General features: G+C 43.2%; 5 protein-coding genes and 1 non-coding gene across 7 annotated transcripts; 2 read left to right on the top strand and 4 right to left on the bottom strand.

Annotated features, from left to right (window-relative positions):
- Positions 1 to 37,668: 37,668 nt before the first annotated feature.
- Positions 37,669 to 41,278, top strand: LOC147632754 (ankyrin repeat protein SKIP35-like). Its single transcript, XM_086807602.1, has 3 exons — positions 37,669 to 39,002; positions 39,280 to 39,727; positions 40,306 to 41,278. The coding sequence occupies exons 1-3, from the start codon at positions 37,921 to 37,923 to the stop codon at positions 41,116 to 41,118; spliced, it is 2,343 nt and encodes a 780-aa protein (XP_086663728.1). The 5' UTR covers positions 37,669 to 37,920; the 3' UTR covers positions 41,119 to 41,278.
- Positions 41,279 to 46,720: 5,442 nt separating this feature from the next.
- On the bottom strand, positions 46,721 to 46,792 carry TRNAH-GUG (transfer RNA histidin (anticodon GUG)). Its single transcript has one exon. It is a non-coding gene; the product is annotated as a tRNA-His (tRNA).
- Positions 46,793 to 64,810: 18,018 nt separating this feature from the next.
- Positions 64,811 to 157,348, top strand: AAE17 (acyl-activating enzyme 17). Its single transcript, XM_086807600.1, has 14 exons — positions 64,811 to 65,228; positions 80,525 to 80,654; positions 80,877 to 81,133; positions 81,265 to 81,469; positions 119,844 to 119,884; positions 120,717 to 120,845; positions 132,989 to 133,062; positions 133,227 to 133,447; positions 135,596 to 135,690; positions 136,009 to 136,225; positions 156,182 to 156,307; positions 156,456 to 156,554; positions 156,639 to 156,848; positions 156,949 to 157,348. Exons 1-14 carry the CDS (start codon positions 64,969 to 64,971, stop codon positions 157,048 to 157,050), a joined length of 2,166 nt encoding a protein of 721 aa, XP_086663726.1. The 5' UTR covers positions 64,811 to 64,968; the 3' UTR covers positions 157,051 to 157,348.
- Positions 87,228 to 91,993, bottom strand: LOC147632752 (uncharacterized). Its single transcript, XM_086807601.1, has 2 exons — positions 88,287 to 91,993; positions 87,228 to 88,211 (listed from the first exon to the last, which is right to left on the bottom strand). The coding sequence occupies exon 1, from the start codon at positions 90,308 to 90,310 to the stop codon at positions 89,912 to 89,914; it is 399 nt and encodes a 132-aa protein (XP_086663727.1). The 5' UTR covers positions 90,311 to 91,993; the 3' UTR covers positions 87,228 to 88,211; positions 88,287 to 89,911.
- Positions 157,349 to 163,843: 6,495 nt separating the features above from the next.
- Positions 163,844 to 240,086, bottom strand: LOC147632750 (AP-1 complex subunit gamma-2-like). The gene is made up of 18 exons (XM_086807599.1): positions 239,876 to 240,086; positions 223,327 to 223,629; positions 223,066 to 223,207; positions 222,772 to 222,945; positions 204,946 to 205,122; positions 203,994 to 204,148; positions 203,603 to 203,693; positions 182,479 to 182,642; positions 182,301 to 182,355; positions 181,468 to 181,590; positions 181,283 to 181,378; positions 167,281 to 167,408; positions 166,441 to 166,545; positions 165,819 to 166,117; positions 165,354 to 165,686; positions 165,096 to 165,265; positions 164,836 to 164,940; positions 163,844 to 164,565 (listed from the first exon to the last, which is right to left on the bottom strand). The coding sequence occupies exons 1-18, from the start codon at positions 239,890 to 239,892 to the stop codon at positions 164,470 to 164,472; spliced, it is 2,733 nt and encodes a 910-aa protein (XP_086663725.1). The 5' UTR covers positions 239,893 to 240,086; the 3' UTR covers positions 163,844 to 164,469.
- A 36,909-nt stretch (positions 240,087 to 276,995) lies between these two features.
- Positions 276,996 to 279,350, bottom strand: LOC147632749 (homoserine kinase-like). 2 transcript variants are annotated; one of them, XM_086807598.1, is made up of 2 exons: positions 278,066 to 279,350; positions 276,996 to 277,610 (listed from the first exon to the last, which is right to left on the bottom strand). In XM_086807598.1, exon 1 carries the CDS (start codon positions 279,289 to 279,291, stop codon positions 278,140 to 278,142), a length of 1,152 nt encoding a protein of 383 aa, XP_086663724.1. In that variant the 5' UTR covers positions 279,292 to 279,350; the 3' UTR covers positions 276,996 to 277,610; positions 278,066 to 278,139. The 2 variants fall into 2 exon arrangements, with proteins under 2 accessions (XP_086663724.1, XP_086663723.1); XM_086807597.1 differs by lacking the exon at positions 276,996 to 277,610 and adding an exon at positions 277,617 to 277,835.
- Positions 279,351 to 288,358: the final 9,008 nt, after the last annotated feature.

Below are 288,358 nucleotides of genomic sequence, written 5' to 3'. Positions count from 1 at the left end.
TACATATCAAGCATAGTCCTACCAAGCACCAAAAAACCCTTGTCTAGCAATCTTATCATGAATTTGTTTCGCTTTAAAGTAAGCAAATCAAATTTTGAACCATTACACTCATACAAACAAGAAGCATGTTGAAAATCATGCACAAAAAGGAAGAAAATTGCAGTAGCTTTCATTTTACAAAGTCGAATTAAAATCCTAGAAGCATGGTGGAAGAAGTGGATATGAGCACCAACCAGACTGATGTTGCATCTCTCCATGTCAACAAGTACTTTGATTGCCACTATAACAATTCAATGTAATGCATTTAGCCTTGTAGACCTCTTCCAGCAATGTATAGGATGAGGCTGAGAGGGGTACTTCTTTTTGTCCACCTTTTTCTCCATGTCTATTCTAGTCAAGATAAAACTACACTGTTCACTTGCCTAGAGTTTTTAGCTAAAATGACCATAACAGAAATCATGGCACCAAGAAATTTGCAGAGGAACACTACTGTTGTTGCAGTTTGCTTCCAAAAGCATTCAGTATAATTATTGTTATTTGCAGAGGCACTAGTCACAAGAAGATGTGCATCAGCCAACTGTCGAATGAGTCATGCTGCAGCTTCCTTCCTTAGTTTACTTTTTGGGGTGTCAAACTTACTTTGCTCTAAGAAATTCACCTGATCTACTATCAAGGCAAACACCTTGATGTGCTTAATCTTCAACAAATTTGATGAAAGACCCTTCATCGGAGATCTTGGCAATCTGTTGTCGGGTATGTTCATCATCTGCATATATGATAGCAGAAGAGCTGCCTAAAAAGCCCTGACCCTCCGACCAGGAGAAGATAAAAGCAGTTGGCTATCTGGTAAGCACACAACTCGCTACATGTGGATGCCATCCATGACACTACTTTGAAAGGTCCCTAGTAGGTCGTCCTCTTGAAACGGAACGCACGCGCAAGCCCTAACGCACACGAAGAAACACAATTGAAGTTTTTTTGAGCTATTTTAAGGGAGTTATTTTGATAATTTAATTTTATTTAGATGACACGTGGTTTTTTCTCCTTCCATCCTTTTTTGCAAAGGATGTTAGGCTACCCAAGGTAAAGAGATCGCTCGAGCTGCAAAAAAGGATGTTAGGCTACCCAAGGTAAAGAGATCGCGCGAGCTGGAGGAAACAAGCTGGTGTAAGTTCCTTCCCTCTCTTCTCTTCTTGTTTCTTCTTCTTCCTTTTTCAGGAGCAATGTAAGAAGGCGCTAGCAATGTTGTGGTACATTAGTAGAGGCGTTAGCAAAGCCGGACGGTGGGACTATGACGCACCTATTGGACGATGAATTAAAATTTTATTTTTTCCTTAAAAAGTTGATGTTTTAATAAAATTTTAGTCTTTTTATGGTTCAATCAAATCTTACTAATCTTTTAAAATTAAAAATTACAAAACAAGTCTAATTTGATATTCCATCGACGTGTTTTTGGTTATGATATTACAGTTCAATCAAATCTTACTTATTTTTTAAATTAAAAAATTACAAAACAAGTTGCAGCATTGATGGTTTAATTTGATATTCCATCGGCGTGTTTTTAGTTATGAGTGAACAATTTTTTGTTAATTTTATACATTTAACATGCAAGAAATCTAATTTTTATAAGGAAAATACACTCATTACTAAATGTAGTTTTTTGGATTTTAAAAACCATTTACTTCTAGGCTAAAATCATGTTGTGAGCTTTCAAAGTTTTTTTGGATTCTTTCTTCATTACCTTCATGTGTCAACTCCATCAAGTTTTTCTTCTTTTTTCTCTAAAATTCTTTGTAACTTTGTGATTTTACGAACTTTCAGATTAAGTTTGGAATTACAAATTCTAATTTGTTCAATTCAGTGGAAGGAGGAAGGACTTAGGATACTTATAATTTTTCTATATAACCAAATTGCACAAATGTCTTTGACATATTGGCGTGTGTTTATAAGAAATGCAAGCATATCGAAAGTAGTTTTTAGGGCTTAGTAAATCCATTATTAATAATGACGGTCAATTTACTTTCGTATAAGGAAGATTGGATATTAAATATGTTTGTAGGCATAGGTGTTATCACATCGAGTTTTTTTAAAAAAGGTCGTAATGTTGCTACTATAGAGCTAGATCCTTTGCAAGTCGAATTCATTAAACCAAGTGTCACCACTATCAAAAAAACTTTAGATGAGCATCAAGAGATTGGCATGAAAACCATAGAGAACGATTAAGAGGTTGCCATGAAAAACATGGAGAATTGTCCTCGTATTCTAAATGTATATAGAGAACCTCAACCTCCTTTTGGTGGTGATATTAGAGGAGGTATAGCGAACCTTATGCATTCTGAAGAAGGAAATTATATTCTTTAAAAAGTTCCAAAGACACCTTGCCTAATTATATATACCTAGAAAATCCAAGTAGATCTATAGATTGTAGTACATTACACTATAGTCTGAAGAAGGAAATTATATTCTTAAAAAAGTTCCAAAGACACCTTGCCTAATTATATATACCTAGAAAATCCAAGTAGATCTATAGATTGTAGTACATTACACTTTTATAATCTGTGTTTTAGTTTTTATCATTGCATATTATAAGTTATTTGTGGTTTAATTCTACTTTAAAGATAAGACTTGTGAACCTTGCAGGGCATTCTCTTGTTGATGGAGATTCTACTGGCTCGAAGATGAGCCTTGATGAGAAGCTTGGGATTCCAACAATGAGGACACCTGGTGTGAAGAAGGCTATGGAAGCCATGAATGCAAAGTTACGAAGATCTGGAAGAGTCAAAAACCCTGTGCAGAGGTTGACTTATGATGGTTATGTGACGCATCACTATGCGTATATGGAAAAAGTTGTGCAGGTTGTAGAACCCACATGTTTTGATGGGGCTATTGGAAATGTGTGTTGGGAGAAAGCTATGGATGAGGAGATGGATGCATTGTATGGAAATGAGACTTGGGATTTGGTGCCATTGCCTGAAGGCAAGAAAGCTATTGGCTGTAAGTGGGTATATAAGGTGAAACATAACAGTGATGGTAGCATAAGGAGGTACAAGGCTAGATTGGTAGCCAAAGGATATGCATAGACACATGGGATTGATTATGAGGAGACATTTACCCCAGTTGCAAAGATGGCAACTGTGAGAGTGCAAAGGCTGGTTTTTACATCAGATGGATGTAAAAAATGCGTTCTTGCATGGTGACTTGCAAAGAAGACGTGTATATGGATCAACCACCAGGTTTTGAGGATACAAGTCACCCAGAGTATGTATGTAAGCTTCGTAAGGCCTTGTATGGGCTGAAGCAAGCTCCACGAGCATGGCATGACAAGATTGCTGAGTATCTTGTCACTATTGGTTTTCATATGGCAGATGCAAATCACTCTTTGTATGTGCGCAAGATTGATAAGGGTATTGTGACTATCACCATATATGTAGATGATCTTATTATTGGGGGTGATAACTTGGATGAGATTGAGCATGTGAAAAGTCTTCTCAAAAGGAAGTTTGAGATGAAGGATTTGGGAGATTTGTGCTATTTTTTGGGAATTGAGGTCATTCGCACACCTAAGGGTATTTGGCTATCACAAAGACAGTATGCATTGGACATGTTGTCCAAGTATGGGATGGCTAATTGTAAGCCAATCTCTGTGCCATTAGATCAAAATGGCAAGCTTAGTGCGGATGCAGGTTATGTGTTGGAGGATCCCACTATGTACAGGAAGATTGTGGGGAGTCTAATCTATGTCACGATCAGCAGAATTTGAGCTACACTGTTGGCTTAGAGAGCCAGTTTATGCAGGTTTCACGCAAACCACATCTTGACAGTGTGCAACGCACACTTCGATACTCGAGGACCACTGTTGATTATGCATTGTTTTATGCAGTAGGTGTACCATTGGAGCTATATGGGTACACAGATGCAGATTGGGCAGGTAGCATCTCAGACAAGAGATCTACCAGTGGATTTATGTTTTCATTAGGGAGTGCTGTTGTGACATGGAGCAACAAGAAGCAGCCCACAGTCACCCCACAGTCACCTTATCGAGCACAGAGGCAGAGCACAGAGGCAGAGTACAGAGGAGCTGCGGTGGCAACGTGTGAGGTAGCTTGGTTACACAAGCTACTGCTGATTTGGGGTTGCATGTGGAGAGAAAGGTTGTCATATATTGTGACAATCAATGTGTTCATGAGATGCTTGTTATTGAGCCTCCTAGCTGAAGTAGTCTCCAATAAGGCTAGCGATGGGGCAAAGATAAATACCACTAGGTATGAAGCTTAAACATAGAGTTCCCTATGACTACATTCCCCCTTCCACTACAATAGGTGATACACCCCTATCTAAGACCTATTAGAAACCTACAAAATAGAGCATTCTCAATGACCAAAGGAGTAGGTGAAAAGAACTTGTCCTTCCAAGCATGGTGTTTCCATTTTCCTTTGGCTTTGGCCTAGAAGAAAGTTGCAAGTTGTTTTATCATGGACACTTAGTATTAATCTTGAGAGAAAAATCTTCCAACTTGAGTGGAAATCATGGCCTTTGTATGAAACTAAATGCTCAATAGACCTAGACCATCTTTGTTTGTCTTTGAAAAGATAGACTTTGTTCCAAGCTCATTAATGTATAGGTCTTTTATTACTATTATTTCTCTATGCAAAGAATTTTATTGGGCCAAGATTTTTTGTGATAATAACTCTTAAACTTTACTTGGGGGTGGGGGGCATAATACTAAATATAGGGATGCAGAATATGTTTTATGCCAATTAGTTTGGCATGGAAGGGAAACCTAGTATTAGCCCTTTTCTTCATCTTTACACCGATTCTGTATGACTCACTCAACTAATTTTTTTATTTCTGAAATCGATGCTAATAGTGCAGCCTAGATGATTGAAGACTTCTTTTTTGTGGCAACCCACCATTAAGGGGCTTAGGAGGTCTCCAAAAGGGCCCTTCCTATTTTCTTTCTCTACAACCATCTCTCTCTTCATAAACCAATAAGATGTTTCCAGATGTACACTTATGGACTTTAGAGGCCACCTCATTGAATAAGATTTTTAGGTGGTACCTTATTTATAATCAAATAATCATATAGGTGAAAAATCAAAGAATGAAAAAAAATAGATATGTTGGATATCTTTAAAATTGTACCTCTTCTTTTACGCTCTTTTTTTAAAATTTATTGTACATAAAGATTCAATTAGACCACCATAACCAACAACTTCTCTCTCCTCTATGATTGAGTGTATTTCATTATCTTTTTGTCTTTGTCATCTTTAGGTATTCTCAAATAATATAGTATATGCATCTATACTTGAAGCAAGTGGTCTAAAATTGATATTATGTTTGTGAATAGAATAATAAATCCGTGTAAAATTTGGTAAAGTTTTTTAAAAAGTTGGTGTGCTACAAGTAAGAATTTTTTGTTCTAGAGTGGAACACTTAAGTATGATGGGAGTGAGGAGCTGAACAAGAGAGAAAGTGGGAGTGTACATGCACATGAGATCATCCTAGATATATACTTTATTTATGAATAGTATTTATACATGAGTGTAATAAATTACAACTAGAAAACAAGATTATTTTATAAAATATAATAGGATTCTAAAACATCGATTAAAAGAATCTCTTAAGTTGCACTCACACCATCGTAATGTTAGTTATATGAGACTCATTGCTTAAGTTTGACAAGGTTGAGAATATTTTGACCTTGCTAAAATCCATATGATGGATTTCCATCATTTTAATCCATTTGTAAACATAACCACATGATTGAAGTATGAGTCCAACACAAATCATGGAGGGGCTAATCAAAGGGCATTGATAAGTATTTCTATGCATGGTAGTGGATCTCTAGCAAACCAAGCTTCTTTTGATCCAATTATCATAATTTGCTTAAAAAGTTTTATTGAATTATTTTTTTAATTACATTATTGAAATGTTTTAAGTATTGCGGTGTATCGAGGATTTAACAAACACCTACTTAATGCTTAAAGATTGTGAACTTATATTGGCTTGATGAGAACTAGATCATGTGGTCAAACATTTGTTGACCCACCACATACTTTGCTAAATAAATATTATCATAACTTTTGACATCACTATATTCCATGGTCAAAATTTGGTCAACCTAAGTGAATAAGTTAAATATATTTATTTGGACACTTCTTTGGTAAAGTTAAGCTTTAGATATTTTGGCCATATAGGTTAATTTTGAGTAGATGAAGGTACATGGCTAATAGAACTTGTATTTTATACTTGCATGATCGTGTGAGTGCCACTTAAGAGAGGGATCCTTAGGATAACCCAACTAGCACACTCAGTATCAATACCATTCATGATAATGTACATCATAAATTTTGTAGAACAATTGTATGTGCATGTACTCTCTCTCTCTCTCTCTCTCTCTCTCTCTCTCTCTCTCTCTCTCTCTAACTTCCACCACGCTTGTCTTTGTCACTCTAGGAGGGTGCAATTTATTTTTCATTATCCCCTCTTAAATTGTACACACTATCATACAAATATAAAATACAAGTCATATAAGATTCATTTGCTCAAAGTTTAGACACATGTTATAGTTTCAACAAAGTTTGACCCATGAATAGCTCAAGGTCTAATAATTTGATGAGATTTCTTTAGCAAAATGTGCTAATGGGATCAAAATGAAATCATTTCATTGGAAATCCTCCATAACATTTGTAATAAAAACTTGTTGAGCAATTCACCCACCCTTTATGGAGGGTTTTCAAATTAGCTCCTTTTAATTTCATTAGCACACTTTGATTAAGAGAATTTGTATCAGGATCTTTTCATATTTTGAGGCACTCAAGGGGAGCTCTTGTTATTTGGTCTCTTTTTCTTCCTTTTTCCGAATCCTTCTTCCACATCTACGTCATTTCTCTTTGGCCCACTAATCCTCAATCAGACAAGTAAACCCTTGATAAACTTTCATCCTCCATAAAGTTGTATGGCTAGTCCACATCTTCATCCAAGTAATCCAACTCTTCTTATTGTTCTTCTAACTCTTGTGCCGCACGCTCTTGTATAATAAGTATGAGCTTTGACTTTTGTGGAAATCGTATCATCTCCCTTTGGCTCTAATTTAGAGCTTTGGCTTCTAGGTGTACTTTCTTGCATGGAGGATATCTTTTAGTTTTTCTTGGGCTCAATTCCTAAATATGTGTGGGCCTTTCATTGTAGGATTACAATTGGCCATTGAATATGAAGATAACCTACCTGGAATACCAAGCTGCTGGATGTCAAAGCACCCTCAGTTGTTGTACAATTGTGAGTATCTAGTCACCATGACTCATGGAATCATGAGAAGCAAATTAGCAACATGATAGTGGAAGAACTTAAGTACAACCATATTGGAAAAGCTAAAGTCTAGAGAAGTAAGAAAGACATGTGGGAATGTTTACCTTTACCCACAGAGAGAACTAATTTGGCACTCAATATGTTGGCAAAATCATACAAGTATTGAATGTCCTCACTTTAGACCTAGACAATCGCTCTACTGCACTCATTGCTAACAATTGGGGAATCATGATACGTCTATGTGCAAATACCCAAGGTGAAACCTCTGACTCAATTGCCAGCACCAAGAGCTCCATTAGCTTTGCCAGCACCACCAATTCAAACAAATGTAGTTGTAGGACAAGGCACACCATACCTTCCAAGGGTAATGTACATAATGCCACATGTTGTGCCACCAATCCTACCACCCCAACCACCTCAACCTGAGCCCACTGCAGTCAACTAGGTACTAATCAAGGAGTTACTACTGGAGGAAAGTGAATTCCCTCGTGAAACAGAACTCAATAATGGTTGTTATGAAGATCCATAAGAAGTAGTGCCATAATTCATGTGGTGCAAGGCAACTCCTATAACAGCACGAAGAAGGAGGGGGGCAAAAAAGATTAGGAAGGGTGATGCTTCAGTCACCATTCAAGATGGTTCAGAGGAAGAAACCATCTATATGAGTTCAATGCAGTCCAATGAGGAAGATGTAGGACTACACGTACCCTCTTTGGGTTTCACCCTAGAAGCAAATACATTCATGAAGACATAAAGACATAGCCAACCTCACCGCCGCCGCAGTCATGTCTGCTCAAATAAGCATGCCAATTAGTCCATTGTTGCGTAGAGCTCCAACCTTATGGGCAGATTTTAAAGAACGGGTGGAGGGACCGAGGGCTCACCATGATGCACATCGCATACTTAGAGAGACTAAAAGTGCAAGGACAAGAGAAAAGGGAGCTCCCAAGTTCATCCATATTCTTGTCAATCAATTGGGCATGTATTATGAAGTGGATGAGACCAATGCTTCTATCCCAATCAGCCATGAAGGGTATCAAACAATTGCTATCCTCGATGGAGGAGCAAGGGTGAGAATAATTACAAAGAGCTGCTATCCCAATCAGCCATGAAGCGTATCAAACAATTGCTAGGAAAAATGGGGAAAGCCTGAGCTAGAATAGGCATTCCTGGTGGTAAAAATAGCAGATAGGACATCCACAAGGCCTATGGATGTACTACGAGAGTTCAAGTTAAAGGTCTTTTCATTTTGATATCATCATACATTTGTAATGATGAACTTCTTACGCCTAGTTGATTCATATGACATAATCCTAGAGAGGCCTTTTATGAGGGAGGCCATATTAGTACATGATTGGGCATTAGATCAAGTGTATATTTGAAAGGATACACAAGTGATCAAAATAGATATTCATACTTAGAAAGCACACTTGATGGAGGGGAAGCTGTTTGGAGATAATTTGATTACAACAGACTGAACCACTTTGTTACAAGTTTGTTACCTAGAAAATAGTCAAACAAGTGTGGAGGAGGAGGAGAAGGAGGAGATGTATGCATCTTTACCACCTTCGGAATAGATTGAAAATTGGATGCATGTGTTGGCTACAATTTATGCTACCAACAAGAGGAACTAAGTATCTTGATGTTCTAGATTCACCCACCATATCTATCTTTTGTATGGTGAAATCTCACACTATGAAAGAAGAGTTTGAGAGCACAACATCAAGAGAAGAGTCCACGAGCAAGACTAAAGGCCAAGGCCGACAGCTATAGAAATGCTACTTAGCACGACATAACAAAATGCTAAGAAGAAATCCCTCTGATGCCAGTGGCTCTGATACATAGAAGCCACTAAAGTACACGATGATTTTTCCACCAACTGGGGTGAAAAATTGAGCAAGGTAGTTGTGGAAGTAAAAAGAGAGGAGCAAGCTCAACTCTCTGAATTAAATCCACCATGCCTTACCAAGGCAGGTAGACGAAAACAAAACAAAGTGCTAGCCAAAGCAGAAAAGGAGGCAAGAAAAGATATAGCTCGTAAAATTGATGATGAAGAGGATGAACCTGATTCATGCCAAGTGCCAAAATATTTCAAATCATATGATGTGGATGATCGGACGATTGTTCGATTAAAGGCATAAAGAACGAAGAAAGGAGAGGATTGCACATCATATGATGGACCAGCCAAGGTCAAGGAGGCACAAGGGGAGGAACCCAAACCTATGTTCATTGCTAAATAAGGACCTGACATTGGCAGAATAAGATAAGTTGATTGTCTTGTTAACAGAGTTCAAGGATTGCTTTTCTTGGAAATACATGGAGATAAAGGGAGTACTGCTTGAGGTGCCACAACATACCATACCATTCATCGAGTGATCACATCCTACCAGGCAAGCCATATCAAATGAACCCCAAGTATGTAGCAATTGTAAAGCAGGAAATTGATAAACTCTCATTACGCTGAGTTTATCTATGAAATCAAGCACACGGAGTGGTTATGTCCAAATGTGATTGTGCCAAAGAAGAATGGCAAGTTAAGGGTGTGTGTGAACCTCAAAAAGGTTAATGCTGCCACAAGAAAAGATCACTACCCTTTGCCATATAGAGAGAAAGTGCTAGAATGTGTAGAAAGAGAAGAGGCATATAGTTTTTTGGATGGGTTTTCTGGCTACAATCAAGTGTCGATTTCCGCAGAAAACGAGTGTTAACCCATGGCGGACATTGCGACATACTATATTTTACGTCATTAATTTAAATATTCTGAGTCATGGGCCGGGCTTGTCGGCACCATATGTTAAGGATGAAGGGATTGGGTGATCGCCGATGAGAGGCGCACCTTGGATATCAGTAGGATAAGGGTTAGGGTCGGCCGGCCATGTATGGGCGCCCAAGTGTGAACGGCCAAGTCACCTATATGAGTCAAATGTAACCCTAAAATCCTCATTCTCATGTGTTGTGAATACAAGAGTGCTCTTGCCTTATCTCTTTGGTTTCCTTCTCCTGCGTTTGTGAGAGAGAGAGAGAGAGTGAGAGAGAGAGCGATCGAGCACTGTGTAGCGGCACGGCGGCGGCGGAGAGGCGGTAGAGCGGCGACGGCGGCGGCTCCTTCACGGCTGCGACGCGGGAATCCTTCAAGGCGGCAGTTAAGCGGTGAGTGACACACCTTTTGCATTCTGTTTTGAGCTTGCCTTCCTGGTTGTATGCTTGCAGCCATTCGTGGCTCGCATACGGTGTCCGGCAAGTCCCCAGCTACGACCTGTGCGGCAAAAGCGCACATTTTTGGCGCCGCTGCCGGGGAGTTGCCCTGCACCAAGCTCCAGTTTGCAGCTCGGCTGCTGCTGCGTGAAGTTTAATTTACACTACTGTAGGAAAGGCATCTGTGTTGCTGTTGTGGTGTTTCTGTGGTTTTCAATCTCTGTTTCTGCAAGTTGTCTTCTGCATTTCTGTTTCTTTTTGTTATTTTTCCGCTCCGCGTGTGGGCGTGCATTCTGTTATCTGGTTTCCGCGTGTGAGAGGGATTTCTGAATCCCCAGATCTGTGCTGTGTGTGCGAACTGCACCGCGGCCAAGGCTGAACCCTAAGGAAACCCTAGAAAACTTATCTCACAAAAAAAAAACAGAAAATAAAAAATAAAAAAATTATAAAAAATAAAAAACAAAAAATTAAATTTTATTTTCAAAGAAAGAACCGAACATGTGGAGAGGAAAGATTTTCTAATTGGAGAAAAAAATTTTGAAAAGAAAGAACCCCAATCGACCCACGACCCCGGCCCCGGCCTCGGTCTTTTGATATATATATATAGGAGAGTGAGCCTCCATAGCTTTCTCTCAAGTGAGAGCTTATGGGAAGTTGTGCCCTATATGTAGCCCACTCCCCAAGGAGTAAAGTGAGCATGTGGGATAAAGCCCTCACCCTTTCCTCCACAAGCAAATAGGCTTTTGCCCTTTTCCCCCAAAGGAAACGGACTGTTTTGAGGACTACAGGAGCTCTAGATAGGCGAACACGGTGCTGTAAAGCACACTAGGACCCTTTAAACGATACGCTCGTTTCGAGCTATCACACGCCCTAGTCCAAGTTCGACCGTAGGTAAGGGGGTCAAAAACGGGTTAAAAACAACACAAAAACAAGTAAAAACGGGGTGTGAAACACCTAAGAAACCACTTGTGTGAGTTTCAAGGGTAGTTACCAACGCACGTAGGGTACCCACGTCACATGCATCTACGCTCTGGTCGGGTGCTGGAGTCTGAGCCACTAGAAAGCGTTTCAGTCTACGCAGGCTCACACCATCCCTCCACGTTGGCATCTTGGCCTTCGGCTGGAACCCAAGGGAGTGCAACCCAAGATCCACGAATAGTGGATAGTGACTCATCCTCCGACTCAGAAGCCATGGAAGGGCACCCTACCAAGAACCCTGAGGAGACAAGCCAAAACATGCCAGTGTGGGTCCCACAGCCCGGATCTAGCATGTTTAGTCGTTTAATAGAGACCTTTAGTAGAGCTACACGCTCTGAGCATGCGACAAGCGAAGTAAATGAGGAAGGAGGGGTAGTAGATTCGCCATTCACATCTTATGTGGACCCTACCCTCCCAAAGAGTGTCCATGTGGATATTCTACCCACTTCGTTTAATGAGGGCCCTACTGAGCTACCACATTCCAATGCTCTTCCTAAAGTAGAGGTCCCTAGAAGCCAATCCATAAGAAGTGACATTGCGTCCACTTCAAGAGAACCGTTTGGCACACCAAGTCTAGATGGGATATTTCTCAATGAAAATTGGGAATATGATCTACACACAGAGACTCTAACGGACCTATACACGGGTTACACATACCATGTAGGTTGGTTAGAAGTCCTACGATCTACATCTAGCGCCACTAATCTAGAGGAGCAACAACACATGATATGTGAGGTGATTCATAGAATTATCCAAATTGAGAGGCAAAATAGGGGAGTGGACCTAGTTTCCACTGGCCCTATGAGGTTTTTGGATACGGGCAAGGCCAAACAACCAACCCTATCACAATTGGAGACTCCCTCGATGAGTCCCATAGACCCTTCATATGTTGTTTCGCCTGGAGTCTCAATGCAGGTTGAGCCCACGAGTAGTAACTTTAGTTTTCCAACCTTGGCTCAACTTTCCATTAAGGAATCCGCAATGCCTACCCCAATGATGAGCATGACAGAAAGCGCACCTGTTACCACTGTAGTTAGTACGACACCACTACCTAGTGGAACAGTACCTACAACAGTGCGCGGCAGTGCCTATCGGCCTTATGTACCTATTGCTACTCATGCTCATGTAGCTCCTACGCCTCCTAGTATGCCGATGGCGTATGCTCCAAGACTGCCTTATCATAACCATTATCCAAGGGGAGCTAGGCCTAGCCACATATCATATCCTACGTCATTTGCCAACTTACTCAGACCAACGCCAACTCCTATCAGCTAGTCTATCCCAGAAGTGCCTCCACCAACTATGCCTGCTCACTTAGGTGATCTCGCAGCATTTGCTCAGACGATCGGACGATCCATTGCAGAAAACATGCGGGGTATGCCTGAGAGAGAACCTAGAAGCAAGGCAGTACAAGTGGCTAAGCTCACTCAAAACTTCAGTGGTAACGAGGATGTTAGGAAGCACATTGAAGTCTTTGAACACGTGTGTGATTCCTTGGAAGAGCACAATGAGCTGCACAAGTGTAAAGCCTTAGGCTTAACCTTGAGTGGGAAGGCCGGAGATTGGTATCGAACCTTAAGGGTTGAAGAGCGCACTCACTACCCCACTCTCAAGAGATTGTTCTTGAAAGAATACATACGCGAGGGTGTGCTTTGGGGGGGTAGCATCTCAACTCCAAAAAGCTGAACGCGAGGAAGGGGAGTCAGTGAGAGACTTTATAAGTCGATTGAAACATCTAAATTCTCGCTGCACTCCCGATGAACGCTTCAATAACAACCAACTCCTCGATAGATTCATCCGAGGATTGCGCCACGAGGACATTTACAATGGCCTAGTCATTAGAGGTCTTACAACGTGGGAAGCAGTCACTGCCAATGCAATCCAGTTAGAAGACAACTTGATGATTGCAGGTAAAAAGGTGTCTTCAGAAACAAAATCTGTTAGTTCGCAAGTATCTGGGCACGAGCCAATGACGGTAAAACCTATTGCCAAGGAGCCCAAGATATCTGAAATGTCTGTGACCGACCTTACTAAGGCTCTCCAAGAATACTTTAGGGGTAATCGAGCTCCTCAGAATAGCCATATGTACCCAAGGAGAGAGCAACAATGGTGTTCGGTGTGCTTAGGACCACATAGCACGAGTGAATGTCCCACATTTAGAGTCAAATTCAATGGGAATTGCAATGCATGTGGTAAGTATGGCCATCAATCTAAAGATTGCCTAACACTTAAGCGAATGTTGGCAAACCAGGCACCACTAGCTTGGTCAAACACACCTCAAGTACCCGCGCTAATGCCTGCACAACCTATCGAGCAACCGTCACAGCACATAGTTCCAAGGAATCCGAATGTAGTCCAGTCTGTGCCGTTACCACCACCAGTGCTAGGACCACAACCTCCACATCCAAGGATTACCCCTGTAAACCAGATGGGTTGTGAGTCACATAGTGCATGTGGAGATTATGAAGAGGAGATAGACCCCACTGCTCCATACGGGATTGATACGTTTGAAATGATTCCCCAGTACTACATGGAGGATCATTTCGGGCAAGTCAAGCCTGTATATCAAGCGGCTGCTCTTGCCACAAGAGGGCAAAACCTTAATACCATGGCGAGGAGACCACCTCTTCAATGTTACGAGTGTGGTGGACCGCATCGTGTAGCGGAGTGCCCTAATAGGTTACAAAAAATCGCTACTCAGATGCAACCAAATCAAGGGAGCACATCGGGAATGCCGGTACTTACATGTAATCGTTGTGGCATAGATCATTTGATCGCTCAATGTCCACATAATCCTAATGCACCCAAGATTACGCCATTGAATTTGGTTGAGGTCACCAACCAAGCACGAAGAACCACACCCGTTGTACCCGCGAATGTAGTTACACGGTCAATGCTTCAAAATCAAAACTACATTCTTGAAGAAAGGGATACTGCATCAATCGCTCAGGCAAAGAAAAAGAAAACACGGCGGAAGAGATCGCTTAATGCCACGAGCTCCAAGCCTAGTTCAAAGACTAACATAGGGACAGGAGACGACCCCATGTATATGAATGATCCTGAAGATGATTCCGATTCAATAGAAACCATGGGGACCAAAGCCACTACCTTAAGGGAGGAACCCACTCGGGAGCTCAATGAAGGAGAATCAAGCGAGTACAAAAATAAGGGGAAACAGAAGGAAACTTCCTCGACCCCACAACCAAGTCAGATAATGCCCTCTCGACCACCCAAACTGACTGAGACTCCCCAAGACAAGCCACGTGGGCCAAAAACCCTCAAGAAAAAGATTGGAACTTACCCAAACCCAGTTGAGGAGATTGAACGAGTGCAACACTTAAGGGGTTTGGTGGAAGAAACACAAAGAGAACTGGAGCCAAACCCGAGAAAAATCAAAATTCCAGACACAGTGTTTCCTACGCAAGTTCAGCCTCACAGGAACCATAAACCGTTAGCTATACCGAGTATCATTCGAGAAGAAAGTGAGGATAGAACATCCGGAAGTGGGCAAACACCCTTCTTGCTGGAAAGAATGTTTAGTGAGGGAATGCCTGACCCCATCGAAGAGAAAGTGATTCCATCTTCACCAGTCCCTAGTCAAGGGGCGATGTCTCGAAAAGTACCGTTGAATGTGTCTAAGCAAATGGATTTCATGTCCTCTGAGATCAGAACCACGATCATATCCAAATTATACGGAGATCCTGAGCTATTCTTAGCTCTTCGGGCATTTCTCAATGGAGAACTAAAGGCGGGGCTACCACAATTTGCAAATATTGATAGACCCGACACGCTTCAAGATGAAGGGGAGCATTGGGATCTACAACCCAACCTAGATGAAGATTCGGTCGTTGAAATACCTGTGAACAAGTTGGGACAGTACTTTGAAGGTGACGAATCTAATGCCACCCTCCCCATTACTACCAAGGGATTAACTCTAAAGGGAATCCTTGATGGTGGTGCTGGAGTGAGCATTGTGACTAAAAACTGTTGGGAATCTATGGGAAGGCCTCACCTCGAAGTCACAAACATAGTGGTTAAGATGGCAAACGGAACCATAGCCAAACCTATTGGAATGTTAAGGGACCTCAAGATCAAGGTCCTGGGATACAAGGTAAAACATACCTTCATTGTAATGGATTTCTCCAAGCATCCTATGTCATATCAAATGGTGCATGACTGGTCGAAAAACCATGTCTATCTACAATTCCAGGACTCTGTCATTCGAGTTGATCTTGAGAATGGTCGTGCGCATCCTTTAGGAAGCAAGGTTATCATTGATAATCGATCAGATACCACTATTCACTCCGCCCCATTAAGGTATTGCTATACATGCAAAAAAGAGACTGATGATGGAAAAGATTCTCCTTACATGGATGTCCTACCGGGTATGACTGAGTCGGATAACGTGGATTGGGTACACCTAGCGGCAACCATAAACACATGGGGAAATAGAGGCACAAGTTGGGTAACACCTGAGGGGCAAGATATGCCACCGTTAGTGCCAATAAACATGATAGGTGTTATGCACATGACTCCTGATGGCGAGAACGTGGCAAACTCCACCGACACTGAAAGTAGCGAAGACTCTGACCAATGCAACTCTGAGTATGAATCTCAAGAAGAAACTGACCCTGAGCCTGATGGAGAAAATGAATCAAATATTCACCCAAATGTGGAAGCAAGGTGCTCAAGGCCTAGGACAGTGGCCTCCTGCAGTTCATCCGAAAGTGAAGATCGACCAAGTGAGTCCGAATCGGATAGAAACAAAAATCAAAAACTTGGTAAGAAGAAAACGAGACATAAGCGTCAACGCTATCGAGCTAATGTACGAACTGCAATAAACAAGGAAAGATCCACTGCAGAATGGCTTAGTTATGTAGGAGCCATTGATGCTCATCGGAAGATAGCGGATAATTGGGGACAATACCTCCAAAGTGTCATGTGGTGTATTCCGCAACCTCATGACGTCGCCCAATTAGAAATCGAAGAGAAGCCGAAACTAAGTCGTACTGCAAGAAGGCGGCAAAACCAAGAGTTGGCTCAACAACAAAAGGAAGCGGAATTGAAAGAAAAAAGTCTGGCACAACAAGAACCAGTAGACTTACACCCCGCACCCGGGCATTTCAAATCATTCACCACAGGGGAACGTAAAGTAGTCTACACAAAAGCCCAACGAACGCCTACCAATGGGAGTAGCGGTGTCTACGATGGCCCTGCGGTAGTTAAGGAGATAGACCTAGCAGATCCGGGTGAGGAGTCTAAACCAGTTTATATTGCTCAAGACCTCACCAAGGCGGAAGAAGCTGCACTTACGAAGCTTCTTAAAGAATTCAAGGACATATTTGCTTGGACATATCATGATATGAAGGGTGTTCCACCCTCGGTGGTGCAACACACGATTCCAATGATTAGCACTGCTAAACCAGTCCAGCAACGTCCCTACCCACCAATGAATCCTAAGTACGCAAAGATTGTACAAGAGGAAATTGAAAAGCTGGTAAAATGTGGATTCATATACCCAATTGAGCACTCAGAATGGGTTTCTCCGATAGTCATCGTGCCAAAGAAGAATGGGAAACTCAGAGTGTGCGTTGATCTCAAAAAGGTTAATGCAGCCACCAGAAGGGATCATTACCCCTTGCCATATTCTGAACATGTGCTTGAAAGAGTGGCAGGCAAGGAGGCATATAGCTTTTTAGATGGGTACTCGGGTTACAATCAGATCACAATTGCAGACGAGGACCAAGCTAAAACAGCATTTATCACGGAGTTTGGAGTGTTTGCCTTTCGCGTCATGGCTTTTGGCCTGACCAATGCACCTGCAACATTCCAACGATTGATAAACACGGCCTTTAAGGAATATCTAAGGGACTTCTGTGAAGCTTTCTTAGATGATCTTTGTGTTCATTCCTCTTGGGACGAGCACTTGATGTGTTTACGAAAAATATTTGAAAGGTGTAGATTATATCGCATCTCCTTGAATCCTTTCAAATGCCAATTCTGGGTTAAACACGGAGTTATCTTAGGGCATATAGTGTCCAAAAATGGGATTTCCACTGATGAGAGTAAAATCAAGGTCATTCTGGAATTACCCCCACCCACCAACTACAAGGGAGTCCAACGCTTTATGGGCCACGTTGGTTATTATCGAAGGTTTATTCTCTTCTTCGCCGAGATAGCTCGACCATTGTATAAGCTTCTCATCGAGTTTATTTGGACCGAAGAATGTGACCGTGCCTATGAGCTATTAAAGAAGGCCTTGGCGAGTGCTCCAATCTTGAGAATGCCTAACTGGGATTTACTCTTCCATGTGCATATTGATGCATCAAACTTTGCTATTGGGTGTGTGTTAACTCAACCTGGAGAACACAAGCTAGACTACCCCATTAGCTTTGCCAGTCGCCAGTTGAACGATGCTGAGATGAACTACACCACTACGGAGTGAGAAGGGTTGGCAATGATATATGCAGTAAGGAAATTTCGTTATTACCTCCTTGCCACCAAGTTTGTTTTCTATGTGGATCATCAAGCATTGTTGTATCTGGTAAACAAACCATGCTCCACAGGAAGAATCACACGATGGCTATTGATTCTTCTTGAGTTTGATTTCACGGTTGTTGTGAGACCTGGCAAGAAACATGTTATGGCTGATCATTTGTCTCGCATACCCAATGGTGAGGCTCCTACAGGGGTTGATGATGACTTACCTGACACTTCCCTGTTCATGGTGGAGACAATGCCTGAATGGAGTGAGAAGATTGTTAACTTTTTGGTTAATGGCTTTCCACCCAAGGAGCTTCGTAAAGATCTAGCTCGAAAGCTGATCAAAGAATGCGAACCCTATTGCCTGATAGCCGGGACTCTTTATAAAAGAGGAAAGGATGACGTTCTTAGGCGTTGTGCCCGAGAGGATGAGTATCTATACATTTTACAAGAGGCACATATGGGCGTAGCCGGTGGTCACTTCTCAGGAGGCTTAACTGCGCGAAAGATCTTACAATCAGGGTATTGGTGGCCCACTATGTTCCAAGATGCATCACTCTTTGTGAAGGGTTGCGATGAATGCCAACGATACAAGAAACCGCAGAGGAAAGATCAGATGCCCCTACATCCGATCAAAGTAAACCAACCATTTGAAAAGTGGGGTTTAGACTTTGTAGGTCCAATTAGTCCAGCGGCCCGAAACACACAATCTCGCTATATTATTGTGGCCACTGACTATATGACCAAATGGGCTGAAGCGAAAGCGACACGTAAGGCAGATGCAAGGACAACAGCCAAGTTCCTCTTTGAAAATATAATCACACGATTCGGTTGTCCTTTTGAACTTGTGAGTGACAATGGTACGCATTTTATAAATGAAGTGATTAAGGAGCTCACAACAAATTTCATGATATCCCATCATAAATCTACTCCTTACTATCCGCAAGCGAATGGCCAAGCCGAGAGTACCAACAAGACTTTAATCTCTGTTTTGACAAAGACAGTTGAAGCTCATCGCACGGATTGGGATCTAAAGCTTACGACAGCTTTATGGGCCTATCGTACTGCGTACAAAGTGGCTATTAATTGTACACCATTCAAAATGGTATATGGCCAAGAAGCAGTCATGCCGTGGGAATTTGTCATTCCAAGTCTTCGTGTTGCTACTCAAGAGGGTTGGGATGGTAATCCCTTAGCAGAACGTCTGTATATCCTTGAGCGGCTAAATGAAGAAAGACAATTGGCTGTATACAATGCCCTTGTGGAGAAGGATAGGAGGAAAAAATGGTTTGATCGCCATCTAAAGGACAAGGACATCAAGGTTGGGAATAAAGTCCTGATGTATGGAGTGCGAAACGAAAAGAAGAAGCTCAAATATGCTGGTAAGGGACCATATAGAGTATGTGAAATTACCCCGCAAGGTACCATCAGAGTGGAGACTCTCGACGGAGTTGAAACCATTGGATTCCTTAATGGGAGTAAATTCAAAAGATACTATGACCCCCCAAGCCAGGAGGAGTTACATGCAATCCATCAAAAGAAGGCAGCTAAAGAACAAGCTGAGCTTAAAAAGATACAAGCGAGAGTCGAAGCCAAAGAACGTCAACAGCGTGCTAGGCGACAACGAGAAGCCAACTTGGGAATTACGCAAGTATTTTTCGAGGAAGCAGAGGAGGATGCACTAGAATCTGACCCACCTCTAAGATACCCAATTGAGTTACAGAGTCCTTACGGGGAGGTGCTGTATAATGCATTATTGGATACAGGAGCTCAACATAATTTGCTATCATATGGCGTGTGGTGTCAACTGGGAAAACCACCTTTAACCAAGAGTTCTATCCAAGTTCAAGGAATCAACAAGAAGAAAACCCCTGTATCAGGAATTCTGCACGCTCCGGTTGCCTATGACAAGGGAACCATAATTCAAAGCTTTTTGGTTATGCCTACTGGTACCATGGGAGGGACTGTAATCTTAGGGCGCAAATGGATGATGGCCACCAAGTGCAATATCGATTGGGCAACCAGACAAGTCACAACGCAAGAACCAACACTAGGTCTGACCGCTCAAAATCCCGCACCTAAGTCATCCACTCAAATATTAGATAACGAAAAATCACAAAGTCCAATGGCAAAACCATCTTCGATTGTTGGCCACCCCTCTAACGCTTCAATGCCAAGAGTGGAAACAGGCAAGGTGGTCCCTAAAGCTTTACTTACTATGCCAAAGAGTACATACAAATGGGTCCCCAAAGCTTCGTTAACAGCTACTTCCCCTGCTCAATCTCGTTCAGCCACCAAGAAGCCTCGTAAGAGGAAAGCAGCTACCTACCCGAGAAAGGGCAATGTAACATCGCGATGGATCCCTAAAAAATTATTAGTAGCCCAAGGGTACTACGAGGGGAATGACCAGATTTGGGTCCCTAAACATAAGGTGAATCCCTCTACATCACCTGTAAAACCTTGCAAACCAATTGTTGCCACCCCAATGACAATTCAAGACCGTGGTAAGGGAAAGGTAACAGAGTGCTCCGCACCACTTCCAGAGTTAGTTTGGATTCCCAAACGATATCGATCATTACCACCTAGCTCAGGAAGGGGGGAGCCACATGAAGCTTCTAGCTCCTCATGCCAGGCACAAACTCATATAGAAGTTTCTACATGCTCTACACCTACTCTTGTCAACACCCAACAAAAAACCGATGAGCCTACATCTCTCCTTGTAATAGTATCGATGGAAACCATTTCCTCCATTCGTCAATGGGAGCGTACACTACCATCTCTGCAATTGGATGTGGCCACAAGGGTCATAAAAAGCTATCTGCCCACATCACAACCTATGACCCGCTGGACAAATTGGTTCCAAGAGGCTGCAACATCATTGCAAATAATATGATCTACCCAAGGAAAGGGGGAGCATGTACTCACGCTCGACATTCTAATGCTTCCTCCTTAACCTTCTCCCCTGACCATGTAATTGCCAAATTCAAGGGGATGTATATATATAGCTTCATACATTATAAAAAACAAAAAAAAACAAAACAAAGAAAAGAAAAACAAAAAATAGTAAAAAGAGCAAGAGCACAAAAAGAGGATAAATATCCGTATACAATCAAGAACTAGATTGACCTGTCTCACAAACCTACTGATGCTATATCTGTGTTTGCAGATATGGCAGATGCACGATCATCATACACTTCATCCACTCCCGCCTTTGATGAGAGGTATCATCTGTACCTTTCTCAGATATTTCACATGTGCTATCCTGTAATTGAAACTGAATGGGATCATATAGATGTATTAGCCAGAGAGGAAAATGTTGAGGAATTAGAATGGCTAATTCGCCTATTAACCATGACTGACCCCTACTCCGTAGAGGACATATCCCCGATAGCCCAATGCTTTCCTTTTCCACAAGATGACTATCCTCGCATCGTTACATTCTTGATGAGTCTATGTGGATGGGAAAATGAAAAGGAAATATCTGACAATGATGAATGGACGGATGAAACTCATGGCACTACTGAGGTTGATTTTATTTATTTGGATGATGCGGATAGAGGCTTAGCCTTAGGGCTAGAGCCAGGACTCTACAACATCCTCTTACCGTATCCTCAGTAGTAGTGTGGTGACTGGTAGGTAGGTTAGTGTTTTCAAGTTTTTTCTAGTTTAGATTCTTTAAACGAGTCTTGAATTTTCACACTCATGTGCCTCTCGAGGTATAGTGCTTGTTAGTTGATTGTACAGGTTAAAAAGTTTGAGGTGGGTTCGCTTCCAAGTCCAGAGACTGCCGCAACGTTCATCAAAATATATCTACATCAAATTGCAAGCTATCTCGTCAAATCAAGGAGATCTCCAATTACAGGTGTAATTCTTCCATACCCACTCTCTTTCGTTTTTACTATTCAATCAATTGCATAAACTATAATGCATGACCACATGGAAATTATCAATGTACTACTTAGTTTTTGAAGTTGCTTGCATGCTAGTGTAAATCATTAATGAGCTTAACTTTATTGGAAATATTCCTAGGCAGCATGACGTCTTTAGTTAACCTTGGAATACGATTGTCTTAGGTCTAGGGTCAAACCATCTTAATGTTTGAACACCTGGCTGTGTGTGTGTTGACCTCTAGGACATAGATTTTACCCCTTGTCGAAAAGATGTAAGAACACATTTTAGTTCAGGAGCGAAGATCAAAACAAACTTTAAAAAAAAAAAGCCTACAATAAATGGCAATACAAGTCTATGATGTGCTTTAATGTTGGCCTATCGCCTTATTGATACTTGGTAGGCGAGGAGTATTCTACTCCAGACCGATGCCTTGGTTGGTAGGGGGTAGCCTTGCCTAAAGTGAGCTAATAGATTCCTGGATAATGCCTTGTGTTAAACATGGTACCAGGATCGATGTTAGTTTTGCCTTAGGAAGGTCGCCATTGTGTATAAAAATTGTCATGTGCAAAAAAAAAAAAAAAAGAAGGCAAAAGGCTCCTGTAACTCTGATGTTTCTTGTGTCCCTAGGCTCGTGGTAACTACTTGTTCTTAGAGTAGACACAGTATGGTCATCTGTTTATTTATTAAGCTTGGTTATTTTCCTTGACTTAGGCCAGTTATAAACCTTGATTAACCTTTGACACCTTGCTAACTCTTGAATTCCTTTCAATAATTTTAAACTCCTATTAATTTGCTACACTAGCTCACTCATGTACCCTTAAACTAAGTTCTAATAGCAACATCCATTGTGGTCTCACACGCTTGAATTTATACACTTTATATCTTTTGAATTCCAGCATACCTTCACTCTACTTCCCTGTTTTGCAGACGGTCTACCACAACAACCCTCTCGAGCTTACCATACCATAGCTTCCGAGGACGGAATCTACATCAGGAAGGGGGGCATGTTAACCCATGGCGGACATTGCGACATACTATATTTTACGTCATTAATTTAAATATTCTGAGTCATGGGCCGGGCTTGTCGGCACCATATGTTAAGGATGAAGGGATTGGGTGATCGCCGATGAGAGGCGCACCTTGGATATCAGTAGGATAAGGGTTAGGGTCGGCCGGCCATGTATGGGCGCCCAAGTGTGAACGGCCAAGTCACCTATATGAGTCAAATGTAACCCTAAAATCCTCATTCTCATGTGTTGTGAATACAAGAGTGCTCTTGCCTTATCTCTTTGGTTTCCTTCTCCTGCGTTTGTGAGAGAGAGAGAGAGTGAGTGAGAGAGCGATCGAGCACTGTGTAGCGGCACGGCGGCGGCGGAGAGGCGGTAGAGCAGCGACGGCGGCTCCTCCTTCACGGTTGCGACGCGGGAATCCTTCAAGGCGGCAGTTAAGCGGTGAGTGACACACCTTTTGCATTCTGTTTTAAGCTTGCCTTCCTAGTTGTATGCTTGCAGCCATTCGTGGCTCGCATACGGTGTCCGGCAAGTCCCCAGCTACGACCTGTGCGGCAAAAGCGCACAACGAGCACAAAACTGCTTTCAACATAATGTGGGGAACCTATGCTTATAAGGTTATGCCTTTCAGCCTTACCAACGCTCCTACAACTTTTCAGAGAATGTGCACGGCTTTCAAGGACTACTTGAAAAACTACCTGAAAGTTTTTATTGATGATTTATGTGCATATTCAAAATGGACAAAACATCTTGCGTGCCTGAGAAAAGTATTTCAAAGATGGCTATTGTATTGCATATCCTTAAACCCTTTGAAATATTAATTCTGGGTCAAGCATGGTGTCATCCTAGGGCACATTATGTCCAAAAATGGTATTACCACATATGTGAGCAAGTTTAAAGTGATTTTGGACTTACCACCACCACTAGTGTGCAATGGTTTATGGGACACGTCAGGTATTATATAAGATTCATCATGTTTTACATAGAAATAGCTAGTCCATTGTATAAACTACTCATAGCCTTTGAATGGAATGAAGAATTACAACAAGCATACGATGAACTAAAAAGGGCACTAGCAAGTGCACCCATCCTAAGGTTGCCTAACTGGGATCTCATAACCCGTGCACACATTGACGCATCAAATTTTGCCATTAGATGTGTATTGGCGTAAGAAGGGGAGTTCAAATTGAACTACCATATTTCTTTTGCTATGCCAGTCCTCCTCGACAATTGAATGATGCAGAGGTCAATTACACCACTACAAAATGGGAAGGGTTAGTAATGGTATATTCTGTCAAGAAGTATTATCATTACCTATTAGCCAACAAGTTTGTATTTTTTCTTGATCATCAAGCCTTGTTATACTTTGTGAATAAGCCCTGTACTATAGGAAGAATCACCCGTTGCTTGTTGTGACTCTTGGAATTTGATTTTACAGCTAATGTGAGAAAAGGATCACTTGATGACCACGTCCAAAATTCCAAATGGGGAACAACTGGTGTGGACAATGACCTTCAAGATGCATGCTTATTCAAGTTAGACATGGTGCTTGAGTGGAGTGAAGAGATCTCTGAATACTTGCCTTATGGTTTTCCACAAGACAAACCATTGAACAAAGATAGATGCAGTGGCTTATTAAGCAAGTTGTACTATATCAGTTGACAGTAGATCAACTACACAAGCTAGGAAAAGATAATATCCTAAGGTGATGTGTGCATGATGATGAGTTTGTTCATATCTTGGAGGAAGCACACTCAAGAATAGCTGGAGGACAATTCGCTCGTTTACTTCACGAAAAGTCCTTCAAGCTAGATTATGGTGGCCCACATTGTTTGGGGATGCCACCAAATTTGTCAAAAGATGTGCAAAATGTCAATGTTTCGTTGTTTTGTAGTAGAAGGTGAGATGGATTAATGAGAGCTATTAGGGTTTGAGTAGTTCTTCTGTATTCTCTTTTCGATTCTTTTTATGGTATCAAAGATCTTGGGTTGCTCTCATTTAGGTTTTGTGAGAAAGAGAGAAAAAGCTATGAAGAAGAAGCTGTAGAGAAAGCCATTGAAGTTGTGGAGTATTGTGAAGCTATGGAGAACTCCAACTATTATGGATTTGAAGCTTGGTCCAATCGATGAGTAACCCTAAACATTGCTCTTGTGAATTTCAAGTGTTTGAGGCATAGTTGAAGTGAAGTGTGGCTACCCCAAGCAAAGGTAAAAGAGAGCTATGAAGCTATGAAAGTGCAGAGACATGTGTATGGCATTGTTGAGCCTATGTATTTGATATATGAGAATTGAGATTGGGTCTAGCAAATCAAACAAGCATTATGGCATGTCCTCAACATTTGTAGAAGATCAAAATCAAGTCTTATTAAAGAGGGAGATTGTCCATTTTGATGTATGTATGCAAATGGTATTCAGTGTGGTGATTTGCCAATCTATGACAAAAGAAATTATAGATTTCTTGAATAATAATAATTTTTGTTGTGTTGATTAGAATATGATTGTAATGTAACAGACAAAAATCTTGTTTTGTGTAGGACTACTCAAAGACTGAATTTGGAGTTCTGTAGCTCAAGTTATGAGCTAAACAAGTCACGGCATGAACTGGTGTTTATAGCATAAACTGGCCAACCATTTCAAGACTTAATATTGGCACATTTTTTATGGTTCTTGAGCTTATTTACAAGCTTCTCATGGCTTAAGGACCTCTTGAAACTTCATCTCGTTGATTTTGGAGGGGCTCACATGAACTAGGGTTCATGGTGTGAACTACAATTCACGACATCAATTGGAAGTTATTGTTCCCCCTTGTATTTGATGTCCATATTGAGGCTTAAGCACATCCTCATTGGACCCATATCTACTTGGGTTTTATCCTTGAACTTGATGGCATCTATTGAGACAACTTCTCTAGCTCTGACTTTGAACAATTGACTTTACATGAACTAGAGTTCATGGTGTGAACTACATTTCACGGCGTGAACTGGAAGTTACTATTCACCCTCATATTTGATGTCCATATTAAGCCTTAAGCACATCCTCCTTGGACCCATATATACTTGGATTTTATCCTTGAACTTGATGGCATCTATTGAGACAGCTTCTCTAGCTCTAACTTTGAACACTTAACTTTATCCTCCATCCACTGTATCAACTTTTCCATTGAGTCCTCTTGGTATTTCTCCTCCTGCTTGTTTTTTCTTTGTCCTCACACTAGATCTCCCTAGCATCCTTACACTTGGCTGGTGGATGAGCAATTTCCTTAGGTCCTTCTTGATTCTAAGTTTGTACAACTTTTTTTCTCCACACCAGCAATTGTGCTGACTTCTTGGGCACTGGTTGGACCTTCTTGTTGGATAGATTAGTAGCCAATTTGGGGTTATGAACTACACTTGGTTGACTCTCCTATTGTGGCAACTTGCCCAAGTCTTTAAGTAACCAAATTTGCCTTGCTCCTTGATAGTACTTTTATGCCTTGAGGGTCTCCTTCAGCACCCATCTCTTTTGGTATTTGGGCCATGCAAGGACATAATTCTCTTGTGTGGCCTTTGTATGGTACCGCTTTTTCACATGGTTGAGCCCATTCTTTTGTTGTTTTGGCACCCAAATAAGCTTTGTTTCTTCATAGTATCATTGTGCTCTTAACTGCTCCTTCGATACCCATTGCAATTTAGTCCTTGGTTTCACCTCCAATGTCGAAAAGCGCCCTGCAGTTGGCCATGTTGGGCAGATTGATCAAAGCATCAAGCACACATGCCTGTGATGAAGGTGTGAGGTCTTTGAAATAGGAATGGAAGATTGCATCGGCATGACGATGTGCCCCTGACTTTGATAGTTCTTTCCTATCCACACGATGGGCGCCCAAAGGAGGGGGGTGGGCTCTTGTAGAAGAGAAGGGGACTCAGGAAGGGCAGGTTCATGTGGATTATCTAAACTAAGGGGTAGTGGGGGGGAAGAGGGCGGAGGGAGGGGAAGAGGGGACTCAAGAAGGGCGGGTTCATGTGGATTATCTAAACTAAGGGGTAGTGGGGGGAAGAGGGCGGAGGGAGAGGAAGTGGAAGAGGAGGAGCAAGGCTTGGATCATCGCCAACAGAAGGTGTTGCTCATTGACGTACTCTCCACTCTCTCTTTCTCTCACGAGCTACCCTTTTCCTCTCCTCCTCTTGAACTTGGTGGACGGGGGGAAGTCTAGTCCTATCATGTTTCTGACTCCTACGACTTTGAGAACCCATTCTCAAGGAAGCTAAGAGAGAAAAAATTATGAAGGCTTAATGATGGGATAGTACTAGAGATAAGTGTGGGATAGTACTAGAGATGTGTGATTATATAGAAAAAATAGGTTATCCACTTCAAATCTCATTGGATTTCCTATCTAAGATTGATTGGATAATTAAGATAAACATAAAGATAATTAAAGATAAACTATTATCCACTTAAAAATCAATATTATTAATAATATTTATTAACAAGTCTAAATATTTATCATTACTAGTAGATATATAAATTTATCTTTTATTTTATAATTGTATAATTGTATTTTTTTATAATGTATTTTTTAAAATTTTATTCAAAGGTTTATTCTACACAAAATATTTTCAAGAAATATTAAACTTAAAAATTTATTTTTTTAAATTCAATAACAAGAACTTTAAAAATAATATTAGTGATTTTAAATTCTTTTATTTAATAAGTTATATATATTTTATTATTTAAAATTCTATATTCTATTTCTCTAAATTACTAAATTAACTCTTTCACAAAAATATGTTTTTGAAAAAAAAGGGGAGGTGGGAAGGAGGTGCCACGTGTCACTTACGTGCACGACACGTGGCATTCTCTTGACATGTGGCACTATTATGGTTGATGTGGCAATTCCATGATGTGGCATGCCATGTCACCAAGTGCAAGGTGGCATGCAAAGGTGGCAAGAAGATGTGGCATTAATGATGACTAGGATGATGAGGTGGGGAGTCAACTAGGTTGACCATGTTGACATGGAGGGTGGAGGTGGCAAGGTGAGGTGGCAAGCTGCTTATGTGGATCCTCTCGAAGCTGATGTGGACATAAAGTGACATGCATATATAAGATTTGTGCCTACCCAAGCCTCACACATGGAATGATATCTAAGCTTTGAAGTTTACCAAGCCTAGATTTCCAAACCTAACTAGGATTGGTTTTAGACTTGAAAAGGGGAGAGTGGACACAATATGGGAATTTTCACTTGGGAGGATTGAAAATGGACCTTCCCATACTCAAATTAAGCCATTTTTTTAAATAAATTCATGGCAACAAAAGTATTGATCCCTAGAAATTTTAGATTGAAAGATTCAATATTTGATTTTCTAGAATTCAATTACAATTGATTTAATGGGCCTCTAACAGTCATAACAAATTTTTCAAAGTAAATCTACAAAAATCTAACCGTTAGATTTGTAATTTTACCTTATACCCACATTATATTAATCTTTCCCAATCTAATCATCACTAGATCCATACAATTTAAGCATTTTAAATGGTAGATGTGGTGGGAGGATAAAATAATATGTTTTTTAACAATTCTAATATCTTTTAAATAATATAGAAAATAGTAGAACACATCAAAAATTACTCGATAAATCAAGTTAAGCTCCATGTTATTTGTATTTGTGATATGCAAAGTGGGAACATCATATGAGCAATAATATAAAAGTTATAGGCAATTTACTCACATTCACTGTACCTGTCGAAACCTCCAACAGGGCCTGTATACAATTTGGGTTCCCAAAGGAAAGGGGATTTACAATTATTGGATATTCGATCAGATTATAGTTTTAGGTGCCCAACTTTGCATATGATGTTTCATTAGAAGACCTTGAAGTGAAACTCCTTGGCTAACTAGGAGAGATTGGCTATTCTTCTTGAAAAAATGCATGTTTTCCGGCTAAAAGGGCGCCCACTACATGAAACTAGATAACCTCATCTTGCAACCGCCTTGAGAATGTGGACGTTAACAAGAATAAGAACAACATATGTGAATAACGAACAAGAATGATAATGAGATTTCACTTAGATGATCAAGTTTCATAGGAAGACTGTCAACTTTGATGATTAGGTTTCACAGGAAGATTGTCAACTTTGATGATTAGGTTTCACAAGAAGTACCATTATAAATGGGACCAAACAATGATTTTTTTTTTCAAATGGAGAGAGAGATTTAAATGGTATCAAATTTTCTTCTGAGGAAAAATAGAAAAATATCAAATTTAAGATTTGGCATGTGAAATACAATAAGTTAGTTAGAATAACATCAAGACAAGTTTCATTTCTCTCTGAGGATATAGGGTTTTGAGAGAGGGGCATACGTGAGGCCTCTTTTTAGTTTATAAATTTTTTTATTAACTAATGAAATTATAATTTTATAAGACTATTAGAATTTTATAAGTGATAAGAATGCATGTTAGAAAGAAAATTACAATTTTAATTGATATAAGGCTAATTACATTTACATATATGAACTACGTGCATATAAAAATAGTGAAAAAAGCATGCGTTTTCAAAGATGACGTGTTTTGGCTATTTTGAGATAGTTTTTAGAAATTTGTCCATTTTGTCTTATGCACCACATGCCTTCAAGTTCTTTTGAGTACAAATATATTTTGATATAACGGAGAAGAGAATGATTGTTGAATCAATTTGCTGCCCACAGTCAGTGAAATCTACAAGAAAAATTTCTCAGCATATATTAATAGGTTTGAGGTTAAGATTTCATGGTTAAGAACTTCTCTTTTCTTTTTCATATTATTTGAAGATTTATTACTTTCTTTTCATTCAATTATGTTACTTGATTAATATGTTCTTAATTATCAAGGTTTCTCATAAGACCTTAAGTTTTAGACATATGATGATTTTTGATCAGTTACATTCTTGAGTTTCCTATTATAATAGATTCCAAAGAAATAATAATAGATAGGCTAGAGAAAGTGATATATATATATATATATATATATATATATATATATATATTATATTATATCTTAAATTTTTTCATGAGATACAGACACTTGTGATGTTCAAGATTGAGAAAGAGATGAAGAGCATCCATGTGATGATATTTAAGACAAGGATTATTCTATTCTAGTTCGTATGTTGCTAAACGTGTTTAAAGAGGAGGTTGCTATGTCAAACCTCTATGGAGGGGAGATGGATTGTGAGTGCGAGTGCAATTGCAAATAAGGTTAGCTCGGGGGTGGCTGGGAGGTTTGAACTCTACCAAGAGTGCATGTTTCGGTCTTATACTAGATCTTCATATATACATGCTATTCTCATTTACATGCACACATGGTTATCATGATAGCAATTTGTGAATTTTATTAAGTAAGTGTTAGTGTGAGATAGTGGATTTTGAAACCAAACTTCTTAAAGGAAATTATGTCTGTTATTAATTTATGTGATTTTGAGTTATGTTATTTTCTTTAATTTGAGGGATATTTATTAATTAACATGTAATTGTTTTGATAAATGAGAATTTTCATGAAATGGTGCATATATATATATATATATATATATATATATATGCACGTGCACATACACACATACACATGCCTATACACATTCATGTGTTTGGTGCCACATACACACATACACATGCCTATACACATTCATGTGTGTGCGTGCACCAAACACACACACGTGTTTGAACATGAGCACATGCACCCCCACACACATGCCTGCATGCACAAGCAACACACACACACATGCATGTGGAGTTGCTCGCATGTATGCATGCACACACACACACACACACACACACACACACACATATGCCCATTCTCCCTTTATCTTACAAATGTGCATACAACATAAGTCCTTAGGCATATGAGCACATTTCCATAACTTTAAAGATAGCCTTCATCTATGGATCCTCTAGGCAAGGCCCTCGATGGTGTGTAGTGAACATAACTCTACATGATAAGGAAAAAACCTAACGAAAGTGTACAAAATTATATATTGCATATGAAAACCTTGAACTTATGATGTGAGGAACCATAGTCACGAATCTAGATTCTTTTGATCAATATTGTAAAGAAGCAATCTATTTAGATGACAACATGATGGATGATAATTGTGAAATCAACTCTTCTTCCTTGTTTAAACTAGCAAAAGCAAGGGCTAAAGATCCTTATTGGGAGATACACTCTTACCCTACAAAGTTGTTGATGGAGCTTCCATCTTTACACCCCTATAATATAATTGTGCCTTGTACCTAGACGTAAAAGCCTATATAGAAAGGTATTCTAATGCCACACGTGAATCTCCATAAGATTCACAAGTTTCTAAATAAGTCACGCAGTAAGGACAGTGAGGGGACCTATAGTACAATTATACACACACTTGACAATGTCGAGAGCCAGAGTGAGAAATGATTTAGACCAACTCTTTATAAGTGAACCAAGGAATTAAGATTCAATGCTTATGTCTGAAAGTGAATGGGAAACTGAATGGTTAAACAAAAAAAGCAGTGATTAGTCTTAAAGCCAGTCACAATATTCTATCCATGGAAATTTGTGTCTCTTTAGGACAACCTAGAATAAAACCTAGACACATTGAAGTGATAGATGCTAGTGGAGAATACTTTGAAATTTAGGGCTATTTCACTATTCTCATTGAGGGGATAAACATGAAATGTGAGTTCCAGGTTACTTCGATGACCATAAAGAAATCATATTGGGTGGCCTTTAGATAAGTAGTTCTTAATACTCTATCATATGGTAATTCTACTCTAAGAGTATTCATGAATCCCTTGTGAATATAGTTCATGCATGTATTATGAGATTAAGAAATGTATTAGTAATTCTACTCTAAGAGTATTCATGAATCCCTTGTGAATATAGTTCATGCATGTATTAGAAATAGGCCACTTATAAGCCTTATGGCGATTCTACTCCAAGAGCATGTGGTAGTAGCTAGCATGAAACCCTTGTGAATGTATTAGCAATAGGCCACTTATTATAAGCCTTATGGCAATTCCATGTTACTTTGATGACCATAAAGAAATCATATTGGGTGGCCTTTAGATAAGTAGTTCTTAATACTCTATCATATGGCAATTCTACTCCAAGAGTATGCATGAATCCCTTGTGAATATAGTTCATGAATGTATTATGAGATTAAGCACAATGTATTAGCAATAGGCCACGTATAAGCCTTATTTGACGATTCTGCTCCAAGAGCATGTGGTATTAGCTAGCATGAAACCCTTCTGAATGTAGTTCATGCATGTATTATGAGATTAAGCAATGTATTAGCAATAGGCCACTTATGAGCCTTGGGTGCCCAACCGGTCATAGTTTAAGTGTGTGTAAACACTTATGGCCTTGTATATAAGTCATCTTTCTCTCATAATGCAACACACTCTCTCATTGTGCAATTGAGTCTCTTACTTCTCTACTCTATCCGTATGCTTGTGTAGGTACCACATGTGTGAGAGAGAGGAGTGTGTGGCTACCTACTAGTGGATTGCAATCGAGCTAGTGTGACAATGGATCGAGAGGAGAACGATGATGTAGAGCTCCTTGAAGAGAGGGTTGCATAAGGTCCCATGAGATGTTTTTTGTGTTCTTGTTTTCTTCATGAATGAGAGAGTAGGGAGTTCTATAGAGAGTTAGAGCGGCCATAACAAAGACACAAACACCTAAGCAAAGGTGTAAATAAATAACTAATACTCGAAATACTAAAAAAAATACACACATCACAGAGAACTATATAGTCTATATCATAGTTTTAAAACAAGCACCAAACGCCACCAGACCTGAATGAGAAAGATCACCCTAATCTCCTAGCTAACCAAAGGAATAATAAGCTAACCACTGTGTGACTATCCTAGAGGCTTCTCTTTTTTAAAAACAAGCTACTCTTACTTTGACTACATCTCAAAGCTAATTATCTCCTTTCATTTTAGTGACTCAAAGCAAGAAGCAATTAGCTCATACCACCATGGCCACCCTAAATAGTGACTCCCTCTAAATGGTGCCTAAAGCTCTTGATAAGTGTTTTGTTGATGACAAGGATAGCAAATGTTTAGCTCTCATGACATCTACATTCCCTCACTACCATAGCTCTCTAATTATTATTGTTTGGATGGTTTCAAGTACCAGGAGCTAAACCTAGTAGATCCCTTGCCATTATGGGGTCCAAAACTTCTAGTTTTTTCCATGAAATCTACGTTCCCTCACTACCATAGCTCTCTAATTATGATTATTTGGATGCTTGCAAGTACCAAGAGCTAAACCTAGTAGAACCCTTGCCATTATGGGCTCTAAAGCCTCTAGTTTTTTCCATTTCCATCCTATTTTATTTGTATTCATTCCATTAATACAAATAAAATAGCATTATTTTAAATGTGTTATCTTTTTGTCTCTGCTCTTCTAATTTCAACCAAAGAATGCCTATTCCAAACATGCCTTCTGCATGCCTCTCAGACACCCATGAACCCACACACTATGCATACACATAAAATAGTTTATGGCCTTTGATCATGGCTTATGAGGAACTAGAGATAATAGGAATGAAAGACATAGAAATGCAAGAAAAGAGTTTAAAGAAGAAGGAGAATAGAATTGATGTTGTTGCACACCTTGATCAAGTCTTTAATAAGGTTGTACAACAAAATATATCTAAATAAAAGTGTATCAAAGTTACAAGTGTGGTGATGGATTGGTGTCTTATTTTCAATATTCTTTCATATGGAAAAAAATGGATTACCTAGTTAGACTCTCCCACATTTGTGATTAAGTAGCAAATCATAGGAAAGTAAAGCCCAAGAGACTCATAAGGAAGCACAATATTACAGAAGTTCAATTGGAATTATATAAAAAGCTTATTGTTTAAATTAGGTTATTTGCAATTTCTTTTATAATGGTAAATTACTTTGATTTCTCAATTTTATGTTCACAATTATAAACAAATAAAACAATTTTATGTTCACAATTATAAACAAATAAAACAACAACATGACATTATAAATAATTAGTAAAGATCTCATATGACCTAACACACACACCTAACACCATGAACTCTCTCTCTGTCTCTCTCTCTCTCTCTCACACACACACACACACACACACACACACACATGCGCGCGCGCGCACTGTTATGAGACTGATAGGTAACATTAAAAGGTAAGACTAGGAAATATTATTTATATGTAAAAGGTTGCATATAAATAAGGTTCAGGGGATTTCAAATAGGAAATACCTAAGCAATTGTTAATAGGCATTAAAGTTAAAGTAAAGTAGACGGTGCACAATGGAAGCCCAAGGGACACTAGGGTGGTTGAAGAGGCACAAGAAAAAGGCAATGTCTAGCCAATGAAAGGTTAAGGGGCTGAAGTTGGAAGGTCATGCACCATCTAGGCCTATATGACCATGAGGTAAGGCACTATTTGGAAAGATTATTTATATGTAAAAGGTTGCATATAAATAAGGTTCAGGGGATTTCAAATAGGAAATACCTAAGCAATGGTTAATAGGCATTAAAGCTAAAGTAAAAAGGGAAGTAGATGGTGCACAATGGAAGCCCAAGGGACACAGGGGTAGTTGAAGAGGCATTGGACAAGGAAAAGGCAATGTTTAGCCAATGAAAGGTCAAGGGGCTGAAGTTGGAAGGTCGTGCACCATTTAGGCCTATATAACCATGAGGTAAGGGATTATTTGGGATATGAGTGGGTGGAGAATCAAGGTTCTAGTCTTACAAGTCCTCAAGCTTATGATGCAAGGAGCATTACACGCACACCAAACCCCACACACACACACGTACAGGCGAGCGTGCATACATGCACGTGCATGCACACACACATGCATACAGTTGTCATGTAAACAGTAGGCACCCGTGCATGCATGCACATTATCACACACACATTAGCCTAGATATAGGCTAGTACGTGCTTGGATGTCAACCTTTTTTTTTTCATTGCGACCATGTGGCCATTTGTAAAGTAATTTTTGATGTCAACCTATATGTGCACATGCATGGACACCCACCCATCTACTCTCATGCTTCTAGGTGTGCACACCCCCTAACCTCTTACATGTACCAGCATATTCATGTGATGGCACACAACACTTCCACACATTCCATAGAACTTCGCCATTTGCATGGACTTCCATGTTGTTCTTCATGAAGATAAATTTTTATTTTAGAGCATCATGAAGTTTAAACACAATAATTACAAGTTTTGATTGTAAGTTTAAGTGATTTGTTAGATTGATGTAAGTTTTATTTTGGGGCTATTTTAAGTTATCTCTCTCTCTCTCTCTCTCTCTCTCTCTCTCTCTCTCCACATGCACACACACACACACACACACTTACATTTGTTTAGATATTGGATTAAATGTGCACCCATATGTGCAGATGTATGCACACCCACCCACTTGCCCTCTTTCTTGTAGGACTACACCCCCTCACATATATGAATCCATGCATGTTAAGGCACATAATAAATCCATGCACTTGAGACGAACCAACAACATGTGCATACACACACACACCCACACTATTTCCCTCTTGCATGTAGGAATGCACACCCCATCATACATACAAGCACATACATGTGAGAGCTCACAACACCCTTGCACACTCGAGGCACTCCCCCACATGGATGGATCTCAACGTTGTTCTTTAAAAAGCCAAATATTATTTTAGAGCATCATGAAGTTAATACACATCAATCACAAGTTTTGATTGTAAGTTTCTAAGACTTTTTGGATTAATGTAAGTTTCAAACCATTTTCAAGCTACTTCTTTACCTCACTTTACAAAAGGTGGGTCTACGTGATGTTGAATATTTTCTTTTGTAAAATAGCTCAAAATAATTAGCAAAAAAATTATATATTCTTATTCATTATGCTCTCTCTCTCACTCGCTCTCTCTCTCTCTCTCTTCTTCTTCTTCTTCTCTCATATGTAAAGCCAAGAAATCCTTCCTTGTTTTTATAGATTAACTTTCTTATTTTTTCAATTGAAAGACATGAAATACAATTGAATATGAGTTTTGCAATTCAAGCAAATAGATGCTTCTTATTTCTGTGCATTTTTTGTGAAATCTCTCACTTGGCAGCTAGTATTTTTTTAAAGATGTCTACGGTATTTACTAAGCTTGATTCCAAATATCTACCAGGCTTTTAGCCACTTTTTGGTTTAGTGTAGGTCTGGAGAGAGAGAGAGAGAGAGAGAGAGAGAGAGAGAGAGAGAGAGAGAGAGAGAGAGAGAGAGAGAGAGTGCCTAAAAATTACATTCGAAGAATTTTCCTAATTCTCATTGACTGATTAGGGGAATTGGTAAAGAATTAGCTTCGAAACAGATGGAAGAAGAAGCTACACAAGTGTATGCATGCATACATCTGCTCATGAGTGCATACATATATGCATGTTAGCGTGCTTTCACATGTGCATAGGCATGACGTATAGGCTGTACCCATGTTTTTAATCTTCTACATCCTCAAATGTATGAGCGCATGCATGTGAGGGTGCGTTCACGCACACACACAGAGGGACAAAGAGAGTCCCCCTGCCCCCCCCCCCACACACACAAGCATGCATATAGACACAAACATGGCACAACCATACAAACAAACATACATACTTAGATTGCAATTTGTTATAAAAAGAGTACTACAACATAACTAATTGGTGAACTGCCCCCTACCATTCCCCTTCATGCTCGAGTGAGGGTGCTCAAGGAGCTATCATGTGGCCGAGCCCTTGGCAGCTCTGGATTGTAATGTGGCTTGCAATTTTGCACACTTGTGTGTGTCCCCATAGTGGAAGTGATGGCCTCATCATTGTTTAATGTGAAGCATGCCTTCTTTGTTTTTATAGATTAACTTTCCTACTTTTTCAATTGAAAGACATGAAATACAATTGAATATGAGTTTTGCAATTCAAGCTAATACATGCTTTTTATTTGTGTACATTTTTTGTGGAATCTCTCACTTGGCAACTAGTTTTTTTTTTAAAATGTCTACGTGTATTTACTAAGCTTGATTTCAAATATCTACTAGGCTTTTAGCCACTTTTTTGTTTAGTGTAGGTCTCTAGAGAGAGAGAGAGAGAGAGAGAGAGAGAGAGAGAGAGAGAGAGAGAGAGAAATATCTACTAGGCTTTTAGATAGCCACTTTTTTGTTTAGTGTAGGTCTCTAGAGAGAGAGCCTAAAAATTTCATTCGAAGAATTTTCCTAATTCTCATTGACTATTGGGGGGATTTGGTGAAGAATTAACTTCGAAAGAGATGGAAGAAGAAGCTACACAAGTATATGCATGCATACACTTTCTCATGAGTGCATACATATATGCATGTTGGCGTGCTTTCGCATGTGCATAGGCATGGCGCATAGGCTGCACCCATCTTTTTAATCTTCTACATCCGCAAATGTATGAGTGCATGCATGTGAGGGCGTTCGTGCGCGCACACACAAAGACAGACAAAGAGAGTCCCCCTCCCCCCAACACACCCACACACAAACCTACCTTGAGCATGCATACAGACACAGACACAAACCTACCTTGAGCATGCATACAGACACAGACATGGCACAGCCATACAAACATACGTACTTAGATTGGAATTTGTTATAAAAAGAGTACTACAACATAACTAATTGGTGAACCGCGCCCTACCGTTTCCCTTCACGCTTGAGCGAGGGAGCTGCCATGTGGCCGAGCCCTTGGAAGCTCTGGATTGTAATGTGGGTTGCACTTGTGTGTGTCCCCTCATCATTGTTTAATGTGAAGCACGCCAGCTCTATGTAAGATTCCAAAGTTGTTGCTTGTATGTGGGGCAATAAGCGCTATTTCGTCTCTCTCTTTCCCTTGCAGAAAAAGTGAGCAATGATGGAGACTAGATTACCACCATTGCCGTCCACATCTCCCTTCTAACCCTGACGCGCTGAGTCTGAAATGGGCTCTTGCGGCCGGCCACTTCTGCACAGTAGAATCAAGCTGAATCGTTGATTCTTCATACTGGTGAACCTTTTGGGCGGCCAAATCCCTGCATTCCAATGCCTTAGCTGAAACCAGGAGCGAGAAAATGATGATGGAGGACAGTGTGCCCATGGAAGAAGAACAGCCCATCGAGAACACATTCGAGTTAGGCGCCCATGTTCCCGTGCAGAATTTGGTCCACCATCCGGCCTCAGATTGTGCCACAAGCTTCACTGCGCAATTTAGATCTGCTGACAGAGAAGAGGCGGAAGATGGCTATGGCAGCTTACCTCGTTGCTCGGACAATGGCTTTTGCAGCTCACCCTGTTGCTCTGATGATGACTGGGAAAGTTCACCCCATGGTTCTGAAGGTTGCCATGGCAGCTTACCCCATTGCTCTGAAGATGACTATGGCAGCTTACCCCATGGCTCTAATGATGGTTATGGAAGCTTACCCCATGGTCCTGATGGTGTCTACTGCACCGTGTCCCATAGTTCTGCAGATGGCTATGTCAATCTACCACATAGCTCTGAAGATGGAAATTGCAGCTCACCCCATAGCTTTGCAGATGGCTATGGCAGCCTACGTCATTCCTCTGAAATTGGCAATGGCATCTCACCATATAGCCCTGATGATGGCAATGGTAGCTCTGATGAAGGGTGCGGCAACTTGCGCCATCGTGAAAATGCCTATGTCAGCTTTCCTCATTGCTCTGCGGAGCCAGATGAGGCCTTATCTGCAACAATATGTACCCTTGTGCCATGCATTCATGGGGCAACAATGAGAGGGCATCTCAGAGATCAGGAAGCAGCAACTGCAAGTAAAAATAGATCAAAGGAAAGATCTGGTAGTCGGAAGAATGTATGTAGACATGAGAGAGCCCAAATTGGCCAGTCTTTCCAACTTGCGGTGGACGCCCATGACTGGCACCTTGCTGAGAGCTTGATCCCATTGGCAGATATGCAAAGACTGAATGATGGGCTCTGCATGGCTCTCGACTCTGTGTGGTTTCTTGGCAGCCATGAGGAGCTCTATGGTGCTACAAGGCTCATGGAAAAGCTTGTGGAGGCTGGTGCAGAGAATTTCACACGGGCGGCACTTCGGACTTCATTTTTGGCTTCATGTGTCTCAGCCTGCCAGAGTAGAACGTTTAGTCTCGCTGACACAGTTACCAATTTGGAGGAAAGGTAAAGACCATTTGACATTGTTGTGAAAAAATTTCAGCAAGAGTTACACACATCATTTGAATACTAATACGGATTAGCCTTTGTATGTATGTGTGCTACGCTTTTGATGATAAGAGGAGGGATGCCTTAGCATGCAGTTTATGATAGGTGTTTGAAGCTAGGGAATGTCTTCCTTCTTAAGGGATTCTGATGCAATTTTGTACTGAAGCTGAAGTAAACACATCTGCAGATGATGCATTAAGGAGAAGCCATAAACAATAATCGTTTATTATTGCAGGTTGCATGAGAGGCTTCAAGAGTGTAGTGGGCATGAGATGTTAAAAGCAGAGGCAGCTGCCAAGGTGCAGCAGTTTGCTGAATGGGCTCTGAAGTGCATCGATTCACATTCTTGTGCTCGTCAAAGGAGAGGCGATGGAGAGGAGTACCCACTTGTTCACAATTCATGTATAGAATCACAACTCCAGCTAAGGGCATTCAAGAGATTTCTAGAGCTGGCAGGAAATCGGCTTACTGGGAAGGATTACACAGAAGCATTCGATGCAGCTTGCTTTCCCTTGACTCTATTTTCGACTGCCATTGATTCTGGATGGGCCTCTGGTATTGCTGCAATGGCCATGCAAGGGCTACTGGGAATGCTGGTGGAGGGTGGCGCTGACAATGTGAATCAGTGCTGCCTTGAGGCGGCCAGGTTTGGCAGTACTGATCTCCTCCGGATTCTCTTGCAGGTAAGCATTATGAAGGGTTTAATTGGACTCATGTCTTCTGTGCATGATGATAGAGAATCTGGACATCATGTATTTCTTTCTCAAGAGAGTTTTATTCATGTGTTATTGCACTTTTTCATCCATATTTTTTACTTCTGCCTATGTTGAAGTGTTTAGTCATAGGTATTTATCCCACCTTGCATCAGAACAGTGACACTGTTGAATACCATTGATAATTTTAGTTGCCAGGGCTGGTCTTCAGGCTGTAGACAGCCCTCTAAAGCTGTGGCAAACCTTTACATGTTTTTCATACTGAATTCCTGGCTGCATCCACTTTGTGCAATATTCCCCTGGTATGCCCATTCTCATAGGCCTTTGCTTCAGGCTGAATTCCTGGCTGCATCCATTTTGTGCAATATTCTCCTGGTGTGCACATTCTCATAGACCTTTGCTTCCAGGCATTGGAATCTCCCATCATAGTCATTCTACCCTAGTGCATCCCTTCGTGTCTGTACTACACAATCACCTTATCCCATTATCAAGAAGGGATTTTCAAAAAATCAAGTTCAATGTAATATCGACATACCTCATTTTTGCAGATAGCTCAAAGAAACGGGATTGAAGTGGATGTCGATCTGGCATTGGAATATGCATCTCACTACTGCAAAATCGAGACAATGGAATGTCTAGTGGACAATGGGAGTGCCTCTGCTTTTTTGGGCCCATTAATGCGAGCTGCAGACCGGGGCTGTATGCTAGTGGTGAAATGGTTTGTGGAAAGAGGGTGCAGGGACAATGAACTCTGCGGGGCGCTAATATCTGCCGCCTCAAGCTACAGAGTTGAACTGGCTGACTATCTTATTAAATGTATCCCCCCCCATGTTTTGCGCAGCCAAGGCTTGGATATATTAAAGGCAGCTGGGGAACGGAGTGCCGGTTGTCTGAAAGGGATAGCTTTTCTTCTCCAGTCCAATTTTCTATGCTGTCCCAAAGCCACATATGCAGTTGCTGACACCATCTCAAAGCTGGAGGATGAATCAATTTCTGCAGAGTTGAAATCCTTTTGTAAAGATGAATGGTCGAGTGAAGCCTTTTTACGAGGCCGGAAAGCCGGGGAAGATCACTATTTGAATGTGTTAAGAGCTATACAACATGGTTCATCACCTCTTCATCTTCGAGAATTGCCTCTACAGTTGCAGGTTGCCATAGCCTATTTCCCTTTGTATAAAGAATGTGCTGCCACCTGTGGCCTCTTACTTTCTCAGTGGCTCAGAGGGCAACTTATTGAGGCAGCCTTGAGGCTTAGTGCAGGCAAGGGTCATTCAGCAAAAGAGTTCATGGAGCTTGACAAAGGTGAGCTTCTTGCTATACTTAAATCCTGGCTACCATCTTTCTTTGTTGGGGATTCTTAAGGTGCTTTGTAATGTAAATTTGGGTACCAACAAGTAGGCAGACTGCTTCGCTTGCATTTTGGACAAGACTTGTCCTAGTTGTGTCATATCTAGAAGATGACTAAAAAGATTGACTATAAATCAAACATCAATCAAAACTCAAAGATTCACTGTGTTTTAACATGCCTTAATTGTTCTTGTGGGTTATATAATATATAATATTTAGGTGTCAGGGTTTGAACTCACGCCCCCTTACTGGCAGCATGGTGTGATGGCTACTTGGGCAAGGACTGCACACTGATATGCCTTAATTATTAATGCGTTTTCCAACATTTTTATTGGATCATCGCAATAATTTTGGGCTCTTCTTGTTGCATAAATGTAGAAAGTAATCCATTCAAGAGGAGATGATGCAGTGCATACAGTATTTTAAAGTTGTGGTTGAAGCTGATAGCTTCAGGGGTATTTAAAAGTTTTATAAGTGGAATTGAGCTTTGGAGAGAACTCTACATGTATTGCAGTGGTATAGGAATGATGTGCAGGAAATAAACACGCTGAATGCACATAATGGTAGGCTGCTTTAAGGGAGACATGCAAAGGGAAGTGCAAAATTTGGATGGATGTAGGATTTTCCAAGTCTACCACATTGGTTGGCGGTGTAAAAAAGCACAGCCGTGCTATAGTACTCATGCAAGGTCTTTCTGTGATGACCTTGTGAAGATTGTACCTCTTTTGGAGAATGATCTAAGTAGTGCTTTTGTCACTAGCATCATGCAAGAGCCATGGCATTGTCATCTACACGTGAAATTAAATGTCTTAATGAGATTTTTTTTTAATAAAAGCTCAGCAATAAGAAGAGAGACTTTTTTAAGTAGCACAAGTGCTACTTCTTTATCAGCTTAGTTCTCTTCTTCCTTTTTGGGATAAGGGTTAGTGTATTTGTCAAATATTTGCCAGAAGAGTTCTTTATGAAATAGCCAAGCTACACAGTCTTTAAGACCCCAAAGATTTGGGATCAGCGGCGCAGGCCATCAGTGCGAAAGCGGAGGCCATCTGGGTGCTGCACGTGAGTGGGGTCTTAATCTGTTTGCAGACTGGATGACACCATATATATGTACTTTTAAAAGCAACCCTGAAATTGAGCACAAGGTGCCACTTAAGTCATCTGAGAGTAGCAGTGTAACCCAGCAACACATAGCCTCCAGTCTCAGTATTCCCATGAGAAGTCACCCCACCCTGCCTCCATCTCCATTACCCCCTCCTGGAAACTGGCAGTACCCCCTTCCCTTGCATGACAGAACGAACATATGCCACGTACCCACACTCATGGGATTCAGTCATAGAAGGTTTTTGAAGGACGCTTGGTTATGCAGGCAGTGTGGCATAGTCATAACCCACTTACATTATTGGCTGTAGACTTTCACACCCCTTACCAATGTAGCTACACAAAGAGAGCTCAATTGATTCCATCTACCTCTGCATTTGTAAAAAGAGAGTTCATTCGGAAGCAGGCGTGAACTCTATCAAACGCCACCCTCTCTTCAAGAATGTTTTGCTTGAAACAATACAAAACATGGAAAATATCCATGGCATTGCTTGAAAACGATACACCCTTCCTTGAATATCCTTTGATGTTTCAATGTCTTCAACCACTTGCTTAGGATTCTAAAACATCAAAGCACTTTTTTGGGTCCCTTGTGCTCAGGCCATTTGACCCCTAGCATCTTGCTAGGGTGAGCAATCTATACCTGTTTTCTGTGCAACCTAGACTGCTCTCTCCCTCCCGACTGCGCCCTAGTGCGTTGAAGTTAGCATGGCTTCCATAGTCTAGCTCTCTCAAGCATTCATGGGCTGGCTAAGTGTAAACACTAGCCACTTCTGTGTATAAGATAATTTTGATGTTAAGCAATAGACAATCATTCCCCTTGCATTCTTGGGAGCTCTCATCCCTCTTTTCCTTTCTCTCTTGCATGAGTTCTTTTGGATCCTTGCATTGCTTGATGGTTGCATGCTTGGAAAGGATGCTTGGGAAGGAATGGTAGTGGGATCTCTCTTGCACATGCTTGGGAAGGAATGGTAGTGGGATCTCTCTTGCACATGCTTCCCCTTTGTTACTGCCTCTTGTGAGTTAGATCCAAAGTGAAGGAATCCTACTTCTTGCCTCCATAAAGGTGGAATCACATTGGATTCTTATGCAAAAAGAAATGTTAGATGTCACAAAAGCTATGTTGAGCCAAAAAGTATGCCCCATCAAAGCCTTACAAAGACAACTAGAAGAGGTCTTGCGAATAAGTAGCAAGCCAAAGCCAATGAGGATGCCTAAAGAGGAGGCCATGAGCCAATGAGGAAGCCCTTAAAGAGTGGCAAGAGCTACAAGAAGTTGAGCTGAAACAACAAAAAGCTCAAGTTGTCACAATGGAGGAGATAAATATTTCTGTAATATCATTAGTGTGTGTATCAAAGAGTGAGCAATAAACAATAGTTTGTTTAACATCAATATGTGTGTAAGAGAGAGAGATAAGGAGCGATAGATAGACAAAGGGAGAGAGAGAGGGGAGAGAGTGATAGAGAGAGGGAGAGAGTGAGAAAGAGGGGAGAGAGGGAGGGAGAGGGAGAGAGTAAGAGACAAAGGTTGATGAGTGGGGAGGGAGAGAGAGAGAGAGAATCTTTTTTAATGCCGTAGAACAATCCCAAGAGACTAAATATGATATGTCCGATGGGAGTGAGATTCGAACACGGGACGTGTTGAATAACAACTACATGAGCTAACCAATCTACGACACTTGGGTGATAGAGGGATATGTAAACGGGAGAGAGTGACAGAAGGGTTAGCCCAGTTTGTTTATTTACCCACACACCCAATGAAAAAGTTTTTTTAACGTCGTAGGAACAATCACAAGAGACCAAATATGTTCTATCCGATGGGAGTGAGATTTGAATACGGGATGTGTTGAATAACAACTCCATGAGCTAACAAATCTACCACACTTGGGTGATAGAAGGGTTAGACCATTTTGTTTATTTACCCACACACCCGATGAAAGAAGCTTTTTTAACGTCGTAGGAACAATCCCAAGAGACCAAATATGATCTATCTAGCAGGAGTGAGATTCGAACACGGGACGTGTTGAATAACAACTCCATGAGCTAACCAATCTACCACACTTGGGTGATAGAGGGATATGTAAACGAGAGAGAGAGCGAGAGAGAGAGGGGAGAGCGAGAGAGAGAGAGAGAGGGGAGAGCGAGAGAGAGTGGTTGATGAGAGAGAGAGAGAGAGAGAGAGAGAGAGAGAGAGAGAGGAGAGTGGAGTGATCAAGTTGGCTTGGGTTGGGAGAAGGGATGATGAGGGGAGAAGAGAGAGAGGACATGGGTAATAGAGAGAGAATGGATGCCAAAACAAGCTCGCTCCAAACCCATCCATGTTTAACACTTCTTGTGATCAAGTTGGCTTGGGTTGGGCTAGATTGGGAGAAGGGATGATGAGGGGAGAAGAGAGAGAGGACATGGGTAATAGAGAGAGAATGGATGCCAAAACAAGCTCGCTCCAAACCCATCCATGTTTAACACTTCTTGTGATGTTACAAGCAAGCAACATTTAGCATATATATCAAAAACCCATTTCCAAAAAGCTCGCTCCAAACCCATCCTCGTTTAACACTTCTTGTGATGTTACAAGAATACATATCAAAAAACCCATTTCCAATGAGGAGCTCTCTTTCCAACCCTTTTTTATCAATATTAGCATGTATTTCTTGGCCCTTGATTGTGGCTTCTATGCTACCACAAGTTGGTAAGGTACAAAGAATTATGATAGCATCGTGAGAAACACCTTCATGCTACATCTACTAAAACAAGTGAAGTGTCTTCTCACAAGGTCCATGATATCCCTTGATTAATGCATTCCATGAGACTGTGAAATTAGGAGCTAATAAAGAACTTCATGTGATTTTGCAAGTGAGCCACATTTAGCATACATATGCATACATACATATCCATTTCCAACAATATCAATGCAAGCTTTCAATAGGGCCAAAATGCATGCCCACTAGGATGTAAAGAATCATCCTCTTGCATTTTTAATACACAGTGAGAGTGTGCTATGATTCTTTTTATGTTTAACGTGATGAGAAAATTCAATGAGCACACAAGGTTTCAAGCTACAAAAAAGTGTGACGGCATTTAAGGAGATTCCCTCATGTTGTAGATTTTTTTTTAAAAAAAAAGAGTGCCTACATTTGGCATATTCAAAAAATTAGAATGCCTACATTTGGCATATGCTGTGATGTGTACTATCCATGAGACCATGTGTTAAACTATAAGCTTGTCAATCACATCTGGTGCAAGCAAGCTACATTTACTATACATATTAATCAAGATGTTGCTAGCAAAGGAGATCTCTTTTTAATCCTTTAGCAAGCCTAACATGTATTTCTTGGCTCTTATTTGCGGCTCCTATGATGCTACAAGATTTCAAGGTGCAAACAAATGTAACAAGATGGTTAGTGCCATTTTGTATCTCAAGGGGGGAGAGAGAGAGAGAGAGAGAGAGAGAGAGAGAGAGAGAGAGAGATTCATGTTGTGTGTTGTGCCTCTTACTTGACCTCAAACATAACATTGTTCAAGCCTATATAAAGCTCATGTACTTAGGAGAGGGGGGAGCAACGAACATGACTATGTCATCAAAGTATGAGAATAGTTGTGTAGAATGGTAGATTGGCTTGCACATCTATAGTTTTAATGATAATGGGAACTACAACATGTCAATATTACAATGAAAAAATCCACCACAAGAAATATTGTCAATTCACAGATGCAAAAGATGTTAGGATCAAAGGCACAGACTCATATACTGTCTATTGGAAATATCAAAAGATTATGCAGTAGTCAACAATAACATCTACAAAGCCGGTACAAAGCATGAGCTTAAGAAGCTCGATAAAGCAAAGAAAGAACTAAAGATTTTCTTCGAGTTCTTGAAAGAAGCAAGGAACTGGAATCAGAGCACAACAAAGGAAACCATCAGGCATATGCAAGTATCATCAGAATAAGAGAACTGAAAAGTAATGTGGAAAGACTTCTGGTAATAAGAAAAACAAAAAACAAAAAATTGTGTCAGTATGGAGTCAGATGACTGCAAAGAGTAACACCATCTGTCGAGACGAATACTCCATGGCGTAGAATGGCTTATTCACATCATCTGAGTGTGAATAATGGCTAGCATAGGAAGGGAAATATGATGCAAAGAAGTTGACATAAATAGTAGCCAAACATCTCAAAACGTCTCTTCCCATCCAACCACTGATCTGACACTTCAAAGTCTGCTCCAACTTAAGCACTTCAATTTTGTCAATTTAATTTAAGTCTATTCTTTAATCCTTGATGTATATGTGAGTTTGTTTAATTCTTCAAAAAGTACATGAGGTCCCGTGACATAACTAGGGTGATGAACTAGAGAAATTCACTATTCTTGTTGGTAACGCACAAAAGAGACCCTAATCTCCGTAGAACGTTAAGTCGTGACTTTCTAGATTTGAGAGGTGATATTACAAAACAAGGACCTGACTCTTGATAACCCTAATGTTATGTACACTCTCGTTTAGATTAGCCAAAAAAACAGAAATGTGGCTGCTGGGATTCGAGCCCAGGTCTCCACGGCCACAACGTGGAATTCTAACCACTAAACTACAGCCACTTCGCCATGTCAAAGTGCACTCCAAAAGGCAATACAAAACATAATTTCTAATCGAATCCTTTGACGAAAGCAAAATTGCATCAAATCGATGCCCACAAATCTTCAGTTAAAGCCTCAACTTTCAAGAAATGCAATTGACTTAAGAATTTTTTTCATTTTTTTTTAAAGCTCTGCTTTTCATAATATGAAGAAGCGTGAGAGATGAGGTTCACGCGCATGCATGCGTTGCTGCTCATTTGTGCATATATTATTCAGAACTTTATAGTAGAGATTCCAATAGTTTCTTGTGCATATTATCAGAATGTATTGCTGAATTCTGGGCTTCGCATACCGTCATGTGAAATGCATCATATGGTGCCAGGTCTTATAAGGCCATGTGTTGGGACTCAATTGATTGAACTCCAAACAATGGAAGACTTGATTTACAAAGCACAAGAGGGCAAGATCCCTTGCTTCACATGGAACTTTATGATTATGTAGTAGCAGCAGATGGTAAGATCCCTTCCTTCACAATGGATGCATTAGATGTACAATTGTGTGTGTGTGTGTGTGTGTGTGTGTTGAGAGAGAGAAAGAGAGGAGAGAAGAGAAGCTTTTTTAACGTCGTAAAAACAATCCCAAGAGACCAAATATGATCTATCCAACGGGAGACACGGGACATGTTGAATAACAACTCCATGACCTAACCAATCTACCACACTCATAGAGAGCTAACCAATCTACCACACGGGACGTGCTGAATAACAACTCCATGGGCTAACTTATCTACCACACTTGTTGAGAGAGAGAGAGAGAGAGAGAGAGAGAGAGAGAGAGAGAGAGAGAGAGATTCCAAGGATTTCATCTAGTTATAGAGAATCCTTCTTCATAATTTACATCACAACCAAGAAATCAAGTTCAAGCGCTTCATGGAGGGCTCTCACCAGTTTTGTCTTCGAGTCTAGAAACACACACACTCGCATGTGCACACACAAAGAGATTATATTAACGTCACAAAAAAGGATTCTATGAAACCAAAAGTTGTTACATATGATCCATGAGTAAATTGGATGTCAACACAACATGAAAAAATAAACCAAGCTACCAAGAGAAAAATATGGTCAGTGTGTGACCCACGTTTCTGGACACATTATGTGCGATCCTCTCCTATGATTGACCCCTGTGTCCAGACACATCATGTGCCATCCTCTCCTATGATTGTGTAAGTGGAAGAATTTTTCCCATCTATGGGGGAGCCACTCAACGGTGCTAGCAATCTGGTGGTGGTCATGGGGCCTATTTCAATCTCTAAAGAGTATGTGCTCTCTTGTGAAGTACTCCTCAAAAGTGTGGTGCCAATGTGTCGATGCCAATATGTCGAGCACATGAGGTGTGCTAACTTTGTGGGGTTAGCTAACTCTCCTCTTGTGCATTTGTCCCAACGAATCTTACATGGGCCGAGTGTCAACCGAGGCTCTCTTGTGAGGGCCAAAGAAGTAGTGATATATGTACGTACAATATCTCACCTTTTGGAATACTACCTCAGTATTCCATTTCTATGATAACTCAACTCTAGTAAGTATAGTCCTAGGCATATCTGATATCCGTAGTGCATCACACACCATGAGAGGTTAGAGAGGCCCAAACCTCTCAACGCTATTGTAGATCAATTGCAAATAGTATTCCTTGTTTACATAATGTTAAGATTAAAATAAGTTGATTACTGTAAAAAATAATTTTTGGATTAATTTTGAGTAAATAACTCCTAGAAAATAGACATAAACATAACAGCCTAAATATAAATACGTATTGAATATTTTAGCAACGAAAAAGTTTTTAAGAATATACAAATCGACATGTGTATAAAAAACAAATTGTAGAGTCATCAAGACACACATAGTGTAAAACTAAAACTCTAAAGTTTCACATATGCAAATCAACATATAGAGTGATCAAGACACATAAAGAGCAAAAACCTGTAAACTTTAAATCTTGAACAATCTAAAATAATTGAAAAAAACACCTGGTAATTCTTAGAATGCAAACCACAAAGAACAATTGAGTGACTTCAAACCACTTATAATGGCACCATTCACAAATCTAAACTAACTCTTTAAACTTCTTAATAGTTTTCATTACAAATTTAATTGACCTTTAAGCACATTCTAAGATAAATTCATTAATAAAAAAGCTTTTTGACTATCCCTAAATATCAATATACATTTTTCCCACTTGTACATTGAAAACATGTAAACTCTATTAGCACTATAATTATTAGATAAACATAGAATATTAACTTGATAAAAGGTATGTTAAAAGATATATTTATATGTACTTAAAGCATAGGTCTAATGTCAAAAAAACCAAGCAACCAAAACTACTCAAAATCTAAACAAGAACACTGTTTGCAACTTAAACAAAATCAATCTAGAATTCAATCCACTCCACCTTTTTTAGTTCTTACCTTTCAATTACTTCTCCTTCATCATTGCTCGCTAATAAAGAAACATAGTCCTCTATCTCAAGTTATAAAGCTAGCTCTCTAGGTTCACCATGGAGTGGTGGCATGGGCTCCTTAGATGTTGCTTGGAACTTCTCATTATTTTCAATAGTTCTAGCTCTAACTTCTTAGTGTTCAAATAACACCCTTCACACGCATCCAGTGATGAATGCTTATATATCATCCTTTCTGAGGTTATGTAACTCTTTCTTCATAACTACATGCATCTTGATAAAGGACCCTTGTCTACCATCCTTTTTGAGGTTATGTAACTCTTTCTTCATAACTACATAAGTAATTGTGGTACTTGGTCCCCAATAAAACAAATCAAGTACCCAATCATCGAGTGTGAGCAGCACGAAGCAAGTTTCTCCGAGTGGGATTTGGAGTGGGTTTTTTTTCACAACCAATCTCTCTCTACACCCTTGTCTTCTCTCTTCTCCCCTCCTCCCTACTCCCACCTCAGCCCATCCCCCCTCCTTCCACTACAACTAACTCAATCTCTCTCTCTCCCTCTCTCTCTCTCCCTCTTTGTCTCTATCCCTCTCTCTCTCTCTCTCTCTCTCTCTCTCGCTCCATGCCCTCCCTCTCTCTTCCCCTCTCTCTCTTTCTCCCTCTCTCCACCCATCATTTATTTGAGCAAGTATGGTATCATTTGTTTTTTTCCTTCAATATCTCTCCTCTCCTTAAAGTAGTGAATTAGGCAATTTACATATAGAGAAGTTGAAAGAGATAAAACGAGATGTAGAGAGAAAGCAAGAGGTAGAGAGACTAACCATAAGGAAGAGAGAGAGAGAGAGAGAGAGAGAGAGAGAGAGAGAGAGACTAAGCATAAGAAAGAGTGAGAGAGAGCGAAAGAGGGGGAATAAGAAGGCGAGGGAGAGTGGGGCTAGTTATAAAAGAAAGCAGGAGAGAGATTGGCAAAATAGATCCTTTTTCCCTCTCCCTCTCTCTCCCTCTCCTGCTCTCTCTGCGTACATAAATATAGAGAGGGAGAGAGGGAGGGCATAGAGAGAGAGGAAGAGGGATAGACAGAGTTGGAGACAACATGATGGTGCATGTTGAAGGATGAAGAGAAATAGAGAGAGGTGTAGAGAGAGAGAGAGAGAGAGTGTGTGTGTGTGTGTAGAGGGAGCGGGAGAGAGAGTGTGTGTGTGTAGAGGGAGCGGGAGAGAGAGTGTGTAGAGGGAGAGTTAGAGAGGGAGAGAGAGGGAGAGGGAGGGAGGGCATGGAGAGAGAGAGAGAGAGAGAGAGAGAGAGAGAGAGAGAGAGAGAGAGAGGGCTAGACCAGGGGAGAGAGCATACAATGGCAATGAGAGAGGGGGGGGATAGACACAGGTGGAGAGAGGATAAGGGTGCATGTTGAAGGAGGAAGAGAAAGAGAGGGAGAGAGATAGTGTAGAGAGAGAAAGAGAGAGAGAGGGATGGGAGAGGGATAGACAGAGGTGGAGAGAGCACGAGGGTGCATGTTGAAGGAGGATAAGAAAGAGAGGGACATAGATAGAGTCTGTAAAGGGAGAAAGAGAGAGAGGGAAAGAGGGCATGGAGAGAGGGAGGGAGGGCATGGAGAGAGAGAGAGAGAGAGAGAGAGAGAGAGAGAGGGATAGAAAGAGGTGGAGAGAGCATGAGGGTGTGTGTTGAAGGAGGAAGAGAAAGAGAGAGAGAGAGGGATAGAAAGAGGTGGAGAGAGCATGAGGGTGTGTGTTGAAGGAGGAAGAGAAAGAGAGGGAGAGAGAGAGATAGAGTGTGTAGAGGGAGAGCGTGTTGATTGCAATGGGTTGGAGGGGGAGAGAGAGTATGAGGGTGCATGTTAAAGGAGGAAGAGAAAGAGAGGGAGAGCGTGTTGGTTGCAGAGGGTTAGAGGGGGAGAGAGATCATGAGGGGGGGGGGGAGGGGGGAGGGGGTAGGCTAGGGAGGTGGGTTAGGCTGGTCTGGGGCTAGGAGGAGGGGACAAGAAAGACAAGACATGGATATAGAGAGAGAGTGGTTGGCAAAAAAAACCCGCTCGAAGAAATCCGCTCCATGCCCATCCCCCCAATCATCAAAATAGTGTTCAAGAAAAAGCTAAAGTAAATTTAGTAAGTTTAGAACTTGCATATGAGCTATAGATAATAAATTTAGTAAGTTTACAGTTTGCATACGAGTTGTAGATAATAAACTAAATCTATAGATACTTATATATCTCATGTTTCAAGACCATACTCATATATGTTGGTTATTAAAATTTAGTAACCATACTCATGTTTCAAGATCATACTCATATATATTATTTATTAAAACTTACTTACCATACTCATATATACTCATGTTTCAAGACCATGTATCTCTTTCTTGTGGTGGTAGTTAAAGCCACTTGACTAGTGTTAGAAATTTTTTCAAATGTCTACATAGTTATTGTAATTAGCTACTCATGTTTCAAGACCATGTATCTCTTTCTTGTGGTGGTAGTTAAAGCCGCTTGATTAGTGTTAGAAAATTTTTCAAATATCTACATAGTTATTGTAATTAGTAACTACTTGAAATTCTATGCTATTTTTATAATGTCTCCATATGTAAATAAGTTATCATCATTAGTCAGCACAATCATGTTAAGCATATATGAAATGTCAAATAATGCTAATGAAAATTCTCTTTTAGGGATAACATCAAAAATCTTATCGATATCGGCACAACAATGATTTTACAAGACCTTTCTTTCATAAGTTTAGTAGATGCTTGTACAAGGTCTCCATCTCAACACTATGAATACTTTGAAAAAGTTATCCATGTTGACTTTAGCAAACACCTATTTTTTTTAAACATTGGATTGCTCCAATACTCTCCTAAGCATAAAATGTTATTTATTTCTCAATTACAACTTTGAATCACTTCCATCACCACTTTGCACTGCATTTGCTACACTGACTCTCTCCTGGGCTGTCAATCATTCTCTGTAAACTTTTATCTAGCTATCCTATTTTTGTATCTTGCTTTCCTCACTTCATATATTGCCCTATAGATAGATTCTATATCATTAGATTTGGACTTTAGTTTATCCCCGTATCTTATCTCTATTCTCATTTCAACCATTGGAGTAATAGCCTCATAGGATTGGAATCATTGATTCAACCTCCGCGCACTGTTGCTTTCTCGAATTTGCATTGAGCTTGCCAATAAGACCACTCCATGCCTTATGTGGACCATATCACCAAACTCACCTTTCGAGGATCATTTTACAAGACCCTCTTCAAGATGCATAAAGGTTTGGATGTATTCTTGTTGGCAAGCTTCACTATAAGGCTTGTGTCTTCGAGTGTATTGGGCTACACTAGGCCTCCTAGCAAACCTTGGTGATTATGTTGACACCAGTACCACCATCCAAGATTACGGAGATTATAAGTCCTTTTTGTATATAACAAATAACACGACATTCATTTTGTCGCTTTTAAAATAGTATCCTAGCTTGTTAATGGGAAGTTTTGGTTGTTCTTTGTCTTTGGCTATGGAGGGAGGGTGATCAGTGGGGGATCACAAGCTATCTTTTCTTTAGGAAGAGTTGGTTTAAGAGGGATCACTAGCTATCTCCATAAGGAAGGTGCAACTTTGGAGCTCTGGTCCGAACCACTTGCCAAATCTAGTGATGATCTTAGAAAGCATGAAATCATGTATAGACTGCATGAAGGAACAAACACACAAAAAGCAAACAATAGGCACATGCTATAAAAATGTTGGTTTTAATTTAAAAAAACACAGTTAAAATCCTAGAGAGGCACAACAAATGTGAAATGAATTTAAAAAACACAAGAGAAAATGTGTGCATAATGAGGAGTGAAACCCGTGCCTCAAACACACAAACATGGTAATGTCGTGAATAAAGACAATAATGAAATTAGGCATCTAATCAAGAGAAGATCACATGCTTGATACTTCTTGTGATTTCCTGGTAACGTCATAAATCATTAGGAAACTATGGACTAAAAAAAGGGCCCTCTAAGAAGAGCCATGTCATCATTTTTTAAGAACAAAGAGGGCCATTGTTGGTGAACCTTGTGTATCTTACATTAAAACCCCCACATGTGGCATATCATTGGAAAGCCCTTGAAATGTAGATTCTAAATCTACCACCTCTTTGACAAATTTAGAGTAGCTCAAGTTATGCCTTCCTTACATGGATGAAGGTATACCTTGAGTATATCAACTCTAAATTTATCAAAGGTGGTAGATATAGAATCTACTTGTGGAGGTTTTGATATAAAATACATAAGGTTTACCACAGCCCCCTTTTTTCTAGAAAAGTGATGACATGGCTCTTCTTACAAGACCCTTTTTTAGTCTAAATTTCCTCATGGAAGATGATGAAGAAATGTGCATCTAACCAAGAGAGAAGATCACAGGCTTGATGCTTTTTGTGATTTCTTGGGAGGGTAGATTTTGGTGGATTGGATTTGCTTGATACTTATTATGATTTCTTGGGTAGCTTTTGTAGATTGGATCGAAGAGGGTACGGTACATGATGTTGCTTTGTTGGTGTGACATCTGAGTAGGCCTCTGGTAGAATCCTTCAAGTTGGCTCAAATGGTGTTATTTGCATTAACACCTTGAACATCAGATTTGGCTTTAGTAGTGGATTGCCAGCTCGTATATGAACCCTTACTCTGCACTAGACAAAGACTCCAGAATAGTATCATCAGTAAAGTCTTCAATGTTGTCTTGGGGGAGAGTATGATGTACCTCCTGAGTTTGTCGTGGGGGAGATGGGTCAGGTGCCGGTACCTCCTTGGGGGCAAGAGGGTTAGTGGGAAACTCTATATCTTGAGAAGAGAGAGTAGAAAAAATGCAATCTACCTGAGACTTGTCACTAGGCGGAGCATTAGGATACGGATTATTTAATTTGCTAGCTACATTAGAATACATGGGGTAAGTAGGATTAGATGATGAACTGGATGTCTCTTCTTGGGGAGGACAGTGATATCCTCAGAACTTATGTTAGGATATTCAATATGTGTTTTATCAAAAGTGTAGAGGACATTGGTTAACATGGATTCTAAATGTTTGTAGATATTATGGTATAGTTTTAGAATACCAAAAGGGTGATATAAGGAAGATTCACATGAGTTTAAGTGATGGTGAGTATTGTAGACTTCTAGCCACCCATGGCTTATAATCCATTGATAACTTTGTGCTACCACCTTATAGCTAGCCGATGTTTTGGGAATATCATATGGAACAAACAAGTCTAATTTTTTGACACTGTTGTCTAGGATTTCAGAGTTTTGGAGCACCCGACACCAACTACAAAGGTTTAGCACAATAGGGTGCAATATGGATAAAAGTAAATATCCTGTAGATTAGTTAATATTATATCCCCTGTAAAATTTCCATAATGATAGTGGGATCATCATCACATTTAGTATTTTGCTTAATGAGGGTTAGTTCTCCTAGGCTTAGGTCCTCAAACAGATTTATATCATATTGAAGCAATGAGAGGGTTAGTGTAGACAAATAAAGAGAGTAAGAGTTTGAGGAGGGGCCCGAGGAGTTACTGGCAATTGACCTATCTCCGAGGCTCGCTCAAGGAGTAGGCGCATTTCATCTGTAGGTTCTTGTCTTTAACTTCGGTCTTGTTGACTAGTTGACGTTCCAATTCTTGTTTTATGCTGGTCTTTTGGTGCTATAGACACCTGATTGTAGCCTGGAAATCTGTCCAAGAAGTTATGAGCTTCTTTACCAGCCACTCTCTCCAAAACATGTTCTGTATAAGGCAATGGATAATGGTCTTTCTTAGTAGCTGCGTTGACCTTTTTAAGATCGACACATACCCTAAGTTTCCCATTCTTTTTTGGCACTATTACGATTGGTGACAAACCAATCCGTATGCTCTATCTCATAGATGAAATAATCCACAACAATGAGTTTATCGATTTCCTCCTTTACAATTGCTACATATTTAGGATTCATCTGGTATGGTTTCTACCTGGGTGGTCTTGATCCTTCCATGATTAGGATCGTATGTTGCACCACCTCAGGTGGTGCACCCTTCATCTCCTTGTAGTTCCAGGCGAAACAATCCTTAAACTTCTTAAGGAGAGTAATGAGATCATTTTCTTCAGCCAAAGTTAAGTCCTTAGCAATATAAATAGGTTTGGCTTCCTCCCCTGGTCCCACAATATCAACTTCCTTGACTTCAGTTGGGGCCATCGTATGATGTGGACAGCCCATCTTCCTTAACCCTTTTTGCCGTCACAGTCGGACCACTTTCCATTCGTTCATCTCAACAGTGTAGGTTTTGAAGTGGTCTGGTACTAAAAGCAAGTCTAGTTTATCCTCATTCTCACTTTTTGCTTTAGCCATAACTTTCCTGGCCTCTTTGCTCAGCTTCTGCAAAAGCTTTGTTTTGTTTTCGGCACCCAGCTTTTGTAAGCTTAGGCATTTCTGGTTCTTGAAGGATGACTTTCTCCTTATGTTTCCCTTCAAGTGATACCTTACTCAATTCCTCACCCCAATCCTTAGAAAACGTGTCGTGTACCTTAGTGGCTTTAAGGTATCTCAACCAACTGGCATCCGTGGGTCTTCTTTGTAGTAGGAAATTTCGTCAAGCAATATATCGTTTCTGCTTTCGCCATCTCCTAAGGCGTTGGGCACTAGTATAGCTTTATGATCCGGTCCCTTCTATGCTAGAGACCTCCTCTTATGATTCCTCATCAATGGTTTGCCAATTGACCATACAGACAAAGGTAGTGGGAACAGTTCTAGATTCCACATATTGGGTTCCTCGGGGTTGCGTCACATTTATGGTAGCTAGCACATGCATCTAGTTTTCAACTGAAGTCCATAGGAGGAAGTGATGCATACATTTCCGTTTCCTCTTCCTCTTTGGAATGTTCCACCATGGGTTGGCATATTTGTATGGATGTGGTCCGCTCGATTGTGACCGAATCATTTCCAAACAGTTGCCCTTCCATGGGGTGTGCTCTCCACGTTCTCAGATCTATCTTTAAAATTTGCAAATCCCTACGCACATACACATGATCTAATGCCCAATCGTGCACCAATTTGGATTCCCTCATGAAGGGTCTCCCTAAAATTATGTCATATGAGTTTGGTTGGCGTAGAAGTCCATTACTACAAATGTATGATGGTAGTGGAACGTAAAGAGTTTGAGTCTCACATTCTCCAAAAGCCCAATGGGCCTTAAAGATGTTCCGTCTGCCATTTTAACGATTATATCTGCTCTTTTTAGATCGGTTTTTCCTCGATTTTCCCAACCCCGTTTTGTGATGATGCCAACCCCCGCCCCACCATCCAGGATAGCCAATGCCTTGTACTCGGTTGGAAGTCCGGATTGATCAGGATATTGATTGGTCTTTGTTTGTAGTGGTGTCAAGAAACTAATGGCCGCTTATGAGAGCCTGAGCATGGACACCGACACCCTGGGAGCGAGCGACCATTCGAAGGGTTAGTGTGCCCAAACAAGATGATGGTAATAGCTGTGGGTGGAGGGTTGCTCTCAATGCATTGTTGCTGCTATACGGAGCATTTTTCAGCTCCCTTCAGAGGATGCAAGCATTTTTCAGCTCCCATACGCATGCGTACTCTTGTTTATCTTCTTGTATATTGTCATGTTGATCTTATGCCTTGATGAATTGTGATAGCAATTCCCATCCATGTCTCGTTACGTGGACCTAGACGTCCCAACGTTTAGGGAGAAAACGATTGTGAAAATGATTGAGGTCGCAGAAGCAATGCAAAAGACGGCCCAATGGACTTCATCCCGCCCAATCCACGAGGGGGGATAGGCCCCCCTGAGCCTCTTAGATGGGCTCCGTACTTGGGAGAAGAGCCATGGCTTCATCCTGAAGCCCATGCCTATGGGTTCCAGTGATATATAGTTTTTTCCTTATCGATGTGTTGTTGGATTGCTTCTTCCAACAAATGTACTCCACTCTGTAACATGCTATTTGTAAATATACAACTACAAAAGAAAGAAAAACAGAACACCAACCTGATCGTTGATGATCCCGGTGATGCAAACATCAAAATTAACTAGAAAAAACAGTGAAGCTCTCTTCCAAGACCACTCCACCACACAATTACTCAACAAACACAACCAATTTCTCACAATTTTTCACATCCACACAAATCTTATCCATTCATTTCCTACACAATGCACTACCAGAATGCAAAGGTAATCATGAATCTTATGTAATGGAAGCTGAAACTCCAAGAGGATAGAAGAAACAAAGGTGTTTCCCTAGCAGCGGTGCCAAAAGTGTTATGTGCTACCACACCTCCAAGAGGGAACTCAATTCATCACCTAAGGGAAGAGCAATAGAACACAACTATCATAGGACACTTACCAATGCTTCAAACTTGAGTCCCTTGAGGCCTCCAAGCTCACTTGTTAAGCTCCACCTCCACGCTGTCACCATAGAGTCGCTCGCACCATAACATAAGGCAATCACTCTCTCTCACTCTTCAATACAAGCATGCAACATACAAGTATAGAAGAGGCACAAGTGCTAGAATGCTCTCTCTCAAGACACAAAGAAGAGCTCTCAATAGCACAAAGGGGGATTGTGTCTACTCATTATGAGAAAATGCCTTATATACAATTGGCCCTTATTCACACTTGGACGCCCAAAACTTACTTAACTAAGGCCTTGGGTGGCCAATATCTCATAATGTACAACTTTTATAGTGCCTTTTCACAGAGAGATTACCCAACACCTCCCTCATCCACTTGGGATGGGAGAGGGGTGGGGTTGTTTCCTTTAATTTATTTTTTTTGCTAAAAAATAAATCTCTCTCTCTCTCTCTCTCTCTCTCTCTCTCTCTCTCTCTCTCTCTTATTTTCACTCAATCTCTTTAAAACTCCTACCTTTCTCTCTCTAATTAAAACTCCTACCTCTCTCTCTTTATCACTCTCCCTTGCCTCTCTCTCTCTCTCTCTCTCTCTTTCGCTCTTGCCCCCCCTCTCTCTTGCCTCATTTCTCTCTTTCTCTCACGAGAGAGTCTCTCTCTCTCTCTCTCTCTCTCTTTCGCTCTTGCCCCCCCTCTCTCTTGCCTCATTTCTCTCTTTCTCTCACGAGAGAGAGAGAGAGAGAGAGAGAGAGAGAGAGAAGAGAAATACCGCCATTCCTCTCCCATCCCTCCTACCTCCCTCTCTTTCACTCTCCCTTGCCTCGTTGTTTCTCTATCTCCCCCTTCTCTAGAGGGAGAGGCAAGCGAGAGAGCCCTCTCTTGCCTTTCTCTCTCTCTCTCTCTCTCTCTCTCTCTCTTTCCTCGCTCTCTCCCTCCCTCCCTTTCCTCTCTCTCTCTCTTTCTCTCTCTCTCTCTCTCTCTCTCTCTCTCTCTCTCCTCGCCCTCTCCCTCCCTCCCTCTCTCTCTCTCTCTCTTTCCTCGCCCTCTCCCTCCCTCCCTCTCTCTCTCTCTATGAGGGGGAGAGAGAGAGAGAGGGAGGGAGGGAGAGGGCGAGGAAAGAGAGAGAGAGAGAGAGAGAGAGAGAGAGGAAAGAGAGGGAGAGAGCTCAAAGAGAGAGAGAGAGAGAGAGAGAGAGAGAGAGAGAGAGAGAGTCTCCCTCCCTCACTCTCTCTCTCTCTCTCTCTCTCTCTAAGAGAGTCTCACTCACTCTCACTCAAAGAGAGAGTCTAAGAGTCTGAGAGAGAGAGAGAGAGAGAGAGAGAGAGAGAGAGAGGGAGGGAGGGAGGGAGGGAGGGAGACTCTCTAGTCTCTCTCTCTCTGTCTCTCTCACACATACATAAAGAGACTCTCTCTCTCTCTCTCTCTCTCTCTCTCTCTCACACACACACACACACATAAAGAGACTCTCTCTCTCTCTCTCTCTCTCTCTTAGTTAGGCTCTCTTGGTGTGAGAGAGAGAGAGAGAGAGAGACTCAAGAGAAAGTCTCTCTCTCTCTCTCTCTCTCTCTCTCTCTCTCTCTCTCAGAGGAGAGAGAGAGAGACAAAGACAAAGAGAGAGCTCTTTTTTTCGTAATAGAGATCTCTCTCTCTCTCTCTCAAATTCTCTCTTAGAGTCTCTCTCTAAGAGTCTGAGAGAGAGTCTCTCTCTTAGAGACTTTCTCTCTAAGAATCTCTCTTAGAGACTCTCTCTCTCTCTCTCTCTAAGAATATCTCTCTCACCCTCTCTCCCTCTCTCTCTCTCTCTCTCTCAGAGTCTCTCACTTCTAAGAATCTCTCTTAGAGACTCTCTCTCTCTCTCTAAGAATCTCTCTCTCACCCTCTCTCCCTCTCTCTCTCTTAGAGTCTCTCACTCTCTCTCTCTCTCTCACCCTCTCTCCCTCTCTCTCTCTCTCTCAGAGTCTCTCCTCTCTCTCTCTAGCTCTCTCTAAGAATCTCTCTCTCTCTCTCTCTCTCTCTCTCTCTCTCTCTCTCTCTCTCTAGTTCTCTCACAGACTCTGAGAGAGAGAGAGACACACACTCTCTCTCTCAGAGTATCTCTCTCTGTTAGACTCTCTGAGAGAGAGAGAGAGGAGCGAGAGATATCTCTCTCTAAGAGTCTCTCTCTTTGCTCTCTCTCTCTGTCATAGTTAGAGAGACTCTCTGGCCTCTCTCTTTCTTAGATAGAGAGAGAGAGTCTCTATCTCTCTGAGAGACTCTCTCTCTCTCTCCTTGCTCTCTTTCTTAGATAGAGAGAGAAAGATCTTTCTCCCTCCAAACTTTCTCTCTATTATAGATCTCTCTCTCTCTCTCTCTCTCTCTCTCTCTCTCTCTCTTAAGAGAGACGTCTCCCCATGATCCTAGTGGTTTCAGTTCGTGGTGGTGATCCACTATCAATGATGGATCAAAACAGTCCTTATCTGGTTTGATTAGACGATGGAATTTCTATATATGTTAATAGCATGCTGTTAAAAATGCATGTATTAAGCTTTTCGGTCTTTCTTTGAATTCTTGTAGGACATTTCAATCATATGGGTTATTTTATTGTATTAAGCTTTTCGGTCTTTCTCTAAAGTCTTGCTGAGATACACAGTGTGTATATTTGGGAAGGTTTGAACAAATATACATGTTTTGGTTTCTGTTGATACCATATGATACGATACTAAGATTATTAGGCAGGTTTACAGTCATTAATCTTTGCATATTAAATGGGACCTCTATTAAACATCATGTTTACCGTTTCTAAACATGCTGATGGTATATAATCTTGAGCTATTATACCTAGACATGCATTGGTTTAACACCATGAATGCATACTGCCAACCGTGCCTCTGTTTATCTCGTTGGCGGGGACATGTACAGAAGATAGCTCCTGGCTCTTTAAAGTAGATATATAAATTATAACGTTTTAAACCTATATGTAGGTCTGGTACATAGGGCTCTGTAGAAATATCATAAATTTTTGGATACAACCAACTTACTTCTTATTTTCGGTCTATTAATATAAAAAGAGAGAGAGAGTGAATACCCATTTGGGATTATTCTCTTAAGCTATCACTATATGTACATTCATGGTCTATGAACAAAAGGATTATTCTCTTAAGCTATCACTATATGCACATTCATGGTCTATAAACAAAAAGATATAGCTCTTAATCTATGTAACTTGGGCTAGGACTATGTATGCAAACCTTGCCTATACATAGAAAAATACATACCTATGTGTGACAGGGTAACTGACCCTATTATAGCATAAAACTGAGGCTATTTTGAGTGACCTCTATAACACGTGATAGGTCCTAAGACACTTGCAATACACACATGGGCTAACGATTGGTTTGTTTGTTTGGATGGATGCAAGTAATAGGATCCATTCTCTCAAAATATCTTTGGGTTTATGCTCTATGCCAAATGTTTTCAAATAATGGAGTCATTGGCTCCACTTACTTGTAACATGATTATTGTATACAAATCTACTGTTATATAATCATGTTAAAACATTTTTACTAGTCAAGTTGAATAAGGTTCTTGGATTTTTTTGACTACTGAGGTAGAAGACCGAAAACACACACTATAGCTGCAGTATATATCTGTTTTAAAAGGGAAATATATGGAACCTCTAGTTTGATATTTTTGACTTTAGACGTCTAGCTCTTCTCACTATCATTATGCTATATGAGTTGGCTTTACTTTTGGGGCGAGATCATGGCTCACAACAATTTTGCTTTGCATGGTGGTTGAAGGTAATCCTTATCTCATACTCATCTCAAACTCTAATAAGTTCCTTTTGGTTTTAGATCCTACCACTTCTAAGGGGTGTTGAGATTCCGATGGAACATACCCCGTCGAAACCTTGCCAGCATGTCTTGGCATGCATAAAGGATGAAGAAGCCCATAATAAGATTCTGTCATCTATAAATCAAGAGATTTTCCCTCTTGGATCCATCTTGTAGTTCCTCTCATTTTATGATTGGGTTCGTGTCCTTGTTGCAACTCTTGATAAAAATAAGGATGATGGCAACCAAACCATCTTTGACCTATTATCACAAATAACTATGCTCACTAAAACCTACCATTCAGATCTTACTTCCTTTGCTGCGATGGGAGTGGATATCTCAAATTTCTTAAGAAAGCAATGTGGGTTGGAACCTTCTTTCCTTGCTGCTCCATCCACACCCAACGTCCCCCTCACGGGAAATATTTTTTATAGGGATCCAGCGGCTCTAGAGGCTATTAAGTCTTTCCAAACAGACATGTGTACTATGACAGTACTAAAGGTGTCTAAAGTATACCCTTTTCTACCTATTCGTCAGGTTGAGGCAGAATTAATGGGGGTTTCACATCGTCTATGGACCCTTGCAAATAAAGGGTTTTTAGCACCCATCCAAGGAGAAACTTGGATATATCTGACCAATCTACCAATTTCAATGCTTGAAGAATGCAAAAACCATGCTATTAAAGGTGTTCAATATCTGGAACGAGGAGAACTATTGAAATCACCATTTTCTATGAGTTTTTTGGACCCATCTAAGTGCTCATCACCTGTGGGCATTTATGGGAGGACAAAAGGTACCATGACTTTTTAAAAGGCCAATGCTGATTATTATTTTGAAACAATTTGGAATATCTATAGGCCATATTTAAAATATGCCTGTAAATTTCTTGACCCTAATGCCCCATGTGACTCTAGTATAATTTGGTTGGACCATGCCATATGGTATGCTCTAAATCACTTGGAGGATCCGTTTCCAAATAAACCAGTGGTGTTCCATCTCTCACTTCTTTGTTCTTGGCTAGGAGGTCAAGCTAGAAACTTGGTTTTAGCACAAATTGCCTTTCTACAATCACACACACATATAGGTTCTCTTTAAATATGTATATCTCTCTCATTTCCCCCCCATCTCTCTCTCTCTCTTTGGCCATTCTCTCTCTCTCTCTCTCTCTCTCTCACACACACACACACACACACACACACACACACACACACACACATGCACGCACATGTTTTCCCATTAAAAAAGGCTCATTCTTATTTTTCCAAAAAAAAACCAAAAACCTTAAAAAAAGAAACTCTCTTCTCTCTCTCTCTCTCTCTCTCTCTCTCTCTCTCTCTAGTTCTCTCCCTCTAACTATCTCTCTCTCTCTAAATGTATAACTGTCTAACTCTCTGTCTATGTCTGTCTCTAACTCTCTCTCTCTCGTCTCTCTTCTCTCTCTCTAAGTCTCTCTCAATCTCTATCTCTCTAACCCTCTTTCTCTATCTAACTTTCCCTAGCTCTCTGTCTCTCTAACTCTTTAACTGTCTCTCTCTATTTCTCTCACTAACTTTCGCTAACTCTTTCTCTCTCTCTCTCTCTCTCTCTCTCTACATCTCTGTCTAACTTTGTCTAACTCTCTTTCTCTGTTTCTTTTTAACTCTCTCTCTCTCTCTCTCTCTCTCTCTCTCTCTCTCTCTCTCTCAAACTCTGTCTCTTTCTCTAATGCTCTCTCCCCCTCTTTTCAACTCTTAGTCGCTAACTCTCTCTCTCTCTCTCTCTCTCTCTCTCTCTCTCTCTCATGCTATGTCGCCTAGTCTCTCTCTAATGCTCTATTGGCTAACTCTCTCTAGCTCTTACTCTCTCTCTCTCTCTCTCTCTCATTAACTCTCTTTCTCTAATCTGTTTAACTTCCTATCGCTTACTCTCTCTAATTCTCTATCGTTTACTCTCTCTCTCTCTCTCTCTCTCTCTCTCTCTCTCTCTCTCTCTAACTCTTTAACTCTATTGAAGATGTGAGGAAGGGAGAGCTACCACATGGTGACTTCCCATAACTCTCTACAGAAGAAGAAGAAGAAGTGGAAATTGCCACGTGGTGGCTACCATAACTCTATAGATCTCTCTATCTCTCTCTCTCTCAAACTCAAACTCTCTTTCTCTCTCTCTCTCTCTCTCTAACTTCTCTCTCTCTCTCTCTCTCTCTCTCTCACACACACACACACACACACTCTCTCTCTCTCTCTCTCTCTCTCTCTCTCTCTCTCTCTCTCTCTCTCTAATAAGATATAGAAAAGTAGAGAAGAAGAAGAGGAAGCTCTTAAATAAGATATAGAAGAGAAGAGAAGAAGAAGGGGGAGCTGCAATGTCGCACTCTCATAACTTTGTCTCTTTCTCTCTCTTAACTCTCTTTCACTCTCCCTAACTCTCACTATCTATCTCTCTAACTCTCAATCTCTCTCTCTCTCTCTCACTCTAACTCTTTAACTCTCAATCTCTCTCTCTCCAACTCTCCAATTCTCCCTAACTCTCAATCTCTCTCTCTCTCTCTCCAACTCTCTAACTTTCTAACTCTATAAAAGAAGAAGAGGGAAAGCTGCCACATGGTAGCTCCCATAACTCTCTCTCTCTCTCTCTCTCTCTCTCTCTCTAACTCTCTAACCCTCTAACTCTAGAGAAGAGAAGAAGAAGGAGGAACTTCCACATAGCGTCTTCCAAAACTCTCTAACTCTAACTCTTTCTCTCTCTCTCTCTCTCTCTCTCTCTCTCTCTCTCTAACTCTTACTTTATCTTTCTCTCTCTCTCTAACTCTCTGTCTCTCCCCTAACTCTCTAACTCTAGAGAAGAGAAGAAGAAGCACCTCTCATAACTCTCTAACCCTCGTCCTCCCTCCGTCCCTCCCTCCCTCCCTCTCTCTCTTTCTCTCTCTTCGTGTCTCTACAGAAGGAGAAGAAAAAGAAGGGGAAGGGTGGCTCCCATAATTTTATAACTCACTTTTTAACTCTCTCTCTCTCTCTCTCTCTCTCTAACAAAATATAGAAGAGGAGAAGAAAAGCTCTCAAATAAGATATAGAAGAGAAAAGAAGAGAAGAAGAAGGGGGAGTTACTACATGGTGGCTCCCATTAATCTCTAAATTTTTGACTCTCTCTCTAACTCTCAATGTAATCTCTCTCTCTCTCTCTCTAACTCTCACTCTCACTCTAACTCTCTCTAACTCTCTAACAAGTTATAGAAGAGGAGAGAAGAAGAAGGGGCAACTCCCAAATAAGACACAGAAGAGAAGAAGAAAGAGGAACTACCACGTAAAACACACACACTCTCTCTAACTCTCTCTCTCTCAACTCTCTATAGAAGAAGAAGAATAGAAGAAATATAAAAATATATAAGCTATAAAGCTTCAAAATTTTCAAATTTTGTAGTTTTTTTTGTTGTTGTTGTTGTTGGGGCAATAACGCTTGACGTGGCAGCGGAAACCTGCTACCAACCTCTTCAAGTTTGACGGGAAGATTTATCCCACGTGCGCGCTGCAGTAATTAGCTCCCTTGAGCGTTCCCCTCAGGCCTCAGCCATGGCGTGCATCGATTCGCTTTCAGTGGACGACCTGGCTCTCACGGGCGTCCCCCGCCCCCTTGCTCTGCAGCTTCACCATCAGCTGCAGGATATCCTGGCTCATACGTGTGGATCGCCCCCCCACACGTGGCAGATCATCTGCAAAGAGCTTCTCCTGCCCTCTCACCCCTTTTCGCTGCACCAGCTCCTCTACTACTCCAATTACCGCAGCTGGGACAGCACCAAGCTCGGCCCCCCGCCTGCGTGGATGCCTTCTTTGTAAGTGTTTTTGTTCTTCCTTGCTCTAGCATTAATGTGCTGAAGCTTATGTGGTGTGAAGATACGATGTTGCGTGATTAAAATATGATGTTGCATGATAAAAATATGATGATGCATGCTCTAGCTGATGTGGCATGGTGATTCTTAAAGCGTGACCATGAGGGGGCATTGAAGAAGCTGACACGGCATGCTCTAGCTGATGTGGTATGGGTAAAACTGAGTATTGAGCTCCAGCTGATGTGACATGTCCAGGCTTAAGGAAAAGGCCATGATGTGATTTGCTCTACCTGATGTGGTTTTAAAGTTATTGATGTGGTGTGCTCTAGTTGACTTAGCATGGTAAGATATCGATGGTGTGTGCTCAAGCTTATGTGGAATGGTGATATAAAGTGATGGGGTAGATGTGGATCCTCTGCATCAATGGCCTTCCACCTCCGCTGCTTGAAAAGGGGCACTCTTGTGTCTGTGGAGGATCTCCTCTCGGATCAGTGGGTCTCAAGCATCTAGATTGTTTCATCAGAATTGCTCTGCTTTAATGGACACCTGGGAGGTGGGGTGGCTCATAGACCGCTAATGTGTGCTACCTGGTCTGTTGGGTACAGGCATCCGGGTCAAAGCTTTCTTGTGGTTGTTGATGGGGGCCTCCATCTGGATTCGGATGAAAGAAGCTTGTGGTGGAGGGTTCTGAGGTACCTGAGGTGTGCATTGGTGCCTCTCTGCATAGCTTATCTCTCTGTCACATGTGCGGATGCTCTTTGTGTCTTCTTTCAGCCCTAAGCAACTGAATAGGAATCCTGATGCAAATCACCAACAAAGACAGAGAGAAGAGAGAGAGAGTACATAGTACACAAAACTGTACAAGATCTACCAAAAAGGCGACTCTTGTCCGACCCTGGTCTCCCCATCTGGAGGGTAGATGAATAACAAATGAGTTTTGCTTAGCCTTTTATAGGCTCCCATCATGCACAGAACCTGGCCAACCTGCTGTTGGCCAGCAAAAAAGTACTCAACCCAACTTGATGCAAGTCTTTGTTGGCCAGCAGCAACAGACACAAACCAACAACCATCTTGCGGTTCTTATGCATTCTCTTGAGCTTGGCTAATGCCGTAACCCTGATGTTTATCTGCTGCCTAATCAGGATTTACACTCTGTGATGATGTAGCTCCATCAAGTAGATTCCCATGCATTGCAGGTGTGGGAAGTCAATGACCAGAGGCAGTGGGCCAAATTCCTCCGTGAACATGCAATACAACCTCCCTCGTATCTCATGATACATTGGGCATTTGAGAGAGAGATAAAGAGAGAGAAAGATATATTGATATCTAGAGGGGCTATGAGACCAAAAAGGTATTACAATGTATCCATGATGAATATTGAACCATGGGAAAGAAAAACTATACGAAACTAGCTAGATAAGCTAAGGTACCTGTGTGATGCTACATGATGACAATATGCGGTTATACAATGATCCTCTCTGTGATGAGAGAGAACCTCAATTTTTGTCATGACCATGGTTTGTAGGTTACCAACATTTTCTTGCTAGCCTTCTTTGTCCTCTTCCTTCACCTCTTCTTTCAACCTTGGTTCTCAAGGATCGGAAGCTAGGCGATGGGGAAAAACTGTTTGATTTATGCACAAGGATGCCCCCTAAGGTATGCCTTAACCCCCCAAACTGAGCATTACCGATATGCCGGGGGGAGAGGCTGGAATAGGGGAGGGGGGCTGGCTCGTGGAGAGAGAGAGAGAAAGAAAGAAAGTTATATTAACGTCTACGGAAGACCCCAAGGGCCTATGAGACCAAAAGTAATACAATGGTACCATGGATATACTGAGCCATGGAAAATTGAAAGAAAAAGTAAAATGAAAACATCTGATAGTACATGTGATTAGGAGATGATCTTGTGTAGAGCAAGAGATGCTGTGATTAGCTAATGACGATACCCACCTCGGCCAGAACCAATCTGATGGTGGAGTGAATGTCAGGCCTCTGTGATGTGAGTGTGACATGTCGGCGGAGAACCTCACGAATCTGTCTTTGTGTGGTGGAGGGTCTTGATGCTCTGGGTCGGGGACGTCTGGCTCGCAGAATGGATTGGGCTCTCTCACTAAGAACTCCTCTGGGGCGTGGGTACGGGTGGTAGGCTCTAGAGAGAGAGAGAGAGTCATGTGCATCCCGCACTTGGATCCCATGTGGCCATATTTGCCTAGCAGGTGCAAGTCTTAAGTTGTAACTGGCCCTCTTTGAGCCCTTGTCCAGGACAAGTCAACTAGGGATCCACTATAGAGGGTCATGGTCAGGCGTGCATGTCCTGCATTTCTGTAACCCTTTGGAGTGATGTAGAGGTGTACCGGGCCATTTTCAGGCTTCCAACCGGATGCACGGGCACCAGTCTAGGTTAGGAGATATGCCTTGTAGAAGACTGTCTCTTGGACAGCCATGTAGAACCAATTGAGGAGCTACCAAAGAGCCCATGGCTGTTGTGACTGCCCGTAGGCCAGCCATAGCACTTGGATAGCTTGATAGAGACTAATAGAACCCTGTTTGTGCCATCTCTCACATGTGTGAAAAGCGATGCATTTAATAGTGATTTATCCTAGTCGTGAGCAGACCGACAACATCCCAACAAACGGCCTTGAATATGGGAAAGCCTATATAAACAAGGTTGAAGGGTGCATAAATCATCTCATATTCTTTGCAAGTGCTGAAGTCCAAGGGCTAGACCTGCCAAGAAGGGGCTAAAGGCAAGGTGGAAAAGTGTAGATCAAGGGAGCATCTTCAGGTTGAATGCCATCTCAGCCAAGTGAAGGTATCCAAGTCAATTCAGTCTTGGTTATTTACAGCTAGCAGTTTGTTAGTGTAATCAATTAATAAAGCAAATATTCCATATGTGGTGGGGCCCTTCAGAGGGTATTTGGGACCCAAACTTGTGTATTTGTCTCTTCTCTCTCTCTCTCTCTCTCTCTCTCTCTCTCTCTCTCTCTCTCTCTCTGCACTCTATTCCCATCAACAATCCGTACCTGATGGTATCCACTTTTTAGGTCAAGCTTCGAAAACACCTTGGCTCCATTTAGCCTCTTGAGGATAGTTGATCCGAGGCATTGGGAACTTGCTCTTGATTGGGTACTGTGGGTTGGAAAGTCTTGGGATCTCCAACATTGTACTTCATTTTGACACTTTGCGTGGGCACTAGTGCCTGTTCGAAGATCGGTGGTTCAAACATACACATCCCATTGGATCTGTGAGTCTAAACCATATAGGAACTTGTGAGTCTAAACCATATAGGAACTGCCCTCTCTTAGCCTCCTTAGATTTGCTCAACTGTAAAGCTAGGTGAGTGACTTTGGTCGCACATCGGAGAACCGGCTGCGCATTGCGGTGCAATCCCATGAACTTGTCCTCAAGTCGCTTCTACTGCCTCTTGAGGTCAGTGACAAATTGGTCCCATTCATAAGCGGCAAATCCAAATTGGGAATTGGCCTAGGCCCAATGAGTCCACCGAGATAAAGCTTCACCCTCAATGTAGCAACTAGCTAACACTATTTTCTCCACATTTTGTTGGCATTATCATCTCCAGATTGGGCATATATGTGCATATTTCATGTTGTATCTGGCCAGATTTATGAGGCCATGCATTCATCTTATTTTAGATATTTTTTTGCTATTTTTGTCTATTTTTTAGACATTATTCTAGTATTTTTTGCATAGTCGGCCAGCCCACAGTTTTTATACTGGCCGACCAGCTCTTGTCCAACCTATAAATCGGCGGCTTGGGTTAGCATCAGTAGCACATCATTATTCAGCTATTGCTGTTGGTTGTATGCACCTACGGGCAGCCCTCGTGCTCTACTTGAGCAGATAACAAGTTTTCTACTTCAGCTCTTTTGCACGTGTGTTTCTTTGCAAGATCTATTTGCTGTTTTTTCTGATTTACAGCCATTCTTTCATGGTATCTAAGCCCAGTGTTACAAAGGGACCTGCGTTTTCTACATCTACTGCTGTAGGCAAAGATCCACCGCATCTACATATACAAAGGAGCTGCGTTTTCTGCTGTGGACCTGCGTTTTCCATTGAGGAGCTGCGTTTTCCAGAGAGGAGCTGCGTTTTCCATAGAAGTGCTGCGTTTTCAGCCTGAGATCTGCATTCTCAGATCTCAGCCTTGTATTTTGGTGCTACAACAGGGTTTTAACCCAGGGGAGTCATTTTTTACCTCTCCTTTTGGTTTCCCACCCTCCCATCCCTTCTTCTCCTTCCTTTCTCTTTGCTGCACTCAGCTTTGAGGAGGAGTTTGTTGATTTTCTGATCAGCTCTGTTGAAGAGGAGGATTCTGCTGCGTTATCAGAGATACGGCTTCTGGTCATAGTCATTCTTCTCACTCGGGGATTCTTTTTTCTTCTCCCCGATCCCAAGCCCCAAATTCACAGGGTTCTTCTTCCTAGTTCCTGTTTCTCTACCTTATTCCCAGATTCCTGTTTCTTTTCCTTCTATATTCCCTGCCACCACTTCTCTTGTTTTTCCCCTCCCACAAACCCTCATCCCAACCCCTTCCCATGTGCCATCCTATTCACCCCCTCAAGTGAGTGATTCCATGAAGCTGACTGCTACCAACTACCATACTTGGTCGTTTTATACGCAGTTTCTTCTTGAAGGAGCAGGTGTGTGGCCCTTTGTCAGCACTCCTCACTTGGTGGATCCCGCGTTTCGTGGAGTTCTGGATGCATGGGCCCGTCTCATCATCATCCATCATATGACACCATCTATCCAAGCACAATTCATATCTTCCCGGAGTGATGCCAGTCAGATGTGGAATGAGATTCAGAGGAGGTTTGGGAGAGTATCTTCCGTGAAGATTGCTAAGTTGGAGGCGGATCTTGAGAAGATTACCATCAGTGACTCAGATAATATCATTGATAAGATTGGGGAATTCACAAGGATCAAGAGGCAGCTTGGGGAGTATGGGAGCTCAATCAACAACCCGATCCATAAACTGCTTGGTAAGTTGCCATCATCCTTTGACTCTTTCAAAGATCACATCTATTTCCGTGATCCTCTCGTCTCTTTTGAGGAAGTTGTGAGTTATCTCCACGACAAGTGCATGCTTCGTGGAAAAGGCAAGTCAGAGTCTGCTTTTGTTGCCTCTAAGAAGGGCAAGGACAAAGGAAAAGGCGGAAAAGGGAACTCCAACAACAAGAAGCAGAAAGTCACCATAAAGTCATCTTCTGACGACGATGATTGTGACAGCAACAAGGGTTCTAGGATGAAGGAATCTTGTGAGTTTTGTGGCCGACTTGGTCTGAGGCCAAATGTTTTGCTAAAAAAGCTAAAGCCAAAGCTAAAGCCAAAGCTAAAGCAAAACAGGAGTCCTCCTCTGATGGCTTAGACACTTCACCCATGACAGATGGTTCAGATACTTCGCCAACGACAGAGGAGGGTACGAAGTCTCATGCTAAGATGGCTTTTCTTGCTGTCTATGATCCTCTTGTTCTTTCAAGTTTCATCTTCACAGGAGCAGGATGAGTCCATCCTGGTGGTCACAGAGGAGACTTCTGATTCAGAAGTCAATGCCCTATCCGCAACAGAGGATTATTTATAGGAGTTTCTGATAGAGACCTTATTAGTTCCTCTAATCCCTTTGGATGAGTATCTCCCTTCCCTTGTGTTGTTTCATGCTGATGCTATTATTGCAGATTTTCTCTCGTCTCTTTTAGAGGAGGATAGTGGTTCTTCTACTGGGCAGGTGGATGATTTTGCTGAGATATCCTCACATATTCTCGAGCTTCCTACTTTGGTAGTTGCTTCTCCTTCTTATGTTTCAGAGGAGGCATCTTCCACTATCTTGGAGCCTGTCCCTACTTTGAACCCGACAACTTCTACTATCACTGATGATCAGTTTGTTCCCATGGTTGTTTCATTTCCTTCTTCTTTAGAGGAGAAGTCTACTTTGGTCCCGATACTTGTTGCAGATGCAGAGGAGGTACCATCTATGGTTCCATCTCCTGAGAGCTTCAGATTGATCCTATTGTTTCGTCTTCGATATCTTCTCGATCTTCTCATGGCTTCTTCCGAAGACGACCTCGGTATTCAGATGTATCATATCTTCGCGAGCTTTGTGCCTTTTATGAGGAGGTTGTTCCTTCAAACTCTTTGGAGGTCTTTCTTCAGCATGTTGAAGTCGGTCCGCCCATCTGGCGCTGAAGAGGAGGTGTTGGCATTATCATCTCCAGATTGGGCATATATGTGCATATTTCATGCTATATCTGGCCAGATTTATGAGGCCATGCATTCATCTTATTTTAGATATTTTTTTGCTATTTTTGTCTATTTTTTAGACATTATTCTAGTATTTTTTGCATAGTCGGCCAGCCCACTGTTTTTATACTGGCCGACTAGCTCTTGTCCAACCTATAAATAGGTGGCTTGGGTTAGCATCATTAGCACATCATTATTCAGCTATTGCTGTTGGTTGTATGCACCTACGGGCAGCCCTTGTGCTCTACTTCAGCAGATAACAAGTTTTCTACTTCAGTTCTTTTGCACGTGTGTTTTTTTGCAAGATCTGTTTGCTGTTTTTTCTGATTTACAGCCATTCTTTCACATTCGACTTTCTACCCCGCAATAAAATAAGGTTCAAACTGATGAATCCAAGAATACAAAGTCGTGGGATTGAGTTTATCATTATACTTACTGAAATTTACCTTCTCGTGAAGATGAGTCGAGGAAGTCGCTAGTACGGCCCTTGCATTGAGAGCTACAAGGACACGCTTGTGTTCAACGTGTCGTCTTTGGTCCTCTTGCACGCTTGCTCGAGTTGTAGCTTAGTAGTCTGCCTGCATCCGAAGCTCCCGTATCTCCAATTCAAGTAGAGAATGGGCCTGCTTTGTTAACCCTTCACTAGAGTTAGTCAAGGTAGGAATCTTAGAAGGGATGTGGGTGAGAAATGGCAAGAGGGGGGGATGAGGAATGGGGGAAGAAGAGGTTGGAAGAGATAGTCACACTTCTCCAAGCCCTGGATCATGGCTTTTTGCTCACACAATAGATCTCCCAGTTTCTTCATGCGAAGCATAAAATCTTGAAACATCATTTGCGTCTTGTCCTCATTGAGAGCATTGCTCCCTGATATCATTGTTGTAGAATTGATAGTCCCTTCATGGATCTAGTGTTCTTTCTCATCGTCGGAGGTCACTATAGTGGGAGTGTTCTCCTTGACCGCAAATAAAACATCCACTATGTGTGTGGGAGACGTTTCCGGTTGCTTCCGGAAGCTGAAAACCAATTGTCCTTAAAGGGACGAGTCACATCGGAATGGGCATTGGGGAGTACTTCCGGCTTGTAAAAACCAACCACACAAGCGGATTTTTTTTTTCTTGGCTGAATTTCTTCACCAAACGTCAAAGCTCTAACACCACTGTAACATGTGGAAGCTTTTTACAGAAAAGGAGATAAATTATTTAAGCCCTTTGTTCTTGACGATGATTAGCACCAAGGTTGCATAAGTACGATGTACCTTATTATAACGTACGTTTTAGTATACAGTACAATATTGTACTGTACTGTATGGATTTGTACGTGGCAAGTTCCCCCTCCTCCCTTTCCCTCCTCGCAACTGACCTTTGGTCCACGATCCTCCCGTAGTTATCGATTTTTCACCGCCCATAGGCATCCGCTTGCAGCTTATATATCCACCTACAGGCGATGCCGTCGAGGAAGCACCAAGGGGGGTTTTGAACCCAAGACCTCCTGGTCCTAGGCAAACACCTTCACCACTTGAGCTATCACCTCATTGGCAAGTACGTGGCAGTTTTTGGGTCAAGAAAAACCCTAGGCCGGCCACCATTGTTGATTTTAGCCGACTTATGCAAAGTGCGAACATAGCCATTCCTCCCATTGATATAGACATTGCAGTGAGAGATGATGATGATGTGGTGCTAGCCATTGCGGTCACCGCCATTGCAGAGCTAGAGCTGAGAGTATGATAACGAAGGAAACATGTTGACAGATAGAGCTCTCATTTTGGTAATTGTGGTGTTGTTGAATGTTCAGAAATGAATTGTTTTTTCATTCCATTTTTTGTATATATATATGTACAGTAGATGGTATATTTTTTTATGTTTTTACGGATCTTACGTATTTAACGTCCTCAAAATCTCAACCCGTACTTGAATGCGGACCATACCGTACTTTTCCACCTTGATTAGCACAATGTAGGGAAAATAAGCCCAAAGATAATCTTCCATTTTGAACGGGCCCACCACGGGTTTGTGGTGTCATGTCCTTTGGTTCGACAAACGCCTTGGTGACATTTAACCACATGATGATGTGTGTGTTTAGGGATTTGATCGGAAAGTGTGTCTTCATTTTTTTGGATGACATGTTGGTTTTTTCAGCCAGAGCAAAGCAACATGACATTGATGTAGAAAAAGTGATGAAGTTGTTGGAAAGCAATGAGCTTTATGTCAATGAAAATAAATTGGAGTTTCATTTGTTGGAGGTTCATTACCTTGGATATATTATTAGTGTCGAAGAGATTCCAAAAACAACGTACGATGTACGGTTGTTTGTGGGAATTTACCTTGCATATTCCACCCACATTGATAAATTCTCCGACCTCGCGGTAGCTTTCGTAGATCTGCTTAAGGGTGTCAAGACCGATAGGCATCGTATCAATACGACTCCGCGTGGACTGCAGGCTTTCAAGGACCTCAAGGTTACTTTAGCAGAGGCCCCTTGTTTAGTACTTGCCTCATGGGATGATCCATTCTAGGTCATCACCGATGTGATTAACATCGACATTGAAGCTGTGCTACAACAAAATGGTCATCCTGTTGCTTGCATGTCTCGTAAGCTGATTCCTGTAGAGAATAATTACTCGGTCTATGATCGGGAACTCCTTGCCGTGATGAAACATTGGAAACATCCTATATGCGCGTTTTTGAGGTTTGCATTGATCATCAGGCATTGTGCTAGCTTCAGACGATAAGTGCACGGTGGCATTGTCATCTGCATGCACATGGACATGCCTAATCCAAGGCTAATCCTCAATGGGCAGCAGATAAAAAGAAGTTTAGGGGCTCTAGCAAGGCTCAGATTCATCCAGAAGACCTCCACATGGGCAAGGACCGAGTCAGCCAGCATCTCAACATTCATTTGATGAAGTCGGCTGCACGTATTTGGGTTTGTCCTTTTTGGCTGCCAGATAGCAAGTCGGCCAGTTCATGGAGTAGTTGGAGACTCTATAAAAGGCCAGTGCAGAATTGATGAAGTTGGCTGCATGTATTTGGGTTTGCCCTTTTTTGGATGGCCAACTTGCTGGCAGACAGCAGGTCAGCCAATTCATGGAGTAGTTGGAGAATCTATAAAAGGCTAGGGCAGAATTCAGCATTGGCATCTCACTCCCACTTGGTGTAAGGTTAGGGATAGGACCCTTGAGGTCTAGAGTAGGTCATTAGTCACCCCTTTTTTGTATCATATGGATATATTGAATACACAGCCATCTCTCTCTCCTCTCTGTGTCTATGTTGATTGTTCTTGCATCAAGAGTTCCTTGCAATACTTGGGGCTGAAAGAAGACTATTAGAGCTTCCACATGTTACAGTGGTATAGCATCAGGCTCAGCTATGTTAAGTGTTGCTCGTGTCCTAAAAGAAGTGCATAGGTCCAAGAAGAGTAACTCAACATGTGTCAAGACTCCCAGAAGGTGGTTGGTGTTATACAAACACCAAGGGGAGGGTTTTATCAGAGTTGGTAGCGAGTTGGGGCTGCCAAGGAAGGCTTTTATGGAGCAACTCCAAGGCATGAAGTTCATCCAAGGGGTGGGGCCGAGGGTGCCAGGATCAGTTTCAAGAAGAAGGATTCATGTTTGTGTTTAGACCATATGTTGCAACAGAGGATGATGATAGAATTATCCAAGGTCAAAGGTTGGAATCCCGTCATCAAGTTTAGCAAGAGAGGATGCCATGTGCATGCACATGGACATGCCTAATCCAAGGCTAATCCCTGATGGGCAATAGATAAACAGGAGTTTGGGGGCTCTAGCAAGGCTCGGATTCATCTAGAAGACCTTGAAACAGGTGGGCAAGCGAAGCCGAAAGTTATCGTTTCGGAGCTTCTGACCCTTTCCCATTCTAAAGAAGATCAATGAGGTTTCCATGAAGGTGAAGCTACCTCCTAGTTGGACCATGCATGATGTGTTCCATGTTAGTTGATTGAAGCCTTATATTGGACCTCCTCTCTCCGATGTCCATGATGAACAGGAACCAGACATAAGTGGACGAAGTTGAAGTTATGGTACCAGAACAGATCCTCTTACATCGTTTCAAGCACGGCTCCTGCCGAAAAGAAAAATAGTTCCACATGAAGTTTCAAGACTGAGGGACACATGAAGCAATGTGGCTTGACAAGAACTTTGAAGATTATCTGGCACTATTGACAGACTATTTGGAGACTTTGCGGCTTCCGTTAAGTTAAGCAGAAGGGGATGTCACGTGTGTGTAGGACTTGCACACGTGACCAAGACCATGTATGGGACTTGTACACTTGACCTTGGACGCTTAGATTGGAACCTTGGCTGACTCGTCCCAAACTGGGCGTGAGAACTTCCTAGTCTATTAAGACATAATTAAAATTGAATACAAGAACTAAAGATAATTAGAGAGCGGAAAGCTGAGTTGTTTGCATTGAGACACAAGGCCTTGTTAAATAGGGCCCGAAGAGGTACAAATGAAGAGGCACATCCCTCATGAAAGAGTGTTGTGACTCTTGAATGAATAGTTATGCCTTTTGGACGTAGAGGTGTGTTTTTTAATCAATAGATGTGTCCCTTTGAAGAGACGTGTCCTTTGATGATGACCCGTGTGACAAGGTGTGACCCTTCATTGGTGTCCTTAAGGGTAATTAAGTCACAATCATAACATTCCCTCCCATTTAAAATAAGACCCATGGTTATATAAGTGACTGTTGTTGTCGAAAGAACTCTGGATAATGTTGTAGGTCTTCATCACTTTGCCAAGTTGAATTTGAATTTTCCAAGTCTTTCCATTGTACTAAGAATTCTGTAATAATCTTCTATCGAGTTTCTTTTTGTCGTACATCAAGAATCTTTTCTGGGATAAAGATCAGATGCTCATCTTCAATTTCTGGAACATAATCTGAAATATTTGGAATGGGAGAATCTCCTTGTACAAACTTCTTGATCCATGATATGTGAAAAGTCGGATGAATCTTTCCCCATGAAAGTGGTAACTCCAACTTATAACTCAAAGTAGAATTCTTCTTAATAATTCGAAAAGGACCATAGTAACGTGGTCGCAATTTTGGAAAAATTGATTTCACTGTTTTATATCGATGAGGAGCCACGAACAAAAGAACCATGTCAGCTTCTTTGAATTCATCATGTTGGCGACATCTGTTAGCTGCTTGTTGATATTGTTCTTGAACTTGAATCATCTGATCTCGAACTTGAAGAAGAACATCTTGCATTTCTTGAACTAACTGATCTGCTAATGCCACCTTGTGTTGAAGAGCAAAGTTTGATGGTACAACTGGTGTATGACCATAAGCTGCTTGAAAAGGACTCATTCCTATTGCTATGTGATGAGAATTATTGTAAGCAAATTCCGTCAATGGTAGATAGTCTTCCCAAGATGCTAAGCGAGACTGAATATAATGTCGAAGCATCTCTTCAAGAATTTGATTAACTCTTTTAGTTTGGCCATCTGTCTGTGGATGATAGGTTGAACTGAACAATAAATTTGTGCCAAGTGACTTAAAAAGTGAAGTCCAAAAATGTCCTGTAAATTTAGGATCTTGATTTGAAATAATGGACTTTGGCAACCCATGTATCTTGAAAACGTACTGAAGAAATAATGAAGCAATATCTTGAGCTTGAGCTGTCTTCTTGCATGGTATAAAATGTGCCATCTTGGACAATCTGTCGACCACCACCATTATCTGTGTATTAAATTTCGATGAACGAGGTAAAGATGTAATGAAATCCATACTGATACTTTTCCAACGTTCATTTGGTACTGGTAGTGGTTGTAAAAGACCAGCTGGAGCTTGTCTACTAGCTTTCAGTTGTTGACAAGAAAAACATGCTGTAACAAACTTTATAACATCTTTGTTCATTTGAGGCCAATAATAAGAAGCTGTCAGCAACCGATATGTCTTGTTGATACCAGGATGAGCTGCATAAGGAACCTCATGATGTTCCTTTACCAAGAGTTTACGCATACTTGTGTTATGAGGGACACAAATGCGATCGTGATAATATAATAAGCCATGGACAAGAGAATAAGCTGCATAAATCTTCAAATCAGAAGGACTAGAGTGTGGAGTCGTTAATCACTCGAAAAGCATTTGCAAAATCTTGATCGTCTGCATATTGATCCACAAAAGTTGCTGGAATGTCGATTTGAACTGTAGAAATCACCATTGCTAAGGCTTGAGGCATTCGGCTAAGAGCATCGGCAACCACATTAGAAAGGCTAGGAACATATTCAATAGTCATATGGAAGTTTGCCAGATACTCCACCCATCTGCCTTGTCTTGCATTCATAACTGGTTGGGTGAAAATATACTTTAAGGAATGATGATTGTCTTCACAACAGAATCTGCTCCCAAAAGATAATGTTTCCAGGCTCGATAAGCATGAACAATTGTCAAGAATTCCTTATCATACACTGGATAACGTTTTTGAATTGCTTGATGCTTATGACTGTCAAAGGCGATGGCTCGGCCTTGTTGCACGAGAACTGCGCCAGTTGCAAGATCAGAAGCATCTGTCATAACTTCAAAAGGAAGATTGGGGTCTGCGATTGCCGTTACCGGAGTTGTTGTCAACGCCACCTTTAGCTTATCAAAGGCATGAGAAGCATCATTTGTCCATCGGAAAGCAGGTGCTGATTTCAAATAGGACCCAAAGAGGTACAAATGAAGAGGCACATCCCTGACGAAAGGGTGTGACTCTTGAATGAATAGTTATGTCTTTTGGACGTAGTGGTGTGTCCTTTAATCAATAGATGTGTCCCTTTGAAGAGACGTGTCCTTTGATGATGACCCATGTGACAAGGTGTGACCCTTGATTGGTGTCCTTTCAATGATTAAGGGTAATTAAGTCACAATTGTGACATTGGGGCTCACAAGGGACCAGTTTCCACTCTAGGTCCTGCACCTACTGTGCAGATATTTCCATGGGGCATCCAAGTGCAGGATGTGAAGCAGTGCTAGTCCGTATTGTGAGCCACCCTTTGGAATGATGACATGTGTTCCGAGCATTAGGCTTGTAGCTAGATGCTAGGTACCTGAGGGGCTGTAGGCCAGCCCTAGAGGCTTCACAACCAGGCCATGCAAGGCCAGAGCACAAGGGCAGCCTGGACAGCAGCAGCAAGGCGGCCAACACAGGGGAAAGGGGCCTATTTATGGGCGGACCAAAACACGTTGTGGGCAGCAAATAAACAGGCCGACAGCAGCTAATAGAACCTACCAACCAGCAGTCTCTTGCCTATATAAGCATGGGTTAGCCAAAGGCCATAATCATCTCATTATTCACAAAGTGTTGAAGAACTCCAAGGGCCAGGACAGCCAAAGGGAGCCTAATGCAATGGTGAACTTCGAGGTCAAGAACCAGGTCATCTTCAGGCTGAAGGTTTACAGCCAAGGAAGATCTCCAAGAAGTCAGTCTTTTTCTCATCATTCAATAAAGCAAAAACACCATCCTTGGTGGGGACCCTACAGAGGGTATTTGGGACCTAATAGGGTGTACCGTGTCTTTATTGTCTCTCTTCTCTCTCCCACTCTCTTGCACTCTCATCTCCGCTACATTGTGCAATCGTCAGGAACCAAGGTGCTGAATATTCGTTATCTAAAGTATAATCTTGTCTGTAAGCTTCTTCGTGTTACCCCAAATCTTCCACATGCAAGTATGGGTTGATATTCCCATATTGATTGCACTAAGGGTAGATAGGGATCTTCTCGGGCTACACTGTTCTTTGGTTGCAGGCCCAAACGATCACTGAAATGACCTCGGATGGGTCATACGCTGAACCAAGATCTACGAACTATTTAGTCTAATATTGCCCTCGTTGTGTGATGTGGTGGGTTGGGTCCAATGGGACTCAGTGTAGGGTGGCCAACACCGGCTGGCTTATCATACAACCTCCTCTAGATACTTTATATAGACTCGTTACACACCTTTTTATATCTCAGATATCACTCTATCTACCTTCATTGTATGTGCACCCTTGTTTCATAGTGCACACAGCCTCTTTCTAAAATGCCATTGAAGCTCCCATCAACACGAGCAGTACGCCACTCTTCCCTGTGAAGGGCATCAACAGTTATGTAGTGCATTGTTTCTGGCCACCAAGCAGCAATAGGCCACTCTTCCTGCTGAATGGCGTCAACAGTTCATGCAGACAACTGGCAGTTAGCTTATCAATCGACCAAGTGGATGAGTCGCAGCTTCATAAAAAATAGGCTGTGCACAAGACGGCCACCATGATTTCTGTTAGCATAAATGTTAACATGCAAGAGCTATATATATACAGTAGGTTAGGTATTTACTTAGTTTTGAGTGAGTTTTGCAAGTCTTTGGCTGCTTCATTTGTTTTCTCACAATACTAAAGTGCTAGTGTAAATGATAGGCAAGCTAGCTCCGCTACATTGTAGTGACATGAAACACTTTTCACATGAATGATGCCAAGTAAATAACATTTCTCTCTCTTATTAACACTACAGGTGTCGTGTAGAACGCTGTGTTCTTGGTTGAATGTGAGAGGTTTCACATCTCCTCCTTAATACCTCTTGTGAAGGGATGTCCACCTTGTGGCGCGTGCTTGAGCCATTCAACTTCCAGCAATTTGCTAGGTGGCACAATATCTGGGTATCTGTGTGACCACTTGACAGCCGTCACCATTTTCAGTCATTACCACTTGCCATTGACGTATTTAGCATCTGCCAGATTATTGGGACTTCGGGTGACTCAGCCCTCAAATCTTAATCATTAATTTTGTTATTTGATTTTTGGCTGACAAGGGCTCGGAACATAGGGAAGATCCAGAGACAATGCTTGTGTTGACCTTTCTGTTGCAGGCTTTTTGATGACAGTGTTTAGCTTAGCTTTTCTTTTTCTTATTCATTCAGGTATTTTAGGTTACATGCTTTAAATGCTATTATACCATGTTACTTAAACAAATAAGAATGCTATTTTGAAAGCTTCCATGTGGTATGTATTAATCCTGGTGAGCTACTGCATCATGGCTTGTTGACCATGTTTGTTTGTGTGGAATTGCTTTTGTCTAGGGAGACTGCGAGGGTCACAAATATAGGTCAGTTATTGGGAAGGCTTGGCAAGGAGCTTCTTGGGCCTGCATACAAAGATCCTATTGTCAGCTTCAACGATCTTCAAAAGCTATCAGTAGATAATTCTAAGGTGATTGGTCATGGAGATAAAAAAACCGTATATATCATGCGCGTTTAAAGCCTATTTATGAAACACATTAATTGTGAACATCAGCCCTGCTTTATAATCTTATGTCAAGGCCACCTCAAATTGTCTTGCACATACTTGCAAAATGTAAATTGAGGTACTTCTCCTTTTGCTGTATTGATACTTATAAATTAGCTTGTTGGCTTTGTTGTTACCGAGCTCCAGTTTTACTGGAATGTCTTGTTGGAAGAGCTAGATGTCAAGTTTCATGTGGAACCTGAATGCATTGTGGATACGAACAACCTTGAAGAAAGTCCGGGTGGGAGATGGTTACCAGGGGCATCCCTCAATGCTGCAGAATGTTGTTTGAGAGCTCATCAAGGGAGAAAGGATGAAGACATAGCCCTTGTATGGAGAGATGAAGGGATGGATGACGCACCATTAAAAACTCTTACATTTGGGAAATTGAGGGTGGAAGTCTGGTAACATTGTGCTTTGATTGCAGTTGAAGTTAAAATAGGTCATTAATGAGTCAATCTGTTGGCTGTAAAGAAAAAGCCTGATGACATGTTATGCAGCAACACGTGACTCCAGAAATTTTGTCATGTTGCAGCCAGGTGGCCACTGCATTGGAAATCCATGGCTTTTCAAAAGGGGATGCTATTGCGATAGATATGCCCATGACTATCTGGGCAGTTATCATTTATCTTGGAATAGTACTTTCAGGTTGTGTTGTGGTATCAATAGCGGACAGCTTTGCGGCTTGTGAGGTTCAAACTCGTCTGAAAATCTCAAAAGCCAAGGGCATTTTCACTCAGGTTAGGATACATTCACCGAAGCATTGGTATGTGTGAAACTTGCTTTGGTAAGCAGTAGTAAGTACTTCATCTACCTATGCTTGTTTGAGGCTGCAAAAGCTTGGGGCGATGAGGTATGTATGCTATTTTTTGTCTTGAGAGAATTCGCATTGGAAGTCTATTGGGCTGAGTGGTAAGGTTCGTACTATGTTCTAAGTTCTTGTATTACGATTGGCATATTTTACTTTTTTAATCATGCTGTTTATAAGCCTGCTCAATATATTAATTAATTGTTTTTTTTGTGTTTTTGAATGTTTTTTTTCCCTAAGGGGTTGTTCATGTCACGTCTATGGGCTCATGCTTGGTGGCTCACGGCTCACGCTTTGTGGGCTTATGTTTGTTGGCTCACGCTTTGATGGCCTTACGTCTGGTGGCTCATGCGGTTTTTTGTATGAAATGGGCTTATGCATGTTTGGTGGGCTCACGTCACGTCTAGCTGCTTGGCTCATGGACTTTTTATGAAATAGGCTCATAGATTTTGTTTTTTATGATACAAACACACTTGGGCTTGGATTCAAAGTGGTGCATGGGCTATGGCAGGGTTGGTGAGTAATTATTGAGCAATAATTGTACTAAATGCTCCAATAATTGCGAAAGAATTTTCCTTGGAATTTAATGTCGGTACAAATTGTATGTTAGGAAAATCTTTTTAGAACATGAGTAGGTGCGTCCTTACAAGTCTTCAAGAAACTTTTAGCTAGATGGTACAATATAGGTTCAACTATCTCTAGGCTTACGTAACGTACTTGGCTTGGATTGTATGACAAGAAAATCTTTTTAGGACATTAGTAGGTGTGTTCTTACAAGTCTTCAAGGTAGTTTTAATTGGTTGGTACAATATTAGGTTCAACTATCTCTAGGCTCAGGTCACATCTTGTACTTGGCTACTACGGGTAAACTCACTTGGTTTTTAAATTTACATGCTCTATGCTACCAATTTCAACAATGCATGAACAAAAATTATGAAATGCATGAGCAAAAATCCTCACTTTAATCCACACCAAATGGAGCTTGTAGCATATGTTTTCGAAGATTACGCTCCTAATCACATTGCTAAGCTATTTCTTGGCTTAAAACAACAATATCAAAGTCTTTGGGCTTCAAAATCATGCAAATGGCCAATGAAGTTAGGGTTTTTTCCTTCCAAAGTATGCAAATAGAATGATCTAATACAAACAAGAATAAGAAACAATCTTGAAAATAACAGCATAAACACATCCAAGGCTCCAAAACCGTATGTCCTTCTTATCAACACTGAGCAATAATGGGTGATTCCAATAGCTTGGAATGGATATAAAAACCTTTTCTGAAACAAGTGTCGTCGTTTGGTCTTTCCTTAGAGCTGCAAATGCAATGTCTTGATGTGGATGTGCTAGCCCGTCCATCGTGTCCTCACTTCATTGTAACACCGGAATTCTTCCATGGCTATGGGGGTGAAGGTAGTGCTTTTTTTTGCCTAGATGGAGGCAAGAAGAGATAGTCTTTATGGTGGTCCTCTTTGACAAGAGTTAGTAGAGAAGAAGCTCAAGTAAGGAGAAGCGTACACTCAATCTTGTCTAGCAAGAAAACCATCAAGCTATCCATAGATCTATGAGAAAATAAGCAAGCAAGAGAGTAGAGAAGAGGGAGGGCTCACGAGTATTCTAATGCAAGGGAATGAATGTGTATTGCTTAATGTCAAAATTGACGTATATATAAATGAGTGGCTTTCATACTAGGCCGGATGAAACTTAAAAAAAGGTCCATGGCCACTAGTTCTAGTCTTAAGCAAATACGTACATAAAGTTTGTGACTTCCTTGTTTGGCATTAAGCTTAGGGTAAGGTCGCTTTATAGATTCCAACACTGTCTTACAGGAGATAGGCTTCCACTAGAAGTGGGTAAGATGGCGAAGCATCTTACAACCGGTAAGACGGGCAGGAAAAAACATGTTAACTGGCGAAGTGGCTAACAACTTCTTTCTATGAGACCGGCAGTGTCTTTGGCACCAATGGGGGCTAGTAAGTCTCATTGCTATGCCGGTTAGTTGGACATTATTATTAGGGTTGGTAGCCAACTCACCAACATTAGACACTATAAATAGGAGCCTAGGCCTTAACCATATTCATTCATCATTGAGTCATTGAGAATTGAGGAGCAGTGCTACCATTGAGTATATCTATTCAGCATTGTATATTCTTCATGTTAGTAATACATGGTAGATTAGGTCATCTCTCTCTATTGTGTATCGAGCATGAGAAGAAGCGGTTTGTTGCATGGATTTAAGTCTTTGATTAGGCGCTAATTGCAATCAATCAATCATAAACATGCTTCCGCAAGCACCCATGCTACATTGGTATCAGAGCGTTAGGTTTTGACGGAAGAAAGGCCGCAATTTTTCTTCTCTCATAAGTGCATGGAGATCTATCACGAGGAATCCCATTGTCATTAGTGTTATCACTTAGGTTTGTGTTTTTTTCATTAGGGTTGTGTTTTGCAAATTAACAGATAGCTCTTGTGTGTGCAAGGGACGCTCAACCAAAGGGCAAGAATGAGGGCCAAATGCACCAAGTAGAGGGCAGATAGAGCAAGCAAGCAGGGCTGCATGTTGGTGCTTTAAACGCAGCCAGACAAGGTTGGAAGAAGGCACATTTGGGGGGTCCACTTGTGGTGGGCACTCAAAGGCCAAATCTGGGAGAGCATAAGGGCAACGAGATTCACCACAAGCGCGGCCCTATTCAGGCTGCATGACAACACATAGTAGGCATATATTGTCCAAGCGTCCAATAAGCATCCAAGTGGATAGACTTGCTAGGTTATTGTATGAACACACTTAGTGGGACATTATTATTAGGGTTGATAGCCAACTCACCAACATTAGACACTATAATAGAGTCAAGTTCTTAGCCATATTCATTCATCGATCAGTCAGTCATAATTGAGTCGTTGAAAACTGAGGAGCAGTGCTACCATTGAGTATCTCTATTCAACATTGTATATACTTCATGTTGGTAATACTAGTGAATTAGGTCATCTCTCTATAGTGTGTATTGAGCATGAATAAGTTGCATGGGTTTAAGTATTTGATTAAGCACTTATTGCAATCAATCAATCATAAAAGCGCTTCTGCAAGCACCCATGTTACTAGAGTGGTTTTGCTTGCCTGTGCTACCGTAAGGCACTTTGCTATCTTACTTGCATGCAACGGAAGACCATTCCTTGTAAGACGGAGTTGGAATCTATGAAGTGGCCTTACCTTGAGCTTAATGCCAAATAGGGAAGTCACAAACTCCATGTACATACTTGCTTAAGACTTGAGGAGGCAAGAATTGAGTCTTCAGATCCTCCTCAAATTTGGTCCATGAGACTGACCTAGAACCGAAACCCTAACAAGGTTTGAGAGACCTGACATTGTCGTACGCATTGCATGACCGCGATGGATTGTGGCTAGCGATTCATCACCCAACTGCAGGTTAAGTGTCTTGAACCACCCCCAAGCCCAGGCTTGGTATGGATCGTTCCAACCTAGCATTTCATAACATCACCCACCTTGCAGCTCCATGGCTATGAGATCTTGCACGCTTCCTTGGTAGCCCTAGGCCACCGTGTAACTACTTGACCTCTTATGTCTAATAAGTGACTTGAAGGTCACTTTTATAATAATAACCCGGTTATTATTGGCTGTTGCTCATTTTATAAGCTTTCCTGCTTTATTTATAAGCTTTTAGCTATTATTAGCCGTAGGCTATTAATTATAAGCTCTTAGTTAACCTAGACCCCTAATCCTAGGCGTGTTGGGATGTAGCATACTTCCCTCCTCCTGGTCAATTCACGTCCTCGTGAATGCATAAGGAGGCAAGACTATGTAAGGTCTACACAGATCACGCCCCATAGATTATTTGGCCTAGAATTGGAATCTTGATGAGGTTTCATAGACTCGACATCGTTGTACGCATCACATGACCACGATGGATTATGGCTAGTGACTCACCACCCAACCGTAGGTTTAGTGCCTCGAACCAACCCTAATCTTGGGTTAGCACATGCCCCTAGCCCTAATCCTAGGCCTATCTGGATGTTAATGACCAAGCATGTGAATGTAGAGCAAAAAAAGAACTTGCAAGAGCTCTTTCCCGTCATCAACAAATGGCCAAGATGTTGGTGTCAGAATGCACAGAGGCACACCAAGCAAGCTCTTGTGGTCGAAAATGATGAACATGCAGTGGGTATAGCCGTATGGGTTCAATACGGCTATATGGCTGAATGATGATGGCTAAGAGAAAATTCAATCAGTTGTACAAGTGTAAAGACTGTAGAGGAAAGTGCAAGTAATAGTCATGGCTGTTTTGAACATGCAATAGCTTTTATTAAAGTTTCCAGCAATGATATGTTTACATATGATGGAGAGGAAGTCGTGAGTGTCCATGCTGAAGAGTCTTGGCTATTGGGCCAGCTCACATGTGGCCACACCTCTCCGATAAGTGGAGAGCGTGCCTACAAAGATGTCCACACATGTTTAATATATTGAGCGCATGTTTATTAGTGCCCAGCCGACCATTTAATAAAGTGGTAAATCTCACTTATAACCTAGCCACCCACACTTTAATGAAGTGTGAACTTGCTGAGCTGCTAGGGAGGTGCTTCCAATGTTCCCGCAAGGTGTGGATGATGTCTAGCCAAATGGAGCAGATCGTGTATGTCAGGGGAGTGCGGGTCCATACTATGCTGGCCTTCAATTGTATGCTGCCCCACCTGCCACTAGGGTCCCTGGGCAGGCTGCCGACTAGTACCCTACATCCTCCATGCTGGTTAATGATGAGGATGATGCTGAGTTTAATGATGATTATCTGATATTGATGCTTATGTTGATGCTAATGATGTTGCTACTGATGATGGTAATGCTTTGATGCTGAGGATCATACTACTACTAATGCTACTGCTGATGATGCCCTAAATGCTGACTTAATCAGGGATTCCATTGTTGATGCTGAGGCTTAGCCATGGCATGGGCGTGCATGTGACATCCCCTCCTGCTAAACTTGATGACGGGGTGGACACTCTATCATCCTTCCTCCTTGGACTACTGACTTTGAACTGCTACTTCTGATTCTGACTTTGACTTTGATATTTTTGGTCTGAGCACCTTCCACTTCTGATCTCCACTTCCAAGTCTTGCTGAAGAACTGAACATCTGTTATGCTGTTGTCCCCATGCTTGCTATCCCTTACCCTTAACACATTGGTGGGTCACCTGGCGGAACTGATCATGCTGTTGCTTGGCCTTTGGAACTGATCTGAGAGCTTAATGATGTATTGGTTATGCGTAAATGCCCTCAGGGAATGCTTCCTCTAGCTTCGCTTGTTGCAGACCACTCCATCTGCTACCCTGCTGCATTCTTCTGCTGGATTAATGCACCTTCCTTGGGACTATGCTTAGTGGGCTGAGCTTGAATGCTCTGATACCAATGTTTCATGCGCGGAAGCCTTTGCTGTACTGAGCCATGGCCCTAAGCTTGATTAAGAACAAGATGCCGATTAAACTGATTAAGATAGAGGAGAGAGAAGAGAAGAGAGAGATTGGTGTCAAGGTTTTTTTGTATTTAATATGGTACAAAAAGGTTGCTTAATGAATGTAGATGGCTGAGGCCCTTGGTTCAACCCCAAAGGCGTTGACCTCTGGCCCTATAGATGCTCTACTGACTTATGAGAATGATGGATTGATGAATGACTGCTTGATTTATGAATGATTACTTCTTGGCTTATATATTTGTGGAAGGGAGCTGGTTGGCCAGCAATGGGGGCTGTCGGCCTGTTCTGGACAATTTATGTTTATGGGATGTTGCATAAAATGCTGCGCTTTTCTACTGGCTGGACCATACGATGCTGGCCTTCAACTGTATGCTGCCCTGCCTGCTGCTAGGGTCCCTGGGCTGGCTGCTGACTGCTGCCCAAAGGCATGTATGGCTGCTGACTAGTACCCTTCCCTCCATGTTGGTTAGTGCTGAGGATGATGCTGATGATGTTGATGCCGATGCAGAGTTTAATGATGATGATCTGATACTGATGCTTATGCTGATGCTAAATGATGTTGCTACTGATGATGGTAAAGCTTTGATGCTGAGGATGATATTGCTACTAATGCCACTGCTGATGATGCCCTAAATGCTGACTTCATCAGGGATTCCACTGTTCATGCTGAGGCTTAGCCATGGCACGGGCGTGCACGTGACAGCCAGTGCCATCCTCATAAAGTAGATCTGCGTCCTCCTCCGTATCCCAGGCAATTGCGCCCTTGGTGATAAAACAGAGTGTGCTCGGCTTGGATGTGAAAAGCATGAGGATCCTCCACCACACTTGTTGGGCGTTTGGTCAATCTCAGAGGGAATGTTGCTGAGTCTCCTTGGGGCCGCTGCTGTAGCAGGTGCATAGGGAGGGTCGTGTTGCGATGGTGAGTGCCAACCGTGAGGCTACGATGATGTGCCAGAATCCAAAGGAAGAGAGTAACCTTCTGAGGGCGAAAGCTATCGTAGAGCCTGCCTATGTGCAGCCACCACCGGGGTGCCATCTAGAACCTGTAAGAGAATCTGCCGACCCGAGAAGGGGATGATTGAGGCATCTGGACGTGGAGTCGGGTCCTGCCAATGCCACTCTTCTGGATCCCATTGAGGCGGGGATCAAGGGGTGGCTTTCCTAAAGCCAAAGTTGCCAACCCGGATCATTGGCTACCTTTACAGAGAAAGAAGGGTTGATCAAGGGGTGGCTTTCCTAAAGCCAAAGTTGCCAACCCGGATCATTGGCTACCTTTACAGAGAAAGAAGGGTTGATATGCCAACTGCGGTCGTGGAAACCCACAATCTTCACCCGCTGCCGGCGTAAGGGGTAGGTCTGCTGTGTGAGGTCTGCTCGTGGAAGTGATCATCCTTGGTCACCCACCATGAAGGCATGGGGAGGTGAGTCCTCTCGGATGCCGAAGATTGCGAGGGGAACGTTATACCGGGAGAAACAAGCTAACCATACCATAGTCACTAGGACCGAGAAATGGACCAGGACCCGGCCAAGTAGAGGAAACGAGACCGGGCCATTAAAGGAAACGGAAATGGAAACGGCAGGAAACGACACGTGTACAACTTAATGCGCGAAAAACAATTACTTCAGGACACCGTAGGACTCACATAGTTAAACATACACAAAGTATTCAAAAAACATTAAAAGAAGTGGACATTTATTTGCTTAGTGAGATCTGATTATGTAGTACAGTGAAATATACATCAAGATCATGAGGCTCTACATATGAATACAAGAAGACAAACTAGAGGGGGATCTCAATGCCAAGGTCCAGATCTAGTAAATCGTCTAAGGAAAAGAGCCTGCGCAGCTAGAACTAGCACCTGTGTCCATGGGTACACTACATTGCTTCTCTACATCTGAAGTACTCCCATCCTCCTCTGACCGATGTTTCCATTCTTGTGGGTTCCCTAAGCGCTCTAGAAGCCACAAATTTGCACTAACAAAAACCAAATCATCGGTTTTTCGAGTGCCAAGACGGTTTTGCTTTTTTGAAGGGATGTGACTGAAAGAGCTCCAAAGCTGCTCTAGGCAAGAAGAACTTACAGCTTGGCTCAAGATCTTGATGGCCACCTCCGAAACATCAGCCCCATAGTCCTCCCACCACACACATGGATTGGTGGTCGACCGATCCGCCAATGCAGTTGCTTTACCGAATCTTTTCTTGCACGCTCTTTAATCAACTAGTTGATTCTTGATCAATCTTTGCTTCACAACATGTGGTTGTAGTCTCTCCAAGACAATGTCCCATCCATCCATGACCTCATCATCTGAGAACGTACTCTTTGCCTAGCTGAAAGTGAGGGTCAACAACAAAGGTTGCGGCATGCATAGGACAGTGATAGCCATGCCATCTATCTTGACATAAGGACCTCAATTCCTCATACTGTATTGGATTTGGATCAATCTCCTTAAGTTTCTCCACCATCTTGTCCATGGACTCCTATATCTGGCCAATGCATGGCTGAAGTGCATCACACATCCTCAGCAAGTGGATGATGGGCTTTCCCAAAGCCACTATGCATCTCAACTGCTCCCACCAAAGAGGATCGCGGACGTAAGAAGCTGATGCCTTGCCTACAATTGTGCCTGATAATGCATGCCTCTCATGCTCGTCACTGACAAACAACTGCTTCACGGCACTAGAGCACTTCTCGATGGACTCTTAATATAAGAAAGTTGTAGGCAAATCCAGTGTCAGAGTACTTGGGCAGGTCCCTATGAGATTTCTTTCTAAACTCTGAGAGCAAGAAAGTGTGCCTGTAAATGAATGTGACGATGTTCTAGGCCTGATCTATGATTTTTGCAATCCACTCCAGCTTTCCAATGTCTTTGAGAAGGTTGTTAAGACAGTGAGCCATTCACATGGAGAAGGTGATATGTGGGTGCAACCTACCAGGAGCCTTATTGGCGTTCTCTCCATCTGCTACAAACTGGATTACCCTCTTTGCACCCACCATCTCAACAGCTGCTGACCACTCCTGGAAGAGCACGTCTGCAGACTTCCCTGTAGCGGATGCGTCGTGCGAGGAGATGAAGTACACTTGCCTCCTAGAGTAGGCAACAACACCATGAATAGAGTGAGACCTGGTGTCGCTCCAACCATCAGCAATTAGCGTGATGCCGTTCCTATCCCATGAGGATCGCTTGATCCTAGTAGCGCCTGCAACAACTTCCCTCTCCTTCACCGAGAGGGTGGTCCTCAACGCCTCTGATGATGGAGTGTAAATGGGCCCAAACTCTGCGATCCTCCGCACCATCTCCTTGAAGTAGCAGCTGCATGCGGCGTTGAAAGCTATTGCGTCGTGATAGAAGAACTGCCAACGTTCGCATCGACTTCCTCTTTCTTCTTTGGGTCCCAACGGTTGGCAAGTGTGCTCTACTTGGATCAAATACTTCCTCTTCCCCCAACTACTGGTGGTGTCGGTCCAAATGGACTAGTAGTGGGGCCAAAAAAGGAAGGCATGCCACCCATGGAGGATCTACTCCTGCCAACACTCGGTACTTGGGTGCTTTGTTAAGCACCCACATATGAGCTAGGGTCGATCGCAACGTCGGGTCTCGTATCCGATGCCTGTGTATGAGTCGCGTCGTCTTTGCGACGAAGCTCCTCCCTCCGAGCCTCGTTGATGCCCAAGCAAAATGATATCTCATGCCCTGAGATATGAAGCAGATGCGCGCGAATTCCAAGTAGTGCTCCCAGTCTTACTAGCATGGCAATATTTGCATTTCTAGTGGCGACTACCCCCTGTTCTATACCCACTTTCGGCGTGGACCTCATCCCACCAAGACCACTCCGATGGCTTGGGCCTCTTTGAGCTGGACCCTGCCTGAGCGCTTGAGGCCGTGGAAGATGGAGATTGCAGTGAAGGAGTAACCATGTTCAGCCAAGTGATTGACAATTTAAAGAAAAAAAAAGTTGTCAAGAGAAAGAAGAAGACATATAGGATGACTCAAAAAAATTGCTTCTATTAAAATGATAAACATTTCGAAGTGGGGAGTTACTAAAGAGGTCTTCAAATTTCAAAGTGCATTAGGAGGCACTTCCTCTAGCTTCACCACATTGGGTGGCTCGGGATTGGGGACCTCTACTATGGTGGAAGGAGGAGAAGGTTGCCTTGGTTGGTAGTTCCGCCACATGGGAGCTTTTCTTCTGCAAACACGTGGCGGACGTCCACAATATAAATCCGGAGTGAATGTAATGGGAGGGCACCGACATCGTTTCGCACACAAGCGAATTGCATCTGGTAAGGTCAATGATGTTTTGAGCGGCAAAGGACATTGGCAGTGGGCGGTCTTGATGTATTGTCTTTCAGCGATGCACGAACGACATCGACATGGGATGTCATTGAAGATTTGAGCCATTAAGCAATTAAGCAAGAGCTTGTAATTATACAAATGGATTTGATTTTTGAACTAAATGCATGAGAAAAAAATGCACTCACATTGCTTGGAATTAATAGAAAGTGCCTCCACTGCTTCCGGCAAGCGCTAATGCCTCCCCCGCTTACGCCAATGCGAAAAAGCCTCCTCCGCTTCCGCCGATGGGCAAGAGAAAGAGAAAGAAAGAAAGAAAGAAAGAAAGCTGTATTTACGTCTACTAGAGGCCAAACTCGACCTATGAGACAAATCAATGTACCACTGTCAATGTCCTCCGGGTGTCCAGAAAAAAAAAAGGACAAAATGAGCATGAAATAAACTATGAAAGTACTGAGCTAGTGGGGGGGGCGTGTGATGGATGGAGCACTACTGCTAGAGGCTCAGTATGCAACCTATATGCGTAGGATATACAAGAATGCAATGCAGATCTGTCTAGCTCCAACCAGTACCATAATGGGGGTGTAATATGTGATACATAGGCGATGGAGAGAGAAAAGAAAGAAAGATATATTAAGCGTCTACTAAAGACCCAATGGGCCTATGAGACCAAAGTGATACAATAATGTCCATGGCATATCTCATCATGGAATGAAAAATAAAACAGAAAGAAAACATAAACATAGCTATCTCACTGGGATGATTCAAAACTGTCCATGGAAACTCATCATGGAATACTAAGAACATAGAAACATGAGAGCAACATCAGCTTCAAGTAGATGGTATACCACTCTCCAAAATATCAAGCATGTGGCTAATGAGTATGGCTGAGAGGTCTCCCTCAGCTATGTCACGTGGAAAGGTAGCTCGATGGCGGTGGAGCATGTCCTGAATCTGGAGCTGATGAGGTGATTGTGGCCGACGGAGGGGCCAAGGGTGTCGGGCACGCTGGAGTGCGGAGACTCGGTCCGAGGTAACTCCTCTCGGGCAAGGTAAGTCCAGAGGAGCTCGTGGAGGGTCCACAAGATCCACTATGTCGGTGTTCTCCACCTCCTGGGTCCGGAAGAAATTGGTGATGGTTGGCTGGCGAGGGAGGGGGTGGGGCCAAAGCTCTCTCAAGAAGGTGTCCTTGTGTCTACGGAGCTCAAGCAGGAAGACGCTTAGGCAACGCTGGTCCTGGAAGTGAATGATCCTGGAGAGTGGACCAAATCCCTCACAAAATAGACAACGAAACCTCCCGCGGATCTCATAGTATATTGGGTAGCGGCATATGTAATGCTCCTCCGTCTCAACCTCTGTGTGGCATAATCAGCAGAACCTCTCCTCTCTGGGTCTCCGTATAAGCTTCCCGGCTCTGAAGATGCGCTCAGCTCTACCTGTCTCTACTCTAAGGCGGTGGGATGAAACCTATATCTGGCCAGTCGCAATCTGCATTGCATGGGACATGTGAACACTCAAGTAGCCCGGTTGCTGGATGAATCCATGAGGAAGTGATCTCTGTAGAAGTGCATCTTCGTGGGGAGCTCCAGAGGTGTGATCCATGTGCAATGGGTGTAGAGGCTGAGAAGATCTAACCGGATAATCTGGTTGGTATTCTCATGAGACAGCCGGAGAAAAGGGGAGTCCAAACTGTATTGAAGGGGGGGTAGGCGGTCCATGCGGAGCCCATATTCTGAGAACCAAGTGGAGACTAGTGCATACCATACTCCAGAGTGGCCCTCAAGTGCTAGCTGTCTTGAGGACTCCAGGCAAGCCTCGCGTACCTCTGGGGATCCATGTGATTGATGCGATGGAGGTATGTGACTGTTTGGAAGAGTGCCTCCACTACCATCGAGGCTGCAACAAAGTCTGCCTGGATAATCTGGTGTGGGACTGATGGTTTGCTACGGATCATTCGGCAGAACATCATGACATGGGGCCTCTCAACTCGTTGCCAATCCTCATCGGATTAATCTGCCCCCGGAAGGCTGCTGCATACATCAAGGCTAGTGTGACGAGGGTGTCAAAAAGCCAGCCCTTCGTCCTGGGCTCGGGGAAATGTGCTTGGAAGCACCGCCGCTCAAGTAAGCTCAAGGCTGCATATCCCTGTGTCACTCCGGCATCTGCTGTGGGAACCATGGTAAAGCGTGGGCCACTGAAAGTGACACCAGAATATGTAGCGAAGATGAAGACAAGATCTGAAAACACAAGAGCAAGTGCACTGCAGAAAAACACAGCAATAGAGAGGGAGATAGAGAGGCGTGTAACTCTGCTATATACACAAGAAAATCCCGAAATCTAGAATACAAACTGTGGGGGTGAAACCGGCCTTCCGAGACTTGACGGGCGGTGAGCACAACTTAATCACACTTAAAACTCTTTATGAACTGGAATAATAAAAAACTTGGAAGAAGAAGAAGAAAAATAAGTGGAGCTAGAGCGCTCCTACACAAGAGACCAATAGGCCCCAAAGCATGGCGCCCCCGCAGGTATTTATTTATCACTTGAAGTCGGCGTAGCCCTTGTACAACTTCCGAGAAGAAATCTCCTTGCTTCACGTAGAGGAGTCTTCTTGAAACTTTCACCCACCCAGATTTGTGTTGTGTTGATACAAGAGCCTTGGCCCCCTTTTTATACAAGTTTGGGGTGAAAAGCATAGCTTTTCCCCCTAAAAAAAAAAAAATTTCTACTAGTGCTTTTCCCCTTTATTGAAAAAAAACTCTTCGAAGGTTTTTCTCTCTTCTTTAGAAAAATAAAAAATAAAATATTATTACACGGTGAATGTGCTTTTGATTTTTCAACGCTACTTTCTCTTGCGTTTGGCTGCTCGTCATTTCTCTTCTGCGTTTTCAGGATTCACAGCTGTGTGCCCGTTGGACTACTCGCCGTTTTGTGCTGCAGTCAGCCACCTGTGCCATGTCAGCGCCTGCCTACGTTAGTGCCTGTACCACGTCACTTGGACGGGCTGCGCTTGGCCACCTCAACACTACGACCCGGCTGCCCCCTTGTGCGCTACACGGCTGCTACCTGGTTGCACTGCATGGCTTGCTACCCGGCTGCCCACTTGGTCACCCCACTCTTTCCCTTAGCTGCTTTTCATTCAGTTACTTGGGCTGCCTTGTGGGTGGCCCTAGGGTAGGCCCTTGAGCTGCTCTTGAGTGCCCAACAACAGAGAAGAGATCTTAGCTGCTGTACCCAAAAACACATACATGCACATGTACAAACATATGAGCATGCACACATGTACACACACACACACACCAAGCATGTATCTGCACCCACACACGTGTACAAACTTACACATGCACATACAGAGTAAAACGTGATCAGTGAATGTTAAACATGCTTGAACATAATCACAGTGCTTAAGAAAAGAGGTAAAATACTCAGTCCTGTAACATACCCCCCTCTTAAAACAAAGTAATCATCCTCGATTGTTCAGTCAAAGGATCTGCCAAACTGATACAAAACCTAAGAGACCAATGAGAAAGGTATGTCCTGCCAACTGAAACAGAACATTTGAATAACATAAATAAATAGCATCACCTCGTGAATAGTCATGTTTCCGTGGATGCTTTACCTGCTCCGCTCATGGCCATCCCACAACAAGACCCACGATCAGCAATACATCATGAACATGAGTAAACATTGATGCATCAAGGCAAGTATTTATATATATGCATATCAAATGAAAGTCTAGAATAGGCGTCCCCATTCTCTCAATAGATCCGTATATCCATGAATCAAACCATGTGACTAGTACACATATATCATAGAAATCCCAGAAGGCAGATATACTGTCAGGTTAGTATCTCGGGTGTACTGATAAGAACACCAAGCGACTTCTAGATCTCATCGAAGTGAACTCTGTGTGACAAAGGAGCGGAGTCACCCCCCTCTTGAGTAACAAGTAGTACTCGAATCCACAACTGAACTGGTTGAAGCACTTTCTAAGGTAGGTTCCAAACCAAAAGCCTTGAGATAAAGTTTTAGTATCCTCGGTGAATCTGCCAAGTCACCCTCCTCCATCCACTTCGAATCCATAGGTGAATAGTTCACAAACTTCACCAGATATCGACGTGAAACTTTCCCTCTGACTTTTCTTTCTTTATATGTGCCAAAATTTGTTCCGGTTGAAGAATCTCATCTAGTTCTTCGACTTCTGGTTGTGTCTCATCAACCTGATCTGTAGGCACCTCACCTCCTAAAGGTTTAAGAAGACTCACATGGAATGCATTATGAATCCTCCAATGATCCGGTAACTGGAGACGATAAGAAACATCACTCATCTTCTCAATCACCTGAAAAGGCCCATAGTACCGCATACTCAGTTTAGGATATAAGTATTGCTTACCCTTCATTTTCATGAGTCTAGCCTTCTCAAATCTCAAAAGCACCCAATCACCCAAATCAAAAACCAATGATCGACGGTGAAGGTTTGCTGCTTTCCTCTGTTTCTCTTGAGTCCTTTGAAGAGCCAACTTTACCTTCTTCTTGTAAGCCTCATCCATATTCTCCACAAAACGATCTGCCTCGAAGATCTTATCTTTTGTATGCAGGATTGGAGGTACTTTCTTCCTGCCTTCCACAATCTCGAAAGGTGCCTTACTTGTCGAAGTGTGAATGGTGTTGTTGTAAGCAAACTCTACCAAAGGAAGATACTTTTCCCACTGCTCCTTGTTCTCGAACAATGCTCTCTAAAATAAACTCGTCATTCGAGGATCTCGGTCACTAACAATAGATGTGGACATCCCATGGTACTTGAAGATATTTGTCAAAAATATCCTCACCATTTGCTCTGCTTTAATCTTCTTCCTGACTGGAATGAAATGGGCTTGCTTGCTGAAACGATCCACGATAGTCCAGATGCCATGATTCCCACTCTTTGTCATAGGGAGATCAAAGATAAAATCCATAGCAATACTCTCCCACGGTCTATCTGGAATAGGCAAAGGATGAAGTAACCCAGGTGTCTTTTGACGGTCATACTTCACCTTCTGACAAATGATGCAATCACGAACAAAAGCATCAGCATCCCTGCGCATACTAGGGCGATAAAAGAATGCCTCCAAAGCTTTCACTGTAGCCTCAATATACCACGATGGCCTGCATAAGGCGAAGCATGGCATTCTGTCAAAACCTTGTGCCTCAACTGAGATGTGACACACAATTTGTCATGCATCATCAAAAATCCTTCTTTGAGAGAATAATGATCAACTCGCTCTCCTTCAGTCAAACGATCAAAAATCCGCTCAAAGTCTGCGTCATGAGCATATTGTTCTCGCATATCATCAAGTTCATGATGAAAGATAATAGAGACGGCGGCCACATGTGGTTTCCTAGACAAGGCATCCGCAACCACATTTTTCTTGCCGTCCACATGAAAATTTGAAAGTGAAACATGGACAGAAAGTTAGCCCATCTCATATGCTTCTCTGAGAGCTTCGTTTGAGTAAGGAAGTATCGTAAAGTCTGATGATCACTCTGAACAATGAAATCAGCCCCAAGAAGGTAATGCTTCGAAGTAGAAAGAGCATGAATAACCGCAGGAAGCTCCTTCTCATACACTTGGAGATTCCTTTCTGTTGGTGACAAAGTTCTACTCTCATAAGCAATAACATGTCCATCCTGCATAAGAACAGCTCCAATGCAATTCCCACATGCATCACACTGTACCAAAAAAGGCTTATGTAGATCTGGTAGAACCAAAACTGGACCAGTGGTAAGCTTTTCCTTAAGTTTGTTGAAGGCTTCCACTTCCTTCTATGTCCATCGAAATTTTACATCCTTTTTGGTCAGGTGATGTAAAGATGAAGCAATTTCTGCAAAGAATCGGAGAAACCTCCTGTAATATGAACAAAGTCCTAGGAAACTTCTCACATCATGTATAGACTGTAAATCCGACCGATTCTTTATCGCTTCAATTTTCGTTGGATCCATTCTGACGCCATCCTTAGACACTATGTGCCCAAGAAAGTGAATCTCCTGCATGAAAAATTCACTCTTCTTTCCATTAACAACCAACCTATGCTTTCTGAGTTGCTCAAACACTTTGGTCAAATGCTCCTGATGCTCCTTCTCTGAATGAGAAAACACAATCATATCATCAAAGAAGGTGCCCACAAAAGCACGGGGTGGTCGGAAAATTCGATCCATCATCCTGTTGAAAGTCACTGGAGCATTCGTAAGACCAAAAGGCATGACCAAAAACTCAAAGTCCAAAAGTTGTCCTGAAGGCCGTCTTGTGCACGTCTTCTTGTCTGATGCGAATTTGATGGTATCCACTCTTCAAATCAATGCGACTGAAGTAAGCTACTCCCTGTAACCGATCCAAGATATCATCGATTCGTGGTATAGGGAATCTGTTCTTGATGGTAATCTTATTCAGTGCCCTGTAATCAATGCACATCTGCCAAGAACCATCTTTCTTTTGTACCAAAAGCATTGGTGAAAAATAAGGCGAAGAGCTTGGCTGAATCAACCCTTTGTCCAACAAATCACGCACTTGGCTCATTATATCTTCTTGTTGGGCTACACTCACCCTATAGGGTGGCTTATTCAGTGGTGAACTTCCAGGAATCAAATCAATCGCATGATCCGCAGGCCTAGCAGGCAGCAACTCCCTAGGCAAAGTCTCTGAAAAACAATCTTGAAAACTTTTGAGAAAATCCATTCTTTCCTTGTCCAACTCAGACAGGTTGGAATCTGTAGTATCTTGATTCTCTTTAACATACACTAAGTAAACAGAAAGATGTTTCTTTATTAAACGAGAAATGGCCGAGGCCGATACAACAGGAATAGATTCTCCTTTAAGCTTTACATCAAGAGTGTGTTCCTTATTCTTGCGAGCGAGAGTGATTTTCCTATTGAAAGTATCTACCACCGCTTTAACTTTATGGCACCAAGGCATACCCAACAAAACATCACAACCCTCCAACGGCATAATGTAGAAATCATTCTCTCTGTCCGTGTAAGTCTGCACACTGAGACACAGTTTCCCAATGATCGGTGTAACCTCAACCGTATGTCTAGGACAAGCCAAAGTAGCCTCATGCAACACACCCATCTCTTCTGGTTTGATGCCCAACTTTGCCGCAAGCTCGGGGGTGATGAAGTTTGCACGAGCCCCAGGATCAAAAAAGATCAAAACCTCCTGATCTCGAAGTCCTCCCCATGCTCTGCACAACTCTGAAGATGTGTCCCCTTGCTTCAACCCTATCAAGTCAGGTACCAGTCCAGCAGACGATTTCTGTTTCTGTGCTTTAGGCTCTTCCTGTGAGTCATCTGCATTTTTAAGTGCTCTCTTCGGACACCTATATACCGATGTCCCTCTTCTCCACAAGAGAAACATTTGTTGGCAGCTATAAGTTCTTTCTTTTCTTCATTTGTTCTTTGAGGTAAGGGCTGAAATTTCCTCTTCTTGGATTGCCCCTTCTCTTGTGGTTTAGTGTCTTTGTGGTCCTTTGACTCCTTTTCTTCTTTAAATGCTTTCTTTGAGAAGAGACTTTGATCCTTAAATCCTGACATCTGACCAGTAAGCATGGCATATCCAGTCTGAGTATTTTCTATCATCTGAGTCATATTGGTGACCTTTGTTTTAATGCAATAGTCACGAAGCTCCTACCTGCTCAACCAGTGACACTGGCCTAAAGGATGTGACCGGTAGCAAAGCATCCCAAAATTTCTTGTTATATTCTTCCAGATTGCTACAGTCTCTGGAATCTAATCAATGCCAAGCCGTCATAACATCCACCTCAAAAGTCGGTGTCAACCATAAAGAAGAGAAGATTTGCTTGAACTCCACCCAATTACTTGGTGCTATACCCTGGTAAAGAAGTGTTGACCACCATTGAAGAGCATTTTCCTTTAGGAAAGAAGTTGCCTTCCGTACCTTAGATGCCTCTGTGAAGTTACCACCAGAAAATGCCGCATTAAACTATTGAATGAAGGTGAGAGCCTTCAAATGATCCTTTGCTCCATTAAAAGTATCAAACTTTACTGCAGCGCCACCCTCTTTATAATCATCTGGCTTCTCGCCTGGAACAAGATTATCATAGGGTTGTGGTTTGAGAAAAGAATTGCCCACAACGTTAGACCCCATGCCCATCATACCACCTCCCATACTAGGCATACCAAAAGCACTTCCGCCACCACCACCATAAGTTCCATACATACCTGGCTGTATACCATAGCTCCTAGTCATGCCCATGTTGGGTACACCCGTCATTGAATGAAAGACAGAGCCTCCGCCAAAGTAACCAGGATGAGAAGTATTAGTAGGGTTTCCATAGGTAGGTGGGGGAAAAGAAGAAGAAGAATCAGGGTATGGCTGAAAATTTGGGTAGATGGGAGCCGAAAGTTGAGGCTTAGCTTTCTTCTCAGACCCTTGCTTCCGTGGTTTAGAATCAGCTTTGAAGTTTTGTGGAAAACGTGAGTCTTTTGCGAGTTCCATTAATCCCTCCATCAAGCTTGCATCTTTGCTTCATAGGTGGCATCATCATCATCAAATTCAGGCATATCGGGAGGTATTTCTTGCTCGTTTTCCTCGTCTTCTTCGAAGTAGTCGTCCTCTTCTGAAGATAAATCCTTCATCTCTGGACTAGTTCCAGCCATAGTATTAAATGTGTCGACCACAGGCTCGCCCTCTTGAAAAAGTTGACGATGAATCCCGGCAATGGAACCTTGAAACCGGCCTTCGGAGACTTGACGGGCGGTGAGCACAACTTAATCACACTTAAAACTCTTTATGAACTGGAATAATAAACTTGGAAGAAGAAGAAGAAAAATAAGTGGAGCTAGAGCGCTCCTACACAAGAGACCAATAGGCCCCAAAGCGTGGCGCCCCCGCAGGTATTTATTTATCACTTGAAGTCGGCGTAGCCCTTGTACAACTTCCGAGAAGAAATCTCCTTGCTTCACATAGAGGAGTCTTCTTGAAACTTTCACCCAGATTTGTGTTGTGTTGATACAAGAGCCTTGGCCCTCTTTTTATACAAGTTTGGGGTGAAAAGCATAGCTTTTCCCCCTAAAAAAAAAAAAAAACTTCTACGAGTGCTTTTCCCCTTTATTGAAAAAAAACTCTTCAAAGGTTTTTCTCTCTTGTTAAAAAAAAAAAAAAAAAAAAAAACAGGGCGAATGCGTTTTTGATTTTTCAATGCTGCTTTCTCTTGCGTTTGGCTGCTCGTCGTTTCTCTTTTGCGTTTTGCGGGTTCATAGCTGTGCGCCCGCTAGATTGCTCGTTGTTTTGTGCTGTAGTCGGCTGCCTGTGCCACGTCACCAGGACGGGCTGCGCTTGGCCACCTCAACATTGTGACCCCGCTGCCCCCTTGTGCGCTACACGGCTGCTACTTGGTTGCGTTGCATGGCTTGCTACCCACCGGCTGCCCGCTTGGTCACCCCACACTGTCCCTTGGCTGCTTTTCATTCAGTTACTTGGGCTGCCTTTTGGGTGGCCCTAGGGTAGGCCCTTGAGCTGCTCTTGAGTGCCCAACAACAGAGAGGAGATCTCAGCTGCTGTACCCAAAAACACATACATGCATATGTACAAACATATGAGCATGCACACACACACCAAGCATGTATCTGCACCCACACATGTGTACAAACTAACACATGCACATACAGAGTAAAACATGATCAGTGAATGTTAAACATGCTTAAACATAATTACAGTGCTTAAAAAAAGAGGTAAAATACTTAGTCCTGTAATACAGTGAGGGCAAGGGGCCATTTTATATGGCCCCTATGAGCCAGTCGGCCAGCATAAAAGACAGTCGACAGCAGCAACATGTGTCCACGACTTGCTCGGGTGCAGTCGGCCACGTCAGAGCAAATAGCCCTACAGTCGGCCAACATACTGAGGTAGCCGACATGCACAAGACAACCTCCCACACCCAAAAAAAAAGGGAAAAAATATGGAGAGGAGAAAAATGAAAAAAAACCTAAATCGGGCGGGCACACCCACAACAGAGGCCCTGGTGTAAATATACAGACAAGAGATGATTGCTGACACCCCCTCTCAGCTCCTAGATGTGAACCAACGCGAAGGAGCTAGAGTGCCGCCGGAGCATAGCCTGAGGTAGAGACTTCGTGAAGAGGTCGGCCGCATCATTGTTCACCGTCGAACAATAAAGAAGCAAGATGTCACGAGCAATAGCTATACAGCTTTGGTTATCGCACAGGATGACCATGGGCTCCTTATGTGGAAACCCAATCTCGCCAAGCAACCTCTGTAGCCACACAACCTCGCAAGCAGCACCACAAGTAGCCTGGTACTCTGCCTCTGTCCGATGACAAGGCAACAGTTGGCTGCCTCTTACTGCTCCATGAAACCGCTCCTGAGTTGAGGGAAAAACTGTAACTTGATGTGGATATCCTCGTGTGTGGATCTCCTCCCCAATCTGAGTCACTCCATCATTGGAGTCTGACTCCATCCATCAATCCCCCTCCTGTGTAAAAGAGTCCAAGATCCTTCGTACCGTGTAGATACCGCAAGATCCACAATCCTGCGTCCCAATGAGACTTCAACGGCGTCTGCATGAATGAGCTCAACAGCCCCACAGAAAAGCTCAAGTCCAATCTGGTGTTCAGCAACCAAATCAATGAACCAACCAGCTTTCGGTACAGAGAGGCATCAACTGGCTCACAAGGATCATACATTGTCAGCTTCGTGTTCGGGTCCATCGGCGACGTAATAGACTTGCAATTCTCCATCCCAAAGCCCTCAAGCAACTCATGAACATACCGCTGCTGAGAGACAAAAAACCCCCTCTAGGTCTGCCAGATCTCCAATCCCAAGAAGAAGTGGAGTAAGCCTAAGTCGGTCATTTCAAACTCCTTTGACAAGGCAGCCTTCGTCACTCCAATGTGCTCCACATGACCGCCGGTGAGAATGAGATCATCCACATAAAGGATGATTAACGTAACCATGCCACGTTCCCGAAAGAGATAGAGGTTGGGATCTGCAACCGATCTCTGAAATCCAGTCCGGAGAAAGAAGGAATCAATCTACTAATTCCAAGCCTTGGGAGTCTGTTTAAGACCATACAAGGACTTCCTTAACTTGTAAACCATCCCTTCTGATCTTGGAACCACAAAGCCTAGAGGCTGCTCAACATACATCTCCTCTTACAGGTCACCATTAAGGAACGCAGATTTGACATCCATCTGATATACGGGCCACCTCTGAGAAGAAGCAAGGGCAAGAACGCTCTGAATCGTGGTCATCCTCGCTGTGGGTGCAAAGGTATCCTCATAGTCGATGCTTGGCCGCTGAGCATAACCCTTAGCCACAAGTCTGGCTTTGTGTTTGTCCACCGACCCATCTGACGCATATTTGGTCTTAAAGACCCACTTGACACCAATGACTGACCGTTTTGATGGCCTCAGTACCAACTCCCAAGCGTTGTTCTTCTCGATGGTACCCAGTTCCACTTGCATGGCTTTCCTCCAAGTATCCTGTGCAAGGGCTTCCTTGACGGAAGTGGGCTCTTTGTCCTGCATGATACGAGACATCAAAGCATAGTTTTTTCCTAGCCTGGAGAACTTCCTGCTTAAGAGCTTGCAGCTTGTTGATGTGCTCCCGCATCGTCGACGACTTTGCAGGATTCATCACTCGCATCTGTACTTCCAAGGAAATCCTCTTCATGGACGATACCCTGTTTGTAAAGAGAAGCCAAATGCTACCATATACCTCTGGCCAACGTCATATGCTTGATATGATTGATTACTTGTGGTGTGAAGTTGAGGAAAATGAAACAACGGACTTTGGCATTGACACGATCCCATAACTGTGCCTGTGCCTCACGTTCTTTCCGAATAGAGGGTAACTCCCCTTTCTCTAACTCCGGCCGTGGAACCCCAACAACAATGAAATCAGCAGGATCGTAAGACTCCAAAACAGATTCCATCATTACCTTCCATATGCCGTAGTTGTTCCTGTCCAACTGACGGTCCACTGGGAACGTGGGGAGTGTCGGGATCTTCACATGCTTCTCAGCCATCTCAAGTAAATTTGCCATTGCGGGGGTGTAACTGAAAAGGGTAGGTGGGTGGGAAAAATGAAGAACTAAACCTGCAAGTGGCTGTCCAGCAAATCAGCCCGCCTTCCTCTTGCTTCTCCTCTTCCCGTACGGTTCAAAACAGTCCACCAATCAGCAACAAAACAGCCCCCCTCTTGCTCACACAGTTCCCAAGATCTTCCAAGAGCCTAGAGCTCTGATACCATGTCAGAATATGCAACAGAGATGAAGACAAGATCTGAAAACACACTAGCAAGTGCACTGCAGAAAAACACAGCAATAGAGAGGGAGAGAGAGAGACGTGTAACTCTGCTATATACACAAGAAAATCCCAAAATCCAGAATACAAACTGTTTGGGGGCAAGGGGCCATTTTATATGGCCCCTATGAGCCAGTCAGCCAGCACAAAAGACATCAAACAGCAGCAACATGTGTCCACGACTTGCGCAGGTGCAGTCGGCCAGCACAAATGCAGTCGGCCAGGTCAAAGCAAATAGTCCTGCAGTCGGCCAGCATACAGAGGTAGCTGACATGCACAGGACAGCCTCCACACCAGAAAAAATAGGGAAAAATATGGAGAGTGGGGAAAAATGAGAAAACACCTCAATCGGGCGGGCACACCCACAACAGAGGCCATGGTGTAAATATACAGACAAGAGATGACTGCTAATAGGTAGACATAGGATGGGAAAATCTCCAGAGGATCCCCTCTATATGTGAAGCTCAATTTGGATGTGAAGGGCCGAGAGGTATTGAAGACCATTACCTTGTTTTTACCAAGGTTTCCAGAGAGGTCCCGCTGAGTGCAAAAGTCATGTAAGGCATCCAACTATCTTTGAAGCCCCTCGGCTGAGTCTGAGAGGAGGACGATGTCATTTGCATAAAGTAGTATGGGGATCAATATGCCTGCCAGTGTGGGACCAGCCCTACCTAATGCTTTAATGAAGCTCGAGATCTCATCGATGTAGAGACTGAAAAAGAGTGGGTGATAGACGGCAGCCTTGTTTCACCCCAATAGTGCTAGAAATCTCTCTAGGCGTCATGAACTGTCACCATCGCGTCAAGCCGGTGTGCCACCTGCTAGAGTGAGATCATCTCCCATGTACACTTGTGTGCCCTTGAGGGCAGCCCGCCTGTCTAAGAAGGCCTGTCCGCTGGTGGCATCAAGGAATCTAATGATGAGGGGCCGCTTGTGTCATATCCTTGCCTGCCCTCCATGTATCTGCAAAGGGGGGGGGCGATCCTGTCGACTCCTAGCATCTGGCAAAGTGTCATGGCATCCTCCTTGGGGGAAGCCCCTGCCTGTAGCCCCCACACTCGCACATGGAGGGCCCTATCCTTCCCGTGTTTCTCCTCCTTGAGAGTCTCATGTATGATGCTCTGTGGGGGTTTGTGCTTCTTCACCACCTCCACCCAATCTTTCTTAGTGGTTTGCAGTTCTTCCCGTAGCTTATCACTTGCAGCTTTCAACTGCTCCAAGTCAGTCCTTAGACCCTCCTGAATATTCAGTTCCCCTTTTTCCACTGTATGGTCCTTGACCGTAGCCTTTAGGGCTTATTTCTACCTGGAGTTCCCCTATCATTGGGGGAGCCTCTGGCATTCCTTGTTTTTGCAGCTGGGTCTCTTTCAACATCTGAATCACCTCTTCCTGATGGTTCACTTGTGCTGCCAATTCTTCAATCTTGTTGTTCTTTCCCTGTATCTCCTTGTGGAGGCCTTCCAACTGTTTTTCATGTTGGTTCAGGACCCTGTCCAGCACTTTCTTTTGTTCTTTCTCTGTAAAAGTGTGTATGTGTGTGTGTGTGTGTGTGTGTGTGTGAAAGAGAGAGAGAGGGAATGTGTGTGTGTGTGAGAGAGAGAGAGAGGAAGAAAGAAAGAAAGAAAGCTGTATTAACGTCTACTAGAGGCCGAACTCAACCTATGAGACAAATCAATGTACAACTGTCAATGTCTTCTGGATGTCCAGGGAAAAAAGGACAAAATGAACATGAAATAAACTATGAAAGTACTAAGCTAGTGGGGGGGTGTGATGGATGGAGCACTACTGCGAGAGGCTCAGTATGCAACCTATACGTGTAGGGTATACAAGAATGCAATGCAGATCTGTCTAGCTCCAACCAGTACCATAATGGGGGTGTAATATGTGATACATAGGCGATGGCGAGGCCAAAATACCTTGGAGCATGATCTGCGGGTGTGAGTGTGTGTGAAAGAGAGAGAGAGGGAATGTGTGTGTGAGAAATGAAATGAAATGAAATGTTATATTAACGTCTTCAAAAGGCCAAAGTGACCTATGAGACCAAAGTTACAACCATGTGACATCTGATACACTGTCTGGAAAAGAAAAGAGATAGCCCCACAATACATCAGTAGGGGGGAAGCTAATGCTACTAGTCAAAATGGGGTACATGAGTACGTGGATACATGAATACATGAATATGGGGGAGTACAAAAGTGACAGTGAGTACAACAGTATATGGCTGGAGTCGCAATCATCCTAGGAGCTCTAGCATGGGTCTTTGCCGGATGGCCTGGATATCTGCCATAGTGAGATGCCTGGTCGGACGAGCCCGATGCCTCGCAATGATGCTCTGAATCCTCCAGTGTAGGCACCGTCTCCGATGTGAAGATCCGCGAACCCTCGGGCGTCTAGATCTGCCCAACTGGATAGCTCTCTCAACTAGAGTCCCACGGGGTGCCCACTGTTGGGCTGTCGGCTGTGTGTCCTCCCGGGTAGTCCCTCTAAAGAAGTTAGTAATCTGTCTCTGTGTGGACTCCCTGCCAGTCGGGTGTCTGCTCCTGAGATAGAGATAGAGATAGAGATAGAGATAGAGATAGAGATAGAGAGAGAGAGAGAGAGAGAGAGAGAGAGAGAGAGAGAGAGAGAGAGAGAGAGAGAGAGAGAGAGAAAGAGAGAGAGAGAGAGAGAGAAATTGTGCTTTCTCTATAAAAGTGTACTATGAGGCTTAAGCTTGTGCTGTAAGGCTTGTACTTGTGTGCATTGTACTCTATGTAGGTAAAAGGTACCGAGAATGTGGGTTTTATATTTTTTTTCTTGAACGTTAAGTTGGCTGTTGCTAACGTTTATTTTTTTGCTAATGGGCTTGGCTAATGTTTTTTTTTTTGCTAATGGGCTTGGCTAATGTTTTTTTTTTTTGCTAATGGGCTTGGCTAATGTTTTATTTTTTTGCCTGGACTTGGCTAACGTTTATTTTTTTAGAGGTCGCGTTTTTTAAAACCGTGTTTTTTTAAAAACTCCAACAAGTTTGTCGAGCCAGTTTTTTTTAAAAACACATCACTTTTAAAAAACCACACGTGTCTTCATAGGAAACATACGTTTCCAAAGAGAGAGAGAGAGAGAGAGAGATATTAAACGTCTACTAAAGACCCAATAGGCCTATGAGACCAAAGTGATACAATAATGTCCATGGCATATCTCATCATGGAATGGAAAATAAAACAGAAAGAAAACATAAATATAGCTATCTCACTGGGGTTATACAAAACTGTCCATGGAAACTCATCATGGAATACTAAGAACATAAAAACATGGGAGCAACATCAGCTTTGAGTAGATGGTATACCACTCTCCAAAATGTCAAGCATGGGGCTGACAAGTATGACCGAGAGGTCTCCCTCAGCTATGTCACGTGGAAAGGTAGCTCAATGGCAGTGGAGCATGTCCTGGATCTGGAGCTGATGAGGTGAGAGAGAGAGAGAGAGAGAGAGAGAGAGAGAGAGAGAGAGAAATGAAAATGAAATGATTAACGTCTTCAAAAGGCCATAATGACCTATGAGACCAAAAGTTACATCATGGTGGATCTGATACAACCAGAAAATGAAAAATAAAGATGATACTACTGGCACCTAGAAAATGAAACTGGAAATGGAAGGTAAACAGAAACCCTTATAGGGTGTGAATATAGTGAGGGGGGGTAGTGGAATATAGTGAGGGGATACAATATCATGTGGGACGGAGGGGTACACTATGGAGGTGCCTCCATCTCATAATATGTGCCGCATCGGACGCTGGCGGATCTCCTCAATATCCTCTGTGGTCAGCACCCTGACTGGGTGTCTCGCATGGCTCGCAAGAATAATCCGAATCTGCCGCTGCAACCTCCGTCTATGCTGGGATGCCCTCCTCCGTAGTCGTGGGCGTCTGGACCACCCAAGCTCAATCGCACGATCAATCAGTGTACCTTTGGTGTGGGCGGTATCCATGTCCTGCTACTGCTGTGGTCCATCTCGCGCAGTGATGGCTGGACTAAAGAAGTCTGTAATGTGCCTCTGAGTCTGGCTCTCTATGCGCCTAAGCAGGCTATCTCTATGTCTCCGCAGCTCAAGCAAGAACAATCCCAAACACCTCTGGTCCTGGTACCCCATGACTCTGGAAAGTGGTCCAAAACCCTCTCTGAATAAACAGTGGAAACGACCACGTATCTCATAGTATGCAGTACAATGGCATATATAATGCAGCTCTGTCTCTGGCTCCCCATGGCATACTTGGCATATCTTGGCCTCAGCTGGTATACCTCTATATCGGCCAATCTCAATCTCAAGCTGGTGTGAGGATGTGCGAATCTGACCAATAGCACATCGTACTGCATGAGACAAGTGTACATCCATGTAACTGGGTCTGATCACAAAACCATCAGCTGTGAGCTGAAGAAAATGCTCTCTGTAGAAAGCCATCTTCGTGCCCAGCTCCTCAGTCGGCTGTATCCATGTCCTCCTAATGTCCAGCTGAACTAAATCCTGACAGATGAGTCTGGTAATCTTTGTCCGTGTGAGAGTGAGAGAGGGTGCCTCCAGAGAATACTGGAAGGGAGGCAATCTGTCCATGCTAAAACCATTTGCCTGGAACCAAGATGTCATCTGTCCATACCAACAAGCCGTGTCTCCCTGTAAAGCTAACTGTCGGGAGGACTCCAGGGCGAGGCGTGCATATCTGTCTCAGGGGAGATCCCACAAGCCATGTATGTAGGAGACTGATCTCGTAAGAGCCTCAATCACCAGAGGGGCAGCCGCCAGCTCTGCTCGAATAATCTCATGAGGTACCACGGCCTTGGCTCTAATAATCCTAGCAATCATAGATACCAAAGGCCTCTCCATACCTCTCCACCCGCTTGCGCTGTGATGGCCCACTGAAGGTCCCCATATCTGCACTCCATAAAGCATAGCTGATGTCACTAGAGTGTCAAAAAGCCAAAGTTTCGTTCGAGGTTCCTGAAACTGAACCTGCGAACACATCCTCTCCAAACCACCCAGGGCTGCATGTGCTCTAGTCAATCTAGTCTCTGGTGCTCTCCTCATCGAAAACACTGGCCCACTGAATACTACCCCAAGATATGTATATGCATCTGTATACTCCACAATCTCCTGCCCATATGTAAATGTGGAAGTTGATCGCCTAACCCACTGTGGCGTGGTGTTAAACACCATAACCTTGGTTTTGCCAAGGTTGACAGACAATCCACTATCATGTGCAAACTCATGTAAAGCATCCATATGACGCTGCATACCCTCAGGGGAGTCAGAGATCAACACAATATCATCAGCATATAACAATAGTGGGATCCATGTAACTGCTAGCTGGGCTCCTCTGTCCCCCAATCTCTCAATGTAGTCAGAAGCCTCATCCACATACATACCAAACAATGAAGGAGATAACGGGCAACCTTGCTTCACTCCTATAGTGGAGTGAACCAAAGTAGAGACCCCCTCTGGGGTGTGTACCTGTCCTGCAACTGATCTATATAAAGCCATAATCCCCCATATGAGCTCTGTGGGTACCCCCATCTCCTGTAATCGCCTCATCAATCTGGCTCTGGGCACTGTATCAAATGCTTTGCGGAAGTCCACAAAGCTACAATAAATCCGTCACCCATGCGACCTGCCCTCCTCAATAATGGCCCGCAGAGTCAAGATGTGGGAGAGAGAGAGAGAGAGAGAGAGAGAGAGAGAGAGAGAGAGAGAGCGTTTCTGTGTGGTGTGGCCCTGTCCTCCCGTTTCCCATCGTTTCTGTGAATTTAACCACTTAGAAACTCGTTTCTACGTTTCTACCTCCCGGTTCAAGCGTTTCCTGTGACATTGAACCATACATCCATACTTTTTTTTTTTGGAGGGGGGTTGGATCCATGGGAGTGCCAATTTAGGGGAACGGTGGAGTCGATGTCAAGGCTGAGGCAGGTCCCTCCTTTGAGGCCAGCAAGGCTCTTTTGCTGTGATGTGGGGGGGTAGTTTGGGGGGGAGTTGTGCGAAGAAGGAGAGTGTGGAAGGGGAGCTGGGAATCCAGTATGAGGAGGGTCAGTACCCGGAATTGATGCGACCCCAGGTGAGGTGGGGGCCGGGTGCCAAGTGGGTGACCTGGGGGAAGTTAGATGAGTGTTCCACATAAAGGCCGACAAAGGTGCTCCTCGTCGCACCCGGGAGGGGTCTGGAAGAGGGTTGGACAAAGTGCCTCCAAGGCTTGAAAGAAGCTGGCTGCAAGCTTATCCTCGAAGGAGGTGGATGGGGTGTTGGGCTATGATATGAGCAAGAAGAAAACCCTTCTAGTGATTAGTTTACCCAAAAGCGCTGTGCACTGTGCAGTGGGATCAATGATGCATAACCTCCCCTTGTGGGGGACAATAACATGCCAATCCATGTTGGGCCCGGCAGCGCACCTATTGTTGTTTTCAGGCCACAAATAAGCCTCTGAACCTGGTGCACGATTTGTGCCAGTTGGTATGCTCACAAAAAGCAAGGCAGAACAACTCTATAGCCTTTGCAAAAGCGCCGAAGATTCCCATCTAAGCTGGACAGGTAAGCAGGAGTGTCATCCCCAAACTCCACATCCAAGAGCTCCCCCAAGGTGCAGATGGGGAGATTGAGATCCTGAAGGCTGGTGTCCTGCGGGCGTGGGAAGTTGCTCATGCATGGCAGAGGAAAACAAAAGGAGCCAATTGGCAGCTGTGGCACACCGAGTAGGAGATGGGGATGCGCTCCCCTTGGGTGCCTTGAATGAGGACTTAACTGTGTGCGGATGAGTAGAGGGCCGAGACTCCCCAGATCAAGGAGGCTAAGAAACCCATCCGAAGCACGGTGCTCTCTAGTCAATGCGGTCATAGGCCTTCTCAAAGTCGAGAACTTCAGTCAATGCAGTCACAGGCTTTCTCAAAGTCGAGAATGAGAACCACCATATCTTCTTGCCTTAACTGGGCCGAGGCGGTCACCTTCCAAAAGGAGATGTTATCCAAGATGCTCCTATCATGAAGCGTGTCTGGGTGCCATGGATGAGATCAGGAAGGTGGGGCAGAAGGCAAAGGCTAATTGCCTTGGCGAAGATTTTGTATACTATGCCAAGAAGGGTGATGGGGCATCATTGTTGCACCTCAAGCCTGTCTCCTCCCTCTTTGGGGATCAAATCAATGTGACCCTCTGCCAATCTTTCCTGAGGGTGCCATCGGCATGACCTTGTTGAAGGCCAGCCCGTAGGCATCGCGACCTTCATGAGATCCCAAAGTTGCTGGAAGAGAGAAACTGGAAGCCCATCCTTGCTTGGGCTCTGCTGGTATGGAAGGGCCAGAAGAGCTTTCTCCAGCTCGTCAGTTGAGAAGGGAGAATATAACGATCGCTCGACGTCTTATGTTACAACTGGCAGAAGGTGCCGCCATACCTAATGTCGCGCTGCCTCCTAGTTTGCGGTGATGGAACGAACCAAAGGAGGATCAGGGGCGGCCTCTCCATCGGACAATGCACGCCATCCTTGAGGACCCGTTGTGGCAAAAAAGTATCCTGTCACTCAGTCTCCTGCCTGGGTCCAAAAGGACGCTCTAGCATCTACCCTCTGCTCCTCATCTGTGCTCCCATCAAAGAACTGCCTAGGGTCTGCTCCTGGAGGTGCTCTCTAGAGAGGCTAGGTTGTTATCACGTGCACGCCCGTGCCATGGCTAATGTTCGGCATGAACTGGCTTAATCCTTGATTAGTGCAGCATCATCATCATTAACATCATCAGTAGCAAAGCATTAGAACCATTCAGCAGCATCTTCATCAGCACTATCATCATCGTCAGCAGGAGAACCATCAGCATCAGCATCATCAGATTTAGCAGCATAATCATCATCATCAGCACATGGAGGTGTAGGGTCTCTGTCGGCTGGCTGTAGACAAGCAGTCGGCAGCCAGCAGAGGTCCTAACAGCAGGCTGCTGGGTATTCAGCTATTGGCCGACAGCAAAAGAGGAGAAAAGTGCAGCATTTCCAGATATTAAAAGGGGTTTTTGTCCAGCAGTATTGGCCAACAGGCTGGATGCTGGCCGACCAGCACTCCAAGCTAATATATAAGCATAAATCAGTATTCAGCAGAAATCATTCAGTTCATAATTCATCATTCATTCATGGCCTCAGTAGAGCATATGTAGAAGGGGCCCAGGTCACCCCTGTGGGGCTGGCCAAAGCCCTAAATCATGTACAAGCAATTCAATTACCTTTTTGTACCATAGTAATACAAGAAAACCCTGACACCAAATACTCTCTCTTCGTCTCTCGCCTATGTCTTAATCATTCTTAATTAGCATCAATGTTCTTAATCATGCTTGGGGCTGTGGATCAGTACAGCAAGGCTTCCGTGCATGCAACAGTTGTGCTGCAAGCTCTTCTTGCTCTCGAAAGGCCAACAATCTCTCCCAGGTAGTGGATTGGAGAAAGGTGCTGATCTCTAAAGGACAAGCTGAAGCGCGTGAGAAAGAGCACTACGAGGAAGAGAGTCAATCCCAATGCGGAGGCGAAATTCCAGTGCGGAAGGAGGAGGACTCCCAAATCTCCTCAATGTGGGTGTAGACCTTAGGATCAATCCCAATGCGGAGGCGAAATTCCAGTGCGGAAGGAGGACGACTCCCAAATCTCCTCAATGTGGGTGTAGACCTTAGGATCTCCTATGAGAGCATCTGGGATCCTGGCTGTCTGTTGGTGATCCTGCTGCCAAGGATCCCCCGGGTGAAGCACTATTTGCGTATGATCTAAGAAGGTGGTACTGGCGAGGATGCCCAGAGAGTGGCCCCTGTCACACGCCCATTCCTCAACATAGAACATGTCAAAGCCAGGCCTTAGTACTTTCCCTTATAGTATATACTCTTATCTTTATGTTATGGTTGTAGAGAAGTGAAGAAATAGTATTCAGCCATCCATCTCTCTCTTGCGTGCTTGTCTATTCTTGTGTGTGTGTGTGTGTGTGTGTGTGTGTGAGCAGAAATTTTTAGGCTACTGTATACAGCATACAGCTTTCATAAAAAAAAAAAGAAGTTATTTGGCAGTGTTGTACAGACTCTACTCTTACAATTATGTCTGAGACTGTTGTGACCTATGCTCGCCGGGATACTGCTGCAGACAGTAACAAGAGGCAGCATACTGCAATTGAATCTATCACCATGATTAAGCAAGATTCGTCGGATGCACGGTTTGTATATGAGGCTTTATGTGAGGACTTTGTAGACAGTCGTATCAAATGGAAGGACCCACCTCCTTCTTTCAGTTATAAGATTAAATTGCCGACGATTGTGTCTCCTCTGCGTAGATACTCAGAAAAAGGGATTATCCTCTTCTTTCCGGGCAAAATGCCTTCTGCGCAAGAAGTAGCTCAATGGATTCAGTCCATTCTAGGTGGACCCTTTGTAGATGGAGTTCACTTTGCAGCAAGGGGTTTTTATGATGTATTACTGTCTGATGGTCAATCTAAGCAGCAGATGCTTGAAACTTCTCCCCTTATGTTTGGTATACAGTTGGTACATGTGTTGCCTTGGTCCCCGACCAAGGACTATCAGTCCTTGATTAGGCATCGTTGTCCTGTTTGGGTTGAGGTCGTGGATTTTCCGGAATATTTGAGGGAACACTTGCCAGATATAGCAGCCACTCTGGGCAAAGTGGTTTGTGCACCTCGTCCTACAGGAAACAAAAACAGATTTTGCATCTTGTGGGATACAGACCATAAGCAACCACCTGCAATTGCTGTTGAAGTAGAAAATGTGCGTGGCATGGGTGCACGTTATTTCAAATTAAATTGGGGAGTCTTTGCAGGTGCTTGTTTCACTTGTCATAAATTTGGGCATATGGCTTCTGAATGTCCTTCTCTGCTGCATCCTCCGCCATTATCTGCTGTACCTCCCATTTCAGCGAATGTGCAGCCTACTCAAGTTAAGGAGATACCAACAAATCAAGCCACTCGAAACACTCAAAACGAGAAAGAAAAAGGTAAAGCTAAAGTTATTCCACAAGTTGTTTCTTCTTTGGCCGTGCCTAATCAACCCAAGGATAAAGGAAAAGATAAAATATCTTCGGCTGAATGGAAAACTCCGAAAAAAGCTACTATGGTTCGTCGTGCTCCCATTCCTTCACGTAATTGGACTGCATCTGCCACTATTGCACAGTCTTCCACTTCTTCGACTATGCTTTCTAGAATATGGTCAGATGTAGTTCGAGGTGCTTCCTCAAGTATGGATGCCGATGTAAATCCTTTGGATATGTGTGTTGATACGAATATGCATGAGTCTCTCTTGATTCAGGGCGAGGGCTCTCTCCCTGACTCAGTTGCTGTTATGCAGCATTGATTTTGGCTGGCTGTTCACTGTATATACCTTTGTACAGATTTGATGTTTGATGCTCCAATAAAATGTCTCTCATACAATATTAGAGGACTTTGTGATCCTGGTAAATTTAGGTTGTTTTGGCACTATGTACATAAAATGCAACCTCATCTGGTGTGTGTGCAAGAACACAATCAGCATACCTTAGTGGGTCAATCAGGTCACTTTGCTGGTTATGATATATTTTATGCGGGCACTCAGCATTACTCAGGAGTTTTTATGCTTGTTAAGCATGATGTGCAACCAATGTTGGCCTACAATGATTCTGCTGGCAGATGGATGGTCATTCAATGTTCATTGTATGGACAAATTTATGAATTTGCAGCAGTTTATGCGCCACAAAGCTCAGCTGACAGGGCAAATATATGGTCGCAAATGTTGGCTTATCCCTGGCTCCATAATGCATTCCTTTGTGGAGATTTTAATAATGCTCCATCTCCTGAATTTAATTCCACTGGAAGAACTCATATGCTTGGAGCTGAACGCAGAACATGGAATGTTTTGCTCTCTTCCTGCAATATTTTGGACCTATGGCAACATGTATTCCCTCGTCTGCAAGGGTTTACCTTTAATCACAATGCTTTTCCGCATATCTGGACACGTCTGGATCGCTGGTACTTGTTACATGCAGACCAATGATTTTGTTTGCAAGCTATGGATTGATCGCTCCATGTTACTCTCTGATCATTCTCCTTTATGGTTAGGCCTTTATTTTGATATGCCACAGGATGTTTCTATTCTTCAGAAACATAGGCTGTTGCTTTTAAACAACAGTTACCTTGTGCATGCTGATTTCAAGGAAATGGTTTTCCAAGCCATTGAGCCTTTGCCCCTTCAAATACATGGGGATATTGACATTGCTTGGTTTCAATTTGTTCAGCGCATGCAGGCTGTGATCTGTGATTATGGTCTTTATTACATGGCCGACTTGCGGAATCGGATCTTGCAGGCTAAAGAAACATGTCAATCTATGGCTGATCTTGTTCAGTTTCGGGTTTTAAATACCAATGAACAAGAATCTTTAATGCAGGCTAAGCACTTCCTCATGCTAAATGATCAAAGAAAATTGCAAAAATGGTCGACACGTTCGCGACATCGAGCTATCATAGATAAGGGTTGCTCTTCCAAAGATTTTTTCAAAAATCTACATGCTTCAAGACAAAAGGAATGCATCAGAAGGGTGAAAAAATCTGATGGTCAATGGACTCATTCTTTGTTGGAGCTCTCGTACATTGCTAGTCAGCATTTTGCAGCTCTTTTTGCTAAACCGCCAACAACTTCACCTGACATACTTAATGCTCGTTATGCTTTATTGCATCATGTTCGGCCCATTATTTCTCCACAGGATGCTTTGGAATTAGAATCTCCGTTCACTGATATTGAACTTAAAGATGCTTTGCGTTCAATGGGTCGATGGAAATCTCCCGGATGGGATGGATTGACAGTGGAATTTTTCCATGCGTTTTGGCCTCAGCTGGAACAATCATTGTTGTATATGATCAATGAAGCTTGGGCGAATGATGTACTACCATCTTCTTGGAAAGAAGGATTGGTTAAGCTTTTCCCTAAACGGGATCTTTGTGAAGCATTTTCTGATTGGAGGCCCATTACTCTTATGCCCGTCATCTATAAGCTTCTGACTAAGATGTTGGCAAATCGTATTAAAGGATTTTTACATGATGGTTTGCATCCTGCGCAATATGGTTTTGTGCCTCGCAGGCAAATCAATGATAATTTGGCTAATGCTTATATTGCCATTGAATATGCCAAATACACCAAGCAGGATGTACTCATTTTGCAGGTTGATATTGAGAAAGCTTTTGATTCTGTGCATTGGGATTATATAGCTATGACTATGAGTTATCTTGGTTTTGGTGCAAAGTGGCAAAATATTGTGTATTGGCTCTATAATGACAGTGATGCTTCTTTGATTTTGAGCTCTTCTCTATCAGATTCTTGGAAATTGGGACGTTCAGTTCGCCAGGGTTGTCCGCTTAGTTCCCTGTTATTTGCTATTGCCACACATCCTTTTCTTTGCTACTTGGATTTTTTGCAAGCTACTGATGAATTGCATGTCTTACAGCTTCCTGCTGGGCATACTTTCCTGGCTCAGGCTTATGCTGATGATTCTTTTTTTATGCCCAAGAATACGCAAAAAGATCTTCAGAGATTAATGGAGGCTTTGGAACTTTTTGGTTTGGCTGCTGGTTTGAAAGTAAACTTCCGTAAGTCTACCTTGCTTGCGCTTAATGTACAGCAATGGCATCATGTATTGTGGCCCGGTGGAATACCTCCTGGTGGACATATCGTTCGTCATTTGGGTTACCCTTTGGGTTGGCAGATGTCATCTTCACAAATGATTCAATGGGTTATGCTAAAATTGAATTGCAAAATTGATTATTGGCAGCTTTCCACTTGGCCTCTTCATGTATGTCTCAGGATAGTGCAGGCTATTGTAATGGCTTACATACAGTTCTTTCTTCCATTGATTATGTGGAGGAAAGCTGATATAGATCGGTTTATGTCTCTGGCAATGGCAATTGTGTGGAAAACTCAACATCGTAAAAAGGGTATTCGTCTTTTGTCAATGCCAAAAATGTGTTCTCCAAAGATACATGGTGGCTTGAACATATTGAATATTCATTTTCATGTGCTTGCTTGTAAATCCACTTTGCTATTGGAATTTGTACAACAGCGCCAGCCATGGGCTATTATGTTGGGTCATATGTGTATGTCAATGTCTTCATCTGCTTTTGGAAAGTGGACTGTTACGTATTGGGATGCAATTTTCAGCCATTTCGATGGAAAAATTGTCGGTTGCCCTCTTTCATCTAAGTTGATTTCTGCCTGGAAACAGGTTACGCAATATCTTTTTTGGAATCCCAGGCTTAATGGGCAATCTTCTTCGCTGCGCCTTGAGAGTATTCATTGGTCAAAGGCTTTTGATGTACCCTTGGCTCTACGTGAGCCTAGGAAGGCATATTTCCTTTCAAAGAAAGGAGTTTATCTTATTGATGATGTTTTGGATGCTGGTGGCCATGTGCTTTCTTTTGTGGTTGCCGCCAGAAAATTTGGTCTGGGAATGCATTATAGAACAATCTGGCAGCTTATTCGAGAGCTTCTTGCTCCCTTTGAACCAATTGCAGATTTGGATCGTTCTGATCGTTTGGTTGATTGGAGCCTTAGAAGAGAACAACCTGCACGAGGCCCTTTATCAATGGCTAAACTTTCGGTTCGTTCGATATATCATCTCTTGTTGCCTGCCTCTTGGGTTCAAGAACATGCGAATCAAATTTGGCATCTTCATAAAAGTCAGACTTGGTGGAAACAGCGGCTTCATTCTCTTTGGAAATGCAGTCTGCCTTTGAAAAGTAGACTTTTTTTATGGAGATGCTTGATTGGAGTCTTGCCAGTCGGGCTTTTCTTGGCTAGGCGACTTTTGGCACCTTCAACTTGTCATAGTTGTGGTGCTTCTCAAGAGACAGTCTTTCATCTTTTGTGGAGTTGTCCTCTCACCAGGACTTTTTTGGATCAGATTGCTGCACGTTTGAGAGCCCGCTTCCGACAGGCACCCTTTGGGAAATACTTTTGGATCTTCGGTCTTCTCCCATCACCCCTTAGATCCTATAAAGTCTTCTTTGATTGAGTTCGTTATTGGGCTTTATGGACTACCTGGCAGTCTCGCAACAGGATAGTTTTTGCTGGGCCTCATTTGGATGCTTACTCATTCTTCCGTTCCTCTCTTCAGCAATCTTTATATGACTGTCTCTCTCTTCATGAGATTGACTCATCTCTGTATGCTCTTTTTACAGATTGTTTTTTAGATGTTTAACTATGTTCACCCTGAACATAGTGAACACTCTACTAGTCTCCCTTGTAAATGGTCTTTTTAGTGGGGTTTCCTCGTTTTGAGGTTTCCCACCTGTAATTAATGACATGAAGCTTTACAAAAAAAAAAGTGTGTGTGTGTGTGTGTGATAGAAAAGGCTTATTGTTGGGCAGCAACCCCTTGAGTGAAAGAGGGAAAGAAGTGGTGTTTGTGAGACTCTCGCTTGCTTGCCTCCTCGTAGTTCTGCTTGCTTGCTTCTTTGTGCGATTGTTAGACTGTCCGTGTGAGGCTCGCCTTCTCTCCTGCTTGATTGTTCATGTGTGTGCCTTGCTCATTTGTTGCTCTGCTCGACCTTCGATTGTTCGTCTCTTTTTTGCTTTGCTCGCCTGCTCGCCTTTTGTCTTTTCATCTGCTTGCTGTGCTCGCTGCCTCTTCTTGTTTCATAGCTTCCGTCTTTGCTTTCTCCTCAGCCTTTGGCTGGCTTGTGTGTGTGTGTGTGTGATATCGGTGAGAGTATATAGTTGCGCTTCCGTTTTCTGTGAACTGATACCTGTTCGTGTGCATGTACTTGCACCTGGGAGGCTTGAGCCACAGTCTTTGCGAGGGTGTGAACTAGGCTCTAGTATGTGAGCGCCTGTTCGTGTGTGGTCTCGGAACGATAGTTTCACGCTCACTCCCCTCCAAGTGTATACTAGTGGCTATTTCGATTCATTCGACGAGTCTGGCATCGACAATCTACTTCGACACTACTCTTGTTTGGGTAACTTGTCTTCATATTTGCATTGGCATTGGATTATCTGGCTGGAAAGCCCTTGGAATTTTGTACACAAATTAAATATTCCAATAATATACTTCAATACCACTGCGGGGGGAGGGAAGGAGAGGGGGAGGGGGGGGGGGGTCGCGGACTGAGTGGTGGTGTACTGTGGAGTGCTTTCCTTTTGCAGTTTGTCTTGTGTAGTGATGTATCTTGTGCATTTGTGGCTAGTACATTTTAAGTGTTGACGACCGTTTTGTTCACGAGATGGTGCCCAAGGACATTCACACCAAGCTGGTGTCGTTCCATAGAATCGTGAGCTGCTATGGGAATCCTTTGAGAACTAACTCTTAAGCCTCAAATGTGAGTTAAAAATACTCACCAAATGCCTGCAAGTTTGCATGGAATGCACCCTAGCCACCCTCAAGGAAAGGGGTTGGGAGTTGCTTGCTCCTGCAAACAAGAGCACATAAGGAATTATTGTCCTAGGGGAGTTCTTATGGAAAGAAGGCCAAGGAAGATTGAATGCTGAGCAACAAATGCTGTTGCTGTTTGTCAGGGGTGGTGGCTTAAATGGTGGAAAAGAAAAAGGAGGAGCCAACCTCCAAAGGGACCAAAGGGAATGTAAAGACTGGAGGAGGTAGGAAGGAGAAAAACAGGGAAAATGTCTAGGGTTTGTAAAGGGGGGGCACAGATGGAATCAAGGAGGGAAAAATGGCCAGTGTTCAGACAGGACAGAAAGACAGTGAAGGGCAGACTAGAGGGTGCTGGAAAGGAGAGAGGGTAGCCATGACGAAGGCAGAGCAGGGGGACTGGGGGGTGGAGGAGGGGCTTGCACAGCAGCAGCAGGTATGGAGGGAGGAAGCTCAGAGACTTACTTAGCTCTGAACTGTTTAGGCTTATAAAAAATGACACTTGTTACTGGCTATGGCTGTGATCAGCATGGTCTAATAAGGCTAAGAACCAGACCTGCTGCACGCATCCAGGTCTTAGATGTTATTGATCTGCTGAAGGGTTTTTTTTGCCAGTTGGTGTGTTTGTGTGTGTTGATATAGTCAGTAGCTCTAGAGTCTTAACAAGTCAGTGGCATGGCATTTGTTGATGGAAGCTCTAGTTTTATTTGTATCCAGGTTTTAGATGTTATTGATCTACCAAAAAGTTTTTTTTTGCCGGATGGTGTGTTTGGGTGTGTTGATACAGTCAGTAGCTCTAAACAAGCTTTGCTCTGTAGATTTTTTGACTTCTCTTTTGTCTATCTGTCCTTGGCAGGATGTCATTGTTCGAGGCTTAAAATCACACCCTTTGTACATGTAAGTGAAAAAACAACTCAATCCCTTTGTAGCTACATATTGTGTGCACCAATTTCTAAATGTGAAATGTTACAACCTTAGCATGGACGAGCTAAGTGACAGGGTTAATACTCTATGGTTCCCGCAGAGTGTTTTTTTTTTTGGAAGGACCCAAAATCTATAGCCAAAGGTTATGAACCTCCCCACTTTTTAGGCTTCTTCCCCCATACCTCTCTCCTCTTCTTTAAGGCTCATTTCCTATTTTTTTAATAATGAAAAGCCATATTTTTGGCAACCATCTACACCCTAAGGTTCCTATTGATCACTTTTTAGGCAATCACCATAGGTAACAAGAGTGGGAATCTTAGCCAAAATTCTCAAGAATATTCCCCTGTAAAATTTTTTGATAGCCTTTTTATTTCTAAGTTTAGCCAAATAAAAAAAACATTAGTGCCACAAGGTGTAACAAAGGTCAGCAGTTGGCTATTGGACAGTGAGTTAGGAACCCCATAAAAGCAGGGTTATTAATGGTGCATGCTTATATAAGTGAGTGGGTGTACACATACTAAATGTCGCACACTAGTTTGAGGGTCTGGATCTGATCAAGCCCATGAGGCAGATAGTGGATTGCTGAACCTCCAGGCATGGTATGTGCCGCGACTGATAGTCATCCACGGGCAAGGTGGTCTCTGCAGATTGGTCTGGGATGGTTGTGCTCTCACGGAAGAACTCTCCTTAATTTTATGTTTACAGGCTGTTGGTTGAAGCTGATGCACCAACAGCAATTGTTCTTCTAGGGAACGGTTGTTCACATATGGAAGACCTCTCACTTTTCTTAATTTTATGGTTACAGGCGGGTGGTAGAAGCTGATGCACCTACAGCAATTGTTCTTCCAGGGAATGGGTCAACTTTGACCGTGACTTTACGAGAAGGGGACATTTTTTGGAATGATTTCTTGGACAAAGCTGCCCTTACAAGCAGGTAAACTTCTGTGGCACTGGTACTTCAAATGGTATTTTGTACAGTCATTGCGTACTGCACTATTGAAGAATGTCACATTGTTTGGAGGTACTATGAGTCAAGATTGCACTCCTCCAACATTTTAAAGTACTAAGGTTTACATAGAGAGCTAGCTAGAATGGAAGATTTGACCACAAGAACACTCTTGAACTGGTTTTCGATTTTGAATTAATGAGGAAAGCATCTGCAGGATATGGTCAAGTAGAGAAAAATATCAGAGCTGGAGGAGCCCCGTTAGCTGAAAAGCCCAACACCCCACCCCCCTCACCCCCCCGCCCGCGGGTCTCGCTTTCCTCTGCGTCCTGTGCCCCCCTCCCTCCCTCTTCCCTTCGCGTCCAGCCCATGATGCCCAGCCTTCCCCAACTTCAACACGTTTTCCTTTCCCCTCCCGTTTTTTGTGCGCTTCCCCTTGCTCCTGTTTCTTGATCCCCCGCCTTTGTTTACTGTTGTTCCCTTACCCCGTTCCTCCCCTCTTACCTACGTTTCCTCTTGTGAGTTTCTGCCCTGCACCTCTGTTTAGCTCCTGCTTCAGATCACCCCCTTCCTTTCTTTCTTTGTCCTTTTTTAGTTTTGCATTTTTTCTTCTGTCCTTCTGCCCGCCTTCAGCCCTCCTATTTTTTCCCTGCCCTTCTTCTCTGTTTTTTTCCCGCCTTCCTCTGCTTTCTGATTTGCGCCTGTTCTTCATGTGGTAGCTGCAAATGCCACTCTGGGATTTTTCCCTTTGGAGGACTCCTTGTCAGTTGCCTTATCTTCCTGATTGAGGCCGCGCTCAACTACCTTTTTCTCTGTTGTGGACCTCTAGCGCTTGTTCTCATCCTCGGCAATGCTGACACGTCCGGATCGAGTTTTTGAGTCCTATTACAGTATGGGGTGGAGTCCAATGCATGGTTTCCATTAGGACACTAACCCACCGGCAGGGTGCGACTGGCTTCTCGGATACAATTTGCTTCCCCAGCATTTGCAAGGATTCCTTTGAGCTCCTCCTGGTGCAATTGGCTGCTCTGTTGGCTAGGGCATTGAGTCCCCCTGTACGGCAGTGGTGTTGACCGTGGTTGCTAATACCCTCACCAGAGAATCTCCCCCGACATCTCATGATTTTGTGGCTGGATAGCTTTCACTTTCTGCAGCAATTCGAGTTTTCCATCCTGCCTTGATAGTGCTTTGCATTTTCCCTGCAGTTGCATAGATGACACATACCTCGATAGGAGATACCCTTGAAGCGGCCTTCCCAAAAAAAGGGGCATCTTTGAGCAAGTGCAAGCACAGCAGCAGCATACGGCTCAGGCCCCGCGGCTGACGCATCCACGACAGAGACGGAATAGATGGAGGGGGTTGCAGCTTACATGGCTCAAAGCTCAAGGCAACAGTTTGTATGTGAACCGTTACTCACATTTTTCATGGGATACTCTTGCCAAGTGTTAGGCATTTTTCTGTAAAGGTGTTTTGAGTCCGTGTACATATGGGATGCATGGTGTGCAATAAAACTTTGCCCTGAATGCCCTGGCAAATGTACAGGCTGAGTGGGTTTTGTTGTGAGCTGGTTGGTATATGCACGAGTTTTTTTTTAAGGGAACAAATGCTGGAGATCTGGAAGTTTATTGCAACATATGGTGAGCGGGTGGTTACTAAATGCATGGCACCGAGACTGAATGGCAACTCATGATTGGTAATGATGATGCCGATGATCACGAAGCTGTGGGCAGCTCTGGCAGCATTGTTTTGGAAGGAAAGTATGGGCGCCGTTTCTTCTGGAAAAACACAAGAAAAGGAAGAGCCCTTTTAGTAATGTGTGGCCATCTAATGGAAGCCTTAAAAAATAAAAATAAAAATAAATAAATAAATAAATAAATATATATATATATATATATATATATATATATATCATGTGGTCACTTTATAAGAAGCCATGTGGAAGCTTGGGTGGTTGCCAACACTTCATCGAGAAAAGCTGGCGAAGATGCGAGAAGGGGGAGCTGGCCGCTTAAAGCCTGGCGGTGAGTGTGCAAAGAGAGTCGGGGTGTTCTGCAGGCGCAGAGAAGGAGAAAGAGCCGAATGGAGAGATTAGTGGCCTGGAGCGCAGGGTGTGACTGGTCGAGACAGCTAGTGGGGCGACTGAGGCACCAGCGTACAAGCTTGGCGAGCGATCGTACAGAAGAGCTCCAGGGGAATTCTGCAAGCGCAGAGGAGGTTGAGGAGCCTGAGAAGAAAGGAAAAGAGGGGGTGTGTGGCCATCGCGTAGAGGAAGAGGGCTTTTGGGCGCAACAGCGCAGGTGACTAAGAGCTGCGAAGTTCGTCGCCGTGAAGAGAGTGATAACGTGCGAAGGAAGCTGAACTGCCGTGTGTAATGAGGAGCGGGCTGGCGGACAGCGTGAGTGGGGGCCTCCCCTTGTCAAGTGCAGACAGCGCAAGTGACTGGGAGCAGCTGCGACTGGCGTCAAAGGCACGCTTGTGAAGTGAAGGCTTGGCTGGAGTGGGCGAAGCTGTTGCAAGCTGCTAAGAGAAGGCCAGGTGATTGTGTGGAAGCGCTGGAGAGGCCAGCGTTGGTGAAGCTGCCGTGTGTGGGAGAGCTGGCGACAGGAAGCAGAGGGCGCAGCTGTGATGGGCGTCTAATGTAGCTGCTGGCGTTAAGCGACAAGGGCAGGCGCTGCAGATAACCAGACAGAGAAAGATCCTTGCTGGAACACTGCAGGTGAGGCTACAGAGCTTGCGGCTGGGTGTAAGGTAGCTGGCAAAGACAGCCGACGTGAAGAGACAGCCGCCGAGTGTGCTGGGGAGATTGCTTGCGGAGGTGCTCAAGAGATGGCAGGCGCAAGGTGAGGCCCCGGGTTCTGCAGAAAGGCGAAGGAGCTGTGACGTCGGGCTGTAGGAGCAAGCCGAGCTGAGGAGCAGTATAAAGTAACTGGCGAAGGCATGAAGGGAAAGAGAGCCGCCTTATACGTGAGGAGCGGGCTGGTGATAGCAAAGGCAGAGAAGCTGCCAAAGGGTTGACAGTCGTGTGGAAAGCTGCATGGGGTGCCGCCTCAGAGGTGACTAGTATTGGTGCAGCTCGCTGGCTTTCTACTGGGAGGTGGCCGTCTTGTTTCGAGGCCTCTGGTGTGAGACCAAGAGAAGCTTGGGCAGTGTGTGTGTGAGTTGTTTGCTGTGAGTGTGTGATAAAAGGAGAGTGCGAGGGAGAGTGGGTTGAAGTTTGTCAATTAATAAAATCTATGGTGATGGATCACCTCTTGTAAATGGACAAACAGGGTTTGTGTTGATGATATGTGAGTGGCTTAGCCTTGCTGACAGATAAAAGGCTTTTATAATGAGATATGTGAGCTGTTGAAACTGCCTTTCTTTGGGTATCTCTGGGTGGTAGAAAGAGAGAGAGAGATTTTTCTTTCCAGCTAGAGAAGCTGGTGGTGCCCCTTGTGCTTGTGAGTGTTCCAAAGGTGGTGAGTCGGCGAGCTATAGTGGCCTTTTTGTGTTCTTGAGCTGCCTCACATCTTTCTGGTGCCCCCACTGAGGATTGCTCTGCTATTTTCTTCAGTTTATCAGGGTGTGTGCCCTAGGAATTGAGAGTTTCAGGGAAGGAGTTTTCTTGGATCTGAGGTGAAATTTGGGGGTTAAAATGATGTCTTATCCAGAGTTTTATGGTAGCCCTAATGAGGATGTGGCAGATTTCTTGGAAAGAATGGAGGTTGCATGCATAAGCAACCATATTAATGAGTCGGTACAGGTGTTGAGGCTACTGAGCATTTGCTTGAAAGGGGATGCAAGGACCTGTTTCAGGACTTATGAGGAGTCATTGAGGATTGCTGTTCCAGATCTTGATATGACTGAAAATGGATTAAAGACAGCACTTAGCAACAGGTTCAAGAAGGTGGAAGACCCCGACAAGGTTTGGCATGAGGTGCAAGCTCTGACACAAGGTGAGTTTGAATCATTAGATGATTATATGAAGAAATTTTCTTTGCTATGGGAGACTCTATGCAGGGCTTTAGGGGAAGATTAGGTACCCCCTGACATGATGAAGAAAAACAAGTTTGTAGCCGGGCTTAAGAGGAGTATTCGCTGGAAAGTGGAATTGAAGAAGCCCAGGTCTTTTGAGGATGCGGTAGAAATTGCTAAATCAAAAGACTGGAAGCTGCAGCGGATGAATCAGTTGGGGATGATTCCAGTTGTAGCACAGCCGGAGATTCGTAGAGTGGAGGCTACACCCATGAATGCAGTGATTGAGAGGATGAAGCCCACTGAAGCCCAAGCTATGCAGATGGTACCACAGGCTAGTCAAGGAGTGCTTATGGTTCCTGCAGGTTCTGATGAGGGATTGCGACAGGATATGAAACAGATGGTTGATCTTATGAAGAATTTGAGCTTAAATTTAATGGGAAGTACAGGTGGTGAACGTGGTAGAGGCAGAGGCAATAATCGTGAAGGGGGAGATGGACAAGCAGGGTATGGACGTGGTCGTGGTAGGGGCCGTCGTTTCATCCCTACATGCTGGAACTGTGGTGAGCTTGGTCATCTGAGTACAGTTTGTGATAAGCCTCAGCGTATGGGTGGTGATATGTACCCACTGCCTTCACAGTTACCTGACAGGTCAAATGATTATGGTATTGATATCAGGGATCAAGCAGGCCCCAGTGAAACCACAGCTGAGGAGAAGGGGAAGGCAAAGGTCATGAATGTTGTTACTCTGGAGAATGTTCAGGTGAGAGAAGAAGGGGATGTGATGCCTGTTGGCAAACGCACAACGGATGAAAGAGAAGGAAAAGGGGTGGCTGGACCCAGTCGTAAGAAGGGGAAGCAGCAGGAAGGAGAAGATGTGAAAGCTAAAAGGAAACGAAAGCCTCGTAGAAGGTTCCAGGTGTCAGACTTCCCGCTGGGGGATGGGCAAACCAGCTATGACTTCAAATCTGATTTGGTGAACAGGAAGGCAAACATCACCTTTGGGCAGTTGGTGGAGATGGTGCCAAAATTGAGAAGGCAATGGAAGGGACTTGTGAATCCAATGGAAAAGGAGTCAGAGAAGAGGTCAGTCAAAGTACTATCTTTAGAAGAGCTTCCAGATATTTGCCCTATTGTGGAGGTGTGGAGTAAAGGTAGGAACCTTGGTTAGGCCTATATAGATGGAGGAGCTCAAATCTGTGTGATTACCCAATCATGTGTGGAGCAGTCAGGCTTGAGGGTGTCTGGGGTTTCTGGTTTTCGAATCAGAATGGCTAATCATCAAAAGGTAAAATGTCTTGGTATGATAAAGGAGTTGGAAATTGAAGCTTTTAATGTCAAAGCTACTGTAGATTTTCATGTGATGCCTGCGGGTCTTGGTGCTTTTCCAATTATTCTTGGACGACCCTGGTTGCGAGTGGTGGGTGCAGTACAGGACTGGAGGTATGGGACCATTTCTTTGCATAATAAGCAGGGTAATAAAAAATCTTTTGAGATGCATAGTAGGAGATCTTTGAATGATGTGTGGGAGAGGCCACAAGATTCAAGTGAAGAGGAAACTACCACCAGTACTTCTGAATCAGAGATGGATTCATCGACTACTGCTTCTAGTGGAGAAGAGGCAGATGTGGCTTTCCTAATATCAGAGCAACAAGGCAATGAAGATAAAGAAGTGCAAGAAGTGGGTGCTGAGGGAGAAGATACTATGGGGTCATATGAAGTGATCGAGGAATTACTGCAGCCAAAGATAGAAGTGAAGAAGAAGCAGGAGCTGATTGAAGGAATGCTGAGTCCGGATCTCTCGAGTGGAGAAAAGGTTAGATATGTTAATATGCTGTCTCATTTTCCAGAATTGTTCATCGCCTCTTATAGGGAGATTTGAGGATTTAAAGGACCAGACTTGAGGATTGAATTGAAAGAAGGTGTAAAAACAGTTAGGCAAAAGCTTCGCAAGATGGGACGAGAACAAATGCAGGCCCTGAGAGAGGAAGTTGATAAGCTGTTAAGTGCAGGTTTCATTACACCAGTGGATACAGCTGAGTGGGTAAGTCCTACAGTGGTGAGTCCAAAGAAAGATGGCGGGTGGCGTATATGTGTGGATTTCAAGCCTTTGAATGCTGCTACAAAGAAGGATTCTTATCCCCTACCTTTTTTGGATGAGATCTTGGATACTGTAGCTGGATATGAAAGGTATAGTGTTTGTGATGGGTATTCAGGTTATTTCCAGTTAAAGATTGCAGAAGAAGATTAGCGCAAGACGACTTTCATTACACCGTGGGGATGTTTCTGCTACAAAGTTCTTCCTTTTGGATTGATGAATGGACCAGCCTACTATCAGAGAAGGGCAAATTGGGTATTATCTCCTTTTTTGAACAAATTTGTGAAGGATTTTATTGATGATTTTTGTATATACAGCTCCAGGCAAGAGCATTGTGATAAGCTGGCTACAGTTTTTCAGCGTTATGATGAGTGTGGTGGTCAATTAAATCCAAAAAAGTGTTTTTTTAGCTCAACCAAGGGTGAAGCTCTTGGGCCATGTTGTTTCAGAGAATGGTATTGATCCAGATCCTGATAAAGTCAAGTCTCTTCTTCTTCTTCCTACACCAAAGAATACAAGGCAACTGGCTACTTTTGTACAAAAGGTGAAGTATATGGCTCGATTCATCTCTCTATCTTCACAGTTGTTATATCCTTTGCAGCAAGCAGTAAAGCATGATCCTTTGCATTGGACGGAGGAGTGTGAGGTAGTTTTCCAGAAAGTGAAAGAGGTGTTGGGAGCTATTCCTACAATGCAAGCGCCTAACTGGGAACATGTATTTTATGTCAATCCTTCAGTAGGTGAAGATGCTATTGGAGCTATGTTGTTACAGAAGGGGAAAGAATCACATTATATGCAGCCAGTCTACTGTGCTAGCAAGGTGAAACTTGCCAGAGAAAGGTTGTTATCAGAGGTGGAACTTGTTATGGTTAGTGTGATGTATGCATGTAGGCGGTTCCGCCATTACTTGTTGCCTCGCCTCTTTGTGTTTTTGACAAGCTACACTTTTTTGCCTCAGTTGATAAATGACACAAATTTATCTAAGGCTATGATAAAGTGGGTGATTGAGTTGCAGGAGTTTACCTTCTCATTCTTAGTGGAGGAGAGTACCAGGGCTACTTTAGCTGATCTACTGACATATAAGGAGAGTCCTCTTCTTATAAAGGAGGAGACCATCAAGAAGCCAGTTGAGGATGTGGCTGAATTGGTGAATGCACACTTATTATATTTTGATGGTTCTTACAGGAAAAGCCATGATGTAGCCTCAGGAGGGTTGGTGCTTTATGATCCACAGGGTTGCCTTGTTTTTAAGAAGGTGTTAAGGTGGATGCACATAGCAACAATGAAGCGGAGTATCTGACTCTGGAAGTTGGATTGCAAATATGCTTGAAGCATGGTGTACACAGGATTCGCATTCGAGGAGATGCATTGCTCGTGGTAAAACAGGTATTGGGAGTTTGGAAGTCAAAGAATATGTTACTCAAAGAAATGTGTTTCAAGATTAAAGCTCTGTTGAAGGAATTTGAAGCTTGGAGTCTAAAGCATGTGGATCGAGGCCATAATGAGGAGGCTCATGAAGCAGCCCAAGGAATGATTGGTGAAGTTTTTGTTCTTAAAGCTCATGCATCATTTTATTGTGGTAGGGAGAATTTACAGGATGTTGAGGAGTTTTTGTTGACAGGGATGATTCCAAATGGTATTGACAAATCAAAAAAATATGGTTTCATCAAGAAAGCTGCAAGGTATGTGATGGTTGGTGACGCTTTGTATTTGAAAGGAATTGATTTGATAATGCGACGGGTACCTTGGAAGGAAGAAATCTACAAAATACTTAAAGAAAACCATGAAGGAGCATGTGGTGGACATTTTGCCTCAAAGATTACCTTGCATAAGGTATTGCAGGAAGGTTATGTATGGCCAAGTGTACATAAGGATGTTAATCATTGGTGCAGGTCATGCAAACAGTGCCAAGCTCACAGTAGACGGATATTAAAGCCTGAAATGAGGAAGACAATTCTTGCTTATGATGTTTTTGAAAAATGGGGAATTGATGCTGTGGGACCATTGCCTATTACTAGCCGAGGGAAGTGCTACATCTTGACTGCAGTTGATTACCTTTCTAGATGGGCAGAAGCAAAGGCAGTGAAATAAATTACTGCTAAGGAGGTGGCAAAGTTTGTATGGAATTACTTTCTGATCAGGGTCCAGGTTTCAGAGCAGAGCTTATGGACTATTTGTGTACAAAGATGAAGATCAGTCGCAGTTTTACCACACCTTACTATCCACAGTGTAATGGCCTGAATGAGCGTTTCAATGGTGAATTGATCAAGATTTTATCTAAGGTGACAGAGCAACAAGGCAAGAATTGGGATCTGGAGTTACCTGTTGCCTTGTGGGCATACAGGACAGCAATTAAGACTGGTACGGGTTTCACTTCATTTCATCTTGTTTATGGGAAAGAAGCCTTATTGCCTATTGAGGTGGAGACACCAGCTGTGAAGATGTTGGAAAAGCTTTCGGAAGAACCTAAAGATGCCCTTAAAGAGCGGCTGTTATATTTACAAGAAGCACAGCTAAACAGGGATAATGCTTTGAAGCATTATGAAGATATGCAGGCAAGGATGTTGGAGAAGTTCAATAAGAAAATAAAAAGCAAGAAAATTATGAAGGATGATTTGGTATTACGTTATAATAGCAGGCTGGATAATGCCTTTCATAAGAAGTTTCAAATTAAGTGGGAAGGACCTTTCTTGGTGATGCAAGGATTTGCAAATGGTACCTATCAATTGGCAGATTTAGATGGGACTTTACATGTTTCCAGGGTAAATGGATACAAGCTGAAGAAGTATTATGCACGTTTGATGGTAATTGTGCAGGATGCAGTGTCTGAAGATGTGATTTCAGATAAAGGGCAGTTTTTAGATATGGATTTAGGTCTTGAAATGCTTTTTACTGCTGATCATGAATGATTCAGCAGGCTGGGGGTTTGGCAAAGTATGTCAGACATTTTTCTGTAAAGGTGTTTTGAGTCCGTGTACATATGGGATGCATGGTGTGCAATAAAACTTTGCCCTGAATGCCCTGGCAAATGTACAGGCTGAGTGGGTTTTGTTGTGAGCTGGTATATGCACGAGTTTTTTTTTAAGGGAACAAATGCTGGAGATCTGGAAGTTTATTGCAACATATGGTGAGCGGGTGGTTACTAAATGCATGGCACCGAGACTGAATGGCAACTCATGATTGGTAATGATGATGCCGATGATCACGAAGCTGTGGGCAGCTCTGGCAGCATTGTTTTGGAAGGAAAGTATGGGCGCCGTTTCTTCTGGAAAAACACCAGAAAAGGAAGAGCCCTTTTAGTAATGTGTGGCCATCTAATGGAAGCCTTAAAATATATATATATATATATATATATATATATATATATATATATATATATATATATATATATATATATATATATATATATATATATATCATGTGGTCACTTTATAAGAAGCCATGTGGAAGCTTGGGTGGTTGCCAACACTTCATCGAGAAAAGCTGGCGAAGATGCCAGAAGCGGGAGCTGGCCGCTTAAAGCCTGGCGGTGAGTGTGCAAAGAGAGTCGGGGTGTTCTGCAGGCGCAGAGAAGGAGAAAGAGCCGACTGGAGAGATTAGTGGCGTGGAGCGCAGGGTGTGACTAGTCGAGACAGCTAGTGGGGCGACTGAGGCACCAGCGTACAAGCTTGGCGAGCGATCATACAGAAGAGCTCCAGGGGAATTCTGCAGGCGCAGAGGAGGTTGAGGAGCCTGAGAAGAAAGGAAAAGAGGGGGTGTGTGGCCATCGCGTAGAGGAAGAGGGCTTTTGGGCGCAACAGCGCAGGTGACTGGGAGCTGCGAAGTTCGTCGCCGTGAAGAGAGTGATCACGTGCGAAGGAAGCTGAACTGCCGTGTGTAATGAGGAGCGGGCTGGCGGACAGCGTGAGTGGGGGCCCCCCCTTGTCAAGTGGAGACAGCGCAAGTGACTGGGAGCAGCTGCGACTGGCGTCAAAGGCACGCTTGTGAAGTGAAGGCTTGGCTGGAGTGGGCGAAGCTGTTGCAAGCTGCTAAGAGAAGGCCAGGTGATTGTGTGGAAGCGCTGGAGAGGCCAGCGTTGGTGAAGCTGTCGTGTGTGGGAGAGCTGGCGACAGGAAGCAGAGGGCGCAGCTGTGATGGGCGTCTAATGTAGCTGTTGGCGTTAAGCGACAAGGGCAGGCGCTGCAGATAACCAGACAGAGAAAGATCCTTGCTGGAACACTGCAGGTGAGGCTACAGAGCTTGCGGCTGGGTGTAAGGTAGCTGGCAAAGACAGCCGACGTGAAGAGACAGCCGCCGAGTGTGCTGGGGAGATTGTTTGCGGAGGTGCTCAAGAGATGGCAGGCGCAAGGTGAGGCCCCGGGTTCTGCAGAAAGGCAAAGGAGCTGTGACGTCGGGCTGTAGGAGCAAGCCGAGCTGAGGAGCAGTATAAAGTAACTGGCGAAGGCGTGAAGGGAAAGAGAGCCGCCTTATACGTGAGGAGCGGGCTGGTGATAGCAAAGGCAGAGAAGCTGCCAAAGGGTTGACAGTCGTGTGGAAAGCTGCATGGGGTGCCGCCTCAGAGGTGACTAGTATTGGTGCAGCTCGCTGGCTTTCTACTGGGAGGTGGCCGTCTTGTTTCGAGGCCTCTGGTGTGAGACCAAGAGAAGCTTGGGCAGTGTGTGTGTGAGTTGTTTGCTGTGAGTGTGTGATAAAAGGAGAGTGCGAGGGAGAGTGGGTTGAAGTTTGTCAATTAATAAAATCTATGGTGATGGATCACCTCTTGTAAATGGACAAACAGGGTTTGTGTTGATGATATGTGAGTGGCTTAGCCTTGCTGACAGATAAAAGGCTTTTATAATGAGATATGTGAGCTGTTGAAACTGCCTTTCTTTGGGTATCTCTGGGTGGTAGAAAGAGAGAGAGAGAGAGATTTTTCTTTCCAGCTAGAGAAGCTGGTGGTGCCCCTTGTGCTTGTGAGTGTTCCAAAGGTGGTGAGTCGGCGAGCTATAGTGGCCTTTTTGTGTTCTTGAGCTGCCTCACACCAAGCAGCTAGAGGCAATAGATTTAGTGGGACTATCAGCCGCTCCCTCCTCCTAAGAGGGGTCCCATGTGAGTGCCCACCCTCATCAGTTATGCAACAGAGTAAGGGACCTTCAGGTATCTACATTGCAAGGATGATCATCTTGTGGGTTCCCGGAGTTGGGCAAGAGTAGTGGTTTTTCTTGGAGATGCGCATTCACTCCCACCTGGATTGTCTCCTCGTGAGTTAGGATGGATTGCCACTATGCTCTGTCCAAACTAGCTCCAAAAACCTCGCAAGACAAGGGGGACTCCAGTGGAGCCCGTGACCTTTTTCATTAGGCATACAGATCCACCTCTGGACCTTCGTTGCTGAGCGTTTGCCACAACTGCGTCAGAAATCTTTTGCCCCCCTTCTTTTGTTGCTTTGTATTTGATCTACTGGGAGAGTTGTTGTTGACCGCTTTTGAAGGTTGTAATTTGTGTTCCACAAAGGTCTTTTGTAATTTGCGTTGCACAAATGTCTTTTTCAATTTATAGAAGGATCTTTTTTGAGGAAAAAAGGGAGATGAGTAAGTGGGGTGTTGGAACCGTTGATTTTGTGGGCACATTACCTTTGGGATGATGTTGAGACCTTTAAAAAAACTTCAACGCCAAGCTAGAGGTTCTCAATGGGGAGGGAATTAGGGGCTTGACCCTAGTTCAGGTTTAGGCTGTAGACCATGGAATAATAATCAGTGTGATAAGGGTAGGGATTAGAAATGTATCAAAAAATGTCACTGATGAACTTTGAAGACAGTTTGGGGTGGGCTTATTTAAGATACTGGCCCTTTGGTCAGCACAAAGTAAGCATGCACTCTTGTTTGTAGGCTTGCCATAAGGAACCACAGTATTAAAGTGGCTAGGCAAGAGTTTTGTACAAACTTTCTGTCCTCAGCATGGAGGATGATTTGCTTATCCAATCTCTTGATTTGTGTGTGGTAGCAAGGTTGGTGTTAATGCTCATGAGGAATTATTAGGGATGCAACTAGTGAATTTTAAAGCAGAGAAACTTGCTGATTTGGGTTTTGTTGCATGTCAGATCAGATGATTACAAAGCTGTGCCCTTGCCCGTGGATTCCTTCTCCAATATTCTTTTCTCATCTGGAACCACAGGTTAGAGGTCTTAACTGGTTTTCTATCGTTTAAGAATGGGAGTTGTGTTTGTTTCTTGTGATATGTGTATTAAAGATATAGTTATTCAAATGTGGTCTACTTTGGTGTGAAGAATCTCAAACTGTCTTATCATGGTAGTTGGCACATGATGTTTGCTTGTGCAGGGGAGCCCAAAGCAATTCCATGGACTCACTTGACCCCATTAAAGGCGGCGGCTGATGCTTGGGCCCATCACGACATCAAGGCTGGTGATGTGGTCTCATGGCCCACCAACCTGGGCTGGATGATGGGGCCATGGCTTATCTATGCTGCTTTCTTCAATAATGCTTGCATAGCTTTATACAATGGATCTCCTCTTGGACCTGGATTTGTCAAATTTGTGCAGGTATCTTTCTGAAACTTTTTGGTAGTGGGAGGCTGAAGTTTTTTTTTGAGAAGGAAAAGCTTAATTGGTATTTCTGAAATCCTAAAAGGAAAACTCAATCGATAAAAAAAAAAACCGTGAAGAAAAAACGTAATTGACCAAAAAATTTGACACTACATATCTTGTAGTCTCAATTAAAAAATGGAAGACTGAAGTTGGCTTGAAACCGGTTCTTGCAATAGATTTTGTATTAGCGGACATGCAAATTTCACATTGTGAAGTTTTCATCCAAGTTGCAGCCAGTTGATACTGTGTTAATTCTTTCTATCTTTAGTGGTGCATATGCCCTATCAACTAGCTTTTTGTTGTAATAATTCTTTCTATTTGTTATAATCCTTATTGCTAGGCTTCATTATGGCTGAGTCTGCTCCTGTATCTCCGGAGCTTTGACAGAAACTGAGTACACAAACCTGTGTATGGATGTATGCTCTTATGTGTGTGTGTGTGCGTGGGGTGTGTGTGTGTGGGAGCATATATTGATACCAAGTTTTACACCCACTATTGGGCACCGATGACGTTAGTGGGGATGTTGTAGTATCTAGTTCATACTATGCATGATGGAGATGATGGTTTATTGTCTTGTGGATGACAACCATGAGGTTATAAATTGCACTTTTTTATAAGGTGAATTTGGGCATGTTCCTAGATTCATCTAGGTATATATATAACTGCTACTATCTGTCAGCAAATGCTGCAACGGATCTATTGCCACTAGGTCATTGCTTTTCCTGGTGAGGTATATCGAAGCCTAGATTACCGTTGTTTTAATCTTAGTTTTGACCATGTTAAAGTAGGATTTAAACTTGTCATCAAACCTCTGCAACTGAATAGTTCATTCCCACTTGGAACTTAAAGAAAAGAAAAGGGTAAGACGCTTCAAGTTCTGGAAACGGGGATGGAAGTGGTACAATGAATGCAAGATTAAGTTCCTTTCAAACGCTAAGAACTTCAGTCACAAAAGTGGAGACTGTAAAAGGTAGTGCCTAGAGGTAGGAGACTCAAAAAGGCTGTTGCACATGCCCAAACATAGGGTGAGATGAGGGACCAGTCTGGCTCTTCTAGCCCCTAGTGTAGTGTTAAGTATGCTTGCATCCCCACCTACACCGTTTGGGTGTATTGAATTTTTCCAGTTATTTGCTGGTGCATTGATTATGTGTTTTAGCGAATGTAAGTAAAAAATTAGATCTTGTGATCTGAGGGTATGTTCTGTTCCTTCACTTTCTTGAATTGTATCAATTCTACTAGTTTGCATCTGTGCGAAGTCACACAAATCACAAGTTAAATCCATCATCACAAGGAATAAATACAACATTTACAGTGAAGAAGATCTCACACTGCCTGCCTTTTTTTCTTTTTTCCGACTGGCCTTAGACCCAAGATTGTCCCATAGTTAACGATTTTTCACCGCCTGTGGGCACCCACCCTTAGGCACTTTAGTAACCTTGGTCAGCAGTGGTCAAAACTGAGGGGACTTGTCACTGGTTAAGACTACTTCGAACTGGCCCAGAATGGTAATAAACAGCCAAATATGACCCAAAGCAATCTCTGCTTAGCAGCTTTGAACCTTCAGATCCTTTTAAACAGTGATCTTGGCATAGTTCTTCCAATGAATAAAGCTGTTGTGTTTCCATTTTGTGCTTTGCTTGTGCCCTGCTTTTTAGTTTCTTTGCCATGTGCATTTTCAAAATCAAGGGAAAGAGAAACAATGGTCTTAAGAAGCATTCCTTACATTGTGTATCTCCAGTGACTTGCTGGCTCCATTGATGCAGTCCGTCTCTTTGTTCAGTGCAGTCCATACACATCATATGTTTTTATATGGAATCAGCCCACCTTGACACTATGTAGTAAATGCTATGGGTAAGAAGCATGGCTCGTGATAGAGAGTCATTAGTTGCTTGGATTAGTCAAGAAATTGTGGAGGTAAGATAAAACAAAAGAGCAATCAGTGTGCTTGAGTTCTATGTGTACTAAGGTGGGAGTACAAGAGACAGTAACCATTGTTGGGACTATCACATTGCTTTACTTTAGAGGGCGGGATGTGAGGGTTGTTATGAAATGATGTGGGACATGAATCTTATCCTTTTTTGTTTCATATGGTGATCACACCAGGATGCAAAGATTACCATGCTTGGTTTGGTGCCTAGCTTGGTCAAGGGATGGAAACGCACAATTGATGTTTTCAACTATGACTGGTCAAGCATTCGGTGAGTGATATTTTGAATTGTTCTCTCTCTCTCTCTCTCTCTCTCTCTCTCTCTCTCTCTCTCCCCCCCCCCCCAAAAAAAAAAAAAAAAAAAACAACAACATACCCTCAGAGTATGTTGGTTACATAGTGGATGTTTGTTGATTCTCCTCTCTTGTAGTCTGGCAGGTAACCAACTGTCACACAGTATGTTGGTTACATAGTGGATGTTTGTTGATTCTCTTCTCTTGTAGTCTGGCAGGTAACCAACATACTGTCACACAGTATGTTGGTTTACCTTATGAATGCTTGCTGATTCTCTTCCCTTGTACTCTGACAGGTGCTTCAGCTCAAGTGGAGAGGCTTCAAATGAAGATGATTACCTGTGGCTTATGGGAAGGGCACACTACAAACCAGTTATAGAATATTGTGGAGGCACAGAGATAGGAGGGGCATTTGCAACAGGTTCATTGCTTCAGCCACAAGCACTTTCGGCTTTCAGCACTCCGACAATGGGTTGCAGAATGTTTCTTCTTGATTCAAGCGGAAACCCTTTGGTTAGCTGAACTTTTTTCCCTCCTTGTAATCTGGTTGCTTTTGAATGGAATGTTAAACAATTGATTATCTTAAAGGCTAATTTTGCAAAAATCATTGCTCTAAGCAGTTTCTAGTTTATATCTTCCCTAGAAGCTGGCAATGCACATTGTGTAGATGCTTCTGATGTTTTCTTGAATTTTGCTAGGGACTTAATCTATGTGTTCCTTACAATGTCAATAAGAGTAAGTCATGACCGAAGTTGGGTTGAAGGTTGAGAGGGGGGGACAAAACCTATGGAAGTTTACGTTAGAGACATTGGTGATTAAGAAAGTAGCATGGGAGAGAAAGAAAAAGAAATAAAGTTATATTAAACGTCTCCTAGGAGACGTTTAACAAGAGAGATTGGTGATTAGGAGACTCTATGCCTGTCAAATCAAAGCAATAGAGTTACACTAGAAACTTAGAAAGTAGCACGAGAAAGAAAGAGAAATAAAGTTATATTAAACGTCTCCTAAACACCCAATGGGTCTATGAGACCAAAGTGTTACAATGCTACCCTTGGCATATCTGATCATGGAATGGAAAATAAAATAGAACAAATCAAAACTATCTCTCTCACTGGAGTGATACAAAACTGTCCATGGAAATCTCATCATGGAGTGATACAAAACTGTCCATGTAAATCTCATCATGGAATCCAAGGAACATGAAACAGAGGAACATCAGCCCCCAATAGATGGTATACCACTCTCCAAAATATCAAGCATGGGGCTAATGAGTATGGCCGAGAGGTCTTCCTTAGCTACATCACATGGAAAGGTAGCTTGATGGCGATGGAACATGTCCTGGTTTTGGAGTTATGAGGGCATCGTGGCCAACGTCCGGGGGCCCAGGGGCGCCGGGTACACTGGAATGCGGGGCCCCGTTTTGAGGCAACTCCTCTCAAGCGAGGTGGGTCTGCAGTAGCCTGAGGTGGGTCCATGGGAGTCACTGTATGGGTATCCTCCTCCTCTTGAGTCCGGGAGAAGCTAGTGATGGTTGGCTGGTGAGGGAGTGGTCAGGGTGTGTGTGTGTGGGGGGGCGGTGGTGCGAAGCTCTCTCAAGAAAGTGTCCATGTATTTGCGAGTAGGAAGAGCCCTAGGCAACTCTGGTTTGGTAAGTCAATGATCTTGGAAAGTGGGGCAAATCCCTCATGGAACATACAGTGAAACCTCCCATGGATCTCATAGTATACGGGGCAGCGACATATGTAATGTTCCCATGTCTCAACCTCTGTGTGGTATAATCAGCAAATCCTCTCCTGCTCCCCGGCTGTGAAGATGCAATTAGCTCTCCCTGTCTCCACTCTAAGGTGGTGGGATGAAACTTGTATGTGGCCAATTGCAATCGGCATGGCATGGGACGTGTGAATACTCAGGTAGCCCGGCTACTAGATGAATCCATCGATAGTGAGCTTGAGGAAGTGATCTCTGTAGAAGTGCATCTTCTGTGGAAGCTCCGAAGGTGTGATCCATGTGTAGTGGGCGTAGAAGCTAAGAAGATCTAACTGGATAACCTGGTTGGTGTCCTCATGAGAGAGCTGGAGACAAGGGAGTCCAAACTGTATTGAAGGGGTGGGAGGCGATCCATGCAGATCCCATATCCTAAGAACCAAGTTGAAACTCGGGCATACCGTACTCTAGGGTGGCCCTCGAGTGCTAGCAATCTTGAGGACTCCAGGGCAAGCCTCGGGACTTGTGGGGATCCATGTGATTGATGTGATGGAGGTATGTGACTGTTTAGAAGAGTGCATCCACTATCATTGGGGCTACAACAAACTTTGTGTGGATAATCTGGTGTGGGACTGATGGTTTGCTACGGATTATACAAGAGAACATCATGACTGGGGCCTCTCAACTTGCTACCAATCCTTATCGGATAAATCTGAGCCCCAAAAGGCTACTCCATATATCAAGATTGGTGTGACAAGGGTGTCAAAAAGCCAACTCTTCGTCCGAGGCTCCTAGAAATGTGCCTGGAAGCATTGCCGCGCAAGTAAGCTGGTGAAGTGTGCCAAGGTAGACATAGGATGAGACAATCTCCACAGGATCCCCTTTGTATATGAACCACAATCTAGATGTGAAGGGGCCAGAGATATTAAAGACCATTACCTTGGTTTTACCAAGGTTAATAGTGAGGTCTCGCTGAGTGCAAAAATCCTAAAAGGCAATTAAATGTCTATGAAGCCCCTTGGCTGAATGTGAAAGGAGGATGATGCCATTTGCATAAAGTAGTAGGGGAATCAATATCTTACTTGTGTGGGACCAGCCCCACTTAATCTGTCAATGAAGCTTGAGATCTCTTCAATGTAGAGGGCAAAAAGAGTGGGTGATAGAGGGCAGCCATGTTTCACCCTAGTAGTGCGTGAAATCTCTTGCGATGTACCTCCTAGGGGAGAAGGGAGCTTGAGCTCTTGCAAGCGCGCACACACTCTCACATACCCTAGAAGAGAACACACAAGGTGAGAGGCTGAAAATTGTTTTTCCTCTTCTTCAACAAAAGATGTCACATAAAGAGATAAAGTGAGTAACACACATACTAGAGTATTTACAAGCATTCCATAATGTGAACACCCTAAAGTGGAGTGGGTAGGTGTAGACTAGTCAGTGTAGTCCAACTGTAGAATCTCTGGCGAAGATATGTTGGTGCCAGTTACCAAACCCGCCAGTGATGTAAATGTCGAATGGTCACGCAGGCGCCTCGTGAGTGTCAGCTCATGTTGAGCTTGACATCTCAACACTCCCCCTCAAGCTCAACTCTAGCTTGTGAGCTCCAAGCATATCTCAAAATCTGTGGAGCTTCTCAGCTCCCAAGGCCTTCGTGAAGATGTCAGCGACTTGATCCTATGTGTTGACGTAGGCCAAGTCGATGTCGCCTGTCAAGACTCAACCTAATGAAGTGGTAGTGTACCTCGATGTGTTTTGTCCGTGCATGGAAAACTGGGTTCTTGGCCAACTGTATACTGCTAAGACTGTCACAGTATATGACAACCTTTCTCTCCACTTGAAACCCCAAATCAACAAGTAGCTTGTGTAACCAAGCTACCGCAACAACTGTGGGCTGCTTCTTGCTGCTCCATGTCACAGCAACACTCCCCAATGAAAACATAAATCCACTGGTAGATCTCCTGTCTGAGATGCTACTTGCTCAGTCTGCATCTACGTATCCATATAGCTCCAATGGTACACCTGCTGCATAAAACAATGCATAATCAACAGTGGCTCTCAAATACCGAAGTGTACGTCGCACACTGTCAAGATGTGGTTTGCGGGGAACCTACATAAACTGGCTCTCTAAGCCAACAATGTAACTCAAATCTGGCATGCTGATCGTGACATAGATCAAACTCCCCACAATCTTCCTGTACATAGTGGGGTCCTCCAACACATAACCTGCATCCGCGCTGAGCTTGCCATTTTGATCTAATGGCACCGAGATCGGCTTACATCTAGCCATCCCATGCTTGGACAACATGTCCGATACATACTGTCTCTGTGATAGCCAAATACCATCAAGTGTGCGAATGACCTCAAAGTACCATAGATCTTCCAAATTATTCATGTCAAACTTCCTTTTGAGAAGACTTTTCACATGCTCAATCTCGTCCAAGTTGTCACTCCCAATAATAAGATCATCTATATAGATGGTGATGATCACAATACTCTTATCACTCTTGCACACATACAAAGAGTGCTCTGCATCTACCATATGAAAACCAATAGTGACAAGATACTTAGCAATCTTGTCATGCTATGCTCGTGGAGCTTGCTTCAGTCCATACAAGGCCTTACGAAGCTTATATACATACTTTGGGTGACCTGTATCCTCAAAACCAGGTGGTTGATTCATATACACTTCTTCTTGCAAGTCACCATGCAAGAATACATTTTTTACATCCATCTGATGTAAAAACCAGCCTTTAGCTGCAGCCACCGCAATCACAGCTCTCACAGTTGCCATCTTTGCAACCGGGGCAAACATCTCCTCATAATCAATCCCATGTGTTTGCGCATATCCTTTGGCTACCAATCTAGTCTTGTACCTGCTTATGCTACCATCACTGTTATATTTCACCTTATATACTCACTTATATCTAATAACTTTCTTGCCTTTAGGCAATGACACCAAATCCCAAGTCTCATTTCCATACAATGTATCCATCTTCTCATCCATAGCTTTCTCCCAATACACATTTCCAATAGTCTCATCAAAACATGTGGGCTCTACAACCTGCATAACTTTTACTATATAAGCATAGTGATGTGCCACATAACCATCATAAGTTAACCTTTGCACAGGGTTTTTAACTCTTCCATATCTTCGTAACTTTGCATTCATGGCTTCCAAAGCCTTCTTTACACCAAATGTTCTCATTGCAGGTATCCCAAGCTCCTCATCAAGGCTTATCTCCGAGCCACTAGACTCTCCATCAACAAGAGAATGACTTGTAGAAATATCAGGCATACCAAGGACCTCAACCTCTTTCTCTTTGCCTCTATGTGATGTACCAAGTTCAAACTACATTTCCAGGACTGGTATTATGATGCAGTCTGCCACTCCATGGTCTATCGATAGAACCACTGCATGAGGACTCTCCTGGTCCACTCAATGACTGTAATTGGTGACTTGCATTTTGTGCAACCACATCTCCACTTACATCAGTCCCAATAGCATCTTTTTCAGCAGCATACTAGCTACTCATCACATCAAATACAACATCATTGCTTACTCTCAATTCACGTGTAGCAGGATTATAATATCTATATCCCTTTTGCTCAAGAGAATACCAAATAAACATACATTTTTTGCCTTTGGATCCAGCTTAGTACGCAACTTATCTAGCACATGCATGTATACAATACATCCAAAAACTTTCAAGTGAGACAAATCAGGTATCTTGCCAGTAAACTTCTTCTCTGGTGGCTACAGTAGGTGTCATGTTCATGATATAAATTGCTGTAGACACAGCCTAAGCTATGCGGCATATTCTTCTCTGCTATTGATGCTTGTGCTATCTCTGCAATGTGCCTATCTGTCCGCTCAGCAACTCCATTTTGCTGCGGAGTGTATCTACATGTAAACTGTCTATGAATGCGATTCTTCCACAAGAAATCAGAGAACTCATTGGAGAAGTATTCTCCCCTCCGTCTGACCTTAGGCACTTCACATGCTTTCCTGTCTACTTTTCAGCCATCACTCTGAACTTCTGAAAATGAGTGAAAACTTCACTCTTCTCTTTTATGAAATACACTCGCACTTTCCTCGTGTGGTCATCAATGAATGTTACATAGTACTTGCAGCCACCCATAGACATAGTCTTCGCAGGATCCCATACATCTGAATGCACATCATCTAGTACATTCTTGCTCACATTTCTGTCATGTAGAAATACATGCTTTGTTTGCTTTCCAAATTGACATGCTTCACATACTTTCTGCATACCTTCAACCCATGCTTAGTCCCGTACGTCGTACGGATTTGGCCGTACGTACGATTCGTACCGTACGGTACCGTACGTATCCGTACGATCAGGTACGAAATTTCCCTGCTTCTGCCCGTTGGAAGTAGCCGTTTTCTGTCCATTTTCTGCCCATTTTTTCTAGCCGTTTTTTGCCCTTTTTTTGTTGTTTTCCTTTCATCTCTCCTGAGTCCTTCTATAAAAGCCTCAAGGACCAAGCCTCTCCTCCATCTACTCCAAGCCTCTCCTCCACTACCCTCCATCTACTCCAAGCCTCAAGGACCGGGTTCTCTTTCTCCAAGCTCTTCCCATACTTCATCTTCTCTACGCTCTCTCCTCTACTCCACGCTTTAGCCCTTCTCTTATCCATCATGCCTCTGGAGAAGCATGAGGCTTTTGATTTGCATTGTCTCAATGTGGAGAAGGACACCAAGAAGTCCAACTCCCATCATTGGACATGCCGATATTGCGGCAAGTCATACACCAGTGGAACAACAAGGCTTCTCCAGCACCTTTCAAAGATTGGGGGACAAGTTCCCCCATGCAAGGAGATTCCGCAAAGCATTGCCGATGACATTTCGTGGAAGATGAGCGGCGGCTCAAATTCAAGTAGAGGAGCATCATCAACACACGCACTGGCACCACCACTAGCACCACCATCGGCACATGATGAAGTGGCCACCGGCTCTTTCATTGGTGTATCCTCCACTGCCACTTCCACGGATGCACGGTCCGCCTCCGCACCGGGCAAAAGGCAAAGGGTGGTGGAGCGTGAAGGGGTGCAACCCTCTCTCCACCAAGTCACGGGTAGTGTGAGAGGCTCGGTTGCATTCCTTAAGGAGCGGCAACGCCTTGCGGAGATAGAGATTGCTCGCACCATTATTGAATGCAATCTTGCCTTCAATGTACTCCAAAAGAAGCAATGGAAGAAGATGGTGACGGCGATTGTGAATGTGGACCCATGTGAGGGGTGGACGGGGGTCTCTTACACGGCTATGCGCACGAGGAAGATTGATGAAGAGAAGGAGAGAATTGATCGAGCCCTTGACCCGATTCGAGCCGCATGGACGAAGTATGGATGTTCTATTCTCACATATGGATGGAGTGATCAAAGGAAGCGTGGCATTATCAACATCCTTGTGTCTTGCCCGCTTGGCACATACTTCTTAAGTGCGGTTGACACCGGGAGAAGGGGGAGAAAGACTACCGGGAGTTTCATCTACCGCCATATTAGGCAAGCGGTCATAGAGGTAAGCATTATTTTACTTAAGTGTGGCTGATTTTGTCATTTGTGCAAAGCTCTCAACTCATATGATTTATCTACCATGTAGGTTGGAGCTCAAAACGTGGTGTAAGTCATCACCGACAATGCATCAAATTGTCGACGCATGGGCCGCTTGCTAGAGGAGGAATTCCCCACCATTGTGTGGACTCCATGTGCGAGTCATTGCATTGACTTACTCGTGGAGGATGTGGCGAAGCTCGGGTGGGTGAAGAGGATTGTGCAACAAGCTACATCTATTGTCAACTTCTTCATGCTAAAGGTGAAGGTGCTTGCTATGTTTCGTGAGCATAGCAGGCTTGACTTGAAGAAGCCATCGGCCACCTGCTTTGCCTACATGTGGCTGGTTTTGGAGCGTCTATACGATGTGAGGCCCGCCCTTCGCCAGACAGTTGTTTCCACCATGTGGAACGAATGGGATGAGCACGTCACTGAAGAGGCCAAAGCCATGCAACGCTTTTGCCTAGAGGAGAGATTTTGGACTAGTCCGAGCAATTGTCATTGCTATGACTCCATTCTATAGGCTCTTGCGGATGACAGATTGCGAGGGGTCCACCATGGGCCTTCTTGTCCACTTCTTTAGAGTTGCCCTTGTGGAGTTGGAGGCTTGCACAGACATTACATTTGACGAGCGAGCACAAATCATGGAGATTGCACAGAAGAGATGGAGGTGGATGCACAAACCAATCCACGGGTTTGCAGCATTGGTACATCCAGCCTACAAGTCTCCAGTAGTTTGCACCGATAGGCAGCTTCGACAAGATCGGGATGCATATATGCTTCGAGCTGTGCCAGTTGATGAGCACAATGCCTTTCTAGAGGAGTTGGGCTGCTATGTTGATCAGAGAGGTCAAACCTCCTTTTCATCTCCCACTTGCTGGAGGAGGGAGTCACTTGTGAAGCCCCTTTTTTGGTGGGACAATTTTGGGTATGGACTAGAGCATCTCCAACCCATAGCCGTAAGGGTCCTAGCCCAAGATTGTTCTACGGGTGCATGTGAGAGGAACTGGAGTTCCTATTCTCTCATACACACGAGGATACACAATCGACTGAGCACACGACAGTTGGAGCGGTTGGTCTACTGCCGCACTAACTTGCGCATGATGTAGGGCATTCTAGTATGGGTAGTCCCAAGCAGGTAAGTGACAAGTCTAGACTCTAACTTGATGATGATGGCAACCTACTTAGCGAGAATGATCCCCAGAGTGTCTCGTCCACCTTCGAAGAGTCCTCTTCAGAGAACTCTCTTGATGGACACTCTAGTAGTGATCATGTTGATGATCATGCAATGTTGATGATGATGTAGACTTTTGATATGTTATAGCTCTCTAGGCATTGGGCATCTATCTCCTTCTAGCCCATCGATGATGTATTGTAGTATGTAGTATCATGTATGTACGCATGTTGGCGGGTTTGTATATACTCTAGTATGTGTGTTAGTCACTTTATCTCTTTATGTGACCTCTTTTGTCGAAGAAGAAGAAAAACACTTTTCAACCTCACCTTATGTATTCTCTTCTAGGGTTTGTGAGAGAGTGTATATGCTTGCAAGAGCTCAAGCTCCCTTCTCCTCTGCATCTTTTCATGGTATCAAAGCTTGGTTCATTTTAAAAGCTAAGCGGCAAGCAAGAGAATCACAGGAAGCGGTACGAGGGTAACAACTTCATCTACTCTTCTCTCTTTTTGTTGGCTTCTACACCCTTGTCGGAAGCTCTTGGGAGGCACCCATAAACGAACTCTGATTAAGGAGCTTTCTTTGCGGGAGCAGAGCTATAGAACAGCTATATTGTCCTTTGTACTTAATTTTTTAGGCCGAAAACATGTTTCGAGCGCATCTACACCTCCGTTTTTCAGTTCACGGGCATTCACGGGCACTACGGGTAAGTTTCGATTCTCTGCATAATTCTATTTTTGGTACTGCAGGAAGGATGATCGATTATGCAGACACTATGTATTGCAAAGAGATCTTACATGTACTATTAGGTGTATGTATGCAAGTTGAGATCACTAGTTGTGACAGTTTGGGTGTAGCATAGTACTGCTACAAAGAATACAGCAATTTGTGCAGGTCACACAAGAGTGCTGTTTTTGGTGAATTTGTGTTGCAAACGAGATGTCAAATGATGGAATTAACCAGATTGTTACAGAGACGCTTGACAAGAACAACTTCCATGCTTGGAGGTTTAGATTGACAAATTTTCTGATGGGAAAAGGCTATTGGGACTATATTGAAGGTAAACATGAGAAGGCACCAGAGATACCGGAGATCAATCCAACTGCTGCAGATGTAAAAGAATACAAGGATTGGAATCAAGGAGCAAAGAAATTCATGTATTGGCTTTCTATTAGCATACAGGACACCATGATTGGACATATACAAGATGCCAAGTCACCCAAGGAGGTATGGGACACCTTGGTAAAGCTGTATGAAACTAATACCAAGGCACGAAAGATTCAGTTAAAGAATGAGCTTCATACTGTGGAGAAGAAAAACATGTTTGTGAATGATTATGCCTTGAAGGTCAAGGGTATTGTGGACTCCCTTGCATCGATTGGTGTTTCTGTTGATGATGATGATAAGGTGAAAGTATGTCTATGTGGTCTCGGGCCACAATACAAGGCATTCAAGACATCTATTCAGACTCGAGAAAACATTCCCAACTTTACAGATTTAGTGTCAATGCTGATCATTATAGAGAAGAATTTGGATGAAGATCAACAATCTTCACAAAACAAAAACAGTTTAGAGCAGCAGGCCTTCTACACAAGTTCGGGTAAAGGACGAGATAGAGGTCGTGGACGTGTTCAAGGTGGTGGCCGAACAGGTGATCAGAATTATGGTCAGCAGCAGCAACAACAGTTCCATGAATCATAATAACACACAGGTGAAAGAGGCCAGTTTAGAGGCAAGGAGAGTCAAAGAGGTCGTGGTAATTGGCAAAGGCAACATAATGATACACGAGGCTATTTTTATTGTGGTAAGCCTCGACATGTGGCAAGCAGATAGCTATACGAAGCAGAATGACATGCGAAATGGAAAAGTGCAGCAAAATAACTATGCGTCCTTTAGCAAAAATAATGAGGATAATGAGAGGTTGTTTGTTATGCAACATGTAATTAATGTTGTGTCTGGAAATAATGTAGCAGCATGTAAGGATAATGTATGGTATGTTGATTCAGGTGCTTCGAACCACATGACAAGTCATGGTGAGTGGTCCAAGAAAATGAAGAGGCTTGAAAGACCAGGTTTTGTTAAAACAAGGGATAACACTGCTCATCCGATTGCCCATGTTGGAGATATACCATTGTCTATGTAGGGTGAATGTAAATATGCCTGAAGTGAGTATTGCAATGTTTGCAAACGATTTAGGAGTTGTTGCAAATATAGACATTTGACATAAGAGAATTGGATATGTAAATGTGCAAAGAATGAAGTCTATGCAAACTAAAGAAATTGTGATAAGACTGCCTGAGTTTAAGGTTGAAGCATGGTTAGTTAGTACGAAAGGTACGATACGGTACGGTACGATAAAATACGGTACTAATTGGCACCTTAAATTTTTTTGAGATACGGTACGATATTAGTACGTTTTTTTTTTTAAAATACTTCCTAAACTTAAAAATTGTAGACAAGAAGTTACAAAATAGTAGAAACATGAACATAATGTCATCATGCCATTAGAGTACAAAATTGCTACAAAAGGATAGGCCAAAAACTCATGGCATGGGCGACCGCCATCCGATCTGAGGATGCCGTAAATGTCTGGAACATGCGTCGTGGATCAGAGCGAAAATGTGCCAACTACTCCTGGACCTCCTGCTGGTGTCGAGACCGGATGGCCGCGATCTCTCTGTGGTGTAGCCGTGGTGTCTGGTAGCCGGCTAGTCTGGGTCGTCGCCTAGCTCGAATCTCCTCCGCTCGCTGAGATGTCACTCCCAATGTGTGTGGCTAGGCTACTGGTGCCAGCCAGTCAACTGGGACTGTCTTCCTCTGTTATGATGTGCGGGTGTCTGAAGTAAGATCTCCTTGTGTCTCTGTAGTGCTAGTAGTAGTCTGCCTACTAGCTGTCTCTGGTGCGATCTCTCGCAGATCTGTCTAAGTGATGTGGTCCCTCTAAAAACCTCAGGATAGCATGCCCTGATCTCCTGCAAAGCACCACACTGGCACACAAAATGCTCCTCTGTCTCTACCCCCGTCTGGCATAATTTGCAAATGCGCTCTGCTCGAGGGATGCGTGTTGCTCTCCCAGTCTCGATCTCTAGTTGGTGTGATGAGACCCTTAGTCGCCCAATGGCTACTGTGGCTTCATGTGATAAGTGGACCTCCAAGTATCGTGGTCGCTGGATGAAGCCGTTTGTGGAAGTGCTCAAGAAGTGGTCTCTGTAGTAGAGCATCTTCGTCGGGAGTGGCTGACTGGGAGATAGCCAAGTCTCCTGTATGTGGCCCTGCCAAATGTCATGTCTCATGACTCTGTTCCTCTCTGTCTGAGAGAGGCGTCTGTGTGGTGCAGCTAGGTCATACTGTAAGGGTGGTAATCTGTCAATATCAATCATGTGTGATGATATCCACTGTACCACTTGGGAGTACCATGACCAGGTATGTCCCTCCTCAGCAAGCTGTCTGGATGCCTCAAAAGCAGCCCGAGATACCCAATTTAGTGGGAGCTCCCGCATCCTGTGTATAAAAGATATAGTCTGGAACATGGCCTCTACTAACATAGGTGGTACAGCAAACTCCGCTCGAAGGATATCATGTGGTACTGAAGGTTTGCTGCGGATCATCCGTGAGAGCATCAAAATCTGAGGGCACTCTATTTGTGTCCATGAGGATGTAGCCAAACCTGGTGCCCATACTGCTGCTGCATACATCAATGCTGGAGTACCTAGTGTATCAAATAGCCACCCCTTAGTACGGGGCTCCTGGAAGTGTGCCTGGTGACACTGGCGTTCCAAAATTGCTAGTGTTGCGTACCCTCGTGTCACTGTGTCTCTGGCTGCCTGTGCCATAGAGAATTTCCTTGATGAGCCGGTAAATGTGACCCCAAGGTATACATATGAGCCCACCACCTCTACATGTCACCGGGCTAGTGTAAGGATAGTCTAGCATCTGACTGCTGCTGCTGATGTGTGAAAGACCATAACCTTGGTTTTCCCAAGGTTCACTGTGAGTCCTCGCTCCGCACAGAAAGTATCCAGGGCCTGTAGATGCCTTTGTAGCCCTGTCCGAGTATCCGACACAAGAATGATATCATCAACATATAATAGAATGTGTACAGTCATACCTGAGATGTCAATCCCAGAGCCTCCTCTTTGTATGATGTAGTCTGCTACCTCGTCGATGTATAAGCCAAAGAGTGTCAGGGAGAGAGGGCAGCCCTGCTTCACACCAATGGTGCTGGCAATCATATCTGATAGCCCCCCTGGGCATCTAACTCGTCCAAACACTTGCTCATATAATCTGTAAATCCCCCACATCATGTCGGGGGGTATGCCCAGTGTCTATAAGCGGTGGAAGAGGCGCTCTCTCGGGACTGTGTCGAAGGCTTTGCGGAAGTCCACAAAACAGCAATAGAGTCTCTGTCTCCATGCCCGAGTTTGGTCAATCAGGCATCTCAGGGTGAAAATGTGATCAATAATAGAGAAGGCTTGCTGAAAACCTGCCTGACCAGGGGCATGAAGCCCCTCCCTCTCAGCGTGTGTGCTCAATTCTGCCTCCACGATAGCCCCATAGAGTTTGGCCAAGGTATGACCAATCATGATAGTTCTGTAATTACCGGGGTCCAACATGTCCCCAGCGTTGTGGATCGGTACAATAGTGTGCATCGTCCACTCAGCCAGGAAACCTTCTACCAGAGCCCTGTTAAAGAGGTAAGCAATAAAAGGAGAGAGTTTGTCAGCTGCATAAATGAAATGCTCACCCTATAAGCCGGTGTGATCCTCAGCTCTCCCATGTTGGAATCTATGTATAGCTCGAGATACCATATCGGTAGTAAAGAAAACCGATGAGGTCGGTGGAGTCTCGGTGGGGCGAGGGATGAGTGGCTGGTGCGGAACATCATAAAGCCCTTCTGCATAACTCTGCCAGCGTTGAGGATTAGTAATCGGGGTGGGGGGGCGTGGCTCTCTGAGTCGTCGCCAAGTAGTGGCTGCATCTTTGCTCATGAGCATGTGGTAGATGTCCCAGTATTGAGCCTCCTCATATGTGCGTCGCTTACGGCATGTAAGAGACCGCATCTGTCTACTGGCCTGCTGCTGTGTTATTTCTCCTTTCGCTATCTGGGCTCAGAGATGTCGATGAAGCTCTCTGCACTCATTATCATACCATCTAGTCTGGGGCATGTCCTCGGATCTAGGTGGCTTCCCTGTCTGGAGATGGTGTGGAAGGCTGTGGTTAGCTGCTGTGTGCAGTATGTGTGAAAGCTGGGCCGTCAGTACATCGATGGGTGCTGTAGGGTCCATACCAAAGAGGCCATCATGTACTTTTGAATCATAAACGTCTGCAAGCTCCCGAGTAAAGTGGAAGATGGTACGAGATGCCTGAGTGGTCAGGGGTGGCAGATCAAGAGAGCTCCTAAGAGAAAAAGCCAAATAAGTATGGTCCGCACCAATGGGGCATGTAGGGATAGTGAAAGAGTCTATCAGGTCTGTGCTCTCCCGCGAGCCCAATATGTAGTCCACAGTGCTGCTGCCTCCTGATGATGGGAAACATGTGAGTCTTCCCGATTCTGGCCATTGACATCCCGTTATAAATAACGAGATGGTGTCTAGCTCCCAGGTCGAGAAGGTGTTGCCCATAACCTGTACTGTCTGGCCCACTGTCCTCTGACATCCTCGTGGTCCCTGCATCTACATCGTCTAGTGCCTGTAGGATGAGGGGATCTGTGAAGTCGAATGATTCACACTGTCGATTCTGTGTGCGTGCATTGAAGTCCCCCATTAGGAGAACCTCCCCCATGGTCGAATAGTGTAGGATATCTGCGGATAGAGTGGCGTATGGAGACTCACTAGGAAGGGCCCCTCTCTCCTCTCCTCCTCCAATCTGGTCCTCCATGTGACCTGTGTTGAATCTCGACCCCTTCGGCGGGAAGTAGCATATTGCCAAGTAAATTGTTCTCACCTCTGAGAGCTATAGGCTAATCCACATGTAGCGTGCCTCTGGGTCTCTCGACACCACCCTGATACGCTGGTGTAGTGCTCGTTTGAATAGTATAGCGATCCCACCTGAGCCTCTAGAAGGTGCCCTGTCGCATCCCTTGTCTATACACTGATTCCCACTGGTACCCTGCTACTCGTGGTAAGCCTCTCTCTGGGCTTTCATGTCTTTGTCAGAAACATGATGTCCCGGTTCTCCATAACCTCCTCTAGTTTGCCTAGATGTGTCCATAGAGCCCCATTGCAGTTCCAAACTGCTGCATATATCTCCTTGTGCTTCTTGATAATTTCCTGTGTCCCATAGGCCTAGAGGCTTGGAAGTTGGAAGACTCAAGAGGCTTGAGGGAGAGGTGTGAGAGAGAGAGAGTCTAGATAGTAGAGAGTAGGGCCTTGTGTGAGAGGCTTAGAACTTGGAAGTTGGAAGTTAGAAGAAGCTTGAGGGAGAGAGACTAGACTCTAGAGAGAGTAGAATCTAGATACACTCAGTGTGTGTGGCTTGACTCTTGAGGCTTGAGGCCGGCTTGAGGCTTGAAAGTTGAGAGAGAGAGTTGCTTGAACTTTGAAGCCTTGAAAGTTGAAGGGGTGTGTGTGTGCTTGTAGCCTTGTAGCCTTGTTCTTATATAGATATTAGATAGGCAAGAGAGAGAGGCAAGGGCAAGAGAGAGAGAGAGAGAGGCAAGGGCCAAGGCCCCAAGCCTAAAGGCCAAGGCAAGAGAGAGGCAAGGCCCAAGGCCCAAGCCTCAAGGCTCAAGGCATCCCCAAACAGCCATAAACGGCTAGAAACTGCCAAAAAAAGGGGCAAAAAACAGTCGGACAGTGCGCAATGGCTCCCTGCCGTTCCCCACAGCTGTCCTCGCTCTTGCAGCCGTCCCCGTACCCGTCCTTTGTGAGGGACGCCTCCAGGGGGACGTCCGACCGTCCCCTGCCGTCCCTATTCCTGTTCCATCCCGACTCGACGTCCCGCCGTTCCAAGCGTCCATCCCTTCCGTCCCCTATGACTATGAGAGAGTTACTACACGGGCCTCCCGTGTACATGTGGCATCCGGAGCAAGATGGCCAATTGGTGTAGGGGCCCAAGGCATGGACGAATAGTTGAGACACAAGTTGGGCACAATATGAACATGATGAAGGACCTTTTTTTTAGGCCATAAAATCCCTAGCCGACCTAAATATGACTTGCTATCAATTCCCTATATAAAGGTAGTCAAGGGTCATTTATAGGCATCTCATTCTTGTACACATTGGCATTGACACCATTGGCTAGAAGGCAGTCCTCAATTCCCAACTCAAAAATCTGGAGATCACCACAGAATCTGTGAACTTATGTATGCATGAATGCATGATAGGTATGCATAAGCAAGATCTAAGCCAAGATCCAAGTTCATCATTGCAAATACTCATGTTTTGCATTATATTCGACTTCATCTGGAGATCACCACAGAAGCTGTGAACCAGCAAATTATCTGTGTATGCATGATAGGTATGCATAAGCAAGATCTAAGTCAAGATCCAAGTTCATCATTGTAAATACTCATGTTTTGCAATATATTAGACCTAATCTCATGTTTCTTTTTGATACATGCATCCTCATCAGAGTCCACCACCCATACCTGTGCCTCTGCTCCGACATCAGATTCCACCAGCCATACCCGCGCTCCAACTCGGCGCCCTAGAGAAGTCCTTAGCAAAAGCCCGATCCATTCTACGAGCTAGACACCCCCAGCCTAGAGCATCAGGACCCTCCACCATGCAAAGACAGATCCACGAGGTTCTTCGCCAACACGCCATGATCCCATCACAGAAGCCTGACTCTCTTGCTGCCTTGAGATTGGTACTAGCTGAGAAGGAATCATAGGATAATCAGCTGCTATCTGGATGTATACATACATCAGTGTTTTTTCCATCTTTTCATTTCCTTTTCAGTTCTCCCATGGCTTAGTATATCCAAGGTACCATTGTATTACTTAGGGTCTCATAGACCCTTGGGGTCTTCCGTAGATGTCTCTCTCTCTCTTCCGTAGGCATGGAGGGTGGACAAAGACACCACCAAGGAATGCGCACTCATCCTCAAGTTTGCAGGGTTGGAGGTGAGGCAAGCATTCCTTACCAAAAGGCGGGCACTTAAAGGAGAAAAGACTTATCTTGAAGATGATCTCACACTAGCACAGGTTGCACACAGGAGGGAGTGCATGCCACGCATCTTGGATTCACGGAAGGCAGGGAAATGGGCAGTGTACAGAGATGGGAGGGTGATCATCACCAAGCGACATGCCCAATGACGGTGCAAGACCTATGAGACCAAGCTAGAGATTGTGGTTTGGAACTGCAATGGCGCCTTGAGGACAGATGTAGGTCTGTTCGAGGAGACATTTAGAGGGAGAGACTTGGTCTTATACACAGAGACACATCAGTGCCAGGGGAGTCGGCTTCCAAAGGTGAGAGGATACAAATAGGAGTCTGTTCACCGCCCACACCCACACACAGTAGGGGGTACCTAGGGGTCGGGAGAGGTGGCTTTACTTTACAAAGAGCTGCAACATGTGATACAGGTGGTCGGACGGGAGGAGGCCGCACGGTTTTTGTGGGTGAGGATCTAGACAGAGGGCCCAAGACATCTACCTTGCAGTGTGCTACTTTGCACCCTCCAATTCTAAATATGCCACCCATGGAGAGTCCCCGTACCTGCCCCTTTATGATGACATTATGAAGTTTTCCAATCTAGGGGACATCCTCCTGGCTGGAGACTTCAATGCCCGCACCGCAAGTGCACAGGTACCCTTCTTTGAGACAGATGATCCCATGTACCAGGAGATTGACACGGTGGGTACAGATATGGAGCGGGCATCACAGGATACACACAAACTATGGAGAGTATCTCTTAGCCCTCGGCAGGGCTCATAGGCTAGCCATTTATAATGGCCTGGCTAGATGGCCTAGATCCAACTCCTCCACCTCCTACCCCTTCGGACATGGGAGCCAGTACAGTGGACTATCTAATGGGATCCCTCTCTCTGATCCCACTCATTCGGGAGTTTACCATCTCTCCTCGCCCCATCGGTGTTGCAACCGACCATGCATATCTAGCCTTCTCCCTCACATGCCGATACACCATCCAACCACCTACTTTGCCCCATCACCGTCCGAGATACCACTTCACCAGAGAGACCTCTTCCATCTATTCTGATCACGTCTACTGCATCCTCTCCGACCTCGACCCCCACATCCCACTTGATGAGCTTACCACACACCTCTCAGCCACCCTTGGGCCTCCATACGTCCGTTGCAGCCGCCTTCCCGCACTCCAGAGCCACCCCTACATCACCAGGAGGGACTATCCCACAGAACAGCTGGTACGACGAGGAATGTCGTGATACCCGAGCCCATCTACATCAGGAGATGGCGCTAGGATCCACCACTCATCAATAGGCGCGAGTGATCTTTTGACGTCTCACACGGAGAAAGAAGAGAGCTTACCTAGCCAAGCTTGAGCAAGAGCTATACCAGCTATTTCTTGGAAAGGACTGTTAAGAGGCCTGGAGGATCTTCCAGGATCATCGCCTTCCGACTCTGATTACTTCACCCAGCACCTAGCACACCTATGCCACACCTCTCTACCATGCCCCCGAGCAGCCACCTCTCCCCCATCCACCCGAACCTCGTCCCCCACACTCTTCCTTCTTTCACCTCAGCATGGTGAGAGATGCTATTGACAGGATGCAAACTAGGAGAGCACAGGATCATGATGGACTCCTCATCGAGCATTTCTCCCATGCTAGGGACATGCTAGCCCCTTTACTGGTTCACATGTTTAATCGGGCTTTATGTGAGGGCTTCCCCGTCAACTGGTCATCGAATACTATTGTACCTATCTTGAAAGCACGTCAGGACTATCATGATTGGTCACACCTTGGCCAAGATTTATGGTTTGATTTTGGAGCATGAGCTTAGTAGATGGTCCAAGGAGCAAAGACTCAGAGCACCAAGGCAGGCACGGTTCAGGAGAGGCCACTCCACACTAGATCATATCTTTACACTACAGGGGATCATTGAGGAGGGGATAGCTCGCATCGGATATATTGTAGCTTTGTGGATTCCCGCAAAGCTTTTGATACCGTCCCATGGGCCAGACAGATGAGGAGACTGCATGATATGGGAGTGCCAGCAGAGATGCTCTAGGGGATCATTACACTGTATGAGTCAGTCTCACAGGTAGAGTACGGGATCCAGGAGAGGTGACTCAGCGATCATACACTTCACTATCGGGGTGAAGCAAGGCTGCCCCTTGTCTCCTACTCTATTTGGTCTATACATTGACGAGATCTCGAATTACATAGACAGACAGGGAGGACCAGGAGCACATTTGACAAGAGTCCTGATACCAATCCTCTTGTATGCAAATGATATTGTTCTTATTTCTGATTCATCAAAGGGGTTGCAGATGATATTGTTCTTATTTCTGATTCACCAGAGGAGCTACAGAGGCATTTGGATGCATTACAGGCCTTTTGTGAGGACCGGGACCTCACTGTGAACCTTGGAAAGACCAAGGTCATGATCTTTAATACATCCTCACAGGGGATAAGTAGATCTGCAGTACAATTTACATACAGTGGAGAGCCTGTGGAGTATGTTACCTCATATGTATACCTTGGGATCACTTTTGCTGGACCTCAGTTCTCGATGCGGAAGGCGGCCAAAGCTAGATTGATGAGGGGATATGCAGCCCTTGGTTCGCTAGGAGGCAATGCTCACAAATACAGTTTCAGGAGCCGAGGACGAAGCTTTGGCTATTTGATACTCTAGTTACACCTGCACTACTATGGTGCCCCCATCTGGGGTCTTAGCTTATACCACAAGAGGAGACAAAGGAGAGAGCCGGCCGAGACAAATACAGAGGAGGTATATGATGGGTGGAAGCCGATGGAGAGCCCCCTAGTGGCGATGATCTTACGCATGATTAGGAGTAAGCCATCAGTGCCACATGAGATTGTGCGGGCAGAGATGGGGGCTGCACCGATAGTGACAGAGGCTCTATTCCATACAGTGACATACTGGCACAGGCTATGGGAGTGTCCACTTGATAGATACCCCCGGCTAGCACTGGAGTCCTCCATACAGTTGACACTTGAGGGAGATACAGAGTGCTGGTATGCATAGGTAGGCACTTGGTTTGGCATGCACGGTATGCAGATGTAGGCACTCCCCCCGTTCCAGTACAACATAGAGGCCCCATTATTTGCTCTCAGCCGCACAGAGTGGAACAGGGTTATCAGGAAGGACATTGTCAGACTGGATACTCAGAGGACATGGAGTTCACCTAGTCGTCCACCGGGGCCAAAGATGGCCTTCTACAGAGATCACCTCCTATGCCTAACAAAGGATGGGTTCATCATCCGCCCACGTTACATGGACACACACCTATCCGTTGGGCTGAGATGTGCGATTGGCCAGATCAGCACCTCGTCCCATCAGCTGAGAGTGGAGACTACCAGATATGGGCCTAGGGCGGCCGCACCATAGGACAGGATATGCCAGCTTTGTCACACAGAGTCCGAGACAGAGGATCATTACATATGCTGATGCCGTGTATACTATGAGATTCGGGGGAGGTTCGACTGCCTCTTCCGAGCTAGGTTCAGACCACTTTCCAGGATCATGGACTTCCCGGATCAGAGATGCCTGGGAATTTTTCTTCTAGAGCTCCGTAGACACAAGGAGTCCTTAGTGAGATCCAGATCAGCTATACTTGCTCGAGGACCAGCACAAAGAGCTCTCACTAACTTCTTCCATACCAGCAAGGGCTAAGGCTTCTCTGTGCCTTTGGTCTTTGAGGTGGGGCGTGACTTATCCTTCAACTCTACATGTGCGGTACAACATAACATAAGTATCCAGATAGCTGATACATGATGCCCATGTATATAATGAGGTCATACAGTGATACCATCCTCCTCTAGAGAGAGAGAGAGAGAGAGAGAAAGGGAGAGAGGGAGGGCATGTGTGCGTTGATTTACTTGCTCATCTTACTGTTACTTGATTTTTATTTAGCCTGCAGATGAATCGGGTGTGGGTGAGGTTGCTCTTGATCCAATCTTTTTGGGTGGCTCGAAGACCTTGTTGAATGCAAATCATTATGATGTTTATTTCAAAGGCATGCCGTGTGTCAATGGACTGGTAAATTTTTTCAAAAGAGATTAAATTCTGGTGATTTCAGACATTTCAAAGGCTTTCCCATCGTGCATGGCCTTGTTTGGCATAGTAGAATTGCTTTACATGATTAGTCATGCTTCAAAAGATTTTTAATCTTTTAGCAACTTTGCAGAGGTTGAGGCGCCATGGGGATGAATTTGAGCACACTGTTGGAGGATTTTACCGAGCTCTTGGTCGTGTGGATGACACTATGAATTTGGGGGGTATCAAGGTGTGTTCACATGTTTTTCTTCTTTTGCAAGCCCTTGTATAGAATGCATTGTATGTACTCAGAGGCTATCACAACCCTCTACAGGTCAGCTCAGTTGAGATAGAAAGAATATGCAATGCTGCCCATGCAAGTGTATTGGAGACAGCTGCAATAGGGGTACCTCAAGCAGGTGGTGGGCCTGAGCAGCTCCGAATAGTGGTGGTGCTCAAAGGAAGCTGTGATGCAGTTACTAATGAGGAGTTGAAGCGGGTTTTCAATTCAGCCATTCAACAGAAACTGAATCCGCTGTTCAAGGTAGTGCTTTGTGAAGATTGTAGTATTCATGATATCCCTGTAATTACCAAGGATAGTTGTCTCTATTTAAGCTGATTACACCAACTTCCTTTGTGGACAGGCTACGGCCGTTATAGTTACAGATTCTCTACCTCGTACTGCGTCAAACAAGGTGATGAGAAGAATGCTCCGCTCACAGTTTGGAAGTCTAAACAAGCTCTAATCTTGCTAGGTTCCCTATGATGTCATCATCATCTGTTTGGACTTTGAACAAGTCAGTAGGAAACTAAGTTTATCTTACTTGTTAAATTTTTCAAAAAGGTGAGAAAAGTATTTGATTTTCATGGGCCAACTTAGTGTAATGATAGAATACACCTATACAGAGTTACAACTTCCATCTATCTATTGAGACATACTTTCTTGGATTCTCGGAAGCTTCCTATGGATGTGTTTGTAGTTTTGTGATGATGGGTAAGTATTTGTAATCTTCTGTATTTTTAAATATTTTATATTGTTTTTTTTTTCTAGCTTTGTATAACTTTTATAGTAATAATGCTTCTTTATTGTATTCAAAAGATTTTTTCAAGAAAGTAAGAAAGTGTAAGTTATGGAAGAAAATGATGGCTCTCGACTCTCCTTGGCCAATTATGACAAAATTTTGGCCCTTCTTCTGGGGGGTTTCTCTAGCACAGTTTTCTAGCACTTCTGCTTTCTTCAATGTATTGTCCAACTCAAGTGTGCTTTCTTGTGGTGGCATTTCCAAAGGCTTCACATCTCTGTTCAAACATTTGAATGAATTGAACAGGGTCTGTTGTTTCGCCATATTTGCCCATAATTTTGAAAATTTGTATGGCCTTATTTCTGTATGAGTCATTGAGGCCGTATGTGAGTGTTCTTATTGGAAGAGACTCACTGAGTCCTTGGGCCACTCCCCTTCCTAGACTAGTCAGTATGTCTAAGGTGTGGGCATCCAAGAAAGGGTTGGTACTTATAGGATTTGCGGGAATGTTATGCAAAGGACCAAAGCTTGGTGGGATTGAGGTGACAGGGGGTGTAAAACCTGATGATACGCTTGTTATTATAGGCATGGCCAATGGCATTGGGAGGTGAATTTGTGGCATGGATCTCCATGGCTCGAAGATGTCAGCCATTGGAGTTAGTCCTTGGGTGATCCCTGGCAATCCCTCCATCGTGGCCATGTTGGAGTGCCTAAATGCTCCTTAATGAGCAATTACAGTTTTTTTTCTCAAGCACAATTTTCTAGCACTTTTGCTCTCTTCTATTGGTTGCTTTCTTTAATTGATTTTTCAACTCTTTTCTTTAAATTTTTGCAATCTGCTTTCTTCAAGGTACTTACTCCAGCACTGTGCTTCCTTCAACATTACTTCATCCCTATTGCTTCCTTTGACTCTCTTTTGTGATTTCAATCTGCTTTCTTCAAGGGACTTACTCCAGCACTCTACTTCCTTCAACATTTCTTCATCCCTATTGCTTCCAACTCTTTCTTTAAGAAATTTCAATCTGCTTTCTTTAAGGGACTTACTCTAGCTCTTTGCTTCCTTCAACATTTCTTTATCCCTATTGCTTCCTTTGACTCTCTTTTGTGATTTTTGTGTTTCTTGATGTTTTTGGATTTTTTTGTCATTTTTGTGTGTAAGATGTACATTATATATCTACAACTAAAGGTGGTGGCATGGGGGTGGTGGCCATTCAACTTAAGAAGGTACCTTGGTGAGCTCCTTGAGTGATAGTGGAATATTGCTTTCTTAACCATACCACTTGCCATGGTAGGATTTGGTGGTCTTGATGGTGGTTGGCACACCTAGCAGGATTGCACACTTGTGGTCCAACTTTGATAGAAATGGTTGCTTGAGGGGTCATTTCTTGTAGAATGGGTGCGGATAGGTAGCAATGATGAAAATTGTATTTCCTAAATTATGCAGACTAGCCAAGTGTACTTATTGATTGGAAGAATCGTAGGTCATACATGGATCTTAGGAAGGGGCCATTAAAGCACAACAACATCAACATCAAAGGTTCTATGTTGCACCACCACCATCACCACCATCGATTAAATACAATGTGGGATTTTCAATCCTCAATAACTGAGCTCGAGACGTTTGAGTGTATTAGTGATGGTTGTAATTATGTATCTAACTTCTAGCTTAAGGATGACATGGAGGTGGAGAGTAACTTAATCACTTCTCCCATGCCTGAAGAGGATTGGGATTTGGTGCAATTAAGGGGCCGGATGTCTTTTAGTAGTGATAATCACTCTAAGATTAGTAGTGAAGTTAGCCCAAAAAATCCTAATTTTGCTCCATTATGTACTTGTTGAGTGATTAGTTAACTTGGCTCGTAGGAAAAGCCCATAAGCTCTTTACATTTTTAAAAATTCCATTGTTAACGTGATGACTATCTCACATAGCCTCAAAATTATAATGCTCAACCTCTCCCTACTCAATTCTTCTTGGAGATTCTCCATGTAAAGCTTACCCATTTTTTGTGTAACATCCATGCACACGTGGAATTTGAAATTGGCTTCAAATCATTAAAGATCAACCATAGTTTTAAGATGTAACTGTTGTTGGCAAAAGATGGTCAATTATTATTAGTACGTAGCCATGTCTGGATTGAGAAAGGAGGATCTGATGGGAAAAGTGGTTTAATTTAGTAGTATCACATTAGTGAAAGCCTTTAGACATTATCATAGAATTTATAGGTAGATGGATATGGGTGCATATCCTTAAAGGTGATTTATATTAGAGGGCTCATCTCATAAGATTCCTCTAACAAAAAAGGAGTGAGCAAGCAAGTCTTGTTGTACCTTAACATTTGAGGAAGGAGATATGGGGATTTTGATATGTGCATGGTCAAAAAGCATAGATGCAATTGGGATACTCCAATCATAAGAGATACAAAAATAATAGCTTTAGATTGATAAATTTTGTAAGATGCACTAGATGAGCTTAGGGATAAGATAAAATACTTATTGCTCGACTAGGTTGGATCTATGTGCATGCCCAATCTGAAGTGTAGTGGATTTGGAAAGCTAAATGCGAAAAGGATGGAATGATTGGGCACCATTCTCCTATTATATTACAAGATTCCATGTGTAATAAAGTTCAAGGGAAAGGGAAAAGTTTAGTTTAGATTCAATAAAGATGCAAGACTTAAGGGACTTGAAGGAGGAATTTAACAAGTACAATTTAGTACAATTTCACATCATCTTGGTGACATTTGGAGAGGAAAGATTAAAATAGGATAGAGAATTTCCTTCTATTCTCTAGAAAAAGCATGTAACAAAGAGTAGAAAGAGGAATGGCAGACAATTAATTCAAGATTTCAAGAAGAACTGGAAGGTGGAAGGTGGAAGATGGAAGAAGCAAGAAATGGTAAGGTGTAGCTATCCAAATGGTGGAGAAATAATGGAGATTTGTGAACATAGTGTGAGAGCATAATGTTTTTCACTTTTTAAAAGTTGAGCATGTGAAAGTGGACAAAGTGAGCATGTGAGTGGAGCTAGTAGAGCAATCAAATTAAAAAAAATGCCTTGTATGGATTCTACTCATGAATTTCTTAATAAAATCTAAGGAGTTAGGAGAGATTGCAAGAGAAATATCTGAAGATGGTTGTACCTCTATGGTTAGTAGCTCCTATATTGAAAAGGCACACAAATGGTTGTACCTTTGTGCTTTGGTTGTACCTCTATGTGCTTTGGTTGTGAAAAGGCATTGAGTGATAAGACCTTATCAATATAGGAGCTAGAGAAATATCTGAAGATGATGAAAAATGGTTTTACAAGAGAATGGTTTTTTTGGCAACTTGGAAGATTATTAAACACTACTAAATGATGGTGTCTTATGCGGGACAATACCTTAGGATGATCAAGTTTTTGAATACAAGAGGTTATAAATAATATATCAGTAATTTAAGATCTATTAGCCTTTAGAATGTGTCTAAAAAATCATAACTATAGCCTTGATTATGAGTTTGAAACTTTATATGAACTACAGTTTCAAAAAAACAATAGTGTTATATTAAGGGTAAGCATATATTTGACTTTTGTGGAAAGGTAAAGTTTGGTGGAAAATGTTGGTAAAAAGGTATAATCCTTAAGTTAGATCTAGAATGGATAAATAATGAAATGAATTGGGATTTTATTTTACTCACACTACAATGGTTAGTTTTGGGACTATTTCTTTAGAGTCATAAAACTGCAATGATGGGGTTTTGGTACCATTTCATTGGACTTATAAAATTGCATCTATGTGATGCTAGATGCCAATGGTCGAGGGAAAAATATCACTTTAAAAAAAAGACTAGGATGCTCTCTTTCTCCTTTGCTTTTAAATATTATCAACAATTCTTTAGATTATGATTTGCAAAATAAGCAAGAAAGGTACACTTCACTCTTGAGAACAACTTACACATGATTACTCTTACTATGACGTGGTGTGAAGAAGTTTAAGGAATTTTGGAACTCCGTTATTAAAATTTTGAGGCATCTACATCAATAAATAAGCATTTCTTTGGGCAAAATTTTACCAACCAAAGGTGGGATTGAGTTCTCATTTATAAATTCTAACAAGAAGTGTGGTCTATATTGCGTATTGTTGGAAACCTTCCAATCGACCATTAGAGAGTATAGACAAATTGTTGAGAAGTTATGTGGAACAATTGAAGCCAAATATAAAATGAGAAGTAAGTTGTTTACCTAAGGAATATGGTGGCTATGGATGAAGGAAGAGTATGCATGGCTCTTAATTCATGTTAATGGTTTGGAATTAGTGTTTGGGATTGAATATAAAATGTGCTAGAAGCATGTACAAGGAGTTAAGAAGGTGGTAAGACCTTTAAGATCATGGTAGAGATCAATGATCGGGTTGAGAAATGTTGTTAGAGCCATCATCATATATAAGATGAGCTTATGTGAACATGGTAGTGAATTTTGCTTGAAGTTTCAAAGACTTAGCCAATGCAAAGGATAGGTGATAATGCCAAGGATGGTTATTATGTCAACCTTTCATGTTTGATTGATTGATAGAAATAATAGACATTGGAGGCTTAATTAATAAATGCCCCTTTAAATTTATATATAGATGCCCATTATGGCCAAAAAATTAAGGATTTCATCTTCGAAAACTTGTGGACACAAAAAAGATTAAAAAAATGAACTCGATAATTCAACTATTTTACCATCTGTGCCTACACAAATGCATCTTCTTTTATTCTTTTAATACTTTTTTGCCAAGTCACCTTAGATTTTCTTATTTCTAGTCTCTTTGTGAACATTTTTAGTCTCCCTTGCAGCAATTGTTTTTTTTTTAATTGAAACATTTCATTTTAATTCTTGTGAATGCAATTCTTCTATGCTTAACTACAAATCAAAAGAGTTGTTTTCATATAAATCAATACAGGTATTCATATCAGAGATGAGAACAAGAAAAGATGCAATGGACGAAGCCATCAATAGCAACATTCTTCAAAGGTGAAGAAAGTAAAGCTTAGCTTCTTTAAGTGCTGCAATCAGTAAAAAATGCAGCACCCTTTACAAAGAAAGACATCGTTTATAAGGTAAGATAAACAACAATCTTAAGTGCACAATGGAAGATACTTGCACATGACAAAGGTATGGCTAAACTTTGCAAAAATATCCAACAAAATCCAAAGAATACAAATTTAAAATGCATGCCTCACCACTACTAGGCGCTATGCAAAGTTGTTGGCATTCATGCAAGAGCAAATGTTGCAAGAAGACTTGATAGAAATGCAATACATTACTGAAGCCACAAAACATATTCAGTGTGTTGATTCGATAAGTTTCTTAAACTACAAAATGCGAGTGTTGGATATCAATGCTCCATGCTTATATTATAGTGTCCAAACACCGATTAGCTCACATTTATACAACCCCCATTATAAGCAATAGCCATGGTTGAGCAACCCAAATGCCAAATGGCCACCTAGAGAACTAGATGGTGGAGACAACCTTGATAGATTTGACACACTGCCAAATAGGTTGCATGCATGCATGCACCGGTCTCCATAACAATCCACACAAAAATTAAAATACTCTATAAAATTGCCTTGAGCTTGTGGGATACGAAGGGACATCCACACAAAAATCAAAAGACTACTCTATAACATTGTCTTGAGCTTGTGGGATATGGACATCCAAATGGTTCTGAATGAACCCAAAAGTTGCACCTCAGTCAAATTGGATTGGCATTATTGACTGATAAGCACAAAAACAAGTTTGTACTAACCACACTAACTACCAAAGGACCGCCTAAGACAAAACACAATTCATGTAGACTACTTGCACAAAATCACTATAGGACATCCAATCACCAAATTTCCATCTTACCCAAACTTCTACTAGCACAAGTTAGTCATTGAATCATCATTTATCTACCATACCTACACGGTGACACACAAATCCGCTTGAATTGAACAAGATTTACAAGCTACTTATATAGTCATCCTCAACCCATTCTCTTATTACCAAAGCCTCCCATCTCAACAAGTTTAGATGACCATCGAAAGTCCCTTTTTACAAGAACACATGGGTGTTGAGTTGTCATCACATGAATTATACAATACAGTTCTCTACCTTTAACAAGGTATCATTCATCACCTTTGTTAGTATTGTGCTATGGAAGTCTCTAGAATGTTGCACACATGCACATGCTGTATCCTCTTACACCAAACTTTCAATTTAGTCCATCCATTCAAAAGGTGAAAATACTTTATTTGGTTTTGATCTCATTTACCCTCTAGAGGTGCAGACATCCTTCCTTAACTGGCCATACCTCACAATTTACCTTTTTAGACTTGCCCATTTTTTAAAAAGATAACTTCAATCATGTTTACGAGAAAGTGTTTGGCTCAAGCACATAAATTTGACAAATTTCATTTCAATGGAACATATTCATGATTACCACTTATTGTTATTGGAAAACTTGGTATAATTAGTGGAATTTTACAAGACGGTTCTGTATCAAGGACATCAATAAAAACTTCAAGCTTGTTGCTCATGGTGTGAAATAGAATTCACGTGAAGCAGTGTGCAGTAAAAAATTGTTGCGTTTCCTGCAGCTTGAATACAATAATTTACAAGTATGAATGACCAAAAAATGCTGCACTCGTGGCTCTGACACACAGGCATCAAGAAAACTCATGTTAATGTTACATTTAAAAAAATGGAACACAGCTAAACCTGTACTGTTGATGGTTGAAAATGCCCTAATGTGCTCATGTGTGCACATGCACACAAAGTGTTTTGATCATAGGACAAACATTTACACTCCAACACGGATGATCTATTCATCATGCTTACGGGTGTTCTAACCATAATGATTGAAGACTTCTTCCATCACAAGAAAGAAGTCTTTCTTGACTTCAAATACTTTCTTTGATCAGGTCAAGAATGAAGCTTTTACATGGGCATTTGGCATCAAAAAGAGTTGAACTTGCCATGTTAGGGGAATACCCTCTCCTTGCCATGCCCTAATCTATTCGAGGAAGGATGCCAGCAGGTTGCTGAAAGGCACGGGTGGGCATCCCTCCATTCATTCGTAGCTGCAGTTGGAAGGGCTAAATGCACATCTTCATTAGGTTTCTTGTCACATAACCACCACTACAAACCATCGGGAAAATTATTGACCTGGCCTTGCTCCAGCACATCCTGATTGTTAACTTTGTATGCAATTCTTAGTCTCATTGCCAGCTTTTTCTGCAGATCAAATGCAACAAAATGAGAGAGGCAGTCACGCAACCTCAACTGAGCTCATTATATGTGGCCATGCAGAATGAACTATATTGAGTTTTGTGCATGTGTGCCTGTGCAGTCTAATCTTTCAACAAACCATATCTAGTTGTGCATGCAATCCGTGTCCATGTGCATGTGCATGTGCATGTGCCTGTGCCTATGAGTGTGTGCAGTCCATATCTATGCATATGCACATGCAGTTGATTTTTTGCTAAACCAAAGAAACAAATGTACCTCTCCATGCGTATTGTTGTGCACCATAATGTTTTGGGTTATCACACCCTCTCCGCTTGGAGGGAGAATATTACTGCTTGCCGGCTCCAAATTCAGTTGCATAGACTGAAAGCAAAGACTTAACTTTATACTAATACACAAGTTAGGCATAACCCTTCGAAAAAAACCATAAATTAGTGTCATCTTCCATTCACCCTAAAACACCTAACCATGGGTTGCCCTAGTGTTGGTTTTCTATCCATCCTACACCACCATCTTACCTTTGGAACAGCTGCTTGAAAAATGAAGTCCGTGTATGGTGTAGATGACATGTTTGTGTATACGGCCTTTATCAATGTGGACTGAGGTTTGCCTGGAGTCTTTGAAAAGCTAAAAGTCACCTTCAATGTTTTGCTTTGAAGAACATCCAGAGTAGGGAATTGCAAGCTTTCTACATCCCCAAACAAGGATTGGTTAACAAAGCAACACTATAGACTGTTTCAAAAGAAGGGTGTACAAATTAAGAATTGAAAGATTACCTTTTGTAGCTGAAGCTGGTGAAGCTCCCATGACAAGGTCGCCTAACAAATCAGTGGTTGAATGACTGGCAGTTGATACTGATCTACCTTCCAAAATACCATTTCTGGATGGTGCCAGGATTGTGTCTGCAAGAGAAGCAGATCCTGATAATTTTGAGTCTGACAGAGAATCCAGTAATGAGTTTTGGGTAGCTTGCAAGGGTGCACTTTGTGGTAGAGGAAACCCCGCAGCAGGTGAAGGTGCTGACAACGTAGGTGCAGGCAATGTTGTGACTGTGCTGCCTAGCGAGAGTAGATCTAACAACACATCTGCGCCTCCAGCTGAAGTCTGGGCTGCAAGCCAGTTCATTAATCCCAAAAACATTAGTAAAAGCCCATGAGTGGGTGCAGATTAATATATAAAAACCTCGTAAGTACAGTACATATTGTACTCATCAGGCCTCAACATGCTTTCTCCCTTGATACCTTGTGTAGCATTTGTGGCAGTTGTCATGGATGTTACGCCAAGAAGATCTTGCAGGAAGTCACCAGCAGACTGTGGAGGAGCGGGAACATCCTCCACACTCAAATCAAGCAGGTCCATCAAGGCATTTGTTGGTGCTACTATTGGTTTTGTATGACCATTGGCGACAGCTTTGACTGTGGATACAGGAGAAGCAGACGCAGTTTTCCCATCACTGCTGAGTGTAACATTGGCCTCATCAGACCTCTTCGCAGCATAGGTGGCTTCATCAAGCACTGGCATTCTCTCCACTAATGCTTCCCTGAATCAAAACACAAAGAATGCTGTAAGATGTGAGCTTTGCATTTCATACAATTCACGGGCACTTAACTTGACAGGAGTCTGCTGTGCAGGCAAACCAGTATTGAACTCGTTACTCATGAAGTGGTAGCCTCAGGCCCGACTTGCACATTAGAAATTTAGCCATCTTTACATCAGCAAAATGCATAGCACGTGCATGGATTTCAGCATCTGAAGTGGGGGTAGTGATGGTCATAAAGGTCTCATAGGTGATCGTGGCTTCAAAGGTTAATAGACTTATTACATGACCACTAAAAAGAGACCGTTTAGAAGAGGGAAGCTCACTTGATGTTTTCATGCTTTGCAAGAATAGATCCAAACTCTATCGCTCTCTGCTGTAGCTCCAAGACAAAACTGCTTTTGTTTTGTGATATCAAGTCTTTAATGTGCCTGTTTTCAAAAAGACAAAACAAAACAAGGGCTAGGCTTCTAAGTACAACAATTAGACTAAGTACCACAAGATTGACCATTTGCCGGCACCCATTGCATGATTTATTAAAGCTGTATTTGACACAGTACATGAAAGCTACGAAATGCATAGCTACACTTTACAACTAGGCTCATAATTTGCAGTAAACTAAGAGTGAGCGAACACTTGGATTAGCTAGAGCAAAAGGATCAGCTCCAAACCCTATATTGGGCTAATAGCTTGTGGCTATTTAGGAAAATGATGCAGGAAAGATGATCCAAGCCATAAAAGAAAAGCTACAATTGCATGAGCCTTGAAATCCACAAAAAAATTGATTGGATCTGGCCAAGCCTTGGAGCTTAGATTCTGCCGCTCAAAAACAAGCATTCCGTCCATAAAAATGCATGCTTCCAAGGACCAAATCCAACAGATAAGGTCTAACACACATTTTGTTATCCTCCACCTGCTAAAGTTTGAAATCTTTGCATGTGCAGTATCTATGAAACAAACCTTGAGACTTGCCAAGCATTTTAGCCTAAATGATAATTAACATCGTAACAGTATCTATGAAAGAAACCTTGAGACTTGCCGAGCATTTCAGGGCAAATGATAAAACCATCATGACCGCCTGTGAAGCTTGGACGGGAAATTTTGGCCATCCAAACTTCAGTCTTTAGTGATGAAAACTCTATGACCTCAAAGGATAGAAATCTAACCCTGTACAGGCTGGAAAACGAGAAGAAAGCTTTAGCATTGCTGTGAGGGCAATCGCACGTGTTTCAGGCTGCACTCGAGGATCTTTCATAACTTTCTCCACCACGTCCACCACATCAGATTCTGTCACCTGCCAATGAGAAAACGCATGAGAAGATATGCCAGCTATACAATTGACGTGCACCAAAACCAGTTGTGAAAAAACGCAATGCAGTTATACACCGCATATGAACCATCTCAAATTGAAAATCCATGCTGGAAATTTTTTACCCAGATCAGATCGCTCTACTAATCAATTAAAAATATGTGATCAGTCATTTACCTGTCAAGGAAAATCCACACAACTGTACAGTATGGATTGAAAACAGGAACACTACCTCAACAGGCAGGATGAAAGCACCACATCCCTGCAGAGCATTCACACGACCTTTGTTGGGATTCAGACTCCAGTCTCTCATGTGTGTGTCCCCCCCTTGTCTGTGTGAACCTCTGTTTGTGTGGAGGGGCACTACCTCAACAGGCAGGATGAAAGCGCCACACATCCCAGCAGAGCATTCACACGACCTTTGTTTGGGATTCAGAGCCTCATGTGTGTGTGTGTGTGTGTCCGCTCGTATGTGTGAACCTCTGTTTATGTGTGTGAACAGCCCCTGAAAGGGTTATTGTTCTAGTAGTGTGTGAACACACTTTTATAAGTGGATAAGATACGTGTGCCATGTGGAATCCACTTATTAGAGTGTAATATTTGTATTGGTCAAAAGATAAGGCTGCAAGCCTACAAAAGCATTGTACTTGGTGAGTATCATCACATCAATCAATCTAATCATCACTGAGTCGTGCAATAATCTCTTTCTTTGATCATTCTCTCTCTCTCTCTCTCTCTCTCTCTCTCTCTCTCTACACACAACATGGAGATCTTTGATCATTCTTAGCCTAGGACCTGCAACTTAGCTCCCAATTGGGTGCACCTGCTAACCGTAACCCTAAAAATGTCAATCAGAGCACAGGTTCTCTAGATGCCTTTGCTTCCTTTTGCTCCGAGCTCCTCTAATCGCATAGCCGCCTATCTCAGCAAGTGCTGCGCAGCCACCTTCTGCTGCCTGCAAGGCCCCATGGAGTGGCGCAACTGAACAGGCTACTGCTGCTGCTCCTGATGACCACCAGCTGCCCCTGCTCTTTGTCGACCAGCTGCAGTCACTATCACTCGTCTATGCCTTCGCCATGCTGTCGTCACATGTTCCCTGTCGACCAGCTGCAGTCACCGCCAAGAGCTGCTCATCCACGCCTATTATCCACGTCATCAGCAATCTGCCCTTTCCCACTCAGGTGCAGCACCTCAATTCCATAACTTGCAGATAGCAAGTCCCCATCGAGCATCAACATCATCTTCACTGTAGCTGCATCTCATAAAATTTTGGGACTTTTCTGCATTTTCAATTTCTGCATCAAATTGAAGCTGCAACGTCAGAACAAATTTGGGGTTTTTGCAAAATTGCCCATCTACATCAGAAATTGAAGTTTCTGCACTTCGCCAAACTTGGAGCTTTTCTAAAGATTGGCTTTTACTGGCCAAATTGAGTGAAATTGAAACTTTGAAACAGGTCTGAAATTGGGCTTTTGCCAAAATTGACCTAGATGTCAAAAATTGAGAGCACAGCAAGTTTAATTTTTGGGGCTTTCCCAAAATCGACATGTTATGTGAAAATTGATGCCTTCCACATCAATATGATCACCCCCATGGGTACCAGCAATAGTGGCAATATTACTCTAGGCCACCCCGGCAGTGCCGACATTCGGGATCAACATTGCTTGGCTCCACCAAAGCAATTCCCCAGCCTCGCCAATGCACCCCCACATGTGCCTACACTGAGCACTTCATTGTCATCTATGTATGGGTTCCAAGTCACAGTGCCTTGGAAAGGTCGCCGAAAACGACCGTGCTTCATCAACAAATGCACGGGAAGTTGTTAAGCTTCCAATTGTATATATATACCTAGATGAATCCAAGAACATGCCCAAATTCACCTTTTAGGAACGTGCATGTTATATACTCATGGTAGTGAACCCACAAGACTTATAACTATCAACTCCATTATGTATAGTATGGACTAGATACTACGACATCCCCACTAATGTCATGAGTGCCCAATAGTGGATGTAGAACTCTGTATCAAGATATGCTCTCACATACACACACACACACTTTTTTTTTTTTTGTGGAATCATAAGTATATTAGATTTACAAGATGACTATCCAAAGTAGATAGTCCCAAAGTACATCAACTGAAGATGTCAATATAAGACAAATATACATCATGATCTGTTTGGTCAACCTGCATGCAATCGAAGAAAGATTGATGTAGGGAGTACCGAAAAAAAGAAAATGCAGAAAAAACCGCAGAACTCTGGTCTGGGCAAATGAAGACCAAATAGCCAGAAAAACTTTCCAAATATCATATTTGGAAATCTAGCCCGTAGAAGCTGGATGAGAGGAAGAAAAAACTGACGAGAAGAAGGACAACTCCAAAAAATATGAATGACTGTCTCCCTGGAAGCAGAGCATCTATGGCAAGTGGATGAGGATATATGTCTACGTGCCAGAAACTGTCCTGAGGGAATAACAGCCAAAAGAACGCGCCACAAAAAGAGCTGTTGTCGAAGAGGAAGCTTTGACTGCCAAAGAGATCGCAATCGTCTTTTCCACCACCAAGATGACCGATGCATATGCCAGAAGAGATTTGCCCGTTCAGAAACCCAAGGCAATGGCAACAAATGTTTATACAAACCAGCAACTGTAATATCAGATAGCCTCAAGGGATGGCATGAAGAATCAAAAGAGGAGATAGTCCAATCTTGCAGGCGATCTCGAATTTCCAACAGTGGAATCAGCAAAAAAGGCTGAAGCATCTGAATTATATCACGCCAAAGACGACGATAATGAGGTCCCAAGCCATAATGTGCAGCAGCCTGTGGAAAAGAAAGAGGGGAGCCATCAGGATGGATGACATCTCCCACAGAGGTAACACCCTTTGAGTGGAGAAAATATGAACGCCGGGGTTCTTGCACCGTCAGGGGAACTGAAAATGCTTTGGACCAGTGGATGCTCTCAACGCGGAGAGAGTTGCCTTGTAAGGAGCCACGACCATTCCATTTTAAATTTGAAAGGACAAGCTTCCAATCAGCAAGTAAGCCAGAAATGAGAGGACAGTCCTTAATTTTGCCAGTAATGCAACCAAGAATAAAATCCCAATGAGTAGGTTGCCAATGGCCAAAAGCCAAAGTCGTCAGATGAAGTAACAAATGACAGATCATCGCTGTCCAAGGCTGAGTGCCTTCCAGAAATTGAAGCATCAGTTTACCTCTGTGGGCAAGAATATGCACCTGTAAATTAAGGATATTCAAGCCTCCATGCATTTTAGGGGTACACAAACGATTTGCCGAAAGCAAACGTACACTCTTTTTCCCCTGCTTCGACCTCCAGAATATCTCCAAGATGGTGGACATAAATAATTTCAGCTCCCCCTGAGAAAACCTGATGAGAGGAAGGTAGAACTGAATATAGGCAACCAAGATGGATTGGAGAATCCGTAAACGAACATGCAATGGCCATGTTGCAAGTTTCCAGTATTCCAACTTTTTCTTGAGCTTTGCCAAGACCCAATCTGTTTGTTGACGGCGAGTGACTGTCCATCCCAAAGGATATCCCAAATGCTGAATCAAATGAGTGGAGTGAACTATTTCCCCTGGCCATAGCAAATTATGCCACTGTTTTGAATGCAGAGGCAACAATTTAGATTTCTGAAAATTGATTTGTAGGCCAGCCGCAAGTGCAAACAAAGAAAGAGCCTGCATCAAAGTAGAGAGATCCTGATGTGTATTGCGAGGAAGAAAAAAAGAATCGTTAGCATATGCTTGAGCAACCAACTGACGTCTATTCTGAATGTCCAATCCATGAAGACTGCCAGTATCAACCAAATGATCCATATAAAGAAGCATGGGATGCGTCGCTATAGTATACAAAAGAGCACTTAAAGGGCATCCCTGCCTAACTGAACGATGCAAAGTCCATGATTCTGAGAGATCTCCTGACAATATACAAGCCGCCTGGCTATCAGCATAAAGCCAGTAAATGATATTCTGCATTTTTTCTCCAAATCCCAGAGCACGCATGGTTTCTTGAATGAACCCCATTTAATAGTATCAAAAGCCTTAGCAATATCCACTTGCAATAATAAGACATCCTGCTGCGTGTATTTGGCATATTCAATGCCAATATAAGCATTTGCAATGTTATTTGTAATGTGCCTGCGAGGAATAAATCCATACTGTGCAGAATGGAGTCCATCATTCAAGCAATCCTTAATGCGATCGACAACCATTTTACTGATAATCTTGTATATCACCGGCATAAGGGTAATTGGTCTCCAATCTGCCAAAGACTGACATAAGTGTTTTTTAGGCAACAGCTTCACTAATCCTTTTTTCCAGGAAGCTGGCATTTGCCTTGTCTCCCAGGCAATGTTTACCATACGCAACAAAGGTAATTTGAGGGTGTCCCAATATGCAAGAAAAAATTCAACTGTAAGGCCATCCCATCCTGGAGCTTTCCATCGGCCACAAGACCTGATTGCATCAGACAGCTCTTGTTCAGAGAATTTTGTTTCTAGTTGTTACGCCTAAGTAGCAGAAAGGATGGGGGATACATGCTGTAATAACCGATGACGTGCATCATACACTTCCATGGCGTCCACACACACACGCACACACATAAGAGCATATATTCACACAAAGCCCTTTGTACTAAGTTTCTGTCAAACCTCTGGAGATGCAGGACAGACTCAGCCATAATGAAGCCTAGCACTAAGGAAAGTAGCAAATAGAAAGAGTTTGTACAATAGAAAGAATTAGTACAGTAAATAAATAGTTGATAGGACAAATGCACCGCTAAAGATAGAAAGAATTAGCACAATATTAACTGGCCGCAACTTGGACGAAAACTTCACAATGTGAAATCTGCATGTCCGCTAATACGGTTGAATTATATACCTAGATGAATCCAAGAACATGCCCAAATTTACCTTTTAGGAACGTGCATGTTATATACTCATGGTAGTCAACCCACAAGACTATATAACTATCAACTCCATTATGTATAGTATAAACTAGAGAAGCCTTGTTGTTCCACTGGTGTATGACTTGCCGCGATATCGGCATGTCCAATGATGGGAGTTGGACTTCTTGGTGTCCTTCTCCACATTGAGGCAATGCAAATCAAAAGCCTCATGCTTCTCCCGAGGCATGATGGATAAGAGAAGGGCTAAAGCGTGGAGTAGAGGAGAGAGCGTAGAGAAGATGAAGTATGGGAAGAGCTTGGAGGAAGAGAACTTGGAGTAGAGGCTCAAGTGGGATGGAAGGAGCTTGGAGGAGGGTGGAGGAGAGGCTTGGAGTAGAGGCTTGGTCCTTGAGCCTTGGAGTAGATGGAGGGTGGTGGAGGAGAGGCTTGGAGTAGATGGAGGAGAGGCTTGGTCCTTGAGGCTTTTATAGAAGGACTCAGGAGAGATGAAAGGAAAACAACCAAAAAAACGGACAGAAAACGGCTACTTCCAACGGGCAGAAACAGGGAAATTTCGTACGTGATCGTACGGATACGTACGGTGCCGTACGGTACGAATCATACGTACGGCCAGATCCGTATGACGTACGGAACTAAGCATGATGGTAGTCAACCCACAAGACTATATAACTATCAACTCCATTATATATAGTATGGACTGGATACTACGACATCCCCACTAACATCATCAGTGCCCAATAGTGGGTGTAGAACTTTGTATCAAGATATGCTCACACACACACACATACACATAAGAGCATATATTCCAATTGTATCTCCATTTTTGTTCATTCTCAACATAACCCCGCTTAGAGCAAGGGGACATGTCTTGGTAGGCTAATGTAGGCTGTCATGTGTGGTCAATCTCTTATATCAAGCCTGACATCTTATATCATGCTTGACAAGAGAGTTTCAAGTGTTATCTCCACTTTCGCTCCAAAGGGGGGTTTGTTGGGATTCGGAGTCTCGTGTGTGTCCCCTCGTGTGTGAACCTATGTTTGGGTATGTGTATGTGTGTGTGTGAACAACCCTTAAAAGGGTTATTGTTCTAGTAGTGTGTGAACACACTTCTTTTAAAAGTGGTTAAGTTTGCCATGTGGCATTCACTTTAATATTAAAGTGTTATATATGTATGGGTTAAAAGATAAGACTGCAAGCCTACAAAAACATTGTACTTGGTAAGTATTATCACATCAATCAATCTAATCATCATTGAGTCGTGCAATAATGTCTCTCTTGGAACATCGTCTTTCTCTCTCTAGCTCTCTCTCTACACACACAGCATGGAGATCTTTGATCAGCCTAAGACCTACAGCTTTGTCACCATTTAAGGCACTCTATGGACAGGAATGCTTATCTTCCCTAAATTTCTCTGATCTAACCTTAAGAGTCAAAGTCTCCAGAAAAATGCTCGAGGAGATGAAAGAGCAGACCAAGGCTATCCAAAAAGATATTAAAGCTACTCAAGATCAGCAGAAACATTACGGCGACACAAGGAGGTCTAAAAAGATCTTCAAGGAGATAGTTCTTATCCAGGTACGACCCAAGCGTAGCTCTCTATCACTTGGAAAGTATAAGAAACTCAGCCCAAGATATTGTGGACTCTATATAATCATCGAGTGTTTGGACAGAAGTGCCTATAAGCTACAGCTCCCTGCCCATGTTAAAACTTAAGGTCCACAATGTATTTCATGTAAACTTGGTGAAGTCTTATGTACCCAATCTCGTTCATATTCTTGATGATGAGCAAGTTGTGATCCCAACTCAAGGAGTCCTTGTGTTGCAACCTAGTAGAATCATAGATTCTAGATAAAGGCAGCTCCGTAACCGAGCCATTACAGAACATCGTGCATCAAAAAGAAAGGGATCCCCATCCCAAAAGATGCCTCCTTGGAAAAAGTGCATCAAAGGACTTTACCCTGGATTGTACACATACCAAGGTGCCCACACATGGACCAAAAAACCTACCACCCTAGCATATGGTCTCCACTAGCCGCCACGTGGACACCCATGCGACCACTGTCCTGGAAAGTACATGTGTACCCCATCTTTGATCCGCTTACAGGCACCCCTCTTTCTACGGGCCCATGCAACGACAGACCGGCGTACTTTAACCGTACACCGTCCTTCCCACCCCTCTTTGCTCTCTCCTTATGTCATGTGCACACTAGGGGCAGACAGATTGGCGAGCTAGAGTATGATATGTTGTGGGCAGACATGTGCTTTTGGTCTGCTATTGATAGCATGTGCTTTTTGGGCGTTCCTTCCCTATTTATTGGGGGGAGGGGTACCAATGGGGCACACACCGACGGATGGAGCATAGTAGTGCAAAGCGCGTGGAGCAGGAGCACCATCGCACAAGAGGCCGACGTCCTTGGGGGATAATCCCAGGTGGTAGAGGACACCGGACGAGGACGATGGCACGGCACTCGCGAAAGCATGACGCTCTAGCTCGTGGCTCAATGGGGACAGCCAAGTCTTGTGGGCTTGCCCACGGCTGTCATGGTTGGGTGGCGAGTATGCCTGCACCCAGATATGTTTCTTCCGCTTTGCCTTCTAGGGTTAGGGTTCGTTGCTTTGTCTTGCTTTTCAGGGCTGTTTTGCAGATTTCCCTCACGGAGAGATCTCGGGATTTGACAGTGGTATCAGAGCCTCTCCGGGAGGAAGATGCGAGCGGGACACCTTCGGGTGAGTTCTTTCTATGTTTCCTGCAGCATACATGTGTAGGTTTATTGCAAGATAAAGAAAGAGAGAGAGAGAGAGAGAGAGAGAGAGAGAGAAAGAGAGAGAGCTGGCGGGGGTGCAAGAAAAAGCACCATGGATGCACGTGGTTCTTATGCCGTGGTTGCTGTTTAAAAAAAAACGCCATGTTTGCCCGTGATGGCTGCGTGTAGAGCTCCTCGAGATTCGTGTGACATGAACTGTCCTCAGTTTGCTGTTGCATTGCTTTTGCGCGTGTGACTGCGGGCAGGTTGGTGGCATGGTGGCCGGCCTAGTTGTGGCCAGCCAACCTTGTGTGGCCAACAGCCAGCCCACGGCTGTGTGGCTGGGCTGCAAGGCGGCCAAGGCCAGTCCACAAGGCGGCCATGTTTAGGCCTATGGGCGGCCAGCCCAAGGCGCACAGGGCAGCCAGGTGGGACGGCCAACGAGCAACAGGCCAGGTAGCCAAGCAGCACGAGCGAGCAACAGGCCAGGCAGCCAGGCGGCGCAAGCAGGCCGAGGTGATGGGCACAGCCAGATCTGGAGGGGATTCCCCTCTCTCTATGGCGCAGGTAGGCAGTCAGGAAAGCAAGCGAGTTGCTTTCTCAAGCAGCAGTTTTTTTTTTTAAGCAAGGGTTTTTTTAAAAACTCACCTGGGCATTAAGGAGGAGGATTTTTTTTAAAATTTTAAGCAAGGGGGTTTTTTCCTGATCAGTCCAGCAGCGAGTGGGTTCCCACGAACCCTTTCTTCTCTCGAATTTTTTCTTTCCCTTGTCTTGCAAAAGTTTGGACTGTTCTTCACAGATTTGGGGGTTAAGTTTTGACTTTCATCTCAAGGTGAAACAAGACAAGCTCGTATACGGAATAAAAGGTGTACTTGCACGACTCGATGCACATGCTTTGTCGTATCCTTGATTTGAACCTGCATGTTAAGAGGTATGCATTCGTACCAGACACATGCTATATATGGAACGATAGTAGAAGCATAGTATTGTATCTTTTTTTGCTCGTATATGAAGTTGTTCTTGGTACACATAGGAGTTTCTACTCCAAGAATTTTGTGGACATACACACACGAGTTAGTCATGGACTTGTACCATGCAAGACATAGACCTAATACCCTACAGATATTGGAATGACCATTGTTTTCATTGTTGGGCTTTGATAGGCAAGACTTATCTACATATGTAGGATTGAGGAACAGTTGACCACACATTGACACTGTGGCTACACAGATATTTGATAGAGGGCATCTAGATTAAATTTACGTGTTGGGATTCATTGTCAGATTGCATGACAAGATGGTTATGCGACAATACCCAATATGTATGTTTTCAGCCTTACAGTCCTTAAGGTTTTGATGGTCCTCTACATAGCAGGAGTGTGTACAGTTCACGCTATTCCAAGTATACCCACCTATTCTTATACCAAGACTATTGAATCATGGTTATTCAAGAATTTGCATGATGCGCATAAGTTTTTGGAAGCAAGTTTTAGTTTCCAAGATTTTCTGGGTTTAGACGGATGCTTTGACTGGGATGCTGGTCAAGGTTATTCTTCTTTGTGTACACAGATGATGTCTAATCCCTGGACCGAGTTCTTCCTTTTGAGAACTTGTTTCAGTTTGTGGCACATGGTCAACCATTGGCATTTATTGTTTCTAATAGATTGTGTCAGATCCACAAACTGGTGTTTTGTAAGTTAGACTTCCTAGATGACGGAGGACAGATTGATGATCTTTTCTAGAAGATCGGTTCTTCTCTTGTTTGGGAAGAGACTACTGTTGTGTTCCACTTGGTTCAGGCTTCAGTAGTAAGTTCTGGGTTTTCCCAGTTTTGTGGTTTTTTACAAACCAGATTTATAGAGGACATCAAGATGAAAGCATGGTGGTCAAATGGAAGATACTTTTGGTTTCGGGATAACTTTTTAGGCCAGTGGTTGCTTACTTCTGGTACTGGTAGCATTGTCAACTTAGAGTTACCCAGATAATCCATTTGCTCCGGATTAGGCTTTTGTGACTAGGAATTGACGCTCATGTGATGTTACTTGAGCAGGTCGATCTCTTAGTTAGATTGTCCTTGAGACTATTGGTTTCGACCAATAGAGGGTGTTTCTCTAGTGTTGCGAGTGTGACAACTTCTCCTTGAGTTCTTTTTCTTGAGCTCAAGAGTGAGCTCTTTTGAGGAAGGGAAGTATGTCATGTGCACGCTAGGGACAGGCAGATTGGCGAGCTAAAGTATGATATGTTGTGGGCGGACATGTGCTTTTGGTCCGCTATTGATAGCGTGTGCTTTTTGGGCGTTCCTTCCCTATTTATTGGGGGGAGGGGTACCAGTTGGGCACACACCGACGGATGGAGCACAGTAGTGCAAAGCGCGTGGAGCAGGAGCACCATCGCACAAGAGGCCGACGTCCTTGGGGGACAACCCCAGGTGGCAGAGGACATCGGACGAGGACAATGGCACGGCACTCGCGAGAGCATGACGCTCTAGCTCATGGCTCGGTGGGGACAGCCAAGTCTTGTGGGCTTGCCCACGGCTGTCATGGTTGGGTGGCGAGTATGCCTGCACCCAGATATGTTTCTTCCTCTTTGCTTTCTAGCGTTAGGGTTCGTTGCTTTGTCTTGCTTTTCAGGGCTGTTTTGCAGATTTCCCTCACGGAGAGATCTCCGGATTTGACCTCTTACCCGTACTTGTACCCCGTACCAGACCCTATATAGACCCCCCCAGTCCCAGCACCCCCCTCTATGCCCGACAACTGCCTCTCTACGTGGAGACTCTCTCCAACAGCTCTCTGCAGCCAAGCTTTGTCTAGCAGCCCTCTCCAACCAAGCTCTCGCAGCCAACCCTCTTGTCTTGTGGAGGGGGTGTCCTACACTGCTCTCTCTCTCTCTCCCCCCTCCCAATGTGAATAGACTTAAGGAGAGAACCCTTCTCCTTTCCCCAGCCCTCTGGTTCAGTTTCCAACCAGCCCTTGATCTCAACTTAAGGAGACACTCTACTTTTTGTACCTCCCCCCCCCCCATAAAGAGACTTAAGCAAGTACACTTTTACTCTAAAAGGTGGTTTTCACGGGTGAGTCTTTTGCTCATAAAGTGAGCAAACGGACTCCAAATTACAATCCATCTGGAGCGTTGAGTTTGCGATTTCGCGAGCTACGAGAGAGTGGACAATATGGCTCCTCCTTGAAGATGCCAAATGCTACCTTGAGAAGCGTGCACGACAACGACACAAGAGAATGCTCTAAACACGGCCCCAACTCTTCCCTTGGAAATCCCTCGAAGAGGAAGTGGCCAGGTTAGCTCAAAAATCATTTACAAAGAGATTTTTGAATTAATCCTTGATGTTAACACTAATTAAGAAAGATAAAGAACACTATATTTTTTCTTATTTTAAAAATATCAAATTTCTGATAGAATTATTATTTTCTCAAGAAGATAATGTAGTTTCTCGTATCTTATGAGATTAGGTTAAACTATTATATTGCAATCTTGCTTAAATTAAAGTACAGGTATAACCCCATTCCTGTGCTTGTGTAGCCGGGCAGCGATGTTAACGAGAACCGGAATCGGCCCAAGGTATCCCTCCTACCATTAGGAAGTTATAACTCACCAGTCTGTTGCCTAGTTTTATGGGCCAGGCTAGTGCGGTAAATAAGCCCACCCTAGCGCGTAGACATCCCTCTCAAGGGTGGGAGAATCAAGCGACGGAACCTAAGAGAGTGATAGGCTGGCTTGTGTTCTCGCCGACTACCAACGACGAGGTGTATGGTCCCGTAGGGATTGCCTAGTCTATGGAGACTGAAAGGCCGAATTCTAGATTATCGACAGAAAAAAACATCACATCGAATAAAAGAGGCTGGATCTAACTGTAGTTGGATTTGAACCTTTGTAATTATTATGTTTATTATAAGTGCTTTGTTTTCTAGTATTATTGTATCACTGTTTTAAGTTAAGTGGTTGTTTTAATGAACATCGTGTAAGATCCCTAATTAATGAACTTGTCTATATATGTCAGAGTGTGATAGGATTAATCAGAAAACAAAAATGATAGGTGAGTTGGATGGAAAGTGGGAGGGTGGATCGCCCTAACGGCACCATCCTATGGATAGATGGACTTGATTAGTCAAGTAGCTTTTCAACAAATCTAATCAATCGCACTACACTAGGTAAATAAGTCCCTGGGCAATTCTATTCTAGAGAACTAAGTCAGCGGCCGTGCCTCACATACATGGAGGAAAAGACATTGCTTCTAGAAATCAAGGATAAAAGTTGCCCAGGATAGATCGATCACTCTATGGGTGATTCGATTTTTAGAACTATTTAGGAGACCACGCTCCCCTTGCGAGTTAGAGCTAGGTCTTAGCTTAGTAATCGTATCCTCGTATCTCTACACGGTTGAGGTGTCAATGACTACGAAATTCTTTTAAAGGCTTAGTAGACTATCTTAAGGATTCCCCTTTTTAGGTTGGAGACCTTACAAGCTTAGCTCTCAATTGGGTGCTAAACCTAACTCTAAAAATGTCAACAACCTTAAGGCCACTAACCAATTTATAAAGAAAGTTGATTAAGCGAGTCTACCTCAATAAGTAGGATGAAAGTGCAACACACCTCGGCAACAATAATAATGAGCACCTTCTCGGCCCAGGCCAAAGAACATTCAAATTTCACACCGCCTTGAGGTCATCGAACAATTTATAAAGAAAGTTAATGAAGGCTACACCACCCTGGGAACCTACAATATGTCCATTAAGATAGATCTAGTGTTAATCAATCCAATAAGTCCTCTGCATGGCCCTTCAAATTCCATTTCATGCCTTCACATCCATAGCACATGGATGGACCATAGTCCCATGTAGCCTGACCTCCTGGAGGGCTCCCAAAACAAATGATGTTGCATCTGCTCTGAAGCCTGGCATCCTCTACAGAGAGCCACCCAGTGTGTGACATGTATTCCTCAATCACAAGTGAGTTACATTCAACAAGCTTACCATCCCCAACACTCCCTAATGCTTCACTCTAGTCAGCTTTCAGACTCTAGAATGTCTCAAGGCTATCTTACCTTAAGCCCTTCTACTTCTGTTTTCACATCACCATTCTCGCACCAGTCCAACACACACACAAGAGAAACACCAGCAGAAGAAAATAGCCCTAAAAGCACCCAGTCCACTACCACAATCTCTCCAAGTTCCCACAAAAAAGGAATTCCTCTTTTGCGAATGCTGAATTACAAGGGAGCAAAGTTTTGGTCCAAGGTTATTGCAATCCCTCCCTCACATCAAATGGTGTATTGATGTGCTCTTTGAGAGCAATGCTGCCACCTCCTCAATTGGTGAGCTTGCTCAAGTATGATGACTCCAGTAGGTGTATCCTTCTTCAGGGAGTCAGTCACACAAGGCATACACAGTGTGCAGGCTTTCCATTAGCCAAAATACAAAGATGCTCCAAGGCATATCTTATTGCAGGTAGATCAAAGAAGACTTCCTAGCTAAACTGTCCAAAATGGATACTAGCCTCCTATTCTACCCCTTAAATTAATCTTATCCCCCATGTTTTTTCTCAAAAAATATATCCTCAATCTTCTTCCACTGTATAGAATGCGTCCACCTGTCAGTTGAAGCAGTTTACCATTGGCATAACTGTCATAGCTGAGCCAGCTCATTACCTGGTTTGCTAATTCTATACCGATCGCTGTGTTAACTCTTAAGCTTTGATTGCTACTTTCCTTGCTTTAGTAACTGGTGCATCAAATCTCCTAATAGATTATGCACATGCTTGGTGTCAGTGTTAGGAATAGATAGGAGAAAAGACAATAGAAGGATAGGCATCATAGAAGGAATGAAGGACAAGGCGGAGAAATGTAGTAGCTCAGAGATCCTTACTGACTTTTAGCTGTCATCAAAAGAACACCGTTCCAATTTACCCTACCCATTACCACTCTCCCCTGCAACATCACATCCTTGATAAACACCCATCACTTCGAATTTGCCTATCTTCCTAAGTGTTTCTCTTAAGGCTCTCCTCAACCTGCCGCTTCCTCTCTGTAGAGACAGGCGGGTGCCTGCACACCACACACACACAAGCACGCTCGCACACGCATGCACGCGCACACATAAAATGTTATCATTGGCCTTACTCGTAACCCTTCAAGAGAAGGACACATGAACCGATTTTTCAGTTGAACAGAACTAACCGTAATTGGCTCCTCTGCTTCCAGTTCACCAACATGGTTGACAAGCATCTCACCAAATTCTCCAATGCACCAAACTGTTACTTGTGCAAAGCTTTCCTGATTGTGTTTATCAAGGTCCAAGGCAATGAGATCATGATCCCAAATACTTTGAGGACTTGATAGCCACAATGTTTCAAGAGTCTCACCTGTCCATTCCAATCTTGAAAAGCACAATAAAGAGATCTCACAGTGTAACCCTGCAAGTCAATAGCATTGCTAATAACCACCACCAAAGCATTAGTAACTGCATCTGTTACATAGCTTCCTGCCTGCAAAAGAACACGCATTTGATCATTTTATGTCAACATTACATTTTATATACACAAAACACCTAATGAAAAACTGCAATTTCTGCTAGCCTCAAAAGAGAAGCAATGGCCAAAGCTATAGCCTATGGAACAATTAGTTTCTTAGTCAAGAAAATACAGTCATTCAAGAAGAAGAAAGGGGGGGCGCTGGAGGGGGAGGGGGAGAGAGAGAAAGAAAGAAAGAAAGAAAGTTACATTAACGTCTACGGAAGACCCCAAGGGCCTATGAGACCAAAAGTAATACAATGGTACCATGGATATACTGAGCCATGGAAAACTGAAAGAAAGATATATTAAGCGTCTCCTAAAGATCCAATGGGCATATGAGACCAAAGTGATACAATAATGTCCATGGCATATCTCATCATGGAACGGAAAACAAATCACTACTATCTATCTCATTGGAGTGATACAAAACTGTCCATGGAAATCTCATCATGGAATACAAGGAACATGAAACTTGAGAGAAGCATCAGCCCCCACTACATCATAAGTTAACCCCACCCCACCCCCCCCCCCCCCCCCAAAAAAAAAGAAGAAGAAGAAGAGTGAAAGAATACCCATCCTTGCTTAAAATATGAATTAAAAGGATGCTTTCACTGCATGTGCCAACTCATCAGTTACCTTGCTTTTGCAAGTCTACACTTGAAATAAAGAGACCAGGAGCATACCTCCGCCATCACTTTGATCATCTGGTCTATATACCAAATTTTGTCAGGGGAAAACCTACAAAATGCCAAAAATTAACATATCTGTAACCAAATTGGAAAAATAAAAAGGCCCCAGTAAGAGTTGCAAACCTCAATGAAACATGAGGTTATGAAAGTTGTTTAGCATTTGACAACTTACTTGTCCACGATAGAACAGATCTTAGCAGTCAGAACACTCTTGAAATCAGAGTCACTTGTCTTCAGATATTCCAGGAGTTCCTTTGTTAATGCTTTCACATTACTTTTGTTGACCAAGGCATAGACTAGCTCTAACGCTCTTTTACGGATTGATATATCAGTGTCCTGCTCACAAAACAAGCAAACAATAATAATAATAATAATAATAATAATAATAAGCCACCTAGAGAGAAAAGCGAGTTCTGACCTCAACCTTGATAATAGTCGGCCACCCTCAGGCACATTGAGCTGACAGTTTTATACCTTTAAGACCAACACACATACTTTCACCTTTCCACTACTTGAAATGACGGTTCGAAATAAAAAGGCCGGCAAGGTAATTTTCTGCCACGGGGGGGGGGGGGGGGGGGGGGGGGGGGGGGGGGCGGGGGGGGGCGGGGGCGGGTACACATCAGGGTTCCAAAGAAGCTGTCTCATAAGTTGCTTAATTGATGACTTCAAGTCGCCTTACAAGCATGTGTTTATGGGGCAGCATTACAGATGTAATGTGCATATACAAGGGAATAGTGGCCAGGCAGTTGAATTCCTCCTCTCCTAATTGGAGCTGAAGGCAGAGGCGGTGGTGATCAAACACAAGAGGAAAGGAAGACCCCTCTGACGATTCCATTTGACAAACGAGATGCTGTTAACAAGATGGAGCACTGATCCAGGTTCAGCTACTGGAGCAACGCTATATATGTATCATGCTTCAACTTTCAAGAGGGAGATGCTGTGGCTTTCTATGAACCTTTTGCTCTGCAGCTTGACTTGTAGCTTGTACAATTTCAGCTCAAGATAACTGACCTGAATTTAGGGTTTTCATACAGACAAACACCCTGGATGCTTGAATTAATGGACTGAAGGCTGCCTGGGACTGTTGCTCTGCAGATTTTTCCCTTTGCTGGCCGCCTGTTGGAGATATGGAGCCTTGTGTTTACCTTCAACACGGCTGAAGGTGCTGCTGCTCTTGCTCTTGACCTTCTTCTGACTGTGTTTCACTCTCCTTGGCTAGCCCATAGGACTGAGAACAGTATGCAACACTTTAGGGCATGAGAGATGCTTGCTGTTGTCCCCAGCCTTGCCTTATATAGGCTATGGTGCTGGCAGACTTAGCTTGACTAAGAGGATGATCATCGTCAATGCCTAAACATATGCTGGTCAGCTTTGGGTCATACTTGCACCCGAAAAACTTGAGCATTTTGAAAATTTGTCTTTCATAACTTACAGTTCGTTGTGTAGAGGACAGGTGTGACACAGCTAGCTAACCTTTGATCAGATGTACTTGATCACTTATCTACTTTCCTTGTGAACCCAACTACATGTTCTGATAAAACAAAGTGAAATCGAAAAAAGTGTCATCTCGTTTCATAGAAGCGCTAGTAATAAAAACAAATTCAGCAAACTGAAAGCCTAGGGCTAAAGCTCAGTCTAAGACAGAAAACTAGACCCCTTCTCGCAAGAAAATGCTTTCTTCTTGTTTCACAAACAGCCAAGCAGCTGTAACAGCAAGGCATTATAAAGAGATATAATATTGCTTTTTGATTCTGAGACTTAGACAGATAATAATAGATATTTTATAAATTTTAGATGGAAATTGTGTAGTAAATATTAGACAATAAAATTTTTACTGGGTAAAGAGCTAGAAAAATTCTTTAGCAGGCCATTACCAAGAGTTCTGCTGATAAATCTTGAGTTCAAGCTACGCATGGTACATTAGCAAGATAAAAATTAGAAACAAATTATTCTTGGTGACTTTTGTAAAGGGTGAAATTTTGGGCCAATGTAAGTGACCATTAGGGCACCTAGGTGTATGTTGATTGTAACCTTAGTCAATTAGACCTTATTAATAAGGGGCCTGCTTAGGGATAGAATGACGGGTGCATGATCGGAAGTAGTGCCTGCTAGAATACCAATCATGCCACCACATCCACAAGCCCACTCATCTACATAAAACCGGTCTAATCTGGATAGGTTAGGGCCTGTACTCCTCCTGTCTTAGCTCGTTGGTAGTAGCCGACCAGCCAAGGGCTTGATTAAAGATCTCCTACAAGCCACTTTGATTAGCGAGCAAGGATGTATCTCTGATATCTAATTCTTCGTAGGGAATAACTACATGCAGGTGGAGTTTGACTATGTTGCCTTGGTGGACCATGTCTATTTGCAAAACCCCATAGTGTTATGCAATGCTCATGCATACTTCACTCAGTGGCACCAAGAGACGCACAGACTCCCAGGGCTACGTCCGAACTCCAGTAAATGCCAAGGGTCTTGTCCCCTCAAATCCAGAATCAACTCCTCCCAAGCCGAGTACTCTGTGCCTGAAACTGTAGCCATGCCACCTCCGAGTCTGTCCTCTGCCAACCCTATCATGTTGAAACCATCGGGGTCACAGTGTATCGGGAATCATGCTACAGTTGATGACAGCAAATAGGGTCAAGAAGACCCTACTACGTCATAGTTCATATAGTTCTTTGAGTGTATCCTGAGCAGACCTAAGCTCCATCACCAACTGTGAGGCTTTTCGAATGGGAGGAGCTGAGATATAATGCAAAACATTCATAACCTCACTCAAAAGCACTGCAAGATGTCAAATTGTTGAAAATAGGAGAATGGACAGCTCTTCACCAGGATGCAAGATCTGTGAAACAATTATGAGTCTGGATTGACTACAGCAGGCTAAACAGCATACTGCAACATCCTTATTGGAAGCCCTACAATGATACACACAGCTTTAGCTGCCACTTACTGCTGCCCACAAAGTTTGAGAACCCAAGGCAGCATCCCTATGTATAGGGCTAAGGGCCGCCCAATCTCGCCAACTAAGCTGCTTGCCTGGCTACTGGCTGTTCAGGACCAGCTCTTTTTCACACTGGAATGGCATCTTCCCAACCCCCAGCTGACTGGCCTGTCCCATGCTGGTTACATGGCAACGATACCGCTTAAGTATTTGAAAAGTTAACACATTCTATGCTATTTGATGTGCCAAGAAATTCTAGAGGCTCTGTCACATTCCAATTGGCGTACTTTCATTTTCATGTCCGAGGCATACACTAGCAAGACAGACCCACAGATCAAGAAGATACAATTTGTAACATGAATTCAAGCAATCCAGCTATGCAGTCACACTAGACAAATCGTTGGCATCAATTTCTGAGCACTAGGCCCTCTTTACTTTGTACCACATCAAAAAAGGACTTCAGTGGCACCGTTAAGACTTTGGCAATATACCCCCAGTAAACTCCCAACAAGATAGCCCTTGTTAGAAAACCAATGGGCATAAGAACTCAAATGAGTAAGTGTGAAAGAAGACATACAACTCATCATTGAACCATATGATTCACATCAGGCATCAGGTCTACAAGATATGGCTACACAAGTTCTAGTTCAAGTTCAAGCTATGGCAGCCTTCAAGTCCAAGTTCTGTATCCAAAGATTAGCTCTTCGTAACTCTCCCAGTATCTTGCATGCATCCGTGCTCATCAGATCACCAAGCTTGCTGGAAGTAATGACATAGTTGAGGCATCTTTGACACTAAGACACTTGTAGCCCATATTTGTAGCTCGTTGTAGCTGCTTATGCCTGGTACCTTATGCACATGGGTAGTGATAAATGTGTTAATAGTTTGTTAGGGGGTTTTGCACAGACAGATGCCTTTGGGATCATATCATGTGGTGGATCCATGGGTGAATGCAAGAAGGGTTACATACTCTATTCACCTGGGTGATCAAGTGTTGTTTGTGGGAGATGTATATATAACCTACACCCTAACTAGTTACCATTCCAAGTGCAAGTTGATTGGTGGGTAAGAGAGTTTTTCTTGGGGTTAAGAAGCACTAGCTTGAAGAAAATCAAGAAGCTGCTGTGTGGAGATAGCTTTGTGCTGTGTGCGTGTGTGTGTGTGTGTGGGGGGGGCGGGGGGCGGGGGGGGGAAGGGATTTTTCTCTTTAAATGGATAGTGATAAGACACATGCACGCCTAGTTGTGTTGTTTCATAGAATGAGCGCACTGGCCTTAGGCCCAAGATCCTCCCATAGTTACTGTTTTTTCACTGCTCATAGGCGCTTTTTTCTGCCCGTAGACAATGCTGTCGAGTGAGCACCTAGTGGGGGTTTGAACTGAGGACCTCCCTGTCCCAAGACAAACACTTCACCACTTGAGCTACCACCTCATTGGCGAGCTTATGTATTTATAGGTGCAACCATTTAAAGACTGAGGAAATGAAACGTAGTCATGGTTTTGTTTAAATCACTTTAAACAAAACCATGACTACGTTTCATTTCCTGAGTCATGTATGTATTTCTAGGTGCAACCATTTAAAGACTCAGGAAATGAAACGTAGTCATGGTTTTGTTTAAAGTGATTTAAACAAAACCATGACTACGTTTCATTTCCTGAGTCTTTAAATGGTTGCACCTAGAATTAGCTCGCCAATGAGGTGGTAGCTCAAGTGGTGAAGTGTTTGTCTTGGGACCAGGAGGTCCTCAGTTCAAACCCCCACTAGGTGCTCACTCGACAGCATTGTTTCCCCCAAAAAAAAAAGAAAAAAAAAAGAAATATAAAATAAAGTGATAATTGTTGTCATGATGGTAGGAGGATACGATCAGTTGGTTCCCCCCCTAAGGTGCGAGATAATAGATTTCATTTTCATGTTTGTACACTTTAGGGGTGTGGTGACAGGAGAGTAAGTGTGACACATGGCACTATTGAGGTTGGACCCCTCATTATCCTTTGTAAAAAAGGTGTGTACTTGCTTTCTTATCAACTAATGCAACTCATGGAAATTTGTGTGCTTCACCCTCTCTGCACTTGAGCAACGTGACTCGACTTTCTATGCTTCATTGCTTGCTCTAAATTTAACCCTAAACCTACAGTAGTATTAGAGCCCAAGGTTCAGCTTGCCTTCTTAGCCCAAATATTTCCGTACACACATTGAAGACCTTTAGGGTTACACAGACCTAAGCTAAGTTAAGGATGATAGAAGATCTCCATAGTGCGTGCAATAGGGAGAGAGATGTGACTATAACTGAAGATAAGAGAGCAAACATCACATGGAAGGAGGTAGTGACACTTGGCTAGGCCAATGACATCACTACTTATCACACTCACACACAAAACAGCAATAAGAGGTTGTTCACACACACATACTCATTTGCTCATATAAGTTATAAGGGATGTTCACACACAAACATAAGCAAGGGTATACGTGGATGATGGATACACACACAGAGACTCCGAAATACCCAACACACGTGCAAGCCCATACCTGTGCATGCACACGTGCGCTACTCCGTACACAGACCATACATCTGTATGTGGCCATAACTGCTGGCTTGCTCATTGTACCCATTGTACCGGACTACACATGCATCCAAATGTACCAGCTGTACCAGACTATACTTGTGTACCCGATTGTACCTGATATGTACTCTACTTGTACCAAACAGTGGTCACACATACAATTGTGTCCCTGCTGCAGCATCAATTTGAGTGCCTGCAGATTGGGGATTTTTGTGAAATTTGGGGTTTTCATCAAAAATTTGGGGCTTTTATCAAAATTGAAGGTTTCTTTCAAAAGTAAGGCAACAAGAGTCCGGGACCTTTGGGGGTTTTCGAAAAATTGAAGAATTTTCCACAAATTGGCTGCACAATCAACTTTGATAGTTGCAGAATCATCGATTTTCGTGCTTTTTTTGGAGCTTTATACCCGTTCTGGGTAACAATTTTAATTTCTACAGTTAATTTTATCTCTCCAGGCATTGGATGCAATCGACTCTTGTACAAAAAGAAGGCAGTCTGCATCAATTGGGTTTGCCTTGAGTGCATTGGTTGCACATTTGGGGATTTTGCATTGCAGGACACAGTTTGCCTTACTTGGTTACTTGATGCCTTCAATGATTACTTGTATGCATTATGACCCAACAAGCAGGAGATGTATTTGAAGTTGTGGCATAGGAAGATAAGCTTAACGGGAACAATTACTCCTTGTGGAGCTTTATGATTACGAATCTCTTCGTTGTCAAGGGCTTATGGGGCTTGGTGTGTGGTGACGATGCTTGTCCACCCACCGTACAGCCAGTCACTCCTCCCAAGAATGTTTCTCGGCCGGTAAGCTGGCATAGAACAAGAGCCTGCACTAGCACCAACTCCTACTCAAGAACAAAGGAGCATTGAAAGCCATGTATCAAACACGAAATGAGACTAGAGTTGCATACTTGAAAAGGCAGCTAGACATTTCTCCATGAATGAGGAGGATGCTATGCTAGTGTAGCCAAAGGCTTACAATCCTCAAGACTAAACCTTTGGAGAAGTCTCTGTAAATACTTTGATTGCATCAAGACAATCCCATCATCACGCTGTGAGAACTAAATGCTCAAATAGTAATGCAACAGACCCAAATCGACATCTCAAAAGAAGCCTATAATTCAGCCTTAAAGGCTGAAATTTTCTCAACATCAAGCCTACGAGTAGCATGTCACAAACGTATAAAACGATAACCAACAAATCCTCTTTCGTTTTCCTGACATAGAGGGTGCTCTCTGTGGAACTATTACAAAATCCATGTGCAACCAAGTATGCATGTATCTTCTCATACCATGCTCTGAGAGCCTACTTAAGGCCATACAAAGCTTTCCATAGCGTGCACACTTTGTTTTCCTGCCTTCTGAGAAAAACCATGAGGCTGAGATACATAAACCTCCTCATGGAAGTCACTATTCGAGAAGGCGGTTTTGATGTCCAACTGATTCACTATCCAACCATGATGTGCTGCCATAGCAATGACACACCTAATGGTGGTCATACGAGATGTGGGTGCAAAGATCTCATCATAATCTATGCCTTTCTGCTGTGCATAACCCTTTGCCACAAGTCTGGCTTTGTAGCGCTTAATACTACCATCAAACTTTCTTTTCATCTTGGAGACCCACTTCATACCAATAGCTTTCTTGCCAAAAGGCAAGCCAACTAAATCCCAAGTGCCATTCTTCAAGGTGGAATCATATTCTTGCTTCATGACGTGCATCCAATGATGATTCTCATGTGCTTCCTCAAAGGAAACAGGTTCCTTGTCATTGCAAGTAGAGGCAATGAGGGCATGATCCACAAAATGCCCATACATTCTTCAAGGTGGAATCATATTCTTGCTTCATGGCGTGCATCCAATGATGATTCTTGTGTGCTTCCTCAAAGGCAACAGCTTCCTTGTTATTTAGAGGCAATGAGGGCATGATCCACAAAATGCCCAAATGTATGGCACGTGTTCACCCTGCCAAAGGAGCCACTACATTGTTGTCTTGCAAGATTTGCAACAGCCAGCGAGGCACCGATTTTGCTTGCTGAATTGCTGTCCTCTCTTTTTCCACTGTATCATCAATGTCTGTATGATCAACGGGTGCAACATCTGGCATAGCTGGTTGCTGCTTTTCAGCAACTGGGGGCTGATTTTCAGCAAATATGGGCTGATTTCCAGCCATAGGCTGTGTCCAAATGCCCAACACCTAGTATGTGTGTCCCATACAAGGGGAGAAGAGCATCAAATAGATCCTGTGAGCCAACAAATAGCTGTTTTCTACATTCAAGCAAGGGCTGAGATGAATTTTCCACAAAGACCACCTCTCAACTAACCATAATCCATTGAGAAGCAGGATGGTAGAGACGGTACCATTTACTCCCCACAAAAATACATTTCACTGTCCTCGTCATCCAACTTGGTACAGTGTTTCTCAAGCACAAGAGCATAAGCCAAACAACTGAAGACACGCAAATGAGCCACAGATGGCTTTCGTAAGGAGTGATAGTCTTCAAGCTTTCGTTGGACACATGTTAAGTACATATGCTGCACACATAACAGCTTCCATCCAAAACCTGTGAGGCAAACTTTAGCCTTTAACCATACATCATTGGACACCTATAAAGCACATATGCTGCACACATAACAACTTCCATCCAATACCTGTGAGGCAAACTTTGGCCTTTAACCATACATCGTGCCATCTCTATGAGAGATCTATTCTTCCTTTCCGATACACCATTTTGCTGAGGTGTATAAGGCACAATGCATTGGCGTTTCGTAAAAGTTTCAGTCGGTTTCATATGATTTGGAACGGGTTTCGTTGCTACTATGATCATAGCTACACAAGACCTGGAATACCCAATCGTCTTGAGCATAGTTAGATGTTTCCTTCTTTTCAGCACTAGGTGCTAATACATCAGCCATAGACAATCCGGAGACTTTCTTCTCCTTTTTCCTTAGCAAGTCTCTTCCTGCATTCATTAATGTACTGACCTGGCTTCCAACAGTAGTTACATTTGCCCTTCTTTTTAGGCTTCTCACTATCACTCTTCTCAGCATCTTTACCAAAAGAGGCAATTAAACCACCCATAGGCTTCTTGCCATTGGTAACAAATGCTTTGCCTTTGCCCTTTCCTTGCATCACAAAGGCTCTATTCCCATGCTTTATTCCAGACCTGTTTACTCTAGATTGCTCCTCTCGCAAGAGTAAAGACACCAACTCATCAAATGAGAATGAGTTGGGATTGCCCTTCATCAACAACCTGAGGGTAGAGGCAAAACCTAATATGAGTTAGATAAAGCATTGAGAATAGTAGTGACTAGAGAACTATCTGGAATGATCTCATCAATGTTGGCAAGTTGCTCTTGAAGGTCTTTCACCTTTGTCAAATACTCATCCATCAAGTCATCCTCATCCATATCTAGCAAGTCAAGCTGCTGCTTCAAATAGGCTACACGACCTCATTGCACACTTGATAAAATGTTGCAAGAGTGTCCCACGCTAACTTGGCAGTGACACATGAACGGATGTGTGGTATGATGCTCCTCTTCACTAAGAGAGCAATGAGGGCATGTGCCTATGCATCTCTAGAATCCCATTGTCTTTGATCTCCAGTAGGTGGTGTCGGTGCTTGTATGATTGAAGTGATTGTAATACCTCCTATAGAAGAAGCAACAGCAAGCTGCTGCACTGCAGACACTGGGCATTCTTCTTCTCCTGTAAGCATTCCCCAAAGCCCTTTGGCCACCCGTGGATGCCTCATCATATAGGACCACAATGGGTAGTCAAGCTTGTCTTTGGCAGCAGCAAGCATTCCACAAACACATCATTACTAGCCATACTGTTTGCAAGTGTACTCTCTGTACACAACTGAATGCAAGTGATGCAAGACCCCCAAGATGCCACAAGTATGTATGCTACTGATCGCAATGTGAAACACTGCAAGTAGCTCTCTGAAGACCTGTAAAAGTATTGAAAGGAGTATGGACAGAGATTACTTTTTGAAATTTTTGCAAGCTCAATTGACGTATTTCCATGTTGATAAAACCGATGAGTGACTAGAAAGCTGCACGCAGTCCCATGCTCAGTTCAGCTCTCTTTTGGTACAAGCTGAAAATTTGCAGATTTGGAGGGGCAAACGAACTCCAATTCCGGCGTTCTTTGGCTTGGAAGACTTGGAAAGAGGAGGAATCCAATGATGTAAAAAAATTTCCAAAACAAAATAGGTTAAAATTTCTGGCTCTGGAGTGGCGCCACCGCCCAACGCGGGCGGATGGTGGCGGAATTGGGCTGAGCCGCCTCTGTTTGGTCGGCGGTGGCAAAGCTTACCAAATCGAAAAATTGAGAAGGGGCTTCTCTAATTGGCTGTTGGACAAGCTGTTTTGCGTAATTTACTTGGTGGAGCAAGCTGCGTAGAGAGCGGCGCTAGCTTGTGGTTGGCGTCGGCTATGGCCTAGCTGCACCCGGCTCACCCAAAGGGTGTGGCTCCTAGGTAAGGAGCCAAAGGGGGCTCCTTTGGGGCCTCCTTAGAGACCTAAGATCAAAGCTTCTGAAGGAAAATGAGCCCCACTAGTTGTACGTGCCCACGACAGGAACAACGAGCTACTCCGCCAAAATGATGCTACAGATGTGAGTCCCCGGATGAGTAGAGCTCGGTGCTCAGATACCAATTGTTGAAGTAGGGGCCTCTAGGAAGTCCTGGTGTGAACACCTCTACCCACGTGCACTGTTTTCTCTGGCTAGACAAAGGTTTTTTCCCCATGGGAACACACCCTTGTGTGTTGGGCCTTGAGCATTAGAGTATTTAGTACTTAGTAATTTGTACTTTCATTATTATCAAGAACATTTTTCTAGCACGTCTAACTCACACGTTTCTCTCTGAGCTCGACTCTATGTGTCTTTGTGCATGTTCTCTTGCAGAGCTCCCTCACATCAGCCAACATTGGTATCAGAGCCCACCAACAGCTCCCCACTAGTCAGTTTGCTGCCCACCAATAGCTGCCCACTGCCCACTCAAAGCCCTGCCTGGTTGTGGTCGCCATGCTATTGGTTCGAGTTGCCTTGCCGCTGGATGTGATCACTTTGATGCTGTTGTGCCAGATCTACAACAGCCGCCACCAAGAACATCAACACCGCCTACTCCACCTCGTACTCCTCAGCGCCGCCTGCACAAGGGCTTCGCCTAGTCTTTAATTAGCAAAACCCCAAATCAATTTTTGATTTGGGATTTCTGCCAGCGCCGCCTTCACCAGCTAAGCCACCGGTTCTGCCCACTGTTGCCACCATTGCAGAGCCAAAATCTAAGACCACAAAATTTTTCAATTTATTTTGCACAGTTGTGTTCCTCATCCTTTGCCAAGTCTCCCAAGCCGAAGCACACCTGAATCGGAGACTGTTTAGGCCATTGAATTCCCTCTACAAATTTTCAGCTTCTCCAAAAATAGAGTTGAATCAAGCCCTAGGTTAAATATGGCATTCCTCGTTCTCTCTCTCAATGCACTCGGCATTGAAATACAACATTGTGACACCCATCTTTGGGTGATCATCAAGCCTCTATTCACATAACTTTTCTATCCCTACACTGTCATTTCAATACATTTGCAGGTCCTTGTCATCAGTGAATCATTGGGCATCACAGAAGCATGTCTTTCAGTGTACATTGAAGGTTTACAATGCATTGTGCAGCGAGCTTGGGATAGATTGTCAGTTACCTTTGAGACATGGCTAATATTGATGTATTTGGGATGCTCTCTGCCGAGGACAAGCTTGATGGGACTAACTATCCCATGTGGGCATATATGATGAAGCATGTACTGGTTGCAAAGAATTTGTGGGTATATGTACCTAGTGATGAGTTAAGGCCTGCTGGTCCCGCATCTACAGCTAGCACGTCAGGGGATCCACTGTTGGAACAAGTGATTCTAGCTCCAATGGAAGTGCACTGCCTCCACATGTTCCTTCTACACAAGAACAACTTAGATGGGATACTAAAGATGCGCAGGCTCATGCCTTGATTGCTCTCTAGTGTAAACAGCAAGTCATACCTCATATCCATTCATATACTTCTTCTAAACGTTCATGGGATATACTTGCCTCTTTATATCAAATCCGCAATGAAGCTCGTGTAGCTTATCTCCAAAAAAAGCTTGACTTGGAGAATATGACTGTGGGTGATTCTATGGATGGATTTCTCACCCATGTTAAGGATTTGTGAGCGCAATTAATCAATATTGATGAGGAGATACCTGACAATTGACTTATCTGTACGGTTCTCAATGGTTTGCCTGAATCCTATCAAGGATTTGCTACCACTCTTCGCCTCTTGACGAAAAGAAATACAGATTTGTACACATTTGATGATTTGGTAGCTCTCTTTTTACACGAAGAGAAATCATATTCCAACCAAAACAACATGATTGCTACAGATCAAGCTTTTGTTGCCTCCTATCATGGCAAAGGAAAATTTGGGACTGCTTTTAGTGCTAAACCTAAGGGCAAAGCACAAGCCCATTCAGATCCTCCTAAGTCTAAAGAGGAGAAGACTGAGAAGAAGAAGAGATGCAACTATTGTTGGAAACCTAGTCATGCAATTGAGGAATGCAGGAAGCGTAAAGAGAGTGAGAAAAAGAAGAAGCAGCAAGGCCTTGCTACAACTACAGGTTATAGTGCCAAGGAAGCAAATTTTGCACATGATGGCTATGCCTTAACAGTCACATGCAATGATTTGTATGCCTCTTGTTTGTCATTGTCGGATGCTGATTGGTATTTTGATCAAGGTTGCATCAATACGTACGTACCTTATTATAAGATACATTTTAGTGTACAGTACAATACAATACCATATTGTACAGATCCGTACGTGACAGCCCCCCCCCTAATTGAACCTTTGGTCCAAGATCCTTCCGTAGTTACTGATTTTTCACTGTCCATAGGCACTCGCCTGTAGCCGCTTATTTATCCACCCATAGGCGATGCCGCCAAGAAAGCACCAAGGCGGGTTTTGAACCCAAGACCTCTTGGTCCTAGGCAAACACCTTCACCACTTGAGCTATCACCTCATTGGCAAGTAGGTGGCAGTTTTTAAAAACATTTTGAGCCAAAAAAAACCCTAGGCCAGCCCCCATCGTCAATTTTAGTCGACTTATGCAAAGTGCGAACATAGCCATTCCTCTCATCAATACAAACATTGCAGCAAGAGATGATGATGATGCGGTGCCAGCCCACTGTTGTCACCACCATTTCAGAGCTAGAGCTAAGAGTATGATAGCGAAGGAAACATGTTGACAGATGGAGCTCTCATTTTGGTAATTGTGTCGTTCAATGTTCAAAAATGAATTGTTTTTTCATTCATTTTTCTGTATATATATATATATACACACTATATAGTATATTTTTTATGTTTTTACGGACCTTACGTATTTAACGTACCTCAAAATCTCAACCCATACCTAAATGCGTACCTCACCCTACCTTTCTACCTTGCTAACAAGATAAGAATGTCATCTAAGAAGATGAAGACGCATTTGCCAATGAGATCCCGAAAAACCCGAGACATCATTTTGTTGAACGTCGCTATTGCATTGGTGAGGCCAAAGGGCATCACCACAAATTCGTCGTAGCCACGCTTGGTCCTAAAGGCCATTTTTGGAATGTCGACCTTGAAGATCTGAACCTCATGGTAGCCACTCTTAAGATCAATCTTAGAGAAAATCTTTGCACCATTGAGTCGTTCGAGGATATACTCTATTCTACTCATGGGGAATCTATTCTTCATTGTTAGCTTATTGAGTGCCCAAATGAGTGGAATGCCTAGAATGCTCTGATCCCCGCGAATCATGAGAGGCTCAATCAAAGCCTTCAACTATGGTGAAAGTGTCCTGCCTCCAATCAAGAATGGGTGCATACTGTCGAAACCACTTGATCCCGAGAATTGTGCGTCACACCCTAAAAGAAGAAAGACAATGAAATCCCGTTGGAATATGGCCCGCTGAACTTGAAAGTCATATTGCTGTGCTTAATGAGTGATGTGTGTACGTAGACCAGGGGTAAACCCGTCCACAAGGAACCAAAGTACAGCTCATCTTGGTAACCATCTGCAGAGAGATGGCAACCTCAGAACTGCCCGTGTCAAAGATGACAATGAACTACTGTCCCTTTGCAATGCCATAGGCACCGATGAGAGCCTTTGTCTTGCCCTCGGCCTCACCCTCCTACTTATCATCAAATACCACAGGTGGCACTAAATTCAAAGAGGGTAAAAGCTGAACGGCATTTGAGGCTCATGGCAGAGATGTGGATGATCGTACTACGGTTGGTATTGTGGAAGTGGATGCCTTAACATACTTTTCAGCCTGGAACTTAGTGCAATCTTTCTTCCCATGTCCCACAGTGTGACAAAAGAAACAACGGTTCTCTGTCATGTACCAAGTTTGTTCATCTAGCTGGAGATAACCTCCAATGATGCCCTCCTTAGCTTTTTCCTCAGGAATCTTCTTGGGCATAGAATCTTTCGTATTGTCCAATTGACCCAAAGAATTTTTCTTTTGGTCCTTTTGGTCTTTGTTGTTTTGAGCCCCCTTACCCTAGGTAGATGACTACTAGGTGGATGACTGTTGGGGCTTTGGGGTAGATTATACCTGCTTGGACTTACCTCCGTTTAGCATCAGCTCCTGATTCTGAGCGAGGGTCAGTGCCCGTGCATAAGTCTCAGGCTCAAAATTCCTCACTGGGTATCTAACAGTAGTGTCTAAACCTCAAATAAACTGCTCGAGCTTATCTTCTTCCGATATGCCCAATTGTTGGGCCATTGTAATGACCTTGTTTGAATAGGTCAAAACAAGGGAACCACCCAAGTGAGGTTGTAAAACTCATCCTCAACATTAGTCATGTACTGTGGTGGAAGAAAATGGGCTTTGAGGTCAACCACGAAGGTGTTCCAATGAAAACGGAATTGGCCTGTGATGGGGTCTGTGTGAAGTTGTGACCAATGCTGCCACCAAGTAACAGCTTCCCAAGTGAGGTGGGGTGCTACCACATGGACTTTATCTTGTGGATCTGTGATTTTAGCTAAAGGAAAATGTGCTTCAAATTGATAAATAAATTGAGTAACTCCACCATGATCACACTTACCATCATACTTACTAAAATTTGGAGAGGTTCGTATGACGGTGGTGGTAGGGGCGAGAGAGGACGAGGACTTCGGAGCCTGCTAAGGGAGAGCCGCCAGAATTTGTGCCATCGTTTGCTGATTCTGGATTTGCACAGCCTTCCAATCGAGTCTTTGCTGGAACTCTCGGTCGGCTTTCTCTCTACGGCATTGCTTTCTCATATTTGAGTGTGGCTTCCCTATCCCTTTGTTCCTCCGCACGTCTCGGTTCTTTTCCTTCATCTGCTTTTCTTTTTGCTTCTTCATCTTTTCTTTTTGCTTCTTCACGTCGGTCTTCATCTTTTTTGCTTTGTTCCTCCATATGTAGGACCTATGCCAGATTTGGGATGCCTTCTTTGGGCTTCCCTTTTTTGGCGGCAAGTTGCATCTTCAGAGAATTTATTTGCTCCATCATTATTCTTAGGAGCTCTTCTGTGCTTGGCGGAAGCGTTTTTTCTGTTTGGACCTCCATCCCTTCTTGTTGAGTTTCTTCTTGATGTGATGTCTCCTGACATGGGGAGGCCTGGGTGTTTTTTCCAGACCGCAGTTTTACCATCCACCTGATGCTCTCACTTCTTGAGGTAGCCGAGTTGGGTTACAACCTGATGCTCTGATACCAATGTTGCATGCACTCAGCTTGATCGTGATAACGCACAACAGGGCCTTCTTTATACCTTTATGTGGTGAGAATCTTTAGCATCAACTTTAGAGAGTAGAGAGAAGAGCAAAGAGAATGAGAATGTAGAAGACGACACAGTATTGGGTCCCAATACCCACTGAAGGGCCCCCCCCTACAAAGCAGGAGTATTTGCTTATATTATTCTTTGGAGAAATGATGTACAATGCTGAGTACAAGTGATATGAATGCCCAACGCAAGGACAAGGAAGACCATACGTCGGCTAAGAATCCACCTAGTCCGAGGCTCTGCTGAAGACTCTTCTAGCCACTGATGCAAGTCCAAATAGCTGTAGGACTGCACACACTGACTGAATGTGAAGAGAAGCTTCCTTACTTAGCTTGGAGTCAACTAGATGCTGCAAACTTGATGTACTTTGCTGAATACCTGAATGCCTTTGTGTGGAGCTAAGGCCATGCTTATATATGTCCTCTTACTGCTGGTCGGCTGCCAGAAAGGGCTGTCGGCCTGCAGAACATGTCCACATGTCTGAATACTGACAATCGGCTGCTGCAAAAATGCCCACGACTGCATAATATGCCAGTCGGCTGCTTGCACATGTTCACGACTGAATAAGCCTGAGTCGGCTGCTGCAAAATACCTGTCGGCTGCCCAAAGTGCTGGTTGGACTGTATGCCTAGTTGGCTGCTGGCCGACTGGGCACAAAAGCCACCAAGGGGCATGGCCAACTGCTTGGCAAAGGCTTGGATGCCTTTTGCATAGGCTAGCCCAAGTTGGGGCTGGCCCCTTCTATGTGTAATGAACCTAAACATGCCTACATGCATAATGCTGACAACTACATGCTTCTGAATGATGCTTTCTCCATGTGGGTTAAGAGGACTGACATCTGACTGACCTCTAAAGCTCAAAGTTGCCTAACTGTCCCTGGACTGAAGGGTCATGACGTACGACAAATAATCCTAGAAAAGGTTCTACTTTTGTATAAATGCTACACTGATGATCATGCCAGTGTGTTACTGTACCCCAGTGCACGGTGCGCGTGACAAGAGTGAGTACCTGAACTCACAAAAGAGTTGGTGACTCTATGCAATGAGAGGAGTTGGTGACTCCATTTAGTGACAGGAGACCGTGACTCTGATCTCTCACTATCTGAACTCATGGGATCATGGAAGAGTGGTGACTCTATCTAGTGAGTATTTCATGAACTCATGAAAGGGTTCGCGACCCTAGTGAGTGACTTCGGGTTGGTGACCCTGTGAACTCATGTTAGAGTTGGTGACTCTAGTGAGTTCATATCTGGACTCATGGAAGGGTTGGTGACCATGGTGAGTGAAGCCTCGTGGAAGGGGAGACCCTGGCGAGCATGTATGGTTTCATGGAAGGGTTGTTGCCCTGGTGAACCATATGGGTATGTGAAGCACGTTTGGCTTGGGCATGCGTATGGATCATAGGGGCTGTGCCCTTATGCAGTCCAATGGCATGGCAAGGTGTTTTGTGGCTATGTATTCTGCTTATTTTTATTTTGCAAGTACTTAAAGCTACTTATGGATTTATGAATTTATGGATATTTGAGACAGTTGACTCTTGTGCCTGTGTCTGCTTATTATCAAAGTTGACTCGGGATATGGATAAAGATTCTTTCTTGATACGGTTGGCTCTTGTGCTCGTATCTAGCATCGGATTGTGGATCTGGATTTATGGCTTTAATACCGAAATTATGAAAAATCATGGATTGGCAGTGCATCTGCTATACTTGAAGAATATCTAAGTGGTATCATGTTTATATAGTTGCAGACAACTGCTTTATAAGATGGAAGAGATGTATTTAGTCCCTTCACCCGTTTGGACCAGTGTTTTACACACTGGGTGGAACCAAGGTGTGAACGGGGATTTTTCCACACAAGAAAGCGGGAGCATTAACCGGCAAAGTCTTGGCCGGAAAGATAACATCTGGGCAAAAGTAGCATGGGATTTTCATCATTAAAGTGATAAGTCAATGTTTTCACACACTATTAACAAAGGGTTGGACATATTATTATTATTGGACAGGTATATGTGGACAAAAGAAGCAGCCTAGCTCCAAGCTTGGGGAGCAAGTTTGGGAAAAGCTTAAAAGTAGCTATATTTTTGGGAGCAAAGCCACTTATGGCAAAAAAGGGAAAAGCACTGCAAATATAGCCGGCCAAGTTCATTGAAAAGGGACTGGCTCTCTCTCTTTCCAGCATGCGCTTACACCCTCAGCAAGCAACAAACTCTCTCTCTCTCTCTCGCACGCTAAACTGTCCATACAGCAACTACCGTACAACAGCCGCCACCAGAAAAGCAACCGTACAGTTGTCGGCTTTCTCTTCTACGCTGGCCGTATGCTGCAGCAAGGCTGTTGGGATTTGTTCTCTCTGGCCGTACAGCCAGGGCAGCCGACTAGTTCTCTCTCTACTCTGGCCGTACAGAGTACGGCCACCATACCAATAGCCTCCCTCTTTGCGCACGCCATACAATGGAGTTGCCGGCGGTACAGCACATTCTCCCCCTTCTCTCTACACTGACTGAAGAGGGGTACAGCCGCCGACAGAGCCTGTCCGTACAGCCGTACAGGGACTGTACCAGCTCACACGTGTGAAACCCAACCGGGTCGGTTTGAGGACTGTTTTTGGACCATCTTTGGGAACTCTTTGCCAGTCTTGGACTTGAGTTGCTTTGCCGAAGTATTGTGCAAAAGATCCGGTGTTTTTACCCGTACCTTGGTTTATCTCTGTAAAAGAAAAGCTTCTATCTTAATAAAAGAAGTACCTAGGGGGGGCCGGCTGTTCCGACTCAGTGCAGTGTCTATTTATAGTTCTTGTGCCATCTTTTTGCTGTGTGTTTTCGGTGTGAAGGCTAGAGGTGTTCTGTCTCTTATTCCGAGTCTCCACTATTTGTGACACTAACTCTCACCTTTCTTTATGAGCTCGACTCTGTGCGTCTTTGGGCATGTTCTCTTGCAGAGCTCCCTCACATCAGCCAACAAGGGTTGCAGCCAAGTACAAGAGTCAACACACACACACACACACACACAAAACCACAGCCATGAGAGTACATGAGAAACACAAAACACAATGTTATTGATAAGGTACCAAAAGTACAATAATAAGTGAACCTTATAGGATGTAAGGGCAAGTTCACATGCATATAATCTTGGGGGGGGAAAACCTCTCCTAAAGAGAGTAAAAAGTGCCCCAGCACGTCCTAGTGATCACACACCACTCCCCATACCATCATACCTTGGTTTTCACACGTCCCTCAATTTGTCTATGAGAAGGAGCCCAAATCCTCGCACATTCGAGGAGTTGGTGGGTCTGCTTTCGCACGAGATAAAAACTAGGATAAACCTATGTGATACGTGTGGTAGTGATCAGGCATTTACCTTGAAGGACAAGGGCGAGAGTAAGGCATCAAAACAGGGTCGAAATCAGCCCAAAGCTGTTATCTACAGCCATCTGTAAAGTCTGAAGCTTCAGACAAAGGGGATGCCAACAACCCCAAGAAGAAGGACAAATGTCACTATTGCCATAAGCCGAGGCATTACATAAATGAATGCAAGAAAAGACTTTCAAAGAAGAAAAAGAAAGACTCTGGCAATGTGGTTGCATATGCCTCAAATGCAAAAGAAGAGCAGTCTACTAACTTGGTTCAAATGACTAAGACATTTTCGGTCGCATATATTGGTGACACTTTATGTTGGGATATGTCTCTTTGTGCATCAAACAAACATGACGTTGTGTAGTATTTTGATAGTGGTGCCTCATGGCACATTACCTCAAGAAGAGAGGTATTCAGAAGTCTAGAACATGCACCAGTTGGACGTAGTGTTTCATGTGGAGATCACTCCTCTTATCCCAAGAAAGGAAAAAGTGATTCTCATTGCTACAAATGGGAGAAATGCATGCATACAGGATGAACTTTATGTCCTTGAGATCAAAAAGAATCTGCTTTCAGTTTCTGCAATCACCAAACAAGGTTTAGTTGTGGAATTTGCAGATGAGAAGTGTTTGGTAAAAGACCCAACAAGGGGTTATCAGATTGTCACTTTTGGGACTATGTGATAGTTTGTATAAGTTGCATAGCTACGAGAAGCAAGTACACAATACATACGCAGTTACTACCAATACTCCAACCATAGATGTTGCAAAGTTATGGCATGCTCGCTTTGGGCATGTAAACTTTGGCAGTTTGATGCTTTTGCAGAAGCATCAAATGGTAGAAGACATGCCTCACTTGGAGCCTCTTGTTGGACATGTATGTAAAGGATGTATTTTGGACAAAATGCATAGAAAGCCATTCCCAAAGGATGGATAAGTAAGCTGTTCAGAAATTACAGCTTATACACAATGATGTATGTGGTCCAATGAGGACACCATCCATCCATTTGGATGTTTTTGCTTGCTTTCAACATTATGTAGCTATGGCTAAAAATGAAGCTGGGTGCAAAATGCAAACTCTCTGTACAAATAGAGAAGAGTACATGTCAAATGCATTTTAAGGCTTCTATGTTGCAGAAGAGCATAAATCACCAATGTACAATGCCATATTCACCACAAACGAATGGTGTTGCCGAGCGGAATGATAGATCTCTCATGGAGATAGCAAGATGGATGGTTAAAAAACATTAGTTGCCACACAAAGTCGGGATGGAAGCTATCATGTGTGCAACATATGTTCTTAACAAGTGCCCTACCACAGCACTAAAGACTATTACATTGTACGACGCTTGGCACATAAGAAAGCCCAATGTCAACTACATGAAAGTTTTCGGATTCTTAACAAGTGCCCTACCACAGCACTAAAGACTATTACATTGTACGACGCTTGGCACATAAGAAAGCCCAATGTCAACTACATGAAAGTTTTCGGATGCTTAGCTTATGCTCATGTGCTCAGAACTAAGTTGGACGACAAAGCAGTGAAGTGTATTTTTTGTGGGTTCCAATAGCAAAAGTAAAAGGAAACGAAGGGGGAGGCGGGGGGATGATTTTCAGCTGCACGTTCTTACAATGATTCTAATTGGGCTGGTGACTATGACACTAAAAATTCCACAAGTGGAAACTGCTTTTTACTTAGAAGTTCATGCATTTCATCATTGAGTAAAAGCAACCAACTATGGTTGCATTGTCTTGTGAAGCTGAGTATAGAGCAGCATTCACGACGACGGTAGAGTCTCTATGGCTGAGGAGATTGATGGTAGATCTTTGTGTGAGTCCGTATATGACCACACCTATCCTCACTGATAGTCAAAGTGCTATGGTTGTGACACGGAACCCAATACTCCACGCTAGAACCAAGCACTATTACCATGTCAAAGAGAGGTTACATGCAGGGGAGATCAGCTTGATCTATTGTTCTAGACACAACAACATTGCAAATATCTTCACCAAGGCACTACCCCAAGAGAAGTTTGAAGCTTTCTACAAAGATTTGGACTTACTTCCATTTGAAGAGTATCTGTCACTCAATACATGATCACATTATCACTACAAGGGCGATTTGTAAGAGTTATGCACATGGGTAGTGATAAAGGTGTTAATAAGTTGTTAGGGGGTTAGAAATAAATGCTAGGGACACATTTAGTGTTAGTATTTTCATATGGTGCAGTGACCTTAGGAGTAAGTGTGACACATGGCACTATGAGGTTAAGCCCCTCATTATCTTTGTACAAAAGGTGTGTAAAAGGTGTGTACTTGCTTTCTTATCAACTAATGCAACTCGTGGAAGTTTGTGTGCTTCACCCTGTCTGCACGTGAGCAACTCAACTCGGCTTTCTATGCTTCATTGCTTGCCCTAAACCTAACAAATGGCACCGCTTACCAGATCTTTAGTGCTTGAACCCACTAGAAGGTTAAGGCTGTTTTCAGTAAAGCTTAAATCTTTAATAGAAATCATAGTATAATCCTCTCAGTAAGACCTTGGCCCACACGCACGCGCACACACAGTCTTTTGAGTTGTTAAATCCATGTGTATCTTACCATGCACACATACCTTAACACACTCAACAATAGTTGTCCTGTGTCTCTGAACAGCTTGAGTATCCACTGACACAACTCTCAGCAGCATATTTAGTGCAATATACCTGCAGTACAAGATGGCGGCACTCTCTTTATTAGAATCATGTGCGAGCATTTGGATGATTGTGAACTCCCTAACGTTACACCTTCTTCCCTAGACAAATTAATCAAATTATTCCACAAAAAGAGCAAGAAGTTGATGTTCCACATTTTTCCAGCAAGCCCCCATCCCCTACTCAAACAAACTCTGAAAGCAGTGCCTAATTACCACAGCCACAAATGTTAGCATAAACAAACCTGCGTCCACAGATAACAAGGACCCCAAAAAAAGTGTAATCATGAGACCAAAAAATAGCATCATCTACCTGATGTTGTTGTCACGATTAGATAGGAACCGACCAAGAATATTGATAGCTAGTACACGAAGCCCACTCGTAGCTTCTATGCCCATAATTGTCTGGACGCATTCATAAAGTATAGCGTTTCCTGCATTTTTGTTTGATTCGGTATTGGTAGCGACCTATTGTCCAGGAGCAAGTATCATCCATTGGAATGGGGCTTTTAAGAGAGATGTATATTGAAAATAGACAAGTTGAGTCTTTTGCAATTTTACCCACACACACACACACACACACACACATGCCCACCCACGAGCAGGCCCTCCCCCTTCCCCCTTGCGATGACACCTTCACCCTGCCATAGTAAATGCAACTCGCATCCAGCACCTCCGCTGAAGGATCCGAGGCGGCAACCCATTCGCCTACATAGTGGTGGTCATGCTGCTGGGCCTTAAAAGATCTTCTGCACGTAACCCCTTTGTCCCCCACCCCCCAAAACAAAAAAACAGCATACAAGCACCCATGGGTCATAATGGCTGGCATGTATATTTGAGCCTAGCTTTATGCCTAGGATAGCCCTAGTGTGGGGACAAGTGACTTATGGGCACTCACGGGCACGGGATGGTGTGGAAGCCTATAAATATTAATAATTGATTAGTCTGTTATTGGATCCTGGGCCTATATAAGTGAGTTGAGGGCTCATAAGTGACTATCCTTCGGAGGGGGATCATGGCCCAAGTGAGGCCTTGACCTTGATCCTAGCCGACACCTCCTAGGCGTGGTGTTATGGGATGTCATAGTTTTGTTGTAGGAAATGGTTGCACTATTGGCCTAACCTCATGACTCGGGGGTGCTCAGGGGGGAGCTATGGTTGGGTGCTGAGCTGCCAGAAGCCAATCTATGTGTCCTGAGTTTATGAAAAAAAAGAACTGAAATTTTGTGGACAAATAAACACCATATAGATCTACAGGAATCTTACCTGTGCAAGAACATCACTCATGACGTCACTTGCATTAGCATCATTATGCCCAACAAGCTGAAGCAGTCTCAGTAGCCGAATCTGAAGAAACGGATCTGTGAAGCCACTAACATCATACTCATGTGCATAACCACTTGTAAGCATGTTCTTCAAAGTGCGCACTAGAGTTGATGTGTGCTGCACAAACAAGAAAATTGTCAAAACACGTCTTTCATCAGGTAGTAAACAAGCAACCAAGACAAAAACAAATCCAGGATAATACTTACACCAATCAAAAGGTCATCTTATCAAGCCATGTCAACACCAAAACAATTGTGAATCAAATGGCTAGAGTTTCTATGTAATCAAGGATAATATGAGATCCGTAAACATAGGTTACTGTTAAGAAGAAGAGTTTCTATGTAATCAAGGATAATAAGACATCCATAAACATAGGTTACTGTTCAGAATTTCCAATTCACCAAGTCTGGCTTCATAAGTGCTCTGTATTACTCTCACCCTCTACATCAGAGGAACATGTTACTTCGGCTTTGACCTGTACAACACAGTCAGGGTAAGCAGAGCCCTCCACAAGGGACAGGCTGCAAGGAAACAGGATGGGCAGGGCAGGACCAGATTTTGGCCACTAGACAGTAGCGTTTGGGTTTCAAACAGGTGGCAGACCCGTCGGGCACCTGGGCCGACGGGTCTGGACAAGCCATGCAGCAGGCCAACCAGCAGAACAGCATGTTAAGGGGCAGATGTGCCTATAAATAGGGCCCCCTCTCCACTTCCGTTATCGATCATCAGCCCAGCAGTCAAGCAGCTTGAGAGACCTTAAGTGTGTCCGAAGGCAGGATTCAACAGAAGACAGCCAGCATTTGGGAAAATCTTAGCATTTTTATCATTTTCGGCTTGATCAAAAGTTGGCTTAAGTTTACAATAGTTGTGAAACATCCTTTTGTATTTGGAGCATTTTCTCACACAGTAATATAGAGATTAGTAGTTGGGTTACTGTAAGTACTTGCGTTTCTGTGTATTATAGTCTTTTCCCGTCAATTCCTCTCTATTGAACTCTTGCATCTAGCTACTACTCTTACATTTGGCACGAGAGCATAGATAATAGGATTACTGCAAAAATTTTCTTGTCCAGCATTCCATGTTGTGTGTTAATTGCCTAATTACAGATCAGCCCATAGGGTCCGGGCAGGACAGCTGGGTTTGGGAAATTTTCTCTTTTGAGTTCCCATTGCTTCTTTCTAGTTGTGGCCACAGAAAAGACAACGGTAGCCTTGGCCAATATGTTGTCAACCTGGCTCAATAACCAAATAGCTACACAGCTCCAACAACCAGATAGCTAGATAGCTCGACAACCAAGTAGTTGCCTTGCTTCAGGTTCAAGGGGCTTCAGCCTTGGACTCTTAACAGATGCCCGCCACTCCTCAATCAGGCAGCAAGAAGGGAAGGGAAGGGGGGGGGGGCGGCGGCGTTGTTTCTTTTGAGGAGGAAGTGAAGGACAAGATGGAGTACCACTCTCAACATCACTAATAATCTTGGGAGAGCCAATAATCAGGTCACCATGGCCATTCAAAGTGATCACAAGTGAGCCATTGATTGAATCACCACCACAAAGTCGAACCCAAAGCAGACCATGAGGACAATCATGCAAGATGACCACAGAGTCAAAGTCACATTGTATCTTTTGGATACAGCCTATGATTTTTCTCTTCCCATCATCCAAGTTTTCCAAGTGGACTACGGAAGGGTGCACATACAGGCCAAACAGCATACGCTTTCTTGAGACTTGCGGGACAGTGTTTTTGTTATTTCTTCTAGCTCTTTTCTTCTACCTCATGGAAACCCCGGCTGGATTGACTTCATTGATGACCTAGATCATCATGAGGAGAACCAGGGGGAGCATCAGGGTCTAATATGCCCGAGCTTGCGGAGACCGGGGAGATAGGAGAGAGAGAAAAAGGCATACTTTGATACTGAGATGGCAAAACTTCCAAAGGCGATGATTAAGGAAGCATTTAGTTCTCTTGTAACCCATAGTTTTAAACCCATCTTCTTCCATGATACCTAATTTGGTGGCCCTTCTTTCACACCATAGCTTTCTGCCGGTGACAAGAGGAGACAGACCCAAGAGTTTGATGATTTCTGGCTGAACCGAGGGAATATTCACTTGGAATTCCACCCTTTCCCTCAAGGGGAAGACCCTGACGAGGGTTCCTCAAGGGAGAGGCCTTGACAGGGTGGAGGTAATTTAGGGATAAGCTGATTACATGGGCTGAATTTGAGGCTCGGTTCCGGGCTGAATTTCTTCAGGCGGAAGATGTGTTCGATGTAATGGTGACTTGCAGATTTGAGCATGAGATGCAGGTATGCCGATGTAGGCTGTCTTTGTCCCCTGAGCACATTTATGCTTACGTATAGATATCAAATAGATCCCCAGTAACATTGGGACTTCAGGGTACAGATTGATGCAGTTAGAGATTTCATGGCGGACATGCACACGATGTTGGTCCTCACTGCTAGAGATTCTACCAGCATTGCTTGGGATAGATTGCAACCTTACGCTAGTAGGAAGCATCACAAAGGAAGTTTTTACAATGGAATGCTTGTGTATTTGAGAGTACCCGAAAGTTCGGAGACATTGCGGACGAGGAAGTGTCCCCTAGGTACAATGAATTACCCAATTGCTAGTGTAGAGCTGCTAGGGTTAGGGTTAGGCACCTATGGAGGCTTATACACAGATGCCATGGCTATGGATATGCAAACAACAGAGATAGAAATGAAATGAAATGAAATGTTATATTAACGTCTTCAAAAGGCCAACGTGACCTATGAGACCAAAGTTACAACAATGTGACATCTGATACACTGTTTGGAAAAGAAAAGAAAGAACTGAAGGTAAGTATCTAGCCCTACAATACATCAGTAGGGAGCATCCGGAAGCAGCAACTAGGGAGAGTGGGAAGCTAATGCTACTAGTCAAAATGGGGTACATGAGTACATGGATACATGAATACATGAATATGGGGGAGTACAAAAGTGACAGTGAGTACAACAGTATATGGCTGGAGTGGTAATCATCCTAGGAGCTCTAGCATTGTGATATGCAGCGGAAGACTTTGTATTGGAAGATCCTGTCACACAATATGCTCACACCGTCTTCTGTATCCTGAGTTTCGTGAGTTTAGCAATCCATTTCAATACTTCAAACTTTAAAGAGATGAGAGAGAGAGATATGAGAACTGTACACCAGATTGGGTCCCGAATTACCCACTAAAGGGCCCCCTATCCCGATAACGAGATAGTATTTGCTTTATTTCTTTAGAGAGAATGACTTTGGACTGTAGATAAGCCAAACACAAGATCTCGGAGGATTGGAGAGCGGCTGATCTGTACACTGCTGTAGAAACACCTCAATGACTTGATCTCGAGCCTATGCACTCTTCCCAAGGGCATGATGAAGGGCTGCACACCTGAGGCTCAAAGAAGAAGAAGGTGGACTGTTCTACACTATGTTAGAATGCTGAAAACACATATGAATGCTGTGTTACCTTCACCAGATGACTGCTGCATGTGTGGATGATGCATAGAAGGCTGGACACTGATGCAACCAACAGATTCAGGGCTGGAAACTGCTGTAGACTGAACCTTCAGGGCTGGAAACTGCTGTGGACAGAAACGCTGAAGTGTAGGGGTGCTGAGGAACTGAAACGCAGACCTGTAGGGCTGCTGGACTGCAAAACGCAGGTGTTCTAAAGCTGCTGGACAGAAACGTTGAGGTCCTGAGGCTGCTAGACAGAAACGCATGCATGTACTGCTGAATTGGAGACTATAGAGGACTGAATCAGGGCTGCTTTGGTGCTGAAAACAGGCTGATTGGAGGCTGATAGCAGGCGCCTACGGCTGACTAAAGCTAGGGTTTCTCAAGGGGCTGGAGAAGCAAGCTTATGGGCTCTAGGGCTCGATTAGTCTTGCACTGAAAGCAAGGAGGAGGAGAGCTCTTAGCACAATGAAGACTGAATGAGAAAATAGGCTCTAGGCAAGCCTATTTATACTAACTGGAGGTTGGTCATTTAATAAAGTTTTATATTTATAAATGCCCAATAATGCAAATCATGCTAAATAAATACTAATAAATATGGAAAAAATACCAAATAAATCCCAGTAAATTCCCTAAGGCTTCGGGGATGTTCTAAATGATGCACAGGCGCTGCCTCTAGAGGTTCAGGAGAGGAGCCTCAGCGGGATGAGGGGCAGAGAGTTGATGAGGCAGGACATTGAGGCGGCCATCCCCCAGGAGTGGCGGACTCCAGTACACGACCCTCCACCTCCACAGTGGATGGGCGTCTTTACTCGGCATGAGATCCTTCTAGCGGTCTGCGGCTCAGCAGAGAGAGTCGCCCCACTCACCTTCGAGGTGGGAGAGGGAGGCCAGCTTCAGAGGACCCGACTAGTTTTGGATGAGTTCCAGGGTTGTATCTTTCAGAGGGTGCGGGTGGTCGGCTTTCATCAGAGACAGTGGCATGTAGACCCCTCACCGGCCTCGATAGGGGAGGACTATTCTTGGAGATTATGGGCTTGGGACAGCAGGCCTCTTATTCGCCTTCAGTGGGATCCAGGCGAGTGGCTTTGGCGAGATCCCTATTCGGCCCCTACCAGCCCAGGCACCCCCTTTTTTCAATACGCAGAGAGGCTGGGCCGGCGGATCCAAAGGCACGGGATAGCGGGCACCCCGGCAGCGGCTGAGCATTGGCGGCGACAAGGGCTCTCCCCTGCCTTCCTTAGGGACTTTTGGCAGCGCCTTTGGGACAGCTTCTGGCCCCCGGAGGTGACGCTTTTTCTCTGGCTTACAGCGCATAGAGGACTGGCTGTGGGGGCTTGGCTAGCTTTTGGCAGACACCCAGCGTCCTGCCCTCGGTGCGGCCATGCACAGGAGTCGCAGCGGCACTGCTTATGGGATTGCCCACAGGCACAGCAGGTCTGGCAGCGCGCTCTCAGGATGGTTTTTGCAGGCTCGCCAGGTGAGATGATGGTGACGTGGGGTGCGGTGGCTTGGGCCACGGACAACGGCCCGGCCCTTGGATACGAGGACGTCCCTGGCAGTGTGACCATCCAGGTCTCTGACAGGGCGATGGTGGTGGTTCCGACGCCAGACTTCTCTTCGGCAGTCTCCCAGGAGGGGGACGGGCACAGATGGGAGATGATCAGCAGCATGACGGCTTGGCACATATGGAGAGCCCGATGCAGGGAGGCCATAGACCGCCAGGCGACTCCACCGGCGGAGGTCATACAGGCTCTCTGGGTGGACATCATTCACACCTTGAGAGGACACTGGGGGAAACTTCAGGGCGACTCGGATCGCATGAGAGATCGCCGCAAGGCGTTCCTCCGCACTTGGCAACCTGGCCCTTTCCTCACCGCGAGGGGCGAGGATGTCACTTGACACTACATGCCTCCAATTTAGCTCTTCTCACCTCCCGCATGTACTACTAGGTAGCCCCCCCAGAGAGCGGCCAGCCACGGGGGTGGAGCTCCGGTGTTCACTGTATTTATTATCCCTCCTTGTGAGGTGAGCTTTGTAGCCTTATGGCGTCTTCTCATTAACTAATAGAAGGATCGTTTTTCCCAAAAAAAAAAAAATGATGCACAGGCATATGAATGCATATTATGCAAGATGCAGAGTGCTTTCTGATGCAAACCCTAAGGCTTCTACTGACTCTACATGCATGAATGATTCTCTCCAAGTGGGTTAAGGGACTTGATTGACTGACTGACCCACTAAGGCTGAGGAATGACCTACGTAGCTCGTGCCTAACTTATCCTGGACTGAGGATGTACAATGGGGTCACGGCGTACAACAATTATCATCCTATTGGGTTCTAAAACTGTACAACTGCTGCACTTCTGATGATGAGCCATCTTGTCACCATGCACTGAGTGCAGAGTGCATGTGACATTCCCTCCTGATTAGCTTGGCGGCAGGTTCATGGCTTCCAAGTAGTCCGCCAATAACTGGGGGTGCTCCTGGAAGAACTCCTCGTCGAGCCATACGGCTTCGTGGGTGCCTCGATCTCGGAACTTCGTATAGAACTGACAAATCCGTCGACCGCAACCATGCTTCCATCGATGAAGAAGGATCTGTTCAGGCTCAATAACTTCTGCCTCGTCTACCACGTCTAGCTGCTGTTCATCTGAAACATCAAACACTTCTGGACCAACATATGGTTTTAGCCAAGAAACATGGAAAACATCATGCATTGTCCAACTGGCAGGCAACTTTAACTTCATTGAGACATCACTTATCGTCTTAACTATTGGAAAAGGGCCAAAACTACGGAATGAAAGCTTGGGACAACGTTTGCCCACTTGTTTCAATCTCTGCTTCATGATACGCAAATAGACCCAATCCCCTTCCTTGAAGTGGACATCTCGTCTAGACTTATTTGCCTGTCTGCTATATGCTTCCTGAGCTTTGGTCAAGCGGTCCTTAACTGACTCAATGATCTCGGAAAATGCTTCCGTGGTTTTATTAGCCTCTAAAGATGGAGACACCATTCTCGTCAAAAGAGAAGAAAAACGGTGACCAAAGGCTGCTTCATATGGAGTTCGTCCGACACTGGATGAATGAGTGTCGTTCAAGATAGCTTGGACCAACGGAAGATAGTGCTCCCATTTGGACTGCTGGTCATGACAGTATGACTTGAGGACATCAAAGGCCAACTGATTATAAATTTCTGTCTGGCCATCTATCTGGGGATGGAATGCACTAGACAACTGCAACTTAGTTCCAAAGTTTTCAAATAATGCCCTCCAGAAATGCGAGGTAAACTTGGAATCTCTATCTGATGTTATGGTGCTAGGCAAACCACAGATTGGATACCAATGCTTGAGAAACAGACGGGCTACGTCCTCGGCTGTGGCCGTATGCTTGCATGGGATGAGCATGCAGAACTTACTAAAGCGATCCACAATGGTAAAACACTAAGTGTTACGGGATCCAGTGGATGCTGGTAGAGGCCCTACAAAGTCCATAGATATGTCGATAAAAGGTCCGTCGGGGATAGGCAAAGGTTGAAGTAAACCTGCCTTCTTTGTATGGGGAACCTTGACTTTTTGACAAATCTTACAGGCTTGTACATGTGCATAGACATCACGCCTCATCTTTGGCCAATAAAAGGACCGTTTTAATTTCTCGAGGGTACTGTTGATACCCCTATGTCCTCCAACTAAGGAGTCATGGGTATCGTGGAGAAGAGCGGAACGCTTTTCCCGAGTAACACAAAGACGGTTCTTGTAGAACAACCAACCGTTCTGTACTGAATAGTGGCCAGGCTCAGAAGTGAGGGCCAAACTATACTGAGTACCAAACTCAGGGGAGTCAACATATTGGTCTTTCATACTATCCAAGTCCTTCCCCGTGATTTCGAGAATGGTAGCTTCTTGGACTGCCTGGATGCTGGACTTTCAACTGAGAGCATCTGCTACTGGGTTATGCTTACCAGGGATGTATTCAATCATACCTCCAAACTTTTGGAAGATTTGACTCCACCTAGCCTGTCGATCACTCCACTGGACACTTGGCATAGTCTGAAGCCACTTAAGTGCTTGGTGGTCTGTTTTCACTGTCAAAGCCTGCCCATAAAGAAAAGGCTTCCAATGTTTGAGCGCTGTAATCACACCCAAAAGCTCTTTGTCATACACCGAATAATTCTTTTCGGCGACACCCAACTTTCTGCTGTAATATGCCACGGGTCTATTGTCCTCTTGGAGGACTGCACCTATGGCTACATTGCTGGCATCGATGATGACCTCGAAAGGTTCGTCCCATGATGCTAACTTTAATACAGGTGCTTCTGAGGCAGCTTTCTGGAGTGCACGGAATGCATCAAGTGCCTTACCTGTAGGTGCTGCAAGGTTGGAAAACTGATGGACATGTGTGCTATAGCCTGACAAAGACCTACGAATGAACGGATTTCTTGAGCGGTCTTAGGAATGTCCCAATCTAAGATCTCTTGAACCTTTGATGGGTCCAGTCTAATCCCATCGGAACCGATGATGTAGCCCAAATACTGAACTTCCTTAACACCAAAGATAGACTTTTTGGCGTTTATGTAGAGCTGATTATCTCGCAAAAGTTGCAAGACTTTCTCCACATCTTTCTCATGCTGCTCCGCAGTGGCTGAGAAGACTAGTATGTCATCAAGGAATATGAAAACACACTTCCCAATGTGGACTGCGAAAATCCTAGACATCATCTTATTGAATGTTGCGGGTGCATTTGTAAGCCCAAAAGGCATGACTACGAACTCGTAGTGACCACGCTCTGTCCTAAAAGCTGTTTTTGGAATGTCAGCTTCAAAAATGCGGACCTGATGGTAACCACTCTTGAGGTCGATCTTAGTGAAAAACTTAGCACCGTCTAAACGCTCCAAAATGTACTCTATCCTGGGCATAGGAAACTTATTCTTGATCGTGAGTTTGTTTAATGCCCTGTAGTCTACACAAAGGCGTGCAGACTTGTCCTTCTTTTGGACAAATAGGATAGGTGCAGCAAATGGGGAGGAAGAAGGCCGAATGAATCCGGCTCGGAGAAGCTCAGATAACTGCTTTTCCAACTTGCCCTCTAAAGTCTTGGAAAGACGATAGGGAAACCTGCTAGGAGGATCTGAACCAGGGACCAAATCAATGTGATGGTCCTCAAGGCGAGAGGGTGGGAGACTGGGCAGGAGATCGTCCCTAAGCATAATGTCCTAGTGTCTGGATAGGAGGTCTGCTAACTGAGGGACTGAAGATGTAAGGAATGCTACTAATGAGGGAGGGGCTGTTTGAGCACTAACTAGCACTAACGTAAAGGAGTGCTCCTTCTGCTCCCTTGCGGATAGCTCGTCGGGCCTAGAGATGTGAAATCAATGGGATGCCAAGAATGCTTCTATCCCCCCGAATCATGACAGGCTCAGGAAAACCTTTACAAATAGTAAAAGTGTCCTGTCCCCAATTGGGAATAGGCTCATACTGACGGAACCACTGAATTCCTAAGATCATGTCACACCCTAACAGAGGGGAGACGATGAAATCTCGTTGAAATGAGGCCTTCTGAACTTCAAAGGCAAATTGCTGTGCCTTCTGGGAAATGTGGGTGCGAAGACCAGGTGTAAACCCATCCACATCCAGATGATATGGGACTAACGTGCACTTCAATTTATTAGCCAATTAGGGAGAGATGGCGTCTTCAGAACTGCCCATATCGAAAAGGACTACAAACTGTCGGCCCTGGGCAGAGCCATAAGCTCGGATGAGGCTCTTCTGAGCAGCATCGCTCTCACCCTCCTGCTTAGCATCAAATACCACGGATGGCATAGGATGCATGGAAGGTAAAAGTTGAACTGCATTTGAGGTAGTAGGCGGGGCTGGAGGAGCTGGGGAGGCTGTGGCAACTGTGGCAGAAGGAGCTTTGGCAGCTTGTGCCGCTTGCCATTTGTGGCAATCCTTCTTACGATGCCCTATAATATGACAGAAAAAACATCTATTTTCTGACTGGTACTTCCTTTGCTCCTCTGGAGGAAGATAACCTCCAGTAATGCCTGCTTTAGCCTTTTCATCAGGGGTTTTCTTAGGTTCTTTATCCTTCTTACCCCCTGAACTGGAGCTATTAATGCTGTCCTTCTTAGCATCTTTAGAAGATGCGTTACCTTTCCCTGTCTGTGCAGCTGATTGCTGCTGCTGGGGTTTGGTACTGGACTGAGATGTCTGCTTGGGCTTGCCCCCGTTAAGCTTCATTTCTTCATTCTGAGCGAGAGTCAGAGCCCGGTCATATGTACTTGGTTCAAAGTTACGAACTGTGAACCGAATGTTGGAGTCCCAGTCAAAGGCTGTGACACCTGTGGCCTGGTCTGTATGAATACTAGACCAATGCTGCCACCAAGTGACTGCCTCACCAGTGAGATGGGGAGCCACTAAGTGGACTTTGTCTTGTGGGTCTGTGATCTTAGCTAAAGGAAAATGAGCATTAAACTGATGAATAAATTGATTAACTGAAGAATGATCACACTTACCATCATACTTACTGAAATTTGGTTGACTGCGAATGATGGTGGTTGATGCTGCTACGGGCTGCTAGCTGGTGACACCTATGACTGGGGAGACTGAGGAGAGCTGCTGATACCTCAAGTGTATGGCCTCCTTTTCCTGTTGGTGTTCGAGTAACATACGTTCTCGATCAAGCTCACGTTGGTGTTCCCGAGCGGCGAGTTCAGCCTGACGCCGGTCTTCGTCGATCCTGCGTTGGGCTTCCTCATAGTCCCGTCTTTCTTCTTTTTCTCTTCTCCTTCGGGCCTCGTCCTCTCTCCTTTGTTGTTCCATCTGAAAGAAGAGGGAGATGTAGTCGGGTGCAGTTGGAGGTGTAGAAGGACGTGCTGCTGCTGCCTCCAAGAGTTGGAGACGCTCCATGAGTAGCTGGTTCTGAGCTCTAAGAAGAGCTATGGTGTCTGCTGTAGGCGGAAGAACAAGGTCTCCTTCGGGGGAGACGTCTTCCGGCTGATGAGTACTCTCTCCTGTAGACATGATGCTGAAGTCGGTGGTCGTGCCGGAACGCAATCTAACCATCCAAGGATGCCCCCACGCTAGGATACGGTGTGTGTGGACTATCTGAATCTGATACCAATGTGCTATGCAGCCGAAGACTTTGTATTGGAAGATCCTGTCAGACAATATGCTCACACCGTCTTCTGTATCCTGAGTTTCGTGAGTTTAGCAATCCATTTCAATACTTCAAACTTTAAAGAGATGAGAGAGATATATATGAGAACTGTACACCAGATTGGGTCCCGAATTACCCACTAAAGGGCCCCCTATCCCGATAACGAGATAGTATTTGCTTTATTTCTTTAGAGAGAATGACTTTGGACTGTAGATAAGCCAAACGCAAGATCTCGGAGGATCGGAGAGCGGCTGATCTGTACACTGCTGTAGAAACACCTCAATGACTTGATCTCGAGCCTATGCACTCTTCCCAAGGGCATGAGGAAGGGCTGCACACCTGAGGCTCAAAGAAGAAGAAGGTGGACTGTTCTACACTATGTTAGAATGCTGAAAACACATATGAATGCTGTGTTACCTTCACCAGATGACTGATGCATGTGTGGATGATGCATAGAAGGCTGGACACTGATGCAACCAACAGATTCAGGGCTGGAAACTGCTGTAGACTGAACCTTCAGGGCTGGAAACTGCTGTGGACAGAAACGCTGAAGTGTAGGGGTGCTGAGGAACTGAAACGCAGACCTGTAGGGCTGCTGGACTGCAAAACGCAGGTGTTCTGAAGCTGCTGGACAGAAACGCTGAGGTCCTGAGGCTGCTAGACAGAAACGCATGCATGTACTGCTGAATTGGAGACTGTAGAGGACTGAATCAGGGCTGAAGTGTAGGGGTGCTGAGGAACTGAAATGCAGACCTGTAGGGCTGCTGGACTGCAAAACACAGGTGTTCTGAAGCTGCTGGACAGAAACGCTGAGGTCCTGAGGCTGCTAGACAGAAACGCATGCATGTACTGCTGAATTGGAGACTGTAGAGGACTGAATCAGGGCTGCTTTGGTGCTGAAAACAGGCTGATTGGAGGCTGATAGCAGGCGCCTAGGGCTGACTGAAGCTAGGGTTTCTCAAGGGGCTGGAGAAGCAAGCTTATGGGCTCTAGGGCTCGATTAGTCTTGGACTGAAAGCAAGGAGGAGGAGAGCTCTTAGCACAATGAAGACTGAATGAGAAAATAGGCTCTAGGCAAGCCTATTTATACTAACTGGAGGTTGGTCATTTAATAAAGTTTTATATTTATAAATGCCCAATAATGCAAATCATGCTAAATAAATACTAATAAATATGGAAAAAATACCAGATAAATCCCAATAAATTCCCTAAGGCTTCGGGGATGTTCTAAATGATGCACAGGCATATGAATGCATATTATGCAAGATGCAGAGTGCTTTCTGATGCAAACCCTAAGGCTTCTACTGACTCTACATGCATGAATGATTCTCTCCAAGTGGGTTGAGGGACTTGACTGACTGACTGACCCACTAAGGCTGAGGAATGACCTACGTAGCTCGTGCCTGACTTATCCTGGACTGAGGATGTACAATGGGGTCACGGCGTACGACAATTATCATCCTATTGGGTTCTAAAACTGTACAACTGCTGCACTTCTGATGATGAGCCATCTTGTCACCATGCACTGAGTGCAGAGTGCATGTGACAAGCATGGGTCTCTACCGGATGGCCTGGATATCTGCCGTAGTGAGATGCTTGGTCGGACAAGCCCAATGCTTCGCAATGATGCTCTGAATCATCCGGTGTAGGCACAGTCTCCGATGTGAGGATCCGCGAACCCTCGGGTGTCTGGATCTGCCCAACTGGATAGCTCTCTCAACTAGAGTCCCACGGGGTGCCTCCTACTGGGCTGTCGGCTGTGTGTCCTCCCGGGTAGTCCCTCTAAAGAAGTCAGTAATCTGTCTCTGTGAGGACTCCCTACCAGTCGGGCGTCTACTCCTGATAATGGACTCTCTGAGTTTGCGGATCTCCGGGAGAGAAAAACCCAAGCATCTCTGATCACAATAGTCCATGACTCTAGCTAGTGGTCCAAATCCCTCTCTGAAAAGGCAATGGTAGCGCCCTCGAATCTCATAATATGCTGTGCAACGACAGATGTAGTGCTCCTCCGTCTATGGCTCTATCCAACAAATCTGACAAATCCTGTCCCCTGGAGGTATGCCTCTACTGCCTGTCTCTATCTCTAACTGATGTGAAGAGGTGCGAGTCTGCCCAATGGCGCACCTCAATCCATGAGACAGATGGGTATCCATGTAGCTTGGTCTAAGTATAAAGCCATCCTCAGTGGTGGCGGAGAGATGGTCTCTACAGAAAGCCATCTTCGTCCCCAACTCCTGTGAGGGCTCTAGCCATGTCCTCCTAGTGTCCAGATGAATGAGGTCCTGTCTGATGACTCTACTAATCTCAGAATGTGTCAAGGTGAGAGAGGGTGCCTCCAGAGAGTACTGGAAGGGTGGAAGTCTGTCTAAACTGAACCCATGGAGCTGAAACCAAGATGCTATCTGTGCATACCACCATGAAGTGTCTCCCTTCATGGCTAGCTGATGAGAGGACTCTAAAGCAAGTCGTGCATACCGGTGTCGAGGAAGCTCCCAGGTGCTATGAATGAAGGACACTGATCTGGCAAGAGCCTCGACTACGATCGGTGGTGCTCCCATCTCGGCTCTGATAATCTCATGGGGTACCGAGGCCTTAGCCCGAATCATCCTGGAGATCATGGACACAAGTGGTCTCTCCATCGATCTCCATCCATCCTATGTGCGTCCTGATCGACTGTGACGATCTAGGCTAGGCCCCTAGATCTGTACTCCATATAGCATCGCCGATGTGACCAGCCTATCAAAAAGCCACAGCTTAGTGCATAGAGAGAGAGTGAGAAGAGAAAGTACAATGCTAGAGAGAGAACGAGTACACGACTGTAAGATGTGATGGTTGCTTGATTATTTCAATGGAGTACAAGTACCTTTTGTAAGTACTAAGGTTGCATGTGTGACATCACTGCATATGTCATAGTACACACAAATATCTAAATATTATTTGTGACTCCTCTAAGAGGTAGTTCACACACACACAAACACATAAGCCTTCTAGAGGCTGATCACACATAGGTAAGACCTTCATTCCCAACAATCCCCCCCCTCAAGGGATTACCTCATTCTATGTCAAGGATAAATCTAGGTCATGGTTTTTCATGGCAGTTTTCTAGACCAGGATAAACCACATAACTCTTAGTTTCACATGCCAGTAATGGGATCCCTTGGGAGTAGTACACACAAGATCAGGACATTGATACAACTGAAAGAAAGAACACACAACTGAACACAACACAAAACTCTTCTTCTTCTCTTTTTAGTGGACTTTAAAAAGCCCAATCTTCAGCAATAAAGTTGGTTTTCTGTGTGGAAGGCTCTGTCTCCTCGGTGATGTTGGCAATTCCTTTTTGTTTTTGTGGTAGGCAATACTTCTCATTGTGGTTGTTTTTCCCACAATGTTTGCATGGCTTCTTTGAGTAAGAGTCTTTTTCTATATGGTTGTTTCTGCCACAGCGGGAACACTTTGCATCTTTCAAGTTCTTCTTTGTAAAGGAGCTGTCTCCTTGTACTGACTTGTTCTTGAACTTCTTTTCTTCTTCTTTGAAGTAGTTGATTACTCCGTCAAAGGTGAGGTCTGGGAGATTCTTCAGCATCGTGATGAGGTTTTCGTAAGAATCTTCAGGCATTGATTTGATCAAGACTACTACAACCAAATGCTTTTCCACCTTGGCTTGAGTGCAACAAGCTGGTTCATCAAGGATTTCATCCGGTTCGCATGAGCATCAAAGCTCTCATGTGAATACCATAGAACTCTATTTGCAGAGAGTCTTTAGAGTTCTTACCTTGTGCTCCAAAGAGTTTATCTAGTATTTCATAAGCTTCTTTAGAAGTCGGGAGATCAACGACATGATGTATGAAGTTGTCGGACAAGCATAGGGCTATGAGGCCAAAGGCTTTTTGATCTTGGAGCTTCCAAGCTCTCTGGGCTTCACCTTCAGCTTTAGGAATCTCATCCTCCCTCCCAATGAAAGGCCAGAGACCTTCACGCATCAAGCTGAATTTCAACTCGGTTTGCCAGGTATGAAAGTTGTCTCCGTCAAACTTTTCAATGAACAAATGTGCACCCATCATGATGGAGACAAGGAGTCTTAGCTCTTATAAATGATGATCTAGCCTTTCAGAGATGGTGCTAAATGCCCAAATTTCCAAAAATGATTTTTAGCTTATGAAACCCTAAAAAATTAAGGTTTTCAACCAAGGGGCTTTTTCAATTTAATGCTCTAGCAAGGTAGAGCATGAGCTCAATGCCATAAATGTACTTTCATTTTTGAAAAAAAAAGCCTAAAAATTAGGGTTTTTAGAAATTAGGGTTTTTGAATTTGGAGGTTTTTGAAAATGATGTTGTAGGAGGCTAGAGCAACACTATAACGCTTCATATATGCTTTCAATTTTGAATAATGACGTAACACTTGAGACTAATGCTTTGATTAAGCAAGATTTTCAAAAAAATGGAAAAGCCCCAAAATGACCTGAGATGAAGCACTTTGTTGATTCGATACAGGTTCCCCTTTCTTCTTCTCTCGGGATGCAAGTACAGCTTCTTTGAGTGTCGTGCTGTCGGGCCGTCTCCAAATCTTTTTAATAAGGCTTTATTAAGCCTTACTCTAAGTCTTAAAGCCTTATGTGAAAGCCACGGGGCTGCTGATGTGGACCAGAGCTCAGGTGACGTTGGTCGAGCAGCAGAAATGAAGCACAACGGCAGGCAGTAATGGCAGGTGAAGATGGACGAGGAAGGAGCTGCTGTAGGTGATGTCGCTTGTCTGATGCACAATAGAATACAGGCTCTGATGGCGAGGTACAGCTGCACAGATGGCACAGTGGATGCTGTGAGCAGGTGGGACAGCAGTAGTAGAGGGTGATGCAAACTTCGAAGGGGGTTGCTGTAGTATGCAGAGCTGGTAGTTTTTGCATGAACACAAGCGAGTAAGAGCACACAGTCGGGCACTACATAGTGGAGGCAGCGGTTATGAGAATGGCAAGATGGCGCACACAGGTGGGAGGAAGGTATGCTCTGATACCAATTGTTGGTGCACAGCTGCTAGGGCTAGGGTTAAGCACCTATGGAGGCTCATACACAGATGCCATGGCTATGGATATGCAGACGACAGAGATAGAGAGAGAGAGAAGAGAAAGTACAATGCTAGAGAGAGAGAGTACACGACTGTAAGATGTGATGGTTGCTTGATTATTTCAATGGAGTACGAGTACCTTTTATAAGTACAAAGGTTGCCTGTGTTACATCACTGCATATGTCATAGTACACACAAATATCTAGATATTACTTGTGACTCCTCTAAGAGGTAGTTCACACACACAACTTTTATAAGTACAAATGTTGCCTGTGTGACATCACTGCATATGTCATAGTACACACAAATATCTAATATTATTTGTGACTCCTCTAAGAGGTGGTTCACACACACATAGGTAAGACCTTGATTCCCAACAATCTTGGTGTGGATAGGTAATATGATTAGCTACAACAACTATCTCTGTGATTTCAGGTTATCCAATTCCGTGAAAGTTGGAGATTGAGAGGTTGTTGGGTTCCTCACAACGAGGATTTGGTTTTGACTTAGTCTTTTGTTCCACTCAGATAGTCCTGTAGGAACGGTGGCTTGTGATTAAGCCGGTTCCTATATAACTGACAATATGGAAAGATCAGACATAATCCTGAGGCTAAAACCACCTTATGGGTCCTCCACCTTAGCAATCTAATTAATGCCTTAAGTGTCCCCTACGCCTTCCCTCTTCAAATTGGCCACCTAAAACACTGGCCTAGCCCTCTAGATTCTATAGACGCATGGCAATCTTGAAAATACAAGTCCTGTCATGCCTTTAAAAACTTCATAGGTTCAAGGAAAGCCAGAAATGGATCCACCTTCAGATGAGCTTAAAAATAAAACCAAAAACGTTTTTTGTTTTCTATCAAAACTGAACAGCCACAAATTTTTTGCTTGCTAATTTCTTAGCCATTTAAGATATACATGTTGCAACCGAAGCAGTACCTGTCCACAATGGACGAGTTCTCTCGATAAGCATGAACACCCAAGCTTGAGTAACTTTTAAAAGAAGAGCTAAAAAGACTCTAGAAGGCTCAGAAGAGAAGAACCTTGCTTATCATGTAGATTATGAAGGGACTTCAACCAAGTGGTGAGCCTTGGTTGAGAGGTTAGAGCAATGCATGCCAATCAAAGGAGGAAATTGGAAAATTGGTGAATGGCTGCCTTTCAACACAAGGTTTGACTTCACAACTCTCACCTCCTTTTGCAATGATTGTGTTCCAAGCATGACAATGTGTATGCCCACCCCTTCGGTAGCAGCCACCCACCACCATCGATATAAGCAACGACATCCTCTACTCTAAAGCAACACCTCGGACCAAACTGCTTGGAAGCTGAAAACTTAAAGCTTGGGTTTGTTAAAATTCAAGGCCAGCATAGCATAGTCATATGATTCATGGATGAATTATTTCCCAAATGCTTAAAAAGCATATATGGGGAACATCAACAAATAAACTACAAAATCTATAAAAGAATACTAGCAGAAGAGGTGAAGCCTGCAAGGCTTTGCTTGGATTTCCTCCATGTAAACTTCTCCAACAACCATCCTCCTATAAGGATGCATATCAAATGCCTTGCCTCAACTCTTAACAGCAGTATTATTCAAAGAGAATCTAGCAGACCAAAACATCTAAACGTGAAAGGATGGGCATTCAAGCAGACTTTGTTGTGAAAAAATCACCTTTTAACATTCCAAATTTGAAAGTCGTCTTTTAAAACTTATCACACTTCTATGGCATTTTAAAAACCTGACGCCAAAAACTCGGTTCTGATTTAGGTGTTAATATCCAAAACTTAAAGGAACCCATGGCAATGGCATTATACAACACATGCAGAGATCACCGTAACTCCCAAAGGTAAGGGGAGTATGCCCTTAAATTAAGTGCTACAGCTTCCCTAATTACATTGAGAGAAGGTGCACAAAAACAACTCTACCTCAATATCCACACCGTTAAACACAAAGTAGCATTGCTAGTTTCCATCATGGCATATGACCAAGTCAGCCATTTAGAATTCAAAAGCACAGACAATCAAGTGTGGCTGTATCATAGCATCGGTGGCAAAAACATAACGGCTTGACCTTTCGGAAGTGTTCAAGTGCAGCCATATTTGCCTTGCATAGTTCCATACACAGCTTCACTCCTGCAATGAGAGCTCCATGATGTTTATCAGAAAGCAGTGCAGTTGCAGGCTTCAGGAAATTGTCTGCAAGGTCTGGAACCTTCCGCAATATGCGCACAGAACATAGAGCTGCCTGTAGTGCAGTTGCACCCACAACCCAACAAAGAAAACATTAACTTTCAAGAGAGATTCCATGAATGCATGCATTAAAATAAGCACACAAAGCAACTCTGTATATCCTTTGAATCATCACCTTCTTTCTGATATAGGAATTGCTGCTTTGGAGAAGCTTTTCAACTTCGCCGGCAAGATCACGAGCCATTTCAGCTGAGCAGATATTACCCAAGGCACAAAGAGCAAGGCCAACTATGAACTGATTACTGTGATTTAGATCACTGTGAAAATGAAGATCCCACAAAGGTCAAAGGGGTATGTGCTTAGCGTGCATGCCTACATGTGAGCGAGTGAGTGGTAGTCAAAGGATACAAACAAGGTGCGGGCATTCTTAACATACTTTTTCAAAGAATTTGTCACCAGCATCAGCACTTCCTGTCTTTCATCCAAAAGTAGCATCAGCCCAAGATAACCTATTCGTTTTTCTGGGAAACCCGAAGAGGCGATCAACTTCAGGCACTCCATTTGTCCAAAGTGTGTAGGATAGCCAAGCATGTGTATAAACATAAGCTTAGCCAAATTACGATGACTGTAGCCCTGCTCATTCTCATTGAAAGCAGTGCGTAGAGCTGCACACTCCTTTTTTACAACAGCCCGTTCTTCAGCTGCAGTTTTACATGCTCTAATCGCGCGTATCATATCCCTGTTAAAAATAACAAAAAGAATCATGGAGTTGCAAATACAAAAGCACTTACCCAGGCCACGTTAAACCTCCTCCTCTTAAGCTCAACTGCTTTGTTTTTGCACAAGTTATTTCTTCTTGACCACGCTAAATCCTTTGTGTTACGTCTACTCAAATACACTAGAATTAGGGTTAGCAGACATTGCCTCATTTGTAAGCCCCATTGATAAATAGACAGACAATGAGTGCTGTCACCTAGAGAATGCATAAGAATTAGACTAGATGCATGCCCTTTGATCTCCTGAGCATCCCTGCACACAAACACACGAACAAACACACACAAGATGGTGCCTGCCTCCCAACCATAGCTCCTTTAAAGCACCCCCAAGCTATGAGGCTAGACCAACACCATAAAACCTCACTACTCACCCAGACAAGGCATCCCATACCACTGCAGCCCACCCCTCCAAGGTGTGCGGCTAGAGCTCAAGGTCTAGGCCTCATCTTGGGACTCGATCCTCCTATGAGGAATGTGCACTTGCCCCTAGGTATAAGCCTAGCCTCAAAATACATGTCGTTGTGGCGAATTGGGCTGTAGCACCATCCTGATAGAAGCTTTCCCACATATTTGCGTCTTTCCCCATCAATACAATCAAAGAGCTCAACTGAGGTATTTGCTGCTCAATTTTCCTCAGCCTTTACCTTGCACCTTTGCACTCTCAAAGACATTAAAACAAATAGTCTACAAAGGATCCCCCGTTAAGGAGAAGAGAAGAGGAGGGAAGAGGTGTAGACATCTATGTCATTGGTTAGTGGTGTGACTCTAGGACTAGCCAGGGCACTTTTTCCCTCATTAGAAGGTTTTTCCTCCCGTACACAGGAACACTCTTATCTCACTTTTGGGAGTGTGGGTGAAGTGACTTTTGTACTTCAGGTCACTCTCACTTATCTTTTGTACTAGCATTGTGATACGCTCAATCATTAGAGTATTGTGCCCCCTTGCTCACGACTACTTCACACTGTGTTGTGCATTGACGCAAACCCTAACCGTAATCCCAAGATTTGGTATCAGAGCCCAAGGTTTCACTTGCCTTGTCTAAGCTTTGCGTAGCAGAAAAAAAAAACTTCATCCATCCGTACACGCATCAGCCCATACCCAACCGCACACATGTGCAAAGCCGTACATGTTGTCCATAAACCATGCGCTTGCCGTTCATACACCTGCAAAGTTGTACTCATACTCAAACATGCCTGCATGCTGCTCTATGCACCACTTGTTGTCCAACACACCCTGTGCAGCTCTGCGACAGCTCCACGTAAGCAGGTACACCAACTGTAACCGACTAGAGATCCGGAACAATAGACAAACAATTCAAATATAGCAAACAGAGTATAAACACAGAAGGAAGCCACAAAAATATAAAGACAGCAAGAACGGCAGGCCCCCCGTAGGAACAACTTTATTCAATAGAAGCTTTACAAGAACTCAAGGTGAGGGTGCAGATCATGCACCAGACTTTCCACTGAAAACGGAGCAACCTTCCACAGAGCATATACAAGATTCACACCAAGCTTCTAGCACAAAACAATATCAACAGCTGTCTAAAAACAGTCCCAAATCTGTCCAAAACAGTCCCAAAATTAGCCCCAAATCTGCCCGTTGCACGAGCAGAACTGATAGAGAGAAAACACAGGCAGCTATCACACGTGTGGGTACGGCTACTGTGTTGCTACTGTCATCATTTGGTCCCTTCACCAATCTTGACCAATGTTTCACACACTGGACGAAACCAAGGTGTGAATAGGGATTTTCCACACAAGAAGGCTACAGCATTTTACTGGCATGGTTTGGCCTAAAAGATGGCCATATAGCATGTGCAGCATGGGATTTTATCCAATAAAGTGACTTATAATGTTTATAAGTCGGCATGTTCTCACATCATTAAAGACAGGCTGGACATATTATTATTCTGGGCTTGGATAGGTGGACAAAAGAAGGCGCCTAGATGAAACTTGGGCATCAAGCCAAGAAAAGCATAAAAGCTAATATATTTGGACAAGTTCAGTTATTTTTGGGCTAAAACTTGAAGTACAAGCCAAGGAAAGCTAAAAAGTTGATATTTTTGGACTAGCTCAACTATTTTGGGCAAAAAGGGAAAAGTGCTGCAAATATAGCTACTCGACTCTATTAAAGCAAGGTAGAGGACTGATTTTGGCAAGTCGACTTCCTTCATAGCTCCCACATGGCTGGTCGACTTCCTCCAGTGCTCCTATAGGGCTGGCCGACTTGCTCCAATGATGCTACAGGGCTGGTCGATTGCCTCCATAGATGCAGACAGGGCTTGATGACTGCAGTTTTCTCTCTCTCTCTCTCTCTCCCCCCCCTGCACTGGACGTACAGCAGCTTCTGGTGTTGTTTCCTTGTGCTGGCCGTACAACAAGCAGTTCTCTCTCTCTCTCTCTCTCTCTCTCTCTCTCTCTCTCTCTCTCTCTCTCGCCCGCCTTGTCCTGGGCAGATTTAGGCCTGTTTATGACGCTGTTTTTGGGCTAAATTGAAAGTTCTCAAGGGCTGATTTATGGCTCAGTTTTGGGGCTGATTTGGCACGGAACTCGGGGCTGTTTTGAGCTCCGTACCGGGCTGTTTTATGGACAGCTTATCGGCTGATTATGAGCTGGTTTATGGGACTGTTATGAGATAGTTTATCAGATGGCTTTTGAAGCTATGTTTGTATCTTGGCTCTAGACTGAATTCTGGGCAAGATCTGTGCTGATGCTTTGTGGAAAATCCGGTGTTGTATGCACCCGCGCCTTGGTATCTTGTAAAAGCTTCTGTGTGAATGAAGAAGTTCCTAGGGGGGCCGGCCGTTCGGGCTTAGTGCGGTGTTATTGTGTTATTTATGGTTCTTCCGCTATGTTGTGATGCTCTGTCTCTAGTATTTGAAGTGTTGGTCTATTCTATTTCTATTGTTCCGGGTAGTTTCCCTGCCCCGTTTGTGACAGTGGTATCAGAGCATAGGCTTGCTCGGAAGCAAGAGGCTTCCTTTCAACAACGAGAGAGAAAAGATCAGAAGTGGGGACTACAGTGACCACCAGTTTTGGCTATTGAGCTTGTGGAAGTAGTCATGAGCATGAGCAATAGACAGCTTGGTCTATGGATTTATGGATTCACAGATTTTATCCTCAAAATATGGAGTTGGTTTTATGTGCCCAAGTTCAACACTTTTTCCATATGGATACTGTGGATTCTATAATCAAGCTTACAGACAAGTTATATGGAGCTATATTTCTAGATATCTTACGAGGAGATAGTTCTTTTGGCTTCATGACGAACCTGGAAAAGAAAAGCTAAGTAGACTTTGAGTTTTGCAAAGTTGCTCCTTTTTGCAAATTTTTGTAAGTGTTTTTGGACACTTAACCCTTGTATGCCTGTACAAGGAGAATTTTGTGTTGTTTGTTTGCCTTGAATTGTTTCAGGTGAAGGTTGAAAAGCCTGGTTTATATGGTTTTTCTTACGGATATGTCCACGGACTATGGACAAAGTTGTTGGCTCCCTTTGCTTGGATGGAATATGTTTTTGGCTCCCTTTATTCGAGATGCAGTGGATTTCTAGAATTTATGGATATCTTATGGATCGGGGATTTATCTATGGATTCTTTTATCGGCTAAAATGCCTGTAAAACTATCTGTTGGAGACATGCTAATGGAGAACCAAGATCTTTATGCCTGTGACTTATTCTCATCTTATCTTCTACACTTCAACCCACCTCTCCTTTCAGGTCTGTGATCAAGATACCACCACAGAGTGCACGTGGTAGAGTGCACTTGAGCCCACCTCTCCTCTAAGGTGTGTGGTCGGAGTACCAACATGGAGTGCATGTGGTAGAGTGAACTTGAGACCGTCTCTCCTCCAAAGTGTATGTTCTGGGAACCGACATGGAGTGCATGTAGTAGTGTGGACATGACGCCTTGTTGGCTGGGGACTTATGTCTATGCCAAGAGTCATGTGATCTGGATTCACTCATGGAAGGGTCGTAGCCTTGGTGAGTAATGACGTGAACTCATGGAAGGGCAGTTGCCCTGGTGAGTAAAGCCTCATGGAAACCCTGGCGAGCATGTTCATTCATGGAAGGGTGAGTGAATTCTTTTTGTGAACTAATGGAAGGGTCGTAACCCTAGTGAGTATCGCATTAACTCATGGAAGGGAAATTGTCTTGGTGAGTGAAGCCTCGTGGAAGGGGAAACCCTGGCAAGCATGTTCATTCATGGACGGGTGGTAACCCTGGTGAGTGAATTCTTTCTGTGAACTCATGGAAGGGTCGTAACCCTAGTGAGTGTCGCATTAACTCATGGAAGGGCAGTTGTCCTGGTGAGTGAAGCCTCGTGGAAAGGGAAACCCTAGTGAGCATGTTCATTCATGGAAGGGTGGTAACCTTGGTGAGTGAATTCTGTGAACTCATGGAAGGGTGGTAACCCTGGTGAGTGTCACACGAACTCATGGAAGGGCAGTTGCCCTGGTGAGTGAAGCCTCGTGGAAGGGGAAACCCTGGCAAGCCTCGTGGAAGAGGAAACCCTGGCAAGCAGGTATTGTTAGACATCATCTCCTTGCTGCTGGCTTCCTATTTGGTGTTCTATTTTAGCCTTTAGGGCTGACCATGTTAGGTAGAGGGACTCGTAACCCCTCACATATTTTTCCCATAATTATCCCCATTTTATGGAGTCTTAGATATTTATCCTAGTCGTGGAGGATTTATCCTAGTCGTGTAGACCTAGTCGGCTGCCTCTACATGGGCATATATATAGCCGGGTCTACCCTCTCTCATATTCATTGCTTAGCATTGTTTGCTATAGTCCCTCACATACGAGGTTTTCTCCCCTCTTGCTCGGGACATGTATTCCTTTGGATGATGATATTGAGATCAGGTTCTCACCTATGTTTCCTCTCCATCTCTCTCTCTTTCTCACTCTCTCTCCCTTGTGTTTCCACTTTCCCTTCTTCCGCAGCACATTCTATCATGGTATCAGAGCGCCGGTGATCTACAGTGTTGGATTCTCCCTCAGGTTGCTGCTGGTCCGCTGGCTTCTTCTAGGCGTTTTTTCTTTGCAGCCCGTGGTCATCCATAAGAGGTTTTGATCCCTGAGATTCCCCCTCTCACCTATTTTCTGCTCTGTTTTTCAAGGCAACAGTACCTAGTGTGCTGCGTTTTTCTACAAGTGGTTTCTAAAAAAAGTTTTGCAGCATTTTCTTCAGCATCTACTCCCCCTGTTGTGCTGGCCGCCTGTTTTGTGCAGGACAGTAGCAATATTTGCTGCGTTTTTTCTCCTACAAAGGGTTTTCTGATGATGTTTTCTGCTCTGGGACTTGATGGTACCATATATCTTCTACTTTTCCAGATTCAGCCGTATCTCCTGCCCCAAATACTTCTGCGTTTTCAGATTTGCAGCCATAGTTGCTGCGTTTTTCTGAACAGATCTTGCTGGTAGCTCTACCTTCACCTGGGCTCCGTTGGACCTGAAGGTACCTTCTCTTCAGCGTTTTTCCTCATAGAAGGTGTGGACACTGGTTGGCCTGAATTTTCAGGTTTGTAGCCCTTGTTTGGCTGCGTTTTCTTCTCCAATGGACACGTATCACTTGCAGAGGGGGTGTTTTGTTTGGATTGTGGCTTTGGTGGCAGTTTGGTACTTGAGGAGGACACTGCATTTCTGATTTCAGTCAGCGTTTTGCTAATTTTGAAGCATCTATATATTGCGTTCTGTTCCTGGCCTTCAGGAGTTACCCGGTTTCTTCATGTTCCTTGCCTGATGTTGGCGATGGATAGTGCTATTTTTTTGTTGGATAGCAGTGTTTTGGCTGCATTTTGGTTCCCACGGGAGTTTTCTACACTCAGAGGGGGCCCATCTCTAGCTACTTCACTTGAGGATCAGTTTCGGGAGCTGTTTTGTATCTGTGGAGACTTTCTTCTATGATAGGAGTTTACAAATTTTGGAGGAGCGTAGTGATCTTTTCAGAGATCCTAGGCAAAGTTTACTTTGTCCGGGCCTGTGTTCTTTGCAGTGTTTGCAAAGAAAGGAGGGTGTTTTGCCTGTGAGGTGTGATTCTTTCACATGGATCACTTGTTTGTTGCTGATTCTCAGGATCTTGTTACCATGACAGTTTATATTCCTGCTTCCCTTCCTCATTGTAAGGAATCTACCTTTGCCTCTCTTTGTGATGCTTCTGAGGATGCCCCTCCCCCTACCACTTTGATGCGGTGTGCAGGTTTGTTGTTTTGGAGGATGGACTTTTAGACCCAGTGGGATGCTTTGGATCTGTGGTTGCTAACCGTGCCTGAGGCACAGTGGTACTTCCCGAGTTTTTTGGATTTGGATCAGAATCAAGTTGGGCTTGTACCAGTCCGACGACATCTTTTTTCAGAGGGGGATGTGGAGTCCTTTCATCTTGCGATGCCCTCCTCAGTGGAGTGTGCTTATGTACAGCATTGGGCAACTCATGGTACGAAGTTTGAGCAAATGGACCCCATTTTTCTCCAGAGTCTTTACATCTTGCGATGCGGACCCTTTCAGAGGATGCTTTTGTACAGCATTTGGCTACTCTTGGTACAGAGTTGGAGCAAATTGACTCTATTTCTTTTGAGGGTTCCAGTGAGGAGCAGTTTGCTCCTCCCAGGATTGATTATCTACAGGATCTGATCTTGGTTGGTTTTGAGGTTTTTCGTACCTTCTCCAGGCTAGAAACACGACATTCGACTTCAGGGAGTGTTCTTACACTTGGGTTTAGAAATATTTTTTGGAGCAGCACGTCGCAACCTACATGGTTATTTTCTTCCAAAGGAGCGGTGTACCTGGCAGCTTGTTCTGTTGCTTTTGTAGTTGAGTTGCTGAGGAGATTGCTTGTGGAGCGTTCTTGATACCTCTTTCTACAATCTTTCATCTTTGATCAAGGACGGGGTCTCTGGCTTCTTGGAGTTCACTCAACATCCGGTACTGAGAGGGGATGTTAGACATCGTCTCCTTGCTGCTGCTGGCATCCGGTGCTGAGAGGGGATGTTAGGCATCGTCTCCTTGCTACTGGCTTCCTGTTTAGTGTCCTATTTTAGCCTTTAGGGCTGACTATGTTAGCTAGAGGGACTGATCACCCCTCACATATTTTTCCCATATTTATCCCCGTTTTATGGAGTCTTGGATATTTATCCTAGTCGTGGAGGATTTATCCTAGTCGTGTAGACCTAGTCGGCTGCCTCTACATGGGCATATATATAGCCGGGTCTACCCTCTCTCATATTCATTGCTTAGCATTGTTTGTTGCAGTCCCTCACATACGAGGTTTTCTCCCCTCTTGCTCAGGACATGTAAGGATTGTTACCTTGGTGAACCATATGGCTTGGGCATGCGTATGGATCATAGAGGTGGTGCCCTTATGCAATCTGGCAAGATGTTTTGTCACTATGTATGCTGCTTCTTTATTTTTGCAGGTACTTAAAGCTACATATGGAATTATGGATATTTGGGACACAGTTGGCTCTTGTGCCTGTGTCTAGTTATTATTCGGCTTATAGAATTATGGAATTCCGGGACACAGTTGGCTCTTGTACTGTATCTGGTTATTATGAGAGTTGTTGACTCAAGATATGAATAAAGTTTCTTTCTTGATACGGTTGGCTCTTATGCCCGTATCTAGTGTCAGATCGTGGATCTGGATTTATGGCTTTAATGCCAGAATCATGAACTATCATGGATTGGCAGTGCATCTGCTATACTTGAAGGATATCTCAATGGTATCAGGTTTATACGGTTGCGGACAACTGCTTTACAAGACGGAGGAATGTCATCATTTGGTCCCTTCACTAGTGTTGACCAATGTTTCACACACTGGGCAAAACCAAGGTGTGAATAGGGATTTTCCACACAAGAAGGCTACAGCATTTTACTGGCATGGTTTGGCTTGGGCAGATTTGGGCCTGTTTATTACTCTGTTTTTGGGCTGAATTGAGAGTTCTCAAGGGCTGATTTATGGCTCAGTTTTGGGGCTGATTTGGCAGGGAATGTCACTAACCTGTGTTTTTCTCTGGACAGTATGCAAGTGTGCACGAGGACATGGTGGACAATGTGAATGGCATCAGATTGGAGTTAAAAAAGAAACCCATGTGTGGACAACCCCAAGTGTGAAGGGGGCAAAGAGATTTTAACTCAAAAGGTTTTAAAAACCTTTAAAAACATTATAATGCCCTTCATGAGAGTAAACGTGGCCCATATACTATTATTGGGGCCACGTGTGTGCTTTTTGGAAAAAGAGGGGCTGGCGGGCAGAAAAGAGGCGCCTCTCTATTGGTACACAGGCGCTTGGGCTTTTCTCTTTCTCTCTCTCATTTGGAGAGGGGCAAGCAGATGACATGGCAGGCGCATAGGGCTGAACAGCATGCCTCCTCTCTCCTTGCAAAAAGGCTGGCAGGCTGGTTGGACCAGCAGACTGTGTTGCTTTTGGCTGGCGAGCTGGGTGGTACGCTGCGACTTGGGTGCTTTCTCTTGCTGGCCGGTCAGCAGGGAGCACAGGCGGACAGACTGCACGGCAACGCACAGCTCAGCAGGCCCACCCACGAATGTCTTTCTCTCTCTTGCTTTTTGGGAGAAAACAGGGGGCTGTCGGGCTGCTTTTGGGCGCTTTTCTATGTGTGAAAAAGCTGAGGGCCGAACAGTAGGAGGAGGGCTGAAGCTGCGGCACATGCTCTTTTCTCTCTCTCTCTCTCTCTCTCTCTCTCTCTCTCTCTCTCGCGCTTGGTGCACAGGAGGGCTGGACTGCAAGCGCTCAGGGCTGCGTGCTCTTCTCCTAGGTGGCCAGGGGGCTAGTTTCACTGGACATAAAGGCGGACAGGGGCTGGTTTTTCATGAACATAGACATCACGTCGATGGCGTTCAACTGATGGAACTTTCAGCTTCCCTTTGCTTTGGTTCGGGACTGTTTTGGAAAGGGTTTATGGACTGTTTTGTGGCAGTGCATGTGGCTACGAACATGAGCAATTTTGAGATTGTTTATGGGCTGCAAATTCAGCGATGTGCTCGGGTTTCCAACTGCAAGTACAGGTCAATTGAAAGTGTTTCTTGGCATGGGAGTGATGCAAGCTCGCATGGCTACGTGCTCATGGAACAGATTGTTTTCTTCCTGCTTGAAAGGAACAGAGGGACCTACAGTTATGGGCATCTTTATGTTTCCAGATGTTTCATGAGGGAACAGGTAACTAGATGTATGCCGTTGTTGGCACTGTTGTTGAATGGTGCTGTGAATGGTTCTGTATGAAAACAGGACAAAAGTTTCAAAAGGGAAACAGGCCTAAGGGTTTCATGTGGAAACAGATTGTAGGTTTCTCAAGGAAACATGTATTTGGGTTTCTCTAGGATATAGGTCACATGCAAGCAGAAGGTACAGGAATGGACACATGTTTGGTACAGCCTTGCTACTGATTGGGTAGGGGACAGGGAATCCATGACAGAGATGGATAGTACCCTTGGAAGGTAGAGAGGGTTGGTTCAAGTGTGTCGACTATATGGTATGCTGTGCTGTGGTGCGAGTTCTCTTTTGAGAGACAGTTTGGGAGTCTGTGTTGTGATGCAAAAGCACTGGATGTGTCAGGGTGTGATGTTGTTCATAGGGTGAGAGGCTATGGATGGTTGTGGCAGCCCTGATCATGGAAGAAAGCTTCTGTATGCAAACTCAATGTGTGAGTCTTTTGATGTGAACAATGGCTGGACTTGTTTGTGGATACCGAGTGGATATGAAGCCATGATGCAGGGTATTTGCAAGCTTCAGGAGTTCTATTGTGACAGCTGAGTTTCCAGCCTTATTGTAATCAAAACTCTTATAATCAATTAAAGAAATACCGCAAGGGGTGCCACTGCGTTTTGGGACCAATCGATGTCCGTGTACAGTTTGCAGGAGCACTCTAGCTCCCCCTATTTGTTTTCCTTTTCTAGGTCCTCGATGGTGTTGAAGTGTTTTGTGTGCAAGTTTGTTTTTGCACCGCCCTTGGTTTTGTCTGAAGACCGAGGCCGGTTGACATGGTTCCAGTGCCGGGACATCGTCGACGTTCTCAAGTAGGCGAGCCCATGGTTGCTCTGGTCGAGACAATTGCCAACTTTCCTAAGGGGTGAGCTCGTGGTTGTCTCATGAGAGTCACATCAAAAGCTTCAACATGTGGAAAGTGAAAAGGAAGTGAAAGAGGCACTACAGGACTTCGTGTCTTTGCCTATATGAGGTGAAGAGCAAAAGTTGAGGATGAAGCTTAGGAGAAAGGACACCAAGGACCAGAAGTAGTCAGCCAAGAGCAAGCAGCAGTTGAAGTGTTATGGTGCAAAAGATGGGTTGAAGGCTATGGCTTTCGACACTTTGTAACCGGTGGTATTTTCACGGAGGCTTCATGGGTTCAGAAGGCAGCTTCTTTCTATGTTTAGCAAAGGTAATCTACTATGCTTCATTGGGGACTTGTGCTTACCACTTGGGTGGAGTGCAAGCATGTTTTGGGTGCCTGAGAATGTATCAGATGACGGAAGTGGAGGAACTTGATGAGGTTCTTATTCCCGAGCAGATACTAGCACACAAGGAAAGAAAGCTACAAGGTAAAGTTTCCCGTCGCTGTCCTGTGAAGTTCAAGAACTATTCACCGATGGATGCGAAGTGGATGGAGGAGGGTGACTTAGCAAATTCACCTCAGGAATTGCAGCTTTATCCTAATGCCTTTGAGTTGGAGTCGACTCTTGTTACGGCTCATTTAGGTTCAGCAAAGCATAGGTCTGGAGCATTGCATGATGCTCAAGAGGGGGGTAGCACCTCCGCTCCCTTGTTACAGACAAGCTCAGTTGTCATCTAGGAGTCGCTTGGTGACATCTTTGTATTCACCCGAAGGTACTGAGGCTGACAGTACATCTGCTTATGGGACTCCTATGATATTGTGTACTAGTCACATGAGATGGTACAGTTGGGTATGGTTCACAGTCGGCCGCACCTTGAACTATAACTGCAACTATGGATAACACTATGGAGGGCATAAGTCTTGCAAGCAATCCTAGAGTTGGTTTGGTTCATGGCTATATGGATCGAACTCTATTTGTGCATGTATGTATACACTTTTTGAGGTATTACTGTATTCTGGTGCCATTGGATCCTGGTACCATTGAGAATACTTTGGGTAATACTCTGGATTGTGTCGTGTGATGCATGTATGTTGGTATGATTCAAGTACTTTAATATGTTCATGGATGCACCACTGGGTGTGACTCCTGCGGGATGGCCATGAGACATATGTGGGAAGTACTTAGTGGATGTATTGTTTTGATGCATTCAGTGCTTTCATATGCTCATGTGGTACCATCAGTCGTGGGTCCTGCAGGATGCCCATAGGCGTAAGGCTTGCGAGCAGCCCTGAGACTGTTACTTTGGAGTAGGTAGAGCATTTTGAGGAGCATATTGTTTGCGACTGCATATATGTGTCATGCATGTGTGTGTCATATGTAGAATGATGCATGGTTTTGTTTTTGGCTAACATAGTTAACGTGTTTCCACTTGGTTTTAGATTTTTGATGCAAGTTCTGAAGGAACAAGCAAGAGTTGTTTGCCACTTTGACGTGACGGTGTGGAAATATTGTGCAGGATGATTGCTTTTGTCATATGGGGAGTCTTTGCTCATAAGATGCCTTACTGCGCCATTGAGTGCAATCGAGGACGCTTGCTATTTTTCAAGAGGGAGGTATGTCACGACCCTGTGTTTTTCTCTGGACAGTATGCAGGTGTGCACGGGGACATGGTGGACAGTGTGAATGGCATCAGATTGGAGTTAAAAAGGAAACCCATCTGTGGACAACCCCAAGTGTGAAGGGGGCAAAGAGAATTTAACTCAAAAGGTTTGAAAAAAACTTTAAAAACATTATAACGCCCTTTATGAAAGTAAACGTGGCCCATATGCTATTATTGGGGCCACGTGTGTGCTTTTTGGAAAAAGAGGGGCTGGCGAGCAAAAAAGAGGCGACTCTCTATTGGTACACAGGCGCTTGGGCTTTTCTCTCTCTCTCTCTCTCTCATTTGGAGAGGGGTGAGCAGATGACATGGCAGGCGGCGCATAGGGCTGAACAGCATGCCTCCTCTCTCCTTGCAAAAAGGCTGGCAGGCTGGTTGGACCAGCAGACTGTGTTGCTTTTGGCTGGCGAGCTGGGTGGTACGCTGCGACTTGGGTGCTTTCTCTTGATGGCTGGTCTGCAGGGAGCACAGGCGGACAGACTGCAAGGCAGCGCACAGCTCAGCAGGCCCACCCACGAATGTCTTTCTCTCTCTTGCTTTTTGGGAGAAAACAGGGGGCTGTCGGGCTGCTTTTGGCCGCTTTTCTATGTGCGCAAAAGCTGAGGGCTGAATAGTAGGAGGAGGGCTGAAGCTGCGGCACATGCTCTTTTCTCTCTCTCTCGCTTGGTGCATAGGAGGGCTGGACTGCAAGCGCTCAGGGCTGCGTGCTCTTCTCCTGGGTGGCCAGGGGGCTGGTTTCACTAGACATAAAGGCGGATAGGGGCTGGTTTTTCATGAACATAAACATCACGTCGATGGCGTTCAACTAATGGAACTTTCAGCTTCCCTTTGCTTTGGTTCGGGATTGTTTGGAAAGGGTTTATGGACTGTTTCGTGGCAGTGCATGTGGCTACGAACATGAGCAATTTTGAGATTTGGTTGGCTGCAAATTCAGCTATGTGCTTGGGTTTCCGGCTGCAATTACAGGTCAATTGTAAGTGTTTCTTGGCATGGGAGTGATGCAAGCTCGCATGGCTGCGTGCTCATGGAGCAGATTGTTTTCTTCCTGCTTGAAAGGAACAGAGGGACCTACAGTTATGGGCATCTCTATGTTTCCAGATGTTTCATGAGGGAACAGGTAACTAGATGTATGTCGTTGTTGGCACTGTTGTTGAATGGTGCTGTGAATGGTTCTGTATGAAAGCAAGACAAAAGTTTCAAAAGGGAAACAGGCCTAAGGGTTTCATGTGGAAACAGGTCGTAGGTTTCTCGAGGAAACATGTATTTGGGTTTCTCTAGGAGATAGGTCACATGCAGGCAAAAGGTACAGAAGGTACAAGAATGGACACATGTTTGGTACAGCCTTGCTCTACTGATTGGGCAGGGGACAGGGAATCCATGACAGAGATGGATAGTACCCTTGGAAGATAGAGAGGGTTGGTACTTGTGTTTTCCAAGGCCAATAAAAGGCAATTGCTAGGCTTCTTGTTGGTCATTCACTCCTTTAGGCAGTGGGATCAGTAGAATAGGACTCTTTTCAATCAGATCACCTTGTCTTTGTCTTTTATTGCATCAAGGCTTTACATCATATCCAAAAGACATCAAAAAATAATCAGATTTTGGGGGACAACCCGGGTAGAGAACCCATGACTACAAAATATTTAGATTTCACGGGACATCCCCGGTAGAGAACCCTTGACTCAAATAAAAAGGACCAAACGTTGAGGAAGAAGAGTCTCCCTCGATGCCAATGAAGATCCTTTTGCATCATCATTTCCAAGCCAATGTGACTTGGAGCTCATGCATATTTTTCAAGGAATATACTATCGATGAAGCCCATGATCCTGAAGACGATCCAAAAGTTGCAAAAATGGGTGTTGTAATGCCCTGGATCACATACATGGTGTCGAAGGTCCCAGAAGTCATGCATGTGAAGGAATTCAATTAAAATCATGTGAATTGCTTCATGAAAGAAGCATAAGATGTAGCCCATGTGGTTGTCTCAGCAACAATGGATGAAGCACCTGTTTGTGCAGCTTGTGTCTCCTCTTTGAAGTAAGCAAAAAGTTGAAAAAGCTTTTGATCTATTAAAGTTCTTACCAAAGAATCATCACACATGATCATGATGTCGATGGTTGTGTTAAACAAAGAAAAGAGGAGCTAGCTATGGAGGCTCATAAATGACAACCATGGCTATGGTATTGGTGTTGGAAACGAGAGCAATGGATACCTGCAAGCCATAACCTCACACACACAAGGAGTACACAGAGAGGCGGCAATGGAGCAACAAGACATGTAAAAGTAGTATGTGTGTAGTCACATCATAACAACAAAGTAAAAGTATGACAAATCCTAAACCATTAGTGGGTATCCTTTCACATCGGATGTCCACGAGAAAAAAAACCCGTCAGGGATAAAAAGTGCCCCTAGTAAGCCCTTGTTCACATGTGGCACTACGCAACATAAAATGCTTTCAAATCCCCCCCATAGTGGTAATGTGAACATGTACAAGGATGCAGATCACTCTCTGTAGGAGAGAAAGTGATAGTGTATCTCTATGTGCTTTGTACAAGCATGGAAGACTGGATTCCGTGCCACGGGCATAGCACTCTTGCTGTAGGTGAGTATAGTGAGTGCACTCACAAAGATTTCCAAATAACCTCCTACGCCATACACAATTAACTATAGTAGTGAAAAATGCCTTGTACTTAGCTTCACAGGTAGAAGTAGCAACAGTGGGCCGTCTCTTACTCAACCAAGGTATGCATGAGTTGGCAAGAAAAAAACAATTTCCACTGGTAGATTGCCGAGTATCATGATCTCCAGCCCAATCTGAATCACTGTAAGCATATACCTGCAAGCTGCACCCCTCGCATGAAACAATCCAAGATCTAGGGTACCCTAAAGATAGCGAAAAATACATTTGACAGCTTGCCAATGCTTACTACCCGGATTGTGCATAAATTTGCTGACCTAGGATACACACCAAACTGAACATCTGGACTGTGCATAAATTTGCTGACCTGGGATACACCAAATTGAACATCTGGTCCTGTGTTGCACAAGTAGATAAGACTCCAAGTAGCCTGACTGTACAAACTCGTGTCGAAGGGCTCACCAGCATCATACATGCTCAGCCTACCTCGTGGTTCTACTAGAGTAGAAATTGGCTTACAATCCTTTGGACACAAATTTATGCAACAATTTCTGAATGAACTTAGATTGAAGCTTAAAGATGCCCTCATTGGTCTACACAAATTGGATGCCCAAATAATAGTGCAATAGACCCAAATCGGACATTTCAAATGATGTTCTCAATTGAGGCATAAGGCAATGGTTGAGAGCTCCCAAAATGGAGTCTCTCCAATCCACAAAGGTAGAGAAAAAGGTTTCACTACAAATTGCACGCTTACCCCTCCAACAATGGCTGCTGAAGAAGTTTCTGAGACTGTTTAGACATCCGTACGCCCATCAGCAGCAACAAATCCATGTATCATGGATAGGCGATCTTGCCCCTCCATCTCCAGATTGCTCATCCAGTCCACATGGGCGGTAATAAGCAGTGTATCCAGCCTGAGACCAACTTGTACCACACTTACCAGATCAAATAGTGATCTGCACCTTTCTGAACTTTCTTGTATGCCATGTTGACATACAATCAAAACTCACAGCTTCTGCGATAACCTCCACGACTTGGAAACTCAATAATTCTATGGAGAATACCAAAGAATGGGTCCCTAGTGGTAAGAGCAACCACTTGCACCATGTCTAGCACGCTACAGTTCCTAATATCTCAAAACACTAAGCCTTGACTGCACAACTTCAAGGCATCAAAATGTTGATGGTTCTATAATCAAAGCAATTACATGCATAATGCCTGCCATTTTCATACTATGACTAGCTGTTGATGCTATATTCGCATGAAAAGCTCCATGTAGATAGATTGGATCTATAGACATACAAAAGAATCCATTTGTACTGCCTCAATGGAAGCTCACCTGCGATAGCACTAAACAACATATCAATCCATAGACGGCTGCACCAGCATCACTTACCGGAATAGCCATGATCATAACTATTTCTCAACTGCTGCCAAGACTTGACTTCTTTATGTAGGGTTAGCCCTTGGCTATTTCGATGCTTAAGTCGTTCCATATTAACAATTGAACAGTTGATCCATATTCCATTTGTCCCGAGCATTGAGGGCAATCCACGCCACCATGGATTTATTTTTGTAAAGGATCAAATGTTTCTTCTTAATGGACTGTGATCCGGGTACATAGTTCATATGCAGATATGCTGATTTAACAGAAGCTTTTCCATGCAAGACGATACAGATAGCAGAGCATGAAGAGAAAAGGCTGAGGTTTTCCAAGTGCAATTCATCCATTTGACTGATTCAAAAACCCTTAATTCTGGTTATCGAACCCCAACCCTCTGCTAAAACCTCCTGATTTCATTCTTCAAATTCTGATCATAGAAACAGACACAAAAGCTCACTGAGATTACCTCAATCTGGTCCCCATGATCTGCAGAGACGAATCACCGGATCGGAAAATGAAGATCGCAAGGGAAGAAGTGCAAAAGAGGGTATAACAACCTAAAACAGCATGACAGAGGCACCTAGATCCAGTAGACGGTGAAGATGAAGATGGACTGTCATTTTGTTATTTTCTGCGTTTTTTAGTCTCTAGAAAAAAGAAGGGCGCTTTCACACTAGGGTTGGACAACTGGTCGGTCATGTGAGATTGTTTGTTTTTGAGAGTGGACAAATGATTTTTTCTTTTTTTTTTTGGGAACAATATTTATAAAGATAAGAGCTTCCATTTACAAAGGACCTCTTTTTACAACTTCCACATCCATCCTACTTCCGATCACTATTAAGTAGCTTACAAATTTGGTCCCACCTCTCCTCCTCCCAAACAAACGATGAATGTTCCCAAGATATATGATAACCCAACTGCATGCAAAGAGTAAATGGTGCAACTCTGTCTTCCTTAATCCAAATTTTCACATCTGGTCTCATGCCAATAGGGTTGTCAGTCAAGGCCAAAAATGTATAAACCGGCTACTTCTCCTTCAGATACCATCTTCTAGTTTCGGGTCCAAATTTTGGGTACTTTGTCTTCAAATCTTTCCCAACGTAACCCTGGCACATGTCAAAGTTTCTAAGGTTACCCTAGTATGTGCTAGCATCTCAACAACCTGAAACCAACTCAACCTATCCCAGCTTGTAAGGCCTGAACTATCTCAACAAAAGAATTATCATTCATTTTATTTACATAATATACAGACCAACACTAATGCACACATCTATACATCGACTCTTTAACACATCCAACCCCTAACTAGACCCTTTTTGAAATATTAACAAGTTCTTGGAATTCCAAATCTCCCAAAAGCAACAATACCTAATAAGATTGAATACTATATTAATAGCCCCTTCAACATCAGTCAATCTCCCCAACAACCAGTCCCTTGACCCCCACACAACAAAGTACCCATTTATCAATCCTATCCCAGAGCCCCCTAATAGCAGGGCAACCCCAAAAGGCATGTCTACCATCTTCAATTGTTGTTCTGCACCTAGGATAGGTTCCAGATGTGAAGTTCCTCTGTAGAAGTTTGTATCCAATGGGACGGACCCACATACAGACCCTCCACAGAAAAGTCTGAACCTTCACAGGAACATCCAGTTCCCATAGTGGTTTCCATCTCTTCATCCAAGTATTAAGGTTCCACCTTATTTGTTCACTTTTTCAAATGCAAAGTTTGCAAGTGGTTCAAGAACATAATTTGTTCTCTCTCTTAGAAAGAGAAAGATATATATATATATATATATATATATATTCATTTATTATATATACGAACCTGATAAATATATTATGTTATATTACAGTATAAATTGTTTACTCGTTTAAATCATTATTTTTATATTAGTACTACTTACTAATATTACCTTTACATTCAGCATTGTATCAGATATTCTATTATACATAACTTAGTATACATAACTTAGTAAAGAAATAATATGTATTATAAAACATATCAATTATTTATGTGTTTTGAGTATTGTTTGTTATAATAACATTGTTTTGTAATTATTTGACCTAAATTATTTAAATTTATCAGTTAACTATGCTTTACTCCCTTGTTTAGCATACTATGAAGCTCTAGGGTTCTATCATTGTTTGTTTAGAGAGAGCTTTGGTCCTTTACAAAAAACCATTGAATCTGAGAGCTAAACATATGTGGCCCTCTATGTGCATGACATTTGTAGGCATAGAGAGTGACTCTTGAAAAAACTTAATTACTTGTGACAAGATGGACACCAACCCATGGGACCTCTTAATCAAATCTCAAATTAAGGCCCAACCACAAGGGACTTCCCTGAAGACATGGAGACTTGCACTTAGGAGACTTGCACTTATAGACCCAAGGTACGTGGAGCCTATTAACCAAAGATTATGAAGAGTCCAATGGAGACATCCATGCAATTAGTCATGAAAAGGATGGTCCATGTGTTCTATGGAGAAGGTCAAACCTCTAGACTCTCAAAAGACATCAACTTTGTAACCATGTTCCTTTGACACCCAGAGAGCTTGCAACCTTGGCAAAGGAGAATATGTCTAGAATCCATTGATGGGCCTACTACTTTTTTAGCATGTACTAGTTTAGAAGTCCTTTAGAAAATATCTTCTTTTTTGGCATGTGCTAGTTTAGAAGTCCTTTAATAAATATCCTCTTTTTTTAATGGTTATATTTTTTCCTGCCTAATGTAGGATATAGTGGAGCAAGGGGGGTTAGGGCCCATTACCCTTTTTTTAGTCACTATATTGGTCTTGCCTAATGCAGGATATAATTGGGCGCCCAGGGCAGGGCCAATCAACCCTTTTTTTTCATAGTTGTTAGTATGTTATGTTTGTGATTGGAGATTTGAATTTTTAAATGTTTTTTAATACCTATGCTTGTTGCTTGGAAGCCATGCCAGTGCAATGCTTCCTCATTTGATGTTCACTTGCTTTAGTGGTCTTCAGTGCAATTGGTTTTGAGAGGCACCGTTCTTAAAGAGCTATATTTACATCTCGTTTCTATATAGTATGCTATTTTAGCATTTCTGGGCACTAGGTAGTAGTAGTCAAATTCCTACTCATATGGTTATGTAATGAGCTTAAATATCTTTAACAGTTTTGTATTTTGAGTAGTAAAGCTTATGTATATCTATGGCAAGATCTATCTTAGTATATGCTTACATTATCTATCTTTGGGAGTATTTGTTATATTATCTATCTTTGGGAGTATTTATTGTATCGACTTATCATGTATAGAAATAGATGTTTTTCTAGTATTTGTTATATTATCTATCTTTGGGAGTATTTATTGTATCCACTTATCATGTATAGAAATAGATGTTTTTCTAGTTAGGTTGTAGTGAGTCTATAATGGGCAATAGTTTTCCCCATTAAGTATGATTACGTCTTCTCCATTTAGAATAAAAGAATGCAAAAGCTTTATAATGGGCAATATCTGATATCATGATGCTTATAGATATAATCTTCCTTGTCGGATTTTTTTAGAAAAAGAGACTGGTTTAACTACTGAATGACTTGCATGAGATAATCCAGATTTGTTGTTTGCATTGCACTAACTCAACTAAAGAGATCCAAGTCATGAAGTGCTTAAATCCATGACAAGTCCCACATTAAGGGTTTTGGGCTCCTTACTCTCATAACTATGTAGATAATCACTACCTAGTTAGCAAGTGGCTAGTCCTCCCCATGAGTTAGCATTAATGAGACTGGTGTTGAAGGTGTGAGTATAAAGTATATAAAGTGATCAAATGTCTGTAAATGGAAAAATATAATAAGTACAAATGGTAGAACGTGAGGCCAGCATAGTCTACCCAATCCTCTGCTCATGTCTATGGGTAATAGTATGTATAACTATGTACAAGGTCACCTCCAAATACAAAATGGGGATCAAAACAAGCTAGGGATCTAAAGCAAGGAGAAGGAGGAACCTCTAGTCTCCATGGTATGTACCCTCATCGTCCTCATGATCATTGTCCTCTAATGCAGGCTGCTCCATCGACATAGATTTGCACCCAATGACACTCTGTCGATCTACCTCCATCATGTCCTCATCACCGTGCAACTCTTATGGTTTAGAAAATGTAATTAGTTGATGTTTGAATACTTTAATTAGAAGTCGAATGACATTTAATCTAGATTACTTACAAAAGTAGCTGGTGGAGGTCGCTGGGTCTTTAGAAACCTATAACCTTGATAGGTGGCCGTCTCTATCTCCAGAGGAGTGGGCTCGCGCCCATAGTCCTTCACCTGCTATTTAAAAACCACATGAGTTATCGATTGATATAAAGAACATAAGATACACACCTACATGCATGTCCAAGACAAAATGTGAACATGTAAAAGTGGCAACCCATCTTGTAGCCTAGCTCATGCCTATAGACATATGTTCGAAATCAAAAAGCATGTGTATATAGACTTAAGATTTATGACATACATTAGTACATAGCTAGAGAGTAAATATTACATACCTTCTTCTAATCCGAAAGGCCCTCCACGACTCAGGATGCATACTAGTGGGGCGGGTATTCTCTGCCACTGCACAATATCTCCTACACATTTCAAAGTCACATCCAAGAAGTTAGAATAAAAAATAAATGCATGTATCAACCACTGTGAGCTGTGAAACACTCGCCCATCAAACTGTCACCGAATTTCATATCACGTATACATAGGTTGCAATAATTTAATGAGTCTAAATATAGATTGCAAGTACAAATAATACATACTAGGTTTATATAATGCAAAAAAAATGAACATGCCATGAATACTTTTACTGTAAACTTATACATAACTGACTTTAACGAATAGTTGCTATAATTTTTATTTTGTTCCAATGGCAAACAAATTTCGAATTATCCTCCGGTACACTACCTCCTCCAGCACGCCTACGAGCTCCTATGATAGGGCGAGGAGGTGTGTCCTCGTCTCCATCGACATCTTCTGCAATCCTCTAGATCCATACAACATGAAGCTAATGAGTCATAGACATAATACGAGCAGAGAGTTCCATGTTGGTGTGTGAATTGTCAAGGCACTCACCAACAGACATGATGGCAATGCCGTATCCGCCGTGAGCTAGAGTTTGGAAGATGCCATGATGCACCGTACCAGAGAGAGAGGATTAGCCTATGGTAAGTAATCTTTCTTTTTCTAAGCATTCTACATCGACTCGTTCAAAGTCTATATGGTCTTGATAGATAAAGTGATGTATAACATGCATCTAGGTACAATCATCATGGCCAAATCTAGTTGTACATCTTTTTTATGATGACGATAGCTTTCATGGGCTTGATCGATCTATGCTTCCTCGCATGCGCCACAGTCAAGCTGTTCTTCAGTTACAAATGGAGGCATGTGCGCACCAATTACCTCCTGGTTCTTAGTAGTACAAGACGTCTGACAATCATTTCTTACCTAGTCGCCTACTGCCTCTCATAAAGACATATAATCGTAGACACTATGGTGGCTGGTTGGATGGCTGATGAAGAGGTTTTCATCTTCTGGGGTGATCACTATGTGATCGCACCATCTTCGATTGCCAACGGGGGTTGAGGTCTTTTTATTGCACAGGATTTATATGTCCCAATTCACTATGAGGTCACTCTTATGACATTTTGTGGACCTATCTATTCATGGGGTCTGTGGCATCAGCTTGCTCACTATATCAAGAGTATGACCACATATAGGCTATGTGCTAATGTTGTCTCTCTCGCTGAAAGAGGCATTACCCATAACGAATCACATAGATTGTGTATCGATGGCAAACCTTACACTTAAGGAAATATACTACAGCTAATCAACAATAGTAGTAGAGGGAGGAATGAAAGAACTAATTGTACTTTTGTGGAGCGTGACACTGGTCATGAGCGAGTGCACATGAGTAGAGATGTACCTAGATACATTGTAGTCAATGCTATTAGATCGTTGTGTGCTAGTGAATTATGGTTGGCGTAGATGACCGCCAGCTCCACATATAGAATAAATGTATTTATATCATTTTTTTGTGCATGTCTTTTGTAACGGGCTTCGATCCATGACCTTGTACTAGTATATTTATAATTTTCACTTATTATATCTTGTGGAACCAAAGCTCCTAATAATTTGAGTATATTTAAAATAGCATGTGTACATGATGTTAGAATTTAATTTGATGAGCCTTTGCAAATGTGTTTACTCGTGCTTTGTTGTTGTCACTTGTCTTATTATAAATTATTATGTCTTTATGATTGTCTAATTCATATTAGATCATAGGTTCCAGACTATGATATTGTAGAGGATGTGCCCTTATATCATCAAGGTCACCTCGATTGTCAGTAGAGTGTATGCGGATTCTTAGAGCACATGATCCTAGTACTTTTCAACGGTTGAGAGAGCAATACGCATGTCAAACAGAGCAACCTGATGATGTAGAGCATGATGCTGATGGCATGACTAGATTTCTTGATGAGATTGGTTTCAGAGTAATACACATGACAGTGATACTCATGAAAAATATCTTTCAAAAAAAAGCACTCACAAAGATATATGAGAGTTCTTCTATGACGAGATTATCTATGACCTTACTCATCTTGAATCTCTAAGCTTGTTACTCCTGGAGCAATGTATCAGTTTCACCATTACTAACGTAAGTGGATCATATACAATAATACATGGATGCTAAGTGATAGGGCATGTTTATTTTCCTAATAAACTATTGTTGTTGCCAGATTGCTTTCTAGTAAGATTCTACCGCCCGATAACACCATCCCAAAAACAAGGAATGAGACACGAAAGATGATGACGAGTCTTAGACTTGACTATGAAGTGATCCATGCATGCATCAATGATTGCATTTTGTATTGAGGAGAGTATCAAAACTCCGTTCTCTATCCCAAATGCGGTGCTTCACGTTTTAAGGAGGGAGCAACACTTATTCCTAAGGTTCTAAGACATTTTCCATTATTCCCATGAATAGAGTACCTATTTTGAAGCCCAGAGTTATCAAAGCTTATGGATTGGATGGCAAAGAATGTGAGCACAAACGAGATCCTACGCATTCTATTTGATTGTGAAGCTTTCAAGCACATTGATAGAACATGGCCATAATTTAGTCAAGAACCCCGTCACTTAAAACTTGGTGTTGTTCTCGATGGAATCAATCCATTTTCGCATAGATCAACTAAGTGGTCAACTTGGCCGGTGGTGCTGATCAATTACAACCTACCACCATTCATGTCCATAAAGAAGGAGTATCTAATATTGAGTTTACTAATTCCAGGTACATGCACAAGCAACATGGTCTGAAATTATATCCACTCGATATGTTTATACTTCTTAAAAACTCTGACTCAATACAGCACTTCAATGCAAGAAAATGACAAGTCAAAGACATCGGTGTGTACCTAACACCACTCATCAAAGATCTACAACAACTTTGGAAAGGGATAAAAGTGCTTGACATGTCCAACCCTATAGGCGAATGGGGCTTTAAGGTTCGCGACATTCTAACATGGACTATTCATGACTATCCTGCCCTACGATTATTCTTCAGGTACATGATTGCAGCTACTTTGTTTGGATTTAAAATGACGTGAAATAAAAATTGCACTAAGACTTCGATTATTCATAGGTCTATCAACAAAAGGGTACAAGGCATGTCTGTTGAAATATACAAGTGAATAGGGTGTTTGCAGGAACAAGCTCTTAACAAGAGGCTATAAAAGAGAATCTGTAAATGTGAGAGAACCTGTGAAAAGGTGAGAAGTATCTACTGGGAGAGAATAGGAGATTTAGGAGGTGTGGAGATATTCTGGGAGAGGTGGAGAGAATCAAGCAAAAGAGGTGGAGTGAATCAAGGAGAAATCAGTGGGATTGGATGCTTGGATGTAAACTCTATAAATTGAGGCATTGGCCTAATGAGAATTTGCTAGTTTTTTATTACCCATGCCTATATTAAGCTATCAATTAATTTCTCACTAATCACATCTTAATTATCATCTAATCTCTTTGTTAATGATAATGATTCTAGCATTTGATCCACCATAGCTCATCACATTGCTGCAAATTCAACATGGTATCAGAGCCTAGCCTAGAATCCATCAATTTGTGAGCCCATTATCTTGCTAATCACCTGGCTAATTAGGACTAATTAGGACTAGTAGATAATTAAGATTTTTACCTCTTTTCAACTAGCTCTCTGCACCCCCAGCTAGTGGAGGGGCTTGATCTCCCTCCAGGCTTAACAATAGCCTCCAAGCTCTTAGCCACACATAGTCATAACCATTGTGCTTTAGCCCATTCAAATAAAACGTCAAACCACCAACGCAAGCAGCAAAATTTCACGTTTTTTCTAGCGCCTCTTTTTCTGAAGAAAATGGAGATCTTGTCTTCCCCACAAATAAAATGGGTCTAATTCCTCTTGGCCCTAGGGGTTTTCAAGGGTGCTCTACAAGCAGGTGAAGACAGATTTTGATTTGATCAAGTCTATAGTGAGATCCAAGCTCTTCATCAAATCTGCAGTAGCAGGTGACTTTGGTAAAACAGATTAAGCATTCAATGTTTGGTGAAATCTTGTGTTTCTTAGCTTAATCCTCCACTAGACTGATTGCTATTGATGGCCTTGAAAGGATTTGAGCTCATTTGAACTCTAAGGCCTTAGATATGGACTCCCGCATACTCTGTTTTCTGCACACAAAATAGAGGATTAATTTGCTAATCAGTGAATTAATCAGTACTAATCATTGTATTTTGGTACAATTGAGGGTTCAAATTAACCATTGGGTATCTGATAGAGATCCCTATATCTTCAGATTGCAATTCGGAGGTGGTTTGATACTCTAACCATTCCGTATAGATTTGTTACCCTTGGTTTAATGTAATTTCTGGTAAAATTATGGTGATAAAGCTGTTTGTAATCATCACCTAAAAATCAGATTGAGTTGTAAAAGGGTAGACACTGCCCTTGAATCTTGAAATTGGATCAAGAGGTAAGACCCCCTTCACATCATCTCATGAGTACGGCACAAGATAGCTAAATTTGATGGGGAGCAGTTTTACACATGGTAGACAAAAACCATGTATCTGCTCATGAGGAAAAATCTGTGGGTGCTAGTTGAGGGAAGAGATGAATGCCCAGAGGTGAGAGGAGAAAATGAGTGGAAGAGCAGGAATGAGAAAGCATTGGGACCTATTGCACTTAGTTTAAATGATAAAATCATTCATCACATCACAAGGATACAGTGGGCAAAAGATGCATGGGACGAACTCAATAAATTATTTGGCACACAAGCAAAAAATTCAAAGATAAATCTGTTAATGCAATTCTACAAATTAGATATGAAGGAAAGTGAATCTTTAATCACACACTTGAACAAAATTCAAAGATAAATCTGTTAATGCAATTCTACAAATTAGATATGAAGGAAAGTGAACCTTTAATCACACACTTGAACAAATATAAAGGCATTAAGCAATAGCTGGCAACTACCTATTGGCAAAAAGGTACAAGATGATAAGGCACTAGCAGTGCTTCTGAAGAGTGTGGACAAAGGTGAATATGAAAACATTGTAGCAACACTAAAGAATGTACCTGAATTGAAGCTACACGAGATAGAAGGATCTCTACTAGAGCAAGAGACCAGAGGCAGAGCAAGAGACCAGAGGCAAAGAGAAGAAATGGATGGACTCAACAAGCAGCAAGAGAAGAAAAAGCATTCTTCACCCGAGGAGGATTCTCTCGAGGACGAGGACGAGGAAGAGGCAGAGTAAAAGGAAGGACCTTCACTTGCCACAACTGTGGAAAGCCAGGACACATGGTAAGAGACTGCTACAGCAAACCCACTGGTGGAGAAGGAACGACATTAGCAAACTTCATGGAGGCTCCTAAGGAAGTGGAGTTAAATCATCTTTTCTGAGAGAGAGAGAGAGAGAGAGAGAAACCCCACAACCTAATGTAACCTACCCCAACAAAGTAAAACCACCTCTGAGCCATCGATGATATAGGCCATGTGGTAGATGTATGTGTGAGCACTTTAGTCAAGGTCACGGGCACTTATAGTAGCCTTGGACACATAGAGAGAGAGAGAGAGAGAGTGTCAAGGACTATGAGTTTAGGGACTTGAGGCACGCAGACTATCAAGTAAGAAGGAAACTTGGTATAGGGTCCAGGTGTGCTAGGAGTATTCACTTGAGGGGAGGTGTTGAAATATACAAGTGAATAGGGTGTGTGCGGGAGAGAATCTGTAAACGTGAGAGAACTTGTGAAAAGATGAGAAGTATCTACTGGGAGAGAATAAAGGGTAGCATGAGGAGATTTAGGAGGTGTGAAGATATTCTGGGAGAGGTGGAGAGAATCAAGCAAAAGAGGTGGAGTGAATCAAGGAGAAATTAGTGGGATTGGATGCTTAGATATAAACTCTATAAATTGAGGCATTGGCCTAATGAGAATTTGCTGGTTTTTAATTACCCATATCTACATTAAGCTATCAATTAATTGCTCACTAATCACATCTTAATTATCATCTAATCTCTTTGTTAATGATGTTGATTCTAGCATTTGATCCACCATAGCTCATCACATTGCTGCAAATTTAACAATGTCCACCATGCGGAGATTGGCTACATCAAAATATAGCAAGAATCTTGGCAAGAATACATATCTCTGACATAGAAGATTTTTGTCGGAAGGACACATATTGCGATCGAAAGAACTGGCAAGACATTTCAGTAGAAGGATTAAGAGTGGAACGGTCCCTATATGAATGACTCCTATGGAATGGTACATAAAATGGACAATTGGACCTATCATAGATCCAGATGCTAAGCTCACAAGCGATGAGGAAGACAAGGATTGTCAGAAAGACAGAGGGAAAAAATTGATGACACCTCAGATCTCAATATGGTATAGTTTGGAAAATTGGAAAGAATTGAAAATCACACATATTCTTGACCCCATGCACATTTTCAAGAATGTTGGACACTCACTTTGGAAACATCTTGTGGGTATCAAAGATATAGAGGCTGCAAGGTCGAATTTGAAGGAACAAATCCACAAACCATCTTTATGGCCTATAGTAAGTCCTAAAACAAGAAAGACGACTTATCGTTGCGCACCATGGGTACTAACAAAGGACAAGATGAGTATGATCAATGATAGGATGAGATCGATTCATACACCTATAGGCTATGGTGCATCATTACGAAACATGTTTACTATGGACGATAACAGTCTTTCTAGATTAAAGACATATGACTGGCATAACTTTCTAAAGGTAGGCCATGGCTATTATCTTATTCTTGATATTTGTTAATTTGTATGGATATTAACATCAAACGTGGACTATTTGCAGCATATCCTACCACTTGTAATTGATGGATGCTTAATCGAGGGCATTTGAGATATCATATACTGTTTGGGGTTGCTTGCAAGGTACTACTCCTTTTAAAAATGTATCTAGGATTCTTCTTTGCAATTGAAGTTAGTTATTGATTGGTGTTTTATCATTTTCCAGGTGGATCATGTCAAAGGAAATAGACACTCAGTACATTCCACAAATAAAGTTGGAGTGCATAGAGCTCCTATGCTTGATGGAAAAGAGTTGCCTATGTCCTTTTTTGACATCCAAGTCCATGTACTTATCCACCTCGTTGAGGAGGTGGAGCTTGCTAGAGTTGTAAGCACACGATGGATGTTTTGGGTTGAAAGATTCATGGGAGTCTTGAAGGGTTTTGTGCATCAGAGGGTAAGGCCTGAAGGATCTATGGCAGAGGGATCGTTGCATCACGAGTGTATGTACTATCTCTCTGAGTACTTGCAGCATGTTGATGAGGAAGCTCCCCATGTTTGGACGGTAGAAGAATGAAGTAAATTATCAAAAGAGGTGTTATGTAGAAAGGGACTCCCAGTACGTCTTGATCACGAAGACGAGAACGAAAGATTTTAAGTATTTTCATGATCTACAATTTAGAATGTATGCAAAAATGGATCGAAGAACATGACAAAGAATGGCAAGAGAATATGCGAAGAACATCGACGGGTGACCCCCACCATGTCAATGACATGGATACAAGAGCAAATAAAAAAGGCGCAAGGAGAAGGTGCGCAAGTTAGACATGAGGAGTTCGAGCTTAGTCAAGGAGGCAAGATATGGCATGGCCCACACTTCCAGTATTCTATGTGCGTGCTTTTGTGATGTTAATATTCTCTACACTTGTGATTTTAGGTTCGGGCATATATTAGTATGTGGGCCTATGAATAACATCTTCGAGTCAAAAGGATTGATGATATGCGTCTTACTCAAGACTTGTACATTGTTGCATCATTTCAACAACAATCTCGTGCAAGTGCCCCATGACACGAACCTTGTCGATGATGACGAGCTAGGTTACGTTGGGGATTTAGAGAGAATATATGAAGTTAATTATCATTTTATGAAACAGGTATAGTCATTCTAGAAATTGATTCTTTCTCTCACATGTTGGTGTATTTGGTGCTAATTCGAGAACATGTTTATTATAGGTTATTTTGAAGGTTCGTTGGTTCTGTACACAATACAGAGGCAAAGATGCTCCTGTGAAAAGAGAGCCTATGGGCTTTTGGTCTATCGACTAACGAGGTAGCAAAGAACCTTACCTTCTTCTAATGCATTGTGAACATGTTATGTGAGTGAACTTTCTTGAGAATTTAATTATATTTATTCAATAAAAATTATAGTTAGAGATGAGAGTACATGAATCTCCTCTGATGAGAAGATGTATGATTGCATCAAATTACTTCATACCTTAATAAATCATTGAAATACTCATATGTGAGACCGCGGGTCTTACATATGGGGGGCAGATTGGACCCAATGCTTTTGTCTTGTGTGTTCATAAATATTTTTTCGTTTAAGTTTTCCATTTAATTCTTCTTCTAAGGTTGATGTATTAACTTGTAGTTAACTTATTTAAAGTAATTTATAAAATTTATTGAAATCTTGTACTTGGAGAAAAGGTCCTGTAAATAGAACAAGCATTCTTTTGCAAGAATCCAAATGGCAATCCATGGTGGCAAATTGTGCAAGTCAATCCTCGAGGTCAATGGATTTTTGATAGCACACTGGCCTTCTTGCGCGAGGATAGCAAGCAGCCAATCTCATTCTTTTTTAGATTACTTACAGTCTCAATTTCAGTCTTATAAGCAAGCTCATCCATTCGCCCATATTATAGACATAGATTTTAGAAACCCATTAGATAGAACTGGATTAGGATTTTAGGAAAATTTCTTTCAACAAATTATAAAATCCATCCATGCATATTGTAGACATAGATTTTAGAAACCCATTCGATAGAACTAGGATTAGGATTTTAGAAACCCATTAGATAGAAAATAGATGCACAAACGGATTTTTATAAAAGTGTTATTTCCCACTGAAATTGTTCTTATGCATAAATAGATGCGTAAAGAGATTAGGGAAGATGCTCCCGATGCGGCTCCAACCCTTCCTTTTCAAGCTCCTCTGTAACATACCCATCTTCACTAATAAAGAAATGTTCATGTAATAGATAAATTTATGAGTTTTTATGGTATACAATCAATAATTTTGTTATTTGAGTCATTTCTACTTAGAATCTTCAAATTTTGAGCCCAAATTTGGAATCTGCGTGCGATTTTACCCTAGTATAGGATTTTACAGCATCCAAAACGGACACCGGATCAAGCTTATACGTGATCAAAGAGTGCTTCAACTTCAACAAGAAAGAGAACAAATCAATAAAGCAAATGCATAAAAAGTACGAGCACTAAATGAGACCATCAACACCAAAAACTTGGAGATGCAGAAGTTGATGGACACACACAAAGAGAAAATGTTGCAGATAACTCAGCAGCTCCAAGCTAATCAAGCCTTGGCCGCTAAAAGGATTCAAAAGATTGCAGAGGCTCAAGGAATGGAAGTTGCAGCCAGACAAGCATAGGAGGCAGCAACAAGACTCTTTAAAGAATTGGGAGTGTGCCCCATGCCTCTATTATATAGGAGGGCCCTCAAAGTGACTCTTGACTCTCCATTTCCCATGTGTGACCCTTAGATGCCTGACCCTAACCTTAACCCTTAAGGTTAGTCCTAACCCATGCTCCTATGCTCACAAGTCTAATGTGGGTTAGCCTCCTAATATATACACATATAATGTGCACATAACATGCTTCCCCTCTCTCAAAACATTACACTCTTGCAATGAAAAGAAGGAAATGTACGGTTACCCTTCTCATACATGGGTGATAATCCAATTACATTTCGGCCAAAGCCGGGTAGGGAACCCATATGTGTGTGTAAAAAACTCTAAAAATTATTTTCACAATTTGTCAAAAGCATGTGAATGGGGGCATAACCAAGGGACAAATAATTTGGTGGTGTGAATGTACCCTTAAATCATCTAAGGGTTCATAGAACCAAACCAAAAATAAATAAATAAATTTAATTTCTTTCACTCCTCAGCTACCTCTATCGCTATGCGCCAAATACATCATTGGCCGAGGAGGAGTTTACACATCTTGACCTCACCGTAATGGTGATTGCTCAAGGAGATAGACCAGGACCATCTAATGTGAATGAGGAACGAGAGGAGGAAGACAAGGACGAGGGGAACGAAGACCTACCTGGCATTGAGCAGGTAACTGAGTTTGTAACGTCACCTTTCCCTATACCACTTGGGCTGGACCTAACAAAAGAGGAACTACAAGAAGCTAGTAAGGACAATGATGAATCACTCTTTTATATTGACATTTTTCTGAGTCTAGTCCTTGAAACTCAAGTGTAATCCTACTTACTGCCCTACATTGAGATCAGAGCAAAACAATACAACATGAAATAGGTGATTGAGTCTATATATAATGGTGAGAGAACATATGTACAAGAGCCCTCTGATGTGAGGTGACTACTGACATGCCGGGAGCTCCCAATGCATGCCTAGTGCTACCTGAGTATGCCAGTAGCTACTGACATGCACTGGGAGCACCCAATGCATATTGGGTGCTACCTAGGCATGCAGGTAGCTTCCAATGCATGCTAATAACCCACTGACATGCACCGGCGGGAGCTATTGGCATGCACTCGGAGCACCCAATGCATGGGTGCTACCTAATTATGCCGATAGCTACTGACAAGCACCGAGAGTACCCAATGCATGATGGGTGTTACTACCTAGGCATGTCGGTAGCATCCACCAATGCATGCTAGTAACTCCCGCCGACATGCACTGGGAGCTCCCAATGCATGTCAGGTGTACTACATAAGTATGCTGGTAGCTATTGGCATGCACTGAGAGCACTGAATGCATGCCGATAACTACCAACATGCATCAGGAACTACCGGCATGCACTAGAAGCACCCAATGCCTACTATTGGGTGCTACCTAAGTATGTCGGTAGCTACCAACATGCACCGAGAGCACCCAACCAATGCATGGCACCAATGCATGGCAGGTGCTACCTAGGCATACGAGTAGATTCCAATGCTTGCTGATTATAACTACTGACATGCACCGGGAGTTACCGGCATTCAACCGAAGCAATGCATGACGGGTGCTACCTAAGTATGTCGATAGCTACCGGCATGCATCGAGAGCACCGAATGCATGCCTGTAGCTTCCTATGCATGCCGATAACTACCAACATGCATTGGGAGCTACTGGCATGCACCAATGCATGCCGGGTGCTACTTAGGTATGTTGGTAGCTGCTGGCATATGCACCGGGTGCTACTTAGGTATGTTGGTAGCTGCTGGCATATGCACCGGGAGCACCCAATGCATGCCGAGTGCTACCTAGGAAAGCGGGTATCTTTAAATGCATGCCAGATGCTACCTAAATATGCCAATAGCTATTAGCATGCACCGGCAGCTCCCAATGCATGCTAGGTGCTACCTAGGCATGCCGGTAGCTTCCAATGCATGCCGATAACTACCGACATGCACCGGGAGCTATCGGAATGGACAGGGAGCACCCAATGCATGATGGGTGTGCTAGCTAGGCATGCCGATAGCTTCTAATGCATGCCGGTAACTACTAACATGCCGGGAGCTCCCAATGCATGCCAGGTGCTACCTGAGTATGTTGGTAGTTACCGACATGCATCGGGAGCACCCAATGCATGTTGGGTGCTACCTAGGCACGTGGGTAGCTTCCAATGCATGTTGATAACTACCGACATGCACCAAGAGCTACCAACATGCACCCGAAGCACCCAATGTATCGTGGGTGCTACCTAAGTATGCCGATAGCTACTACTGGCATGCACCAGGAGTACCCAATGGATGATGGGTGTTACCTAGGCATGCCGATAGCTTCCAATGCATCCAGTAACTCTCAACATGCACCGGGAGCTCCCAATGCATACCTAAGTATGCCGGTAGCCACTGGCATGCACCGAGAGCACCGTATGCATGTTGATAGCTTCCAATGTATGCGGATAACTACTGACATACACGAGGAGCTACCGACATGCACTAGGAACACCCAATGCATGCCGACTACTACTACCTAAGTACCGGCATGCACCGGAAGCACCTAATGCATGTCGGGTACTACCTAGGCAAGGCAGGTATCTTTAAATGCATGCCGGATGCTACCTAAATATGCCGGTAGCTAGCGGCATGCACTGGGAGCTCCCAATGCATGCCGGGTGCTACCTAGGCATGTCAGGAAATTGACCTTGGACCCATGAGACCTAGAGTGGAAAACTGGTCCCATGTGAGCCCAGTCCGGGATGAGTCAGCCAAGGTTCCACTCTATGCATCCAAGGTCAGCATTGTCCTGCACATGAAGCAGTGCCAGTCTGTGCTGTGAGTCTCCCTCTGGAATGACGTCAGGTGATATGTGTATCTGGTCTGCGACGACCGATCGGGTGTCAAACATCTGAAGGATTGCTTGTAGAGAAGGGGCCATCCCATAAGGCTATCCCAAGGCAGAGCCTTGTGCTTTTGTTGTGGGCATGGGGGAGGTGTAGAACCACCCCCAATGGTCCAGGAGGGTCCTAGGCTGTGCCCACTAGCCTTGGCTTGGTATGGAGGGGCTGGCGGCCGGTCAGCCCTAAGGCCCATGGACAGCTAGCCGATGGCCCCAGGCCCTAGAGAAGCTATCATACAAAGTATCTCTCCATCATTTTGGTGGTCTTCAACACAAGACCCTAGGAAGGTCCCAAGCTGTGCCCGCTAGCCCTTGCATGGGCTAGGCTGTCGGCCAGCCCTAGGGGCCTTGGCTAGCAACCGAGAGGGCCATGGCTTTGCCCAACCAATCAGCTATGTCATGTGCACAGAGTGTATCTACCGTGTGCAACACACACACACGAGACTAGCCTTGAGGCTTGGAGCTAGGCAGGCAGATTGGTGATGGGCGGGCGCCCATGTGTGGATGTCTGGTGTGATTGACCAAGAGCCTATAAAAGGGTGGCCAGGGTCAATCGGTCAGTCAGAGTCTATGTAAGAGCTCTGTTTGGATCTAGTGCAAACATGCACCGGCTTCATTGTAGCTGAGGCCGCCGACAGTAATCTCAAGGCCCACGAGGTTAGCCTCATGGCAGTATGGGATGTCATGGGGTAGAGGCTGATTGGTATGTCTAGCTAGTTAGCTCAATACGTGGCTCGGTGGGGACAACTAAGACTTGTGGGCTTTGCCCACCACGGCTGTCGTTTGGTTGGGTGGTGAGTCAGAGGTCTGCACCCCTTCACGGTTTTATGGCTTTGTTTTGCAGGTTTGGAGTCTTCCTTACCCAGAGCATCTAGGTGGGTAGACACCATTAGTTTAATATCAAGTTTTTGCAAGCAAAAATATTGTTTGCTATCCACTTATTTCTGTAATTAAATGCTTTGTATTGTGTTGATCCAACTTCCACCTATTGTGTACTCTTACATCATAATACCTAATATGTAGCCAAAATTTGAAACATAGAGGCTACAAGAGCCTTAGTCCAAGAGAGTCAAGAGAAATTTGTCAAGAGACTAAGGGCCACTGCTTGGAATGATGTCAGGTGATCTGTGTATTTAGTCTATGAGATCGGGTGTCGGACATCTATAGGTGCATGTAGGATTGCATGTAGAGAAGGGGCCAGCCCATAAGGCTACCTCAGGGCAGAGCCTTGTGCTCTTGGGGGTGGTGTAGAACCACCCCCAAGGGGCCAGGAGGGCCCCAGGATGTGCCCACTAGCCTTGGCTTGGGCAAGTGGGGCTGTCGGCCAGCCCTATGGCCCATGGACAACTAGTCGACTGGGCCCCAAGCCCTAGAGAAGCTGTCGGCCAGCTATGGGACACTCCCAATAGCCAACCCAATGGAGGCCCAACAACCAGCCGGTTGTCTTAGGGTGGCCAAACCATACACAATCAAGGGAAGCTCCAATCCCATGGGTATTTGGGACCCAATATTGTGTCCTCTTCTCTCTCTCTCTCTCTCTCTCTCTCTCTCTCTGTTTTGTAGATTTGGAGTCTTGTTGTTGCAGGTATGCCCTACAAGGAGACCTTGGGGATTTGACAGGTTGAGTGCGGGGCAGGGCCTGCATTGTTTGTGCATGGCTACCCATTAGCATCTTGGAATGATGTCATGTGCTCTGTGTATCTGGTCTAGGTGCTAGACATCTGTAGGTGCATGTAGGATTGCATGTAGAGAAGGGGCCAGCCCATAAGGCTACCCCAGGAGGGCAGAGCCTTGTGTTCTTTTGTTGTGGGCATTGGGGAGGTGTAAAGCCACCCCCAAGGGGCCAGGAGGGACCTAGGTTGTGCCCACCATCCTTGGCTTGGGCAGGATGGGCTGTTGGCCTACCCTATGGCCCATGGATAGCCAGCCAACTAGGCCCCAGGCCCTAGAGAAGCTATCGGCCAGCGATGGGACATCCCAGACAGCTTCTCTAGGCCCCAGGCCCTAGAGAACCTGTCGGCCAGCGATGGGACATCCCAGACAGCTAGCCCAGTGGTGGCTACCCAGCAACCAACCAGTTTGCTTGGGGTGGCCAAACCATACACAGTCAAGGGGAGTCTCTAGTCTCACGGGTATCTGGGACCCAATAGTGTGTCCTCTTCCCCTCCCCAGACAGCTAGCCCCGTGGATGCCCAGCAACCACCCGCCGGTTTGCTTGGGGTGGCCAAACCATACACAGTCAAGGGGAATCTCCAGTCTCGCGGTATTTGGGACCCAATATTGTGTCCTCTTCTCTCTCTCTCTCTCTCTCTCTCCCTCTCTCTCTCTCTCTCTCTCTCTCTCTCTCTCTCTCTCTCTCTCTCTCTCTCTCTCTCTCTCTCTATTTTCTGCACATCTACTTTAGTTTTGCGAGTTATTTTTGTCGTGAAAAGATTGCTGAATTCTGAGCGTTGAAGTTATCGATTCGAACCCGAAGCTTCCACATGTCATACCAGGCAGCTCTCCATCGTTTTGCTGGTCTTTAACCCAAGACCCTAGGAAGGTGTGGAGTTCAACATTCAGCAGTACAACAATTCAGCATTCATAAGTCAGCATTTGGTCAAAGTTAGCATCATCATCATCACATATCTTATTAAATCTCAGTTGTAACCATCTCATCTAATATAGCTGCATTGCATTTGCATTGAAACCATTCTCACATATCTTATTAAATCTCAGTTGTAACCATCTCATCTAATATAGCTGTATTGCATTTGCATTGAAACCATTCTCTATCTCTTAAGTATATTTCTAAGTGTAGTTTAGTTAAGACTAAGGTTATTTTTACTACGATCAATCTTTCGCATGTCTTATTAAATCTCAGTTGTAACCATCTCATCTAATATAGCTGCATTGCATTTGCATTGAAACCATTCTCTATCTCTTAAGTATATTTCTAAGTGTAGTTTAGTTAAGACTAAGGTTATTTTTACTACGATCAATCTTTCGCATGTCACAGATGATCTGTGTATCTGGTTTGCAAACGGATGCTAGACTTCTGTAGTGCATGTAGAAAAGGGGGCAAGCCCATATGGCTACTCTAGAGCAGAGCCTAAGGCTCTTGCAGTGGGCATGGTTCAGCTTAGAGCCACCCCAAGCGGCCAGGAAGGCCCCAAGCTATGCCCACCAACCCTTGCATGGGTTGGGAAGGCTGTCGGGCCAAGGCCCCAGGGGGGCCTTGGCTAGGCAACTCACAGGGCCAAGACCCTGCCCAGCGAGTCGGTTGAGTGTGAGGGGTAGTCCCGCACTGTTTGTGCATGGCTACCCAGCAGCTTGGACACCTCTCTCTCTCTCTCTCTCTCTCTCTCTCTCTCTCTCTCTCTCTCTCTCTCTCTCTCTCTCTATTTCTACACATCTACTTCAGTATTTCAAACAAGGTTGCGTATTATTATCGTCGTGAATTATTTCTCTAGTGCCTGAGTAGAATCGTACACTCCTGCAAAACACCTTTGTGGCTCTAATCGGCTGCTCCGAACTCTTGCTCGAGCTATGCAAGTACAAACTTCTTGTTGACCTCATCTTGGTCCCTGCATTTAAATGAGAACTCTATGTTTATTAAGCAGTTCAATTATAATTTACAAACATCTCATATTATAATCAAAGATCTCTTACCCCCATAGCTTGTGGACCTCATGCATATAGAGGTCCACGAGGTCTCAAAGCCGACGATGGAAAACCTTGCTTCCATCTTGGTCCATTATGTGTCCCCGCTCATTGATGGAGCACTCTATGCCCCATCCTCTATACATGATCGTGGCACTAAGGCGGTGTGCGTCACTCCTATAAGGAAATTAAAACAAATAGTTATTAGATGTTGAAATTAAAACAAATAGTTATTAGACATTGAAATAGCTCGTATAACATACAAAACGTACTTTATACCTGCGTTGACGACATCTCTGTGGAAGCTCTTGGGTGACAACACCATGCCCTTGTGTACCTCTCCTCTTTGTCCTAAACAATTGACCAAATATAAGTATTATAGCCATTTTTAAACAAATGATAACTCAAAAGAGACAAATTATAAATTATACATACTCATCTGGCACCATGATCAAGGAGCAAGAGAATCGAGTGAGGATAGCCTCCAACTCATCAATGCTCAACACAGTATACTCTCCCATGTCCTCCTCTCCATGTGTAGGGCAACCCATTGGCTACCCAAGCCCTCCTGAGGCCCTCCTATGGCTTGGAAGCTATCCTTTATGGGCTGGCCATACCATGGCTTGGCCCAAGGCTTACCTAAATGCTCCTAATGCAAACAACTCCCTGACACTAATTGACCACTATTGACCCTTAGTTGACCTGTCCCTAGTCGAGGTCATTGACTAGGGACATCATAACCACCATAACCAAAACACCATATCTCCAACATGACATCGACATCGAGGTCTACACTATATCACCTAGAGCACTATATGGTTTATGAGGTCATGGAGGACCCATATAAATAGGCTGACATCATTATTCTGGTCGACCATCTGACAACAGCCCACTCTCTTGAGCCATGCCGTCACATAGCCCTGGAGCCATGCCATGCCGTGCCACGACCTTGACCCCACCCCCGCCATGCAGTGATCCCCCCTCTTCGGCTATGCCTTGCTGCGGGACCCTGCCCCGCCAAAGAGTGGTGCAGTGACCCCCCTAGCGAGCTGTGTAGTGCCGCGACCCCGCTTCGCTCTAAGAGTCGTGCGGTGAGCCCACCCCCGTGCGAGACTGTGCCGTGCCATGCTGCGACCCCACTCCTACCAGTTTACCTTGGGATCGTAGCCCTCTCTGCTCGTTGTCTCACATCAACCCTCTCTGATTATCTTCACCATCGACACCACTCGGGACGGAAGCCCTCTCTGCTCCTCACCACCCCTCACATATTGCAGCACCATTGTCACTAGATCTTGCACCACTCGGACGACAACCCTCTCTGCTCTTCATCACCATTCAAGTACCTTAACACCCTTGTCACCAGAGTTTACATAATCAGCGTTTCCAACCATTCGTTGCTCGCGATAGTAGCTCGCTCTCTGTTACTGTACACCACATTAGCGTTTCATCATCAATACATATCTTGCGACAACAGCCCACTCTCTGCTACATCACATCATTGTTTTTCTTCTACAGTCTACCTCGGGATAGTAGCCCTCTCTTGTCATGTGCATGCCCGTGCCATGGCTTAATCTTCATTATGTGTACTGATCCACAATCCTAAGTATACTTAAGAACATTGATGCTAATTACTTATGATTAAGACACATAAGAGAGAGAAGAAGAGAGAGATTAGTGCTCAGGGTTTTCTTGTATAACTATGTTTCAAAAAGGTAACTGATGCTTTTACATGAATGAGGCTTATGGTGGTCAGCCCCATAGGGGTCCTTTTACATTTATTCCACTCTTGCTCTATGACGACTGAATGTTGATTTATGAACTAAACTATGACTTGCAAACTGCTAATTATGCTTGAGTTACTTATATATGTTGTCTGAGAACCAATTGGCCAACTTTGGGTGGACAAACAAATGCTGATTGGCTTTATTCATTATTGCGCTTCACTATGGCTGGTCACACCCCATGCCTTGCTACTACTGCCCCTTATGCTGACTGCTGTAACCTGGACATCACTCTTGGCTGCCAACAGTTGGCTGCTGACAGTGTACCAAGATCCTCATGCACTGTATGCTGCTGCAAATGAAGATAATGATGATGATGTTATAGACCATGCTCATGATGAAGATGCTTCTACTACTGATCATGGATTTACACAGTTCATTGTAAAGATTAAGCCATGGCATGGGCGTGCACATGACATCTTTGCTTCTTCTACATTTTACCTTGGGATAGCAGCACTCTCTACTCACCATCTCACATCATCATGAGTGATGATAGCCCTCTCTGCTCCTCACCACCCCTCAGGTATTGCAACACCTTTGTCACCATAGCTTGCACCACTTGGGAGGCAACCCTCTCTGCTCTTCATCGGTGTAAGCTATGGTGCCAAGGGTACTACAAGAGTGGTCGATGTCAAAGGCTTGCATTGGTGGATGCAGAGGCATCTGAGGTGGCAGTGGGCAGCGAAAGATGAAGTGATGATGATGCAAACTCTGGTGACAAGGGTGCTAGGTGCCTGAATAGTACTACACCACTCGGGATGACAGCCCTCTTTGCTCTTCATCTACCACCTCAGGTACTATAGCAGCACCCTTATCACACTAGAGCCTGCATCACCTCATCTTCCATTGCCACTACCACCTTTGAGTGCCTCTCCATCCATTGACATGAGCCTTCGACACCGACCACTTCTCGCAGAGTGCTTTGCCTCACATTGATGCGAGCCTTCGCCATCGACCATGCTTCTGCTTTCCTATGTTATTTTGCTCTGATCTCTCATACATTTGGTCCTTTTGTCCTTTTTCCCTCACATGGTATCAGAGCTTCTAAATGATTACATGGTCACATGTCTTTTAGATTGTGGTAGTACGAAGGATGTCATTTTTGAACAAGTGGCTCAGAGGGCTAAGTCGGAAGCTATCTCGGTCGATAGAAAAGTGTCAAGATTTATGTCAAAGATGACTCAAGATGTCAAGCACTTAGTTAAGAATGCACTGTTAAACATTAAGAAAAATGAATTCACTAGAGATTACATTTTTTTGCAAGACATAGCTTGAACATCAACTCAGGAGGTTCAAAGAAGTATCTCATGCATTAGTTGGGTTGGTAGTGGTAGCATGTTGAGGATCATGAGTGTTCATCTACTCATAATGTGGTGTGGCACAAAAATTTACCCATCACACACGCAAATGGCATAGGGGACACAAGGCACGAAAGAGAAGGTTGGCGGCAAGTAGAGGAGTGCAAAATTCTAGGGCATGTGTGTGCAAAGTTCGGTGCCGATATGGTATGATTTACATGGTCATGTATGCATGTGTGTGAGTAACCGGGCCTAGTTAGGCGGCCAAGCACACAGGAGGTTGCAAGGGTCTTGCAAATCTGGAAAAATTAGAACAAAGAAAATGTTATGGAGCATTACCTAGATGGAGGGAAGGTGCGGATGGAGGAGAGGTGGTGGGTGGTGAGATCAATCGTTTGCTTGAGCTGAGCTAAGAACGCAGATGGCTCCTGTGAATTTGCGGGAGAAATTCGATTTTTGTTTTTTTTTAAAAATTTCCTAGTCCCTCGCTTATGCGACATTGTGTAAGCGACGCTTTCTAGTATGCAACCATCATCATCGTCATCGTGTAAACTATGTAAGATTAACTGTTGCTTATGCCACGTTTAGTGCGATGGACATTTGTGATGGTGCATTAGCTCATTTCAAACACATCGCTTAGGCGACATTCGTCATCGTTTAAGTGACGTGTTTGGAAAAACTCATCATTTTGGCCCTGTCTCGCTAGGGGGGGGTTGTTCTAGTGCCTATCCCAAGTGGCAAGCTCATCACACTTGGGATAGGGGAGGGGTGGATTTTTATTTATTTATTATTGTCACTTGGGATAGGGGAGGGCTGGTCACTCTCTATTTTGTTTGTCCTCTCAGCCCCCCCTCTCTCTCTCTCTCTTAAATTTAATTAAAAAAACAAAATAATTAATCAAAATCCAACCCCTCCCCCATCTTAAGTGGAGAGAGAGAGAGAGAGAGAGAGAGAGAGAGAGAGAGAGAGAGAGAGAGAGAGAGAGAGACCCCTACTCCTCCCCCATCCTAAATGGCGAGCTCACCAATCAGGACGACGCGGGAGGGGTGGGGTTTTTATGTTTATTTATTTATTTGTAAATTAAAATTGAGAGGGAGATGGCATGGAGGGCAAAAGATAAAGGGGGAGAGGGAGGGCAAAAGAGAGAGGGCCAAGAGAGCCCTGGTATGGAGGGCAAAAGAGAGAGGGAGAGAGGGAGGGCAAACAAGAGAGGGCCAACAGGGGCCCAGTGCGTAAAGAGAGAGAGAGAGAGAGAGAGAGAGAGAGAGAGAGAGAGAGAGAGAGAGAGAGAGAGGGAGGGAGAGAGAGAGAGGAGTTTCAAAAACAACCCCACCCCTCCCCCATCTCAAGTGGCTGGATGGGGGAGGGTAGGGCTCTCTCTGTCTCTCTCTCTCTCTCTCTCTCTCTCTCTCTCTCTCGACAGAGAGAGTGTGTCTTTTTTTTAAAAGGTTTCCCCGTGAAAAAGTTTGTGGTTGGCTGATGGTTGCCCTCTAAAAAACTTTGTGACTTCTTGCTAATAATCTATAGATTCTTACATTCTACTACTACATGGATGTGATGGGTGGATGTATTATAAAAGATAAAGGGGGAGAGGGAGGGCAAAAGAGAGAGGGCCAAGAGAGCCCTGGTATGGAGGGCAAAAGAGAGAGGGAGAGAGGGAGGGCAAACAAGAGAGGGCCAACAGGGGCCCAGTGCGTAAAGAGAGAGAGAGAGAGAGAGAGAGAGAGAGAGAGAGAGAGAGAGAGAGAGAGAGGGAGGGAGAGAGAGAGAGGAGTTTCAAAAACAACCCCACCCCTCCCCCATCTCAAGTGGCTGGATGGGGGAGGGTAGGGCTCTCTCTGTCTCTCTCTCTCTCTCTCTCTCTTGAGAGAGAGAGAGAGAGAGAGAGAGACAGAGAGAGTGTGTCTTTTTTTTAAAAGGTTTCCCCGTGAAAAAGTTTGTGGTTGGCTGATGGTTGCCCTCTAAAAAACTTTGTGACTTCTTGCTAATAATCTATAGATTCTTACATTCTACTACTACATGGATGTGATGGTTGTTGGAGAATCTCCTACTAGTAGGGGTCTTGGGGTTCTAAGGGTGTCTAATTCACCCCGCTAACTTTGCTTAGCCTCTGGAAGTACATGATGTGCTTGCCTCACAGACGAGTGGTTGCATAAACCGTATATTTTTTGGGTGTGATGAATACTAGTTTTTTTGGCTTTTGATAATAAGTAGTTTGGGTTGGGTGACGTCTATGCACATGGTTAGGTCCCTTGACACATGTAATACGCATTCAAACTAATCTATATTTTTTGTCTGCTTGTATGCCCTTTAGTCTCGATAGTTTTTAAGAAGTGGTGGATCCTTTGGTCTGGACTATGACTCATAACCATTATGCAAAATTTGCTAGCTGGTTTCAGTAGGGAGTTGCAATTCTCTTTTCACAATCCTCTTTTCAATTCACGTTTTCGTCTCCTATTGCATTTCTTGTTTTTTTTGGTAGTTAAGATGATGATCTGATGCATACTTATTTTTTTGGTATAGATATTTTGCCTTTGTTCTAGGGGGTTGAGATTCCTCTTGACTACATGCCATCCAAAGCATGTCAACATGTTTTGGCTTGCATTAAGGATGAAGATTCCCAAAGGAAGATCCTTTCTTTTGTCAACCCCGAGTCTTTCCCTATGGGATCTATTCTTCAGCTTTTATCCTTTAATGATTGGGTAAAAAATCCTTGTTGCACTTGATAAGAGCCAAGGGGGTGGTAACCTGGCTATCTCTGATTTGTTATCACAGATTCCGGTTCTTACAAAAGCCTACCACACAAATCTTACTACTTTTGCCACTTTTGGGCCAAACCTTTCTAATTTTCTCATCATAAAGATTTGTGTGTTGGAACTTGCTTTTTTGCCTACTCCAGCAACACCTATTCTACCGGCCACCCACTAGCAACATCTTTAGTAGGGACCTGACTGCACTAGAAGCAACCAAGGTTTTCCACACAGACATGTGTACCATGATGGACTCAAGGCTTTTACAGTTTATTCCGAAGGTGTCTAAGGTTTACCCTTTTTTACCTCCTCTAAAGGTATCTAAGGTTTACTCTTTTTTATCTCCTCAATAGATTGAGGTAGAGTCGGCTGGCGTCATGCATTGGCTTTGGACTTTGGCTGATAAAGGTTTTTTTGGCATCAATTTAGGCAAAACTTGGGTGTTTCTTACAAACCTTCATGCATCTACACTCAAAGAATGCACGACTCATGCGCTAAAGGGTATACAATAATTGGAAAGGGGTGAACTCTTAAAACCACCTTTCTTCATGAGTTTTCTCCAACTTGCCAAGTGTTTCAGTAGGGATCTATGGGAGAATAAAGGGCACCGTGGCTTTCACTAAGGCTAGTGCAGAATATTATTCCAAAACCATTTAGAATATTTACAGGCCATACTTAAATTGTGCTTGTAAGTTTTTGGATCCGAATTCACCTTGTGATTCGAGCATTATTTGGTTTGACAATGCTATATGGTATGTTATAAATCACTTGGAGGACCTATTTCTAGACAAACTGATTATGTTTCATCTATCACTTATTTGTTCTTGACTATTATGGCTCACCCAAATCGCTGTCTAAACACATCCAACAAGATGATTATGTGGCGAACCATAACTGTTGTGTGGATCTTTCCATTGGTCGAGCTCATAACCCTTGAGGTCTCAAAGCTCCACAACTCCTTGAGAAGCAATTTCATCGTGCCTCTCACGAGCGTTGTCACACCGCCGCGTTGCACTACGTGTACTCATCCCTTCTCTCACCTCACTTCACTCACACACACTCTGACTAGCATAGATTAGATAGAGATTAGCAAGAGCAAGGCTCTATTGCACAATGGGAGAGTTTTTCATATTATGAGAGAGTTTCACTTATGCACATGGCCATAAGTGTTCGCACTCACTTAAACTGTGGCTGACCGGGCACCTTAGGCTCATAAGAGGCCTAATGCTATTACAATGACTACTCTCATAATTTATCCACAAAGTACATCACTTGGGACTTCATCCTAACTTGCTACCAAACGCTCTGAAGTGAAAATCACCATAATTCCGTTGGACCATTACGAGCACCCGTCCAAGTTATAGATTTGGACACCATTGCTTTATATCTTGAATGTATGACCTTTTTGGCGTATCTACCTTGACTCCTTGATATAAGATAATGGTATTAGCTCTTGTTAACCCTAGAAATGGGTTAACATTCCCCCCTTCTTGATGCCAATCGTGTCCTCATGATCGCATTGAAGACCTTTGTCTGGGGAGAATTGACAAGCTTTGTTGATGGCTTTTGATGTTGAGTGATATTCAATGGTCCTTGTTTCTCTGATAGGAATAAGAAATGCTAGTAAATGAAAAGGTTAGAGATTAGCAAGAATTCCTAACGGGGTGGGGGTTTTTACGATTGATTGCATTTTTTTTGTATATTTATTACTCACTTTGTTTTTGGCAATTCTAAGTAGAGTTACATGTTTTTGTGTTAGTTGGGAATTGAAGAGATGTTAATAATGGGGGAGAAGATAAAGATCTAGAGGAATGTAGACATAATCATCAGGAACGAGATTGTGATTCTTAGTTCCTCATGTGATTCATTGAAACGACATTCATCACTTGAAGAATTTGGCCTTCGATGATGTCCCTTTATCTGGCAGGATTCTTGTCAAATGTTGTAAAAGTAGGACCTATTCCTACATGCTTCTTCCCATGTGATTTTTATGCTTTTATGTATATTTAAGTGTTCTATAAAGTAGATATCATGAAGTACATGAACTGAGTCAAATAGACTCTTATTGCTACTTGTTGAAGTAACCACTTGTTAGTGAGGCATGAAAGAATTACGTCAACTTGCAAGGCTAATTCAGACATCTTCACTAAGGATTAGAGATCAATGTGTTGTGAAGACTCTAGCTTTGTTTGGTGAGGTTTGCAATTTGAAGGAAAATTTCAGGTGATGGGGGCTGTACCATTGACCAGTCTTTCACCCACTATGGTGAGGCTTTGGTGCCCATTTCCTCCAGTGCATGAGTATGGACATGTACTCATGGAGCAGCTGCTATATTAACTAGCAAAATAATACTAAGTTATAAGCTTGACAAAAATGTATTGGCTATTGAAGAACGTTGGGAGTTTCTTGTGATATTCTATCATTTTTAGGTAGGCCCTTTGTGTGACTACCTTGTGTTTTCGTCTTGTTCTTTTTTTTTTCTCTCCTTTTTTTTGGATTACCACCTTGCGAGCAGCAATAGGTTCTTGTGGCTACTCTCCTTTTTGAGAGAATAGGTTCTTACGTCTGCCGCGTAGCCTCTGCTTTCATGCTTCTCATTCAGAGAGCTGAAAAGAGAATTGTGAGTTTATCCTTGATGCGCTCGTAAGTCTCTGTGTGGCAGATGTAGGGATCGATTCTCGAATTTGTGGCTCAAGCGTTGCCGAGGTGGTAAGAATAGCTTCTAGTTGGTTGCCATTGGTGTCTGAACACGCAAGATCTTCTGTATGTGTTGTATGCATGAGAGGGGATGTGAGCCATGGGAGAAACTAAACCCTTCACTACATCCATCCTTAATGAGTTCATTGCCATCATTATGTCCATCCCAATCTCCAATGTGTGTATGCTAGGCCTATCTTTCTGTAAGGCATACATTGCAAAACCTTTGGTCACGACACGCCCCAATGTGCGTATCCTAGGCCTATCTTTCTATACTGCATACACTGCAAAACCTTTGGTCATCATGACACACCCCAATGTCCCTATTCACCTATAATTCCCTCAAACCTTAATCTCCCGTGCCCCAAACAAACACAGTTCAAAGGGTAGAAATTGCTCAAGAAGCAGTTAAGCAAACATTTCTGTGTTTCTATTATCATGGACCGCACAAAGTGGCAGATTGTACAATTTGGAATACTTCCGTACCCACAGTCACTGACACCTTGCAACCCAGATGGTGAACAATGTGGCATCGATCACATATTCCAAGATTTCCCAAGACGAGTTGCTTCAATGCAATCTATCTTGTAGAATACAAGTCTTTACATCTTGAGTATGCAAAACGGGCAATTGTCCACAATACCCTTAAATGTGCTTAGATGCTTGCAAGCAAAGGCACAAGAAATAGTCAAAAAGAATGCAAAAGAACACACTTTGAAATGGGTAGAAGATCATATTTTAAAACAAAAACCAAAAGAGGATGCAAAACCTTCTAAACCCAAGAAAAACAAGGGCTAACATTATGTCGAAACCGAGGTTGAAATAACGGACAAGAAAAAGGAGCCTGTGGAGGACCTAATCCCAAAAGAGCCAAAAGCTACACATGATGCGAATGCATCCACCTCAAAGGCTACCCCTAAAACCACAAAACCCACATGTGCGATACATGATACAAAAACCCGAAAGAAAGTTCATTCTTGTAAGATTCCTTCCCCAAACCCTTTTTTGATGTCTAGTATCTTCCCTTGTAATCAATCCCTCTTCAGAAATATAAAGACCTTGTTTCTAACTGTTTTAGCCTAGAGAGAGAAAATTATTCTAGAGAGAGAATATTCAGATTATGAATATTTTTGGATAGAAAAATAACTCACCTTATTAAAATGAATTCCCCTGAAACAGAAATTCAGAAAGAATGTTGTGGTGTATATGCACACAAAACATGCCTTTTGATGCCATGTGAATCCAAATAAGTGGTAAACTCATGCCCTCCATCTGAACGGATGGTAACAATGTGCATGCCTGTCTCTCTTTCCACCACAACCTTAAACTGCTAAAATTTGCCAAAGACTTTGGACTTTTCTCGCATGAAGTACAACCAAGTCTTACGTGAGAAATCTTCAACAAAAGAAACATAGTATTTTAACCCACTCATGCTAGACTGAGAGGCCGTCCAAACATCCGTATGAATAAGTTCAAGAATGCATTGAGCTCGCTTGCCTTCCATTGGAAATGGCTTTCTTGATTGTTTGGCAAACTAACATGCCTCGCACACACATGAAGGACCTATCACCCTAAATTTTGGCACTCCAGTAACCACCTGGGCGTAGGTAGCTTGCTCAACTGCTAAAAATTCATGTGCCCAATTTGCTTGTGCTACATCTTAATGTCTAAGATTTCGGCATTGGAGAGAGCATACATTTTAGCCTTTATGTCAAGCATAACAACATGAAGTCTGAATATAAAAATTATGCCCAAGTAGGCCTATTTCATAAAATCAAACTTGTGAGCCTAGTTGATATAAACAAAGGCGTGCACTTACAAACATGAGTACGCATAAGCCTACATCCGTGAGCTTAAATCCATGAGGTTATAGTTTGAGGCCTTGGAGATGTGAACCTATTAAGTGTGACATAAGCTCACCAAACATGCATGAGCCTATTTTATACAAAATCAGTGTGAGCCTATAGACTTGAGTCAAGGCGTGAACCTACATACGTGAGTCAAAAAAAGAAAAGTATTTAGAAAACCTAAAAAAGTCAAAACTAAAAACAAGTTATTTTTTGTAGCAAAACATAATTGTTTGAATTTTCTTTCGGACTTGCTTCAAGAATCACTAGAGACCATTTCACCAAAGTGAAACCCTTTGATGCAAACTTGATCTGGACTAGAAACAACAATAATGTTGACTGTAGCACACCAAACCAAACCTTATCATACCCACCAAGCCTTTGATCGTAGAAAATGACCATCACTCAATAGAGTGGTCCCCTATTAAGAAGGCAAGATTCCTTTGGATCTATCTCAAGCAAGGAGTATTGGGAAGAAATGAGACAACTAAATGTAGCCATGAGCTGAGGAGCAAAATGGAGCCCCTAGAAACGGGGCTGCCATGATCCTTTGAGTTTTGGATTCACCAAGTGGCTTAATAGATAGTGCCATATAAACTTCATCAATGGGAATAAAACCACCCTAAATTTGAAAAAAGCTCCAATAAAGGAGTAGGGATAAGACTAAGAAGCTCAAGGTTCTCTCTCTCAACAAGTAGTGCTCAAGCCATGTTGGACGCCACATTGTTTCAAACATTTGGTGTCGATCCTGGTATGGATTTGTGTCCCAAGCGGGTGGCCAAGATAGGCAGCCCAACAAGCACAATTATGGCAATCAGGACATGTCTCTTTTGTTATACCATTGGTAATACATATTTGATAAAACACCCAACAGTAAGGACACACAGGTGCGAGCATCAGTCCCACCTTCTACAATAGCCCATTACACAAGATTCTTCACCACAATTATGGTAATTGGGAGGTACCGTTTAGGACAAGCATTTGATAAAACACCCAGCAAACAAGCACACACAGTGCAAGCAGCACTAGTCCCACCTTCTATAATAGCACAATGTGATTGCTAGAACCAAGTATCTCCATAATATGAGTTGTAGTCCCCATGAAAGATTGTATGATTTATTGCTCATTGTTCAATTATTAAGAGCAAGATGCTTCATGATTATCTTTATAGGTCTAGACACTACATCTTTGATTAGGCCTAGTAGATAGTCTACAAGATAGAGATGTAGAAATCATCCACCCAAACTAAGAGATAGGGGATGCATCATCCAAAGCCTCTATAGCCTCTCTGAGTAAAGGAGCCCAAACCAACAGCCCAAAACAACCCAAACTAACACTAAGCATGAGTCCTATTCAACATCATGGATGAGATGGCTGAAAATATGCTCAATGGAATAGGCTAGCAGTGGCAAGGCTAGACCCAAGGGCAACCTCTAAGCCAGTCCCAACCAGAGTTCCTCAAGTCGAATAACCTCACTTATTTCCACATAGATGGAAATAAGTGATTTTCCATCAAAACAAAACAAACACGGAGTATTTGTTCTCCTAAGGCCAAGATAATAACAATACTATTTTCATTATTTTGTTGCCAGCATCATGGGAATCATGATAGAATTTATTATTGATACCAAACAAGTAAACCTAGCAGGGTGGACTCCGACACCATAACCCATGTTCTCGACGCCAAAGCAAACACTAGCCCTACCCACAATCATTCCAAATACATCTCAATCAACATATATTCTAGTGCCCTTTATAAAAATTTCTATGTGTACAGATTGGTACTAATGCCCAAATGGTGGATTTTTTATTTACTTCCAAAAACCCCCTTTGCTTCACAACTACATGTAGCTTTTTTTCGCAGGTTCTCCTCTAACTACAATTTTGTATCATGGGTTCTCTTCTAATTGCAGTTTTTCTTTGTGGGTTCTCTTGCAACTGCAGGGTTCTCTCTCCAATGCCCATGGTGGCTCTTCACCTTTTCTTCATTTAACCCCCTTTACACCCTCTTCACTCTCCAATTCACCTCTGCATGTTTACAGATCGCTCTCGCATGCACGGCTTTGTGAAGGGTTGTATCCCTCCCCTTAAAACCCAGATTGTTTTGTAAGTGTCAAAATAATTTGTCGAAACCACACGCAACATTTGATGAAACCTTAGAAACACCTTCAGGAAAAAAAGAGCATCTCATTCGCTAATTAATCAGTTATCAGTTTTTACAAACTTTGGCTCCCTATTGCCATATCAACCTTTGGTATTACCGCCTAATCGGTTCCTCTTGGAACCGCACCAATACGATAGTACTCGGTGGGAAGCTATATCCCTTGTGAAAACAATGAGTGCTCTCCTACCCAAACCATCTCTTCCTAAAGAGAAAGAAGCCCATTGATTATGCAAGCCTTCCAAAGAAAATCAAGGAATACCCAACCCCTATTGGAGAAACAACAAATGAAACAAGCCTAAGAGCTTATAAGGAAGGTGTAGGCTAAATTAGAGCCTGTCTTTGAGCAAGTGGTCAAATACAAACTAATAACCCCACTTGAGTGTATCCTTGACCCTATTCTAGAGCTAATCGTAGAATCTATGAGGAAACTTTAAGAGCTTGCCAAAGGCCTTGACCAAATGTGTGATCATTCTCGCAAGAGGATGTAGAAAGAGCCAATTCTAGAGCCTCTACCTCTTGAATCAATTCACCCAAACCCACATTGATAGATGTAGTAAAGGAAGACTTAGTGGGAGGTAAAATTTGGCATTCCATGGGGCATCATTAGTGATAACTATCAACCCCTTTAGAGGCACTCCCTCCTAGGGTAGATTAGGACACATTCCTTATATGTTAGCAAGTCCAAGCCCACCTCTCTGAGTGAGTAAAAACCAAGTAAGTGTGGATATCATCCACTGTGGGACATAGTAGGCTTTAAACCTTCTTGCCCTTAGAAGTTTGAGTCTTGATAAGTTCTCCTTTACAAGGAAATTCTCAACTTTGGGAGGTAAAATTTGGCCGTCCATGGGGCATCATAGGTACCATAATATTTTCTCTAATGTGATTAATGACAACAAACTTCGTTATCGACCCCTTTAGAGGCTGCCTCCTAGGGTAGATTAGGACACATTCCTTATATGTTAGCAATGAAACTCGACTAATACTAAGTTACTCTTTAATCCTCTCTTTAATACATAAAATCAAGAGAGAAATTTATGGAGAATTAAATTCTTCCATGCCCATATACAATTTGGAGAAGTCAACATACATTATAAAAGCATGCATATGAAAAAAGAGGATAAGCATGTAATTAACCCTAATTATAATTATGATTTAACATACATATCACTTATAAAAGCATGCATATGGGAAAAGAGGATAAGCATGTAATTAAACCTAATTATAATTATAATTATAAAAAATTGCCTTGATTTGGGTGCTTATAGGTTATAAGAGAATTCAAGAGGGCTGATATTTTCGCCAATTTGCCACCAAAGATTGCTCCAATTCAGCAATCCAAGATTGAGAAGAAGACCTTACTGCCACCCTTGCTCTTGAACAAGAAGAACCACCAATTGCAAATCTGGCTTGCTCAAACCAAGCTTTTTGGTAAAAAGGATGGAGGAAAAATTTCAGATTTGCTCACAACTTTTGTTAAGGGATTTGAGAGCCAAATCATTCTTCAAAGGAATCCCAACAGTAATTAAAAACCTTGCTCAAGACATAGCTAAGCTATTTGGCAAAGAGAGGATGAAAAGGGGATCAAGAGTATGGATCACATGGAGGGAGGAGGGCTAGAAATTAGTGCTAATTTTGCATGAGAATGAAGCCTCAAACAAGTGCTTGAAGGCATGGGAAGTGATGCTCTATGGTTTGGAGAAGGTAGGCTAGGTATTTGGCTCTAGATTGAGCATGATAGAGGCCATCAAATGGCTACACATGAGGTGAGAAGAGGGCTAGAAGGGCTACATGAAGGGGCACCAACAATTACTGTAGATCGCAATACCCATGACTCAATTTTGCATGCTTTTTTCTATCAAACTTGCACAAAATAGCATTAATATGGATTAATTAACTCTAATTGGCATCACTAAGGTTTGGGGAAGAATTCTAGTCCTTCTAAAGAGAGGTGGAAGGCCACATGGCCTTACACTAGGAGGTCGTTTTTCCCCAATTTATGATTTTTTCATAATTTCCCAACCATACTGTTAAAAACCTTTGCTTTTTAGTCGAAATTTTCATCCTCCTTTAATCTATGTACACCATTGGCACCAACTTGCTTGAGTAACTTAAGCATGGAGTTGGGGTTAAAGAGTAAATTATAGATCTTGAAGTATGGATCTTCTTCTTCTTCTTGAGTAACTTAAGCATGGAGTTTGGGTTAAAGAGTAAATTATAGATCTTGAAGTATGGATCTTCTTCTTCCACCTATTCTTACACATGATTATTCTGAATACATAGTGAGGTATCATTATCTAAACCCATATATATCATAACACTCCAAGGACTTAAAAGGGGTAGTAGCAAGTTTTAAAATGTAAAGGGAAGTAGACAATATTTGTGAGGTGCTCGATGCTATGGATGAAGCTTGTGCTTATGTAGTAGGTGTAGTGGGTTTTGATGGTGGCTGATCAGGTGGGTTCATAGTGACATTGGGTGAAGGGAACTCTAAGTGACCATGGCCTTCTGTTGATCTATATCCACCTTTATCTTCATTGTCTTTTTACATTTTCAAAGAACTATAAGGCATCTTCATATATAGCAACTTCTTGATCTTCATTGGGGTATGCCAAATGGATTATTTTGATGGACAAGAAGAATTTATCGGCATGGTTAGCTTACAGTGGGATGTAGACTCTTTTGAGAAGTAGAAGTATTCCTCTTGGATGGCAGTTTCTAGTGTGCCCAACTTGTAGATGACTGCCGTAGGTAACTTGGGCTCTCTTCCAATCTTCCTTTTGCATCCACTTGAAGCTTTCCTCATATTTCTCTATTCACAAGGGAATCTTTTATACGAGATTTGTTGTATGGGACACTAAAAGCGATGCGAAATCATGATTTGTGAAATTTGAGTAAGGGTAGGTAATTGAAAATTTATCAAATTTTGGGTTTACGGAGATGGGCTCTACTTCTATGAAACGAGGTGTCATATGATCCAAGGTCTATTCTTGCACTAGCTATTTGGTCTTGTCAATCAAGGACCTTCAAAATAAAAGCTTCAAGTGCTATAATTTATTGTGCAATTGAGTAAAGCATAGTGTTTGTCCTTAATTGCTTCGGAGCTGTTGATGGTGGTCATCTTGCTAACTACAGGTTTTGTTGGTCAATCTAAACATTTTATGAGCGAAAAAAATAGGTAAGAGGCCAACAGTAATTGGGGAGAACTTACAAGCTAAGAAATAGTGTGGAATAGGCATAGCCATGTGATTAATGCACCTATGACATGCACGTACATGTGCAAAAGGTGTTGTGAATTTGGACCAAAGGTGCATACACAAGCTAACACACGCAAATGTGGTCTAGCCATGAGGAAACTAATATAGCTACTATCTACACTTGACTTGTCTTGTAACTACTAGATTCATACAAGAATGAATGTGGTCTAGCCATGAGGAAACTAATATAGCTACTATCTACACTTGACTTGTCTTGTAACTACTAGATTCATACAAGAATGAAAATCTATGAAGTTGAAGGTACAATGGAATCATGTCACATATCCTCCGAAGGCTTTAGTTGAAGGTATCACCATCTTTAGTCTCTAAAACATATGTAGGTCACTCAAATATCCCGACTCTAAAACATAAACATAAGGTTGTCAACTACAAAATTGGCCACTTGAGGAGTCTGGGGAGTCAATGATCTCCAAATGGACAAGGGGGGGGGGGGGGGGGGGGGGGGTTGAGATGTATGACATACAAAAAGGGGAACAGAGACTTAAGGGGAGGATACATCAAGGGGGAAAGGACTCCAAGTTGGGGAAGGGTAGCCAAACTTGGCAATATATTTTTTTTTTATTTTTTTGCAATGATTTTCACTCACACCCTTGGTGGAGTGCAGGGGAGTGGTGAGCTCCTTGCGTCCTGGCGGGTAGAACTCCCAAACTCGGGTTTACGTCTTTTTTGTAAGGGTCCTCCCAGAAAACACTGCTTCCCATCACTTGAGCACATGAAACAGGAGGCAATAAACTCTGCTCTGCTTTCTGAGATTACGTTGTGGCAGGCTCAAGTGGCAGGTGCTGCCCCAATATAGAGAGCTTTCCTATACAGGCAGGGCTGCAAAGATAGTCTGCCCAAGTTGATGCTGGTCAACAGCTTCGGCCCCTATTCATACGCAATAAGACTTTCTAGAAATATGCCCAAGATTGAGACATACCACTCTATGGAGGCAACTTCAAATTTGTCAAAGGCATGATGTATCATTGCCAGGCATTTCATGAATGCGTTTAAAAAACATTTCAAAATCTTTTCATACCTTTAAGAAGCCTTTCAAAAAGTGTCTGGAAAATCTTGTAATTGGCCTAGAAACATACTAAACATTTCAGAATCTCACACACCTTAAGGGGGAGTAAGAGTGCCCACAAAATCTCATACTTGGCCTAGAAACATCCTAAAATCTTGTAAAGGTATAGAACAAGGAAGATTTGCCTATCTTTGCAATTTTCCATCATGAAAATCAAACAATTTACAACTTGATTCATGATCTTTGATTCTTCTTAAAGATGTGAACAGAGTTACAAATTGAGAGTCTAGAGCCCAAGCTTCACTACACAATTCCTTCGAGTTGGGAGCACATGCTAAGGACAGCAGATGATATTTAATGGCAAACCAAAAAAATAAAAACTAAAAAACTAAAAAATGGGACGGGAATGTTCAAAATGTTTGGCAATCTTCTCTAAGTTCCAAAAGTTACGAAACTTGCTTCAATGCAAAAATGGCATTGAGAGGAACTCAGCAAGGCATGCGCTGACAGCACAAAATCAGGGGCAGAATGCTGTTAACAGCTGAAGCATTACCTCAAAAAGCCGACTAGCAAGCAATAACTAGCCAGCAAGCCGATAAAAGGACACAATCCCCCTTCCTCTTCATACTTTCTCCATTTTGCCCCCAACATCTCACAGACATCTAGAGCAGCCAATCCTTCTGCTTTCTCTGCAGACCAGTAGCCCATTTCTGCTATCGATCAGCCCCCAGGCAGATCATCAGTTTACAGCTGACCATGCTCCTCTTGTCTCCAACTCAATCAAGTGCACAACAAACTTGCATACACCTTTTTCTCCTGCAAGAAGAGAGAAAAAACTGGAAGGAGACTGGTGATTGGCATTGGCTTGATGGAGCAATCTCTGAAGGAGATACTAATCTTGAAGTTTATTAGAGACAACCAAGAAAGGGGATGAACATAATGAGGGCTCGAAAGACCATTGGAGCCAAGCACATGAACTAGTTCAGATATCAAGGCGCAGCAACCAAGCTAGGGAATGGAGTTAAGGAATACCGCAAGGATTTGCCCCAAAACTTTCTGTCCTATGCAAGGTTCCAACGGAGACATGAAGCATGTAACAAATGCATATGCTCATAACAGTGCTCAACATAAGAAAAAACTTCAAATTTAAATCCGAAAACGCCAACGAGAAAAGTGAGATTAAAGGTCACAGGAAAGGTTTTGAAAAAGCATGAAATTAGCCCAAAGTCCTAACAAAAATGTGTTCAATGCTTACAGGGCATACTAAAGAGACAAAAATGTGTTGTATCACCTGTGTTCAAGCCTGCATGATCTGAAGCATGCATTCACTAGACACATCTTTCTTTCAGTAAGTCAATTTACTAATCAAATAGTCCTTGCTCCTTCTCTGTCTAATCTTTGCACATGTGCTGTCGCCTTCAGCTTGCCATGATGTAAGAAACCTGCCATCATCTTTTCACCTATCACTAGTCCCCTTTCTTGAGAGTCTGTGATGGCAACTGCGGTTGGTCCGGCCCCACTGATGGTGCATCCAAAGGCCCCTCCTTGCAATGCTGCCTCTTTAACCTCAGCCATGCCCGGAATGAGAGGACTTCTCTTTGGTTCCACTATAGTATCTGAAGAGAGGGACTTCCCAAGCAGTGGAAGGTCACCATGTAAGACTGCGGTGACGAGGGAGGCAGCTTGACTACAATTAAAGATGTGGTCACTCATGGGGATGTGTGTCGGGAGGACGGATCTCATCATCATGGTGGGAGCCTCGAATTCAGGACTAACCAGCACAAAGAAGAGGTCAGAGTGCAGAGGAAAAGGGAGGGGGATGAGGTGCAATGGATCATATGAATGCACTAGGATGAAGCCACCCATGAGAGAGGGAGCGACATTGTCGGCGTGGTAGCCACTTACAGATGCTTCTGATACCAAGCCTGCAAGGACAAGCTGGTCTTTGGATAATGGGTTTCCAAAGAGGGCATTTACTGCAACAGCTGATGCAGCTGCACTGGCTGCACTGGACCCAAGCCCACTTCCCAGGGGAAGGCCCTTGTGTAGACACAGGGAGACGCCCACAGATCGGACGCCCAGAAGCTCCAGTGTGGCCCTGCCTGCTATTCCAGCGCAATTTTTCTCTGATTCATAGCTTAGCCTGCCCCCATCGCCAGAAATCGAAGAGATAGAGACCTTACCTGGGGGCGTTTCTTCGCTGATGCGGGCCGTCACGCGATCGCCTAGGCCGTCCACTGCGCAGCCCAGAAAGTCGAATCCTGGGCCTAGATTAGCTACGGTGGCGGGGGCGAATGCTTCCACAGCGATAAGCTTCGGGGAGGGCTCTGATGCAGTGAGTTGGGTGAGGGTTTGGATGTTGCTGGTCTTGCTGGTTTGAGAGGTGATGGGTAGCAGGGAGTAGCGGCGGCTGCTGCTCCTATGGAAGCTGCCTGTTGAGGGCTTGGCCAGCAGCTTGCTAAAGATGAAACCCTCATCGCCATAGCCAGTTCTCGAAAGAGGGAAGCATGGGTACATCTCGATATTCTTCTAGCAGCTTGAAATGGGGTCGAAGGAGTTAGGCCCATTCAAGGATTTGTAAGGGTGGGATTTTTGGTTCAGTCATTCTACAATTTTTGTATCTAACGGTGGAGATTATTTTATCCATTTCTTTTTTTAATTGGATTTTGTGAAGATTTTTACTTTATGGGTTGTGGGCTTTTGGCAGAGGTGTGTTGATTAGTAAAGATAAATGACTAGTGGGAGGATGTCTTAACTGCGTAGTATTCGGTGGGGTTGGTGAGGTTAGCCAGACTAGGAGTTCCTTTGAATTAGGATTTTTATTCTATATATACATCTAGCTCATCTCTACTATTTCTACCTTGGTGGGATTAGTGAGGTTAGCCGAACTAGGATTTCGTTTGAGTTATGGTTTTTATTCTATATATACACATCTAGCTGCAGCTCTATGTATACACATATAGAAGGTGTGTTGCATGTTGGCTTCTGTACACTTCTCTTGCCCTAGAGCTTGACCACATGTTTCTTGGCCAGCTACGTTGTTTAGGTATGTTGGTACTCCACAATTCATAAGTTGTCTTATTCTCTTATTTACCTATGTGACCCAAAAGGAGATTTCTAAAATATACTGAGACATCACATAACTTGCAAGCATTGGAGCACTAGTAAAATCATTGCCATTTTACTTAAAAGCATTTGGCACACCCTTGTCTCAACTTTGAAAAACCTGCCCAATCCCACATTCACAGTGGTATTGAAAGCACTCTAATGGAGGAGGACAGAAAGCTCAAAGGAGAGTCTCTTCATCAACATAAAAATGTCATTCTTTCACAAGAAATCTTACAAGTAATAGGATTCTAATATGTGTTTTCATTATGGAAAACCAAGACGCATGTTGGAAGATGAAAACTAAAACTCATGATGCAAATGTAATACAAGAAAATCGTCTCAAGAGATGAGGGATATGAACACCTATTTCAAGGTGTTGTGATGTGTTTATGTCTTAGGTGTAACATGTGCTTATGGTGTTGCATGTGGTTAAACAGGGGTTTTAACCCCCACTCACGCTCAAGGGTGGTCATGACGAAGGGGCTAGGAGACAACATGTCAGAGTGCATGCATCCCCAAGGGAGGTGTTGGAAATATAGGTCTGCACATGTGGCGTGGCATTGACTCTCTTTGTGGTTGACATTTGTATTTGAGGAGGAGGCAAGTGTCGTGGGAGTCAAAGGTTCTCATTGTATGGGTTTTATCAAAGATATTTTTGTGAAGTAGACTTGTCTCTTGGTAAAAAGGTAGGAACCCATGATAGGTGGGGAGACTGAGAGATTTGAGAAGGAGAATTCATGGGAGATAGAGAAAATTTAGGAGAGGTGGAGAAACTCTAGGAGGAGAAAATCATGGAGCAATTCTGCATATAGAAATGTGTGCATTTTTGTATCAATACTCTATCCATTTTCATGTCTTCACTACCTTTGCATTTATGTCTCTTTCATGTATGCGGATTCCTCAAGCAAGAGCTTTGAACCTCCCTAGTTGCATAGAGTTGCTATGCTTACTCATAATTTTCAACTTATTTACCTCTTCCCCATTAAAGTTCCCGAGCGGATTTGGCATAACATGGAGTTGAATTCTTCCTTGAGCTCATCTTCTTCTCCTTATTCGATTATAGGCTCAGGGTTCCGAGTGAGAGGATGTCTCTGTCTAGTTCATCCTGAGGTAATCATGTTTCTCTATTACCCCCTATAGGAGACAATTTATTTAAATGTCAACTTCACATATGACATTCTATATATAAGTAAAGACCTTTGTGAATAAAAGGAACTAAAAATCTTTACGAATAATCTCATTTATTTCTCAAGAAGTCTTATTACATCAAAGCCATGACCTTAGGTTGAAATCTCAAAGAATAAAAAAGATAGCACATGTCTTGAATCACAACTATTTTAATATATAATAAAGCATTATTATGTGAGTCTCATCTATTCTTGAACATCCACTCCAAAGAGAGAGAGAACACTAGATCTCTATGATCGTATGAAAATTTCTTTTATGGAAGGTATAGGACACTTGATCTCTATGATCATATGAAAATTTCTTTTGTGGAAGGTGGAGGCTCTAAAATTCAGCCCTTGATCATATTCACCCAAGGGTCAAAGCTCCTCTCTGAAACTAGAGCATCTTTTCACCAATCCCAATTTTTCAAGGATCATCCACATTGTTAAAAGTTCTCTTGGACATGGAGATGATGACCTATGTCCGTACTACTGAGACAACATACGTATTTGAGCCTCGGTCCCTTCTAATCTGCCACATAAAGTGATGACTCAATGTTGAGTTAAGGATGGTTTGTCACATACATTTGGCAAATCGCTCCCAAACTTGATGAGGTTGAGGTGTGATAACCTTTCAGACTATAGTTTGAAATCTCCTCGTTGAGATCTTCTATACTGCATAGAGATTTCACTACAATATAACTATTTCTAGCATAAGATGGCTCAACATATGTATTTGCAGCTTCACTATGAACTTGAGGCTCAATGTTTTTAACTACTCCCCACAAGCAGGAACATGCATTACGCTTGCTAAGAGAAGCACACAAAGCCATAGAAATTACATGCCATATGGGGATTTACAACTTGAGGTTTCCTTTATCGTTTAGTTGAGCCCTTGAAGGCCATTAAAACTAATATTCAACATCAAGGTTACATTTGCAAATCTAAACTTACACTTCTGTCTCAACATAGAAGTAAAAGAAAAAAAAAGTCTATGAAAATAAAGGTTAAAAGAAAACACATTCAAAGATGCCTTTCTTTTCATTAGAGGCCACATTCTCTACTAGAAACCTAACTTCTGGTAAAAATATTATTATTAATCTAACCTATACTTAAAGCAACATCACATGCAATAGATCCAGACTATATGGCAGACTATATGCTAGACCTAGAAATTATAGAATCAACATTCTTTGCCATGAATGGGCTTAGCTGCTATGCCATCTAGCTGACATTCTCTACCATGAATGGGCTTAGCTGCCATGCCATTTAGCTGGCATGACAACCAAAGTGGCCTATCTTAGTTTCTTATAGTACCTAAACATATCCTATTAGTGTAGCATATGAATTTTCAAAGTTCATTTTAAGCCCAAAGAACTAGATTTTAAGGCTTATTTTTGAGTGCTTGTAGCCCCAAACAAAGTTTCAAGTGTATCCCAATCTCCTCGTAATGTGGATGCAAATGCAATATGATGAATGAATGAATTGCTTGGCCCAAGTGTAATTACATGGATAATGTTCGCTCATACTTTCCTTTCCAAACATTTAACGTTACCCCATCTCACCAGGACATAACTCCCATAAACATTCCCTCATAAGAAGAAAGTTGATTTTGACCTGGCACATGCAAAAGCCCTCCCTCTCCATGATGTACAAAAAGAAAGGGTGTCTTAGCACTTGTTTATTTCAAGTACAAGATTAAGCATGCGGTGTGAATTTATCCTTTATATGGCATGTGTGAAAAGAATTCTCTTAGCATTTAAATGGCCCTCCCATTTAAATAGCCCCCATGAGTTAAAATGATTGCGATTAAGCTTTTGAGAGATGTAAACCTTGATTTTTTTCCTATTTGGAGAAGAGGTTGCAACACATCACGAGCTTTATATACACTCGCACTATACTTGCACTACATTGCCCATGCTGTATTATTCACCTTCCATAGCCGACCAAGATCCAAAAGTAAATATAATTATAACGATAATTTAAACATATGTAACATTGTTCTAAATTTTTTAAGAGTAAAAAAAATTCACCATATTTATCTCCACTTAAAATTTATATTAAACAAGAGCATAAAAAGTGTTAAACAATATAAAAGAAATTTAACGTCATCCGTAAAATGGTTTCATATACTAATTAATAATTGGGATTCAATAAACAATATAAAAGAAATTTAACATCATCGTAAAAATATGGAATACGCGGGTTATTAACGACGTCATGGCTATTACATCAAAAGTTTTACAAATACTACCTAGATACTTGTGATTTACTAAAAACTCAACATTGGTTATGATAGCTTTTCATGATTCGTTAAAAATTTTAACTTTATATAAAATGTACAATCAACAAAGCATGGAAAGAGCATTGAAAAACTTATTTGTTTGACATTGAAGAACATGATGAATAAGTCAATAATTGAAACACCCCATGTAAGAAGCACCGATACTCATAATTGTAAGCCCATCGAGAAACATGTCCAAGTCTGATACTCACAATTGTATGCCCACCACCGAGAAGCACACCGAAGCCTGTGAAATCCACATACAAAGCTCCAAAGTGTATACACAAAGGACATAAGTGGCACCAAACCAAGTATACCCCTAGAGAGACCAATGCAACCATGGCAAACCCCTCATCCTCAAAGCATGTGTGTCCCCCATACCATGCACCCCTAGTCTTCACAATTGCCATTGGTGTGACTACTAGCAAGTGGGGCTCTCTCAAATGAGTCACAAACCCAACCCCAAAATGAGTAGATAAGAGGGTGTACATACGTACGGGGGAAAAAACCTTTTAGTGAGGGAAAAGTGCCCCGGCGGTCCCCCCTGGAGTGATGATGTGAACATGTACAGGAGGGTATGGCTGATCAATCCTGAAAAGGCAGTAAGCCTAAAGCTTTACGAAAAGCTTCAAACTTTTCATGAGGAAGTGCCTTCGTGAATAAATCTGCCATGTTGTCATGTGTAGACACATAGACCAAGCTGATCTCTGCTGTATAGTCCATAACCCGTTCATACTAAGTAAATCATGCGATTAACCTCTATACCAACCTCATTATGCCCAAACACATGGGACATAATGTTCTCCCCCTCCTAATAAGAGGAAATATATGGATAAGAGGAAACATTTACCACATCACCAACTTGAACTTCTTTCTATAAGCCATCCACAAGGCTTTAGGATGATAACCATACATCTACATAGAAGGGCCATCCAGGTGTGAACAAACACCTTAGGGTTAGATAGTATATAAGTAACCTCATCCTCTATTTAGGGTTGTTGTTCATTTTGTACTTCATTATACCTTGAGCTCTTGCTCCTGTGGTGAACTAGCTTTTTACACTCTCTCCCCCCCTTATGTCCTAAGCTTTGGACATTAAGCGACTGTTTGTAGCTTTGCTTTCATCAAAGCTAATAGTGTTATCCAAGCTAAGCTCTCCATTGCTTCTGATAAGAAATTGGATCTTGGGGAGACACCACTTGCTATTCAAAACGGATTAAAATATAAATTTCAATTATTACCATGAGCAAGATAAGATAAAACCATAATTAAAATAAACACATGAGAGAGTATTGGGTGCAATCTATCTCCTCTCAAGAAGTGTCAACATCCTCCCACTTCTTGAGTATTTATGCTTTTTTAATAAAAATAACCTATAAGCCAAAAATAGATGCACGCTTATGCATGGGCTTGCCATTTACAAAAATGGGGATTGCTTTTAACACAAGCTTAGATAAATTCTTCCTACCGAAACTACTAAAGGAATATTACATAAAGAACCCCAAGGGCTAATTCACATGTAACAAAAATCAATAAGTCCACGCCCATGTATAACAAAAGTGGGCGGCTCAATAGGTCCATGCCCAAGTACATCAAAAGTGGGCGGCTCAATAGGTCCACGCCCAAGTACATCAAAAGTGGGCGGCCAACAACGATACAAAATCTTGTAGTAGATACTATGGGCAAAATACCAAAATGAGAACGGTCCCGATAATAGCTCAGGCCATATCACCACCATCACGTCCGAGCCATACCGGTTACACAAAGCTCATCAATCCAACCTATAGGTTGTCCATTCAAACACATTACAAAAACTAGCAACACATGCTAAAAGTACACAACAACACATAAGCATTAAATCTAACACTTAGTTCCAGCCATCTCTAATTTCATGTCCTACACATGGAATATTTGGAATCACCCAAGTGCCATGCTACGAACATAGTGGTAATTAGGTGTCCCCAATTAACCACAGACAAATAAACCGTAACATCTCTCCTGCTCGGGATAGCAATTGTCCTTAGTTGCATCATATCAACTAGCCCGTGTTTGAAACTAATATTGGGTGAGATCAAGACAGGCACGGAAAAACCGCTCAGGCATCCATTTAGCATTTTCATGAGGATGATTTTAAAGGTCAAAAGATATCTGTTATACATTGTACATGTGCTAGTGGTAGTGGTCTTATGGTCAATAATAGCCTCAGGTTGAAGTTCTTCTACCTGGTCAACAAGACTAGGTGCTTTCTCATATACATAATGTGTAGGATTGGTCCCCCTATAAGGTCTTAAAAGACTAATATGGAAAAAAATATGAATTCTCCAACTTTGCATAATCAATATGTGGTGTGTACTGATGTCTAAAAGGCATTCCCAAAATCATGTCAATACCATGCAAAGGTGCTACTAAGAAAGTATGTTCATCAAAAAATTGTGCAATAGAAAAAACAAGATTCTTCACTTTCTTAGTGCAATTATACTTTTGATTTTAAAAAACAACCTTTACTTTAAAACGAGAAGGAATCATGTTAAGACGTTCAAAAATAAAATCATGTGTACTACCATCGTCGTGCAAGATTGTGATTTCTTTATCTTGAATTTTTCCTTTCATTTTAAGTAAAGTGTGTGGTGAAAAAGAATGACTATCAAGGTTAGAAGTACCTTCTTGATCAAATTTACCATCAAGCTCGTTACCATCAGACTCTGGCTCATAATCGTCATCGTAAGCATCATCATCATCTCCAGTGCTAGTGTCTTCATTGCCATCCACCATGTTAAGCTGAGTAATTGGCTTCTTATTGTTGTTGCTTGGACATCTATCAGCATAGTGTCCCTTTTGATGGAAAATGTAACATCGGATATTCTTCGCTTTTTCATTTTGAATTGTTGAATCTGGAACATTTGTCTTCTTTGGTTCTCCACTTACTCCATTATTATTGTTGCCAATCTTTGCTTTATTGTTGTTGAATTGCTGGCTTCTTTGATCTCGACCCTTGTGAAAAGCTCGTTTGAATGAAGAACGCCTGCCCAAAACCACTAGAAGGTGTCGAAGTTTTGGAGAATGGAGAATTTAGAAGTACGATTCTCCTAAACTTATAGTAGTTCTCGCTCTTGATAATAATTGTGAAAAAATAGAAGAGTGATGCACCCGTCCAACACAATCTCCAAAATATCCAAAAGTAGTGATGAAGCGTCGCAAGGTCGTTCGGTTGAAAAATATTGAGTACAAGAAGAGAATTTGAGCTTTGAAAGAGTGAACAATTTTAAAAATGCAAAATTTTGATTTGTTGTAATTCTACATTTTGGAAAAGCGTGAAATCTTGAAAAATTCTTTAGTTTGAAGCCGGGCCAAATTCAAATGAATTTGGGTAATTTTTGAAGGGTTTTTGACTTAAAGAGCTTCACATATGAATCTCCTCTTATCTTTGAATTTTTTTATGAGTAAAAGAAGATGGGAATTATGGAGACCATGGATTTCTATAGGTTTGAGGAGTTACCTCAGACCGAGCCTCTGCACTCCAGCGAGCCCGACGCCCTCGACCCCCCCGTCGGCCACCACGATCACCTCATCAGCTCTCCAGATCCAAGACATGCTCCACCGCCATCGAGCTACCTTTCCATGTGACATAGATGAGGGAGACCTCTCGGCCATATTATCACCATGCTTGATATTTTGGAGGGTGGTATACCATCTACTCGGGGCTGATGTTGCTCTCATGTTTCTATGTTCTTAGTATTCCATGGACAGGTTTTTATCACCCTAGTGAGATAGCTATGTTTATGTTTTCTTTCTGTTTTATTTTCCATTCCATGATGAGATATGCCATGGACATTATTGTATCACTTTGGTCTCATAGGCCCATTGGGTCTTTAGTAGACGCTTAATATATCTTTCTTTCTCCCCCCAAAGCTCTGATACCACTGACAGGAAATTGGACCTTAGGGAGACACATCACTTGCTATTCAAATGGATTAAAACCATTATTACTATGAGCAAGATAGCATAAAACAATAACATAAAACCATAATAAAAATAAACACATGAGAAAGTATTGGGTGCAATCTATTCCCCCTCAAGAAGTGTCCGCATCCTCCCATTCTTGAGTATTTATGCTTTATTAATAAAAAATAGCCCATAAGCCAAAAATAGATGCACACTTATGCATGGACTTACCCTTTACAAAAATGGGGGTTTCTTTTAACACAAGCTTAGATAACTTCTTCCTATCTAAACCACTAAAGGAAAATTACATAAAGAAACCCAAGGGCTAATTCACGTACTCGCACTACTGGTTATTGAAGCATTTATGCCACCATGGTGGTTAGCTACTACTGATCTAGTGCTTTGCTTTGTGTATCCCACACTTCTCGTCTTTTATAATGTATGGGTCTAGGAGTTGAATGAACACCCACGAGTGGACTGACTATTTGAAAACACCCTTTACATAGCATGAAATCCCTAGATCGATCCCCGTCAACATTGAAGTGCAACAAAAATCAAATCAATAAGTCCAAGCCCAAGTATAACAAAAGTGACCGGCTTAATAGGTCCACGCCCAAGTATATCAAAAGTGGAGGGACAATAACGATAAATAATCTCGTAGCAGATGTTATGGCCAATATACCAAAATGAGAACCATCTTGGTAATAGCTTACGCCATTTCATCGCCATCACGTTCGAGCCATACCGGCTTACGAGGACAAAGCTCTTCAGTCTCACCAACCTACAAGTTGTCCATTCAAACACATTACAAATTAGTAACACATGCTAAAAGTACACAACAGCACATAAGCATTAAATCTAACACTTAGTTCTAGCTATCCCTAATTTCATATGTCCTATGCATGGAATATTTGGAATCACCCAAATGCCATGCTACAAACATAGTGGTAATTAGGCGTCCCCAATTAACCACAGAAGGATGTATGGACAAACCATAACAGCTTGGTTTTGTGGTGTTCAAGTTTTAGATTTTTGTTCAAGTTCTACAAGCTTTCCATAACTTCCATTCTACTGGAAAACAATG

The sequence above is a fragment of the Cibotium barometz genome, chromosome 13, assembly GCF_041138505.1.
Source record: "Cibotium barometz isolate CiBa-2024 chromosome 13, ASM4113850v1, whole genome shotgun sequence".
Classification (NCBI taxonomy): Eukaryota; Viridiplantae; Streptophyta; class Polypodiopsida; order Cyatheales; family Cibotiaceae; genus Cibotium; species Cibotium barometz.
Note: the sequence above shows the minus strand (reverse complement) of the source record. Positions and strands in the feature narration are given on the sequence as shown.

Bases quoted from the DNA above. Each gene is read 5' to 3' on its own strand.
- LOC147632750 (XM_086807599.1), bottom strand. The intron at 222,946-223,065 runs GTGATGATTCAA...ACTGCACTACAG, and splicing joins ATTCCTATATCAGAAAGAAG to GCAGCTCTATGTTCTGTGCG. The intron at 164,566-164,835 runs GTACATTTGTTT...TTTGATCTGCAG, and splicing joins ACAACAATACGCATGGAGAG to AAAAAGCTGGCAATGAGACT.
- LOC147632754 (XM_086807602.1), top strand. From the start codon at position 37,921: ATGATGATGGAGGACAGTGTGCCCATGGAAGAAGAACAGCCCATCGAG. The intron at 39,003-39,279 runs GTAAAGACCATT...TTATTATTGCAG, and splicing joins GTTACCAATTTGGAGGAAAG to GTTGCATGAGAGGCTTCAAG. The intron at 39,728-40,305 runs GTAAGCATTATG...TCATTTTTGCAG, and splicing joins TCCTCCGGATTCTCTTGCAG to ATAGCTCAAAGAAACGGGAT.
- LOC147632752 (XM_086807601.1), bottom strand. From the start codon at position 90,310: ATGGTGCGGAGGATCGCAGAGTTTGGGCCCATTTACACTCCATCATCA.
- LOC147632749 (XM_086807598.1), bottom strand. From the start codon at position 279,291: ATGTACCCATGCTTCCCTCTTTCGAGAACTGGCTATGGCGATGAGGGT.
- AAE17 (XM_086807600.1), top strand. From the start codon at position 64,969: ATGGCGTGCATCGATTCGCTTTCAGTGGACGACCTGGCTCTCACGGGC. The intron at 81,470-119,843 runs GTTAGGATACAT...TGTCCTTGGCAG, and splicing joins CCAAGGGCATTTTCACTCAG to GATGTCATTGTTCGAGGCTT. The intron at 156,849-156,948 runs GTAGTGCTTTGT...CTTTGTGGACAG, and splicing joins AACTGAATCCGCTGTTCAAG to GCTACGGCCGTTATAGTTAC.